Below are 213,654 nucleotides of genomic sequence, written 5' to 3'. Positions count from 1 at the left end.
GCCTGGACATTTCTTTCTCCTTGATCTGGCCTATCGCCATTCATCTTTCAGCTCTCAGTTTCCACATGACTCCCTCTAGGAAGCGTTGCCTGTCTGTCCCCTCAAGTCTGGGTGAAAAGTTTGACTTGGCAGTCATCATGACTACACACTGTTGACCAGAGTCATCATTTCTCCTCCTTTGGAAGATTCTATTTTCCTAAGATGGCTCCAACAGTATCTCCCATATACATTTGTCTTCTTCTTCAGTGTGACCCTGACACTCCCCCCATCACAAGTGGAGTTTACTTCTCTTCCTCTTAAGTCTAGGCAGGGCCTTTGGCTGCTCTGACCGATGGAATATGGTGGAAGGGGCAGTGTGCCACTGCTGGGCATGGCTCTGAAATGGCCTGCCAGCTTCTGCTTCCTGCCTTTAGGAAACCAGCTGCCATGTAGGAAGAGTGAGGACTCTGAGACCAGCTTTGTGGGAGAAGCCCACGCCATGTGGAGGAGAGGTCCTGGAGGAAGAAACGCCATGTGAGGAAGGAGACAGAGGCCAAGGACACTGTGGCGCCAGACATATAGACAAACAAGCCATCTAGGAAGTGGCTCCTCCAGGCCCAGCTGCCCCAGCTGATGCCACGTGGCTAAGACATGAACACCCACCTGTGTGCTTCCCAACTTCCAGACCCACAGACTTGTGAGCACATAAACATGGTTGTCTCAAGCCACTCAGTTTCCAGGCCATTTGTTTCATGATAATAGATAACTGGAAAATATGCTTTTATGCAAGAAAACAGATGAGGTGGATTTTCAAAGCTCTGTGGGCTAAAAAAAAAACTCTTACAAATATTTACTCTTTCACTTTGAGAAGATAAACAAAATTGATAAACCATTAGACAGACTCATCAAGAAAAAAAGGGAGAAGACTCAAATCAATAGAATTAGAAATGAAAAAGGAGAAGTAACAACTGACACTGCAGAAATACAAAGGATCATGAGAGATTACTACAAGCAACTACATGCCAATAAAATGGACAACCTGGAAGAAATGGACAAATTCTTAGAAAAGCATAACCTTCCAAGACTGAACCAGGAATAGAAAATATAAACAGGCCCTGAAATTGAGACTGTGATGAAAAATCTTCCAACAAACAAAAGCCCAGGACCAGATGGCTTCACAGGCGAATTCTATCAAACATTTAGAGAAGAGCTAACACCCATCCTTCTCAAACTCTTCCGAAATATAGCAGAGGGAGGAACACTCCCAAACTCATTCTAGGAGGCCACCGTCACCCTGATACCAATATCAGACAAAGATGTCACAAAGAAAGAAAACTACAGGCCAATATCACTGATGAACATGGGTGCAAAAGTCCTCAACAAAATACTAGCAAACAGAATCCAACAGCACATTAAAAGGATCATACACCATGATCAAGTGGGGTTTATCCCAGGAATGCAAGGATTCCTCAATATATGCAAATCAATCAATGTGATAAACTATATTAATTGAAGGAGAAAAATCATATGATCATCTCAATAGATGCAGAAAAGGCTTTCGACAAAATTCAACACCCATTTATGATAAAAACCCTGCAGAAAGTAGGCATAGAGGGAACTTACCTCAACATAATAAAGGCCTATATGACAAACCCACAGCCAGCATTGTTCTTTTTTTTTTTTTAACATCTTTATTAGGGTATAATTGCTTTACAATGGTGTGTTAGTTTCTGCTTTATAACAAAGTGAATCAGTTATACATATACATATGTTCCCATATCTCTTCCCTCTTGCATCTCCCTCCCTCCCACCCTCCCTATCCCACCCCTCCAGGCGGTCACAAAGCACTGAGCCGATATCCCTGTGCCATGCAGCTGCTTCCCACTAGCTATCTACCTTACATTTGTTAGTGTATATATGTCCATGCCTCTCTCTCGCCCTGTCACAGAATCGTTCTTAATGGTGAAAAACTGAAACCATTTCCTCTAAGATCAGGAAGAAAACAAGGTGGTCCACTCTGACCACTATTATTCAACATAGTTTTGGAAGTTTTAGCCACAGCAATCAGAGAAGAAAAAGAAATAAAAGGAATCCAAATCGGAAAACAAGAAGTAAAGCTGTCACTGCTTGCAGATAACATGATACTATACAGAGAGAATCCTAAAGATGCTACCAGAAAACTACTAGAGCTAATCAATGAATTTGGTAAAGTAGCAGGATACAAAATTAATGCACAGAAATCTCTTGTATTCCTATCAACTAATGATGAAAAATCGGAAACAGAAATTAAGGAAACACTCCCATTTACCATTGCAACAAAAAGAATAAAATACCTGGAATAAACCTACCTAAGGAGACAAAAGACCTGTATGCAGAAAACTATAAGACACTGATGAAAGAAATTAAAGATGATACAAGTGGAGAGATATACCATGTTCTTGGATTGGAAGAATCAACATTGTGAAAATGACTATACTACCCAAAGCAATCTACAGATTCAGTGCAACCCCTATCAAGCTACCAAAGGTATTCTTCACAGAACTAGAACAGAAAAATTCACAATTTGTATGGAAACACAAAAGACCCTGAATAGCCAAAGCAATCTTGAGAAAGAAAAACGGAGCTGGAGGAAGTCAGGTTCCTGGACTTCAGACTATACTACAAAGCTACAGTAATCAAGACAGTATGGTACTGGCACAAAAACAGAAATATAGCTCAATGATACAGGATAGAAAGCCCAGAGATAAACCCATGCACACATGGGCACCTAATTTATGACAAAGGAGGCAAAAACATACAATGGAGAAAAGGCAGCCTCTTCAATAAGTGGTGCTGGGAAAACTGGACAGCTACATGTAAAAGAATGAAATTAGAACACTCCCTAACACCATACACAAAACTTAACTCAAAATGGATTAAAGACCTAAACGTAAGGCCAGACACTATAAAACTCTTAGAGGAAATAGGCAGAATACTCTATGACATAAATCACAGCAAGATCCTTTTTGACCCATCTCCTAGAGAAATGGAAATAAAAATAAACAAATGGGACCTAATGAAACTTAAAAGGTTTTGCACAGCAAAGGAAACCATAAACAAGACGAAAAGACAACCCTCAGAATGGGAGAGAATATTTGCAAATGAAGCAACTGACAAAGGATTAATCTCCAAAATTTACAAGCAGCTCATACAGCTCAATTTCAAAAAAAAAAAAACCCAATCCAAAAATGGGCAGAAGACCTAAATAGACGTTTCTCCAAAGAAGATACACAGATTGCCAACAGACACATGAAAGGATGCTCAACATCACTAATCATGAGAGAAATGCAAATCAAAACTACAATGAGGTATCACCTCACACCAGTCAGAATGGCCATCATCAAAATATCTACAAACAATAAATGCTGGAGAGGGTATGGAGAAAAGGGAACACTCTTGCACTGCTGGTGGGAATGTGAATTGGTACAGCCACTATGGAGAACAGTATGGAGGTTCCTTAAGAAACTAAAAATAGAACTACCATACGACCCAGCAATCCCACTACTGGGCATATACCCTGAGAAGACCATAATTCAAAAAGAGTCATGTACCACAATGTTCATTGCAGCTCTATTTACAATAGCCAGGATATGGAAGCAACCTAAGTGTCCATTGACAGATGAATGGATAAAGCAGATATGGCACATATATACAATGGAATATCACTCAGCCATAAAAAGAAATGAAACTGAGTTATTTGTAGTGAGGTGCATGGACCTAGAGTCTGTCATACAGAGTGAAGTAAGTCAGAAAGAGAAAAACAAATACCGTATGCTAACACAAATATACGGAATCTAAAAAACAAAAAAGTTATGAAGAACCTAGGGGCAGGACAGGAATAAAGACTCAGATGTAGACAATGGGCTTGAGGACACGGGGCGAGGGAAGGGTAAGGTGGGACGAAGTGAGAGAGTGGCATGGACATATATACACTACCAAACGTAAGGTAGATAGCTAGTGGGAGCCAGCCGCATGGCACAGGGATTTCAGTTCGGCGCTTTGTGACCACCTAGAGGGGTGGGATAGGGAGCGTGGGAGGGAGGGAGACACAAGAGGGAAGAGGTATGTGGATATATGTATATGTATAGCCGATCCACTTTGTTATAAAGCAGAAACTAACACACCATTGTAAAGCAATTATACTCCAATAAAGATGTTTAAAAAAAAATTTACCCTTTCAGAAAGCGGATCTGTTCATTTAAATGTTAGTACCAAGGCAAGCAGCCATCCAGTAAGATAAAAATTTATTAAACTAGACTTGAGAGATGAAATGTTGCATCCCACTGGCCAGAGCAGTAACCTCTGATGCACGGATGTCCTGAAAGTTTTCTCTGTTACATGTAGCATTTAGAAGGACAGCTTCCTAATACAAGAAAACAGGAGAGAATGGCATCGCTGTCCATTTTCACCCACTTCTATATTGGACTTGCCATACTCTTGAGGATGCTTTCAGTTTATCACCTTTTCAGAACCTCCCCTGGGACTCAGAATCCCCTCCACCTCTGAAACTGAAACAGGCAGAAGAGCTTCCCTTCCTTCTTGACTTTGGGAAGCCAGTCATGGGGAGAAGCTAAGTCCAAGGGTGTGCATTGTCAGGGTAAGGCAGGGAAGTCTGTTTGTGGGCTGCTGCAGAAAAAAAGAACAAAAAAGAGCAGACCTGAAAAGCTAGAAGACTTAAAATGAGGAAAAACAAAGGTAGGGGGCAAATTGTTACAAAGAGAATATGCAGCAAGTAATGTTTCACTGTAACAAAGCTGGCTTTTGAGATGAGAAATGTGACTTCATACATGGAGCTTTGAGCAGTTTTCACACTGTCATTTGCCATCCAGCTGGAGATGCTAAACAGGCAGCTGGATATATGAGCGTGTAGATACGGCATCAATCGCTCAATGATTCCAAGTAACACCGTTATCCTTGAAGACACTCATATTATCAACATATTTTATGTGACCTTTTTTCCTTTTTCATTCCAAAGTTTTATTTTCTTCTCCTGGATGACTGACTGACTTTCTTCTCAAAAATATACTTTATAGAAATATATGGACATCTTATACGTTTCATTATTTGCAATTTTTTTTCTCCTTCAAGCAGTCAACTCAAAAAGTCTTTCTTAAAAAAAAATCTTTCTTGCAGATTGATCAGGTTTCGGTAATTTGCCTCCCAGGGCATGGTAAATGCTGTTCATTAAATGACAAATATCTTTAGAATATTCCATATTAGGGACTCAGACTCTCTGGACCCAGGAAATGTCTCCAAGTAAGGGACTGATTATTTTGTAAACATTCATTTATGAAGGGCATTAATGTGCTTGTGGTCAAGGACATCCAAAAATATCCAGAAAAGATGTGTATACGTGACTCCTGTTTCCACCCTCACGAGAGCAATCTGCATGGATGTGGTCTGGCCCATCGGCCAGGGTTCTGACCCAGAGGCTACATGTGATCAACCATTGCATGAAACACGTAATTGTCCTTCCCATGGGTTTTTGGCAGCGTGCCAGAAAAGAATAGCTTATGACCCTCTCTCTTGAGCCACAGAACTTTCCTAGAATTCATCACATACAAAACATTCTCAGCCCTGAAAGGCCGATTCATCTCTGAACCAGGGAAATGGAGAAATGTAGGTGAATGATACTTAACCTCAGTTATCCTGATAACCTTTCTCAGTTTTCAGCTTGTGTAAGACTGTGTCTTCTGGCCAAATGAAGGCTGCTTTCAAGATCACAGGGTTGAAGTTAAAAGGCTAAAAAACAAATATCGTATAGTAACGCATATATGTGTAATCTAGAACAATGTCACAGATGAACCTATTTGCAGGGTAGGAACAGAAAGGCAGACGTAGAGAACAGACGTATGGACACAGGGTGGGAAGGGGAGGGTGGGATGAATTGGGAGATTAGGTTTGACATAAATACATTACCATGTGTAAAATAGCTAGCTAGTGGGAACCTGCTGTATAGCACAGGGAGCTCAGCTCGGTGCTCTGTGATGGCCTAGATGGGTGGGATGGGGGGTGGGGATGGGAGGGAGGTCCAAGAGGGAGGGGACGTGTGTATGCGTATGGCTGATTCACTTCGCTGTGTGGCAGAAACTAATACAACATTGTAAAGCAATTATACTCCAATAAAAAGAAAATAACTAAAAATAAATAAAATAAAAGGCTAATTTGAACTATCCTCGTTGACGTTATGTACTCTGAGGTGTTCACGTATGAAGTCCACTGGTGTCTGTGACTTACTCTGAATGCAGCAAAAAATAACAGTAATAGTAGTAATACCAATAAGGTGGACTGATGGATGGATAGAGGGTGGATAAATAGATAGATGACAAAGCAGATATAATAAAATGTAACTGTAGAATCTAGTAGTGTATGGGTGTTCACCATACTTTTAAAAAACTTTTCTGTATTTTGAAATTATTGATAATAAAGTTTTGGGAAAAAAATCATTTGAATCGAAGTGGGAATCGTAGCTGGAAGGGCTCCATAAAGATCTCCCCTCTGCCTACTTCCTTTGCTTCCAACTGGCACCTTGTACACAATACAGTTCAGTGAAGATCTACTGAATTGAGCTGTTGAGCTGAATTCCAAGCAACTAGATCACTTCCATAGCTGGCAGGATTCTTCTAGAGCATGAGTTGGCAAATTTTTTCTATGTAGGCCAGATAGTAAACGTTTGAGACTTTGTGGGCATATGGCCTCTGTCGCAACAACTCAACTCTGCCGCTGGAGAAGGAGGGCAGCCTCACACGTGAACGGACGACCGTGGCTTCACTCCAATAAATCTTATTTCCCGAAACAGGTGGTAGAAATAGTTTGCCAACCCCATCTAGACCTCAAGTCCTCACCTTCCGCTAGAAAATAGGAGTGAAATTGATAAAATGCCAACCATCTGTGTAAAGATCGCATGGATGTCGGGAAAAGGCACAACAAACCCACACAACAGGGAATTCCCTGGTGGTCCCTCACAGCCAAGGGCCCAGGTTTGATCCCTGGTCAGGGAACTAAGATCCCATAAGCCGTGCAGCATGGCCAAAAAAAAAAGAAAAAAAAAGGAAGAAAAACAAACAAACAAAAAACAAACCTTTCTGTGTCCACCCTCACCCTCCACTCACAATCTCCTTTCATGAAGAAAAACCTCGGGTTCCACCATTGAACCTAAGGTTTAATATGCAAGCATCCTTAGGAGAGATGACACATTCATCTTTGATTCCAGTTAAGTGTAAACTATTCACATCAGATCCCAACCTCCAAGTAGATTATTTCAGCACCAGGAGACATAAGAGCAGGAGGTGACGGAGTGACGCCCCCAGTGAAGAGATCCCCATGAAAAATGCTCAGGCTGCAGAGCGAAGCTATCAGAGCCCTTGTGGGCTTACCCCTCAGGGAGGAGAGACAGATATTAAAGGTAATAAATAACTAAATTATGTAGTCAGTTTTAAGGTGTTAGGTGTTATGAAAAAAAGAAAAAGTAGAGCAGAGTAAGGGAGATTGGGAGTGCTGGGTGGAGCGAGGTGTGGTAGTAACAAGATGGTCTAGGTAGGGCTCATTAGGAAGATGCCATTTGAAGCAGAGCCTGGAGATGAGGAAACGAACCAGTCAGATGTCTGTGATGGTTTGCCAAGTAAAGGAAACAGCCTGGGCAAAGGCCCTGGGGCAGGTGGTGCTCAGAATACTGTAGGAGTGGCAATGTGAGGTAGAAGAATCATAAGATGATGTTAGAGACAGTACTAGGGGACCAGAAGAGGGGGAACCATTGAAGAGTTCAGACAGGAGGAGTGGCCGGCTTTGACTTACATATGAAAGCATCATTCTGGCTAGTCAGTGGAGAACAGACAGCAGGCGGCAAGTGTGGAAGCAGGACGAGCAGGCAGGAGGCGAGCACAATATTCCAGATGACGGATGGTGGCAACTTAGACCAGTAGGTAGCAGTAGAGGTGGTGAAAAGTGGCCAAATTTGGGATATATTTTGACAATATGGCTAACCATATTTCGTGATGGATCAGATGTTGGGTGTGAAAGAAGGGTAAAAGTCAAGGGTGATTCCACATTCTTTGGCCTGAGCAACTGGAAGGCTACACTTGCTCTCAGCTGAGAAGGAAAGCCTGTAGGAGGAGCTGGTTTGTGGGGTTAGTCGGGAGGTCACCTTTGGTCATGTTACATTTGACATGGTTATTAGATATTCCAAGTATAGATGGACAAGGTGACAGTCGAATACAAGTCTGGAATTCAGGGGAGAGGACCTGGCTGAAATTTGGAACCATAAGTATATAGATGGTGTTTAAAGCCATGACTCAAATGAATTTTTTAAAGTAAGAGAAAAATAGACGTCACTCGAAGCCAGAAGAAACACGGACAGACACATTCTCTCTTCCTCCCTCTCCCTCTCTCTCTCTCTCTCTCTCTCTCTCACACACACACACACACACACACATACACACACACACACACATAATGGATCCTATCAGGTTCTTTCTTGTTCTAAAAACGTAAGCACTACTGCTCCCAACTGAACAAGCTTGTTTACATCGTGAAGCCAAATCGCCCCATGCTGCAGCCCTACACAAACCTGTTGCGTGCTAAAAGCTCACGCAGAGAAGCTCAGAGAAAATTCCTATGGGTCTCCCTGGGTAGAGGTGACAACGCACACCATAATCCGAGCAAATTAAATCACATAATGGAAACAGTGGGTTGCCACAACAAGTTAGAATTGGACTGAAGACATGGAAAATACAAAGCCCAAGAAAAGTTCCGGAGAAGTAGCAGAGGAAGTGAATGAATAGAATAAATACATAAATCTGGGACATTTTGACTCAGAGGAAACCACTCCTCCCAGCTGCCCCTGAGCGTTTCAAGCCGCAAGAAGGGATGAGAATCCCAAGAGGTCGTGCCTAGGTGTTTTCAGCGTTCTGCCACGTCCTCCTCTCCTCCCCTAAACTGACTTTTTATTCTAGAATTGATCTTCAGCCATGCTACCATGCTCAAACCGCAGAGTAAATACAAATCGCCATGTGGGAAAGGTAGTGAATTAGCAGAGTGTAGAATTAATTTATTTGGCCAAGGTGCTTTGCCACTGTCACTCTGCTTCACCATCAATTTCTCGAATGACTGCCTACTTGATTCCTAGAGGATGGAGACCTATGTGGAATCCATCAGTGACTTATTTGCTATCAGGGTGTAATTTCTCCTCTTTTGAATTGTTCTGAAGGACTCTGTCGTTCCCCAAATTCCAGTTTCAAATAGAAATATTTATTTTTCAGACACTCTACTGTAATTAAATCTTTATTTGTAGTCCTTCCTCCACTGGACATAAGCCTCCTGAAGATGTGCGCTGCCGCTGTTCTGTTTACTGCTGTGTCTCTGGACCTAACAGAATGCTTGGTAGATGGTAGGTTCTCAATAAGACTGAACGAATGAATAGAAATGATACTCACCCTGTGTCCACTCAAAGGAATACCTCTTTCAAAGTCAGGGGCTTCACCATCCTCTGCCCACCCAAGATTTCATCACAACACAGACGTTTACAAATAAGTTTAAGTAGCCAACAATTTATAAGCTAATATAGTGTGTCAATGCATGCCAAAAGGATGATTTTCTCAGCCATCCATAGCTGAACCTAAAATAAGTCATTAGACTTATTACAGATTACATACAGTCAGTGTGCACTGGAGAAGATGGTAGAATGAATAAAGCCATGATATTATGACTCACAGACATAGAAAACAAACTTATGGTTACCCTAGGGGAAAGGGGGGAGGGATAAATTAGGAGTTTGGGATGAACAGATACACACTACTCTATATAAAATAGATAAACAACAAGGTCCTACTGTAGAGCACAGGGAACTATATTCAATAATAAACTATATTTATTATTATCCTGTAATAAACCATAATGGAAAAGAATTGGAAAAAGAATATATATATATGTATGTATAACTGAGTCACTTTGCTGTACACCTGAAACTAACACAACACTGTAACTCAAGTATACTTCAATAAAAAAATTTTTTTAATAAAAAATAAAATTTAAAAGTTGTGATGTCATAAATCATTAGAGTGATCATCATAAATCATTCAAGTGATAATCACATTCTTTCACTGCACTTTTGGTGCATGGTACGTGAGCCACACCCATCTCTCTTCCATTTCTGGATTTCTTAATTTAAGCTGTGGAAATGTGCTCCTTTTCCATCATCTGACAGTCCTTCTCGCTCATATCCTCTCTGACCTCCCTGGGTCCAGTGTTGAGTTGAAATTTTCATTGCTTATTCTCTGCACACTTTGGCGTTACCTCATGGTTTCCTGACTCGTGTGAGAGAAGTCAGCATCACAAGCGGGCTTTTGCCGAGATGTTTTCTCGTCCTTTCCAGCGCAGAGCTCTCCAAACAAAGAGAGGTTATCACATGTGCCCGAGAGCTGCCTGGGAAAAGCAGGAGCTGTAGTTATCAAAGTTGGAACCTTTATGAAATATGCTTTTGTCTCCGTTTTTGTTGCGCTCAATCAGGTCAACAAGTATTGGCTAAGTGTTGAGCGCGGTTTCCTGTGGGATTGTGTAAGACCTTGCAGGACAATAAACGTTTGGGGGGCACTGAGTAATGCAGCCATTTCTGACCCAGCAGCCGGGAAAATGTGAGGCAATTTGCGGCTGCTGGAAGGAGGACAGCTGCGGCTGAGTCCCTACAAGAGCAGAGCGACCTCACCACCGTGGACCCGGGCAACAGAGCCAGGCAAAATGGTACGTGGAAGGGCAGGTGGCTCTACAGCGTCATGTCCTACAGGAAAATAGGTTCGGATCTGGGTGTTGTAGAGCCTGAAGTTCACAAACTTGGGGGGAGGGGGATGCTTTAAGAAAAACAGTGCAAAATTATGAAGGTGAAATTGCTGGGGCTCCTCTGGGGGCTTTGGATGGGACCATGTCATTCGGGGCCCTGCTATAGAAGAGTCACTGGAAATTCCCTCCTAGCTCAAGATCTCGTTCAGGGAACCTGTCAGGTTGTGTGTACATGACCATCAGCTTGATCTAGCTTTGTGTCTATTCCTCTGCTGATTTTCTCCATACTATTCTTAAGACATTGCCCTTTGAGGACTTTTCTTTATTTCCCCTTTATTTACTTTTTTAATTGAAGTGTAGTCGATTTAGAGTGTTGTGTTAGTTTCAGGCGTACAGTAAAGTGAGTCAGTCATACATATATATATATATACACATATTTATAAAAATCTATCCTTTTTCAGATTATTTTCCATTATAGGTCCTTCTGTGACTTTTCATATTGGCTTTGTAATTGCTCCCCAAAAGACAAAAAAAATGTTAGTCATGCCTTCTTTTACTTATCTGTGCTCTATGATGGTTTTTTTTTTTGCTACGAATATTTATTCTTAGCTTCCTGAAGTCTCCCTAAGTCAGGGGCCTGTGGGTATTCTAGATGGAGGTAGAAAGATGGGACGGAGGTGAACCACACAGTTGCAGCCACATACATAGAATTTTGAAAGTTCTCGCAGACCATGATGGTTTCACTGGATTTAAAAAGTAGTACAACTATAATGTGCTCTAGGTCATTGCTTCTCCAACTCTCACGTGCACATAAGTCACCTGGTATCTCACTAAAATGCAGATTCTGATGCACTAGGGCTGGGGCGGGATCTGAGAGTATGAATTTCAAACAAGCTCCCAGGGTATGCTGATACTGCCTGTCCGTGGGCCACACTTGGAGTCACATCCACGTACTTATTTGTTAGAAATCGGTGGCACAAATACACAGTCAAACTGATTTTAAGGTAACCAGTCCCAGGATTGCAAGGCCATAACAGAGCCACGGAGCAGGTACTTGTTGACGAGAGAAGGCATGAGGTGTCTTCCCCTCCCAATATCTCCTATCCCCAGGGGGCTGGGGGAATGAGGGTGAGGACTAAACGTTTATGTTGAGGTCATCTCGTTGTCTCCAGTTTTTACACTTTGCTATGGTCTTTTTAAAAACTTTGCCTACAGAGTGATAAGGGGAAGGGGTGCAGGTTTCTGGAACATCTACTAGGGTGCTAGGCCATAGCATAGAGACAGGCCAGGGATCTGAACCCCCAAAATCTTGGTGCTTTTGTCCACACCAACCTGTATCCTTAGCAGTGTTACGTGTTAAACTAACTCAGCATGATGTATTAGGACGTGAATTTATCACTTTTTGCTTTTCTTCTAAGGAAGGTGCCCAGAGGGGTGCGCTGGGCAGAGGGGAGGGAGCAGAAGGAAAGAGGTTGCTGAAAAGAAAGAAAGGCCTTAGCAAAGCTCTGTGAGGCACTGAAGATGAGCTTCACACCAAAAGCAAATTTTAGCTCTAACAGGAAAGGCATTGGCATTCTCTGTGCAAAAATGGCTTCCTAAAGTGTGTGCTTTCCATAAATTCATTTTGGAGCAACCGAGGTATGGTGTTTCAAAATGCTGGATTCAAGTATCAATGTTAAAGGATTTCTGTCCGTATCATGCCGAGATCAACTGTAACTTTCTCTCGCCTGCAAAATGTCCTATGAAACGGGGATCTGTCAGCTTCTGTGCAGCTGGTATTTGTCTTTGGCCAGCATCTTAAGAGTTATATTTTTGAACCACTTTACCTGATTCTGAGTTAAGCTTTCTGTTCCTGTTTAACTTACCATCATATTTTGTTCAGTTATTTAGCAGGAAGATAAGCAGGCCTGCCCTTGGGCAAGTATCTGAAGGTCAAGTTTGCCACAGGTCCACCATTTTGGCTTTCGGAGCCCCCATCCCAGTCCGCACTTGGAGCGTCTTCCCTTTCCTTCCCGCCCTCCCCCCTCCACTGCCCTCCCACCACACGTATTATTTTAATATCTTGACACCTACCAAAATCTTAGGTAAATGATACATAAAGTAAGGGAGGATAACCAAATCAAATAAAGGGGTAAGGAACTGCTACCCTCATCTCTCAATTCTAAAAAATAAAGCTTTAAAGCCACCATCCTGAGCCAGCCAGGGAATATACATTTTAATTGAGGGAGCTATCCAATGGCCCCAATTAACTATACATACCTTTCTCCCTTCCTTTCCTGACTCCTGCGCCCCTTTTGCACCACTTAGAATTTATTCCAACTTCTGAGATTGTATGTTCTTACCTATTTTCAAAACGTGGGCTAGAGTTTTGCTATTTAACACTGCTTTAGAGGTTCCTGCTGAAAGAAGGAACCTCTAAAGGTTCCTTATTTATAGGTCACATCTTTCTGATATTTCCAGTAAAAGCTCCCTTGCGTGTATCTGGTCAGCCTCAAATTTATGCCTAGTTCTACCAGACCACAGGCTTTAGCAAGGCTATCATACATTCAGCTGAACACATAGATCTCTTTTAGTGTATTTATTGCCATGATGGTGTGGGCAAGTGTCCCAGGCAGGACACCAGTGATCTGGCTCCGTGGGCTGTGTCTCTCTAGTCACAGTGTCGTGATTCTGGCTAAGTCACCTAGGCCGCCAGGGCTCAGTGTTGCATCTATAAAATGACTTCTAGGGTTCCTACCACCTTTGATACCCTGTGGCTGCCTTCCTACATTTAGGTTAGAGCCTTCTCTGATTAGGAGCGTTACACAGCTGGCATATCCTTCTCGAACATCTGCATTGTGGTCAAGAACATGGGCTGGGCACAGACATAGAAAACAAACTTATGCTTACCAAAGGGGAAAGGGCAGGGAGGGATACACTAGGAGTTTGGGATTAACAGATACACACCACTATATATAAAATAGATAAACAACGAGGACCTACTGTATAGCACAGGGAACTCTACTCAATATTCTGTAATAACCTATATGGGAAAAGAATCTGAAAAAGAATATATATATATATATATCTGAATCACTGTGCTCTACACCTGAAACTAACACAATATTGTAAATCAACTATACTTCAATAAAAAAGAATGGATAAGCAACAAGGATATATTGTACAGCACAGGGAAATAGAGCCATTGTTTTCTAATAACTTTAAAAGGAATGTAATCTAAAAAAATATTGAATCAGTATGCTGTACACCTGAAACTAATATAATATTGTAAATCAACTATACTTCAATTAAAAATTTTTTTTATATTTCTCCAACATAAAATAAAATGAATATGGGCTATGGAGTTAGACTGCCTGGATTCAGACCCCAGCTCCTGCGCACTTGCAGTGTGGCCTGGTCGGTTTACTTATCTGTGACAGCGTCATCAGCTATAAGCAGGGAATGATGCTGCAACCTACCCCGTAGGGGGGCTTTGTTACAACTTACCCCACAGGATGGGGCTGTTTATGGCCTACCCCATAGGGCCGTTGTGACCAGTAAACAAATGCATCTTTTTAAGGTTCTTTAAAGAGCTCCTGGCACTTCGTGAGCCCTCCTTAAATGTTAGCCAGGATTATCATCACCGCGATCACTCACATCCTTCAAGGTCCAACCTGAATGCCCTCTCTTCCATAATATCTTTCTCAATTATCTTAAGAAAAATAATAAGTTTTCCTTCCTCGGGCCTTTTGTAGCAAAGAGTAAGGACTCCTCTCTAACTTGAGTTGTTTCTCTCCACCTTTTTCTCTTTTAATCATAAATAACTTATGGGTACCCATAGCGTGCCCAGTGTTTTCACAGAAAGTTCCTCGTTTAAGTCACAGAAAGTGAAAGAGCTGTTACCCGTTTCATTTCACAGGTGAGAAAACTAACATTTACAGCACGGAAGGGGCTTGGTCAGGGTGACACAGTGCACGAGTGACAGTCCTGTCACCTCTTGGAAGGCTTCTGAGTCTACCAGCCCACAGCAAGCTTGCATATCCCTGAGCTACTGGAACTATCTCTCAAACCCGTTCATTGTCACTCAAGCACACTGTAGGCTCAACATCAAGTGTGCCGCACATATGTGCAGGCTTGAACTCCTTACTCTCATGGTATCATTTCCTTATAAATGCTAAGTAACCATAATGATTCCAAGTCTGGTTGATTCAGCATGCACCTTTTATGTTTAAAACTTACACAGTGGTTGCTGACTTCCTTATAGAAAATACTGTACTGATTTCTGACAGGTTTTTTTTTTTTTGGCCTCCCCTGCACTTTAATCTTTCTAGTTTCATATGTTTATGGAAATAGGCAGCCTGAGCTATTTGGTAAGCAAATTGGTGTGTCTATTCTATGTAGGTAGAGATATATGAGTGTCCAGCCAACTCGCACCAGCTCCTCTATGGAAATAGATTTCTGGTTTCTAGCTTTAGGATCAAATTTTATTTTGTTTAGTTTAAAAAAAAACACCTTCCCAACTGAATTTCCCTTAAATGTGGGTAGGCAGAGCCGAGTTTGCTAGTCGCTGGACAGGCGGTTGAGTGAACAGTGGCCCTGGAGCCCTGTTGACTTACTGTCCTAATACAAGGCGAGAGACGTTCCATTTCTAAAAATTAGTCCTCACCATAGAAATGCCTTCAGTTTAGAATCTAGGCTACTCTAGGAGAAGAGGGAAGTACAAGGAAGGGATAGAAGCAAATAGAAGGAGAAAGGCAGGTCCAAACTTGATCAGGAACCAAGTACTGTCTCAGAAGAAACTGATCGGGAGGTGAAAGAAGCGTGAGTCATCAAAACAGGGTTCTTTAACTTTGTTAAGATGCTCTGGAATCCAGCTTAGGGAGTGGAACTTTGAAGGACTTCAGAGGCAGGTGGCTCCAGGTGTGTGTGACATGAGAACCATAGATTACAGACACGTATGCATAGCATGTGAACTCATTTGTGTGAAAATAAACACCTGCATGTGTAATTTGAAAAAAATCTAAAGGTATGTTCACCAAAAAGTTAAGTTTTCTTTTGCTTGTCTGTAGTTCTTGCTTTTGTCGAATAAACATACATCACATATGATTTTAAAGATGAAAGCCAAAAAATTCACAAAGGGCAGGATTTGGAATAAACATTTTTGTTAACATTTGACAAATTATGTTTCATTAGATGCAACGACGTGTATAAACTCTTGGAGATTTATTAGAAAATGTTCTTGAGGACTTGGTACCTTCCTTTCTACTCGATGTCCTTCTTCCCTTCAATATACAGAAGCGACTTTGTGAATTTCATTTGTCAGTGCTTTCAGTGGCTCATCATATTCATTTTTTAGATAAAATTCCCCAAGAAACCATTCTTCATGTGATGAATGTGCAAGTTCTATAAACAGAGAAGCATGTGTATCAGCATGTAGTACGAGAAGGGCTGTGCTCTACCTTGGACATTGGGATTTGCATTTTTAAAACAGTGCTCTTAATGTTACAAATTGATTCAGCGTCTGAAAATAAGTGTTGAAAAGTTAACTTTGTATTCAACTAACCAGATCTATTTAACTACCACTCTGCTTTGAGGAGAAATGTTTTAGCTGTGGATGTAAAAGACATTTGACAAGAGTTTTCACAGTGTTCTCTTTCTGCTCTGTTAATTTTTTTCATGGAGAAATTTAAAAGGCAAAAAGTTCCCTACACCTCTGCCCAGTGTGATATGGCTCCTCCAAAGGGAACTTTAACTCACAAAAAGTAGACATTCCAGAGTTTCAGTAAGTCTTCAAGCAAATTCTCTTCCGGCCATAGACTACGGGTGTAGAAAATAATCTTATCTGAACAGGCGTGTGCGCAGAGGTTACCACGGAGGCAAAGGTGAAGGGAGGCGTGCTCCCTGCCTTCCCAGGGCCGGCTGGGTTGACTGTGCCCTGATCTTTGCCTCATCTTTGAGTCCAGGACAAATAAACCAGTGGCCATGGAGAATAGCACTCACTGGGCTCAAAAGGGAACCCATTCTACTTTCACAAAAGAATTATACTTTATTTCCAGGTAAAAATATTCAAAGCAAAAAGTGGCCAAGTCTTTATTATATTTAATGGCTAAGATTTCTACTACTTCTGCCTAGGAGACGAACAATGCCCTTGGAGAACATGTAGATATGTTCTGACTATGTAGATAAATAATAAAAGCTGATTTGCTTGATTCCCATCTTTAGAGTGGTGTAGCCTATGTCAGGAGGGAAGCTGGCTGGGCCTGACCGTGGTTTATTCAACGCCAAGCAGAGTTTCTTAGTCTCCCTTTCTTCCACTCCTACCATATACATCATACTCTGCGGCCATGCCCCTTAGTGACTGTGTGGCTGCTTCCTGATCAGGTGATAGATAGGATGCAAATATCTTCTTTTTAATGCATGACCCTGGCATAGCCAGAGGGAAAATGAGTGGGGTGTCTCAGAGCAGTGACTTTTTGCCTAGAGCTTGAGAGTGAAAGACCTACAAGCACACTTCTTCAGCTCTGTCGAAATTAAGGTAAAGTTAATTACCTTCAGATTATCAATAAACAAAGAAAGATAGTAATGATTGGGCATCTGACTGCTAATAAGCACGTGATTTCACAAAGCAAAGAACATAAGGAAGTTGGTCTCTTGTGGCCGACTGCTCAGCATTGCTTTTCATTACTAGACCTGATACCAGACAGAGGGTTGAAGCAAGTCTTAGTAGAACCAGAAAATGAATGCATTTATTTTCCAGAAATACCTTAACTTTTAATGTTTTATGCAGTTTTGGAAGAAAAAGCAAGAGTGTTTTTAGTTTATGAAGCACCAATTCTTTCAGTTCTTTTAAATCTCTTTTGACAGCTTTTGAAAATGTTTTATGCTCAGAAACAGTGAAAATTATACCCAAGTCCTTTATGCTAAAGATCTGATCATGTTCAGGGACTGTGGTGTCATTTACAACAATATCAGAGTCTCAAAGTGGTTTGGATAATTTGATCCAACAATGGGCCACATTAGTGGAGAGAAATTTCAGCTGATCAGTTACTTCAGACACGATGAACTGTCTGGAGTTCAGATTGTTTAAAGTTGGATGCTATTCAATTCAATTCAACAGATGTCCCTAGAATGTTTAAGGAAAAAGGAGAATTTTGACATGGTGGTCTGGAAGGTAGTGTGAAGATGGTGAATTTATGATCCAAAGTGGGAGATGAGTACAATGCATAAAATGCTATAAAAATATCAACGTATTTAAACACGTCAAAGCCAGGGCAGTAGGAAAAAAGTGCAGGAATGTGTGTGTTTAAGAGCCTGCTTCAGGGCTTCCCTGGTGGCGCAGTGGTTGGGAGTCCGCCTGCCGATGCAGGGGACACGGGTTCGTGTCCCAGTCCGGGAAGGTCCCATATGCCGCGGAGTGGCTGGGCCCGTGAGCCATGGCCGCTGAGCCTTGCTCGTCCGGAGCCTGTGCTCCGCAATGGGAGAGGCCACAACAGTGAGAGGCCCACGTACCGCAAAAAAAAAAAAAAAAAAAAAAAAAAGAGCCTGCTTCATTGCATTTTCCTCTATACTGTTAAATCTAATTTTAAAAAAACTATTTGTATTATTCGTTAATGAGAAATAGTTGAATAAAAATTATGAAAGCTAAAAGACAACCTAGCTAGACGCTGCCAACATTCATTCTAATCATTTTATTTTATTTAGGATGACAATATGAACACAGAATCCATTCTAGAAGAACTTCTTCTCAAAAGGTCACAGCAAAAGAAGAAAATGTCACCCAATAATTACAAAGAGCGGCTTTTTGTTTTGACCAAAACAAACCTCTCCTACTATGAATATGACAAAATGGTGAGACCCTATTTATTTCATTGTTTTTAATGCTACTTATTTTTCTCAAGTCTCCACAAAGTGCTTAATATAAGGAAACATCAGGTTTCTTAGCGAACACAGTAAAAATCAACTTGTACTCATCACATTGTCTTTTCTTAGCCAAGTTATAATTAATTCAAGATAAAGCATTTTCAAACATTGCTTAACTTTACTAAGGCAAATTGTAACTTTAGAACAGTGGTTCTCAACTGAGGGTGATTTTGCCCTCCAAAGGATACTTGGCAATGGCTGGGGACATTTTTGGTTGTCATCACTGCGGGAGGGGGGCAGTTTGCTACTGGCATCGAGTGGGTGGAGGCCAGGGACGCAGCTGAACATCCCACAGTGCACAGGCTGGCTCCACCACAAAGAATCATCTGGCCCCGAACAGTGCTGAAGGTGAGAAACCCTGTCTTAGCAAATGCTGAAAATAAGACTATTTCTGTGCAGCTGAGAATTCTATCACAGTACAAATACTGAAATACTGTCATAAAATTGAAACAAGATGAAGATGCTTAATTTTCCTGAATAGATTAACCATATGGCAGGTGATCTGAAATGCGTTTCACGACTAACAAAAAAAATTAAGTGCTGCTTGAAGACTTGCTCTTGGAGGAGTTTATGTCCACACTCGAAAAATACATTCTCTCATCATTGGATTTTGACTATTATGGAATAATTGGAATGATTCTCATGTGCCCATCTCATCTCCCAATCTCCCTCCTAAGTGTAACGTTAACTTGATTCTGTTCTTTGTGCACCACTGTATATCACATGAGGCATCTTATATTTTCCTTTTAATTCAGAAAAGAGGCAGCAGAAAGGGATCAATTGAGATTAAGAAAATCAGATGTGTGGAGAAAGTAAATCTTGAGGAGCAGACCCCCGTGGAGAGACAGTACCCATTTCAGGTAAGGGGAGGGATAACATTCCATCGGATGGATGGCTCTTCTTTTAATATTTTCTATTATGAACTCAGTATTGGGGGGGATAAATAAAGATGTTGCTAAATGATTCATTAAGACAATGGCAGGTGCTCATATTTGTGTAACCATAGAGAGCATTCTCAACCTCTCTCTGAATTTGGAACATCCCCAGATGGGATTGGGGCAGTTTGCTAAAATTCTATCCACCAAGCTGCCTTCCCTGGTGGGAGACAAGGATAGATAGATGAGTGTGTAGGCCTTAGTGGTCTGACTTGCCTTGGGGTCTGATGATCTGTTTCATCAAACATTGCGCAGCATTTCCAATATGCTACAAGGTACTAGGCACACTACCTCTGTCCCCAAGGCATTTACAGAGCATTATAATGCAGGGAGGTGAGTGTTAAGACGAAGGTGGCAGCGTAGCCATGGTGTCCCAGAACGGAGAAGCTGCACTTCTCACTCCAAGAGGTCAGGGAGATTTCCTGTTGGAGGTGGCACTCAGGTTGGTAAGAACAATGGGAGTTTAGCCCAGCAAAAACAGGAAGGGCAGCGAAACCAAAGAAACAGCAGATGTCAGGACCCTGGTAGGTGAAACAGTGTGGCATGTTTGGAGAAATCCGGGTGGTGCTCAGAATTAAGCAGCCCCATGAAAGAGTGAGAGACGAGCCTGGAGAGGTAGCCAGGGCCATATCACAAATGGCTTTGCATAGCACGCTAAGGAGTTTGAATTTTACCCTGAAGTATTTCAAACGCTGGTCTCCTACGGAGAGGGTGCCTACAGTACCCCATGGAAGTGACTTGATCTAACACCTGCCCTACTTTTATTATATCAAGAAAACTTATCTTTCTGCTCTAGAGACAGACAGACTGTTCTTCCAATGGTCAGACTACCCTGTGCTACTATGAGGGAACAGTGGCCAAAAAATGAAATAAAATAAAATAATCCACTCAGTGAACAGTCCATAGTTCCCACTTAAAAAAAAAGAACATTGCCCAATTGGGAAAAACCGGAGGAGCGTGTGCTCATGGAAGATGCTTCAAATGAGTATCACCATGGCATGGAATACTCAAAAGAACATGAGCTTTGGAACGCCAGAGCTCCCAGCCCCATTGCTTATATTTGTGTAACCACAGACAACCTTCTCAACCTCTCTCTGAGTTTGTTTCTTCATTTGCAAAGTGGGCATAATCATATATTTTTATAGACTTGAAAGGGAATTAAAATGTTAAATTATCTAGGAAAGAGCCCAGAAACTAGTTGGTATTTAATAAATGGTCTGTATCGTTTACCCACAAAAGCTGAATAAACTAGAGAAGGATCTGGGGCAGACATTGGAATGTTCAAACATTTCACCAAGTATCATAAGGAATAGAAAATGACTTATACTGGGGATTCCCAGGGTGGGACATGACCCAAGGGAGTAAAGTAACAGGAAGACATATTTTCACTCAATATAAGCATGAACCATAAAATGATCAGAATGAATGGAAATTGGCAAGGATGGCATAGCAAAAGTAAAGGACATTCTATCCCTGAACATATTTTCAAGGATAGAGCAGATAAACATTTTCCAGTGGGCTATAAATACAGTCATGCACTGGGTTGGTGGATAGACCAGAACACTTCTAAGACACCTGTAATGTCTAACATTTTATACTTTTATAATTCTCCATGGTCCAGGGCATTCCTGCTGAGGCCTCAATGTTCACTGCTGTCAGATGCATCATTGCTGTGATTTTCCAAAGCGTAGAGGTGTCTGGGCTAAAATAAACTGAGGGGTGGAGGATAAAAATAACTAGATTTAAAAAATCTAATTCCAGAGCTAATGTGTATTATATAGGCAAACTCAGTGTTTCTCTTGGATAACAAAAATTTGTAGTTGTACCAGAGTGAACTATAACACAATTATATCTAAATGCACCAAATCTTTTCCTTTCCAGATTGTGTATAAAGATGGGCTTCTCTATGTGTATGCATCAAATGAAGAGAGCCGAAGTCAGTGGCTGAAAGCATTACAAAAAGGTAAGTTTTTTAAAATGTCATCAAAGGGAGTCTCTGACTGAGCTCTTTCGAGGCTTAGTGGAGGAAAGATATGGCAATAAAAGGGCCTAACACCAATAGAGAAATCTGTTGATTTTCCTACCAACCTCAGAGAATGTGCTGCACTCATCCTTGTTTTGCATTCGCTTTGTTACCTAGAGGAAGCCTGGGCATCGTGTTCCCTTTCCTGCCCAGCACACAGCTGGGTATTGTGCCTTCCCCACAGCTAGGAGGAAGCCAGACCACCTGCTCTCCACCCACTGTGCTTGCCTTTATCAGAGCAAAGTCTAGATCCTCATGGGGCTCTCTCTTGGGTCCCGTACCTACTGTACTTTGGGTATTTACAGAAAATTATGTCTAATACTTACTAATACTTACCATTTGCCAGCTACTGTGTCAAGTAGTTGGAAACATTTTCTTAGGTAATCCTCTCGACAACTCCATGGCAAGGGGTAATAATACTATTCTCCATTTTTCAGATAAGTGAAATTACACAGACATGGCAAACGTCACATACCTAATTATGGAGAACACGTAATTCAATTACCCAAACCCAACTTTTTAAACAGTACAGTATAAATGCCAGGCAAAACTGGGAATTTCATGAAACATTTATTTAGTGATTTTTAGGCTGCCCTGGTAACAACCTTTGACAGAAGAGAGAAAATTATTACTAATTTGGCACTATGATGTTTCTCCCTATGATATTTTTATTTTAAAGGTGGGTAATGGTGTGAGGACAATATTTAACTCAAACGAGTGACTCTGTTGGTGAAATTTCAGATATTAAGCTCCCAGATGGGGGAAGACTTTACTTCATTTTAGATTCGGGCTCTTCTCACTACCCCTCAAATTACACCACTTAGACAACCACCTACTCTACTTCAATGCAAATACATCCTTTTTCACTCATAGGGCTTAATTTTCCCTTTGTATGAAAGGGTTTAGCAACCTATTCTGTAGGAGAATCAAGTGGTCCAGGTAAGAGAAAAGCCTCCCTCTACCTGCCGCCAGCTTGTTGAAAAGTAAGAAGAGCATCCTTCTTAGAGTCAGACAAATCTGCGAACAAGTGCTGCTTTGCTGTGTCATCTATAAAACCATCTAACGTCTCTGGGTCTCAGTTTCCTGACCTGTAAAATGGGAGATCAGATTTCTTTTTTCCTAGAGCATTCACGAGCCAGAAATGAATGACTCATAAATACATTAAAGAGTCCGACACACAAACATGAACCACTGTGTTATAGCGGGGCCTCCGGGAGGAGCTCTAAGATGCTGCTTCCCATTCAGTCTCCTTTGGGGGGATTTGCCAGGGGCAGTTGCTATGTAGACACCCCCTGTGTGCAGCTATTTGTCACGCACTAGGGTTCTGTGTGGGTCTTTCTGGAACTATATATGGTAGGCAGGTTTGGGTGGGCCCTGGGCAGCTCATGTGAAGGCTTATGGAACATAAAAGGAAAGCAGAGAGAGAAGCAGAAGTGAACCTCTTAGCCCCTCATAAGCTGCAGAGAGGCCCTATCACTAAGGCTGCCATGTGCATAGTAAGCCATTTGTATCATTTAATAATGCTTTGGGATGCAGGTAAAAAGACACCAAACAGTTGCTGAAACAGATACATGTTTGTTCCTCTTCCATGGCCAGAGGTAAGCAAACCTAGGGCTGGTGCAGCAGCTCAATGAAGTCAGTAGGAACCCTGGCTCCTTCTGATTCTGCTCTGCCACCCTTAAGAGGTTCCCAGAAAGGCTCTTGAGCTTTCCCAGAAGCCCCTCTGCAAACTTTTGTTCGTGTCTCGTTGGCCAGAACTGTGTCTCATGGCCATCTCTGTGTGCAAAGGAAGCTGGAACACAGGATATGGCTTTTCCAGCCTCTGTGCTGGAAGACAGCAAGAGAGAAGGTGAGCGAGATCAGCTACCATGGCTCTGAATTCAGCTGACCAGATGTGAATAAACTGTATCCTTCTTTCCAAAAATCAAAACTGAAGGGGGGTTTGGCAGGGAAGCTGGCATCTGGGCATTGGAATATAGTAGAGAAAGCTTGGGCCCGAGTCTCAAATACGCTATTGACTAGATTTGTGAATTTGAGCAAGTTACACCATCGCTCTGCACCTCAGTTTACCTGACTCTGTAAGAGCCATGATAACAGTAATAGCTCCCCCCAGGGTTGCTGAGTAGGTGAAATGAGATGGTGTGAGGGAAAATATGTAAATGTAAGGTCCTAGACACATATCAATATATGAGTTCCTCTTATTGTCATTATTAGATGGTGGGAGTGTTGCAATGTGGACTTTTGGACTTGGCTGGAAAACAATTAGTTCCCCAGGAAACCAAATCTATGTAATAGAAAATAATAGGAACCCTGGTACATGGAGACCAGGAGCTTATAGAGCAGGAAGGCAAGAAATGTGCCCAAGGAACTTCAATGACCATTTGGGACCAAGGTCAGAAACTAGTGTTTTGTAATCTTAACTTCTTTCGCTTTTTGTGACTTTTGTAATAATTTCCCATTAATATTTGGTAAAGTTTTTTTATGCCAGAATTTTCAGCTAAGCTGAGCTGGGTTAAACTAAGGGAATGATATCATTAAAGCCCACTGTTCATTGAGCACCTACTCTGAGCCAAACGCTGTGCTGGATGCTTTACATACATTGGCTCATCTCCTCCCAGTGACCCAGCAAAGCAGATATTATTATCCCCAAACACTTCCTTGAGTCATGGTTGTAAAGAAGGGGTTTTTTTTGTTTGTTTTTTTGGTTTTTGTTTTGTTTTGTTTTTTACTTTATATTAAAGTTTATTATTCCATTTGGAAAATCTACTGTACAGGGACAAACCCATTGGATTAAGCAGAGTTTTGCCAAAAGCAAAAGACTATCAACTCTTTGGAATATTCCTGATTCCAGCCCAGAGTCGGGCCACAGGACTTTGATCCCAGGAGTTCTCCTGGGATCAAAATAAGGAATCCTCAAGATGAATACAAAATCAAGAAGGAAAGAGTTTAAGTCACACGGAGAACCAGCCCTCCCTACCCGGAGAATCCTGTTGAACTGTTCTCTACTAAGACCTTGTAGGCTTCTATGCTGTATTTCGAGAGAGGTGAATTTGTTGTAGACACAATATTATACTCCAATATTAGAATTTCGTTTCTTTGGATTCAACATTGCCCTAGTCCCATGGTGGTTTTTTTAAATATGCACATATTTCTAGAAAAGTAGCCCCATAAACCATTTATTCCTTAGTGGAAACAGGTCAAAAGTCACGGAAGACCAAGAAGGGATGAGGAACTGTTCTAGCTCAGGAAAAACTAGATAACTAAATGCCCTGTGTGTTTCTAGACTGGATCCTCGATCAGAAAAAGTGAATGATTACAAAGGGTATTATTGGAATAACTGGAAAAGTTTTGAATACAAAATATATATTAAGTAATAGTATGGTATCAGTGTTAATTTTCTTGAATTTGATAATTGTATCACGGTTATGTAAGGAAATGTCCTTGTTAACAGAAGTTACATGCTCAAGTAGTGATGGATGACATTATTTAGGTCATGATATCTGTGACTTACTCTCAAATGGTTAAGCAAAATATAATAATGATAAAAAATTTTAATAATAATAATAATGTGTATGTACAGAGAGAAAACGAGATGAAACAAATGTGGCAAACAGTTAAAAGTTGGTGACTCTGTGTGAAGTATATATGGACATTCACTGCACTATTCTTGCAACTTTTCTGCACATCCGAAATGTTTCAAAATAAAAAGCAGAAGCGGGGGGAGTATATGTTTATTGGAAACTTCTTTTCTTCTTGCTAAGATCTAGTCCTACTCTAAAATCCTAACACCAAGCTGATGCGTATATGTAGTTTCTAGCAGTATTTTTTAAAGACTGATAGAAGTTATTGTGTTGTTCTTACTAAAACACGATTAGACTTTTCTTTTTGGCTTTGTAACTTCTGAGGGAAAGTCTTACATCCTTTGGGAACCATTTGCCCTTAGGCTGGTTGCTAGCAAAATGAGGTTTTCATTGTTTTCTGATAACAGCACTTACTGAATGTGTTTCTTCTCTTGGGCCAACGTTTACTCATGCTGTGCTTTCTTCCTGCCTGCTCCCCAGAGATAAGGGGCAACCCCCATCTGCTGATCAAGTACCACAGTGGGTTCTTCGTGTGCGGGAAGTTCCTGTGCTGCCAGCAGAGCTGCAAAGCGGCCCCCGGATGTGCTCTCTGGGAAGCATGTAATGTGACCCCTCTGCTGGGCTGGACCCCGGGTGGACGATGCCCTTTAGGCAAACCTGGCAAATGCCAGAACAGCTCGCCAGTTCAGGAAAACAAGATGTGCCAGATTGGTCAGCATCATGAATATCCAGCCTTGAACATGATATCTAGCAAATGAAATCTAATTCCAGGGTCAACTGAGTCATGTTCCTTAAAATAATAACAATATGAACATCTGCCATTCGTTCATGTCATGAGAAATATTTTTAAACGGAAATCATAAATCAAGCAAGGAGCTGTTTATTTCCTCCCAAAATTCTTCCTGGTTGAAGATAAACTCCAGATGGGTAGAAAGTGGTGAACATATCACCATGGTGCACAAACTAACATCATAAACTTAAAAAACCAACATTCTTTTCAAAAATATGTCCAAGGATAAAATTTAAGTAACACTTTTAATCACCATATATACCAAAATGATAGATGGCCAAGTTTTCAAAGACATATTTAACGTGGTTTGCCATTCTGTACATGTTTGCTGATTTCTTAATAACATCACAGAAAGTAGTGTAGGGTTTGCTTTACGTGCAATCGGATTCTACCCAGAGTTTTATTCCCAGGGAAATCTGCCTGACACTTTATCCAGGGACAGAAAGCCCACTGAGTGGCTCTGAAGGGCTAATGGAGGGAAAGAATTATGCTGTTTTTTGCTTGTGCCCTACGGGGTCCTACTGTATCACCAGGATACTTACATGAAGCAGTCATATACTTTAGAAGTGTATCATTGTTTAACAACATGAAGTTGTTGATAAATAAGAAGGAGAACTTATTTTGGTAACAGTTTTACCAGCCTGGACAAACTATGCTTGGACTATAATGACTTTAAAGAATTAAATGAGATCAGCTGCATGGTAACAACTTCAAGAACTGTAAAACAAGGATGTGAAATATTATTCAAATTCACCCTACAATAGTATTGACCCCCGACAATCGTGTTAATGTTACTATGGGTAATTTTACAACAAAATCAGTGACTAGGGCTTCCCTGGTGGCGCAGTGGTTAAGAGTCCGCCTGCCGATGCAGGGGACACAGGTTCGTGCCCCGGTCCGGGAAGACCCCACATGCCGCGGAGTGGCTGGGCCCGTGAGCCATGGCCGCTGAGCCTGCGCGTCTGGAGCCTGTGCTCTGCAACGGGAGAGGCCACACAGTGAGAGGCCCGCATACCACACACACACACAAAAAAATCAGTGACTAAATATTCATTGTATTTCCCATCTCAATTAAACTATACAATGAATATTTATTCATCTTAATTAGATCACATTGCCCTTTATACTCATGAATTGTAATGATTTAATTAACTATACAGAATGGACTGTGCATGGATCTTCCCTCCAGTGTGAAGGGCCAGAGAGTAATGTCTCCTTACAGCATTAATCATTTACCCTAATGATTCTGTCTATGGTCAGCATTATTACTCAGCAGGCCAGATTCCAGCTCTGACTCTGCCCTAACTCCCTGGTAAAGAGCAGGAAAATAGGCCAGAGAGAGCACTGCCTTGGGATTATCTTCCTGGGCCCTGTCTGGATGGCACCTGCCATGTGTCCTGGGTGCCAAAGGCTCTCTGCCGGCCTCTGAAGAAAACTACAGAACGTAGTAGAGGTGTCATGGCTTGCAGACAGCTGTGATATTGTCTGTCTGCCTAAGTGTCACTTCTTCCCTCGGCCTCCTCCTCTGCTGAGCTACAAGGCAACCCGCAGGCACATCTACTAGGAAGGGAACAGCTGGGCATCTTTGCTTCCTTCTGTTTCCAAAATGTCATGGACCATCCTCTGTCCAAGGTATATATGGCCTATAAATAAGTTGACCATACATCCCAATTTGTTTGGGACAATCCATCCTGCAGCTGGGGACCTAGCATAATTATTAAAAGCCTACCCATCACTGTCAGAAATGTTCCAGCTGAGTCAATAAACCATATGGCGACCCCACTTATAAGACATACAATGGCTTCACCCTCACAACCTGGATGTCTATCTACATGTGTGAGTAGAAAGAAAAACCAACAAGTATCCTAACAACGGGGTGGTGGGGGGAAGCATAGGATAAGTTTGTTCACTTACAAATCAGCTATTTCTATGCATCTTGTATGAGCTGATCAAAGAAGAATCAGACATGGATTCTGAATCCTAGGCTCGTAGATACTACCCAATGAGATTAGATATCTGTTACTCAGAAACGAGGTAGAAATGTGGTATAAAGTAACAGTTTATAGAACTTAGAGGACCTTGAATTTCTTATCCACTTGGGAAGATACTGATAATCAATGGTGAAGTGGTATCTGAGTTGGGTATTATACAGGAAAGCAACAGAATCACTCCAGATGTTCTAAGTTCATGTAATCTGGAGTATTGCTCACACAATCTAGTTCAGTCTTTTGATTCATAACATTGGGTGTTTTGCTTTGTTTTATTTAAAGTTTTTTCTGCTATTACTTGGTTTTACTCTTCAGATGCTGATCTGCACATTGAACCCAAAGAAGAAAAACACAGAGTTCCCATCTTCCCAGACAGAGTGGTAAGTCAACATTTCCATTTTTTTCATAGTCAGGATATATTAAATAAACCAAGAGTTGCCAAATTCAAGACTGGAATACATGGGCTTCATTCAGAATGCCCAGCAAAGAGAGAGAAGACGTGACCTATCGCCAACAGCCATGGCAGTAGCAAATAATAAATTCAAACAAAGAACCATTTTATGTTTTTTTTGCATTTAACGACTAGGCCTTTTTCTAACCTGTAAACACAAAAAATGATGTATGTGGGAGAAGCCCTTAAGATGGCATCGCATATAACAGGCAGTTATTATTGGCTGACATTCCTCCCCCACCACCAGCATGGCTAAGTCTGCCTCGTGTACGTATCCTGGCAAAGGAATGGGACCCCATAGGGCACAAGCAGAATATAATTCTTTCCCTCCATTATCCCTTCAGAGCCACTTGGTGGGCTTTCTTCTCTGTCCCTGAGGTATGTCATTACCTCAGATGACATAAAATTTCCCAATTACTAGTAGTCATGAGAACAGCCTCTAAAGTGATCCATCCAATGTTATAATCCCATGACTCGAAACGTCATTTCAAGTTAAAACATGCCCCCCTTCCCTTGGCTCAAGTCTGCATTCAGAGGGCAGCCTGCTTTGGGGGAGAGGTCAGGGAGAGGCTGAGATTTCTGACGCTTTCAGGATTGAGGCCCAGGAAGAGAGGGTATAATGAAAAAGAGACAGTCATACATGGCCACTCCCATCATGATTTGGTAGTGGCGGCTTCTGGGTGAGACAGTTTTCCAATGCTGATTCTTTATCATACAGGACACTTTCGTGGATTTCCCCCTGGGGTGGAGTTTTATGACAGAGCAAATGTCTTGACCCTTAGCTCTTCGGTTTCTAGCCCTCAAACTTTCTACTGGGTCCATTCACTCATCTAGGGCAGAGTTCCTTTCAAGATGGCTCCTAGCCAACCCTCACTCAAGGGTGGAGTTGGCCTACAGGAAAACAAACAAAACCTTGATTGCTCTGCTTAGTAAAACTGTATGTGGCTCGCACTCCCTGCTTTTAGGCTTCCCAGGTAGGTGTCAGCCTCCTCAAATGCCAGGAGACATATGAAACGGCCTCCCTGTGGTTTTCTGGAAGCTCACCTGAAAGTAAGGGAGCATCTCCATCCACCCATCAGCTCTGTGGTGTCTTGGGTACTTATTTTCACCTACACACATTCACACGTACTTACTTCTCTATTTCTATCTAAGTAAAAACCATATAACTTTTGTAAACCAACATGAAGGACAAAAAGAAATCCATTATTGTCATAGGTTGAATTTTTGTCTCCCCAGATTCATGTCCACCCAAAACCTCAGAATGTGACCTCATTTGTAAAGAGGGTCTTTGCAGATATAATTAGTTAAGGATCAAGATGAGATCATACTGGATTAGGATAGATCATAAATTCAATGACTGATGTCCTTATAAGAAGATGAGGGGACACAGAGAGATACACAGAGAAGGAGGCCATTTAAAGACCTAAGCAGAGATTGGACTTATGATGCCACAAGCCAAGAATGCCTAGAACCACCAGAAGCTGGAAGAGGCAAGCAAAGATCCTCCCCCACAGCCTTTAAGTGAAACCTTGATTTTGGACTTTTGACCTCCAGAGCTGTGAGAGAATCAATTTCTGTTGTCTTCAACCACCAGATGTGTAGTAATTTGTTATGGCAGCCCTAGGAAACTGATGGAATTTTTAAGGTTTGGGAGTTTTAGTCTGTTATCAGTGATATTGCTTTTTTTGGTTTGGATACATGCTCCAGCCCTGAAGCTTGAAAATTACAGCCCTGTAAAACACCTAAGAGCAATGTCCAGAATAAGCGAAGGTCAATTAATGGTTACCTAGGGGCAGGATGGGAACAGGGACTAACTAGAAATGGGCCCGAGAGATCTTACAGCGGTGATGGAAAGATGCTAAGACTGGATTGTGGTGATGACTGCTCAACCTGATAAATTTACTAAAAATCACTGAATTCTACACTTACAAAGGGTGAATTTTATAGTATGTGGTATGTAAATTATACGCTAATAAAGTTTATTTTAAACAAATCTAAGAGCAGAGGATAATTTAGGAGCCCAAAACCATGGCATCTAGTCTCTGGCAAGTAATTCCCTCCCCCTCCCTCCCCCGTTTCTCCCTTCCCCATTCCTCCTTCCCCCTCCCTCCCGCCCTCCTCCCCCTCCTCCCTTCCTCCCCCGTCTCCCCTCCCTTCCTCCCTCCCTGCTCCCTTCCTTCCCTCCTCCCTCCCTCCCCTCCCCCTCCCTCCTTCTCCTTCCCTCCCTCCCCCCTCCCCTTCCTTCCTCCCTCCCCCCCTTCCCTCCTCCCTTCCTTCCGATTTTTTAAAATTTAAGAGCTAATATACTTTGGTTGTTAGTCCCCAGTTCATGCATCTGCGCCTCACTGTGATGTACTAAAATCTCTTATCCTCCAAAGCTGAAGATTCCTCGAGCAGTTCCTATTCTCAAGATGGATGAACCATCTTCAAGTACCGCTCTAGCTCAGTATGACAGTGACTCCAAGAAAAACTGTGGCTCCCAGTCAAACGTCAACATGCGGTTTATGCCAAGAGAAGACTGCCCTGACTGGTGGCAAGTAAGAGGACTGAAAAGGTAAAACCCCAGCTTTCAGTCTGGCTGTGCGGCGCACAGAGTACACACTGCCCCACTGCCTTGGAGCTGAGCCTCGACTCGGTCCACACAGGCCTCAGCTGAGATAGAGATGCCCTCTGAGAAAATGTTCGGTGCCTGAGCCGGAAGCCTGGGTAGCGGTGGCCCTGCTGAGACTCAGCAGCACAGACTTTCCGTGTAGATGATCATGTCTAATGATCTAAGTAATACTTGAGCATTTTATTCCCTTTCCTTTCTCTCCCCTCCACCTCCAAATAACCCCATGTTCCAGAACACCAAATCTTTAAACTATATCCTCTGTCTGAGAGAGCTTAGAGTGGGTCACTTTTTAATGCACTTCGGCATCACTGGCCAAATGACTAGTCAATCAAGTGAGGCCACGGCTGCCTTCTCAGGACGTACACCTTCGCCCACACAGTCTTCTTTGCCAGTTCCTCTTTTCATTTAACATCTGGGACATTTTTCCCATTTGAATACATGAGGACATACTAAATTTTTAATTTTTTAAAGTTTTCATTGTGGTAAAACGTAATGTAAAATTTACCGCCTTAGTCATTTTGCAGTTGTACAGTTCAGTGGTGCCCATTACATTCCCAGTGCTGTGCAACCTGCCTGATTACTTTGAATGTCTGTATAGTATTCCCCCATGTGGATAAACCTAAGCGATGCACAATTGATGGATACTCTCCACGTGCTCTTAAAAACCACAAAAAGGCTAAATAAATCGCTTAGCTTTTTTTTTTCGCTTAGCATTTTTAAATAAGAGTTTTCTTATGAAGAACTGAAGGGAAAAAGCTATGTTCGTGAGCAAGGCTGTTTGGGAAGCTGGGGAAGGAGGCATTGCTGTGCTGGGGCTTCTCCAGGCATTCACTGAAGTGTGGTTTTGAAAAAGACCTTGGGCTGTGAAGGCAAACAGGAAGTAGGTCCTACATTCCAAATAACACAGCCTTTGGACTTGGAGAAGTCAGTACTTTCCCATGCTCCGCTTTGCACCCCAAATGAGAGAGATAAAATGATGGGTGGCAGAGGATGAAGAGAATCCTGCAGATCCATCTGTGTCCACATGGAGTTAAACGGTTTGGTATTTTCAGGACTTTCCTTTGCAATCATAACAGCAAAGAGGAAAATAACTTATTTTAAAATATATCAGCAACAGAATGCTTGCATACATACAAGAAAATCAGGGCAAACCCAGTCAAGATGATTTATTAATCCAAGTTTTCTATTGTTTGGGGTTATTATGAGCCATTATTAAAAATTCTCTTTTCTTTAGGCATCCTGTCAAACTACTGCTTTTTAGTGGAGTCCCTGCAAGGATGAAAATGTGAAAATGCCTCATTAGCTTCCATTTCCAAACCAAGTGACATATATGGGTCAAACTGTTAAAGCTGAAACATATCTAACAAAACTACTCTTGTCATTTAACATTTATAAATAAACATCAATTTATGAAATGTATCCCTCTTTTTTGTAGCAGTGAAGATATGGCATGCAGTAACCAAAGGGAAAGAAATGTTGTAGATCACAGCACCCTAAAGATTTCATGGTAAATCAAATTCAGATATTCTTTTACACCCAGGATTTCTTCCTTTTGCAGGAAAACTAACCACATTTGTGACAGTTTTGCAACTAGCCTTTACTTTTTAAGGGAAATATAAAACAAATCCAGGTAGTTTGCTTCTCTGAACCCTGAAGGTGGTCTGAGTTGATGGCTTCTGGGTCACGCTGCAATTTCCTACCCACGGTTCATGACATACACTGGTGCTCTCATGAACACGGACACACCGGGCTCAGGCATCTCTAGCAGGAGGGAAAACAACGTAGAGTTGCGTAACTCTTCTCTGAGAATAGCTCTATCCACAACCAAGATTTTCTCTAGCTTTGTATCACGGCTCTCTCGGAAGCATCCTCATTTATTTCACGAGCCCGCTCTTCTGACAGAGTCTAAGAAATCTACATTCCTGGGGGCCTTCTGTATCAAGGAGCCAATTTCTCATGAAACTGGGCATGAGCTCAACTTTTAAGCAATTCTCTCTTCACTTTGCTGACACCTTCCCAAGTGCAAAAAAGGGAAAGCTAACAGTCCAGATTTTATTCACATGGATGAAAGCAGGGTGGGATTTGATATGGCACTGTGAGGCACTTGGATTGTTTCTTGGTGGTTTTTTTTTTTTTTTTGTATTCATGTCATTCCCTCTCTTCTTAAGGGGATCCCCTGAGTCAAGTTCATCTGAAGAAGAGGAAAACCTTGATGACTATGAGTGAGTTTTGAAAGTCCTCTGTGTTTCTCTAAAACTAGACATAGATGTTTCTATTGTTTTCTCCCCCTAAGGTTACAAGCAGATGGTTCAAACTTGCTCAGGAGGCTGTATTTACATGGAGACACTCATGTGAGGTTCTGGGCCATGTATCTGGAGGATGGGTGACAATGAACTGGGTTGTTACTAATGAAAGTATTTTTCCCCAGTCTGGATGATCTAAACCAGCTGCACATATTCCTGGGATCTATCACATACCTGGCCTCCTCTTCATTTCGCTCTGACTTCATAGATACAGCCCATGACATTTCTGCTGATTATTTCTTCCCTGGAGGCCCCTTGCCAGGATGATGTTTGAAGGCTCTTATTAGCATTGAGTCCAATTGTGAAGTTAGTTACGATGCAGTAATTTTACAAGGTGGCACAACGGAGCCTTGAATATCACAGCATTTATGTTGAGAGATTCGTATTCCTAGAGTGACCTTATCATTGAACATCCAAACTAGGACACTTTAGGAAGAGAAAGAGTGCACTGCTCAATGTTACATCTGGACATCAGGCATAAACTGGACTCCTCTGGGCAAATAAGAATGTGTGATCGCCCCAATTATACTGAGACAGGGTGGTCTTAAGTGGTTGTTAAGGTCCTTTCCAAAATCTAAGACTCTATCATTCGACAACAAATAGGGACAAAATAATCGTCTCCTGGACTTAAAGTCTGGCATTAAGGAGAGGTGGGAGTAATGGCACAGTGCATCTCTCAGACACCTGCTACCCAACAGCGACCAATTCAGTTGGACACTAGGATAACACATATTTCTAGTTCTGGTTTTGTATGAGTGCTGTTATTGATTCATTGGCTACGAGTGCAGTGAGAGCATTTACAAAGTACACGTCACTCTTCAGCACCTTCTAGTTCCCCTTTAACTGTAGCTTCTTCCCCAACATCTACCCTCTGGAAAGCAACTACTGGAATCATTCAAACTAAGATAAAAATGACTGAGATACAAAATGTAAAACCGACAGCTAGTGGGAAGCAGCCGTGTAGCCCAGGGAGATCAGCTCGGTGCTTTGTGACCACCTAGAGGGGTGGGAGAGGGAGGGTGGGAGAGGGAGGGTGGGAGGGAGGGAGACGCAAGAGGGAAGAGATATGGGAACATATGTATATGTATAACTGATTCACTTTGTTATAAAGCAGAAACTAACACACCACTGTAAAGCAACTATACTCCAATAAAGATGTTAAAAAGAAAAATGACTGAGAAATGCTAGTACAAAAATTATTCAAAGATATTTATAGTTTAACAGGTGACAAAGACTTAAACCAAAGGGAGAGAACCTCTAATCATGGATTTTAGTCTTTCGCATTTAGATGAATTGGAAGGCTTTCTTTGACTTGGAAAGCCCATATCTGACCATATAGACAGTCTCTATCTCCATCATTTCTAGATTCCAACGGGGTGTGAGAGGCATGCATTGGGGAAATGATCAGGAAAGATATGCAGGCCCCACCCCAGAATCATAACTGGGTGGTGGAGACTTAGGAATCTGAGTTTTTAACAGCTCCTCAAGTGATCCTCTTGAACAGCCAGGTTTGGAAAACCCTGATCTGGGTCAATGCCTCATTTTACAGGTGAGAAACTGAAGTGACAAGTTAGGCAATTAAAACCTATTAATTCTCAAAATGGAATTCCTTTCTATTGCAGCTGGTTTGCAGGTAACATCTCCAGGTCACAATCTGAGCAGTTACTGAGACAAAAGGTAAGTAGTCTAGTCTTTAAAATAGCCTCTAAGAATGTCTTTCTATTGCTGGGCGTGGAGGGTAATGCACTGCTCACAGAAACCTTACTGCTAATTATACAGCCAAGACACCATAGCGTTAACTGTCCACCCTGTGGGTTACCAGGCCCTTCACATCTAGCCACTTCCTCTAAGCCCAGTGCTCTATAATAAACCACTCCAAAATTTAGTGGCTTGAAACAACAAGCTTTACGATTCTTCACCGTTCTGTGAGTCAGCTGGGCCAGCAGTTCTGCAGGTTTTGCTTAGGGTCACTCATGTGGCTGCATCTAGCTGGTGGATTGACTAAGGGTGGGGTCAGCTGGGGTAGTCAACCAGGGTGCCATATTCCATCTGCATGTGGCTAACTTGGGCTTCCACACGGCATGGTCATCTCAAGGCAGTGGTTGAAGAGGCCAAGCCCCACAGTTCAGTGCAAGCAATTACAGAGTCTCAGCTTTTGTCATGTCTGCTAATGTCCCACTGGCCAAAGCAAATCACCTGGGCCAGCCCAAAGTCGATGTGGGAGGGGACTACACAGGGCAGGAATACACAGAGAGATGATTTTACTGGGGGCCATCTGTACCTCATACTTCAAGCCTGTCACTAAAACCATTAGCACCTAAACCAGAGTACAGCAGATGTAATGGGGAATAAATCTATCGGATTTTCTTACTAATTGGTGATGGACTTACCAATTGCAAACTCCTTTGACCTACAAAAGTGACACTTTGCTATAGTTCAACCTAATACGACACACACCAATTATTTCTTGGAGGGGCCCTAGCGAGAACGTGGTGGCCACTACCTAACTCGCTATTTCGTCACATGCGCAGTTGAATATCCACTTTGTCTAAATCTAAATCTGCTTAGAACCAGCACATTACAAAAGACAAGTTGAGCATAAATTTAATAAATGATTTGTTCTGCATCTTTGGTTTTCTAAAACCTTCCAAGGGCATGATATGGTGATATGTGGTTTTAAATTTTATTTCTGAAAGATGAAAACGTTAGGCTTGCACAAACACAAAACGGGGAAAATTATCAGAGAAGGTTAAAAATTAACTGGAGAGGAAGAGTTGAAGCACACAGGGTAGATCTATAAAGACACTGAGTGAGAGAAGGAGGAAAGCTAAACCAGGGGTCCCTTCTGTGCCAACTGGTGAGTAATCTGTGCCATCAATGTCTAAAGTGGATCTAAAAGATCTACTTTCCGACCACCTACCAGGGCAAATCGTTTTCAAGAATAATGAAAATGTTTTCTGTCCCTTCCACACTCTCCTTCCTATTTAGGGAAAAGAAGGAGCATTTATGGTTAGAAATTCCAGCCAGGCGGGAATGTACACAGTGTCCTTGTTTAGTAAGGCTATGAAGTAAGTATGATGCGGACTTCTTTCACCTTCTTGTGTATGTTCTTTGAATATGCTGGTCATTCAGTCACATTTGGGGATAAGATCCCATCTTTAAGCTCTGGAATTTGGGATCAAAGTATTTCTGTGGAAAGTGACCATTCGTAGTTGCCTTCCCCCGCCCCACCCCGTACTATCAAGAGGCTGTTTTCTGGGCGATTCTCTCCTGCCCATCCCAGACCGCAGCAGAGCGCCCAGTGCATGGCGAGCCTTTAACATTTGTTAAAGGCATCCTGCGTTATTCCCCCTTGATTCATCCTAAGCCTAGAAAGAGAAAAATAATAGCAATGGTTCCTGTACACTCTTGGCCCTAGCCACCTGCTGAGCTGAGAAACCTAGCCCAGTGTCTGGTTTTTAGTAAGTCTTTCCAGTGGGAGCAGGAGGTTGAATCAGTGTAGCTGTGTTCCCTGGATGGCTTCTTTCTGGGGTGCTGTCCTGTTGGTGTGGTTAAGAGTTCTGGTGTTAAGCTGTACCTCTGAGTCCAAATCCTGACTCTGCCATTTCAAAACCTTATGACACTAGGCAAGTTTAACTTCTGTGCCTCAACTTCCTCATCTGAAAAGTGGACATAATAACCATCATTATGTTCTATGGATGAAGTGGGTTAATTCACAAATCGGATCAGAACAGTGCCTGACACATAGCACACACTTAATAAAGTAATAGTAATCACTAGCATTGTTGTTGCTGGGAAACAGTAATTCTACCTGCCCCCCTCCCCCGCATGCTTAGGTATATAAGGCCCCACGGTTACCTCAGGCAAGTCACCCTCACCAACATTAGGGTCCCCCTCCAGAGTCTTACAAGCCACTTTCCCATTGGTTGTTAGCCTTTTTGTTCCTTCTAAACATCCTGTGGAGCAAACAGGAAAGCTGTTTTTATTTACACCATTTTACATATGAGAGGACTGAGGTTCAAAGAGAGCTTTTCTTTTTTCTTTTTTTAACATCTCTATTGGAGTAGAATTGCTTTACAATGGTGTGTTAGTTTCTGCTTTATAACAAAGTGAATCAGTTATACATATATCCCCATATCTCTTCTTTCTTGCATCTCCCTCCCTCCCACCCTCCCTATCCCACCCCTCTAGGTGGTCACAAAGCACCGAGCTGATCTCCCTGTGCTATGCGGCTGCTTCCCACTAGCTATTTTACATTTGGTAGAGTATATATGTCCATGCCGCTCTCAAAGAGAGCTTATAAAGACCACCCTCAAAACTAATAAATGACAGACTTGAAGCCAGGCCTTCAACAGCCAAGTTCATGTTCCCTCAATCATATCCCTGTGTCTGTGCTGAAACCACCCAATGTTTTGGAATGAGAATCTGGTCAAATCTCGATTAGGGCCATTTGAAAAAAAAAGTCTACGTGTGCGACCCCTTTTTTAATGCTTGGATTGAACGACCTTGAATGACTGAAGGGCCTTGGTGGTTTCTCCATGTGCCCTGCCTTGTGGTGCATATATGTATTTTTTAAATAATTAAGTGATGAAAAAGTTATTTTATTTCGGGAATTTTTTTTACAGAGTACCTACCTCCAATTTGAGATAACAGCATGTACCATAAGCATTCACATGGCATTTTCCAGTGCCAGAAGCCACATCCCCGGTGCACCTCGTGTACTAGCTTGCAAACTTGGATGCTGACTAAAGCCAACCCAGTAAGAAGGGGGAGAAGGCTTGGTTCACTGAATATCAAAAGCTCTATGGCCCTCAGGGCCTCCAGTTTCAGCCAAACCTGATGTCAGAAGTCCTCTTAGTTAAGCTTCTTGACACCAGATTCATTTTTGAAGGTGGCTACATAGAAAAAAAAATCAGCAAATAGATGAGGAATCAAATGAAAAGAATCCCAATGAAAGACTACAGAAGCCTTCTTTAATGAAACACCATCATTCGGCTGGAGTGAATGTGATGCTCAGACCAAGAGCCAATGAGCCATATGCAACAAGAAAGCATCCTTTCTCCTTTTTATAACTGTAATTCTAACGAGGCTGACATTACAGCAACAAGAATATATTAACAGTTTCTTATGTGCCAAGCATAGTGCAACTGATATATACATACTCTCATCTGAGCTTTACAACAACTGGATGAGGTAGCTAGCCAGCAATAGAAATGTACTCAAAGCCCAGTTCTTGACCGCTACGCTAGACTCTAACATCTAAGACAGGCATATCATTCCTGGTTAGCCTAAATCAACGTGCATCAATTCACCACTATTTTCTACAAGTAGAGCAACAGAAAAAAAAAAAAAGTTTTATGGGAAAAAGGCACAAGTTCGCATGAGGAATTTCAGGCTATTCCCACCAACTCCAACCTGTACACTCCACTCCCAAAAGAGCTTCCCATCCACAGCCTAATGACCTTTGCCTCCCACCTTTTAATCTCCATTACTATCCTAAAAGAGAATTAATGTTCAGAATAATGATCCTGAAAACTGCAGGGCTCTCAATCACCAAAGGAAGATGCCGGCTTTATACTTACTAAAGGAAGAACGGTACAGAAAGGGGGAGTTTTATTATAGATGAATTCTGTATGAGCACAAAGGATCCACTGAGTTCAGAGAGGAGCCCTCTTCCATACTTATGGATTATCGTGGACACCTCCAGAAAAACACTAGATGTCAAGACTCAGAAGCCACCTCTGACTTCCCTTTCTAAACTTTGCAAATGCACATAAAATGATTTAACCATTATGTAATCGAGCTTCACTTGTTTATTAAAAACATTCTAACATTCTTTCTTCCTTACTAGTGATAAAAAAGGAACCGTCAAACATTACCATGTGCATACAGATGCCGAGAACAAATTGTACCTGGCAGAAAACTACTGTTTTGATTCCATTCCAAAGCTTATTCACTATCATCAACACAATTCAGCAGGTAACTTGGTTCAGTTTTTCTTTCACGGGTCCTTGCTGATAAATATAAATTTTCTTGGATATCGCTGACCCTCCTAATACTCTTTTTTTTTTAATTGAAGTATAGTTGATTTACAATGTTTTAGGTGTACAGCAAAGTGATTCAGATATATATAATATATATACATCCTTTTTCAGATTCTTTTCCATTATAGGTTATTACAAGATATGAGTGTAGTTCCCTGTGCTGTACAGTAGGTCCTTGTTGTTTATCATTTTATATACAGTAGTGTGTGTATCTGTTCATCCCAAACTCCTGATTTATCCCTCCCCCCACTCCTAATACTCTTAATTATATAAGGAATCATGAAAGTAGGGGAAATGCTCTCAAGCCCTATGGCTGTTGTGATTTTTAACCTACATCTCCTGGAATATAACATTATACACTCTATAACGCCAGGAAAAATGAAGTTCAGTGACTTCAGTGACTTAGAAGTAGAGATTCTCTTTATAAAAATATTTGCAGTTCTTTTTCTGCCTACAGAAGTAAGATGACTGCAAAATTCAAGCAATATAGAAATGTGCATCATCGGAGAGATAACCTTCATGGACAAGCTGGTGTCTATTTTGACAGAATTTTTTTCTATGCTGACACTAACATCTATTATTCATTATATATATGCATATATATAATATATATGTATGTACACACATTATATGTTTACAGATATGAGATCATTCTATACATACTACTTTTCAGCCTGCCTTCTTTACTCTGCATGTCTTAGAAGTCTTTCCATGCACATGTGTATAGCTCACTCTGATCTGTTTAATGGAAATCTATTGTAGAATTACTCCGTAATTCATTCACCGAACCGTATACTGATTAGCAGTTGGATCATGTACAATATTTTCACATAACAATGGCTGTTTCATGCAAACATAGCTCTGTGTACCTGTATGAGCGTCTCTGTAGCCAAATTCCCTAAAAGTGGAATTTGAGATAATGGTTAAGAATGTTTAAAATTCAGACACTGTCAAATGCTATTCAGAAATGTACGCTCCCACTAACAGCAACACTTCATCCTCACTGACCCTGGGTGCTATCACTCTTTTTAAATTTTGCCTAATTGACTGATACAAATAGTATAAAATAATATAAAAATATATAGAAATCCCTTGTAATGGAAGTATTAACTAACCTTATTGTGGCAATCATTTTGCACTGTACACATGTATCAAATCATCACAGTTGTACACCTTAAGAGTTACCTATGTTATATGTCAATAAAATCTCAATAAACCTAAAAAAAATGAAATTTAAGAATCCACTCTAAATGTCTTATCTAGACTAGTTCCACTTACAGGCAGTGACTGGATGAATTTCCAACAGTTAGTAAAAGTAAGCTGTGGGATCAGCATCAAACTTGTGCAACTCTACCTGACCTGATCACAGGCACGTGGGTGAATTGCTCTTACTCCTGGTGTTGATTTTGGTTTTTATTTGTGTTTTTCCATGGTCCCAATTTCTTCAATTGTGTATTTTAACATGTAGCACCTGAAAAATACACTTTGGAAAAGGTGTTGTATAAATAGATGTCTCCAAGTGGAATGATTCCACTCCAGAGGATACACAAGAAATTCCCCAGGGGATTGGAAGAAACTACTAAAATGTTTATTTGATTTGTTTCTAAAATCTAATTCTCTTAAGTTTTCTATTTGTGAGTATATTTTATGATTCATATATTGTATCAACACAGCAGCAATTATATATACACATATTTTGGAGGAGTATGTTAATTTTTTTTTTTTTTTGCTAATTAAAGGTGCAGGATTTACAAGAGACCACTCATGTAAAAACTAGATAAGTAATAGAGAAAAAAGGAAGGAGAGAAACGGAACATGTGTGAGAGCTCCCAGGACTTGGAAAACATCACACATCTAAAGCAAGAAACATACATTTTTTTAAATGAGTTATTTTGAACCACTATAAATACTTTGATTATTTTAACCCAGCTTTACCATAACTCCATGTAAACAATTAAAATGACTTGACCGTTAAATGCAATTTAGGAATAAGCTCATTTTTAATTTTTTTTATTTTTATTTTTGCGGTATGTGGGCCTCTCACTGTTGGGGCCTCTCCCGCTGCGGAGCACAGGCTCCGGACGCGCAGCCCCAGCGGCCATGGCTCACACACCCAGCCGCTCCGGGGCATGTGGGATCCTCCCGGACCGGGGCACGAACCCGTGTCCCCTGCATCGGCAGGTGGACTCTCAACCACTGCGCCACCAGGGAAGCCCAAGCTCATTTAAAAAAAAAAAAAAAAATTCAAGTGGTTTACTTATCTTGTACCCTTGTGTACTGTTTGGATTTGTTTTTTTTAACCAAATGTATGTGCTGTGTGTATAATACTTAAATACGGGACTATAAAAAGATAGCAAAATACCTGAATAGCCATTTTTCCAAAGAGGATATACAGATGGCCAAAAGACATATGAAAAGATGCTCAAGGTGAGTACTCATCAGAGAAATGCAAATCCAAGCCACAGTGAGCTATCACCTCACACCTGTCAGAATAGCTACCATCAAAAAGTCCACAAATAACAAACGTTAACAAGGATGTGCAAAAAAGGGAACCCTAGTACGCTATTGGTGGGAATGTAAATTGGTGCAGCCACTATGGAAAACAGCATGGAGGTTCCTCAAAAAACTCAACATAGCACTGCCGTATGACCCAGCAATCCCACTCCTGGGTATATATCTGAAGAAAATGAAAACACTAATTTGAAAAGATATATGCACCCCATGTTCACAGCAGCATTATCTACAATAGCCAAGATATGGAAACAACCTAAGTGTCCATCAACAGATGAATGGATAAAGAAGATGTGGTATATGTATATACAATGGCATATTACTCAGCAATAAAAAATAATGAAATTCTGCCATTTGTAACAACTGGGTAGACCTAGAGGGTTTATGCTTAGTGAAATAAGTCAGTGAAATAAGACTTATATGTGGAATCTAAAAAATAAAACGAATGAATACAACTAAACAGAAACATACTCGCAGATAAAGAGAACAAATTAGTGGCTACCAGTGGGGAGAGGGAAGGGGGGAGGGACAAGATAGAGACAGGGGATTAAGAGATACAAACTACTATGTCTAAAATAAATAAGCAACAAGTATATATTGTACAGCACAGGGGAAAAGAGCCATTATTTTGTGATAATTTTAAGTGGAGTATAATCTATAAAAATATTGAATCACTGTGCTGTACACCTGAAACTAATAAAATACTGTAAATCAACTATACTTCAATTTAAAAAAATAGTTGATGGCTAGCTACAAATGCAATAAAAGAATTAAAACAAGAAAAGCTAGCAAAATAAAAATGAGACACTTTTTAAAATAAAAGATTCCATCAAGCAACTAACTTTGATGAGATTTTTAAAAAATCACATGAAGTATTGATAGCTTTTACTCTTTGAATTTTTGCTTTACATAGAACTAGTTAGTCAAGTCAAGCAAATTAATGTAACTACAGGATGAAAATGGTTAGAATGGAGTCTCTCTCTGCATGACAACATCATGAACTCTGTGCTTTTTCAGCTGCTCTAGAGAGAGCATAAGCAGAGGTGCGAACCAATGTAAGGTAGTGTGATGTGATATAATGTCATCATGTGATGATGTGAAGCTGATTCCATTGCAGGCATGATCACACGACTCCGCCACCCTGTGTCAACGAAGGCCAACAAAGTTCCCATCTCCGTGTCCTTGGGAAGTGGTATGGACATGCCCTTGGGTTCTTATACTCCATTTCCTACCATTTTTCATTTTAAATATATATATATATATATATATATATATATATATATGTGGTTAATTTACTGGAAAAAAAAAGATGGAAGACAGGGAGGAGATCCCTATTCAGCTTGTGTCAGGGAGGGCTTCAGCTCTAATATATTCATTCATTTTCTTATACAAACTGAAACCTTTTCTGTCCTCCCAACCTAACTCTGTAATCTCCCCAGCATTACCAAAAAGACTGACCCAGTCATCAGCCTCTAGAACCCCACTGCCTGTCCTTTCTTCTTCTGGGATTCTCTGCCTGCTCAGGGGAGCCAGTTTGCAACCTGGATCACAGCTTAATTTATTTTATAAGAAAATGTAATGATATTTTACTAAGCTAAGGGCACTGAGCACATTTTGACACCAAGTCTTTCCAAGACGCCTCTGGTTGGCAAAGGTTTTTTCACTCTAACTTTTCTTGTCAATAATTGTAGGTGCTTCAGGAACAATACTGTTCTGGTGACATTATCATGTGGTCTAATAGATCATAAGACCATATCACTAAGGATTTTCTTTTTAAGTGATCAACTTAAAATTAAAAGGTCTTGCTGTTCTTCATATTGTCAGTGTTAAACTCTCATTGGAGAGGGAACCACTTGGGAAGCTGTTAGCCCCAAAGCCTTCTATTCTCATCCTAAAGAGGGTCTGTCTTACCTTATTAGGAATCTGGGAACTGAAAAGAGAAGAGATTACCCTGTTGGAGGAGCTGGGAAGTGGCCAGTTTGGAGTGGTCCACCTGGGCAAGTGGAAGGGGCAGTATGATGTTGCTGTTAAGATGATCAAGGAGGGCTCCATGTCAGAAGATGAATTCTTCCAGGAGGCCCAGACCATGATGTAAGTTTCTCCTGAGGAATGGTGGTTTACCCTCACCATGAGGGGACATTCATGCTAACGGATCTGTCCCTAACATTTGCAAGGCCTGAATCAAGAGTCCACATAGCATAGAACATATAACGGAATATTACTCAGTCATAAAAAAGAATGGAATAATACGATTTGCAGCAACATGGATGGACCTAGAGATGATCATACTAAGTGAACACAGACAAAGACAAATATCATATGATATCCCTTTTATGTGGAATCTAAAATATGACGCAAATGAACTTATTTACAAAACAGAAATAGACTCAGACGTAGAAAACCAACTTATGGTTACCGAAGGGGAGAGGTCAGGGGAGGGATAGATTAGGAGTTTGGGATTAACATCTACACACCACTGTATATAAGTAGATACGCAACGAGGACCTACTGTACAGCACAGGGAACTGTATTCAGTATCTTGTAATAGCCTGTAAGGAAAAGACTGTGAAAAAGAGTGTGTGTGTGTCTGTGTGTGTGTATCTGAATCACTTTGCTGTGCACCTGAAACTAACACAACATCGTAAATCAACTATACTTTAATTTAAAAATGCACCATTTTTCAACAGGAAAAAAGGAATCCACAGATCACAGATACAAATATTTAGAAGTTATAAGTCAATTGAACACACCATTACACAAAATTGGTTCTATGCGTCTCCTCTGACAAGTATACCTTCACAACAACCTGAAAGGTCGTATTCAAATTTAGAATTCTCAAGGCTCTTTAGAGAAGTCAGCCTCTGGACCATGCTCCCCACCCACCGCAAAACTCCACCTCTCCCCTTTCTCTTCCCACCCCCAGCCCCATCCTGTACTCAGTGCCTATATGCAGACATAGCATTCAGTACATCCGAGCTCCCTCTGTGTCTCCCACGAGCAACTATCTCGGCTAGGCGTAGGCACACCAATAGCATGGTTCACTCTTGGGGAGATAGACCAGGAAGAGTCTGCAAAGGTCCTGGAAGAGGCCTCAGTACTTTGTGGGCAGGGGATTCCAGAGTCCTGGTACCCCAAGAGTGATAAAGAGATACACTGGTTCTGAGTGGACATGTCTCCTTAGCCCTCTGGCCTCTTTGTCCTGTGGGGAGGGATGCGGTGGAATGAGGAACAGAGTGGGGCCCTGTAAAGCACATGCCCAAGGGCATGAGCTTCTAGTGGCCAGGACTAAGGCACTACTGAAAACTAACGCCCTACAACAATATCCCAACACAGTGTGGTACAAGTCCTGTTCTCACCCTACTTCTTTCCTCATCTGATAAATGAAGATACCCTTGCTAATGGACCTCAGCTCCAAGCGCAGCTCTCAACCCTTGGCAATTCATATGTGTTCTCTCTCCCTCTCTCCCCCTCTCCCCCTCTCCCTCTCTCATGTAAGTACAAAGAACTCTTTTAATGATTATACCTCTTGTCAACACGGTGAATCAGACTTTGAAGGGTGACCAACCATCCATTTTTGCCTGGGACTTTCCTGGTTTCAGCACTGAAAGTCCCACATCCTGGGAAACCCCTCAGTCCCAGGCAAACTGGGACAGTGAGCTGGCCATCCTACTCTAAGGAACGAATCAGCATGGTATGAGAAACAATGCTATAGCAGGCCTTTGGTCAAAGACACTTGAAACCATAAAGCCTAGCCTGCTACAGAGGAATAACATTTTTAAAAAATTTACTTAAACACTTATATACAGTGTTTACAGGCATCTGAGTGCTTTATAAACATTAATGCATTCAATCCTCATAAGAAGGCTATGAGGGATGTACCATTGTTGTCTTTGCTAGGAAAACATTGTTGTGTTTGGTAGGAAACTAAAGCACAGAAATGTTAAATAACTAGCCCAAGGTCACCAAGCTAGTAAAAGTGGCAGAGCAGAGATGCAAACCCAGCAGACCTTCCAGTGTCCATTTCCTTAGTCATTCTTTTATGAAGACCAAAAGTACCCGGAGAGTCAGAATAACCACTTCTACTGCAATTGCCGAATTGTTTGGAAGCAGAGGTACTATGCAAACAGAAGCCTTTGGCTGGAGCTGGCTTCATGGGCACACAACCTGCACAGTGTCGAGGGCTCCTGCACTTAGAAGGGCTCCGCGCTTGGTTTAATGCTGTGCTGTCACCATTGAAATTCTTAATAATTCTTACACAAGGATCCCTGCATTTTCACTTTGCACTGATCCCTGCAAATTATGTAGTTCATCCTATCTCTGGCAATTGTACTGTCATAAAACGGGGAAAGGGGTCCTTGATGTCAGAACAGAAAAATCCGACAGAAACTCCCTTAGGGTCATGGTGTAACCCCTGTGTCATGGTGTAACTTTAAAAGATATTTTTTTGCTATTAGAGAGCTGGTAATCCTACAGAATCCTAAAAAGTCATCAACAAATCACCTAGTCATAGAGAACGAGTCCAAACTGTATCATCAGGGGAAACTGTTAAATCTCAAATGTAACGGTCAAACGGAGGCCTGAAATGTGGGAGGTGTCAGTTGACATGGTATTCCTACCATGTGCCCCCTGGGCAGTGACTGAATTTGCTCAAGGAACACCTTTTATTGGGTGATAGACCTTGGTCCCACCACAAGCCTTCCCTTTGAAGGGAGCAATGCAGGTCCCTAACACTGCTCAAATATGCATAACCCAGCCTTGAGTAACATGATAACACATGTCCCTATAGTTAAACTAAGGAGGAAAAAAATAACTGAATATTTAATGAATCCTCATCTGTTAAAAAAATTGTCAAGTTGACATGTTAAATTTAATTTACTTTACACATCTGAACATTAAAGAATCATCCTGTAATGCTCACCATCATTAATTTTTAGAGAAATGCAAATCAAAACTATGAGGTACCACCCCACACGAGTCAGAATGGCCATTACCAAAAAAATCTACAAATAACAAATGCTGGAGAGGGTGTGGAGAAAAGGGAACCCTCCTACACTGTTGGTGGGAATGTAAGTTGGTGCAGCCACTATGGAAAACAGTACGCAGGTTCCTCAAAAAACTAAAAATAGAGCTACCATATGACCCAGCAATCCCACTCCTGGGCATCTACCCTGAGAAAACCATAATTGGAAAAGATACCTGCACCTCTATGTTCATAGCAGGACTATTTTTTTATTGGGGTACAGTTGCTTTACAATGTTCTCTTAGTTTCTGCTGTACAGCAAAGTCAATCAGTTATACATATACATATAGTCCCTCCTTTTTAGGTTGCCTTCCAATTTAGGTCACCACAGAGCACTGAGTAGAGTTCCCTGTGCTATACAGTAGGTTCTCATTAGTTACCTATTTTATATACAGTAGTGTATATATGTCAGTCCCAATCTCCCAATTCATCCCACCCCCCCTTCCCCCCTGGAAACCACAAGTTTGTTTTCTACATCTGCGACTCTCTTTCTGCTTTGCAAATAAGTTCATCTATAGCAGCACTGTTTACAATAGCCAAGACATGGAAGCAACCGAAGTGTCCATCGACAGCAGAATGGATAAAGAAGATGTGGAACATATATACAATGGACTATTACTCAGCCATAAAAAAGAACGAAATAACGCCATTTGCAGCAACATGGATGGCCCGAGAGATTATCATACTAAGTGAAGTAAGTCAGACAGAGAAAGACAAATACCATATGATATCACTTAGACGTGGAATCTAAAATATGACACAAATGAACTTATCTACAAAACAGAAACAGACTCACAGACATAGAGAACAGACTTGTGGTTGCCAAGGGGAAGCGGGGTGGGAGAGGGATGGAGTGGGAGTTTGGCGTTAGCAGATGCAAATTATTATATAGAGAATGGATAAACAACAAGGTCCTATTGTATAGCACAGGAAACTATATTCAATATCCTGTAATAAACCATAATGGAAAAGAAAAAAAAGAAGCATCCTGTAAATTGATAATAGATCAATTACATAAGGACTAGTTGATGAACATCATAATAGCTGTCATGACCTACTAGAAGTGCTAGGTCACGTGGTTATTCTTTTCTAAGTTTATCATCAAAAAAATAACGTCACAATAATGCAAAATGAAATTTTTTTAAAAAGAAAGGAAAATCAGAACTAATCTCACTTCTCTAACATGGAAACTATTTTCATTTACCTACACCCTTCATATTCTATTTTTTTAAATGAAATGTTTAGACATAAAAGTTGGATGCTTTAAAATGGAAGTGACTTCTCCTAGGGTATAGCTTCCTCCAAATCAGCCATGGAGTTCTCAAGATGCCACGAGACTAAGCAGGATTTCTGAGGCAACAGACCACTGCTACCCTGATTCTCTGTAGCAAAGTTGAACAAGCACCCAGAACAGCTTAACGGCTGCTGCGGTTGTCAATATCCAAGGGGAGGCAGCATTTTTCTGCTTCCAAAGGCTAATGCTCCCAGAATCAGACCCTTCCTCCATTCTACTAGAAGGGGGGAAATTAAAACACACAAAAATCTGACAGTGATTCTTTTTCAGGACATCTGGAAAATGCAGTATGGAAATTGAGTATTGAACTTTGAACATCTGTTGTTTCCAGGAAACTCAACCATCCCAAGCTGGTGAAATTCTATGGAGTGTGTTCAAAGAGATACCCTATATACATAGTGACTGAATATATAACCAATGGCTGCTTGCTGAGTTACCTGAAGAGTCATGGAAAAAGACTTGAGCCCTCCCAGCTCTTAGAAATGTGCTATGATGTTTGTGAAGGCATGGCCTTCTTGGAGAGCCACCAGTTCATACACCGGGACTTGGTAAGGAAAGAAAGCTATCCCCAGCTCCCTCCTCCAGCGATGGGGCCACTGGGAGGGACGGCAAGGAGGGCATCTTCACTTATACTTTGCTCACTTGTGACATGCTTAAGCGCATGACATTTTTGTAATCAAAATCACAATTTCACAATAAAATACTTGAAGTATAGAAAGAGTAGAAGTAGCCATCAAGATCTATGTAGTTAGGTTGCGGTATAAAGGAAAACAGATGGAAAGGAAAGACTTTGGTCACTTTACTGTTTCCCAGAACCATTTAACCCAAGGTTACCTTTACTCCAGGAAGGGTTTAGTGCTAAAGGAGTTGTTCAGTACCGTAACCAAAAATACAAGAAATGAAATTTGTGTGTGTCTTTGGGTCAGGGTGGGCATGGAGAGTGTTCTGCTTGGTTTGCAGTGGTATCGATTGATCTTTAAGATTTTCTTGTGCTGAACAGCAAACCTGCCATGCACACTAGGCCAGTGTATGTGGGGTTCCCAGCGCAGCAGTTATGCCTTCAAAGCTCCTGTTAATGCACGGTGCCCTAGCAGTGTGGAGAGGGAACCCCTAGACATGATTTTTGCCTTCTCATTGATGAGCTCATGTTCTGTGTTTAATGTCTAATACCTTTCGTGCTGTTTGACAAGGATGGATGCTTGAGGCAAAATACTTATGGGAGCACATTTTCATTCTGAAAAATGGAAAATTGCGAAGGAAAAAAGACAACTCCTATACTCTAGATATTTCCTTTGAAATAGAGCATTTGGGGTTGTGATAGGCAATCTTCGATTTTGCTGAGAATTCTGCCAAAGAAAAGGAAAATGTCTGATTTTGATGCCAGGGGATTCTTGGTCATCTTTACTACTTGGTGATTTTGCTTTCCCTCTAAAGGCTGCTCGGAACTGCTTGGTGGACAGTGACCTCTCTGTGAAGGTTTCTGACTTTGGGATGACGCGGTAAGCCAGTTCCCACAGGGCAGCCAATGCAACAGGGGTTTCCATTCACATCAAAATGCGGATATAGAACCTGCTCTCAATCAGGGGCTTAGAAACCGGGATCCCCTCCCCCATTCTACCTCTGCCCACCTCATTTCTCCACCCATAAGATGGGATTGTTCTTCAGAAATTGCCCCAAGTCCTTTTTAGTTCTTTCAACACCTTGATAAATATTTCCTAAACTTAAGAATAAATTCCATGAAAATCTTAAATATTCAAATATAACATGTTACAGCCAGAAATACAACCCAGAAAAGTTTTAAAAGCCTTGATTGAGTGAGTGTGTGTGTGTATTGTGGCTCCTTTACCCCTTCTGGTTGTTTCCTCTTAACACTATATGTTCAAATGGACAGGGCATTAACATTAGGACAATTTTCCTTGCCATTTTATTAAATTTCCTGTATCAGGTAAGGCAGTAGACTCAGAATCCCTTGGTGAGCACTCTAGCAACACTTCAGGATTTGAGAAGTTAGTTTGAGTATGATAGCAGTTTAACAAGAGTCTTCCATTTCCTGAATTCTGAATCCTTCTACTATGTAAGCCTCAGAGTCAATTTTCATGGTTTTACATAGGAAATGAAGACATACATGGTAGCCTTTCCATTCAACAAACATTTATTGAGTGCCTACGCAATGCCTGGGCCTTATGAGAGATACTGAAATGTATGGGATACTCCCTGCCCTCAAACTGCCCATGGTTTAGTCTACAGGGCAAGTAGATGTCCCTGCCATTGAGACAAAATACAGCTATAAAGTTGTGCCCACTCAACATAAACTCATGTCATTCTGAGGAGAGATAACGCAGTTTCAAAGCGATCTGAAGAGGTGACGAAAGCCAGCTCTATGTTTTGCCAGCATGGCCCTAAGGAAGATCTATTTTTTTTTAAGTCTTCTCCAAATTTCATTAGAGAAGCTGCTCCTCTTCTGGGACCCCTCAGTGTTGCCAGGGTGTCCCTTTAGCTGCGTGCTCCCTGCCACCCTCCTCTGACCATGCACTTCCTCTCCGACGCCCACACTCCGAATGTGTAGCTCGCCTGAGCGCAAGAGAAAAAGCTGCTCACAGCTGCTCAGGACAGGGAGAGGCTCCCAGGCCGAGGGAGCTGATCCCACTTTGTTCTCAAAGCAGAAATATGGGCTGTTACGCCAGCGTCCAGGGAATATACTGTCAAGTTCTTTGTAACTTAGGAAAAGGGGGCTGCGCGTCTTGCTCTAAATAAGGGATCCTGGAGGCCATGCACCAGGCCCTGTTGGTCATGAAGCTCTGGGGTCACATTAGTCAGATGCCTGTGATTGAACTTGGTCCTGATGATTTGAAGGAAGGTTTAGGTCGTGAGCAGAGCCCAGTCAGGGGTGTCAGGGTTGTTTCTGAGTGTCTGGTGGTATCTGAGGAGCTGAGGCGGCTTGGGAGGGAAGTATGGGAGGTGCTATATGTAATCTCATGGAAGCATTATTTATTATTACTATTATTAATATTTCCCAGAATGATTTGCCACACCAGCTTTTTCAGCTATTTTAAAGTACAATAAACATCTCTAACACATTTTTGTGTGTGAAGTTTTCCTATAAATTATATACAAAGTTTCAGTCTCCATCATTTTCATTTTTCTATTTTCTTGAGTTAGTAGTCATTATTTATGGTTTTTGTGGGCTTCTCCTTGATTAATTGTACAAATAATATATGCTTATTGTAAGAAATACAGCAATAGTGTATAAAGCAAAAAGTAGAATCTACCCCCCCACCACCCATTCCCCTTATTTTCAGCACTAGGAGTAACTATGGCTGACACATTCAGTGGATGTCCTTTCAAACCTGATTCCTAAGTGTACCCAATCATATACACAAATATGGACATTTACTGTTTGTCCCCACAAAAACGGAATCACATTACCTATACATGCTTTTGCACTAACCATAAACCATAGGCATCTTTTTATTTTGGTCAGTGTAGAGTGATCTCTTTTTTCATGGCTGCATACTATTCTATTAATGTGCCATATTATATTTAATCACTCCTCAGCCTGGGGACATTGAGGTTGATTGCATTTTTATCATTATTATAAACAAAAGTGTACTGCATATCTTGAGCATATATTTTTATGGTCTTGATAACTTCATAGGATATTATTGCTGTCCATCATTGTTTACAATAGCAAAAGATTAGAAGTAAGTTACACGGTTAAACAAATTACGTTAATCCGTAAGAAGGAAGGCTAGTCAGCCTTTAAACATGATGCTGTAGGAGAATGTAACCATGGGGAAAATGTTCTTGATATGCCCTTAAAGGAAAAATAAAAGCAAACCTCAATACAACAGAAACCCAATTTTGTTCAAAGTATATATAGAAAAAAAGATTGGAAAGTACAAGCAAAAATGTATCTTGAGTGGTAGCATGACAGGTTATCTTTGGGGTGGGATTCGGAGTGATTTTACTTTTACTTGTTTGTGTATCTTTCTATTCACCAAATATTTTGCATTCAGATTTTGCTATTTTCAAAGTTAGAGATCATTTTTTTAAATGCTTACAAGTCATAAGCAGCCTCTAGCTAAGCTCACACACTGAAAGGAAGCAAAAGGTCTGGAAAACCAAGGCCCTCCGCTGAGACTGGACGGCTGTATGTCCTGCATACTTGGCTGAAGGGCTGTGTTGATGTTTTCCTCTGCAGGTATGTTCTTGATGACCAGTATGTCAGTTCGGTAGGAACAAAGTTTCCCGTCAAGTGGTCAGCCCCAGAGGTGTTTCACTACTTCAAATACAGCAGCAAGTCAGACGTATGGGCGTTCGGTAAGAATGTGGCCACGTGGGACCCACCCCCATTGCATAAGCTGGCTTCCACAACAGGAAACCACAAGAGCAGCAACATCCATTTTCAGCAAAAGCTCTGGGCACTTACAAAATTACACGTATGGCTAGAGACAAGCAAGGGACTGAAGAAGGTGATGGTGACCCTTTCTTGTGCTGGTGTTAGGATGTCTGCCACGTATTGTATAATTGGCATCCTGCTAGCACCTTCTCATAAAATCAAAAGGGATAAAAGCTTTCCCACTGAAGATTTCAGTTTTCAAAAAGGAGTCACCGAAAACTAAAACCCAGTTTGCATGAGGTACAAAACGGTGAAGGGCTTAAAATGAAGTCATCGACTTTCTGCACGGAAGCGGGGTGATAATCATTCCCTTCTGAATTGACCAGTTTGGGGGCCATGCCTGGTGTAAATACCAAACATGACTCAGCACTTCCTTTGGCCCATTCCAACTTCAACTAGTGTCCCTGTTAAAATTCATCATTTAGGTCAGGGGTCACCAGACCATGGCGCAGGACCAATTCCAGTGGCCTGTTTCTGTAAGGAAAGTTTGATCGGAGCACAGCCAGGTCCTTTGTACATATGGTTTATGTATTGTCTGTGGTTGCTTTTGTGCTTGCAACAGTAGCTGTCACAGAGGCTGCATGACCCTCAAAGCCTAGAAAACTTACTTTGTGGCCCTTTATAGAAAGAGTATGCTGACCCCTATTTTATTGAAAGATCTATATTGAAATTTAGTAAACGTAATTAGACAACAGAGACAATTCTTAAATTGTGATTCTGTATATTTTCTGGTATTTTTCTACATTGGGAGGAATGTCAGGCTTGTTTAAAATCACTGTCAGATGAGCCCAGGATAAATATTCCAAATTATCATAAGGCTATGGAATCTATTAAATACAACTGAGAACTATTTCATGCCTGTCTGAGTCCATAAGCACAATTTGACTTTCTACATGACAGCCTAAAGAAAGGAAAATGTAGTTAGCTGTTTAGTTTTCTATGTGACAATTGTTAAAAATAATTATTCCTTTTGTAAAATTGGTACTGTTCATTGTAAAAAAATATAATAATCCAATGTATACAGAAAAAGGAAAAACCACAGAGAGCATTTTGGTGAATACTTGATGTCATTTTGTGCTGATGAACTTGTCAGAATTAGTTTCAATCTCTTTGTGTCAAATGATATGCCTTATGAGAGATATTTTTAAAAATCGGTATCCTTACTCCATAGTCACAGCTGGGTTTTGACCAAAACATTGCATTACTCAGGTCGACTGCTTACCTTATGTGCCAGAATTTGGCTCCAAATATTTCCTGGCTGTTTCCAAGAACTAAATTCATTCTTAAATAATCTGTCCCCAGTGAAGATACTCAAAATAAACCAGGACCTCTGAAAGCAATTCTCAAAGAGGAGTCCCACAGATATTTTAAGCAATGATATTATTCTTGAGATAAGTGGTTAGCCTTCCAAAGAGACAATTGTGAAAGGGGCCACACGTTTTTGGATGGTTGTTTTAGAATATTTGTTTAAAAAAAACCCACAGCCACCATAACTTGTAACATTGCCTTACTGTAAATATTTTACAAAAAAATCTGTAGCCCTAAAAGTCAAAGAAGTTTTGAAGTTAGTACTTCAGTTATGATTCTAGAACAATTTTCTCCCTTCTTACATATTTCTAGTTTTCCAAGCTTTTGAAGCTGGCTGAGTGCTGGAATTCTCTGGCTTGGCCAGTACATCACAATGGCCACCATTTAGAGAGCATTTAAAATGTCTCCAGTGCCCTTCTAAATGCTCCGCGTGTTTTATCCTATTCAATCCTCTTGACAACTCTGTGATGTGCAGATATCCGCATATTACAGAAGGCAAGCAGAGCTGAGAAGGACTAAGAAAGTCGCCCAGCCTGTAAATGGCAAACCTGGGCCTCGAAAGGCACGTCTGACTGGCCCCAAATGCAACCCTCTTGACCACCATGACCAGAACTCGGTTTCTTAACCTGGAGTCCACCATACACTGGATACTTCCAGAAAATACCCTGTGAACTTCCAGACAAGGAGCCCGAAAACGCTGTGCATTCACTTCCCCCAGGAAAAGCTAATGATTTTAATCACATCTTTGAAAGGACACCTGACCCACAAAGTATTCTAGAACACTGTGGCAATAGAAAAGGAGGAGCGTTGTCCATGATTTTATCTTAAATTTCCACCAAAAGGTAATTTGATGGTGCAGTGAAACTGTTGCCAAGGCAGAGAGAAAGGGCGAAGACTCCCATCCATTACTCCTAAGAGCTGGAGCTGGGGGTTGTCACTGTGGGTTGCCAGGCCTCAGCCGCCTCTCTGAAGCAGCCCAAGGGCCTTGACCCCATGGAGCTCCCCCTGCAGCTGCCCTGGCCGGTTCCCCGTTTCCCGGCAAGAACGGGCGTCCGGGTCTCGGAACAGGGAGAAGAGAGCCTGGGCTCCGGAAGCTATGGTCCAGGCCCGCCCTCCCTACCCCGTCCTCCATGCTTGGACTCATCCCCCAGGGATCCCGGCTCTGACCCAGAGCCTTCCTGACTTAGCGTGTGAAGCTCGTTCGACAAACTGTACCTCTTGACGCTGGCTCTCTCTCCTCTGTCCGCCGCCGCCCTCCCCATGGTGCAGGGATCCTGATGTGGGAAGTGTTCAGCCTGGGGAAGCAGCCCTATGACTTGTACGACAACTCGCAGGTGGTCATGAAGGTCTCCCAGGGCCACCGGCTCTACCGGCCCCAGCTGGCATGGGACACAGTCTACCAGGTCATGCACAGCTGCTGGCACGAGGCGAGTGATCCACTGGCGGGAGCGGGCAGGCGCCGGGCGCATCCGGGCCGGTGGCTGCGTCACCGCCGGAAGAAGCGTTTTTGAGGCGGGGGCGGGGTGGGGGTGGGAGCACCTGCTACAGAGCAGGTGGAAATGGCCCTGGGCCCCTTCCCTCAGGTGTTTGTGATCTGAAACCAGCACTGTAGGCGCCAACAACTTAACAAACAACTTATATCAGCAGTGTTCTAAGGACTTTACGAATATTAACTCATTTATTCAACAGGAAACACACTGAGTAGGTACTCTTATCATGGCTAAACGAACAGAAGTGGAAACAGAGACCCAGAGAGGTTAAGTGACTCGCCCAAGCTCACACAGCTAGTAAGAGGCAGGCTGGCTAGTGTCAGAGGCCCTGTTCTCAACAACACTAGAGGGTCTCTCCTCAAGGAGAAAACGTGTAACAGAGAACAAATAACACGTGTAGAGAGCACAGAATGGACAGCAGTCTGTTCTCCCTTCCCCTGTCTCCCAAGTGCTGAATAAAAGCCTTCCATGCAGGGAGAGAATAAGAGTATCTTTTTTTGTGGGACTGAAAACAGCAAATAGCTTATAATTATATGTGCAAATTAGAAACATAGACAAGTAAGTACAGGAAGGAAGAGCTCAGAGGACACAGGGAGCCCAGCTTCCAGAACGCATCATTATCTGAGCCAGGTCTGGAAAGCTCTACAGAGCTTCCCCAACTATGTGGGTGGAGACACAGTTCAAGGGTGTCCAGGTGAGAGCGACCAGCACAAGCACAGGTGGGGAGGCAGGAATGAGCACTGCGTGCTTGGCTGGAGCTGTGGTTGGAAGGGCTGGAAATGAGTTTGGAAGAGTACGTCTGGTCCAGATTCTGTAGGCTGAATGACAAGGAGAGGAGTGTGAGTTTGGCTTTCTATAGGCAACACGGAGCCCCTGAAGACATTTGCGAGTGATGTGATAATAGGAGACTTCTAAGAACATTCATCTAAGAGCCCGCAGCCCATAGTCATTATACGGCGTGGCCTCATTGACAAACGGGCCTAATGCTGCCGTCATGCGTTCACGCATTCATTCATTCACTCGAAAGAGGCAGATCAGTGTCGTGGTTAAGCATGTGGACTCTGGAGCCAGAATGCTAGCTCTGGGTTGAATGCTAGCTGTGGGACCTTGCATAAGCCTCCTAACATCTCTGTGCTTCACTATAAAATAGTACTTAACTGATAGGACTATTGTGTGGATTGAATGAGTTAATATTATAAAGTCCTTAGAACAGTGCCCGGTATACAGTAAGTGCTCTAAGTGGTTGTCGTTGTTGTTACATATTAATAGAGCAGCTGTGCGCCAGGCACTATGTGGGTGCTAGGAATAAATGACTGCACAGGATTTAAAGAGTTCCTCATCTCTTGTGTTGGAGCCTAGAATTCCACTTTGGAAGAGTTACTGACTGCATCACGTAACGTTTTATCTTTTAGTTTAAATTCTTCTTGGAACATGGGCACTTGGTGACTTCCCACCCAATGTCACTTGAAATACTATCTAAGGCTCCCCCACTCTTTTTTACCCCAAATGTAAAGGGGATGAGAGCCTTAGGCGGCACTAGAGGGTCAGACTGGGTCAGAGGAGGGTTAGAGACCTGGCACTGCCCACAACCAGGCAGACTCACTGCTGTCACCTGGCCGATGGAGAAGAGGAGCAGACAAGGGTGTTGAAGCTGGGACCCTCCCTGGCCCTCCCCACTCCAGCTCCTGGGAATGTGCCTGCACCGTCAGATGGACAGGGGGCCCTGAACAGGAAGGAACTGCCTTCTTCCTACAGTTGGTCCGTAAAAGTGTGAGAATTGGGGCAGAATCCATTGAGGGGGGGTTGCACGGGGGCAGTCCCCAGCTGAAGGTCCTGCTTATAGTGAGTGTTTTGTCGTTTAGTCTCCCTTCTTTTTGGTATTTTATTTCACAATTTTGGGGAGAAAATTCACAATTTTCATTAGATTCCAGTTTAGCTTTCCCGTATTTCTTTGTACAAAAATGAACATGTATGTATAGGTGTGTGGTTTTGTTTCCCTTTCTTTCTTACAAAAAAAAGAAAAGAGCATACAAATTCCTCTCCACAGGCATCGGCCCTCTAGCAACACAGACCATTGTTAAGCTTCTGAATTCCTGCCAATCTGATAGACGAGAAATGGCATTTTAGTGCAGTTTTCCTAGGTACATCTTTCATTATGAGTGAGGCATATTTTGAAGAGCATTTGTATATCTTTCTGAGAATTATATGTCATATCTTTTCCCTTTTTCTATAAGGTTTTTGTTCCTCCCACCTCAATTTTAAAGATCCCTTTAGAAATTCAGGAGATTAATACTGTACCTCTGACATAAATTGTAATTATTTTCTCCCAGTTTGTCACTTATCTTTGATTTAATTTATGATGTTCTTTGCCATGCAAAACTTTCTTTTAAAAAAAATACAGTTGACTACATCATTATTTGCTTCTTTTGCTTCTGGAAACTGAGTTATAGTTAGATAGGCTTTGCCACACCCAGATTGCAAAGGCGTTCACTCAGATTTTCCTCTAGTGCTTTCATGGTTTCATTCTTTTACATTTAAGTGTCTGATCTAGTCTGTTTGTTTTGGTATGTGGAATAAAAAGTATGGATCCAAAGATTTCGTTTTCTAAATGACTCCTCAGTTGTTGAGGCACCATTTATTAAAAGACTATGTTATCCCCAGCAATAACATTCTATCGAATGGTGTCAAAATACCCAGTAACAGGATAGTAAATTTGCATAGGTATTTGGATTCATTTTGGGACTTTCTCTTCTGTTCTCTGGTCTCTATTCATGTGTTAGCACTGTATTGTTTTAATTACAGAGACTTTATAACACTTTTTTTAATGTCTAATTTTTTGGATTTTTATTGGAGTATAGTGATTTACAGTGTTGTATTAGATTCTGCTGTATTTAACATGTTTTAATACTAGGTAGGCTAGCACCCCCTCATTGCTCATCTTTCTTTATAGTTTTCTTAGCTATTTTACATATTTAAAAATCCACAAACTAGATAATCAATTTGTTCAGCTTGAAGCCAGCTTCTTCATATTTTGGAGGAGACTGTATTTGGTTTGTATTTTAACTCAGGAAATTGACCATCTTTATGGTATTGGTGTGTCCTATTCAAGGACAAGCAATGTTTTCTTCTATGTGGTCAAGTCTACGTTTGTATTTTTCAGCGGCGTTTTAAAGTTTTCATTTGCGGGGGGTACATTTTTGTTCATATTTTATTGAGGTGTTGTTGCTATTGTAAATGGGGTTTTCGCTATCATTACATCTTCTAATTGGTTATTGTACACATATAGGAAGGCTATTGGTTTTGTAAGTTAATTTTATATACTGCTCTCCTGGTGAATTCCTTTATTATTTGGGTTGGTTCTATCATTAATTCTCTTGGTTTTCCAAGGTCTGCAGTCGTATCTTATGCAAATAAAGATACTTTTTCTTCCCCAATTCTTAGGGCTCTAATTGTTTTCTCTTTACAAGAAACGTCTATAGTGTTTCCACATTGTAAAATTTGCTAGTTTTAGGACTGAGGTATAAATATTTTACATAGTTTATTTTTAATCATAGCCCTCATAAACTAAACCATTGGGTTTTTCTTTTATTTAGCTTCCAGAAAAGCGGCCCACATTTCAGCAACTCCTATCTTCCATTGAACCGCTTCGGGAAAAAGACAAACCATAAAGAAGAAATGAGAAGTTCCGATGAGAATGAGTGTAAACGTTGGCCAACATTTTCATTCTTTTTAAGGGATGCAGCAAAGCACAGACATTGTAATTTAGCTAGTTCTTCTTAATGGTACTTTGTGTGCTGTTTGTTCTATTATCTAGAAATGAACAAGGTAGGAAACAAAAGATTTCCTTGAAACTTAGGTCAAATTAGTAATTTTGTTTATGCTGCTCTTAATATTATACTTCCCAGCCTATAGCAGAAGCACATCTTCTGATTGATTGCAAAATAGAGAGGGTGTGTACCATATGTAAAGATTGAACAGAATTGAAAAATTGTTGGATATTTGTTCTTTTCGTAATATCACCACTATCATGATAATTAAATATGCTATTAGCAAGTATGGAAATTGTGACACTTGCCTTCATGTTTCAATGTTCTCAATCTTTAGCATGTATGAGAATCAAATGGAGAGTTTATTAAAACACAGGTTCCTTAGGAACTACCCCAGAGATTCTGGTACAGCAGGTCTGAGTGCAGCCTAAGAATTTGTATTTTTAACAAGCTCCCAGATGTTTCTGTGCAGTCAGTCCAAACTGCCCTAGGGGACCTCATTATGTAGTGGGCACTGTTAGGTGGTCCATAATTCAATCCAAATGATACAATTCTCATTTGATACCCAAATCAGAAAAATGAATTCATGTCATTATGTACACAAATATAAAACTAAAGTTAAATAACATAATTCAATAATATACTATGTATCACACAGACACAATTTTTAAAGATGCTAAGGTATAACTTGATGCCTTTTTCCTTACACTTAACTATTTTCAATTTCAACTCAAGTATAACCACGATCTTGTATTAGATTGTTGCTTTGTACAGTACTCCCCCCTTATCTTCAGGGGATACATTCCAAGACCCCCAGTGGATGTCTGAAACTGAGGATAATACCAAACCCCATACATACTATGTTTTTCCTATACATACATATCTATGATTAAGTTTAATTTATAAATTAGGCACAGTAAGAGATTAACAGCAATAACTAATAATAAAATAGAACAACTATAACAGAATACTATAATAAAAGTTATGTGAATGTGGTCTCTCTGTCAGAGTATCTTACTGTACAAATTGAATGCCTTTTCCATTTTAAGTAAGCACTTACACACTGCGGCCATAACTTTTGCAGTTTGAGGTGTGACAGCAAAACTAGTATGAATTTCTTTTTCTTTCTTCGCAATGTCACCGATGAAAGATTTGGTCTTACCGTAGGTTTCAGCCCCCTCAGCGTCTGATTTTTTTTCTTTCCTTATTGAGACCTTTCACCTTTTTACTTAAAGGAAGCACTGTAGGTCTTATCTCTGGCATTTCCGAATCACCAGTATCACTCCTCTGGCGCTTTGGAGCCAGGATTAAGTAAAATCAGGGTCACTTGAACACAGCATTGTGGCACTGCGACAGCAGATCTTACAACTGCAGCCACTAATTGACTAACGGGTGGGACATGCTGGGCAAAGGGATGATTCAGATCCCGGGGGAGCAGAGCTGAAATCGCGAGATTTCATCACGCTACTGAGAACGGCACGCACTTTAAAACATATGAATTCTTTATTTCTGAAATTTTCCATTTAATATTTTCATACAGTGGTTGACCGCAGGTAACTGAAACCGTCAAAAGTGAAACCGCAGATGGGGGATGGGGGAGGGTGGGCGCTACTGTAATCGTTTAAAATCCTTGAGTTTGGGGCCCTGGGGCTTCTGGCTAGTTTGATAACTGAACTTTCTCTTTCGGTCTTCTATCTTGACACAAAGGTACAGAAGTCCTATTTTACCTTCTTATGGCTATTACTAAAAGGTGCCTTAGCTTTCAAGCTTCCTGGGAATGCCCACCCTCACGGTCTGGTACTGAACCCATAGGTTTTCATCATTTTGGAGTACATCATTGTCATGTCTGTAATGTCAAGAAGGGAAAGAGAAAGGTTATGTGAAGGGCATTATTACAGTGAAAAGACACTAATGAAACCCTGCTACTATTTTCCAGATATAAGTTAACAATCTCCCTTAAGAGACATTCACACCCTTCCTCATCCCACTCACCCCTCACCCCCCAGCTACTGTGAATGATCCCTCTTGGTTATTTGTCTCTTGACATTTAAATAATGATTCCTTTATTTTCAGCAGAATCGACTTATGATAATAGTCTTCTATTTTCTTTTTTTTTTACCGCGGTACGAAAATCTCAATATATAATGAAATGTGCTGCTCTGATTCCATCCACCAGAGATTTGCACCACAGACTGTTAAAGCCCCCCGAGAAAGATTTCTCACGCCCAAACTAGGTCTTCCTGGTCCCCCACCCACTTGAAAGGTGTTTTCCTTTCTTCTTATTTTTACATATTTGATCTTCTAAAAATGAAGCTCAGCAGGACTCTATGGGACCTTCCCGGGAACATGACCCCTCCCCCTGCCTCTTGTTTGTAGAAAATCTTTAGCTCCCTAGGCCTTCCCCAAGTTCCAAAGAGCAAATTTAATAAGAGAAATGAGAAAATGCAGGAACAAAGAAAAACAGTCAATCAAGACAGTAATAGTTTAGCCATAAAGCAAAGTCAAGGACCTTTAGTTCCTCCTCAAGGGCTACAGATAGTATCCTGAGCCGTATCCTTGAGTTGTTTTGCAGATACTAAAACCCCCACCAGGTGGAAGAACTTAACTGCATGCTGACCACAAGTAGACCCCAGACTGGTTAAAACCAGAAGGTTGATGATGCTGGCTCCAGATATACCACCCAATTACCGCACCACCAATCAATCAGAAGAATGTCCACAAGCTGATCAGGTCCCCTACGACCCTCACCCCAATGTTGCCTTTAAAAGCCCTTCCCTAAAAGCCCTCCGGAAATTCGGGTCTTTTGAGCAGGAGCTGCTAGTTCTCCTTACTTGACAAAGTTACTCTAACAGTATGCTGGGCACTGCGTAAAGTGAATTGATGGGTAGAGTTTGGATATTTCCACCTATTTAATCCATTTTAAATCAGTTTTCAGGTCTGTATTGGATGCTGTGCTCAGAACTGGGCTGGGGGCTCTGAGATATATAAAAGCATTACCAGGTTTGGTTCCTAACCTGATGGTGTAGACGCTCTAACACAACTCTTTTTTGACTGATTTTATAATTGATTTATACAAGAAATATAAAGCAACTGAAGGCATTGGGATACATTCCAAGACATATGGGAGGTCAAGAGTCCTGGACAGTCAGATGGCAACTTTGTCCCTGGAAGTGAAAAGCAGACTGAAGCCACAGAAACCCGAGCACAGAAGCACACATAAGACCACACGAGTGTGTAAATCGAGTATTTACTGAGTGTCTGCTTCGTGCTCAGCACTACTCAGATATTGTGGGCAAATACAAAAGATTTAAGAGATTGGGAGCCCACTTCAGAGGGTGACATTCAGTTGGGATCTCCATGCACTCCACGGTTAGAGAGCAGCGGAAGCGAGTTTCTATCACGGGTGCTCTGGAGGGGGGTTCACAGAGGCCCCTGGGGCTAGTTTGATGTTGTCAGGAAGATGGTGATCAAGCAGCTTGGAAGTGAGAAGGCAATGTCCTCCAGTGGCTCTCTGGATTCTTCTCTCTTCTGTAGCCCTGTCACCCTGAAGAAGGCATGTTCCAGTCCAATCATCACTGGGGGAAATCACTAGAGTACTTAGATCAAGTTAATGTGAAGAGAGCATGACATCCTTTACACTTGAATTCAATCCAAGTGAACAGTGCGTGCTGTTCTCCATCCCTGCAGCTCCGTCTGTTCACAGGCACCGTCTTTAAGAGTGATCCACCCAGGTTCCACACCAGAGCCCAACACCTGCTCCTGCCATGTCTCCTTTCTTTTCAACTCCAGCAACACAACGGACATTTCCATTTCTATTACCCCTGAACAGCGTGTGAGGCAAAAGACAAACTTTCTCTATTCTCAAATAGAAACACCTCTTTCAGGAAACAGAAAAGTCAAATCCTGAGGCAGAAAAAAATACTAAAGGCGATGCAAGTGAAGGCGCCCTCTCCTCAGGCATGTCTTCTGTGGACAACTTTTCCTGAACAGAGACACAGCTTTGACATTTAATGACATCCTTATAATCTCCTATGTTCTGTACTGTGAAATTAACATTTACATACAATAAGATCACCTCAAGAGGAAATAAAAGAGATTTTTCTAAAACGAAGTCTGAACATCATCACTATTTTGGAATCCTGAATTATTTTCTCCTTTACTCAAGCCCATGGAGTCATAAGGATTTTCTTCACTGCTTGCTTGATTTTTCCTGTTAAAGAAAGTGAAGTCACCTTGATATTGTGATGTTAGAATGACACGGCCTCCCTTGGACTCCACTGGGCCCAGGCATCTTTTTTGTCTCAGCATCTAATCACCTGTACTCATTTGCATACCAGTCCCCTCTCAATGGACTATAGGCACCCAGAGTGCATCGGATTCACTTCTTTAGGCCCATGATTGGTCGGCATGATGGCTGGCAGAGCACAGGAGATTGGTTAGGGTATAAGCTCTGGAGTCAGAGAGCAGAGGCCTCTGTGTCTCAGTTTGCCTATTTGGCAAATGATGGCAATCATGTGAAGTCAATGAAATAATGCTGGCAGAGTACTCACGGTACTCGGCATGTAATCCTCAATAAATATTGACCATTATTATTATTTTTAGGAACTCAGTGGTCATTCAGCCAATCACTTCATTTTAAAAAGCTTCCCCACTAAATTATCAACTTCCAAAGTATAAAGATCAGGGTAGGCCTGCTTTGTAGTACAATAACCAGCTTTAGAAACCAAGCATATATCCTCACGTGTTACTGACTAGCCGTGCAAACTTGAGAAAGTTTCTTGGCCTCTCTGAATCTCAGTTTTATATATACATGAAGATAATTACATATTTACATCATACAATCACTGAGAACACTAATGTAAGAAATATATGAGCACGGTTGACAGTCTTATTTTTGTACCTTCTATTAACATAGTGTGTAGCATGAAGGAGGGGCTTCCAAATAAGTTCTTTAATGAATTAACTTTGGAATAGCGTCTCATGTGCAAGTTTTTAGTATGTAGAGGAGTGCTTGTTGAACTGTAATGTGTGCCCAAGTCTGCAGGCCTTACTAAAACAAAGATTCTGCTTCATTGGGTCTCCAAAAAACTGATCGTTTTTCAGAAAGACTCATAGACTTAGAAAACAAACTTATGACATTCAGTCAACTCAAGAACAAATCAGAGGGTGCCTGACCCATGAACTGAGGGAACAGTAGGGCGTCTGTGCTATCAGAGGAGGGATGAAGAGGACTCGAGTGTAGCAGTTTGGAGCAAATCTCAGAGCTCATTCTCGAATGATTTCACGGTTCAAATCCATCACTAATCCAGCCTCTAAGGTCAGTTCTAGCCCGAGGAGGACACTCATCAGTAAGGATAATGCCCTGAGCCCACTCACTCCTGCTGGGCTTCGAGTGCCTCTTAGGGGTGGGGGCAATGATGCTGTGGGCCAGGCAGGAGTTTACCAGGGCACACCAGCCAACTCCAGGCTGGACATGTCCTGTATGGTGGGGCTTTGCTAGGGAGGCAAAGTGCTGATGAAATCTGGTAGATTTCTAGGGGATGCATAAGAATGTTTAGCTGCGAAATTGTCCAAATAAGGAATTGGCTTGTACAACCTACCACGTACTGCAAAATTTCCAGTGAGTTTTCCCTAAACCTTTCTGTTCTAGGATAGAGAAGTCTAAGAAAGGTCACTTACTTTCTTCGACCTCTGATGCCAGTGAAGATGAGCACAACAATACCAATCACTACCACTCCCATCACGACCCCGAAGATAATCAGCCATACGGTGACAGGTGGCTCATAAGGGGGTGCCAGCGTCGGCTGAACCCCCAGAAACTCCAGGCTGCTGTCATCCAGGCGGAAAGCATCATTGATACGGCCCCGGGACATCCTATTCCCAAAAGCAAAACACTTAGGCAAAAGAAAACTGTGTGCAATTATTGACTCCTTACATCATTGTTCCCAAACGGATTTGATAAGGCTTATCCTAAAAACGTATACCTAAAAAAGCAATGAAATCAAAGTAAATAACCAGGTTCAGTGAAAGATTTGAGTTTTGACAATTATACATCTTTCCTATCTTGTAACCTAGATTAGGCTTGGAAACAGCTCCATTGGAAAATTAGGCTGCAAGTGTGGAAACGTGCAAGTGGTTGGCATTTGTTCATTTGTGACTACTGCATTGTAAAGGCAAAGTTAGCATGTTTGGTAAGAATTTCCCTTCTGTCAGGGTATGTCTACAATGATGTTATATCAAATAATGGAAAAGGACAACTGCATCCACCTCTTCTACAAACGAAACAGTCCCTCTACACAAGTCTCGACAGTTGTATTTTACAAATGAAAGGTGTTGACATCCAAAATTACCACTAAAAGGCAGCACTGGGGAGGAATACAGGGAAGGAGCCTTTGCCACAAAAAAGGTGAAGATTATTTTTAAAACAAAAAACAGTGAAATGTTCAATATTCTAGATTGAAAACCAAAGTGTCTGGCATCACATCCTCCTGCCCTTGGGTATAGGGCAGGTCAGGAGGAGGTCAGAGTCCACCCAGAGAGAGAGAGAGAGGGAGAGAGGTCAAAGCAGCATTAGGCATGTCACCCCTGGCAACCTCTGCCTGAGAGTCTGGGCATTCTGGAAACAGGAAGTTTGAGGACCCCGGTAACTTGCAGGAGGGCGGGGCTCCTTCATGATGATCTCAGCTGGCGCTTTTCCCCAGGACAAGTCACGTGGAGGCAGCCAGTGAGTCTCTGGGCGTGCTCCGGTTGTAAACCCCACTAAACCAGATTTTCTAGGCCCACTCTGCCCAGCAAGTCTTGTTTCTGCTTCCGAAGATGAACAGCAGCTCAAGAGTGCCACCTAGTGAGCACTTCCTGTAGCAGTGAGTAGCTGAAGCCTCTTTTTTTTTTTTAATGACAAGGGGAAACACCTACATCTCTCCATTATTCACTATTGCTGTTTTGGGAAACAGCTGAGGCAAATTGGGAAAACTGTCCCTTCTGAACACTCACGACCAATAGCAAGTCCCTCTTTTGGAATGGAGGCTAACCAGTGTCTAAGGAATCCCATCCTTGCCTACCTTGTTTCAGACTTTGGTTAGTTAAACGGATCCTACATCAAAGCCCCTACAGCAAACGATGGCGACACCTGCCCACGTGCCCTCTGCTCTTACCATTGTGCGGGTGTGCTGGCCAGGCTTCCTTCAGCCAGTATCTCCTGCCTTTTCCCAAGAGCATTTTCAGGCCACAAGATTCGGCCCTGCCTGCAGGCCAGCAATGCTGGGAAGTTAGTCTCCCCTGTAAGCAGTTCTCAACCAGTGACTGATGGGAGGTGGTGAATAAATACCCCAGCTCTGATGGGACAATTGAGGGGCATATTCTACGCCGCCTCCCAGAATTCCCAGCAGAATGGAGCTCTAGCTGCCCACAGTGGTAACTTGCTCATAACGTGTCCCTTATTACCTTCCTTCCATCCTGTCTCCTGTCCACATTCCTCCATCCGTGTTTCTTGAGGTCACCTCCCAAATAAACTACTTACACTCAAATCCTTGTCTAAGGACCTGTATCTGGATAAACCCAATTAAGACAATCCCCTTGCTATGAGATTCTGGAATTAAAACCCAAGTTTTTAAGATGAGGAAAAACATGTAAATGACTCAGAAGAGTGCCTGGCACTGTAAAAGCACACCAAATATTCGTTACTGTTGTTGCTGCATTGGGGAACCCCCTTGCCCTGCTATCATGCATTAGAAAGTAAAGTATCACCTGATGGCCTCTTCAACTTCAGTTCTAGGAATGATGTCAGACATATTTTTAGGTGAAGTGACAAAGAAGTTGAAGGAGATTCTTGGTTTCAAATCACTCACCCGCACGTCCTCCCCCCTGTGGAGAAACAAAAGAAACATCTTCCCTGGTGGCACAGAGGACACTGTAAAGAGAATGAAAACTTCTCCTGCTGGTGAAAAGGAGATGGGGGGAGGATCACAGGGTAAAGTAGGGAGACATGGGGCAGGGCCCGTCATGGAAGGATGTAATTGTCCCAACAAGCTTAACAGTGCCCAAAGCACACGAACTCAACTACATAAGGTGTGACAGCAAGTCTTGGCGCTGTTAGTTCTGCCACCGTATAAGAACAACAGTTTGGGTTTTTTTTCCAATCATAGAAAAATTTCAAACTGAAAGCAGTAGTAGAATCAGCAAGGAATCGTTGGTGACCCAGACTCGTGCTAAACAACATGGCAGGCAGCAATGGCCCTGTTCCATGGACAGACGTGGTGCGTTGATATCTTCGAACCCTGCCCCTCCCAGCAAAAACCGTCATGTTACCCCCACCGTGAGGGTGATGAGCAGGGTTGACAGTACGATGTGACAAGACTCTGCTCTCACAGCTGCCAGACTGATCCTAATAAACCCCAAGGCAGATCACAGGGCTCAGAGTCTTCCTTGCCCGGAAGGAAAGCCAGTGGCCTTAGAACGGCTTGGGAGGCACACATGAACTTTCTTCTCGCCTCCCCACCCCCCCTGGCCCAGTCCCACCATGACCACATCTCCCACTGGTCTTCTATTAGCTCACTGTGCTCCAGCCACACTAGCCTCCTGGCTGCTCCTTCAACAGGTGAAGGATATTTGTCCCTCGGGATCTTTCCACTTGCTATTTTCCCAGCTGAAACATTTCCCCACAGTCTGCACCTGTGACTCTCTTTCCTGTTTCAGCTATTTGCTCAAATATTAACAAGGCTTTCTCTGACCATTTTAGTTAAAATTGACACACACACACACACACACACACACACACACACACACAACCAGCACTCCCTAGCTCCTTTCCTGTTGAATTTTTCTCCCTAGCACTTATCACCATCGAATTCTACTACTTACATATTTACATATTTTGTCGACTGTCTATAACACACACACACACAAAACAGATACATTAGAATATAAGCTCATGAATGAAAGCAGAGATTTCTGCCTTTTTTTTTTCAGTGCTGAGGATGGATGAGAGCATTTGGGGAAAAGAAGGGGAGAGGAAAAGAGGGGAGAGGAAGGAAGGGGGTGGAAAGGGAAGAGAGAGGCGAGGAGAGGGCCATTTCATAACAGTGCTCTTGTCACCTACGAGTCAAATAAGTCACAATCATCCCTAAATAGACTGGCCCAAATTCCAGGAGATCAAAGAGATTTAAAAGTTATTAGGAGGTTTTTCTTAATTTCATTTGAATAAAAGTTGAAGCATAATATTTTCTTAGACCCAAGAGTGAGGGAAATACTGATTGACAGCACAGCAAATCAACTCACCCAAAAGGAATGGTCTCGTTTCTGACTTTTGAAAAATACTCTCTCATGGCGTATGCAACAGATGACCGGAACAAGTACATTTCATTGTCATTCCATTCATACTGCAAATTCAAAACAAAAACATTGCTCAGTAGAGATCGTGGGGTACATTAAAACCTGATATTCTAAAAGCTTTTTTTTTTGGTCGCACTGTGCATCTTGTGGGATCTTGTGGGATCTGAGCTCCCCGACCAGGGAATGAATCCACGCCCTTGGCAGTGAGAGCGCGAAGTCCTAACCACTGGACCGCCAGGGATTTCCCCACAAGCGTTATTTTTAAATTATCTAATATGCCAAAGATTCTTGCTCTGCGTGACGTCAGTAACCTCCAACTTGAGTGTGCATCAGCATCACCTGGAGGGCTTGTTAAACCACTGACTCCTGGGCCTGAGCCTCAGAGTTTCTAATGCAGAAGGTCTGGGAGGAGACCCAAGAAATCGCATCTCTAACAAGCTCCCAGATGGTGGGAGCTGGTCCCGCTGCCACGCTTTAAGAACCATGGCGTTCACTGGCCCTTTTAATTTAGTTTGATGCAAGCTGAAATAAACACCCGGAGGGAAGGTTTATAGATGGGAGTCATGTGAGCCATTGGTTTTGGTTAAAATGTCCATATACTGTAAACAAATATGCTGAGTTTTTACTATTTTTATAGTAAATTCTTGGATATGTGTAAGTGTAAAAAAAAGAAGAAACTTGAGGTTCAAAGGAAAAAAATTTTTTTTGTAAACAAGGTAATTTGTTCTTGTGTTTCAGTGCTAAACCAATGGCTTGTGTATTTGCATCGTCCAGGAAAAACCTGTTGAAAGAGAAAAAAGCGTTCACTCTTTCCTCCAGTAGATGGCAGTAGAGATCATGAATAGCACGAAGTTTGCATCTCTTCCCCTTCTAGGTAAAACGATTACGAGATGATCATACTAAGTGAAGCAAGCCAGACAGAGAAAGACAAATATCATATGATATCGCTTATATGTGGAATCTAAAAGGATGATACAAATCAACTTATCTACAAAACAAAAACAGGCTCACAGACGTAGAAAACAAACTTATGGTTACCAAAGGGGAAGCGGGGGAGGGATAAATTAGGAGATTGGGATTAACATACACACACTACTACATATAAAATAGATAACCAACAAGGACCTACTGTATAGCACAGGGAACTTTACTCAATATTTTGTAATAACCTATATGGGAAAAGAATCTGAAAAAAATACATGTGTATATGTATAACTGATTCACTTTGCTGTTCACCTGAAACTAACACATTGTAAATCAACTATACTTCAATTTTTAAAGATATAATTACATTTTCAGAAGTAAATCAAAATTTTAGCTGTTTAAAGAAAAGATTTCATTGTAAAGCAACTATACTCCAATAAAAATTAATTTAAAAAATAAATAAAATAAATAAAAATAAATTTTAAAAAGGATTTCAAAGGGTTGCTACATTGACCCCAGCTTGATATCACACAGCTGTTGGAAAAAGTTGCTTTAATAGTAATAATGATATTATTAATATTATTACTAATATTCTGGTTACTATTTCTATATTCAAAAAAAGCAAAGGCCAAGTTCTCAAATTAGTGTCAAAGATCCAGGTGGACTTTGCCATGAAATAGCTTGAACTGGGCAGTTATTCTGGCTAAAAGTATGGTTCTGGTCTCATCATAGCAGCCTCTCGCTCAGTGAACAGGCCTCAGAATGTTACGCCATCAACCCCTCTGAAGACTACCGATCCCTCACTGCATGGAAAGAGAACATGGGGACACATGTCAAGAAAACAGAAGATAACTGAAAAGGATCCTGACCTACCAGATACTTTAAATTAAAATAATTAAATTTCATTAGTCCAAGGAAGAGCTAATAAAAATATGACAGAAAGAGAAATGATCCCAGAGACACTCAATGATTGTTAAGAAATAGGAACTTGAACTTTTAGAGTTTGGGAAGCGATGCACTTCCATTTTTATTATTTCTTTCTTAAATGTTCCTTTTTTACTCCTACTATGTTATTTATGTTTAAACGTCTTACTTATCTATGAAAGTTACACTACAACTACTGTGGAACGTTGGACAATATTTAACTTACCAGGAAAAGTAAGGGGGTAGAAATGCCATCTTTGGGTCTATCCAGTGCAAAGAACAATTTTCTGTAGCACCCTGGACTGTTTTACCCAATAGTGTCAGGCTGCCCTCTAATCCTGCAAAACCTGCAGGTTGCCACAAGCCCACCCACGCCTTTGATCCCCGTCTGCCTCGGGTGACCCTCTCCTCTCCTCTTTCCCAATCAAAGCCACGACTGCTTCAAACTGGATAACCTGAGACAGGTGTTTAGGAGAAAGGAACAGCTGATCAAAGTAATTCACATGAAGGTGTAAGTAATCTGATTTTCTGTAAAACATTCTGTCGTCCTGAAATGCATCTCTACATCAGTGGTTCTCAAACCGTGCCGTAATCAGTCACCTGGGGAGCTTTGATGACTTGATGCCACACCACAGAGCAATTAAGTCAGAATCTCTGGGAGTGGGATTCAAGCACTGATATGTTTCAAAAATCCCAAATGACTCCAGTGTGCAGCCACGTTTGAGAAACTGTGTTCTAAATCAGAGCTTCCCAGTCTTTATTGTGTCTACAGACCCACTGGGGGGCTTGTTAAAATGCAGATTCCGATTAAGCAGGTCCAGGGCTGAGGTCTAAGATTAAAACAAGCTTCCAGGATATAGATGATTGACAAGCTTCCAGGATATAGATGATTGACTAAGACAAAACAACGCAAAACCGCCTACAGTGCTTCTAAGAACAAACAATCTCTCAAAATATAACCATGTCCTCTTCCTCAAATACAAGTAATGGTGATTAGAGTGAATTGGGAGGGTGGGTATTCGATACTTAAGATTGGATGTTTTCTCATTGATCTTCATAACACCTTCAAAGTCACAAGGAAAGAGGAGGCATAGCCAATCCAATAAGGAATGAATGTGTTACTAAAAAAACAAACAACCCAAAAGCCAAAGGGCAGAATCTAGAGCTTTTTAAGAGAACCATGTGTCCTCTCATCTTTTAGACCACACTGGGATGAGCTTGTTGTGCCCTATTTAAGGGAATACATTGAAAGTCATAGACGCACTGTGTAGAATACTCACAGCTTTTTCTCCAAGAGCTGATTTTAGGCTTATCCTCACTTTGATGCTTTGGTCAGAATCTGATTAAAGAGAAATAACAGACTGTTGTTACAGATGACAGATTGACCATGTGTGTTTATTTCCTTCCTCTCCCAAGATCCCACTAAAGTGATAGTAAAGGAATTTTTTAAGGTATAAACACAATTTTGGAAAATGAGAAGTTATGGAGGAGTGGTAAGTGCTTTCGCAAGGGTCAGGAAGCCATGCCCTAATGTGTACACAGAGGCAGCACAGACCCCCAAAGTCCCACAGAATCCCGGAGAGGCTTAGGGATTCAGGTACAGTAGGGGGTGGGAAAAAGATACTGGACGGAAAACAAGGGGAATGAAACTCAAGGTCTGGTTAAAGACACTTTGGGCAACAGTTGATGTTCCTACCCCATGAGCTCTTGCTTAGAAAGTCACTTGGACGCTGTGCAGCAAAACAAGAGGTAATTCACGAAAGAAGATATGGCATCCAGGAAGCAGTGGATTCAACCCAGGACAGCAGCAAAGGGATGACTCAGGATGAAAACTGTGGTCCACATTGAGACAGGAGGACTCTAAGAGGGAGTTCTTTAGGAAAAAATGAGACTGAAAAGAATAGATATGTTGGAATAGTTGAAAAAGATGAATGTGACATACATAGCAAATTAGGCATACAAAAAAAATGAGGCAATAGAAACTCCAGGACAAACAAAAAACCACATAAGAAAGGATATAAAATAGTATATTACTTGGTTCTGCAAGCATAATGATGCAAATATTGATAATTTCTCTATGAAAAATTATGTTAAACCTAATTGGGAGAATGAGAAAAGGAGGCAGAAGAGTAGGCAGAAGTGCATGCCTAAAAGTGAGCGACAGGGAAATGACAATATAAACAAATTGTTTAAAAATATGAAAGTAACTGCCAGAAAGGAGAGGCAATAGCATTAAAATTGTTAAAAGTATTTGTCTTTGACGAGCCGGATTTGAATACAGTGGGTTGGAGACTGTTAGACTCTTTTATTTTAAATATGGGGCTAGTAAAGCAGACTTGAAAAAGAGAGAGAGAGGTAGTTTTCACTGTGCCAGGTACATAGTAGCTGCTCAACAAATGTGTTTCCTCCCAGCTAAAATGGCAGCTACCACCATAGTACAGGGGCTAAGTAGAGGGAGAACATATTCAGCTGTGTCACAGTCCCATGAGACTGGGGCCAGAGAGGACTAGGGGAAGCAGAAAGTGGGCAGTTAGAAATGTGTCAACGCAATGTACTCACATGGAGTCCAGTCTGTGTTCCATCCCACAAACGAATTCCTGTTCTGGTCTTTCAGCCAGGTCAACAACGGCTCAAAGTAGTTGAGCAGTGGTTTTACGTCCATAGTCTTTACTCCCGCAATACTTTCCAATGCTGAGGTCCAGGGTTCTGATTTTCCAAGGCGCAGCATTTGGCTACATGAAAAAAGGGGAGGGTGGGTTCAGAGCCTTTTGAGGGATTCCAGATGTACATCTACTTACATGTACAATCTATACTTTCTCCTCTTTGGCTTGACTAAGTTTGCTCCTGGCAAATAAGAAAAGAAGCCATGTTAACAGATGTAGTCATCCTTCAATCTCTCTTCCCCTCCAGTTACTACAAAAAGAGCTCTGTAGTTATGACATGGAGAGAGGAGGTGGCCTGTCCAGCCATCACACGGTCCAGGTTCCTGTGTGACCACGAAACAAACATTTAATTTGTGGATGAGAACATTTTGAGGCCCCCAATTTTCTTTTTAGAGCAAAGAAATCAAATTCAAACTTAGGCATGGAAATTAGTAACATTAAATAGGAATGAGAGGTTCAATATTTTGAAGCATCTCTTACAGCAGCCTCTGCCCAGCTTCGGTGGAATTCGAGATATCACATTTGTACAGGGGACCTTCATGTTTAGCTGTTTGACAAAGGGCTTCATGAAACTGGAATTGATAAATGGTCCTTGTGTAATATCTGTAAAAGAGATAAAGAAAAAAAGTTGTCCTGTGTTTAGTTTCTGTGCTAGAATCAAAGATTGGGGCATATATTTAAATGTTGAAGCCCTAGTCACCAAAGAAGCACCAGTTAAACCTCTTTTCCCTCCAGAAAGACCCAAACATGAACCCTACAGACTCATCATACTTGCATTCATGTATCAGCTGATAAAAAGGCAGTATTATTTTGTTAAATGTTAGCTCACATTTGTATTGTGTTTTACAGATTTATAGCCCTTTCACATAAATGATGCCAATCGATACTTATGGCAGATTAACAATATTATTTCCACTTTACAAATAAAGAAACTGAGGCTCAGGGCTTAGCTGGTGGTCCAGTGGCTAAGGGTCTGTGCTCCCAATGCACGGGGCTCAGGTTCGACCCCTGGTCAGGGAACTAGATCCCACATGCCGCAACTAAGAGTTCGCATGCTGCAACTAAAGATCCCACATGCCACAACTAAAGAACCCACATGCCACAAATAAGACCCGGAGCAACCAAATAAGTAAATAAAAAAGAAAGAAAGAAACTGAGACTCAACAAATTCAAGATCTGGAGCTAAGAGGGGAAGAACATAGGTCTTAGGACTTCAAGTTAAAAATGCTCTATTACAGATATTAGTCGGCCTGCCAGTTCAAGATGGCAGACTAGAAGGACGTGTGCTCACTCCCTCTGGCGAGAGCACCGGAATCACAACTAACTGCTGAACAATCATCGACAGGAAGACACTGGAACTCACCAAAAAAGATACCCCACATCCAAAGACAAAGGAGAAGCCATAATGAGAGAGTAGGAGGGGCACAATCACAATAAAATCAAATCCCGTAACTGCTGAGTCAGTGACTCACAAACTGGAGAACACTTATACCACAGAAGTCCACCCACTGGAGTGAAGGTTCTGAGCCACACATCAGTCTTCCCAACCTTGGGCCCTGGTATCGGGAGGAGGAATTCCTAGAGAATCAGACTTTGAAGGCTAGCGGGATTTTGACAGGACTGGGGGAAACAGAGACTCCACTCTTGGAGGGCACACACAAAGTAGTGTGCACATCAGGACCCAGGGGAAGGAGCAGTGACCCCACAGGAGACTGAACCAGACCTACCTGCTAGTGTTGGAGGGTCTCCTGCAGAGGCAGAGGGTGGCTGTGGCTCAGCGTGAGGACAAGGACACTGGCAGCAGAAGTTCTGGGAAGTACTGCTTGGCGTGAGCCCTCCCAGAGGCCGCCATTAGCCCCACCAAAGAGCCCGGGTAGGCTCCAGTGTTGGGTCGCTTCAGGCCAAACCACCAACAGGGAGGGAACCCAGCCCCACCCATCACCAGACAAGCGGATTAAAGTTTTACTGAGCTCTGCCCACCAGAGCAACAGCCAGCTCTACCCACCACCAGTCCCTCCCATCAGGAAACTTGCACAAGCCTCTTAGATAGCCTCATCCACCAGAGGGCAGAAAGCAGAAGCAAGAAGAACTACAATCCTGCAGCCTGTGGAACAAAAACCACAATCACAGAAAGACAGACAAGATGAAAAGGCAGAGGACTAGGTACCAGATGAAGGAACAAGATAAAACCCCAGAAAAACAACTAAATGAAGTGGAGACAGGCAACCTTCCAGAAAAAGAATTCAGAATGATGATAGTGAAGATGATCCAGGACCTCGGAAAAAGAATGGAGGCAAAGATCCAGAAGATGCAAAAAATGTTTAACAAAGACCTAGAAGAATTAAAGAACAAACAAACAGAGATGAACAATACAATAACTGAAATGAAAACTACACTAGAAGGAATCAATAGCAGAGTAACTGAGGCAGAAGAACAGATAAGTGACCTGGAAGACAGAATGGTGGAATTCACTGCCATGGAACAGAATAAAGAAAAAAGAATGAAAAGAAATGAAGACAGCCTAAGAGGCCTCTGGGACAACATTAAACACAACAACACTTGCATTATAGAGGTCCCAGAAGGAGAAGAGAGAGAAAAAGGACCCGAAAAAATATTTGAAGAGATTATAGTCGAAAACTTCCCTAACATGGGAAGGGAAATAGCCACCCAAGTCCAGAAAGAGCAGAGAGTCCCAGGCAGGATAAACCCAAGGAGAAACATGCAGAGACGTTAGTAATCAAAACTGACAAAAATTAAAGACAAACAAAAATTATTAAAAGCAACAAGGGAAAAATGACATACGTTTTTCCCTTGACAAGGGAACTCCCATAAGGTTAACAGCTGATTTCTCAACAGAAACTCTACAAGCCAGAAGGGAGTGGCATAATATATTTAAAGTGATGAAAGGGAAGAACCTACAACTAAGATTGTTCTACTTGGCAATGATCTGATTCAGATTTGATGGAGAAATCAAAAGCTTTACAGACAAGCAAAAGCTAAGAGAATTCAGCACCACCAAACCAGCTCTACAACAAATGCTCAAGGAACTTCTCTAAGTGGGAAACACAGGAGAAGAAAAGGACCTACAAAAGCAAACCCAAAACACTTAAGAAAATGGTCATAGGAACATACATGTCGATAATTACCTTAAACGTGAATGGATTAAATGCTCCAACCAAAAGACACAGGCTTGCTGAACGGATACAAAAACAAGACCCATATATATGCTGTCTACAAGAGACCGACTTCAGACCTAGGGACACATTCAGACTGAAAATGAGGGGATGGAAAAAGATATTCCATGCAAATGGAAATCAAAAGAAAGCTGGAGTAGCAATACTCATATCAGATAAAATAGACTTTAAAATAAAGAATGTTACAAGACACAAGGAAGGACATTACATTGATGATCAAGGGATCAATCCAAGAAGAAGATATAACAATTATAAATATATATGCACCCAACATAGGAGCACCTCGATACATAAGGCAACTGCTAACAGCTATAAAAGAGGAAATCGACAGTAACACAGTAATAGTGGGGGACTTTAACACCTCACTTACACCAATGGACAGATCATCCAGACAGAAAATTAATAAGGAAACACAAGCTTTAAATGACACCACAGACCAGATAGATTTAACTGATATTTATAGGACATTCCATCCCAAAACAGCAGATTACACTTTCTTCTCAAGTGTGCACGGAACATTCTCCAGGATAGATCACATCTTGGGTCACAAATCAAGCCTCAGTAAATTTAAGAAAATTGAAATCATATCAAGCATCTTTTCTGACCACAACGCTATGAGATTAGAAATGAATTAAAGGGAAAAAAACGTAAAAAACACAAACACATGGAGGCTAAACAATACGTTACTAAATAACCAAGAGATCACTGAAGAAATCAAAGAAGAAGTCAAAAAATACCTAGGGACAAATGACGATGAAAACACAGTGACCCAAAACCTATGGGATGCAGCAAAAGCAGTTCTAAAAAGGAAGTTTATAGCTATACAAGCCTACCTCAAGAAACAAGAAAAATCTCAAATAAACAACCTAAACTTACACCTAAAGCAATTAGAGAAAGAAGAACCAAAAACCCCCAAAGTTAGCAGAAGGAAAGAAATCATAAAGATCAGAGCAGAAATAAATGAAATAGAAACAAAGAAAACAATAGCAAAGATCAATAAACCTAAAAGCTGGTTCTTTGAGAAGATAAACAAAATTGATGTGTATAAAATGGGTGACTAATAAGAACCTGCTGTATAAAAAAAATAAAATAAAATGCAAAAATTAAAAAAAAACCCATATTAGTCACTCAAAATAAATACATAAATAAATAAAAATACTCTATTACAATCACCCTGCACTCTGTTAGTAACAAGAAGACAAACAAAAATATATTTCTATTTCTCCCAAGGATACTATAAATTCCCTGATGGTGGGAGAAAAGATCTCATGTCAGTTTTATTTAACTCAATACATCATGTTGAGTTAAATCGAATTGAAACTGATCATCTATTTTGAGGATCTAAGGGGAAGGTGAACGGAGATAGAAAAAGAAATTAGAGTTGTCACTCTGTCCACAAATCCTAGAAGTGAGATAGAAGAAAACTGTCATTTACCGGATGAATGAGTAATCTTCAGCAACATGGAACAGACACGCGGGGTCACAGTATGTTTCATCATGGGGCAGAGGCTCCACCACCCCGACTATCTCTCGCCTTTGGGGAAAAAAGAAGATACGTTAGCTCTGGGTCACTCATCGTGAGAAAGTATGAATGGTGTCATTAGTGCAGTGTCATCAGCCAGTGGCGTTTCTACTGAAATTAGTTGTCAGGTGAAATTGAAACAGTGTAAAGAATTACAGAATAAAGTGCATCATGTAGTCATCTCTTTATTTTTTAGATTCAGCCAGTCTACAGCATTGGAAAATAGCTGTACCTTCAAAATACTAATTTACTAAAGTGCATTGCATGGCCAAAAACATACAGTGAAAGTCCTAATAATCCCTCTCCGGCACTACATTTTATGGGCTCCTCGTAGGCGGAATTTTCTAAAATTGAAATCTCACTGATTCTTCAAGACTAGCTCAAATGTCCCCTCCTCTGTGAGGCCTGCCCCCGATCCCAACCACCTGCCAGCACAGTGAACCCTCCAGCTCCCTTGGCCTTCTCTAGCTCTGCCTCCTTTGCCATTTCTCTCTCCGTTTTATAATTATTCACATACAGCTCCTTCTTGCCCTGGAGACTTGCCCTAGCGGGCGGGGCTGTGTTTTGGTCATCTTTACAGTTCCAGTGCCAGACACGACGGCCAATGCTAAGAAAAGACTTCACGTGGATTCGCTGAATGCATAGAGTAATTAATGCATTAATGAATCATTTTAAGGGTCTGATTCCATGTACCTTTGGAAATAAACTAAAAGGGATCAAAAATTAATTTGATCAGAAAAAAAAAAGGTAGGACAACCATGTATTTGGCATTGTTTAAAGTGAATACATCTGTCCTTTCTGATTGTGGGATCATGATAGACATAATTTCAGTAATACTCAAATGCTAGCAACAGCTACTACAGATGCTGCCTCCTCCCTCCCAAGGAGGGTTTATGTCACCAGAGAGAATCTTGGCAGAAGAGTGGCACTGACTTCAACTTATGGATATGGAGCTGAATGTTATAATGGTAGATCTTCACCACAGAGAGGAAAAATAAAGAAAAATAATTGACAGGAGTCTGACTAATAGATGGTGAGGAGAAGCTTTCTTTCTTTTTTTCCTTCCTTCATTCGTTCATTCATTCATTCCTTCTTTCCTAACTTCCTTCCTTCCATCTTCTTCTGTAATACTTTCATCATTTATTTCATACTTGCATGTGCCAGGCACTGTGCAAGGCACTTGGGATACGGTGATGAATGAGGTAGCGCTGAAACTATTGAAAGGAATCGCCCTCTGCTGCCCAAATGCAGCAGGCTCTCACTAGCTTGGAATTCTCTCCCTTCCCCTCTACATACCCCTGGTTAAATCCCACATCTTTCTCAAAGCTGTTTGGATGCCTCTCCTCATCTGACCTATCAGCCAGGGTTTTGGATCCCCCCTTGGATGCTCATGGATGCCCACATTCTCCCATCACAACCCAGCACGTTGCAGTGGTTTCATTTCCTGCATTCCTCCATAGACTACAAGTTCTTTGAAGTCGAGGAGAACATCAGAAATGATCAGCATCGGATTCCCCAGTGCTTTACCTAAAATGTGGGGTAAATATTTTTGTTTCAAAGAATGGACAAAAGCAAAAATAAAAATGAATAAATTGATCACTTCCGAAATAATATCACAGTTTAATGGGTGCCTCAATACTTAAGATAGAGCATGAGAAATTATGTCACTTGACCCTGCTGGAGGGTGGGGCAGAGCCAAGGAAACATTATCTGAGAAAGCTCCCAAATGGAGACTTAAAAAATAAAAAGGAGGCAGTTAATGTGGGGTGTGTGTGTGTGTGTGTGTGTGTGTGTGTGTGTGTGTGTGGTATGTGATGGCATTTCCCTAGCCTGAATACACTTCTCTCTCATTTTCACATATTTAGCCCCACATCACTAGATTTCAAGATTTAGCCACTGAAATCCCAGTTATTCTGACTAGGAAGAATTCTCTGAGAACTCCAGTGCTAGTTGTCTCAGGTGGGTTCTCACCCAAACAGACCCTGAGACCAGACCCTGGGACGTGATCCCAGGAAACACAGGCAAAGGAGTGAGGAAGTGAGACAGGAAAAGGAAAGCAGCCCCCAAAAGGTGTGTTATCAAGCAAGTCACCACAGTGGGTAACTGGAGCCTATTCCCACTGAGGAACTCTAGGATCCCACGTAGAGCACTCACCTCAGAATTCTCCCCGCTGAGGGCGAGGGAGCTGAAGTACTTATCCACCAATTCCCATCACACATAGTTCCTCAGTCTTTTCTCCATAGGAGGGTCCTAGTGACCAGAGGAAGCCCTCAGGCAATAAAATACAGATACTGGTACTAAGTATATGATGTCTGTGTGTGTATGTGAGTGTGTGGACACAGGCCAGCCAAATGCTTTTAAATAAACAGCAAACTCATGAGGAAACATTTTACTGATTGCATATTCATTGACTTACTTCATCTCCCACCACTTTTGCATCCACTGCTCTTTGGGTATTTCACCCTTAAAGACCATCCACCTCCACTTTTCTAACATGTAGGTAAACGGTAGAGTTCCAACAATAGTAAGTGCTTGTTTGAGCAGGAAGTTTATTTCTGTTACTGAAAATAAAATGGGAAAGGATAAACATTAAGATGAGGGTGACAGCGGACGTTTTGTATTAGATAATTTCCTAACCTCAAGATATACTTACTATAAGGATGATCACATGAGAAATATTGACAGTGGACATAATAATATGTATATATTCGTTTCCTCAGCTGAGGGATTTGGAGTAGGGTGAAGCCTTGGATAGATCAGGTTAAATAAATCTACAAGGAACCCCTAATCCTTTTTCTTTATTAGTTTCAGTTGCCTCCCTTAAGTACTTCTTATCAGAGCTAATTAGGGGTATTTTATCTACTTTCCTAGTCATACTGTTTATCTTTTTTGGTTTATTTATTTATTTATTTATTTTTGGCTGCGTTGGCTCTTCTTTGCTGCATGCGGGCTTTCTCTAGTTGCAGTGAGCGGGGGCTACTCTTCATTGCAGTGCGCGGGCTTCTCATCGCGGTGGCTTCTCTTTGCCGTGGAGCACGGGCTCTAGGCACGCAGGCTTCAGTAGTTGTGGCTCACAGGCTCCAGTAGTTGTGGCTCACGGGCTCTAGAGTGCAGGCTCAGTAGTTGTGGCACATGGGCTTCGTTGCTCTGCGGCATGTGGGACCCTCCCGGACCAGGGCTCGAACCCATGTCCCCTGCACTGGCAGGCGGATTCCCAACCACTGTGCCACCAGGGAAGCCCCACACTGTTTATTGTTGCAAGCTCCATGAAGGCAGTGACTGTCAATTCTCATTCAAGACTGTATACCTAGCCTGGTGTCTGCTACATGATGTCCTCTGTGAGTCTTTGCTAAATAAACAAATATTAAATAGATGTGGCCAAAAGCCAGTAAACCAGGGAGGGGAAAAAACAACAAAAACGAGCCTCCCTAGAGGAAACCATCCACTGGATGATCAGAAGTACAATGTACTTTAAATTTACTGACATCTTCCTTACCTGAGTTTAAAATGCTTTAACAAATTATGTTATTTCATTTATCCTTTATTAGTGATGTAAAAAGGCAGTGGAGCTCATATCTAGTGCGTAAATGAAGCTCACTGGAATGTAAGCAGAGGGATATTATCTACTTGGCACACCAATGTATTTAGTGTCTTTTAAAATGCTTTACACATAGTAAGTGCTCAATAAATATTTTTGGAAGAAGAAAGGAAGAGAGGGAGAAGGAGAGAGAGAGAGAGAGAGAAGGAATGAAGGACCTTATTTTGTTTAGCATCATTCACAGATCAGGGCCAGAGTCAAGGAAAGAAGCAGGAGTTTTTCAAATCAGTGGTTTAACCATGCCTAGTACTGTCTTAGTGATTCAACCATCTTTGACTGCTGTCAAGGAATATTAAAAAATGATAAAACTAATAATGGTCTGTTAATTGACTTGAGAATGATACTTTAAAATTAGGAAACAGGTGTGGTTACTGTGAACCCCCTTTCCTCTGTTGCTCCCTTCATGGGAGGATGCTGCTACTTGTCTATTACCCACTGGGTCTGTGCTCACAGTACATTTTTCAGACACGATGATGGCTTTACACTGACCTACTCCCAGGTCCTTGTGAGATCATCAAGGTCTGGAGCCAGAAGTCGAGGCAAAGTGAATTGCCCACACAAGGATGGAGCTCATGACCTTGACCTCATCGACTAAATGTACTAGTAGGCAGAGCTGAAGTTTATGTCCCAAATTGCTAAAATGAGGGGAGAGAAATACATAGGAAAGAAGAACATATTTGGCTCTAAGTGTCCTCCTTTTACAAGAAAGAATCCTCACAGAAAAATCTGGATCTTGTGACTATTTGTTGTGTTCCATCAAGTCCAACCCATCCAAAGAGAAACAGGCTGCCTCGGGCAAAGATGCTGAAGGATGGCCTGAATCTGAGGGGATGTTACGGGGCAAATTCATGCTTCAGCCACATGAACAAAACGTTTCAGTCTCCTCCAATCTTGATATTCCACCACCTGTTCCTTAAGAACTCCCAAATTTCAAGTTACACTTTGCTTTGCATAATATTATGGGAAAAGTTATAGATTAGGGCTCTGCTTCCGGTTCTGCCATGTTGCTTCTTGACCTTGGGTTAATTATTTTCCCTCTCATGTCTTCAGTTTGCTTCCTCTGCAAAATGGTTTTTAGAATCTGTTCCAGCTCCACTGTTTTGGTTTTTACCTAGAACCAGGGGATTCAGTCAGAACTCTGACACTAATTAGCTGGGTAACCTTGGATAAGCCATTTCAGTTCTGTGGGCCTGTTTTAGCATCTTTTTAAAAAGCTTCTGTTAGATGGTTCTTAGAGTCCCAAGACCATTCACTTAGTTACCTCTCTTATGCCCTTTTCAAAGATACAAAACCAGAAGCTGGCATATTATACTATATACTTAAAATGTTTTTTAACCAGTAGCAATTTCCAGTTACCCATAAATAACTTATATTTTACATGGCAAAAATTAAATATATCCTATGCATGACAATAAATACCTTTGCCCATGTCAGACTAAAGAATACCCAAAACAGGCCATGAAAACATGTCCATACCTCTGTCTTCATAAAAATCAGGGGGCAGAAGACCAAGGGCTTTCAGATAGTGAGGTGTAGCTGCAGAAAGTGACATGATTTCCCCAACAGCTTCATGGAAACCTTCATTAGCTCCATTTCTGAGCAGGTAGGGCTGTGTGGCATATGCCATGTCATACTGGATGTGCCCCATCTCGTGATGGGCTGTCAGGAAGCCATCCATCGTCACCTTTGTGCACATTTTGATCCTGAACAAAAATGGGCAAGATTAAAATGGATCTCATTGAATTTCATTTAATCATCACAATGGAGTTATATGGGATTTCCATAGCATGGATCACCTTTCCAAGACTTATTTGCCAATGATTCTTGAGGACCTATCTTGTACGTCCTAGAAACTGTACTAGGTGCTCAATATAAAGTGATGGGCAGGGCTGAATCTTGTCCTCCTGATCACAGACTAACAGAAAGGAAGATAAACAGAGTCGTCTACTACAAAAACTCTGAGGCAAGTACTCTACAAGTGATCAGTAGACATGGCCTTGGGCACAACAATGAGTACATGGAGGCAAAGTCTTCTGGAAGCCCCCAGGAAGGGCATAACTCAGGATGCAATGAGCAAGCTGGACCTTGATCAACATGCAGGGGTTTGCCAGGCAAATGGCAGGGAGGGACAAGAGACTGGCATTCCTAGAAGCGCTCAACGAGGATGGCTTGAGAAAAGAATGTGGCATTCAGGACACAGCCAGCAGTTTGGTACAGCCAGGACATAGTAGTAGTAGGAGAAAGGGACAGAAATTGATATTTGGGAATCATTAGCATGTAAGTCAGGGAGTGGATGTGATGGCCCATGAAGCTGTGTAGGATGGCAAGAAAAGAGAGCCAAGGACAAAGCCCCAGGAGGTCCCAGGAGGTACAGGGTGGAGAGAGGAAAAGGAGACAGAGAGAGAAGTCAAAGAAGTCCAGAAGGAATGACGATGCAGACACCAGTGAACAAGAGCGCTTCAAAGACAACTCCTCAACACGGCCCCATGCTGTTGTGGCCCAATGGTATAAGGCTGGCATTTGGCAATTAGGTGCTGGTCCTCTTCAACTTGGCAAGAGCAGTTTCATGCAGGTGAGTGTAGGGGTCATATTTCAGTAGGTTCAGTAGTCTTCCCACCACTCTGAGCACCATGTCATCCCCCTGATAAATACCCTTTAAGGACTCCCGCTGCTCAGGAATAAACTCAACCTCCTTTATACACCCCAATATGACCTCCTTCTCTAACTTGGTTTTTCTCTATACTCTTTTGGCACAATTATAAGAATAGCTATTATATAGTTGATATCTACTGTGTGTAAGATCCTGTGCTAGGAAGCTTACATACACTTACTCATTTTTCAACTTCACCCTAGTACTGGAGTCAGTGAGCTACGGCCTGCATCTGGCTACCCGTTGTGATAGATCAGGCTTTACTGGGACACAGCCCTAACCATTTGTTTCTGTATTATCTATGGCTGCTTTCATGCCACAAGGGCAGAGATGAGTAGTTGCAACAGAGACCTGCAAAGCCTAAAGAAACTATTTACTATCCGACCTTTTATAGGAAAGGGTTGCCAACCCCTACTCTAGCGCATGTGGCTGGGGCCCTGCCTAGATCTGCTTTACCAGAAAGATCCACCCATCTCCCAGTTGTCTGAGTCCTGGCTGTTGGCCAACAGCTGCTTCCTTCTTTAATGTTTTTGGCTAAATGGGAGGTGCCTCAACCAGGAGGTTATGTGGCCCCATACTCTGGGGCAGTCCACAGCCAATGACTGAGTAATATGGGGTACAAAGGGCCAGTCCTCTTGTCTCAAGATGTGACCAGCTCTGTGGTACAAATCATGCTCCAGAGAGCCCCGTGGGATCAGGCTGAGGCCAAGTCTCCAGCTGAGACCACCTCCTTACTTAACTCTTTCCCCTGCCCCATCCTGCTTCCCTCACGCCCCTTTGCCTGCAAGCTCTCCCTCAGTGAAACACGTGTACAAGAATCTCCATCTCAAGCCAGGGAACCCAACCTAAGACACTCACAAACCTGCCAACTGGGAATTACGATTCCACTTTATAGATAAAGAAACTGAAACCCAAGAAGGTTAAATACCTTGCCCAAGGTTGCCTATTCATTAAGTGGCACAGCCGGGATTAGAAAGCCTGTGCTCATTCTGCCATTTCACACAGACCCTCCTTCACACGCCCTTTATTCTAGCCTAACCTGCTGACTCCAGTACACAACACTGGTCCTGCCTCTCTGCATCTGATACTGCTATTCTCCCAGCCCCGTGTCCCTCCCAGCTCTGTCTGTCCAAACCCTTCTTATCTTCCAAGCCCAACTCAAATGCCACCTGAAGAACCCTGTCTGAGCCAAACCCCTATTCCAGGTGTGGTCACTTATCTTCCAATTCCCATGGAGTGTTCTCTGTGTTTCTCTTAATGACACATATCAGCTTATCTATTCACCTGTCCTAGCTCACTCAGAAGAGGGAAACGGAGGTGGGGATCAATGCCTGACTCACATATCCATCTTCCATAAATCTTGCACCAACCCTTTCCTAATGGGGGCACCACCATACCCATGACCATGCAACTCTAATGGGTGCATATCATCTCAGATGAGGCAAACTGTCTAAAGGTTCAAGTTAGGGCCTGCTGACAATCCCCTTTTCCTTGGAAAGCCCAGATGTGCTCTCATGGACTCCCAGCCTTCGTTCAAGGAGAATTCATTCATCTCTTCTGTGCTCAGAGAAGCAGAGAAGGAATCCAAATTCATCCTCATCCCTCCGTTGTCTCCCATTTTAGTATCAGCTGTGTACACATCAGCCTCACTACCTGAAGTCACCCTTCCCCAGGTCCCATGCTGTGGGGTGGCAGACCACTTTCCGGCCATCGCCTGGCTCAGTTAGCATGGAGTTATCCCAGAATTCTTGAGTCATATTAGGAAGGCCAATAGACACAAAGAACTTCTCAGCCTCCTTGAATATCCTCTTTGCATCCCAGGACTGGAAGAAAAAAAAACAAAAAAACCCCCAGCATTTAATTCTAGCATTAAAATCACGGCATTCTTTCTGTTGGATATGTACAAAGGCATAACTGTTCTGGAAGGCAATTTGGCAACATGTATGGACAGCTTTCACAGCATTTATACTCTTTGTCTCAGTAATCCTGTCTCTAGGGAACTAACCTAGGAAATTCTTAGAAATTAGGTCGAAGAATTATGTTTAAAATGATTATTATTTTTCAATTGAAATAATTTGATATATTGTGTAAATTTAAGGTGTATAACGTGTAAAATGATTTTTTTTTTTTTGCGGTACGCGGGCCTCTCACTGTTGTGGCCTCTCCCGTTGCGGAGCACAGGCTCCGGACACGCAGGCTCAGCGGCCATGGCTCACGGGCCCAGCCGCTCCGCGGCATGTAAGATCTTCCCGGACTGGGGCACGAACCCGTGTCCCCTGCATCGGCAGGTGGACTCTCAACGACTGCGCCACCAGGGAAGCCCTAAAATGAGTTTTAATAGAGGGAAAAGTGGAAACAACCACCAGAATGGTTAAATAAATAATGATGCCTTTGTGGAATGGAAAATCTAAATAAATTAGATTTATAAAGAATTTTTATTGATATTTTTAATAATTTAATAGTGAAAAAGTAAAATATATAAACCACTTATATGGTATAATCTTAATGAGAAAATACATTAAAATGTTAACAGTAGACGGGGTGAGATCATGTGTGAAGTTTTTTGTCTTTATTCTTTATGTTCTAAGTATAAACACAAACGATAATGACCTTCTCTTTGCTAAAAACTGTTCAACTCAAGACAACATCCCTTGATTGATCTCCTTCAATGGGCAAGGCCCTGGCATTAGGCTCATTAGAAGACACAAACAATAAAGCAGACATGAAGTTCTGTGATTTTGGAACCAAAAAGGCCCACATGTGACCCAGCAGCCGATGGGTAGGGGGGGCCTTGGCTTCATAGTCTGTATGGGAATCTAAACTTTCAGAATGTTCTGGAACTGGAGAGGGGCAGCAGAAGGTGACATAAGGCCCATATCAGTCAAACTAAGTTTGTATAATTGGCAGATATTTAATGAATCACTTTTTAGTGACACAGAAAACTTCCTTTCATCTTAAAGACCAGTCAAGTTTGTTTTTTCTCCTATGTCAGCCTTGGGGATATGCAACTGGATATAACAGACACTATGGATATTTTCTTTGACCTTTAAAGGCTTAACGTCAGTCAATATTGCTATTGGTGAGTATGGCATTCTTAAGGAGAATGAACATATACTAAAACAGTGTAGACTGGCAAGCACAGTTAACACCTGCTGAATGAAGAATGAATGGATAGAAAACCAGGCTGGAAATATTAGGAGTTCTCAGTTCCAACCTTAGTTGTCACTGATTGTCTTTGTGACTTTGAACAAATCATTTACCCAAGCCTCAGTTTCCTCACCTACAACATGGAACTATCACAATACCTGTCCTGGCAGTCCCATAGGTTTGTCGTAAACATAACATTAGGAGAGATGGTGGGTGTGAAAACACCGTAGATAGGCTATGGAGCTACATAAAGATGGGCCTCTGCTGCTGCTCAACTGCAAAGTGGGGCTACAACGGCTGCAGGAGTTTAGGGGCCCTTGCAGCTTCACATTTTCATTCTGCTATGGACTTTTCCCAGGAGTATGTTACGTAGGTGAAGATGTTCATTGCATTGCTGCTTACAGATTTAAAACTGTTAACAAGCAGTGCGTAAATAGCAAACCATGGTGCAACCATCTGAAGAAATTTTACACAGCCAGTAGATGTATGATTATGGATCCTACCCAGAAATGTAGGCTGTTAGCTGAATAAAGAAAAATACACAATTATAACTATAATATTATTTAATCAATGGGAGGGAACATAGAGAATTTAAACAATTATACCAAGATGGTAAAAAAAGTTTACTTAAAAACTATTTTAGACTCTTGTAATATTTTTAACAATGATTTTTAATATGCAAAAATCTTCTAAAGATATCCTTTTTTTACTATTCACAGAGATTACTGACTACTTAGCAATGACTAACTTTATATTTTTTTAACATCTTTATTGGAGTATAATTGCTTTACAATGTTGAATTCGTTTCTGCTGTATAACAAAGTGAATCAGCTATACATATACATATGTTCCCATATCTCTTCCCTCTTGCGTCTCCCTCCCTCCCACCCTCCCTATCCCACCCCTCTAGGTGGTCACAAAGCACCGAGCTGATCTCCCTGTGCTATGCGGCTGCTTCCCACTAGCTATCTATTTTACGTTTGGTAGTGTATACATGTCCATGCCACTCTCTCACTTCGTCCCAGCTTACCCTTCCCCCTCCCCATGTCTGCAAGCCTATTCTCTACGTCTACATCTTTATTCCTGTCCTGCCCCTAGGTTCCTCAGAACCATTTTTCTTTTTAGATTCCATATATATGTGTTAGCTTACCGTATTTGTTTTTCTCTTTCTGACTTACTTCACTCTGTATAACAGACTCTAGATCCATCGCAATGACTAACTTTAGAAAGAGTTATGGCAACCAGTTGATAATTCCACATCTTATTGCTTAATGGAAAACTCAGGTCATCTCTACTTTGAATATCTCTCAGCAAGATCAATACCATACTTATTGAAGGTACTTGATGTCACTGACATTGTAAACTACTTTTCCATGAAAAGACAGCTACATAAGAAATAAATTTAAATTAGCTTGAAAATCTTCTCATTTACATGTTTTCATAAGACAAGAAGAGAAGGATGGCATAAAAAGAAATGAGGTTGAGGATTTAGATTTGGTTTTCAAGGTGTCTTCTTCCTACCTGGTTCTGCATTTCTTTGGTAACATCTATGCTCGGTCTCTCTCCAAAGGGGACTGTCAAAGGGTACAGATTTGTCCAAAATCTCCCCCACATATCACCTATTTAAAAAAAAGATTTCGTTAATACATGACAAGGACAACAGAAGTATAGACCTGATTTTACATAGTGCATGAGGTGGGATTGGTAAACAGGACACAGAGTATTCTAGATTTAATCTAGTTTCTGTGCTTCCTTTTCACTACCTCTTTTCTTCTTATTTTATATTTTCAACATTCCCTTCTTTTTTTACCGCCTCTAGAAGGTTAAAATGGCAGGAGATGATGTGGCTAGACAAAGCTTGTTAGGGAATCATCCCTGTTTCTCACATTTCAAATTACAATTCAAAGGCACCATGTATTTAATGTACAGGACATCACAGCTACTATAGATTAGAAATAGATTTATATAGTCCCTCATCCATGGGACAAAATACTACAAATTAGACTATTAGTAATCTATGATATTGGATTCAAGAGAGATCATATAGACAGACTTGTGGTTGTCAAGGGGGATGGAGGGGGAGGCAGGGATGGATTGGGAGTTTGGGGTTAGCAAATACAAACTATTATATATAGAACGGATAAACAACAAGGCCCTACTGTATAGCACAGGGAACTATATTCAATATCCTGTGATAAACCACAATGGAAAAGAAAAAAAAGAGAGAGATCATATAGGATCATCATTCAGGAATCTCTGCTAACTAACCAGTAACTAAGTTCCACTTTTATTACTATATTATAGGAATCCACTTAACTGGGTGATTTTTCAAACATCTCAAACAAATGTTAAATTGAATTCCAAGGCCAGAAACCCTAAAAGGAAAAAATGGATCTAGAAAAAAATCAATCTCATAATAGGACCAGAATCCTGGCACCAAAGGAACGGGGGAAAATAACTACATAAAGAATATGTCGATGAACTCATGATTTAAAAGATAAAATTCAGTAGAGATCAATGTAAAGTCCTATGCTTCAATTTTAAAGAAACATCTATCTATTATAGAAATATGTGATATGTGACATCAGGCTGAAACATATCCCACATGTAAAAGACCAAAAGGGACCCAACAAACAGTATGATGTGGCTTCCAAAACTCAAATGTGACTGTAGGGTAAGCGAGTAGAATTACAGAGTCTAGAACAAAGGAAGCCATAGCACCATTTTTACTCCATGTTGGTCAAACTTTATCTGGAGTAACTGTTCAGTTCTGAGCGTGATATTTGAAGAGGGACATCAACAAAGGATAGCTTGTCCAAAGGAGAACACAAGTAGAAAAGTGAGATTTTAAAGAATGGTTGAAAAATCTATGTAGGATATTTAACATAAAAGAAGAAAATGGTGTATACGTGATGATAACAGTAATACTCACTAAAATGTACTGAGTACATACTCTTGTGCCAGGTACTATGCTGTCCCTTGGCAGTGGTTGTTTATAAGTCTCTAGAAGGGCATCTTGTGGAAGAAGAATGGACATATTCTGGGTAACCTCATAGCATGGAATTAGGCAAAATGAATGGAAGGCATTAGAGGGGTGTTGATTCACCTCCACATAAGGTAGGACTTTAGGTTAGTTTACTTTGGAAGGAAGAAGGAGCCACCTGACAACAGACAGGTTTAAGCAGAAAGTGAATTACCAAAGAACACCTGCCAAAGACACTGTAGAGAGTATTTATATATTGCTTTAGAGGAAAAAGTCTCCACTGATCCTTCGTCCAGATTCCCCCCCTGCTAAGAGAGAGGCTTGGCTGTGGAGAATCAGCTGTCAGCAACTTAGCTTGACTAGAGTAGGCATGCTATGTATGCAAGACATGAACTTTTCAAACATATATTTTAATTGGCCTCAGCTTCTGGGGTGAGGGAGAGGGGAGGGAGGATGGCCACTCTCTGGTGGGGAATAAGGAGGTTGAATAAAGGGCCCCAGGTCTTGCATGGTCTACAAAAGCTCTATGGCAGGATCCAAAGTTCTTGGAAGATTGATTCTCCTCCTAAGCTAGGCATCTTCCTTCATGATGAAGACTTCATTCATTACTCATATGATTCCAAACCAAGTACTTTTCAGCAAAAGAAATTGTTGCAGTTGAACAATGAACTTAACAAAGCTTTCACTCAGGCTATACCTTAATTCTAGAAAGTCTTTCTCTCACCCCTGACTGCCCCTAGCCAACCAAGCTTCTTTCCTCTGAATATGATGCTAAAATCCCACCTCGAGGATTAGCCAACCAAGTTGATTAATAAAACTTATTTTCCCCATTTCCACTCTCATTTCTCTAGTGATCTGAAATAACCCCTTTATCCTATGGATTGTGGCCAACATAATAACTCTTTATGTATAAAGTAATGCAACAGAGAACAATTTAAAATGACTTCTCTGTTGAAGACAGTGCTTTCAATCTTTGATTTCTATAATGTTACTAACTTCATTCACAGAGTTTTTCAAAAGTTGGGCCTCACTCCAAAAAAACAACTTTATTGGTGGAAATGACAAAGAGCAAAGTACACAAAGAATTCCTGGAGTTTCTTACCAAGCAAATGGGCAGGGATGCATCCAGTCGGACTGATACGGGAAGGGTAGGCATCCATCAACTTTGCCCTCACATAAGCGTGAAGTTGTTCATATAATGGTTTAATCTGAAAAGCTCAGGAAGAGACTTTAAGACCAAGAATAGCCTATTTCCAATCCCCAACACTAAAAATAGGAGCTTCTTTAGACAAGTAGAATTTCCCTAAGTTCTAATTTCTTCTCCTCTGAAATATTCTGGAGAGTTTGAAAGCATTCATTCTTCCCAGATACCGATGATGACTAGTTCCACTGCATAAAGCAATGAACACACCTGGAGGGATACAGATCCCAAAAGGAAGGCGGATGCAAAAAAACATTCATTTCTAAGATGCTACCTACTTCCTTCATTTTTAAACTGAAGTATCATTTACATATAAAATTCACCCATTTTAAAATATATAGTTTCGTGAGTTTTAATAGAAGTATACTGTTGGACAACCATCACTACCGCTCAGTTTTAGAACATTTCCAACATTCCCCAAAGTTTCCTTGCACCCATTAGCAGTCAACTCCATCCCCACCCCCAGCCCCAGCTGATCACTGAACTGATTTCTTTCCCTATCGTTTTGCCTATTCTGCACATTTCATATAAATGAAACCATACGATATGTGACCTTTCATGTCTGGCTTCTTTCACTTGGCTTAATGTTTTTTAGGTTAATCCATGTTGTTGCATGTATCAGTGTTCATTCCTTTTTATTACTGAGTAGCATTTCATTGTATGAATACATCAGAGTTTGCTTCATTTAGTATCTTAAGGATAAAATTCACCAGTTGAAGGATGACTAGGTTGTCTCCAGTTTGGGGCTATTATGAGTAATATCTCTATAAACATTCATGCATAAGTCTTTGTATGGCTATATGTTTTCATTTCTTTCACATAGATCGCTAAGAGTGAAATACCTTAGTTATATGGTAAGTATGTGCTTAACTTTTTAAGAAAATGCCAAACCATTTTCCAAAATGGCTGTAGCATTTTACATTTCTGTCCGTAGCACTTAGTACTGTCAGTCTTTTTTTTTTTTTTTTCTTATTTTGGCTGCGCCGGGTCTTAGTTGTGGCACGCGGGATCTTGAGTTGCGGCATGCAGACTCCTAAGTGCGGCATGCATGCAGGATCTAGTTCCCCGACCAGGGATCGAACCCCGGCCCCCTGCATTGGGAACGCAGAGTCTTACCCACTGGACCACCAGGGAAGTCCCTGTCAGTCTGTTTTAATCACAGCCATTCTGGTGGGAATGTAGTGGGTTTTTTTTTTTAAATTGAAGTATAGTTGATTTACACTGTTGTGTTAGTTTCAGGTGTACAGCAAAGTGATTCAGTTGTGTGTGTGTGTGTGTGTGTGTGTATGTATATACATGCACATATACATACATATATTATTTTTCAGATTCTTTTCCATTATAGGTTATTATAAGATATTGAATATAGTTCCCTGTGCTATACAGTAGAACCTTGTTGTTTATCTATTTTATATATAGTAGTGTGTAACTGTTAATTTCAAACTCTTAATTTATCCCTCCCCCGCTTCCCCTCTGGTAACCATAAGTTTGTTTTCTACGTCTGTTTCTGTTTTGTAGATAAGTTCATTTGTGTCATCTTTTTAGATTCCACATATAAGTGATATCATATGATATTTGTCTTTCTCTGTCTGACTTACTTCACTTAGTATGATAATCTCTAGGTCCATCCATGTTGCTGCAAATGGCATTATTTCATGCATTTTTATGCCTGAGTAATATTCCATTGTGTATATATATATATATACCACATCTTCTTTTTCCATTCATCTGTCAAGGGACACAGGCTGCTTCCATGTCTTGGCTATTGTAAATAGTGCTGCTATGAACATTGGGGTGCGTGTATCCTTTCAAATCAGTGTTTTCCTCTTTTCCGGATATATGCCCAGGAGTGGGAGTGCTGGATCATATGGTAACTCTGTTTGTGGTGGTTCTTAATCATGGTTTTAATGTGCATTTCCCTAATAACGTTTTATTTGCTTATTTGCCATTTGTGTAATTTCTTTGATGATGTACTTACTCACATCTCTTGCCCATTTCTTTTTCGGGGGGGTTGTTTGTCCTACTTCCATTTTTGATAGCTCTGCCCAGCTATGGCTGTGACAGAACAGCTTCACATAAGAAGCTGGAAGGCATGGGGATGTGGGGGTCAAAATGAAGGAAGAGGGAGACATTGAGAGGTGTCTATGGGGCACTTCTAATAGGACTCTCCCTTCCCTAGAACATCTTCCTTAGCCAAAGATAAGGAAACAACAGTATCAAGTGTCCTGAGGAAGGAAGCAAAGCCTATGGCTCTGCTAACAAAGGAAGACAGCACAGGCCCCACATAGCTCCTGAAACCCATGCCTTCTTATAATCTAAAAGACCACTCCTTCCTATAGTCTCTCCTTCTCATAATCTTCCTGTTGGTAATTGCTGCTCAATGGCTAAAAGGGGGAGAAAAGCAGAGCAATTCCGATCATCTGTAGCAGTTGCCCTGTGATTCTTTACAATCTTTCCAAGCTCTAATATTCCATAACTCTGAGGCCTGGGAACGACCAGCCAGTGTGTTAAGAACAAGCCAGAATGCTTTTGGTCCCTGTCCCTTCTTCCTGCATGCTGCCCTACGTCTGTCTCTGCAGACAGTTCCTTGTTACCTCTGCAAAGGTACGTTCCACATCTGTGATCAACTGGTCACGGCTGTAGTCATAGTCACCTGCCCCCGTCACTTCATAATTCCCTCTCCAATAGTCCCCATAGTCCTCATAATCTGTTATTAAAAAGAAGAAAAATGAGAACATCTGGAAAGAAAGAGATAAAGCACAATATACATAGAATAGCTTTCCTGGGAGGTTAAAAACTCCAAAAACCTGTCACACTTTTATTGCCCTTCTAAATATCAACTCAAAGGGATGCAAATAAATAATAACACTAGCTAATGTGTCCAAATTTTAATTCATTATCTCATCTACTAAGCACAAAAACTCTACAAGACAGACAGTATTATAATCCCCGTGGTGCAGGGTAACAGCCTGCTCTTGGCCGGTTAAACGATTCGTCCAAGGTCACACAACTGGTGAGGGGCAGAGGCGCACTCCGAGTCTCCTAACCCCAGGTCTCTACTCTCTCCATAGGTCAATTTGCATCCTTAGCTTTAAAATGTGTGACTGGATCTTTAAATTCTCATTTTGCTCAGGGCCTTATATTTTCAAATCTAACCCAACTCATCTTGGACACGGCCACAGTGGGCCTGTGTTTGTTGGCAAATTGTATGTATGCTTCATGTAGTGTCTTGTTATCAGGAAATGCAAGCTTGTGTCAGGGTAATAGTTAATAAAGTTTGTAAATGTATTTTAGCAACTTTTATTTTTACACGCACGTTGGCAATGGATGATCAGGAAGGTGAGGAGACAAGTAAATATTTGGATGGAAGGATGTGGTGATGGGCTCCTGTCTCCAGCTTGCCTGTGGCTTGAGAATATGAGTTTAAGTGGTAGTGAAAGACATTTAGAAAGAACAGATGAAAAATGTTTTTCCTTCCTCAACCCCAGAGCATACATTAATTCATAATGCCATGGCTTCGGCTCATTATTCAGGCTGGAGGGTAAGTTAAGAGATATGGAAATTCCTCACCATGTTAAGATTTTGATGACCACGTGATTTGAGTTATAATTACAACTACAGAGAATAGTAGGTTTCCAGCCTAAACTACTCTGATTTGTTTCTTTCTGGGATACCACTCTGACGTAAACACACAAATGACCTTTGAGAATGAACTGTGGCCAGATGGGAGTTTAGGGGAGAGATGGTGTCTCTGACCCTCATCCTTTCTGGTAAATAGAATCGATCAATCCCCCAGACTACCTCAGGAACCCTCGGGGGCCTGAGCCCTTCCCAGACAACTGATTTGTTTGAGGCCTGGTAACTTAGTCTCACTCTTGAGCCCTTTCAACTGTACAATGTCAATTCACCTTTCCTTATTCCCTGGTGGTCTCCTCTTTGAGACACATAACCTAATTGTTCAGCAGGTGACTGAACAGGAAATTAGGAATACCCCTTAGATCAAAGGGCAGGCTTGGTGATTCATGAGAAATAGCCCCGGAGCCCTGCAGAGAGCTTCAGAACCGCCACAGCCCAGCAAACTCACTGTTGGCTCTGGCCATCTCGTTTTCCAGGACCACATACTCTTCATAAAATGGCCTCAGCTGCTTGCCGACCTCAGCCCTCCAGCCTTCCCAAGCCCAGAGTCTCCGATTGTAGTCTTTGCTGTTTTCCATTATGTCATCCAAACCTATTATCGCAAAGTACCCAAAGGGAAATAAACATGCATTTGTAAAGTTTTTATTTGTAAAGACTTATATGAAATTTAAAGAATTAAAAGGCTGGCAGACATCAAGGTCATAAAGTTGTTCAATGAAATCTCATGATTCGTTCATTTCCTCACCCTTATTATAGTTTCAAAAGATTTCTGCAGAGAAAATAAACCACTGAGATCATTGAACTATTAATTTCATTAGATTACTTGAGTGTGACAAAATTCCCAGTGCAGTTTTGTTAAAACTTAAAAGAGCATCTGTGTGCTGAAACACACACATTTGGAATCTTCCCCTCTTTAGATGATCCATCTGAAAGGCACAATGTCGTCATCTAATGTTAATCTCATTTTTAAAGCTTGGAATAAAAAAAGGAAATTTTATAATCACTGCTCAAAATTAATAGCCCACCTGGTTCAAGCACTAAGCACTCCTGTGTATTTGGGTCCAAAACTTTCCCACTACTGTAGATGGTGCTCATTGTACTTAGAATTGTGTTCAACTGCAAATTAAAGATAATAAACAATGTTAAAAGTGGAAGATGTACAAAAGAGAATGCTAATGTAGAGATGTCCTTTCAACCATGTGATTTTTTTATGCCTCAAAATACAGCAGTTCACATCTTCTTGGCTAAGTATCTTCTTTCATGTAGGGTTGGAACACCTCAGTTAAATTTTCCCACCGTCGACTAGCACAGACGGGCCTTATAAGCACATGATAAATATATGTGGAGTGACGAAAAAAACAAAACAAAACAGATCTACCAAAATCCCAAGAATGTTTCTCACCCACACACGCACAGAGCAGTGCATTTCTTATTCCATTCAGCCTTCACTGAGTGCACATTTATTGAACATCTGCTATGTGCTACACTCTGACAATTATGACATGAACAAGTCACTGGTCCTCAAGGACCCCACAATCATGCGACAGTGAGACAATCATGAAACCAATGATTACATAATAGAGTGACAGGTACTATAACTGTGGCCAAAAAGTGATGTGGCAGCATGGGGGCGGTGTGGATAAGTTAATAACCTGGAGATTCAGGAATGGCTTCAAAGAGGGGGCACAATAGAGCTGTGTCTTGGAAGAGAGGTAGGAATTGGTCAAGTAGAGAAGGGAAGTAGAGGACAGAGCTTACAAGACAGAAGAAGGTTGAGAAAGACAAGGCATTTTCAGGGAGTGGTGACATGAGAGAGAAAACTGGGGTAGCGGTGTTGATTGAGGGGCATGGAGGATGGGAGAATAGAGAGGGAAGTAGGGGCAGATCATGAGCAGCCTTCTATGCCTTACTGAAGAGTTTAACTTTTACCCTGTAGGTAAAGGAGCATAAAGGTAATAGAGTAAAGCAGTGCTACTCAAAGTATGGTCCATGGACCAGTGCAAGTCAGCAAATAGTTTGTTTCTCATCTATGAGAAGCACAGGAATTGAGAGAATAAATGTTTATAAACTTTTAAAAACGATTTGATATTTCCATGACAGCTAAGCATGTGATCAATGAAATTAACCAAGCACTGATCTGCAATGGATTGGAAATAAAGAAAGATAGGGAAGAAGGGAGGGAGGAAGGAAGAAAGGAAAGAAGGAAGGAAGGAAGGAAGGAAGGAAGGAAGGAAGGAAGGAAGGAAGGAAGGAAGGGAGGGAGGGAGGGAGGGACTGGTTCTCTCCCATAGATGATTTAAGAATCACTGGATGAAAGGCCCTGTTTCCCCTTCTCCTATTTCTCTCTTCCGTTATTCCTTCACTCTACTACAAGAGCCATTATCCTAAAACATGAAACAGATCTCATGCTTAAAACTTCAACAAGATCCCGCAGTCCAAAGGAATAAACCCAAGTCCCTTACCATGGCACAAAACCCCTCCTGCTCTCTTTCTCTACCTGCTTTTTCCATCTCCCCTCCTTCCTCTCCATTGAATTCATGCATCCTTGAGTCTCCCCTCCTCCCAAACACTTCAAGCTCTTCTTACATGCATTTCAGTGATTTTTAATCCTGGCTGCACGTCAGAATTATCTGGGGATCTTTTTAAAATACAATGTCCAGTTTCCACCTAGACTAGACGAAGCTCTAGATTGTAACAGAGCAACGGGCAAGACGGTGTCCTTGTGGAAAAGATGGGGCAGGGCGAAATGGATAAAATAAAGTGGATTAATAACTATTTGAATAATGGGCCCCAAAGAATGCAGAATAATAAACAACAGCTTGTAGGAAGACACAGGCCATATGGTTTGACCTTTGTCCTTATCGTGCATTTTTCTTTTTATAGATGCAGATAAGAACACAGTACCAGAGGGCAAGCAGCTGAGAAAGACTTTGATGTTAAATAGGCAAATCTTTTAGATAAAAATATTTCAATAGATCAAATCAAGGGTCTGTAAATTATGATTTGCAGATCGAATCCTGTCTGCTGCCTGTTTTTGTAAAGTTTTATTGGAACACAGCCATGCCCATTTGTTTCTGTGTTAGCTGTGGCTGATTTCCCACAACAAGAGAAGACTGACTCAGTGGGACAGAGACAGTATGGCCCACTAACCTAAAATATCTACTATCGTTCCCTTTACAGAAAGAAAGTTTGCTGACTCCTGGGCTAGAGAGATAGGATGAGAGATTTTTATTTTAACAGGGGTGAATATAGGCTTTCTTGAATTTAGACAAACTACCTACATAAGAATAGAATTTTCAAAGGTATCATTTTTGGAGCAACATTGGTGGAAGAGATTTGGAGACTTTCTTGACAGTGATGTTGAGATGAATCAACCATGGAATTTGACTGTCAAAAAACCAAAGCAAGCAAACAGGAGCCTAATGCAATCCTGGGCTGTCTTAGTAGATGTAAAGCACAGGAGGCAGGATGTCGTACCCCTGCTCACCTCCAGGCAGACCCAAACCCACTCGGAGGGCTGTGTTCAGTCCAAGGATACTGACAAAATGAAGCCAGCAACTAGGACTGGTTAGGGAACTTGAAACCATCGTATAAGGAAAAATGGACAGAGTGAAGGATGTTTAGCCTAGAGAAGAAAAGACTCAACTAGTTAAAAAAAAAATTACCTGCCTTCCTTTATTTAAAGACCATTATGGGAGAGAGCAATTTGGCTCGAGAAGGTGGTACAAAGTGGAGGAAAAGCACTTTAGGCTCAATGGAAGGAGTATCTTGCCATCAGTTAGAGGGACCCACATACGGAACTGGCGTCTAGGAAAGAAGTGAGTCGCCCATCCCTGAAGTAGTTTGAGCCGGGGTGGTTTAGCCACTTGTTAAAGAAGTTGCAGAGGAGAGTCAAGAATCAAAGGGGTGGGGGAGGATCAGACGACATGCAGGGCTTCTCAAGCTTAGCACCATTGACGCTTTGGACCAGACGACTCTTGTCTTTGGGGGCTTCCTTGCGCCTTGTAGAGTGTTTAGCAGCATCCCTACCCGCTAGATGCCAACAGCACTCCTCAACAGTTGTAAAAACCAAAAATGTCTCCAGATATTGTCAAATGTCCCTGGCGGGCAAAATCACTCCCGGTTGAGAAGCACGGACATGGACTAAGTGCCTGGTCCTCAGGAAGGTGACCTCTGTCACTGTGTCCATATACACCACAGCGCCCTTAGAATCGTGCTTTAACAATGTGTCCCAACATACCAGTGTCCTACTTCACTCTCAAAGGATACCAGTTTGGATGATAAGTTACGTGGCCACCCTACCGAGGCACAGAGCTCTTTCTATTGTGAGCATTGCTATCTTGGCAGATAAAGGCAGCAGCCAGGGGTGATATTAATGTTTAAGATTTCCCCAATATTTCAACTCCTGGGGTCAATGCTAGCATGTCACATACTCGTTTGCTCTTGTCTGCTGAGAGCACTGAGGTCCCACTCTGCTGAAGGACCTGCAATTGACGCTTGAGTGTGAGATTCCGAATTTCTGCTAGTGGATAAGTTTTGGCAATTTTGGACTGTTCTTCATAAAAGGCAGACCATTTGGCCCCGGCTGCATTCTGAAACGACAAAAAAATAATAATAATAATAATAAAGTTGAAGTTAGGATGGCACTGCTCGAATAGATAGAACAGAAGATATACTCCAAAGAGCATCTGGTGGAACATTTAATATTTCCTGAGTGATTTAATTCTCTACTTTGCTGAAGGTCAAAGTTTAGGTTAAGAGTAACCAAGCCACACTTGGTCACACTCTCCTTCTGACCTAGTGCTTAGTTTTCCCAAGGGTCCTGTCCCCAGAACTGGAAGTGAATTCTCACGGATGATTCATGTTGTGAGGCCCTGGAAGGTATGGCCTTAGCACTTGTGACGTGGGCGAGTTGCTCAAGGATTCAAGGATGAGCGCTCTAAAGGGAGAGTCCAGCAGAGCTCAGAGCGGACTTCCTGGGCATACAGCTCCTCATGGCGATGAGAACCGTAAGAAATGAGAACCAGTTTACGGGAAGCTCTGTGGTGCCATGATTTACCAGAGATTCTGATCTTAAAGTATGAGCCCCAGTCAAGGTTGCCCAGAACATGGCCATTTGGTAGCTGTGGTGATTTTCTACCAGCAAAAGAAACCAATAAGCAGGTGATGATGCCAGGATTCACTTGCCCCCCCATCCTGAGCATCAGTAAGCAAGTGGACTTCTCCAGACTTATCCAGTGCAGTCTTCTCTCAGCGCACAAGCTCATTTCCATTTATCAAAGACTGAAATGAGCAACTATTTTGTACATTGTACTTCTCCAGACCCTATAAAAGAGGTAGCATATGAGGCAAGTAAGAACTCCATTCCTTGAGTCAGACACTTCTGACTAGCTATTGTGACCCTGAGCAAATTACTTAGCCTCTCTGAGTCATGTTACCTTACTCGGAAAATGAGAGTAATAATAGTAGAACTTACCTCAAAGGGTTGCTGTAAAGGCGAGAAAATTTAACAAGTAATATAATGCCTATCAAAGTGCCTGATATATCCCAAGCATTTAAAAATCACAGCTACTTTATCACTTACAGGGAAAAAAGTCCTTGTCCTTAAGTGGCTGACAGTTTTATCAAACAGATAAGATACACATCGTGAATGTTTCATTACTGAAACAAGAGCATATGATAATGTATAAACTATGAGTGGGGCTAAGCAGTTCCTGTTACAGGGACCAGATTTGGCAAGCCCTCCTGGAGGAGGTGGAACTTAAGACAGACCTTAAAGTAGGTAGGAGATAGATGGGTGTAGAGTACTTTGCAAAATAATTTACCTCATTTGGTCTTCTTAACAACCCCACGAGATAGAAAATTATTCTATTTCCATTTTTCCTATGTGTAGAAAGGGGCTAAGAGAAATAAAAAGTGGAGCTGTCAACTAACTGTCAGTATCTGAATCCTGGATACTGTGGTGGGCAGACACTAAGGTGGCTCCTGTGATCCCTCCTTCCTGCTGGTGCACCCTTGTGTGTCCCCCTCCCCTTGAGGGTGAGCAGGACCTGTGCCTCACTTCTAACTGGGTGAATATAGCAAAAGTGACAGGATATGCATGTTTATGTTACATAAGGTTGCCATTTTTATCTTGCCAGAAGACTCTCCCTTGCTGATTTTGATGCAGCAAGATGCCATGTTGTGAGCTATGCTGTGGATAGGGCCACGTGGTGAGGAACTGAAGATGGCCTCTGACTGACATCCTGAGGACCTCAGTTCAGCAACATATGAGGATCTAAATGCTACCACTAACCACATTAGCTTGGAAGTGGGTTCAACCCCAGGATGAGACCACAGCTCTAGCCGGGACCTTGATTGTATATGAGACCCAGAAGCAGATCCAGCTAAGGTGTGCCTGGAGTCCCGCCCCACAGGAACTGTGAGATAACAAGTGTGTGTTGTTTTAAGCTACTACGCTTGTGGTAATCTCTTACTCAATAGACAACTAGCACAGATTTCAAAGCAGGACTCCAGGCATGACTGCACTCTCCAGGCCAAGGAATTTTACTTTTATCCTGTAAATACTAGGGAGTCACTTAGGGGTTGCAAGCAGGTGTGTGACATGATGAAAGTGGTGCAGGAAAGGGACAACAACGGATCAGACAAGAGATGAAGGGAATAGTCGCAGTGAAATGGAAAAAGATTTCTCTCTTTATTGAGCACACACAACCCCTCAGGAACCACTTCTCAGTTAATCTTCACAAACAATCTTGTGAGGTAGTTGTGATTGTCTCCACTTCACAAATGAGGGAAATGAGGCACAGAGCAGGTAAGTAACTTTGCCTAGGTCACACAGCTAGCAACTGGAAGAAACAGGGTGTCAACCCAGAAATGTTTACCTCCAAAGCTAATGCTCTTAACCACTGCCTATAGATTGGATTCGACATATTCTGTTCTTGTCTCTAACATGCCCGAATGAGAGGGACTGAGCTATGGAAAGAGGAGTTCGGTCTACAGCACAAATTCATTCATGCAACCCACCACTCACCTCTCAGTCCCTACCCTTTTTCATCCAATCCAGAATGACTGACAGCAAAATTTCTAGTAAAACTTTGATCCCAAATTAAGGCATTTCTTTTCTTTGCAATCTACTTTGGAAACAGCTCATTATCCCCAAAAGGCCCCAATCTTAAAATATTTTTAAAAAATTATACTGCATGTGGGAACTTTGAAGATATCTGTTTTATTTTATTTTTCGCTACCATATACAAGTGTTATAATTTATATCACAAAAATATTACTTTATGTTGCCTTGAATTTTGGCCCCTGAGGACACACTGTTACATCCCAAGCTGTTCTTTTTAATATTGCTTACAATCTATTCCATATTCATACTATAAGGCTCCCAAGCCTAAATAAAACTGACAGCTTAGAAGTTATACAGAGAATCAAAGTCAGTTCATACATACCAACCAAGTAACATAGACAGTGCTTGAGAGCTATATGTCATTTTTGGATTTGAATGATGAACGAATTGAAGCATATACAGTAACTTACATAGCTACAGGGTTCAAAAGGAACCATTACAAATCAAATAAGTGGCATCCCATACTGCCTCTGTGCAAAGGCAGGAGAGCAGCAACTAACACAGCAAAAGTTTCCACAGCCATTGATGGGGGTTTGGGGTCAAGACACACATTACTCAGTACAATCACAGGAAGTTAGAACCCTCTCTGACTTCCTGCATATACCATACCATATTCTCATCCTACAAGAGATCCTTTGTAATTTCAAGGACTGAAAATGTAAAATCCTAAATTATATTTTAAATCACTCCAAAAGATATCCTGCTCTTTTTGGCCCTAATGATATGCAAGTTAAATATGATTTCATTATGCTTTTAAATGTTTTCATATGAGATTCATCTTAAGCCATAGGTCTGCGGTCTCTACTCAAATTATGATAGCTTTATCTAAACAATTAAAATGCTTTTGTGATAAGTTGTTTGAAATGAAAAGAATTAAAATCTCATTTTCTTTTTTTCTATAGCTCACTATCAACCCCTAAACCACTTCTTCCCCTGTAGGTATGAGAGTTCCCTGAAGACAGAAGATGAAAAACTGAATGGAACCTTAGCATCCAAGCAGTGACTTGGACCCCAACAGGCTCCCAGGGAACCCTCCACCCTCAGGTCCCATATGCTGGTCCAGTTTCCATATATAGCTCTCAAAACCACATCAGATTCAAAGATGAAAACTGCCTTGGTTACTTTTCATATATGCCCAGATACTTGCATATTTTTTAAAACAGCTTATTCTGTTCAAGGAAGTAGGTAATCTAAATTACAACAATATTGTTTTTCCATGAGAATCAAAAATTTATTTTTTCTTTTTTCAGATAGGAGAAAGGGGTATGGCTTTCAAACATTTTAATTTTTTCTGAATTTTATCTCATAGGGAAAAAGAAAAATCCACTCACACCTGAAATTGGGTCCTGCCAGAAAGTGGCCCACTAGATATATATTTGAGCTATTTCATAATAAGAAATATAACGTAGTATAAGTAACATAGCAAATATCACGAAAACCTCTACTCCGATTTTTTAAACATTGACACTTTGCAATAGTTGCTTCAGACATATTTATTTAGTGGTTAGAATCAATAATACCATATTATATACTCAAAAGTTCCTAAGAGAGTAGATCTTAAATGTTCTCACTACAAAAAAGAAATGGTAGGACTTCCCTGGTGGCGCGGTGGTTAAGAATCCACCTGCCAATGCAGGGGACACGGGTTCAATCCCTGGTCCGGGAAGATCCCACATGCCGCGGAGCAACTAAGCCCACGTGCCACAACTACTGAGCCTGCGCTCTAGAGCCCGTGAGCCACAACTACTGAGCCCACGTGCCACAACTACTGAAGCCTGCATGTCTAGAGCCCATGCTCCGCAACAGGACAAGCCACCACAATGAGAAGCCCACACACTGCAACGATGAGTAGGCCCCGCTCGCCGCAACTAGAGAAAGCCCTCACGGCAATGAAGATCCAACACAGCCAAAAATTAATTAATTAATTTTAAAAAACCCCACATATTCTTAGAAGTGGAATTGGTGGGTTAAAGCAATTTTCAACTCCTGTAGATATTGTTAAATCTTGGTAAATCTGATTTTATGTCAACTTGGTGTTTCATTATTAATATAATGTTATCCCTCTGATTATTAGTGAGGTTAAACATATATATGAGGTATATAAATATATATATATATATATTCAAATTTCCTCCTCTATGCATTTGCTGCTCATATCTTTTCCCCATTTTTCTAGTGAACTTCTGTCTTTTTTATCACTTAGTAAAATTTCTTTATACATTCTGACTGTTAATCTTTTGTTAATTATATGTATCACAAATGTTTTCCCAAGCTCTGCTTCTTGTCCTGTGTGTGTCTGTGTGTGTATGTTTATGATGCCTTTTAGTGCACAGAAGTTTCTTTCTAATCCTAATGCAACTGATTTGCTCAGTCTTTTCCTTTATAGATTGATCCTTTTGTATCTTATTTAATAAATCATTCTAAACCAAAAGTCATTTAATAAACCATTCCTGGGCTTCCCTAGTGGCACAGTGGTTAAGAGTCCGCCTGCCCTCTCAGACTTCAGACTATACCACAAAGCTACACTAATCAAGACAATATGGTACTGGCACAAAAACAGAAATATAGACCAATGGAACAGGATAGAAAGCCCAGAGATAAACCCACGCACATATGGTCACCTTATCTTTGATAAAGGAGACAAGAATATACAATGGAGAAAAGACAGCCTCTTCAATAAGTGGTGTTGGGAAAACTGGACAGCTACATGTAAAAGAATGAAATTAGAACACTCCCTAACACCATACACAAAAATAAACTCAAAATGGATTAAAGACCTAAATGTTAAGGCCAGACACTATAAAACTCTTAGAGGAAAACATAGGCAGAACACTCTGTGACATAAATCACAGCAAGATCGCTTTTGACCCATCTCCTAGAGAAATGGAAATAAAAACAAAAATAAACAAATGGCACCTAATGAAACTTCAAAGCTTTTGCACAGCAAAGGAAACCATAAACAAGACCAAAAGACAACCCTCAGAATGGGAGAAAATATTTGCAAATGAAGCAACTGACAAAGGATTAATATCCAAAATTTACAAGCAGCTCATGCAGCTCAATATCAAAGAAAACAAACAACCCAATCCAAAAATGGGCAGAAGACCTAAACAGACATTTCTCCACAGAAGATATACAGATTGCCAACAAACACATGAAAGAATGCTCAACATCATTAATCATTAGAGAAATGCAAATCAAAACTACAATGAGATATCATCTCACACCGGTCAGAATGGCCATCATTAAAAAATCTAGAAACAATAAATGCTGGAGAGGGTGTGGAGAAAAGGGAACACTCTTGCACTGTTGGTGGGAATATAAATTGATACAGCCACTATGGAGAACAGTATGGAGGTTCCTTAAAAAACTAAAAATAGAACTACCATACGACCCAGCTATCCCACTACTGGGCATATACCCTGAGAAACCCATAATTCAAAGAGTCATGTACCAAAATGTTCATTGCAGCTCTACTTACAATAGTCAGGACATGGAAGCAACCTAAGTGTCCATCAACAGATGAATGGATAAAGAAGATGTGGCACATCTGTACAATGGAATATTACTCAGCCATAAAAAGAAACGAAATTGAGTTATTTGTAATGAGGTGGATGGACCTAGAGTCTGTCATACAGAGTGAAGTAAGTCAGAAAGAGGAAAACAAATACCATATGCTAACACATACATATGGAATCTAAAAAACAAACAAAAAAATGGTCATGAAGAACCTAGGGGCAAGATGGGAATAAAGATGCAGACCTACTGGAGAATGGACTGGAGCATATGGGGACGGGGAAGGGTAAGATGGGACAAAGTGAGAGAGTGGCATGGACATATATACACTACCAAATGTAAAACAGATAGCTAGTGGGAAGCAGCTGCATAGCACAGGGAGATCAGCTCGGTGCTTTGTGCCCACCTAGAGGGGTGGGATAGGGAGGGTGGGAGGGAAGGAGATGTAAGAGGGAAGAGATATGGGGATATATGTATATGTATAACTGATTCACTTTGTTATCAAGCAGAAACTAACAAACCATTGTTATACTCCAATAAAGATGTTAAAAAAATTAAAAAAAAAAAAGAATCCGCCTGCCAATGCAGGGGACATGGGTTCAAGCCCTGGTCCGGGAAGATCCTACATGCCATAGAGCAACTAAGTCTGTGCACCACAACTACTCAGCCTGCACTCTAGAGCCCATGAGCCACAACTGCTGAGCCTGCGCACCACAACTACTGAAGCCCGTGCACCTAGAGCCCGTGCTCTGCAACAAGAGAAGCCATCGCAATGAGAAGCCTGCGCACCCCAATGAAGAGTAGCCCCCGCTCGCCACAACTAGAGAAAGCCCACGTGCAGCAACGAAGACCCAGTGCAGCCAATAATAAATGATAATAAATAAAAATAAATATAAAAAAGAAATCTTATCCATAAAAAAATAATAATAAACCATGTCTAACCAAGAGCCACCTATATATCCTTACAAAAGTTTGTCTTGCTTTTCCTATTTAATTTTTAGTCTATCTTAAATTTATTTGTATCTGTTACATAAAGTAGGAATGCCTTGAGCTTTGGCTCATAAAAGGGTCCCTACAGATTTTTTAATTTGTTTCTTTTTTCCAGAGCTCTAGGAACCTGAACAAGTTTTTTGTTAATTTCTTGGCTCAATATTCCTGCACCCTGCTAGTAGCGTAAATTCATTTTCCACACCTATTAAAAAATTCACAAGTGAAACCTGATTTTGATCAGGTCTCTAGATCAGGACTCTGCCCACCATTTGTTTTTGTAAATAAAGTTTTATTGCAACATATTCACACCCATTTATGGGCTGTCTATGGCTGCTTTTGTGCTACAATGGCAGAGTTGACTGGTCTACAATGGCAGGGTTGAATAGAGGCTCACAAAGTCTGAAATATTCACTACCTGGCCTTTTATGGAAAAAGTGTGCTGAGCTCTGCCCCGGATCTATACATTTACAGAAAACACAGGGGTCAAAAGAGCATGTTAAGCAATATTATAGGGACATAATCAGCAAATCCAGAAAGTGGGAGTTTCTATAGGACTAACAGTTCAGTACTTCTGCGAATAAATTGCAAAACAAAACAAAACAAAACAAACAGAAAAATGAGGGAGGGACTCTATAGGCTAAAAAAGACCTAAAGTACATCTGCTAAAGTGATCGAGAGGACCTTGTTAGATCCTGATTCAAACAAACCAGCTGAAATTTTTTAAAAATGAGACATTAGGGTACATTTGAATACTGACTAGATATTTGATGGTATTGAGGAATTATTATCATGTTTTTGACATGGTACTGTTATTAAGGTTGTTTTAAAAATTCTTACTTTGAGAGCTAGAAGGTGAAATATTTACACGTAACATATAGCTATATGATGTTGGGGATTTCCTTCAAAATAATCCAATAAACATGGGGTTGGGTAGAAAAATAAAACAAGATTGGCCAAAGTGTTGACAATTGCTGAAGCTGGGTGATGGGTATAAGGAGATTCAACATACTAGTCCTTCTTTTATGTGTTTGACAATTTTTACAATGAAAAGTTAAAAAAAAATCCATATAATGGAATACTATTTGGCAATAAAATGGATCCAAGTAATGATACATGCTACGGCATGCAAAGTGAAAGAAGCCAGTCACAAAAGACCACCTAGTGTATAATTCCATTTATATGACATGTCCAGAATAGGCAAATCTATAGAGACAGAAAGTAGATCAGTGGTTGCTTAGAGCTGGGGATGGGGGAGGAAGAATGATTGCTAAGGGGCGTGTAGTTTCTTTTGGGATGATGGAAATGTTCTAAAATGAGATGGTGATGACAGTTGTACAATTCTGCAAATATACTAAAAAGCATTGAATTGTAGACTTTAAATTGGTGAATTTTATGGTGCATAATTGTATCTCAGCAAAGCTGTTGTTAAAAGCCCTCAATAGTAAAAGCAAAGAAAAAAACCCCACCTTATTCCCTAGCTCCTATAACTAGATCTGAAACACCCATGGAACCGCTCCAAACCGAAGGATTTAGCCAAAATTAAATGAATTCTCTTTTGCCCAGTTACCTGGCACACACTAAGAAGCAGTGGCAGTTCCTGACCACCAGGCCGCTCTCCCTGGGTGTAGCTGGTGGCTGCCTGGTGTCCTGTCAGAGTGCTTAGATCAGTGAGTAATTGTGTCAAATTCGGATGGAATTAAACATGTCATTTTGAGTTGCTCAAGTTCAGTTTCACCAAATTACATCACTCAACTGGGACATCATCAAGTTTTCATGACAAAGAAAAACTAGTATGAACAGGCCTCCAATGCACTTGACTCATGTTAATCCTCCACATGTGGAACTTATTCATTCACCAGTTATCCACTGAAAAATCTTGGCTGGGCCCATCCACCCTCTTATGTTTCAAGAGACAAAAAATAAGTGACTTGCCCAAGGTATCACAGCCAGCTCAGGAGAGTCAAGATAGCATCAGATTCCCTGAATTCCATCGTATTTGCATCACACTGACTTTTCCCAACCCCTGTACCTGGGTGTAGGTACTTGTATGTATTGGGGAGTGTGGGACAGATTCATTGGAGACAGGGTTGGCATCTACATTCTTTCCTTGGGTACAGAATAGCAGTTTAAAATGACCCTTCTCTGGGTTGACTGTGCCCCCAGCCCTAGAGACAGCGGAAAAGGTTTAGGAAGCAGGTGTGCGCAAGGCCTCTAGGGGCGCTGATCATCCAAAGAGTAAGTGTGGGCCTCCTGCTTTCTCTTTACAACTTCTGATAACTCAACAAGAAATATTTATGAAGTGTTTTTGGAGACCTCCAGGGCTCCAACAGGGCAGTCTTCAACACGCCCTTCAGCTGCATGCACAGGAATTTGGGGCAGCTGTAGTAGTTACTGTCAAATACTGGAACAGTGAACCAGGATGCCCCTGCCAGTGATGGGATCCTTTTGCTCTCTTCCAGGGATAAAAAAATTGTCCAGGGACCTCCTATGTTGCTAGAGAGCTTCCGACTTTGCAAAAAAAAAAAAGAAAAAAAAGAAAAAAAATCCTTTTGACTTACAAAGGACTCTTTCAGAAATAAAACCAACAATAAACTTACAAACGGGCAATGCAAAAAAGTAATGTCATTTTACTGAGAAGAAAATTACAGTTTAATTGGTGAATGTTCGATCTCAAACATGAGAACAGTATTTGCTCTAAAGCAAGTATTTGGTAATTAATTTTCAGTGAATTTCTGAACTCTATGGAAACCTGTTTTGAACCAAGCTTTTTTCCTTATCTCTGTCTGATGGGCCTCTCCTAAGCAGGGAGATTTGGGGACACTATACTGATCAAGTTTTGGTGCCTTCTATTATTTTAAGCTATAGTCTCATGACTTGATCTGAGAATTGCCATACTGGGTCAGATTGATTGGCTGACAAGCCCAATATTCTGACTCTGAAAGTTAAGCCAAGGGATAATTAGGAAATGGCAGATTGCCCTCAATAATGTCACCCCGATAGGATCTGAACAGACACATGTCATACAGCCCAAATTTCTCTTCCTGTATTACTTATCTATTGCTACAATAATACTACATAACAAACAACCAAAAATCTCAATGGCATGTGTTCATTGTTTACGTGCCTAGAATCACTGAGGGTTACCAGGCAGCTCTGCTGATCTTGGCTGGATTTGCTTACAACTCTGGGGGATTGGTTTCAGACAGGACAACTATTCCACACATTCCCTCACTCTTTAGCTGGCCAACCCAGGCATGTTCTCATAGCAAAGCCAAAGGTGCAAAGAACAAGCCCCACTGTTCAAGTCCATTCCAAGCCTCTACTTGCATCACATCTGCTAACAGCCCATTGGTCAAAGTAAGTCACATGGTGAAGGACATGATCACATCACCTTCAGTGGGATGGCACTGCAAAGTGACATAACCTTGGGTATTGATATAGGGAAAGGTAAAGAACTGGGTCCATAAATGCACTTAACCATACTTCCTTACCCACAGTGGATCTACAATCCTTACATTCGCTTAAATACTACGAAAACCGGCTTATAGTTTTCAATGTCTCACTGTTTTAGATTAAAGAATGGCCTAGTTTTACAAGTCTTACCAGTTTTACCGCCTGTAATGTAAACAGCACCTCCTCCTATTTATTGTAAATTTCTCTCTTTTGAGCTTTCAAAGGCACCATCTTTCTAGTCTGAAGAGAGTTGGCCGATACAACTGGGAACACTCTATCCTTTCTTGTTCCCTCTCAGACTCAGTTGTTTTTTTTTTTCTTTTTGAGTCAGGCTTTGGAGAGCTAATTCTGCTTTCTCTTCTAACTCTCTCTGATCCCCCTAAATCACTCCAGTGGCTCTTGGGGAACACGCTCCGTTTCTCCAGTTCTTTCTATTGATAGCCACCAGCAGCAGACCATATCTCAGTCTCCTGCTCATTTCGTGCCTCTTGTACCACCAGCTGCAGTGCCCGTTTCATCAGGGGATCTCAATATATGTGATAAGAGGATAGAAGAGCTATTGCTCTCCCTGTGCATTGCCCCCTCCCCAGGTAAATCCACACAGGTGCACTAATGCACTAACGCGCCCTTCACCATTGCTGGAGGAAGGACATATTGGGCCCCCTGCTTGCTTCTTGCATTCAGATATTTTCACTTTTCTTTAAAGGGCCCATACTGTCTGCACTTTGACCACACTTTGTGGATTTGTGCCCTTTCATTTCTGGCCTTTCCTCTAATCAACAAGTGCAATTCAAAAATGACAGCACTTAAGATCCAGACATGAATTCAACAAACATCACTACATCTGGGTGTGCAGCATGCCTTCTCAGCAAGTGGGCACTCAACAGAACTGTTACATGTCTCTTGAGCAATTATAACTCCCTTTCACATTCACAGCAATGATACTGTATTGTTCTCCCAGGCTCATAAGCATTGAGCACTATTTTGGTGGTTTTGGGTATTAACTGTCGTCCCAGCAACCCTATGAGGCAAATATGAGTGTTACGCTGTTTTTCACAGGCAGAAAAACTAAGGCAGAGAAAGGTTCATTAACTAGCTCACGTTCACCCGGGTAGAAAGTGGTGGAGCCAGGGTTTGGACCTCGGCAGTCTGCCTCCAGAGCTCTTAGGCATGATGCCGGTCGAACTTCACCACCACCTGCGGACCATTCGGCTAAGAATGAAAACAGAACCTTTTTTTTTTTTTTTTTTAGATTCCATATATACGGTGTTAGCATACCGTATTTGTTTTTCTCTTTCTGGAGGGTGGAAGGGAGACGCAAGAGGGAGGAGATATGGGGATATATGTATACGTATAGCTGATTCACTTTGTTATAAAGCAGAAACTAACACACCATTGTAAAGCAATTATACTCCAATAAAGATGTTTAAAAAAAAAGAGAATGAAAACAAATGCACAATGCACTTCAGGTACCTCCAACAGAGATCAAATAAAAAGTGAGAAAAAAGCAACAGTGAAGAGGTGAAGAGAGGTAAGACCAAACTATGAGACAAGAAAAATGCTCTCCTATGACAACACTGGGCTGTCAAAATCTCCTGGATCTCTTTAAGCTTTAGAAAAATAGGGGGAAAAAATCTCCTGAGGAATTCAAATGAGGCAGCAGGTCTCAGATTGGATCTGTCCAGAGAGCAGCAGTAATTTAATTTACATGCAACCGACTATTTGAAAAAAGAAGCTTCTGAACTACATTTTTGAAAGAATGTATTGCTGTACAAGTGTCATAAAAACTTTTCTTAAATAATGTCACTCCGTTTTCAGCACTGCTTTGGGATCTGTGAGGGAAGAAATCTCCTAAATCCTTGCACTTGTCAAACAAAACATCTTGCTTTCCCAGAGCATTCTGAGATTTGTCAGAATTGGTTTGATTATGGTTTTTCTTGGAGGGTTCTGTGGATCCCGTATGCTCTGGAAGTCCCTCGGAGCTCCGAGACCATTAAGGAAGGAATTCCCAAGTCCAGCCTCACCCGACCCCTGGTAATCTTAATTACTGGCTAGCTCTTTCACTAAGCCTCCAGTTGCATTTTTCTCAGTTAATAGATCATTTGTAGAGAGTCTTTAGACATTCCTGTTGACATTGTAGGCTTGGGAAAATTATTAACTCAATAACTTATGGCATTTCTATGAACTGCTTTGAAAGCCTGACTATAATGAGAATTATGGTGGCAACTTTCTAAAGCATGTTCACTGGTTTCCAAGGATCTGGACTGAGACCAGTGAATTATTTTGTAACAATTTTCCAAATGAACCAAAGGTCAATTGTTCAGGCATCTGGGACTCCAGAATCAGAAATACTGAGGCAAACATCCAACCTCACAGCTCAGAGCATTTCTTTGATTTCCCTTTTCAGTTTCCTGGGCAGTAAGCTGATTTTTAAGAAGCAACTGATATCCTTATGCAGCTATAGGAGAGAACTCACCATCTTTTGGACATTCTCATCGGTAATATTGGTGTTATAATTCCAAGAAGCAAGTGAACTTTGATAAGACAGGTCTTCAGCTTCATGGTCAAACTTCTGCAAAAATGTCTTGGCCTGTTCCTCAGTGGTGGACGGAGCAGCCGTTACAGCAACAAGGCTGAGAAGGAGCCAGAAAGAGCCTGACATCTTGCTCTGTGCGCCAAGATCCCATCCACTGAACAACTTCCCTAGAGTAAAACCTCCTCATGAGATTTTCTCTCTCATCAGCCTTTGAACTTGGGTTGGGCACTGAGCAGGAAGATAAAAAAAAAAAAAAAAAAAAAAAAAAAAGGAAGAAGAAGAAAAAACAGTAAACAATCTGCTGAACCAACACAAAATTCATCCTGGAGAGGACAGATATGTAAACAGATTTTAGAATGATTTCTTAAAGTAAATCAAATAAACAAATGTTATTCATTAATCCTAGAGAATCATAGCTCTCAAATTTTATGGCCAAATCAAAACTTGTCCATTTGGTTAGTATGTTCCTTAAAATCTGTTAAAGATACACTGAAGGTGTTATGATTTTACAGTGACCAACGAACTCTAGAATTAGGGGTCACGGGGGTAATGTTGGGACTTACACGTTTTAGAGACAATTCCATTAAGTCACTTCTCTCTCCTTCCTTTTTATTTTACACTCATATTCACAGAAACTCTATTTGGGTAACATTTTCCCTTCCTAAATAAACGATTTTGCCCTTGTCTCTATAGAATTCATTTTTTTCTGATAAAATTTTAATTTCCAGGGCCAATTTTTAAAATTATGAGACCACCCTCCACTCCACAAGTTAACTCTCCTGATTTAACTTGGAAAAACTTTAAAAGGCTCCTTTTCTCTTTCTCAGATGATCATGCTAAACACTGGTTCTATGACTAACTTCACTGTGTGCCTCCATCCCTTTCACTTACCTGTTCAAAGCTTGGTCAAGGTCACAAGGAAATCAGAATGCCACCACATGGTATGAAATTCAGAGAGTGTCCATCTCAAGTTCTGGTCATCCATAGCCATGTATCATTGCATAGAATTCAAAGAGACTTTAGTGGTTATCCTGTAGAATCTCAGGAGCTGGACCACTGTCCTCATTCCCAGGGTGTAGGTATGAGTGTCATAGGTACAAGAGAGGAGCCACTTTAAATGGCAGGGCTCATGGGCCTGCTTGACTGTGATTATGAAACCTTCACACAGGGAAAACATTTCTTTACCCAAAAAACAAGTCTTCCAGGTCCAGGTGAAATGGCAGTAACCAAGCCTTTAAAAAAAGTTTCCACTACTTCTCCTTATTCCAAAGTTGTACATGTTATTGTAGAAGAGGAAAAAAATAATAAGTAACTGTTTAAAGTGCTTTGCATTAGAATATCTCATTGAAGCCTTACAACAAACCTAGAGGCAAATATTTTTATCATCATTGTACAGATTATGAAACTGAGGCTCAGAGAACTTAAATAAATGACCAAACCTTACTCAGCCAGGAAGTGGTAGAGCCAGGATACGAATGCATGCAGTTTGAATCTAGAGTACAGGCCTTTAAGTTGCTGTCAATAGTCTAAGAGCAATGATGGAGGTGTAGATAAAGAGCAGCACAGGGACATGCGCCTTTGGTGACGATGATGGATTTGGTTCCGCTACATCAAAAAGAGATGGATTCTGGGACTTCCCTGGTGGTCCAGTGGTTAAGAATCTGCCTTCCAATGCAGGGGATGCAGGTTCGATCCCTGGTCCGATCGCTGATTGGGGAACTAAGATCCCACATGCCACGAGGCAACTAAGCCCGCAGGTTCTAGAGCCCACGCGCCACAACTACAGGGCCCTCGCGCCACAACTAGAGAGCCTGCATGCCACAACAAAAGATCTCACGTGCCACAACTAAGATCTGATGCAGCCAAATAAATAAATATTAAAAAAAGAGGTGGATTCTTACTACCCTTGGTATGAATCAAAAGACATGATCCTTCTAAGAAATAAAGTAATTGACACATTTAAGCAATTATGATCAAGAAGGTTAAAAGAAAGTGAGCTGAGGGGATCAGTGCAGTTTCAGTCAGGCTCCTTCCACATTCAAGGAAGCTGAGATCCACTCGCTTTCACAGGCATTAAGAGAAAAACTGGTCAAGAGAAAAGGGGGCAGTGTGTGGGGCTCTGAACCAAGAGGTGGAATGTTACTTTAATAAAAGCTGAAACACAACTCTACTCAGGTTGTTTCCTGAATGAAGCTCTTGGGTTCAGGAAAAAAATGGGAGTAGTCCAACTTCAATACACTGAGGCAGAAAATCAGATTAACGTGATCAAATTGAAATAGGGAAAGCAGGATATGAAATCTGAAAGTTAAAACAGATGAACAAGGAGCCTGAGATAACAGTGAGGCAGGAGAAATCTAGAAGCCAAGAAATTTTGAGGAGCGAGAGAAATAGGAGAATTTTGTCACAATAATCCTGTAGGAAAACTAGCTCACAATGGCCAACTGCAAGCGATGACTGAATTATTGGAAGTTTTGTTGACTTTCCACTGAGAAGATGCTGATGTTCTGACAGCTGCCCAGAAGTGTCCTGAGACCATTCTGAGAATGGAAAGAGTCCACTAAAGACCCAGGGGATGGGACCCAGAAAAACAACTGGCCTAAAGGAACAGATCCTCTGTGAAAGAATGAAGAACCAGAAAAACAGGAGAGTGGAAATTGAGGAAACCCGTTCTATTTTTCAGAAGGGTAGATGGAAGAGTTTGGTATTGACGCCAGACAAAAACTATGAAATATCATTTTTAGAATGCGGTTTGCACTTGGACAATATATATCTCTGGTCCCAAATATATATCTAGGGATTCACTAGGAACAAATAAGATGTTGTCTGCCTCATTTACTTTGTATCTTCCATTTCAATAAGGGATTTAACAAAATGTAAAGTTCTACAACTAGCTCTAAATGTCCCTGAAAGAACCACACAGCACAGAAATAAGCAGTCCTCTGATCAACAACAGTTCATGCCCAAAACAACAAAAATCTTGATTCATGTATATAAAATAGATAAACAACAAGGTCCTACTGTATAGCACAGGGAAGTATATTCATCTTGTAATAACCTATAATGAAAAAGAATCTGAAAAAGGATATATACATATATATGTATAACTGAATCACTTTGCTGTATACCAGAAAGTAACACAACATTGTAAATCAACTATATTTCAATTAAAAAAAAAGAATCTTGATTCAACAATTATTTATTGGCCACCTACTCTATGCTAGGCACTATTCTAGATACTGGGTATACACTAATGAATAAGACAGGAAAAGTTCCCGTGGATATCATATTATACGAGGTGGGGTAGCAGGAAGAAACAAATAGCTGATGGTAAACACTATGGCTTTACAATAAGCAGGAAAGGAGGAGGGTGAATGATGGGGTGGGGATGAGAGGATGACATCTGAGCAAAGACCTGAAGGAAGGGATGAAAGCCACATGAATATCTGAGGGGGAGTCTGTTCCAGGCAGAGGGAACAGCAAGTGCAAAGGTCTCAAAAACATCAGAGGCCTTTGTGGCTGGAGCCCAGTGCATGGGGAAAGTGGCAGGAGGTGAAGATGGAGAGGAAGCTCTAAGGAGGGCCTTATAGACAACTGTAGGACTTTGGCTTCTACTCTGAGTAATGTGGCAAGACATTGGAGGACTTCAAGCAGAGAAGTGATTCAGCAAACGTTTTAACAGGATCACTCTCACTGCTGGTTAGAGAACAGACACTGAGGGGTAAGGGTAGAAGCAAGGATGTCAGTCAGCGAGCTACTACAGCTGCCCAGTCAAGCAGGGTTGAATAAAAGCTTAATATGAGAAATCAATCCAACATGGCTGCCACCAGAAAGCAAAGCCATCTTAGACTATCTTAGACTTTGTTACTAGAAGTATTAGATACAAAAGAATTTAGAGCATCACGCTAATTTCTAAGACCCACAAGTTTGGAGAGACACAGGAGAGTGTCCAGAGGAAAATAAAGAAGAGAGTAAATAGGTCTCAAATAATGTCATTTGAAGCACAGTGCAGACGTGAGGAAGGACACCCAGCATAGACAGCTCTCCTCCATCATGGGACTGTCATTTAGATGAAGACTTAGGTAGCTTAACGGATTGACTCTGCCGCTAATTAGCTGTGTGACTTTCAGCAGGTGATATTTCCCTCACATCTAATTTCAAAGCTGATAATCATATTTACCCATCTCACAGGGACGCTGTAAGTATTCTATGAATTAATACATGAGAACACAGAGAAAAATGCTGGGAGCCTAGTAACACAAGCCACTCAAAGTGCGAGGAGCTGTATGATAATTAGTGGACTTTGAGATATGAGGGAGATTGGAGACTCGTCCATAAGCGTTTTGTAGGAAAACTGTCATATTCTGAGAATAAGCAGGCCCGACATAAGCAAGATGAAAATGCACTGCTTTGGCTCTACTAGTTTTGCTTTTTTTAATCATTTAAGGAAGACATTTTTCTAAAATACATTCCATCTAATCAGGATGTTGCCTGAACATTATTTTATGTGTTCTTTTTTCTTTCCAGATGACTCAGTGTCATCATCTTGGACAGCGTTTACTGGCTAGGCTATAACGTGATAACATCTTCGGGGCTTTACGTTAAATGGCTCCAAACAGCTTTATTGCTATTAACTGCTGTCTCTGCAGGTTCTGAATTCTGTGCCACTTCTTGAAGAATGCACTTTGAGTGGCCCTGCCCACCACGAATCCCCTCCCTGTTTCTGATTTGCTGTCTGCTAAGAGCTAAATGGAAACCAGATAACCATGGAGTTCAATCAGAACACTCCCTCTTCATAGGCTCAGATCTGAGGGTGGGTCTTCATTCTCCTCGAGCAAAGTACATAGACTTTGAGATCCATTTTTCACTTACTGCTCAACTTTCTATCCACTTCCAACCGAGTCATAAATGGTGAGGTTGCTAAATAGCTATAGCAAAAATTTCCTCTAGCTCCCCAAGTTAAGAAGACAACTTCGGTCGGAGCAAAAGAATGTTTTGTGTAATTTCTTATCTTAAAATTGACAGAGTAATGTTTCTGACAGAAATAAGAAAGGAGGGGCTTCCCTGGTGGCGCAGTGGTTGAGAGACTGCCTGCCGATGCAGGGGACACGGGTGCGTGCCCCGGTCCGGGAGGATCCCACATGCCGCGGAGTGGCTGGGCCCGTGAGCCATGGCCGCTGAGCCTGCGCGTCCGGAGCCTGTGCTCCGCAACGGGAGAGGCCGCAACAGTGAGAGGCCCGCGTACCGCAGCAAAAAAAAAAAAAAAAAAAAGAAAGAAGAAAGGATATCAAGAATATAAAGTAGAGAGAATTTAAAACTCCACATGACCAAGAATGATTTGCCTTTAGTCCAATTGGTTTTGACCACATATTTATCACACAAAGTGAATTTACAAGCAGTTTACAGAAAATAAATAAGTTGACTCTTTAGCCCAAAGGAAAAGCTAAAGTTCTTTCCTGTTTACATTTCGAGGTGCATAGCTGCCCCTTTTTCCTACAGATAGAGCAAAGATAATCTTCATTAACCAAATTGACAAATATTTTCAACAGACAGAGTTCAAGTTTGTGAGGCCAAACTGTGGATTCCAGGGAGGTTGTACGGATTATTATTGCTCTGAATTTATAATAGTACAGTGCTTGCCATGTAAGCTGAATTTATTCCCATATCCAGACAGTACAAAATAGCAGGTAACACTAGAGTCGCTAGTATAAATTTATATCTAGGGCCTTAGAAGCAAAACTTGAGCCTTTATTCTAAGTGAAATGAGAATCCATGGTAGAGTTTTAAAGGAGGAGTGACATGATCTCATTTACATTTGAAAAGCATCACTCTGGCTGCTGTATCAAGAACAGGTGGCTAGATTTCGAATGCAATTTGAAAATAAAACCAGGAGGATTTTCTGCTGAATTAGATGTAGGCTGTGAAAGATAGAGAGAGGCAAAGATTACTCCAGGGTGTTTGGATTGAACAACGAGAAGGATGAGGTTGACATCAATTTATATGGGGAAAAGGTTGCAGGTAAAACACTTTAGAGGGAAAAGGAGGAGTTCAGTCAAGGTTGTGAGAAATCCAAGAGACGATATATACAAATCTTCAGTTTGGCAGCGAGCTCAGGGATGACGATATAAATTTGAGAGCTGTTAGTCAAATATGTCTTTTCAGTTAAGGCAAAGAGGAAAGGATCTTACTTCTTTAGGATCCCAGTGTGCTGGAAAGTACTACATAGTGCAGACCTCAAAAGGAAAATGGGATGGGATAAGAAGGAAGAAAGTTACTTGAAACAACCCTCCCTAGAGGAGCCATCTGTGCACTGTACAGGGAAGTGATAAAGGGGAATTTCAGGAACTTGGCCAGAGCATCACATTTCTTGACTGGTTTACAGAAAAGCAGACACATCTCAGGAGCACAGAATGGTTGAGTTGAAGCGAGGTGCATGTTAAGAGAACGCAGCTGACACGACATACAGTCAAAGTCAAGCGGCTTAGACCCAGTCCAGGTCAAGGCTGAAACACTGATGGGCATTCAAAGCATAGAAGACTCCTTTTGGAGCTAGCTCCTGCCTGTCAGCTAGAGTCTGTGGGTGACTGAAGACTTTTACACTTTGGTTAATACTTCCTAATTGGCTCTAAATATCTTGGAATAAGCCTTCATCCCTATTGACCTCTACCTCGGTCTGCAGACTGAGTGTAAGAGCCATGTTTTCAGATCCAACTAGAAATGTCCAACAGCAGTTGTCTTCTTGAAGTCCAGCAGGTTCATCCTGGAGACACTGTACCATTCCCTCCTCCACTTCTAAGGGACGTATCTGGTCTGGGTCATCGGTAGGGCTTGGCCAAGGCTAGTTACCTTGGCCAAATCAGAGAGATGGGGAATAGATAAATCACATTATAAATCCTCAAGGGCCTAACATAACATCTGAGCTTCAATCTCATGCCCACATGGATACATGCACTTGGAATTATAAGAATTTTCCTGAGACTTCAGAATCTACCATTTTTTAAATCAAAATATCTTGGCTTTTGAGGAAATGTCACCACAAATACATAAAAACTAGAAGCTCAGTTGGGTAAGAGTCTTACTACTTCTTCATTCTTTGCCACTGACAACCCTCTTAAGGTTTGCCAGCCTGTCATCAATCTCATCAGGAATCTTCTTTGGCTGAGAAATATGTCAATGCCTAGAAACCAGAAACTATACAACATAAATCCCAGGGCAGCCTTGCATCTTTTCTAGGACAGTCAGAATGTGGTAGATATTAATAATATTAATTTGGATTCCATCCAGAAAGGAATCAAGGCCTCATGGCCTTGGAATCTGGGTAATGCCATTATGTTACAAGATGTTCTTTTTGGACTTCAGTTATTCCCAAAGTTTTGACATTGCTTTACATAAAGTTAGGCAAAGCTTCAGCGATCTCTGCAAGGATGAAATCACTAAGCAATCATGAACATTGAAAACTTGAGAATACACTTGGAGGAACTCTCATACTGAGCATCCTTCTCTGCTCAGCCTTTCCCCTGGATTTTGTGATTGGTACCGTCACAAGCTTTTTTGCCTCTCCTGTTGTAATAGTGGAATCTCTCTAAAATTAGCTGGGGTGCAGGAGTCAGTTATCTTTGGAAGCTGATCTTTGGAAGCTGATTCAGCATCCTCTCTGAATTTATTTGGTCAAGAAGTCCTTAGGCCCAAGTTCCATACAAATTCAACATGAACCTGAAATTTAGGGATAGCTCCAACTCTTCCATATTATGTTTCTGGAAGATCTAGGACGTTCGGGAGCATGGGGCACTCTAGAGACACTTTTGGTAGTCTAGATCTATACCGACAAGTAACATACTCCTTGGGAAACTGGAAAAGCAGTGGGGGAGGGCAAAAATCTCCATATATTACTCAGTTGGGATTTCAACCTGGCACTCTCCCTGAAGAGAGAGCTGCTGCTTACCAAAAACCAGAAGTCGGGCTTCCCTGGTGGCGCAGTGGTTGAGAGTCCGCCTGCCGATGCAGGGGACACGGGTTTGTGCCCCAGTCCAGGCGGATCCCACATGCCGCGGAGCGGCTGGGCCCGTGAGCCATGGCCGCTGAGCCTGCGCGCCTGGAGCCTGTGCTCCGCAACAGAAGAAGCCACAACAGTGAGAGGCCCGCGTACCACCAAAAAAAAAAACAGAAGTAACAAGGCCCAGGACAAGGCAAGGCATTAGGTCAGGCCCCAATACACCCATCAGTGAACATCAGGCATAGGCAAGCCAGCATCCTAAAGAGCTCCACTGGAGGCACAGGCCTCTGACAGGTATGGGGATGCTGTGATGCAGCTGCCAGCTAGAATAGTCACGGGGTCAAGGGGAGTGGCAGAATGGATAAGAAATGACGCACAGTGTTGTTTAACTAAGACAGGACAGGAGAAGGAGGAAAAGTGAGAGAGGGAAGAGAGGATTCTAGGGTATTAACTAGAGCATGCAAGCCTGTCTTTATAGATTTCAAATCATGGTTAATATTTATATGCCAGGGACTATGTTAAGCACTTTACAAGCAGTATCTTCTGGAATCCTCACTGTCACCCTGTAAGGAATTATGATAATTTCCATCTAATAGGATTATAAATGAAGGCTTAAAGAGGTTAACTAAAGGGCCTAAGTCTGATTAACAAGTACAGGTGTCCACATTTTAACCCACTGTTTACCATGATGCTCAGCTAATCAGGGAGAGGGTTTTTTTATCTTTCACTATAAGATATTTGTAGTAGATTGCAAAACTACTTCTTTACTCCTCTTTGTATCAACACCCTTTATAATGTGACTTTGCAGTTTCTTCCATCAAGATATATAGTCTGGGCTTCCTGGTGGCGCAGTGGTTGAGAGTCCGCCTGCCAATGCAGGGGACACGGGTTCGTGTCCCGGTCCGGGAAGATCCCACGTGCCGCGGAGCGGCTGGGCCCGTGAGCCATGGCCGCTGAGCCTGCGCGTCCGGAGCCTGTGCTCCGCAACGTGAGAGGCCACAACAGTGAGAGGCCCGCGTACCGCAAAAAAAAAAAAATTAAGATATATAGTCTATTTCCTTCTTCTTGAATCTGCTTTGGCCAATGGCATGTGGCAGAAGTGATAGTGGGCCAGTCCATCCTTTCTTTCTCCCTCTCTCTCTCTCTCTCTCTCTCTGAAGGCTGAGTAGCTATCAAATGAACAAGCCTGAGCAAGGGACCACTGGAGCAGAGATGAGACAACCAAGCTGAGGCCATCCTAGACTAGCCAGCCCCCAGCTTCCCTGGCAACTGACTACAGACGCATAAGTGAGAGCAGCTAAGACCAGAAGAATTTCTCAGGTGAGCCCAGACAAAACTGTCAACCCATAGACTCATGAACTAAACAAATGGCTGTTGTTTCAAGCCACGGAGTTTTAGGCTGGCTTTTTGTGTAGCACAAAGCTAACTTATACAATCTCTTAATAACTTCACCAAGGTCTTTCCAAATTATCTATTCAGATAGGATGCTCTTGGGTTGCAAGTAAGAAGACACTCTTACTCAACTGGATTAAACAACAAGGAAAACATATTAACTCACGCAAATAAAAGACCATGACATGTTAAATCCAGAGTTAGTTAACTTAGCGCCTTAATGATACCATCAAAGACCCAGGTTTCTTCCATCTTTCTACTGTGCTACCCTTGGCATGTTGGCTCTGCTCTGATTAAAGCTTCCCTTGGGGTCACAAGATGGCTACATTCATTTCAAGCATCACATCTAGAAATGACAACATGGAAAGAGGAGCAGTTTCTTCCTGTGAATCTCTCTCTTTTTTAACGACTTTTTTAAGACTAAGGGAAGCTTTCTCAGGGGACTAGCATAATTGGCTTAGACTAATCAAGATTTACATCTGATTCATGTTGGAGAATGGTAGACCTCCAGCTAAACCTGGTTTTGCCTTAAGGGAGTAGGAGGGGATGCCTTTCATATATGTAATATAGGTCATGCGTATTCCACCCACTGTAGAACGTCCCACTATTTCTGGGATATTTTCTGTAGAGATTTCATTCCAACCATGAGTGTGGGTTCTTATGAATTTCAGGCACATTAGACAGAGCTTGTAAGATCTTCCTGAATTGTGCCTTGGTCTGGAGGGAGTTTTCACCTCAGTATCAATAGCATGCTGATGTCTCTACCCACTGAATATATATGATACAACCAAGAAGAGTGGGCAAGGGGAGAAGAAAGTTCTAATAGGAAAGAAAAGATATTTTCCCAAACCACTACCCAATTTTTTCCAGGGATATAGATCCCCTCAACAGTATTAACAACTACTTATCCAATAAGTGGGATGGATGAGAGAATGCAAATCATATGGAACACATAATCTCTGGCTCATTACATCCTGTGTTATGGGGAGGTTTTACTCAGAAGACACAGATAAAAGATGATGGAACAAATTCTGATTTGTAAGAATATAAAACTTTTCATGATTTCAGAGAAATAGGAGGTCAGAGTGGGCACAAGGAGTCAGTCAGGTAGGCTTTACAAAGGAGATGAGACTCTGAATCATAGAGACTAATACTACTAATAACAGTAACAGTAATAATAAAATCCAAACTCTGTTGAGTGCTTATTATGTGCCAGGCAGAATGTAACTGCTTTACATGTGTCCCCACATTTAATCCTCACAACAACCCTATAAGGTAAGCGCTAGCACCACCCTCAATTTCTAGGTGAGGAAACCGAAGCATGGAATCAAGATCACAAAGCTGGAAATGAACAGAACTGGGGTTGGAACCTCAGCAGTCTGACTTCATGCCTAGACTCTTTGTGGTCAGAAAGGGCTTTTCGAAGGAATTCCTGTTACAGACATGGAAGAGAGGGACAGTCAAAGCATAAAGAAGCATAACAGGTGTAGCTGGACAGCTCGAAAAATGGTCCCACAATGACATCAAACTTGCACAAGTTACAAACACAGTTCCTCCTTGCATTCCTTTTACTGCATTCATCTTCACAATTTTCACTGAAGGGAGACCATTGGTGCTCTACCCTTTTTCGGTGAAAAGCTGTTTTTCTCAGTAGGGTGAGAATGTCCAGGAATAGAGAGTAATTAGAGATCACAGGTTCACAGATGACAACCTCAGATGGTGTGGCAGTCATTTTGTTCTCTTCAAAGCAAGTCTATATCAGTAAGAAACAGCAGCGGCTCTCAACCAGGATGATTTTGCATCCCAGGGGACAAATGACAATGCCTGGAGACATCTGGGGTTGTCACCACTTGGGTGGAGGGTGCTCCTGCATCTAGTGGGTAGAGGTCAGGGATGCTGCTAAGCATTGTACAATGCATAGGACAGTTCCCCACAAATAAGAATTATTTGCCCCAAATGTCAAGCGTGAGGTTAAGGGACCCTGACCTAGATAGACGGCGCTATGAACATAGTACTCTCAAGAATCATGTGTGCATGATTCCACCTCTTTACATCTCAATCAGGGCCAAGCAGAATAGTAAATTACCCAGTCCCAATAGCAAAGCTGCCAAGACATTTGAGCACAAAGAAACTAATCCTGTTTAGACATGAATATGCATGCATTTGCACTAGTCTCAATAACAAATAGGAGAAATAAGGAAAAAATAAAACAAAATATCAATACAAATAATTAGCCCTGACTTTAACGTGACAGGGGAGAAAACTAACACTTAAAGCATTTACTGTAGATCACCTTGCTGAGTGTTCACAACCACCTTTGTGGAAGTTGTTACTTTCTAAACACTCAGCATGATCAGTAACTAGCTCTATGTCACCCAGTAAGAAAACTGGGATTAACCTGTCAGTGTGTTTTCCTTTCAACTCCTGCCTCTTTCCGTGGGATGTGGTCAAGTTCAAAAGAGCTAGTAAGATTGTTGAAGAAGATAATTATGATTTTTAAAAATAGATGAAAATGATATAGTACTTCTGCCTTGAAATTTGTTGACGTCAATATGTAGGAGATATTATCCAGACAGCTCTGTCTCCCAAGAAAAGGACAGGATGAAATGGGCTGAAAGGACATGATGGCAAGAATTCAAGTTTAGTCTTAAGGGAGAATCGCTTGACAGTGGCCAACACTGACATACACTATTGAAGGGTGCTGTGTAATCTTTGCCTCTGGAAGGTTTCATAGGCTGAGGAAGGTTTAGGAGGGTTTGAATTTGGCCTTGACTGATGGCGAGGACATGGCTGGGCACAGCTCCAGTTAAATGCTGCTCTGGGAAAAAGAAAAAATAATGAAAGGGGATAAAGAAAGCCTACGGGACTAATGGGACACCATTAAGAGAAATAATGTCTGTATCATTGGAATTTCAGAAGGAGAAGAGAGGGAGAAAGAGGCAGAAAGACTATTTAAAGAAATAATGGCTAAAAACTTCCCAAACCTGGGGAGAGATTTGGACATCCAAGTTCTCAAAGCTAATAGGTTGCCCCAAAATTTCAATCCAAGACAGTCTTCTCTGTCTTGGATTGAGACACATTATAATAAAACTATCTAAATCAAAGCCAAAGAGAGAATTTTTAAAACAGCTAGAGAAAAAATTTTTCTCTCATACAAGGGAACCCCCATGAGGCTATAACCATATTTTTCAGCAAAAACCTTGCAAGCTGGGAGAGAAAATGGGATGATATATTTAAAGTGCTGAAAGAAAAAAAACTGTTAGCCAAGAATACCTTACCTAGCAAAGCTGTCCTTCAAAAATGGAGGTGAGATAAAGATTCTCTAACAAACAAAAGTTGAGGGAGTTCATCACCAGTAGACCTGCCTTACAGGAAATGCTGAAAGGAATCTTCAGGCTGAAATGTAAGAGTGCAAATTAACAGCATGAAAACACATGAAAATGTATAACACACTGGTAAAGAATTCAGAATACTCTAATACTGTAATATGGTGGTGTGTTAACCACTTAACTCTAGTATAAAGGTTAAAGGACAAAATTATTTAAAATAGCTATAGCTACAATAATTTGGTTATGAATGCACAATATAAAAAGATGTAGGGCTTCCCTGGTGGCACAGTGGTTGGGAGTCCGCCTGTCGATGCAGGGGACGCCGGTTCGTGCCTCGGTCCGGGGGGGGTCCCGCATGCCGCGGAGTGGCTGGGCCCGTAAGCCATGGCCGCTGGGCCTGCGCGTCCGGAGCCTGTGCTCCACAGTGGGAGAGGCCTGCGTATTGCAAAAAAAAAAAAAAAAAAAAAGATGTAAATTCTGACATCAAAAACATAAAAGGGGATCGTAAAAGGGAAGAGTTTTTGTATGTGATCAAAGTTAAATTGTTATCAGCATAAAATATTCTGTTATAGCCATAAAATGTTTTATGTAAGCCTCGTGGTAACCACAAAACATAAAGCTACAGTAGATTCACAAAAGATAAAGCAAAGGGAATCAAAGCATACCACTGTGGAAAATCATCAATTCATAACAGAAGGTAGCAAGAGTGGAAGAAAGGAACAAGGGAACTACAAAACAGCTAGAAAACAGTGAATAAGATGGCATTAGTAAGTCCTTACCTATCAAGAATTACACTAAATGTAAATAAATTGAATTCTCCAATCAAAAGACATAGAGTAGCTAAAAAACAAGACCCACTATATGCTGCCTACGAGAGACTCACCTCAGCTTTAAAGACACACAAAGTGAAGGGATAAAAAAAGATAATTCATGCAAGTGGAAACCAAAAAAGAGCAGGGGTGGCTATACGTATATCAGAAAAAACTAGACTTTAACTAAAAAAATGGTAACAAGAGGAAAAGTAGGTCATTATATAATGATAAAAGGGTCAATTCATCAAGAAGATATGACAATTGTAAATATATGTGCACCCAACATTGGAGTACCTATATATATTAAGCAAATACAGATCTGAAGAAAGAAGTAGACAACGATATAATAATAGTAGGGACTTCAATACCCCACTTTCAGCAATGGATAGATTATCCAGACAGAAAATCAATAAGGAGACATTAGACTTGAACCATACTTTAGATCAAATGAACCTAACAGACATATATAGAACATTCCATCTAACAGAAGCAGAATACACATTCTTCTCAAGTGCACATGGAACACTCTCCAGGATATATCATATGATAGGTCACAAAACAAATCTTGGCAAATTTTAAAAGACTGAAATCATACCAAGTACCTTTTCCAACAACAGTGGTATTAAACTAGAATTCAATAACAGGAAGAAAGCTGGAAAATTCATAAGTATGTGGGAATTAAACAACACACTCCTGAACAACCAATAAGTCAAAGAACAAATCAAAACAGAAATTAAAAAATATCTTGAAACAAATGACAATGGAAACACAACATAGCATTATCTTTTTTAAGACATTTTTCCAAAAAAAACCCATACAGGTGGCCAATACATACATGAAAAGGTGCTCAGCATCACTAACCACCAGGAAAATGCAAATCAAAACCACAATGAGATATCATCTCACACCTCTTTAAATGGGTATCATCAAAAGACAAAAGATAGTGTTGGTGAGGATGGAGAAAAGGGAACCCTTGTGCACTATTGGTGGGAATGTAAATTGGTACAGCCACTATGGAAATCAATACGGAGGTTCCTCAGAAAGTTAAAAAATAGAACTACCATATGATCCAGCAGCCCCATTTCTGGGTATATATCCAAAGGAAATGAAAACAGGATCTCAAAGAGATATCTGCACTCCTGTGTCTATTACAGCATTATTCACAATAGGCAGGATATGGAAACATCATAAGTGTTTGTCAATGTATGAATGGATAAAGAAGTTCTGGAAATGTAGTGTACAGTATGGCGACTATAGTTAACAGTACTGTATGGTATATTTGGAAGTTGGTAAGAGAGTAGATTTTATAAGTTCTCACCACAAAAAGAAAAATTGTATAACTATTTGAGGTGATGGGTGTGTTAACTAACTTTATTGTGGTAATTATTTTATAGTATATGTATATAAAAAATCAGGGCTTCCCTGGTGGCGCAGTGGTTGAGAGTCCGCCTGCCGGTGCAGGGGATGCGGGTTCATGCCCTGGTCCAGGAGGATCCCACATGCCGCAGAGCGGCTGGGCCCGTGAGCCATGGCCACTGGGCCTGCACGTCCGGAGCCTGTGCTCCGCAACGGGAGAGGCCACAGCAGTGAGAGGCCCGCGTACTACAAATAAATAAATAAATAAATAAATAAAAATCATTACGTTGCACACCTTAAACTCACACAATGTTATATGTCAATTATATCTCAATGAACCTGGAAAAAAACATGGTGTGGAAATATATATATATATATATATATATACACACACACACACACACACACATATATATTGAACTATTATAAGCCATGAGAAAAAAAAAGAAATTCTGCCATTTGTGACAACATGGATTGACCTTGAGGGCATTATGCTAAGGGAAATAAGTCAGACATAGAAAGATGAATACTGTATGATATCACTTCTATGTGGAATCTAAAAAAGCCGAATTCTTAAAAACAGAGAGTAGAGTGGTGGTTGCCAGGGGTTGGGGTGGGGGAAATGGGGAGATGTTGGTCAACGGGTACAAACTTCCATAAGACAATTAACTTCTGGAGATTTAATGTAAAACATGGTGATTATAATTAATGATACTATATTAAATACTTGAAAGTTGCTAAGAGTAAATCTTAAATGTTCTCACCACAAAAAAGGAGATGGGGGACTTCCCTGGTGGCGCAGTGGTTAAGAATCTGCGTGCCAATGCAGGGGACACGGGTTCGAGCCCTGGTCTGGGAAGATCCCACATGCTGTGGAGCAACTAAGCCCGTGCACCACAACTGCTGAGCCTGCGCTCTAGAGCCCGCGAGCCACAACTACTGAGCCCGTGAGCCACAACTACTGAAGTCCATGCACCTAGAGCCTGTGCTCTACAACAAGAGAAGCCACCACAATGAGAAGCCCATGCACCGCAACACAGAGTAGCTCCCACTCACCGCAACTGGAGAAAGCCCGCATGCAGTAATGAAGACCCAATGCAGCCAAAAATAAATAAGTAAATTTATTTTTTAAAAAAAGGAGATGGTAATTATGTGATGTGATAGAGATGTTAGCTAACACTATGGTGGTCATCACTTTGAAATCTATATCAAATCAACATGTTGTACACCTTAAACTTCCACAATGTTATAGGTCAGTTATGTCTCTATAAAGCTGGGAAACAAACAAAGGAAAGCAAATGCTGCCCTGAGAATGAGCCCCAACCACAGTCCAAATGGGGCTTCTTCCCCACTCCCCTCCCCACCCCTACCTCCCACTCCCTGTGTAAGGAGCCCAGCCCATCCTCCATTACATCTCTAACAGCCTGACCCGCTGTGTCCTCTCTCCTTTCATTTCCAACCCTCTCAGCACCTCATCTCTCCCAGCCCTTCATAATTCGTTTTGAATGGTTAGATCTAGGTGGTGGATAAGTGGGTGTTCATTATACTACTCCTCCACCTTTCTTTATGCATGATAATGTTTATAATAAAAAAGTAGCAGGAGGTGTACAGGAACCGAAGGCAGATCGTGTAGGGCCCCATCACCATTTAGAGAGGTTGGGTTCTACCTAGAAAGAGATGGGTAGAGAGGAGAGGCTTAAGTAAAGGAATGATATCATGGTTTGACTTTCCATTTGTTTTTGTTTTGTTTATTTCGGGGTTTTTTGTTTTTTGTTTATTGGGTTTTTTTGGCTGTGCTGTGTGGCTTGTGGAATTTTAGTTCCCTGACCAGGGACTGAACCTGAGCCCTTGGCAGTGAGAGCGTGGAGTCCTAACCACTGGACCACCAGGGAATTCCCTGACTTTCCATGTTAACAGGATATGTCAGGGTTTTCTTCCTCCATTTAAATCTGACTCAATATAGGATGAGGAAAGTTGCAGTTCTGATTGCAGTTTTACCAGAGCCACTAAAATGTGCCTTTCATTACCCCCAAGCCAAGTATAAATAGCAAATGACCTAAATCAAGCATAGCACAGGAATGGCCAACAATGATCCAAAGAGCTATACAAATGCTGAAGCAAAAATATAATCCTCATTTTTAAAATTTTCCAGCTGTGAAACACATTCAATCTGTTTAAGATTCTGATTTCTCTCTATGCCACTGCCCATGGTACTGTATTTGGTTTGGACCAAGAATAATCCTGGCAACCACCCTGCACATTAGCCAGTCATGGGGTTTCAGGCACCCCAACCCCAGCTCTTCTCCTCCATTGAGGACACGGCTGGCATGGCACTGATGACATGTTTCAAGTCATTCCAGGAAGAGGAGTTGATGACAAAGTCCTTTTTAAACGGAAATAAGCTAAACGTAGAACAGTATAGTTAAAATATGGAAACTAAAGCAATCAGTTGCTCCAAACCCTCTAACAACATGTGAACATCTTTAAATGCTGCATGATTTCAGGTAAGATATTTAAATTCGCTCAGCTGTTTCTTCTTTTGTTAAGTCAGATTAGTAATACTTGCTTTTGAATAAAATAATGAGAAGCAATAAAAATTCATGAATAAAATGGACCTTGTGAATAAAACTTTTATATTCTTTAGAAAAAGTGTTATTGAAACGATTCAACTTGAGTCCACAAAGAGAAGAAAAAAAGGCTGATTTAGGGAAACTATTTTACAATACGGATATTCATATCTACAATGACTAAATCTTAACTAAGATAACCTATCTATCTGGAAAGAAACATAGGTCTGACAGGGAGGTGGTGAAAGGGAATACACAGATATTTAAGGCATCTATCTGGACTCGCAACACAAAGTAAAAACGAACTATAAAACTATGAGAAAAATTGCCAGGTACCCTTATTTCTAGCCCCCCACACCCTCAATTCTCCCCCAAAGGACTCCTGTATAATCCTTGGGGAGGTTTTATAAATGGCTTCCCCCCCCCCCCCGATCTATTGGAATGTGCTGTGTCAAAGCACTATATTTGAAACTGTAACCTGAGGCTTTCGGCAATCACTGTACTACTGAAATGAACCTTGGTATTCCCCTTTATAGCTAAGCAGATGATAACCTAGCAGACAAACACTATAATATATGATGAGCATTTAATATGAGCTTCAGTCACCCTTGGAATGATGGCAAAGATATTAACATTGGCAAGCCTCCGTTGCTTTTGAACAAGCAGATTTTAGTTCTTGCATTCATAGGTTTAAATTTTCTTTAGGTCCTCAGAAAGTACGTTAGATTACCTGGAATTGTGCTAAATAAAAGTCAAAAGGTGGAGGACCTTCCAGATGGCGGAGGAGTAAGACGTGGAGATCACCTTCCTCCCCACAAATACATCAGAAATACATCTATATGTGGAAGAACACCCACTGAACACTGGAATAAGACCTCAGACCTCCCAAAAGTCAAGAAACTCCCCACGTACCTGGGCAGGGAAAAAGAAAAAAGAATAAACAGAGACAAAAGAATAGGGACGGGACCTGCACCCGTGGGAGGGAGCTGTGAAGGAGGAAAGGTTTCCACACACTAGGAAGCCCCTTCGCGGGTGGAGACTGCGGGTGGCAGAGGGGAAGCTTCGGAGCCGCGGAGGAGAGCACAGCAACAGGGGTGCGGAAGGCAAAGCGGAGAGATTCCCGCACAGAGGATCGGCGCCTACCGGCACTCACCAGCCCGACAGGCTTCTCTGCTCACCCGCCGGGGCGGGGCGGGTGGGGCAGGGAGCTGAGGCTCGGGCTTCCGTCGGATCCCAGGGAGAGGACTGGGGTGGCGGCGTGAACACAGCCTGAAGGGGGCTAGTGCGCCACGGCTAGCCGGGAGGGAGTCCGGGGAAAAGTCTGGAACTGCCGAAAAGGCAAGAGACCATTGTTTCCTGGTGCGCGAGGAGAGGGGATTCAGAGCACTCCCTGAATGAGCTCCAGAGATGGGTGCGAGCTGCGTCTATCAGCGCGGACCCCAGAGACGGGCATGAGACGCTAAGGCTGCTGCTGCCGCCACCAAGAAGCCTGTGTGCGAGCACAGGTCACTCTCCACACGTCCCCTCCCGGGAGCCTGTGCAGCCCGCCACTGCCAGAGTCCCGGGATCCAGGGACAACTTCCCCGGGAGAACGCACGGCGCGCCTCAGGCTGGTGCAACGTCACGCCGGCCTCTGCCACCGCAGGCTCACCCCGCACTCCGTGCCCCTCCCTCCCCCCGGGCCTGAGAGAGCCAGAGACCCCGAATCAGCTGCTCCTTTAAGCCCGTCCTGTCTGAGCGAAGAACAGACGCCCTCAGGCGACCTACACGCAGAGGCGGGGCCACATCCAAAGCTGAGCCCCGGGAGCCGGGAGCCGTGCGAACAAAGACGAGAAAGGGAAATTTCTCTGTGCAGCCTCAGGAGCAGTGGATTAAATCCCCACAATCAACTTAGGTACCGTGCATCAGTGGAATACCTGAATAGAAAACGAACCATCTGAAAATTGAGGCAGTGGACTTTGGGCAACCGCAGATGTGGGATTTGCTGTACGCGACTAATTTCTGATTTTTATGTTTATCTTAGTATAGTTTTTAGCACTTGTTATAATTGGTGGATTTTTTTATTGGTTGGGTTGCTCTCTTCTTTTTTTCCCCTTTTGAAATTTTTTATATTAATAATTTTTTAAAGTTTTAATAACTTTATTTTATTTTATTTTTCTTTCTTTCTTTTATTCTCCCTTTTCTTCTGAGCCGTGTGACTGACAGGGTCTTGGTGTTCCGGCTGGGTGTCAGGCCTGAACCTCTGACGTAGGAAAGGCGAGTTCAGGATATTGGACCACAGAGACCTCCCGGCCCCATGTAATATCAATCGGCGAGAACTCTCCTAGAGATCTCTGTCTCAATGCTAAGACCTAGCTCAACTCAATGACCAGCAAGCTCCAGTGCTGGACACCCTACGCCAAACAACTAGCAAGACAGGAACACAACCCCACCCATTAGCAGAGAGGCTGCCTAAAATCATAATAAGTTCACAGACTCCCCAAAACACACCACCGGACATGGCCCTGCCCACCAAAAAGACAAGATCCAGCCCCACCTACCAGAACACAGGCACCAGTACCCTCCATCAGGAAGCCTACACAGCCCACTGAACCAACCTTACCCACTGGGGGCAGGCACCAAAAACAACGGGAACTACGAACCTAAAGCCTGCGAAAAGGAGACCCCAAACACAGAAAGTTAAGCAAAATGAGAAGATAGAGAAACACACAGCAGATGAAGGAGCAAGGTAAAAACCCACCAGATGAAACAAATGAAGAGGAAATAGGCAGTCTACCTGAAAAAGAATTCACAGTAATGACAGTAAAGATGATCCAAAATCTTGGAAATAGAATGGAGAAAATACAAGACACGTTTAACAAGGACCTAGAAGAACTAAAGAGCAAACAAACAATGATGAACAACACAATAAATGAAATTAAAAATTCTCTAGAAGGAGTCAAGAGCAGAATAACTGAGGCAGGAGAACGGATAAGCGACCTGGAAGATAAAATAGTGGCAATAACTACTGCAGAGCAGAATAAAGAAAAAAGCATGAAAAGAATTGAGAACAGTCTCAGAGACCTCTGGGACAACATTAAACACACCAACATTCGAATTATAGGGGGTCCCAGAAGAAGAAGAGAAAAAGAAAGGGACTGAAAAATTCTGATGGGTGGAGTATCAATTCTCATAACAGACAAAATAGACTTTAAAATAAAGACTATTAGAAGAGACAAAGAAGGACACTACATAATTATCAAGGGATCAATCCAAGAAGAAGATATAACAATTGTAAATATTTCTGCACCCAACATAGGAGCGCCTCAATACATAAGGCAAATGCTAACAGCCATACAAGGGGAAATCAACAGTAACACAATCATAGTAGGGGACTTTAACACCCCAATTTCACCAATGGACAGATCATCCAAAATGAAAATAAATAAGGAAACACCAGCTTTAAATGACACATTAAACAAGATGGACTTGATATTTATAGGACATTCCAACAAAAAACAACAGAATACACTTTCTTCTCAAGTGCTCAAGGAACAGTATAGATCATATCTTGGATCACAAATCAAGCCTTGGTAAATTTAAGAAAATTGAAATCGTATCAAGTAGCTTTTCTGACCACAACACTATGAGACTAGATATCAATTACAGGAAAAAATGTAAACAATACAAACACATGGAGGCTAAACAATACACTACTAAATAACCAAGAGATCACTGAAGAACTCAAAGAGGAAATCAAAAAATACCTAGAAACAAATGACAATGAAAACACGAGGACACAAAACCTATGGTATGCAGCAAAAGCAGTTCTAAGAGGGAAGTTTAGAGCAATACAATCCTACCTCAAGAAACAAGAAACATCTCAAATAAACAACCTAACCTTACACCTAAAGCAGTTAGAGAAAGAACAACAACAGCAACAAAAAAAACCCCAAAAGTTAGCAGAAGGAAAGAAATCATAAAGATCAGATCAGAAATATATGAAAAAGAAATGAAGAAAACGATAGCAAAGATCAATAAAACTAAAAGCTCGTTCTTTGAGAAGATAAACAAAACTGATAAACCATTAGCCAGACTCATCAAGATAAAAAGGGAGAAGACTCAAATCAACAGAATTAGAAATGAAAATGGAGAAGTAACAACTGACACTGTAGAAATACAAAGGACCATGAGAGATTACTACAAGCAACTATATGCCAATAAAATGGACAACCTGGAAAAAATGGACAAATTCTTAGAAAAGCACAACCTTCTGAGACTGAACCAGGAAGAAATAGAAAATATAAACAAACCAATCACAAGCACTGAAATTGAAACTGTGATTAAAAATCTTCCAACAAACAAAAGCCCAGGACCAGATGGCTTCACAGGCAAATTCCATCAAACATTTAGAGAAGAGTTAGCACCTATCCTTCTCAAACTCTTCCAAAATGTAGCAGAGGGAGGAACACTCCCAAACTCATTCTACGAGGCCACCATCACCCTGACACCAAAACCAGACAAAGATGTCACAAAAAAAGAAAACTACAGGCCAATATCACTGATGAACATAGATGCAAAAATCCTCAACAAAATACTAGTAAACAGAATCCAACAGTACATTAAAAGGATCACACACCATTATCAAGTGGGGTTTATCCCAGGAATGCAAGGATTCTTTAATATATGCAAATCAATCAATGTGATACACCATATTGACAAACTGAAGGATAAAAACCATATGATACTCTCATTAGATGCAGAAAAAGCTTTCAACAAAATTCAACACCCATTTATGATAAAAACCCTCCAGAAAGTAGGCATGGAGGGAACTTACCTCAACACAATAAAGGCCATATATGACAAACCAACAGCCAACATCGTTCTCAATGGTGAAAAACTGAAACCATATCCTCTAAGATCAGGAACAAGACAAGGTTGCCCACTCTCACCACTATTGTTCAACATAGTTTTGGAAGTTTTAGCCACAGCAATCAGAGAAGAAAAAGAAATAAAAGGAATCCAAATCAGAAAAGAAGAAGTAAAACTGTCACTGCTTGCAGGTGACATACTATATGTAGAGAATCCTAAGGATGCTACCAGAAAACTACTAGAGTTAATCAATGAATTTGGTAAAGTAGCAGGATACGAAATTAATGCACAGAAATCTCTTGCATTTCTATACACTAAAGATGAAAAATCTGAAACAGAAATTAAAGAAACACTCCCATTTACCACTGCAACAAAAAGAATACAATACCTAGGAATAAACCTACCTAAGGAGACAAAAGACCTGCACGCACAAAACTATAAGACATTGATGAAAGAAATTAAAGATGATACAAACAGATGGAGAGATATACCATGTTCTTGGATTGGAAGAATCAACATTGTGAAAATGACTCTACTACCCAAAGCAATCTACAGATTCAATGCAATCCCTATCAAACTACCAACGGCACTTTTCACAGACCTAGAACAAAAAAATTCACAATTTGTATGGAAACACAAAAGACCCCGAATAGCCAATCTTGAGAAAGAGAAGACTATACTACAAAGCTCCAGTAATCAAGACAGTATGGTACTGGCACAAAAACAGAAATATAGATCAATGGAACAGGATAGAAAGCCCAGAGATCAACCCACGCACATATGGTCACCTTATCTTTGATAAAGGAGGTAAGAATATACAATGGAGAAAAGAGAGTCTTCTTCAATAAGTGGTGCTGGGAAAACTGGACAGCTACATGTAAAAGAATGAAATTAGAACACTCCCTAACACCATACACAAAACTTAACTCAAAATGGATTAAAGACCTAAGTGTAAGGTCAGACACTATAAAACTCTTAGAGGAAAACATAGGCAGAACAGTGTATGACATAAATCACAGCAAGATCCTTTTTGACCCACCTCCTAGAGAAATGGAAATAAAAACAAAAATAAACAAATGGCACCTAATGAAACTTCAAAGCTTCTGCACAGCAAAGGAAACCATAAACAAGACGAAAAGACAACCCTCAGAATGGAAGAAAATATTTGCAAACGAAGCAACTGACAAAGGATTAATCTCCAAAATATACAAGCAGCTCATGCAGCTCAATATCAAAAAAACAAACAACCCAATCCCAAAATGGGCAGAAGACCTAAATAGACATTTCTCCAAAGAAGATATACAGATTGCCAACAAACACATGAAAGGATGCCCAACATCACTAATCATTAGAGAAACGCAAATCAAAACTACAATGAGGTATCACATCACACCGGTCAGAAGGGCCATCATCAAAAAATCTACAAACAATAAATGCTGGAGAGGGTGTGGAGAAAAGGGAACACTCTTTCACTGTTGGTGGGAATGTAAATTGATACAGCTACTATGGAGTAAAGTATGGAGGTTCCTTAAAAAACTAAAAATAGAACTACCATATGACGCAGCAATCCCACTACTGGGCACATACCCTGAGAAAACCACAATTCAAAAAGAGTCATGTACCACAGTGTTCATTGCAGCTCTATTTACAATAGCCAGGACATGGCAGCAACCTAAGTGTCCATCGACAGATGAATGGATAAAGAAGATGTGGTACATATACACAATGGAATATTACTCAGCCATAAAAAGAAATGAAATTGAGTTATTTGTAGTTAGGTGGATGGACCTAGAGTCTGTCATACAGAGTGAGGTAAGTCAGAAAGAGAAAGACAAATATGCTAACACACATATATGGAATCTAAGAAAAAAAAAAGATTATGAAGTACGTAGGGGCAGGACAGGAATAAAGACGCAGATGTAGAGAATAGACTTGAGGACATGGGGAGGAGGAAAGGTAAGCTGGGATGAAATGAGAGAGTGGCATTGAGATATATACAGTGCCAAATGTAAAATAGCTAGTGGGAAGCAGCTGCATAGCACAGGGAGATCAGCTCGGTGCTTTGTGACCACCTAGAGGGGTGGGATATTGAGGGCGGAAGGGAGACGCAAGAGGGAGGGGATATGGGGATATATGTATACGTATAGCTGATTCACTTTGCTCTACAGCAGAAACTAACACAACATTGTAAAGTAATTATACTCCAATAAAGATGTTAAAAAATAATAAAAAATAATAAAAAATGAAAAAATAAAATTCAAGTAAAATTAAAAAAAAAAAAAGCCAAAACGCTTATCATATGAAATTTTTCTACTGCTGTCTTGTGGCCCTGTCCTCCCAGGGACCTTTGAGTCTTTGCTTGTAAGAGTCCTAACTAATGAAGAAATAGGATGGGTGACTCATCCCCACATACCTGGCAGAAAAGTCACAGGCACCAATCCTCAATATAGGAGAGTCTAAGTGTCAGTAGAATTTGACTGGATGCACAAAGTTCTACCATATTAAGTAGTTAATTCAACAAAACAGCTTGCCCATCCAGTCAGGTATAATTTTTAACTCAGTTGACTGGGAGGCCAGTTGATTCAACAAATGTCAACTGGTTCAATGATGATAGTCAAAAAAAAAGAGTAATTATTTAAAAACATAATCATCCTTACCTAACTGAACTGAAGTTAATACTGGGATGATTAGCTGAGTTACCACAAGTTTCCCTCTCTCTCTGTCTCAATCTGTCTCTCTGTCTCTTCAGGGATTATATAGAATTATATCCTCTAGGGAAAAATGAAGGCATCGTGGTAGTTAGAAGCAATGTGTACGGACTTGGAAGTTTTTTATTTGCAATTACACTAGTGGAGTTTTGTAGGTTTGTTTTTGTTTTTGTTTTAATTTCTTTGGGTTGAAAAGTCAAATAGATACTTCATCTATGTGTAGTTGTGTCTTCCTAGATGGGTAGGTTATCTCCTTCTGAGATTAAGCCATTGTAGTTATGAATTATTCATACAGTAAAATATTTTCCTTAAATAAATCCTTATTCCTCTCTATGGCCTCAAGTTGAGAAGTTTCACTATCAATTTTAACAAAGAAAAATTTCACTCACAGTGCACACTTTCTTCATTAATTTTGCTGTGTTTATTCTTTATTTCATTCTATTCTCGCAACAACACTTTGGACCAATAGGGCAAGTATTAATTCCTTTTTAAAGCTAGTCTATTTACATCAAACGGAAATAAGTTATTTCACCGGATTGCTTCCTCTCTGCGTTTATGAAGCCCTACTCACCTGGGGCCACCCACTTAGTAAATGGTGGTGTTAGGATTAGAACTCAGGCGATACTAGCGGTAATACTGTGCATATACCATGTATTAATCTACACCCTGTGAGATCTGGGGCAGCATCCCATCAGTAAACAGTTGAATATTTCTGCATTCAATAAGTACAATAAATAAAGACCACTGAGTACAGTAAAGATCATAAAGAGTATCATATCTGGGCCAGGCTTGCTGCCAAATGGTTTTCAGAGAGTTTTGGATTTCGGAGTTGCAGATTGTGGATGTGTATTCCCCTAGCCTTGGTGCTCTCCACCACTGTGTGAAGCACTGACTATTTAACATACAATGACTACTACGCACCTTTTACCTCTTACTCCAAGGCTTCTCTGAAGAGCAACCAACCTGTTGGTGGTCAGCAGAGAGAACCTTCAGGCCCAAGCATTTTCTCCATGACCTTCATTATGCACAAGAGGCAACTCTCTTTTCTTGCACTACTGACAGCTCAACTACACTTTACACAAAATCTCTTAATTTTTCACCCGTGTCTTTCTTTCCCTTTCAACTTCTTCTCTGGCTTCTTGGAGAATGATTAGAGAGAGGGGATGAGTAAAAGGATAGGATCATATCACAGGAAAGTCAAGAAGGAAGAGTGTATCAAACAGGGGGGCAGAGCGCCCTACACTGTCAAGTGAGTCAAAAAGATTCAGGAGGGTGAGGACCAAGATGCCGTGACCTTGGCAACCAGCGATTCCCTAGTGACCTTTGAGAGAGCAGTTTCTTCAGGGTTACGGGAATGGAACCCAGAATGCAAAGAGTTAGGGAGCAAGTGGATATTGGTGAAGCCAAGACAGTAAATAGAGACCTAACTTTTAATTAGCCAGGATCAACATCCTTTAAAGGTCCTCAGAGTTAAATTCCTTTCACTAGTTCCATGCACTTCCTTATTGTTCCATTAAAACCTGCTTCTCCTCAAGCACTGATAATAAAATACAATCAAAGATGGCTCTTATTAGTCTTCTTTTTTTGTTGTTTGTTTCCATTAAATCGCTGGCATTATAACAGTTTGTCTTCTAATACTGTACATCATAAATATACAACATTTCAGCTACATTATGGGTTAATATGCTCCTGTGAGCTGGCCTGAAGGCTGTCTTGCCACATATGACATATTTACATGGGGAACATCTTTCCTAAATTCCAAAGAATTGACTAGTGAACTAACAGCTTGAAGTATAGGAAATTGCCATTTCTGTAGGTCAAAAATGATTGCATAGCAGCAATTTGATCTGGTTCCACCTCCTAAGTTTTCAAATGCTACCCTGGAGCTTCCCTGGTGGCGCAGTGGTTGAGAGTCCGCCTGCCGATGCAGGGGACGCGGGTTTGTGCCCCGGTCCGGGAAGATCCCACATGCCGCGGAACGGCTGGGCCCGTGAGCCATGGCCGCTGAGCCTGTGCGTCCGGAGCCTGTGCTCCGCAACGGGAGAGGCCACAACAGTGAGAGGCCCGCGTACAAAAAAAAAAAAAAAAAAAAATGCTACCCTGATACAAACTGAATATTGCCACCCTGATTCACTGTTCACTAATTACGGTGGAGGAGGACAAATGGAATCCAGGAGTGATTAACACGAGTCTTAATTGAACTTTTGCTAAGTTGTGCAAAAGGGGCCACTTGTTTACTGCAGCAAGGCACCTGACAATGGCACCTTCTAGGCCTGCCTGCCCATGGTGGCTAGTGCTCACTTTTGTTCTACACCAGGCCCAGGAGCTTTTGTGCTACCCTTTCCGATGGTCATGGATATGACCTAGCCCTGTTGTTCTGGGAACCTACTTACAGATTGGGCCAAAAGACATCAGACACTTGGGAAAAAACAAACCAACCAACCAACCTAGGATCACTTTCTCTGCATCTGACGAAATCTCTCCCTTCACCCAACACCCCACGCCCATATTATTGTCATATGTTCACTAATTTTCAAAAAATATAAGCAATATCAAAGAGTAACTATGGAAAAATTACTTCTAGGGACACAGTTGTCATTTCTTTACTGGCCAAACTCTCCCCTACTGCCCAGTACCAAGATAAAGACCTGTACCAACTACTTGCATCCTACTACTGCCCCTAATATGTTATAATAAAGAAGAGACTAACGCTGTGCCTTATAAACTGGCTCATAGTCTCTGCCCATAACTAATATAAAATCCATTTTCAACCAGTGCTGTGAAAATAAAAAGCAAAATAACTCAATAAATAACAACTAGAAATTATTCATTCATTCAAACCAAAATTTCCTAAAACAGAATGGTATTCTTGGTAATAAACTGAATCTCGTTATAAATTATGAACAGGTCCCTTCTAGGAAATTATCTCTGTGTTTATATTTCCTGAACCTAGCATCTTATCTTACACAGAGTGCCTCCACTCAATAAATTCTTCAGGCAAGAAGGAAGGAAGGAAGGAAGGGAGAGAGGGAGGGAGGGAGGGAGGGAGGAAGGGCCAAAGGAAAGTTAGTAAGAAAGAAGGAAAATCTTCCATGCATTTGCTTGTGTAATTGAGGTAACTAGACATGTAATATTTTTTATGAAACAAAACAAGATGTAAAGTGGGAAATAAAATACTATGTTAAGGGGCTCCATAACTTTGAAATAAGGACTGGGAATTTGGACTTTGAGGGATTTTATACTCTTTCTGGTTCTTCACCTGTGTTCTGTCCTATTCCTTGTTCCTTATCCAGGGATGATAAATGCGCATACTTCACTTGGTGGTACTAATATCTGGAATCTGATCATGTATCATTCTAAACGCAACAGTTCACTGCATTCTTTTATATAGTGATGTTTTGTATTGGTTAGTCCTTGTGGAAAACATGGTAGATGAAACTACACCCCAAAACCCAAAATCTACCTGCATTTACATTTCTTCTGTGAAACAAGTCCAGATATCACCATCCCAGCTCATTGTTTCTGCAGTGACTTGGTTTTCAGATGCTTCTGTCTTTCCAGTTTCATCACAGTTTTTGCTAAGGACTTGGAGACTGGAGTGACAGCTATATTTCCACTCGCTTTACAGCATTTTATTTCCAGTACATATCACCTCACAATGTGTTCCCTTGTGGGACATTACAGGATCATTATTTTTAAAATGAAAGGTATAGTTGATGATTGACTGCCCTCTAATTACCCAGAGTGTTTGTCAAAGCCAGTGGGCAGGAGACATAAGCTCTATTTTGCTGTTATATTGACTGTCAAGTTTACAGCGCATCTCTGCTAGCATGGAAAACTTCCTCAACAAGGATATTTACCGGAGCAGATCTTTGCCAATGGAACAGATCCCCTCCCCTTCAGGATAAACAGTGAAGAAAATGATCTAATGATCAAATTGGTCCATCCCATGCCTTCAAAATAAGAAGCTTATCTAGGATCGGTGTTTCTCAATTTTTTTTCCCATTATTGAGACTTTTCAGACATCTTCTCCTAATAGCTCACCCAGGAAATTTTAATACCATAGATACACTTTACACCTGTTTATGTACTGTGGTCCTTTGGAGGATTATAAACCATTGTAATACTGAATTTTTTTTCTCCCCACCAAGAACAATTTCCACCCTCTTGAGAATGCATGTCTTGGATGGTGCCTGCTAGTGCACACTGATGGAATTCAGATGATGTTTCACCAATTCTATATGCAAGGCCACCGTATTATGGAGTACACAACTCAAGAGGATGTAAGATAGAAAATGGTTCTTTAGTAAACCAACTGAAATCCCATTCCTCTCCTAAAAATAAGGAAGCCCTAATAACGTTAAAGAGTACATAGTTCCCAAGTCAAAATGGTGCCCAAGTCAAAAAATTTGCAGCCACCAATTCAAGCTCCTCCACGTACAGAGAGGGGCCAGGCTTTGCTCCCAGAAGGTATAAGACTATGGCCTTGTGACAGCCACCATCTCATTTGCTTGTTTATTAGCACACATTTATTGAGTTCTGACTATGTAGACTTTCAGCTCCATGAGGGCAGCGACTGTTTTCGATTTTGCTCACCGTTATAGAATAAAGGAAAGAAAGAATGAAGACAGAAAGGGAAGGAAATAGGAAGACAAGGCAGTATGCTAAGTGACTTGAACACTGCCTCTAAGAATATTACAGTTAGTGTGAAGGTATATAAACAAATAGTCAAAATAAAATATTGTGATGGTTATAACTGAAAAGATGTGTAGATATGGTGAGGTTACAAAGCAGTGGTTAATTCTATCTGGTTAGAGGTGGGAAGAAAATGAAGTGAATTATGAAAACCTTTATGGAGACAAGGTTGTATTAGAAGACTTATGTGGGCCCCAGGGCACTCTTGCCTTTGTGGTCTCCTTTTTCTACAAAAGCACATTTAAGTGTAATATAATTCCAGTACAAGATGAGTATCATTATCTGGGCAGTCTAGGAGCACTTAGCCTGGAGGCCCACGAAAGACCTCTAGGAGGATGAGAGATTTAAGTGAGAGAAACTCTAGGACAAGCTGGAAGAGTGGCTGGAAGATGGGGCAGAGTGTTCCAGGCAGAGGTAACAGCTTGTTCAAAGGCCTGGAAGTGAGAGATCTATTAGGATTGGATGAGAGAGAGACAGACAGAGAAACAGAAGGGTAGAAGTGTGAGAGATGAAGTTAGAGAAGAAGGTGGGGGTCAAACCGCAGCAGGCCCCGTGTTAAGGAGTCTGGCTTTATCCTAAAGAGAATAAGAAACCATTTTTAAAAGTTTTTATGTGAGGAACCAACAGAATCAGGTTTGCATTTTGGATATTCATTCAACCTACATTGCAGCCAAATAACTTGCGAAGGTGTCGTGGATATTCTGGGGGTCCACCCAGGCCCCCTCTTTAGGGCCCACATACCCATCCCCTGCTTCTGGAAATAATGGCTTTTGAAGGTTCATGGCTGCGTCCTTCAGTGGGAATTGCCCTCAGCCACAGGGAACTGCCCTTTCCAAGGGCAGATCCTTTCCCAGAGAGCATCCATGACTGTAACTGGCTAATGGAGAGATACAAAGGCCCAGCCACATTATCTCAATCAGGGACAACCTCAGCTCCTAAGATCCCTGAAGAATTGGCTGAGGCCTCTGTTGTAACCATGTTTCCGGTTACTTCTCCCTCTGCTTAATCCTACTCTGTTAGTTTCCTATGGCTGCATAATGCTTTAGCACAAACTTAGTGGCCTAAAAAACACACATTTATCATCTCACAACGTCCATGGGTCAGGAGTCTGGGCACAGCTCAACTGGATCCTCTGCTCAGGCTGCAGTCAAAGTGTTGGCCAGACTACATTCTCATCTAGAGATGTGACTTTGGAAAAATCCACTTCCAAACTCACTTCAGTTGTTGACAGAATTCATTTCCTTGTGGTTGTAGGACTGAGGATCCCAGCTTCTTGCTGGCTATTGGCTGGAGGCTATCTTTGGTGCTGAGAGGCCACCAGCAATTCCTAGAGCCTGCTCACAGTTTCATTTGTGCTTTCCCAACACGCCCATTTACTTAATCAAGCCAGCAAGGAGAGTCTCTGGAACAAGTATGCTAGCAAGACAGACTCAGATATCATATAAATTAACTACAGGGGGCTTCCCTGGTGGCGCAGTGGTTGAGAGTCCGCCTGCCGATGCAAGGGACATGGGTTCACGCCCCGGTCCGGGAAGATCCCACATGCCGCGGAGCAGTTACGCCCGTGAGCCGTGGCCACTGAGTCTGCGTGTCCGGAGCCTGTGCTCCACAACGGGAGAGGCCACAACAGTGAGAAGCCCGTGTACCGCAAAAAAAAAAAAATTAACTGCAGGAGTGACATCTCACCAGCTTTGCTGTATTCTATTCATTAGAAGCAAGTCATAGGTCCCCTCCGCACTCACGGAGAGAGGGTTACATGAAGGCGTGAACACCAGGAGATGACAGACACCTTAGTGTCTACCACACGTGCCTTCCTCACTTCTTACAGGTATATCTCCTGAGAGCACTCCCCAATAAACCTTCTGCATTCCACTACCCCTCTTAGAGTTTGTATCCACTGGAGGCAGGGAAGTGAGTTAGAGACTACTGCCGGAACACCAACTATGGGTGATAGCAGTGGGAGATTGAGCTGCATATGTTCCTTCTATTAATACATGTATAATAATTATTATTAGAATTTAGAATGATACATGGCCTACCTGAAAGTAAAATCAAGTCTAAAAACTACAGTCTTCAAGCAGGGATACACACAACAAAAATAATTCATTTCTAGGACTGGAGAGCAGATTAAACATAACATAAAAATTAGGCTTACTATGTTTCACAGTGTGAAAATAAATTGCAGACTACAATCAGTCACTTAAAAAGAGATGATTAGCACTTTATTAAGTTAGCATAGATTGTACTTCTACAAACTGCAGAAATAATCAATGAATAGAGATGCCCTATTAGAGACTGATAGTCAGAAAACATATATAAGCAACTGTTGGTATGATAACAGGATCAAATTCCACCTCGTATATCAACACGCCCATTTTTATCCAACCCATTTACAGTAATTACTTGTTCTTCTTGCTTATCTTGTCATATACAGAGTGATATAAATGATATTCAAAAAGGATCCATTTTCAATGATTTGGACACCATATTATAGGCATTCTCCACTGGAAAAGTATTTTTTCTTAGGTCTTTAAAGTGTGATATATATATACTGGCCTGACCTTATTGCTGGAAATGCTTAAATACTAATGCATTTTAAAATCAGTAACTACAAATGTCACATGCCTGCACTTACACACTGTGCTGTCAGAGAAATATTTTAGAATATTCTGGATAGTCAACAGCTTATTATTCCAACGGTCTTCATGGGTATAATTCATTGCCTTTCAATTGCATGCACATTCAAAATTTCTTACAAAAGAAGAATGGTGACACAAAATATATAATCTTCCCTCAGTGAATTGTGATGTTCAGCAGTTGCACAGAAACAAGTGTTGAGTTTCAGGGGGAAAGAAAACAGCAGCCCTTCAGAGGGGGGTGAGCCGCTCATCCTCTGTCACAAAGGCATCATTAACATGCCCTCCCTTCATGTCCAGGGGATCGCAGGGGATGCCATTTTCAATTTTGACTGTGTTTTCCCATTTATCTTCAGTGTCTTCCATTTCAGAAGGTCCTTTGTTCTTCCTAAATGCACATAAAAAGAATGATTGGGATCTAGGAAGAGAAAGGATGGTCTTCTGTACAAACATGGAGATCAGGAAAGGGAAGAGGAACCCTAGAATGATGGGGAAAATAGATGACATTGTGTATTTTCAAATAAATTTCAAAGATCATAAAGAGTTGATGAGGTGAAAAGATGCTATCAAGATCAGAAGTCTGCATGGATTTTATATATATATGTATATGAATGAATATATATATTTGTATGAATGAATATGTTTGTATACACACACATATACATATGTACATTCACACACACAAACTGCATGAAGGAATGTGAGGAAAACATATGGTAAATTGGCAAGTTAAAAAATTTAGCTCTAGGAGAACTTCACAAAAATTGTATTTAAAAAAGTAATAAATTCCTCTCACAAGATTTGACAAATTAATGGTCTGCAAATGTTAGGTAAAAATCAGGTTGAAATGAGATACCAAGAAGCAAACTCACATTACTTTGTAGAAAGGATGTAACCATTGTAAACTGCAGGTATCATTCCTTGGCTTTACTCATTACAAAATAGTTGTATTCATTTGTTAAGTCAGGTTTTTGGAACTCCGAACACATTTTACTAATTACAACTCATAGCTATAATCCCAGGTCATTCCAAAAAATTCTATTTAACAGGTAAATTTTTAAGTTATTCATTCTCAGACCCTTTAAGGACCCTGCTACCCCAATCCAAGTGGTAACCAGATCCTTAATCTTTCCCTGGAGTGTGGGAAAATGTAGCCTTGAATTCAAACATTCTTCCTGTCCTTTGTGAAAGGCCAAGACACTGAGCCAGTTGTGCTTGATATCATAGAGGTAGGGGGAGAAAAGAGATGTGAGTACCTCTAGGCAATCAGAGGGCAGAAGAGTTTCCCTCAGGATTATCACAAGTTAGATGTTAGGGCACCATGGAGGCATGATGTTAGACACGAGGCTCCCAGACTTGGCAAAGAGTCTCTTGTCCCAGAAATCTGTAGAAGCTCCAAAGAGGCAGACCTGAGTGGATCACATGGCTGGGATGGTGGACACTGCTGTGGTGACCAGGATGGACTTCCACCGCTATGGAAGTCCCTTAGAAACTTAGTGAATTTCTAGTGGGTGAGGAGGTGGTGAAGATGCCCCAAAGATGATCAAGGTAGAATTCCCTATTAGTCCTACATGAGAGCTCATTTCAAAGCGCTTTAAAGAATATGGTGGAAGAAGGCAGAGAAAAGAAAGAGCTCTTGTTTACAAAAGAATGACAACCAATATAGAAGGTGCAACAGAAACAGAAAATCACCAAATAATAATTGATTCTGATGAGGCTCCTCAATGGATACTAAACCACTGAGTGGGAGATGACTAAGGAATAGAATACTCACAGGGTCTCAATGTAACACCCCTACAAGCAATGTACTAATTATAAAGAGACATTTGTTTTTTGTAAAGGGAGAAATTTGGTGAATATCACCAACAATGAGACAAATTGACAAGTGCCTCTAGATGTGATGCACCAAGAAGATATATTTTTTAAAAATAAAATTCTGTGTCCTGTGTTCCTGCCCTACCCCATCACCAAATTTTTTTGACCTGAATCTCTCAGGAGGAACTAATCAGACAACTCCAAATTAAAAGATATTTTGTAAAACAGCTGACAGCATAGAGTAGGCACTCAACTACTGTGCTTAGAGTTGGATGGACAGACGCATGAGTAGCTGGCTAGCTAGTTAGACAGATAAATGGATGGATCAATGAATGTAGATCAGTGACTGGTTGGCTGGATGATGAATTAATAGATGGATGGATGAATGGGTGGATGGATGATTGGACAGTAGTTGGGTGATGGAACAAACAACTGGATGGAAGAATGGATGGACTAATGCTGTAGGCAAAGTTACTCAGACAGCAGCCCAAGGTAGATTTTGAATGGGATCTATCAGAAGAAAGAGAAAGAAAGAGGGAAGGAAGGGAAGAAGGGAGGAAGGGACGGAGGAAGGGAGGAAGGAAGGAAGGGAATGTACACGTGATATTTCTTGTATTTATTGAATAGTTATTTTTTCAAATGGATGGAGGAAAGTACTCATTTTCACGCCTTAAGAATTAGGAGTGAGTACAGATTTTGCCAGGCTTCACTGATGGTTTATTAGATAATTTCAAATAGGTGGAGTTTATAAAGAAAAGTAAAGTAGCATTTCAATACTGTAGATCCCACTGTCATCACTTGAAAGTATTTTGCCATTGTGCATGCTACTGTCAAATGTCAAAATGTATCACTACAGGCCCAACGCTGGGAGTGGAAGTCGGTGGGTTGTAGTCCCAGAGACCTAGGTAAGAACAGGCTGCTGTGTTTTCCCTTCCTCAGGGTGAAGATACTGCACTGTCCATTCCAAGCATCAGCGGTCAACGATCAGTGCCAGTTGGAGTAGGCATACAATTTCCTGTGATGAGAAGGTCCTCCAGCCAGGTGAAATCACCTATCAGAGGACTAGAATTCTTTGGCCCCTCCTCCTGTAGACAGGGGTATCTCGTCACTTTCCACGTCGTCCAGAAAGCAAAGACAACTGACATTCTATAACCATCGAACACATCACTTCCATTCATAGTATCCAACATTCATTCAATAACTATGTTTTGAGTGCCTACTATGTGTTGGAAGGGATACAGTTCTTGTCCTAAAGTGAAAAGAAAGGGCTCAATAAAAAAGAAAAGCTCCAAATTTCACTCATTCTCCCCTCCTTTTCATGGATTATAAAAGAGAGGAGTGATGTTTCAGTAAGAATGACACCCTAGCGACAAATGTATATTTATAAATTATCATCAAAAATGCCTAGCTCACGCAATTTCTCCCCAAGTCACTCCTCATTGGGCTTGGAGTGAATAATAATTCTCCATAACAATAAATAGGTTTTTAACAGTGAAGTTTTACCCTGAAATTTGTGTATATAAGTATGAAACTCATATTACAAAAATCCTTGTGGATGGAGCATTGTGAAGTAGGTGGCAATGCAACAGCAGTCTTAGAAGTAATGGTTGCCAGTGTTCATTTGCCAGTTTCTTCAGTTAAAAAAATGTTTTTACAGAATTAGAAGAAAAATTGCAGAGAGCTGGACACTTGCAGATCATGACAAGAAATCCTGCCTCCCCTCCCCCCGTCAACCACAAAGGAAAAAAAATCCACCAGGCATCACAAGGAATGGGGAAGAACGAAAAAGGAAGATGCAGATGGATGAGGACAAGTTTCTCTTCATTAGAAGAAGGATTTCTTAATCAAAAAGATTCTGAGCAAAATCGCTGTGGAAATTTATCAAAACGAGAGCCGTGTCCATGACAAATTAGGTACATGTTATTTTTTTGTGACCTTAGATCTAGTTGTTCACAGTCTTGGCACTGCCAGGCTTCACAAACTGCAGTGTCAGTAACTTGCTGGCTGGTGGACATGATAAGAAGTTCAAAGGTTATCTAACAGTAATACAGCCCTTTGTCACATTTCATAGTGTGTCCTGTAATAAACTGAGTCACTGCCTGCACATTGCTCTAAGTATAATAAAACTTAACTATCTTTCTGGATCATTCTGATTTGATGTTCTGCTAAAAACATGAATTCTTTTTCCTGAAAAATAAAAATGAGTGTTAATGACTTCCGCTGTTCCTGCATGTCAGGTGGTTCAGGAAGAGGATTAAAAACAAAACAAAACAAAAAAAAACCCGTGATTAAAACACCTGAAACTAGCTCTTAGAAGCCTTAGTGTGGCTATTTCTCATAAATCCAGAGAGAAGATGGGCAAAAGAGGGGACCAAAAAAGTACAGGCATACCTTGGAGATACAGCAGGTTTGGTTCAACTGCAATAAAGCGAGCCACACTATACTGTAGTCTATTAAATGTGCAACAGCATTATGTCTAAAAAAAATCACAGTACATACCTTAATTTTAAAATATTTTGGAGATAAAAAATGCTAACCATCATCTAAGCCTTCAGCGAATTGGAACCTTTCTGTTAGTGGAGGGTCTTGCCTTGACGTCGATGGCTGCTGACCAGGGTGATGGCTGAAGGCTGGGTGGGTGTGGCAATTACTTAAAATTAAACAAAAGTGATGTTTGCTGCATCGACTGACTCCCTTTCATGAATGATTTCTCTGTATGTAACATGCAATGCTGTTTGATAGCATTTTGCCCACAGGAGAACTTCTTTCAAAATTGGAGTCAATCCTCTCAAACCCTGCCGCTGCTTTATCAACTAAGTTAATGTCATATTTTAAATCCCTGGTTGTCATTTCGACCATCTTCACAGCATCTTCACTAGGGGTAGATTCCATCTCAAGAAACCACTTTTTTGGCTCATCCATAAGAAGCAACTCCTCATTTGTCAAGGTTTTGTCATGGGATTGCAATGATTCAGTCACATCTTCAGGCTCCACTTCTAGTTCTAGTTCTCTTGCTTTTTCCACCACATCTGCAGCTGCTTCCTCCACTTAAGCCTTGAACCCCTCAGAGTCATCCGTGATGATTGGAATCAACTTCTTCCAAACTCCTGTGAATGTTGATATTTGGACCCCTTCCTATGAATCATGAATGTTCTTAATGGCATCTAGAATGGTGAATCCTTTCCAGAAGGTTTTTGACTGACTCTGCCCAGATCCATGACAGGAATCACTATCTATGGTAGCTGTAGCTTTATGAAGTGTATTTCTTAAATAATACGACTTGAAAGTCTAAATTACTCCTTGATCCATGGGCTGAGGAATGGATGTTGTGTTAGCAGGCATGAAAACAACATTAATCTTCTTATACATCTCCATCAGAGCTCTTGAGTGACTAGATGCATTGTCAATGGGCAGTAATATTTTAAAAGGAATCTTTTTCTGAGCAGTAGGCCTCAACAGTGGGCTTAAAATATCCAGTGAACCATGTTGTAAACAGATGTGCTGTCATCCAGGCTTTGTTATTCCATTTATAGAGCACATGTAGAGTAGATTTAGCATAATTCCTAAGGGCCCTGGGATTTTCACAATGGTAAACGAGCACTGGCTTCAACTTTTAGTCACCAGGTGCATTAGCCCCTAACAAGAGAGTCAGCCTGTGCTTTGAAGCTTTGAAGCCGGGCACTGACTTCTCCTCTCTAGCTATGGAAGTCCTGGGGGGTATCTTCTCCCAATAGAAGGCTGTTTCATCTACATTGAAAATCTGTTGTTTAGTGTAGCTACCATCATGAATTATCTCAGCTAGATCCTCTGGGTAACTTGCTGCAGCTTCTCCATCAGCACTTGCTGCGTCACCTGGCACTTTTGATGTTATGGAGACGGCTTCTTTCCGCAAACCTCATGAACCAGCCTCTGCTGGCTTCAGACTTTTCTTCTGCAGCTTCCTCACCTCTCTCAGCCTTCATAACATTGAATAGAATCAGGGCTTTGCCTGGATTAGGCTTTGGTTTAAGGGAATGTTGTGGCTGGTTTGATCTTCTATCCAGACCACTGAAACTTTCTCCACATCAGCAATAAAGCTGTTTCACTTTCTTACCATTTGTGTGCTCACTGAATTAGCACTTTTTATTTCCTTCAAGAACTTTTCCCTTGCGCTCACAACTTGGCTAACTGTTTGATGTAAGAGGCCCAGCTTTCAGCCTGTCTCAGCTTTCAACATGCCTTCCTCACTAAGCTTAATCATTTCTAGCTTTTGATTTAAAGTGAGAGACATGTGACTCTTCCTTTCACTTGAACACTCAGAAGCCACTGCAGGGTTATTAACTGGCCTTATTTCAATACTGTTGTGTCTCAGGGAATAGGGAGGCTGGAGGAGAGGGAGAGAGACGGGGAACATCCTGTTGGTGGAGCAGTCAGAACACTCAATATTCATCATTAAGTTTGCCATCTTATGTGCGCGTGGTCTGTGGACCTCCCCGCCCCCCCCCGCAATTCCAATAGTTACATCAAAGATCACTGATCACAGATCACCATAACAAATATAATAATAATGAAAATGTTTGGAATATTGCAAGAATTACCAAAACGTGACGCAGAGACACAAAGTGAGCCAATGCTGTTGGAAAAATGGTGCTGACAGACTTGCTCAACGCAGGGTTGCCACAAGCTTCAATTTGTAAAAAACACAGTATCTGCGAAGCACAATAAAGTGAGGTCTGCCTGTATCGGGTGGCCCACGTAGCTAGGGGGTGTTGAGGATCAGGGTTTGCTCAAGATAAAGTGGCAGCTAAAAGCAGAAACAGTATTTTTGTCTCCCTTCAAACAAGATAGGGCTGAAAAGCCAAGGCCCAAGAACAGCCAGACAAACAACAAAGGACAGACAAATATGATTCCAAAACAGGACAGAGTTAATTACTGGGGAACTGGGACTGTGGTCATAATCAGTATGGATGAGTCCTGGGGAAATGGCAGCACTGCTGGAATGATTTTAGTGGGCATTGCAGCACAGTGAGACTGGTGATGTGATGGCAAAAACAATAAGAATTAGTATCTATTACACGGCAGACTAAGTGCTTTGTACACATCATCTCACCTAATTCCTACTGCAATACTATGTAGATTTTATTATTATCACTGTTTTTCAAATGCAGGAGCTGAGACTCAAATATGTAGAGCAACTTGTCTTTCATAATGGAATGAGACTGGTGAAAGGAGTAGACCTAGAACTCTATTTCATCTCCCCAGGCTTCTCTCAAAACACATTTTTTTTTTTTTTTTTTTTTTTTTTTTTTGCGGTACGCGGGCCTCTCACTGTTGTGGCCTCTCCCGTTGCGGAGCACAGGCTCCGGACGCGCAGGCTCAGCGGCCATGGCTCACGGGCCCAGCCACTCTGCGGCATGTGCGATCTTCCCGGACTGCGGCACGAACCCGTGTCCCCTGCATCGGCAGGCGGACTCTCAACCACTGCGCCACCAGCGAAGCCCACATATTTGACTCCTATTGAGTGTGTACATTTAAGAACAGCAAAGTAAAACAATTATTAGCTCTAACATTTCTGATTTCATTTACATTTCTATTTTCAAGACAATTTATTCACTTAATTGAGACTCTATAAGAAAGTGAAGTTTCAGTATATGAAAATATTGGCTGAGCCCCAGTCCCTTGTGTGAAAAAATTCATAGAAATCCAAGTGCACTTCCCTTTACTATTGACCTTATGGGAACAGAAATACAACCAGAAATAAACCAAGTGAATTTACTAGTGACTCTGCTCAACTGCTAGCATTAGCTAGGGTTCAATGTCCTGAGTCCTTGACCTGGCTTTGTTACAACTACAAGATTATCATCTCCTTATAGGCAAAGACCACCCATGTTATCTATGTACGTCTCTTCCATGATACATTCTAGAGCTCCTATCACATAATGGATGGTCAATAAAGGAATAAGATATTTTTACCTCTCTGGGCCTTGGCTTCTGGAGAGATGGATTCAGATCATTGTTTAAGATCCCTTCCTAAGACAATAACATTATCACAGTCTATTTATATGCAGGAGTCATGAATCAACTCTACTATATACATACAAGTCTGAAATTGTGCTCTGTCTGTGACTCTTCTGTTATAGCACAAGGTGCCAGGTTACACAGAATTAGCACTTTGTAACTGCTTTTTGATGATGATGCTTCTTTACATTGATATAGCACTCCCCAGTGTATGAAGCACTTGTGTGTATTCTCCAATTTTGTCTTCCCATCATCATAACTATTTAAGAAAATATTATCCTCATTTTCCATATATGACTGGATCAAGGTCATTCAGCTAAAAAATGCCAGGGCATGAGACTGGAACCCAAAACCAGGAGTATTGATCCAGTGCTCCTTCAACTAAAACACACATCACATCATCGACTTCACCACCATTAGCATTATCACATCACCCCCACCATTACAGTGATCACTATCACCATCACCATCATCACCATTACCGTAAAGCTGACCAGAGAGCTAAAATATCCACTTCCAGGCTGGGGCTTGACACAGATCTAGTACAGACACCACTGTCAAGTATATGCAGTTCATCTTGGTTGTCTTCCCACATACCCAACTCCCTAATTATTCCCTAAAAGAAAAAAAAAATCACTTTTCCAACTTTTTTCCTGCAACAAATCTCTCAATTCTGCAAACTGCTGTTCTCAACTAGATAGTAATAGAGAAGCAACCTCCTCGAATTATTTCACAAAGAGGCGGCAGTTGTAATGGCGTGTTGAAACTGGCTGGTACAGGCTTGCTAGAGGTGACTCAAACACTCAGAAATTTCAGACTGGATAGGAAGTCAGCAAATGCTACAAATCAGGGGTTTTTTTTTTTTTTAGAGAGAACTCATTAGTCAGTCCACCACTATTATAGTAAACAGCAGGCCTAATAAGATCACTTGCCTTTTAAAATAGGTGTTTGACCTATCCTTCTCTAAGTCTTCCAAAATATAGCAGAGGGAGGAACACTCCCAAACTCATTCTACGAGGCCACCATCACCCTGATACCAAAACCAGACAAGGATGTCACAAAGAAAGAAAACGACAGGCCAATATCACTGATGAACATAGATGCAAAAATCCTCAACAAAATACTAGCAAACAGAATCCAACAGTACATTAAAAAGATCATACACCACGATCCAGTGGGGTTTATTCCAGGAATGCAAGGATTCTTCAATATATGCCAATCAATCAACGTGATACACCATATTAACAAATTGAAGGAGAAAAACCATATGATTATCTCAGTAGATGCAGAGAAAGCTTTTGACAAAATTCAACACCCATTTATGATAAAAACCCTCCAGAAAGTAGGCATAGAGGGAACTTTCCTCAACATAACAAAGGCCATATATGAAAAACCCGCAGCCAATATCGTCGTAAATGGTGAAAAACTGAAACCATTTCCACTAAGATCAGGAACAAGACAAGGTTGACCACTCTCACCACTCTTATTCAACATAGTTTTGGAAGTTCTAGCCACAGCAATCAAAGAAGAAAAAGAAATAAAAGGAATCCAAATCGGAAAAGAAGAAGTAAAGCTGTCACTGTTTGCAGATGACATGATACTATACATAGAGAATCCTAAAGATGCTACTAGAAAACTACTAGAGCTAATCAATGAATTTGGTAAAGTAGCAGGATACGAAATTAATGCACAGAAATCTCTGGCATTCTCATACACTAATGATGAAAAATCTGAAAGTGAAATTAAGAAAACAGTCCCATTTACCATTGCAACAAAAAGAATAATATATTTAGGAATAAACCTACCTAAGGAGACAAATGACCTGTATGCAGAAAATTATAAGACACTGATGAAAGAAATTAAAGATGATACAAATCGATGGAGAGATATACCATGTTCTTGGATTGGAAGAATCAACATTGTGAAAATGACTCTACTACCCAAAGCAGTCTACAGATTCAATGCAATCCCTATCAAACTACCGCTGGCATTTTTCACAGAACTAGAACAAAATATTTCACAATTTGTATGGAAACACAAAAGACCCCGAAGAGCCAAGCAATCTTGAGAACGAAAAATGGAGCTTGAGGAATCAGGCTCCCTGAATTCAGACTATACTACAAAGCTACAGTAAACAAGACAGTATGGTACTGGCACAAAAACAGAAATATAGATCAACGGAACAGGATAGAAAGCCCAGAGATAAACCCATGCACATATGGTCACCTTATCTTTGATAAAGGAGGCAAGAACATACAGTGGAGAAAAGACAGTCTCTTTGATAAGTGGTGCTGGGAAAACTGGACAGGTACATGTAAAAGTATGAAATTAGAACACTCCCTAACACCATACACAAAAATAAACTCAAAATGGATTAAAGACCTAAATGTAAGACCAGACACTATCAAACTCTTAGAGGAAAACATAGGCAGAACACTCTATGACATACATCACAGCAAGATCCTTTTTGACCCACCTCCTAGAGAAATGGAAATAAAAACAAAAATAAACAAATGAGACCTAATGAAACTTAAAAGCTTTTGCACAGCAAAGGAAACTATAAACAAGACCAAAAGACAACCCTCAGAATGGGAGAAAATATTTGCAAATGAAGCAACTGACAGAGGATTAATCTCCAAAATTTACAAGCAGCTCACGCAGCTCAATATCAAAAAAACAAACAACCCAATCCAAAACTGTGCAGAAGACCTAAATAGACATTTCTCCAAAGAAGATATACAGACTGCCAACAGACACATGAAAGAATGCTCAACATCATTAATCATTAGAGAAATGCAAATCAAAACTACAGTGAGATATCATCTCACACTGTTCAGAATGGCCATCATCAAAAAATCTAGAAACAATAAATGCTGGAGAGGGTGTGGAGAAAAGAGAACACTCTTGCACTGTTGGTGGGAATGTAAATTGATACAGGCACTATGCAGAACAGTATGGAGGTTCCTTAAAAAACTACAAATAGAACTACCATATGACCCAGCTATCCCACTATTGGGCATATACCCTGAGAAAACCATAATTCAAAGAGTCATGTACCACAATGTTCATTGCAGCTCTATTTACAATAGCCAGGACATGGAAGCAACCTAAATGTCCATCAACAGATGAATGGATAAAGAAGATGTGGCAGATATATACAATGGAATATTACTCAGCCATAAAAAGAAATGAAATAGAGTTATTTGTAGTGAGGTGGATGGACCTAGAGCCTGTCATACAGAGTGAAGTAAGTCAGAAAGAGAAAAACGTAAACCGTATGCTAACATGTATATATGGAATCTAAGGAAAAAAAAAGTTCATGAAGAACTTAGGGGTAAGACAGGAATAAAGACACAGACCTACTAGAGCATGGACTTGAGGATATGGGGAGGGGGAAGGGTAAGCTGTGCCAAAGTGAGAGAGTGGCATGGACATATATACACTACCAAACGTAAAACAGATAGCTAGTGGGAAGCAGCCGCATAGCACAGGGAGATCAGCTCGGTGCTTTGTGACCACCTAGAGGGGTGGGATTGGGAGGGTGGGAGGGACGGAGACGCAAGAGGGAAAAGATATGGGAACATATGTATATGTATAACTGATTCACTTTGTTATAAAGCAGAAACTAACACACCATTGCAAAGCAATTATACTCCAATAAAGATGGTTAAAAAAAAAAACCAAAAAAAACCCAACTCTACCTGAGATTTGAGCCCATGGTCAAGACCATATTCTCCAAAGACCATCGCCAACCTTGCTTGATCCTTAGGAGTGGGGCTAATTTGTGGGAGAAAATGTCTAGGCACCATGTCAGAATAAATTTCTTAAAATCATGCAGTTGGAATGGCATTGCTGTACCTCATTTGTAGTTATATTGGTTGAGGAACATAGTCAAATATATACTGATAAACTTCCATGGTCAAATAAAATAAAATATTTATGAAAAAATAAAAAATCAAATAGGTGTTTGTTAACTAATAAAATCTCAAGCAATAAGCCATTGAACTGGAAAATCTTCTGCAGTACGGTGGCAATATCTGGATGGAAAAGAGATCTTTTTCCAGCATCCCTTAATCACAGAAATGGGTTAAGCTCATCTTGGATAATACTAATTACTGTTTATTTAGTACATACTATAACCTAGGTATTTTATACACATTTTTTCACCCAATCCTCATTTAAGTCCTGTGAGACATTATCTCCCTATAACAGATGGAGAAACAGACCCACAGAAATTACATGATGCAACCAAGGTCACTCAGCTAAAGGGTATAACTAGTATTTGAGTTCACCTAGTTTGGGCCCCCAGTGACTGCATACTTTCCACCCAGCGGTTCTGAACAGTCAAAGGAATGCTGTTATTGACACAGCTACCAGAATAGTTAAAGCTTTACTTGAGCAATTTCTTCAGTAGTAAGTATAAAGATGCACATGTCTCAGACGACACGGGCACTCTTCTCTGCAGAAGCAGAATGGTGATTCAGATGACCCTGTGGTCCCTCCTCGTCTTCTAGGTTTAAGATTTTGTATCACACAAACTATGTTCATTATTATCTAATGTATGAATTGGATTCTTGAACAAATCTTTGTCTTCCTCACCACTAAAGGCTTTCAGGGGCAACTCCTATTTTTCCACAATTAGAAAAGGCTTTCATCACAATGATCAGGGCTCTCCCCACTTCAAACTGCACTCTTTCCCCACCTTTGAAGCAATACTTTGCCCAAGAAAAACCCACCAAATTTTTTCCGTACCAAATGTAAAACCCAACAAATTAATTCCTCTTCAGAAGATTGTCATAACTGTCCTGACTCTATTTGCTAATTATTGATGCTCTCCAGGTTGACACAGGAGATTTGTCCATCTGTTTCCTGGTTTGAACATGAACTAAATTTGTGAAGGCAAGGTTGTGACAACAGCCTCCCTTCTCCTGGGCAACAGATTATGATGCTACACACTCAGTTATTATATTACTGCAGAATCTGCTCAGAAGGAAGAGATAGCTGATCCCAGCACTAACGAGCTGAAAGACCAGCAACTGGCAGGATAATAAAATAACAGTAACAGCTAACAGCAGTAGTGCCAGGCACTACTTCAAGAACTCTATTAACTCTTTTGATCCCAGCAAATTAATTCTTTCTAATATACCTCACTGTCACTCGAGCAAAGTTATCTACGCACAGACAGTAAAGAAAAATTTAACCAACTTGACTCGAGCACCACAAACCATATCCTCTTGAGCTTGGTTTCCCTGACTCATTGCCTGTATTTCCTGATATCCATGCAGTTAATGGATTACATACAAGAGCAGAGTCTAGGCAATAAATACTTTGAATCCAAGCAGTCTATCTCCAGAGCCCATTCTTCTACCTCCTTCACCATATTGTACTAGTGAGGAAATTGGGAACCAAGGAGATGGCGTGAATTCACAAAGGTTACAGTTGTTGGAAACCATAGAATCCTAGCATTTCAGGATTAATATAAAACTTAAAACTATTAAACATAGGTATTCAAATACTACAAGAGAATATTTCTTAATATTCTGAAAAACAAAACAAAACAGATTAATAATTTGTACCAAGCCTCTCAGCATTATGTGTCATGCCAAGAGCAATAAAAGCAAGCAAGTACAACTTGATCTCAATCTTTGAGCTTAATTTGGGCACTACACATAAATCACATTTATTCCATAGCATTTCACTTACCATTTGTGAAAAAAATTATAAAGCCCCCAATTTAAAATGATTACCTTCTGCTAATAACCAGGGTGAACAATATGGAAAGTAGAAAGTCTCAGGAGAAACATTTAGTCAAACACACACTTGGCCAAACACAACCTGCATGTCCCCTGTGGGAACCAACCGTTTTGAAAACCAATGTGTGTGCCTGTGATTCCACTTACCAGAATTCCTCTTCCTTGGTATCAGAAGGGAAGGTTTAGAAGCATCAGAGTGTCTACTGAAGAGTTAAGGACTCTCTTCACTTCCCCTCTGGATCAGAGGTGCTTGTAAACAAAATTATTTTCTCCTTTCATTGTGCTAAGAAATCTTGTCTCCTCTCTACCTAAATAACTCTCCCACTGGTCTGAAATTCTCTAATACCAATAAATTTGACAGCAAAGTTTGCATGTGCTCCAGAATCCAGCTAAATGAACTCCAGGAGTGGGAATCTAAATGTAAGTACTTAATTTGGAAGCTCTGAAACTAAGTGAATTAGAATAGCCTAGATATTCATTAAAACATATTTTCTTCAATTGTACATCAACTAAACTTCAGTTAAAAGAATGCACCTCCTTCAGAGAATCGACTTTAGTGGGTCTGTGGTAGGGCAAAGGAACCTATATTTTAAACAAGTGTTCCAGGCAATTCTGATGCAGGAAGTTGATTCAAAGGCCACTGTGAAGAACACGGGTCTATATAAAATCATAGGCACTAGAGGGAAGAGCATCCATCAAAGGGAGGGAATATAAAACATCGCAAAAGTGTGTAGTACAAGGTGGAGGCTGCAGGCACTGGAAAAGGCAGGCCAAGGTGAGGAGGCATGAAAAGGACTACGGAACTACTAGTCTTTGGAGGTGGATGACTAGCAAAGATTAACTCTGCCTACCCAAAAAGTCTGCTTAGCTCTGTATATCCAGCTTACAAAATCATAACCCAGATATTAAAACCAACTCTAGATATAAAACAGAATAGAAAGAAAGATAGTAATGGAAGGACCCATAGTTAACTAAGGGACATGGACTCCAAAAAGTCTCCAAAAACAAGAGCATAAGTGATATTTTGAAAAACCACCAATTTTTTCAGTTTCAGATATAACACATTTTCTTCATCTAGGGGAAAATCCTCTCCTTGTTTTTCCAAGTCATGAGTAAACAAGAAAATGTTCTTTAAATCACTCCCTTTAAATATCTTACCTTCTATGTTGCCGGATTCCTGACAAAATCAATAGCATGGTTGCCACTATGATGATGCAAAACATCACACCAAATATAATAATCCAGATGGGCACAGATGGGTCAGTAGGTGGTGCAAGAGTGGCAGGAATTCTTAAAAATTCCAGAGTCTGGTCATTCAAAAAGAAGGCATTGTTGATCCGGTTCCTATTCATTCTAAAATACAATGAGGATTAAAAACAAATGAAACAAGACAGAAGAAACATTAGAAACAGAAGGTATAACCCTATCTCCCCACGATTATAACTATCTCTATAAACAGAGCATCCCCCTAGCAGGAGACTTCAGGTTGAACAGACAGTTTGATAAGGACAAATCATGCTGTGGTTTTCTGTCTATAAGTGGCAGTGCTGGTTGCCAGAAAGATGCTTCTCTATGTACTACTGCCCTCCACTGTTGATAATGTCCTAGAAGTAACTGGAAGTCTTGAGCTTTGAGCTCTGCCCACCATGTTTTATTTCCTGAGAGGCAGCATCTAGATTAAAATGACAGAACTCTATTTAAGGTGCCTTACATAAATACCAACAGCCTGAAAAGATAAAATAATATGCAAAAAGTGGGTGATAAATATGAGAAGAAAAAACAAAACCAGCAGCAGAAAAGAGAACACGAAGCCAGGAGCAGCTACAAATCCATCAATTTGATCTTTTTTTTTTCATTCAATTCAACAAACATTTGCTGGAAACTTACTAAGTACCAGATCCTGTGCTAGGTGCTGGAGATACAAAATGAAATAAAAATACCCAAGGAGCTTACAGTCTAGAAGAGTGGCCCATCAGTCCCTCCACAATCACAGTGCAATCACAGTGCAAGGGGTAAATATGGGCACAGTGGGAGCACAGCAGAGGGGTAAGTACATCATAGTAAAATGTCACAGCTGCTTTCCTAAGAAGGCAACTTTTGAGCTGTGCTTTGAGGGACAAGTAGGAGTTCTTTAGACCAAAGTGTGCAGTGAGCATAGGAATTGGAGACATGGTATGTAGTATGATTTGTTGCGTCAGCTGCAAGTAGTTCCATATGACTAAAGTAAATGGTGCTTTAGGAGTACAAAAGTCTAGAAAAATATGAAGGTAAATGCATTACTTTTCCCAGGGAAAATCTGTATCTTTGGTGGTAGTGGCACTTAGGGAGCGGTTGGTGGCAGTTAGGTAGGGGTTGGTAGCAAAAACTTATTTGACTGAAACTAAATTTCTAACTGGAATTTGCAAATTAGATGAGGAGATTTCTTGGAGATAACTGTGTGGCCTTTACTGAATTCACACTAGGCAAGCTGACTTCAACAACCTCCAGAGTAGCACTGAAACCAGAATATAACGTGAACCTTACGTGTGATGTCAAATTTTCTAGGAGCTGCGTTTAAAAAAAAAAGTAAATAGTAACAGGGAAAATTAATTTTAATAACATATATTTTGGGACTTCCCCAGAAGTCCAGTGGTTACGACTCTGAGCTCCCAATGCAGGGAACCCAGGTTCGATCCCTGGTCAGGGAACTAGATTCCACATGCCGCAACGAAGAATTCACATGCCACAACTAAAGATTCCACATGCCACAACTAAAGCTCCCCTGTGCCGCAACTAAGACCCAGCACAGCCAAATAAATAAATATTTAAAAATATATATATATATATTGCCCACTATATCCAAGAAAATATAATTTCAACATGTAATCAATTTTAAGTTGGTTCACATTTTATTTTGTGCTCAGTCGCTGAAATTTGGTGTGTACTTTACACTTACAGCATATCTAATCTTGGACTAACTACATTTCAAGTGCTTGAGAGCCACATGTGGCTGGTGACTACTGATCCTGAACCTGAGAGTAAAAGCTGGAGAATCTCTGCAGACCAGCACCAGGGTATCAGGAAAGACCTCCTTTAGCAAATGAAAATCTATGGGGAGGCCTGATTATTCATAAATGGGAAGGAGAATCCCAGCCAGGGAATCTGCAGCAGGGGATAATTTCCATGCAATTTTTATCAAACTACGGAATGTTTTCTTTTTTCGTAACCTAATTTTGCTAACACGGTAACAAAAAACTTCCCACAAAATAATGAACCCCACTACCAAGGTATAACAGAGTAAACTGAAAAGTTGCTCTGCATTCTCATTCTGTCTACCTGGTTGGTTAGCACTCAGGCTGATAAGAAATTCTAGTTTAGTACAAACTATATCTCCATCTACCACTGAAATCCCCAAGAGGCGTCAATCACCATGGATATCTTCTAGACAAGATTGGCCTTGAATAAGGCCAGGCCCTCAAAACAGATCAAAAGCAGACATCTTAAAACTGGTCTGTCATCCCCTCGCCTAATTCCATAGGTGTGGATACTCTAGCAGACCGGGAGAAAAAAAAAAATCACTGCATGTGCTGGCAGCATGCCTGCGTTCAAGTCGTCACTCTCTATTTTTCTAGGTGACCTGAGCAAATCAGTTAATCTCCCTGAGCCTCAATTTCCTCATTTATAAAGCAGGGATAATAATAATAGCTCACAAATGATTGGTGTTGATACTAAATGCCACAGACGCATCAGAACATGCCTTGTGAACCAGAAAATATTATGCAAGCATTAGGCGGAACTAGCATTATTTTGCCCAACCACATAGGTTCTTCAGCCTTGAAATTCCTACTGCCTGCCTTCTAGGTACCATCTCCTTTCTTTTCAGTCTATCCTTCCCTCTTGGTACTGTTTCCTTTATTTTCATACAATTCTGATGAGTCCTATCCATTCCCGGACATAAATTCCCATTCTATTGGCCATCCTCACCCCCTCAATAGCCCTTCTTACTAGGGCCTTTGAAACAGACATTTTGTTGTGAACACATTCCTCTAGATCTTCAACCTTCACCCTAAACACTCACTCCTCCTCCTCACATTAACTGAAGCCTGGTTTAACCACAGGGCCTTCATTTTCCTTGTAGCCCTCCCTCATCACAGGGCTTGAATAAAATCCCTTTTCTCATGAAATACAATATTCCTAATTCTTACTCCCTAAGTAGTGGCTCTTAGCAGTATTCTTACTGGCAAAAGTGCAGAAACAATTTGGCTCAAACCTTCTTGTTAGGGCTTCCCTGGTGGCGCAGTGGTTAAGAAACCGCCTGCCAATGCAGGGGACACGGGTTCGAGCCCTGGTCTGGGAAGATCCCACATACTGCGGAGCAACTAAGCCCGTGTGTCACAGCTACTGAGCCTGTGCTCTAGAGCCCTTGAGCCACAACTACTGAAGCCTGTGCGCCTAGAGCCCGTGCTCCGCAACAAGAGAAGCCACCGCAATGAGAGGCCCACTCACCGCAACGAAGAGCAGCCCCTGCTCGCCGCGACTAGAGAAAGCCTGCACACAGCAACGAAGACCCAACGCAGCCAAAATAAATAAATTTATTTATTTATTAAAAAAACAAAACAAAGAAACCCTTGTTAAATCATTCCCCATGGGTCTAGAGCCTCAATGCCTTTGCTTCAGCAAGGGAAACAGATGATTATTCACACAAAAGCACTTGGCATTTGATTATACACTCATTATCTTAAACACTGATATTTTACAAAGAGCAGATGAGTTCTTTCACTAGATATTTCTCTTTGGTAACGAGAAAAAATATGCATTTCAGTAACTTGTAAATAAATCCTTTGTAAGAAGAGTGAACTTTGTTTCATTCTTTTTCAGGAAATAGTTTATTTTGTGAACTCATTCTTCCAGTACACCTTTGCCCAACACCAATCATGTGTGGGATATGAAGTTTTGATACACATAAAGTGCATATTAATTGAAATGAAAACAAACTGCTTCCTCTGCTTCTGGGCAGAAAAGAATACATTTCACTTCTGAAAGTTTGTTATAATCCCAAGGAGAGGAGATGGGGAACTGTCAGGAAAAAATGGGTAAAACTTCAAATGGGTGAAAAATATGACTGAGAGTCCTGCAAATCTACCTTTCTGGACAGTTTCCACCTTTTATTGTTTTTGAGTTATTTTGCATATCTGTAAGTTGGAGAAAACTGATACAATGTAAATGATTCTTGTCCACAGAAAATCAAGGTGAATTGTGTCTGGTGGAGCACTGTCAATGGATAGACTGGTGTATCTTTTAATAAATAAACATCACCATTCTTCAATTCCTGCATTTGCATGCTGCCTTGAAGTCTCCTTTAAACTGGTTTTAACATCTTACTAGTTCCCTCATTAACTAATAAGATAATAAAATCTTTGATAGCATTTATTTTTAATTTGTATGAAAGTCGTGCTTTTACCTTTTTTTCAAAAAATTATCTTTTAAAGGTAAAGACTTTCACTTTGCTGTACAGTAGAAACTAACACAACACTGCAAAGCAACTATACTCCCCTAAAAAAAAAAAACCAAAAAACACGTAAGCATTCGGGCTCGAGAAGGCATATGATGAACCATCACACAATAGTGCCGTATAAGGTGTTCTCGCCAAAAGAAGACAGTACTAAACCTTCTTAGCTAATGTTTAAACCAGGGCTTCTGAGCCACAGCACAATGGATATTTGGGGTTGAATAGTTCTTTGTTGTGAAGTGCTGTCCTGAGCACAGGAGGATGTTAACTGGCGTCCCTAACTTCTGCCTACTCCGTCACCAGCACTGTACAACAACAATGTCTCCAGACATTGCCTAATGTCTCCTTGGAGGCAAAACTGCCCCTGGATGAGAACCACTGATCTATACTAATCTCTATTCCAAAGTAACGAAATGAAGCCTTTGACATCTTAATAAATAAATCACTGTGAACCAGAGAGAGAAGTCTTCAAAATCTATCAAAACAGCTGAATTAATCAACAACTTGATTTACCAGTGGAAGGCATATTTAGCGGTGATTACCTTATGGCTGACTGTACCTCAACAGCAGGAAGGGTGTGATTCCTTGAAGGATCGGTAACCACAAACCAGAATGACACGCGCTGGGTTACGTTGCAAAGTAGGACGTGGGAAATTCTGCAGATGATGGGAAGAAAAAAAGTACATTATGAGCGAATAACACCAAATTGCATTAGACATTCCACTCTGGTGTTATTACCATCTTAAGAGGTGAAGAAATGGCCTAGTAAGAAGAAAATAATATAGGAAATTTCCTTTATTTCAAAGTAATAGACTTGGGGATCATTCCTAAAATAAGGAATCTACCAAAAAAGAAAGAAAAAACAGAATGGCTCAGTAGAGGGCATTACGTATCTCATTCTTCATCACCTGTTAGCTGACAGCATCCCTGTTTCCTCAACTCTTGGCCTCTCTGACACAAAAGCCTTTTGTGTTTCCTCATCAGGATCTTTTTAGTGTCCTCTTCATTCAGCCTTCCACCTCTCAGAACCAGACAAATCTGTTGATCGAGGACTTGCTTCCTCTGTTGGCCACTGTTTCCACCCCTCTCCTACTCCAGTAACTGGGGTCGGCCCAACAACAGACCTCCAGACTGAAGTGCTGTAACATTTACCAGCAGGCTTTGAACACTGTTTTTGCGGGTACCTGCTTCCAACTATAAATTGGAAATGTGCCTCACTCTACTCTGTATCCCTGGATCACCAGTAGAAATGACAAGAAAGAAATGGCATTAGTGTTCAGATTAGAGACAATCTACATATGAATGTATGAAATCTATGAACGCAGAAAATAAGAGGAGAATCCACAACAAACCAACGTTGTTGGAGCTAAAAAATAAGTCCCGAAAGGCTTTCACCAGGTCCTTAAGAATAAAATTACAAAAAGTGACATTAGCAACCATTCTAGAAGAAACACACAGCCTCTGTAGAAATACAAGTAAATTCGCTCTTTTTCCTTAAAGGAGCATTCAAGTGCATTTTGTTCATTTTTACAGTAATGAAAGAGAGTGCCCTTCAGTCAATTTTCAGGGCCTGGTACAAATTATTATATTTTCTCCCTTTAAATGTCAAGGGCAAAAAGTGGAGGGCTCCCCCGCCACCCAGAGCCAAGCGCCTGGGCCAGCAGTGGGAGCTGAAGGATCCCCTGTGCTCAGAACACAGGTGCACCCCGCGAGGCCCCGGGTGGGTCCGCGGGGCCCCGGGTGGGTCTGCGGGCCCCCGAGTGAGTCCGCGAGGTCCCGAGTGGGTCCGCGAGGCCCCGAGTGAGTCCGCGAGGCCCCGGCCTGGCGCACGCAGGACCTCATGCCCAGAGGTTCCGACGCCCCACGAACCGTAAGCTTCAGCGCCGTAAGCTTCGCGTCTACAGACTTCGGGGCCGCCCAGAAGCCAAAGCCCGTCAAAGGTCCGACCCCGCTGACCCATGAGCATGGGCAGCTACCTGAGTATGTACCTGGGCATGGCCAAGGCCACGCAGCCAGCCCACGCCCGGAAGCGCCGGTCCCCATGGTTCCCATGGACCGGGCCGCCCGCGGAACTTGCCTCCCGATGGCCGGGACGGGTGCCAAATCCTGTGCTACCCCCGCCGCCGCCAGGATCGCGGGCTCTGGTTCCGCAGCAGGCCGCTCCCCGCCATCCTGCGCAGCTGGAAGTACTACCCGGTCCGCGGGTCCTTGGTGCCCCAGGCCTGGAGGCGCCTTCCCAGCGAGCCGCCCCTCCGCACCTTCTCGGGGCTAGGGTTTCCGGCCATGGCAACGGTTTCACGATGAGGTCCCAGTGGAACGCCCGCCTCTCCTGCCACACGCAGAGCCTGGTGGACATCCGTACCGCCTCCGTTGAAAGCCTAAGCAGCTTGTCCACATGTCCGCCCAGCCAGGAGTCCCCGGAACCCTGTGCCAAGGAGACCACGCTGAGGGCCCTCAGCCGATGCGAGGAAGGACAAAGGCGGCTCGACGGGCCTCTCAGGTCTAAGAGCCCCAAGCCCAGGCTGTCGGCGTTCCGGCCCGTGATGAGGAATGGAGTGGTCCCTGTCTTTGTGCCCAGGCCGGGGCCTCTGAGAAGAAGCATCTGCTCCCGGTGCAAGCGCCTCCGAGAAGAGGACACTGAGCCCCGGCCTGACAGCAGCCCTGCCTGAGCCTTCCCTGCCTGCCGCCCACCTTGCTGTGAGCACCCCCCCCACCCCCACCCGCCCAGGGCACAGTCACAGAGCCTCGCTGGAGAGATGGGGGCAGATCAGCACTCCCGGGCCTGGGCCTCCTGCAGTCTGACATCCCCCTTGAGTCCTGAGAGCCAAGGCCACCTCCTCCTAACACTCAAACCCACATTTCTTTTACCCAGCTGACCCCTGCCCTACCCCTGCCTGAGTCACTGGCACGGACCGCCAGGCCAGCTCCCTCCACTCCAGCCAGGAGCTGCCAAGCCCCAGAGCCACCTCTCCTACCTGCAGAGCCCGCCCCGAGGAAGCACCGCTGACGTCCAGGCCTGCACTCCCTCCTGCCCACCCACCCTTGCTGCCTTTGCCCCTGAGAAAACCCTTCTCAGGAAGGCGTGCTTCTCCCCTACTGCCCACTTCATACGGTTTAAAGGTGGTTCTTATTTTAAATAATACTAAAATAGCTTCATTATCCTAGAGATTGTCATGGTCTTTCTTTCAAAGATTCAAACATTAGGATTTCATCCACATGATGGTTTCTCCACCCTGGCTCTGTTGGGGCCAGACAAGTCTTTGTTTGTGGGGTGCAGACCTCTGCATTGTAGGGTTTTAGCAAAATCCCTGGTCTCTATCCTCTAGGTGCCGTAGATAATCCATATTGTAAACATACAACGTGTCTCCAGGCCCTGCCAGATGTTTGGGGGGGGCGGGGCGCGCGGTGCACAATGACACTGGTGGAGAGCCACTGAGGGACAGTGCCCTCTACTGGCAGAAACAGTCAAGCCCGGTCTCCCAAAATGTGCCTTTTTCAAAGACACAGAGATGAACAAAATGAAGTGGTGTGTGCTTGGCAAAAACAAATCCCCCACTTTGCAGAATGCTGTGGGGTGCGAATGACTCATGTTTGGGGCCTTATTAACAATCAGACAATGCGGTTTTTTAAAATGAGCTACTCATTTATCATCTTCAGGTTGGCAAAAATTGAAAAGTTAAAAAATATCAAATGCTGGAAATGATGCAGAGAATTGGAATCCCAGTTAGTGCTGTGGGTGTCGATAGGTCCAGCCCTTCTGAAGCGGCATTTGGAAGTGTTTCCTAGAACACAGTGCGGCCACCAGAAACACTCTTACACACACACACACACACACACGCACACACACACACTGGTGAGGATGTTCTTCGCAGCCCCCTTTGTCAGCAGAGAATTGGAAGAAGCTAAATGCCCACCAACAGGGGAAGGGATAAAGTAAACATGGTATTGCTATCAAGGGACTACTATTCCACAGATTAAAGGAAAGAAAGAGCCCAGGGTTTCTGCACTGTTCGGTCTGGGCCACATAATTCTATGATGTGGATGCCCTGTGCGTTGCAGGATGTTTAGAAGCAAACCTGGCCTCTGTGGACTCGACATCATCAGGACCTCCTCCAGTAAAAACAATCAAACATGTCTCCAGCCACTGCCAAACACTCGCTGAAGGACAAAAATCACCCCCAGTTGGGAACTACGGATCTAGAGTTACACATTTTTTAAAAACAGGTATATCTCAAAAATACACTGTCAAATGAAAAAGATGGGAAGTGGCATATTATGGGTAGCACAAGCCATTTATATAAATAAAAAAAATACAAAATAATATTGCTGGCATAATAGAGGGGGCCGGAAACCAAGTAAATGGTCATTTGGACACTTTGCCTGTATTGTTCTTTCCATCTAAAGCCTCTTCAAATACTGTTCAAACATGAATTTCAAGGTTTCCCCTCTAGAGAGTCAGAGAATGAGCTGTAAACATAGCAAAGTCCCTTCTCCCTCCCATGGAGCACGCTTTCTAAGGGGGCGGAGACAGAAGGTAGACATTTAAATAAATGTACACACTGACAGGTGGGGAGATGTGCTATGAAGAAACCAAGGCAGGAGGAGGGATGCACACAGCTGCATCGACACACTGTGGCCCAAGCGCTTCCTCTGTCCCCATCACCATGGAACCCACTATCCCTTACTACGAATTCAAGTCCTTCATTCCGTGTTTCCACTGGGTGGCAACTCAGGCTTTAACACAGCACCTCAGCAAATAACAGGAAAATATGTTATCTACTTAGAAATAAAGGTGTCCAAAACATTAAAATTGCTGGCTGAAAATATTAAACTCAACATTTTCAATGGAGACAGTTACTGTTACATACAAAACATCCTGGGCTGAAACTCTATAAATCAAGCTTTTATTCTGAAGTTTACTACCTGCCATTTGCTAAACATGAGACAAGGCACTGCACTCTGCGTGAGTTACTAGAAAGGGCTTGAGACCTTCGTGTGTCAGTGAGGATACGGTTAACTGCTTAGGGTCTTCCTCAATAGAAGAGTAGTAAGTATCCCTCCTACATGATGGTTTAGCCAGGAAAAGTAAGTCAAAGATTTTAAGCACACAAAACAGTAAGCTTCTGCTCTACAAATATCAACTACAGAAACAGAACTACAGAGATGTGTTTACATTTTGTTCCGATCCAGGCAGTTGAACTGGTAATGAGTAAACCCACTTCCCAAAGTAGTGAGCTTGTGGGGAAAGGGCCAGGGGAAAGCACACCCCTGCTTCTGGAGCCAGCTGCAAGGCAGAGGCTGCATAGGACGATGGAGACACCCTCGCGGGCTGGGGCTTCCTCCTTGTCTGGATGATCCTTTGGGAAATTAACGGATGTCCTGGGTACCGCAAGAGTAAGACACTGAGGTCCAACAAGAGATAAAATGCAGGCGGCGGGGAGCTCCTTCTACTGTGGCCATTCCCGCCACCTTCACCGTGGGAGTATCCGCCCAGGGGACTCAGGTGCAACACGAGGGAGAAATGGTGGGTGGGACACCGTCTGCTTGTGTCCACTGCAGCCCAGTAGACGGGGCTCTGGTTTAAGAGCCAGGACGTTAAGCATGCTTCATTCACTCACAGATGTTTACCAAGAGCTAACAGTGATTAGCCACTATGGTTAGGGAGGGTTAGGAAAAGAGTTCTACTGCAGGGGCATTTAGATTGCACGACCTTGCCCATGAGTGCCGGGTCTACGAGTTTAGTGCTATTAAGACGCTTGAAGATCAAGGTCACAGTGTGAGCTCACCAGAAGATTAAAACCAAAGTGGGAGCCAAAACTCCCGAGATGCCCGGATCTGCCCACAAGACGCCATGCTCCGTCGGAGAACAGACCCAGGACAGAGGGGAGGGCACAGGGCTTCTGGATTCCACGTGGTCTGTCCACAGTCTTTGTCAGGAGGGGCTCTAATTTCTACCCACAGTAGAACTTCATAGTCTCCAAGCTTTGAGCACCGTTTTCAATTTTATCAGCTGAGCGTTCCCTGGGAGCCTATCAAACACTCTGTCCATCTGCAACACAAGACTTCTCTGGGCCCTGGGCCACGAGGCCAAGGCCCAAGTCCACCCTCCACTGTGCGGCCCTGTATTCCTGAAGTGTGGCCCGTGTGGGCGCTCAGTGACTGTGATATGAATAGATGGATGAATGAACTAACAGAACGGAGTAATGAGCTCCACTGTTTTTACTCACTGTTTCTACATTATTCCAAGAGAGAGTAACTGAGAAAGTAAATTAGGCCAGCATGGCAATAACAGAAAAGGGAGGAAGGAAAGGAGGGAGATTACTTCCCTAAAACTTTGTTTCCCCAATCACAAATATTCAGACAACATAACACAGACAACTCTCTAGTGTAAGAAGACTCCTGAATATAGTGCAGATAGAGGTAGCCAAGAGGAAGTGTACATATAAGGAAAGTGGGTGCTAAAGGGAGTAACATGAAGAGCGATTTATAGATTTCAGTAGATAATTTACTTAGTGACCAAAAGATGCAGATTCCTTCCAGTGATAGATTATGTCCAACCAGCGTGACTTCTTCCACGCCCTTTCTTCTAAATGTGACCACACTGAATGTCCTCTAAGATTTGCACAAAGTGAAAAATTAATCAGCCGACAGCACTTACTGAACTAAACGTGTCTTTTAAAGTATGTTTTGATGTAATGAATAAACTGAAATGCCTAAATCTTACAAAGTTCTCATCACAAGGAAAAAGATTACATCACAATGCACGGTGACGGATGTTAACTAGACTTACTGAGGTGATCATTTCACAATACACACAAATATCAAATCATTATGCCGTATACCCGCAACTAATATAATGTGATCTGTCCATTATACCTCAATAAAAATAATAAATAAATAAATGACTGAAATGGCATTAGCACAGCTAAACAGCAAACCTACACTTTCAAGATCTGTAAATACAGATGGGTCTGATGGAACTCTTTGTATTCACTGGCATAATAATTTTGTCCGACTGCTTCGCAAAGCTGTAGTATTTACACATATACAGTCGCTCCTGTCAGCAAATCACTAAAAGGGTAGAAAGGGCCGCTCCCATTCCTCAAGTGTGGGGAGCCCTGGTCTGAAGGTAACTGTCTCAGAGCTGGCTCCACTGCCACTCCTCATCAGTGGCGCCAGACAGGGCCAACTAGGGTGGGAAGAATCGGGCTCTTGTTTCTGCTAAATAGGAGCCGGGCTGCTGTTTAACAGGCACGAGACCGTTAATCCCCTTACCGTGGATACAAGAGCATGTTGTTCGTTCTTAGATCACAAGGCTTATCCTTGAATAATTAGGCAGAGGCAGAAATCCATTCCGTGCCCTACATCATGTTACTCAGAAAGGGAACGCTAGGCCTGAGTTCGACTTCTGCCTCTCCTGCTAAAAATGATAAATTATTCTACACAACCAATACTGGAGTAAACTAGGCAACTAGATTTCTCAGTTTTCCTGGAAAATAGACTGAAGTTTAAACTTAATCATATTTTCCTGAGATAATAATACTTTCAACATTTAAAAATTCCTATGAAACTATTTTAGAAAATCTGGCCTAAACCTTATTATAAAAACTTGAAAACGTCTGTTTACCATCTTCAATCAAAGTCCCAAGAAACCTTCAAGTAATCTGATCTAATGAAACCAGAACTTTCTACCACTTAAACTTGTCCTTCTTTCTTCCATTCTACTTTTAAGAAAATCCAGGGAAGAGCAAGAAAACCACTTGATATCAAGATTTGTAAGTAATGTTTTCAAAGGAACTGTCTTGTTTCTGTCACATTTCGTCCGTCTTCCATGACTCCCAGGGCCGGCTTCTTGGGTGTGGGCCTGTGCTGTGTGGGACCTGGATTTACCCATCATTTACATCTCAGGGCCTACCTAGCAGCCTACACAGCAGGCTTCCAACAGAGGTTACTTAAGTCTCTGGCCCCCATCCAGCAGTGTAGGGCACAGGCGGCCTCAGGGGAGCACCGTGAAGAGGCTTCTGCTTCTCACACCACTGCCGTGGGCGCTCTGTCAGCTCTTTCTCTCCCTCACTCCCTGACAGCACCTCGAGGGGGCGCGATGGAGCTTGCCTGTCACTTCTGGCCCTTAAAGAGCTCAGGCCGGTCTGGTCTGATCAAAACCTAGACGAACTGTCTTCCTAACACACGGCTTCCCTCGCCCCGGCCGTGCTGGCCTCAGCGGCCTGCTCTGTTCTTTTACTCTCCTGGCTCCACCCCTCCTGCGCTTCGCCCCTTACCTCCCCGCAGTCCCGCTCACCGGGGGATGGAAAAGGGAGGTGGGAGAGCGCGGGGATCCGACAGCAGAGAAAAAGGTAAGCTCCTTTTTCCCTAGCCAGGCTCCTTGTGCTGCCCTCTGGCCGCTGGTGGCCCCTGCCGGGGCGGGTCCTAGCGTTCTCCACCCAGAGTGCACCCGGGGGGCCTCAGGAGACCGTCTGGGGACCTGTGCACTGCCCCGTCCCCTGACAAGGACGACGCACTCTGGCCAGGGCCGAAGGCTTCCATCTCGCCCCTCCCTGCCCGCTCTGCCGCCTTCCCTTTGCCCTGCACTTGGATCTCGGGCCCCACAGGCAGCGACTCGTGCAGCTCCCTCCGGAGGCCTCTGCTTGGCTCCGGGCGGGCAGCCATCCCAGTGCAGGCTGTTGGCAAAGCCGCCCTCTCTCACCCAGCCATGGAGGCTCAAGCCAGCCTTTGCCTTCAGACTTCTGCAGCTAAGAGGCAGGCGCCAGTTTCTGTTCCACCCACGGGACAGTCTCAGTGGCTGGGGACACCATCACGGTGGCTCGCGCTCCAGGTGCTGCTACTCTGGTGGCAGCTGGAAGTGGCCCTGGGAACGTCTGCAAGCTGGGGAGTGATGTGCCCCTCTCTCCTCTTGCAGACGACTCCTCTCTCTACTAGCAGCTCTGCCTGACCTGAGGTGGGCAGGGGAACACGCAAGGGGGCCACTAGTGTGGCCTGGGCGCTAGTGGACGCCCATCACATGGACCCAGCTGTCAGCTCCCAGCGGGCTGCGTGGTACACCCGCACCGGGACCCATCCCCGCCCCTGTCCTGCTGGGAAGGCCGTGGACACGCTGCACCCTCCCTGCAGGGCCTCGCCCTCTGCCTCTCGGACCCTCGACCTTCTCTTCCACTGCCCGCTTGGGGTCATGGTGACTGGACCCGTTCAGCTCTCCTGCAAGTCCTTCATGGATGTGGCCAGGACCTCACTTTAGAAAGAACACCCTCTGGCAGAGTCAATCCAGCTTATACTGGGTCAAGGGTAGGCTGGTGGTACGTTCCCAAATATGCAGAGGAGACACTGAGCCCTGTGTCACTGGAGGTGATCGCTCTTGATATGAGATACCATAGTTAGGACTGAGTGAAAGGTGGGACGAAGAGTATTCATTACTCTGTTCATTATTTGACTATCTGTAGTGAGTTACTCTTTACATCTTCCACGCAGTGCATCTCAGTAGCTCTAAGTTTTCTGCAGTATCCATAGAATAAGCAGTGACAGGATAGGAAAAAAACGATTTAAAACAATGGCCAATGTTCAAGATTTGAATCCCTAAAGCCATCCTAACAGGCATACTTCCCACCCTCTAGAATCCACTCTGCCTCACACTGGCACCAAAAGACCTCTGAAAAGCACATTTAAAATCGGATCCATTTGCCAAGCTAGTGGTGCCTTTCTATTACCCACCACACTCGGGAGAGGCAGCCTGTATGGGAAGTTGTTTTCAATTCATCTTGCATTGTGTGGTGCCCTTTCCCATAGAGGAAACCTGCTCATGTAAAGAAGCAGCCACCGTTAGGGGGCAGCACTTGTACTGCATCTTAAGCCCATCCTGATTCATGAGGCAGCCTTCATCCCTCAGCCCCCTGAGAGCAGTACTGCTTGCTGGGACTCAAGCTGCCTGAGCATTTACAGGAAAACAATTTGTTGACCCCAATCTAGGTTTGCGCTTTTCAATTTTTCAACTGACATTGGCAACAAAAGCCTCTATAGAGCCTATGCACCCAGTTCCAATTAAAACACCTTTGCAAATAAACCAGATTACATATTCACAGACTCCTACAATGTCCGGGTTCCGAAAAATCAAATTCCCAAAGTGAATTCCTCAAAACTAATCTGAAATGTTACATATTTAAATTAACTTTTCCTAAGAATGGAAATGTGATATAACATAGTCATTTACAAGGTGAAATTTAGGTACTAAGAGGATGTAATACAATGAACACAGCGATGTATAAAATCTGTTGATCAAAAATGACAATAAGATAAAAAGAGACTAGTTGAGGGGCTAGCATTGTGAGATGACCAGCGGCTGTTTTCCTTATATTTTTCTCTTTTCTTTCGTTTTTGAAAATTGAGGTATAGTTTTATGTACAATATTATATGTTTCAGGTGTACAACACAGTGATTCACAATTTTAAAGGCTATAACTCCATTTATAGCTATTATAAAATACTGGCTATATTCTCTGTGCTGTATAATATATCCTTGTAGCTTATTTATTTTACATATAGTAGTTTGTACCTCTTAACCCCCTACCCCTACCTTGCCCCTCCCCCTTCCCTCTCCCCAGTGGGAACCACTAGCTTGTTCTCTATATCTGAGTGTGTTTCTTTTCGTTATACTCACTACTTTATTTTTTAGATTCCACATATAAGTGATAACATACAGTACTTGTCTTATTATTTCACTAAGCATAATAGCCTCCCAAGTCCATCCGCATTGTTGCAAATGGCAAATTTTCATTCATTTTTTTGGTTGAGTAGTATTCCATTGTATGTATATGTATATATGTGGATATGTGTGTGTGTGTGTGTGTGTGTGTGTGTGTATATGTACACCACATCTTCTTTATCCATCTTTCTGTTGATGGACACTTAGGTGGCTTCCATATCTTGGCTATTGTAAATAACACTGCTGTGTACATTGGGGTGCATGTATCTTTTTGAGTTAGGGTTTTTCTTTTTCTCTGATATATACCCAGGAATGGAATTGTGGGGTCATATGGTAGTTCTATGTTTAGTTTTTTGAGAAACCTCCATACTGTTCTCCACAGTGGCTGTACAATTTACGTCCCTACCAACGGAGTACATGGGTTCCCTCTTCTCCTTATATTTTTCTTTTTTTATTTTTTGGAAGGCAATCTTCTCATTTTAATTTTTTTTTTTTTTTTTTTTTGTGGTACGTGGGCCTCTAACTGTTGTGGCCTCTCCCGTTGCGGAGCACAGGCTCCGGACGCACAGGCTCAGCAGCCATGGCTCACGGGCCCAGCCGCTCCACGGCACGTGGGATCCTCCCGGACCGGGGCACGAACCCGTGTCCCCTGCACCGGCAGGCAGACTCTCAACCACTGCGCCACCAGGGAAGCCCTCGTTTTAATTTTTAAAAGGTTATTATAAATCGTTTTGGAAAGAATGCTTCCATTTAAAGGCATAAGATAAAGGCAAATATATCTTTTCTAAAAATCTATAAAACAGGAGTAAAGTTCACATAGGGCATCATTTTGTTTTACCTTACACCTCCTTCTTTTAATTTTTTGAATCATATGAATATGTTACATATCTTAAAATACATATGTGTGAAAAAATACATATGTGTGTTGTGTATATATGTGTGTGTTTGTGTACATGCAAATCCACATATCATATGTTTATTTTGCTCCCCCAAATTTTACTCTTCTGTTTTATCCCTTATATTCACAGCCCATGCATAATACATTGTGGGTCTGAGGAAGACAAAAAATAGAAACCCTCTCTGCCAAGTTCTCAATAAAATTAAGACAAAAGAATGAAGCAGACAGGAGACCAAAATAAAAGGCAAATTTCCTTCCTAATTTTAAAAATATCCTGCGATGAGATAAATTCATCTATAGTGACCCAGGCAGAGCTGAACCGAGGCAGGTATCACCATATTCTGGTGTAATATGCAAGATACTTAACACCTTAGGATCTGGCACCTACCAATCTAGTCTACAGCTACAGACAGCACGGACAGCTGTGTGGGTGTGTAAGCTTGCCCAGGCAGGGCCTGATTCTGTACTCAGTGTGAGGGGCAGCACAGAAAAATGCATGCTGAGGGCAGGCCGGCTCCTCAAGAGAAGCGAACCCATGCCCAGTTTATCCTTCCAGCCCATCAATCAAATCAGTCATTTCACCTCTCAAGGGAAGAGTGAAGTAAGGGAGTAGAGAGAAACCAGGAGTGTTACCCTAATCACAAATGGAGATGGAAGGAAACATCACAAATAGGGAAGATTCCTTCGGAAGAACAGATTCAAATGTAAAACTATTAAAAGTTGTACTAAGGCTTTGAAGAAAATAAACAAGGTGCTATGATAGATACCAACAGTGCAATGAACCTATACATATGTAAGTTATTTTCAAAATGAGTGCTATGCACTTATCCCCTTGCCTCCCAAGTTCATATGTTGAAGTCCTAACCCCAAATGTGAATGTATTAATATTTGCAGATAGGGCCTATAAGGAGATAATTACAGTTAAATGAGGTCATAATGGTGGAGCCCTGATAGAGAGGATTAGCGCCCTCATCCAAAAAGGCACCAGAATGCTCACTCTCTCGCCTGCCACTCCCCCCTCAACAAAGAAGAGGTCGTGTGAGCATACAAAGATCTGGTGTTGCCTACAAGCTGAAAGAAGAGGCCTCAGAATGAAATCTACCTTGTCAGCATCTTAATCTTCAACTTATAATATATAACTTCAACTTATATAATATATATATACAGAGAGAGAGAGAAATGTAGAAAGCTTATGACATGTAACTACAAATTTTTATATTTATCTTCATAGTGCCTATTGAATGAAGAGCATTGTTAGAACATGATATAAACTGTAAGCTGAGCTAGATTATAAAGGTTCTTTTTAATGTTGAATTAAAATATGGGTCCCTTAAAAATTAGATGTATACCTTATTTTCAAGATTGAGTTTTGTATTAATGTCCTGTCTCAAATAATACTTGCAAACAATCAATTTAGACTTTTCATTGCTTACTTACTCGGTTGCTTCTCTGTTGGGAACTCTTCTCATGGAGAAAGCCACCATCGCTTTGAAGAGATATTCTTCATTTGTATCCCAGGCGTACTGAAAGAGAAGTAAAACTGAAGGTAAAGTGAAGAGGCATGGGGTAAAAATTGGTCCACTGGGTTCTAACTGTGGCCACACTGGTGTTGGTGTGTGTCTGTCTGTCTGTCTGTGTCTCTCTCTCTCATCTTCCTCATACAATAAAGACTGGAGACCATGATAAATCATGTCACCATAATGTTCAGGATAGAGTTTCCCGGCTATTCTATCACTGTAAGTGTGGTGTGTTTCCCATTGCATTATCTTCTTCCAAATCTGCAGTATTAGTAGCCAGTCAACAAACAGGTCACTTGGACATCTCATCCTGGACATAAACAGTTGATTCCCTTCTTCCCTTTCACCTTTCCCTCATAAACTGACTCCCCTTCTCAGCTTCCTTCCCTTTATTAACACCGGTACAATTTTACTTTTTATACTCTTAGCTGAAAACTTGAGTGTATGTGTGTATTATGGACTGAATTGTACCCCCCTACAAAGAAATTCATATGTTAAAATCCTAACCCCCCAGTACCTCAGAACAGAACCATATATGGAGATAGTGTCTTTACAGAGGTGATCAGGTTACAATTAGATCACTAGGGTGGGCCCTAATCCAATATGACGGGTGTCCTTGGAAGAACAGGAAATTTGTCACAGACACATACAGAGGGAAGACGTGTAGACACAGGGAGAAGACAGCCATCTAGAAGCCAAGGGGAGAGGCCTGGAACACATCCCTCCCTCACAGAACTCAGAAGGAACCGACCCCGCTGACACCTTGATCTTGGACTTCCAGCCTCCAGAATGAGAGAAAACAAATTTCTGTTGTTTAAGCCACTCAATCTGTGGTACTGTGTTACAGCAGCCCTAGCAAACTGAAGTGGCTGACTCCACATTTTAGGTGGTAATCAAGTGTAACTGGAGAAAATCACAAAACAGGTTCTGTGGCTTAACTCTAAACTCATGATGACCTACTCCCAAATTGCCCGGGATCCCCTTAGGATTCTCCATCAGTTTTCTCTCTCTCAAAGTTCAAAATGACTATTTCAAAGCTCCTTCAGGCCTCCCCAAATCTCAGTGCTTCCCTCAAACCTCACTCTCACTAGGAGCTCTTGTTTTATGAGTTACTGATACATCTTGAGTCATCCACTCACATTCCCCCGCCCTCCTGACACCAAGTACAAAACTTCCTCCATAGGCACATGTCTTATCCACATCCTCCCCCGAAGGGCCAGATGTGTTTCTCCTCCTGTCAACGGCTGTTCTGTCCACCTCTATTAGGAACGCTTCCATTCGGCCCTTCCCAGGATCTAAACAATACAGTTTTCCCCTCTCTTCTGTGCATTCAGTGCTGACTGGAGGCTGTCCATTGACTCTGAACCACGCTCAACTCTTTCCCATTAAAACAACAGCAGAACTAAATCACTTTATTCAGTCCTTCTTCTACCCATTGCTGTCTCTCTCCTGCCCTTCAGAGCCAAAATTCCCAAAGGAGTTGTCCATCCTTCTGTCTTTACGTGGTCACTGCCCACTTACTCTTTTTTTTATATATAAATTTATTTATTTCATTTATTTTTGGCTGTGTTGGGTCTTCGTTGTTGTGCGTGGGCTTTTCTCTAGTTGCGGCGAGCAGGGGCTACTCTTCATTGCGGTGAGCGGCCCTCATTGCGGTGGCTTCTCTTGTTGCAGAGCACGGGCTCTAGGCACGCGGGCTCAGCAGTTGTGGCACATGGGCTTCAGCAGTTGTGGCTCACGGGCTCTAGAGCGCAGGCTCAGTAGTTGTGGCACACGGGCTTAGCTGCTCCGCAGCATGTGGGATCTTCCTGGACCTAGGGCTCAAACCCGTGTGCCCTGAATTGGCAGGCAGATTCTTAACCACTGCACCACCAGGGAAGCCCCACTGCCCACTTATTCTTAACCTCCTCCACCATCTGCCTTCCAATCACTCCACTCCACAAAGCGGCTCTCTCACGTTACCAATGACCTTCACGTTGCTCAACACAATGAGCAGTTTTCAGTCACGCCTTGCTTGGCCTCTCAACAGCACATTTGATGCTCTTGAACAGTCCCTTCATCCGAAAGCACTCTCTTCCCTTTCGTGATACAGCATCGTCCTGGTTGTCCTCCTGCCCCTCTGCCTCCTTTGCAGGTTCACCCTCCTCTACAAGGGCTTTAAGCTTTCGAGAATCGCTAAGGTCAAGGCTAGCCCCTCTCCTCTTGCCACCCTCCGCTTTCTCCCTCAGCACTGTCATTACAACCTCAGTGCAGGTGACGCAGGAACGTGTATCTCAAGCCAGCTCTGTCCTTGCCTGTTTGTCAATAATACCTCAAACTCAGTAAGTCCAAAATTAAAGCCATGGTTTTCTTGTTGGTTCTTGGTTCCCTGACTCATAAATGGGCCATCAGGCATCCAGTTGCATAATTAGAAAGAAAAGCTTATCCTTCACCCGTCGTCCTCTCTTCCTTGTCATCCCATCCCCGTGACTCTCAAATTCCTTCACTGCCCCCTCTCTCTCTCCACCAACACACCATACTCCAAATAGCCATCATCTCCCACCTGCACTACTCCACCTGCCTCCCAACTGGCTCCTCCTCTCTACTCCAGGCGCCTGGACTCTGTCTTCCACACTGTAGCCAAAGTGTCTTGTAAACACAAATTCTGTCATGACGCCCCTTCCACAAAACTCCTCGTCGCTTTAAAGATAACATCAAGGACTTCCCTGATGGTGCACTGGTTAGCAGTCTGCCTGGCAATGCAGGGGACACGGGTTCGAGCCCTGGTCCGGGAAGACCCCACATGCCGTGGAGCAACTAAGCCCGTGTGCCACAACTACTGAGGCTGCGCTCTAGAGCCCGTGAGCCGCAACTACTGAGCTCGTGCGCCACAACTACTGAGGCTGCGCTCTAGAGCCTGTGAGCCGCAACTACTGAGCCCGCGTGCCACAACTACTGAGCCTGCGTTCTAGAGCCCACGTGCCACAACTACGGAAGCCAGCATGCCTAGAGCCCGTGTTCTGCAACAAGAGAAGCCACCACAACGAGAAGCCCGTGCGCAGCAACAGAGAGTAGCCCCCACTCGCTGCAACTAGAGAAAAGCCCGTGCACAGCAACAAAGATCCAACGCAGCCAAAAATAAATAAATAGATACATTAATTAAATATATATATATACATATATATATATATATATAACATCAAAACTCCTCAACACAGCCCACACATTCTTTGGCCTGACCCTTCCTTCCGCCCACAGCTCATCAAGCACCATGAGTCCTCCCCACTGCTCCACTTCCAGGCACCTTGCCCTCCTTCCACCCTTCACTCTCCCCAAGTTCTTTCCTATAATAAGCCTTTGCATGTGCTGGTCCCTCCACCCTCTTTCCTTTCATCCCCTGGTTCACTTTTACTCCTGCTTTAGACCTCACAGCAAATGCCAGTTCCTGCGGCCCCTCATGAGGCCAAAGCCCCTACGTACTTCTCCTCCCTGTAATGCTTGCCAAGATTACACACTTGCATTTGGTTCATTAATATGCAACCAATTCCACTACTATAAGCTCCCCAAGGGCAAGGATAAGCCTGGTTTTAGCTGCACTGCATCCCCAGCACCCAGCACGGTGCCTGCCCTCAGAGGATCCTGGGATAAGCAACCCTACGCACTGGCAGAGATGGTGGATTCTGCAGTCAGACTGCCTGGGTTCAAACCTGACCCCTGCCCCTTGCTGACTTGACATCTTGAGTAGGCCACGTAATGTCTCTGCGCCTCAGTTTTCTCATCCACCTCATGAGAATGGGAATACCCATGCCACCTTCCTCAAAGGGTTGTTGTGAGGGCTAAATGAGCTGATGTGAGCAAAGTGATTAGAAGGGTCCCAACTAGAAAGTAAACTAAGTTCTCAAGGAATGCTGGCGGTTAGAATGGTTATTACTCACGGAGCGAGCGAACAAAACGGTGGATTGCCCTGCCAACTGAGTACTTCCAAGTATCTTTAGCACTCTTTTATCATCTCTAGCTTGAGGCGTCTTACTATCACCTTCTATTCGGGAAAATGGTCACAGACCATGCGGAAAACCGAAACTAGAATGACACAACTCCATCTTATTAATTCAACAGTCTTTACTGTTCCTATAGCTACCGGAGCCCCATGAGTATTTTTTTAACTTTAATTTCATAAGCATATATTTCATGCTATTACTTTGACATCTGAGAAGAACTGAAGAAACCTCACCTGAGAATTGGAACGTTTTGTGCCATGAAAGATCTCATGCGGGTGAAATGTGCCCTCCTTTCAATGATGAGAAAAGTCACTGACAAAGTTCAAATGACCACAACGGTGAGGAGCAGAGCCCAGAGCACACCTGAGAGCCTGACTCAGGCCCCTCTGCTCCACTCTGCTAGGCTGAAACGTGCAGGCTTGCAAAATTGTTTGGGGCAGCACAGAACTTCACATATTTTCCAGCACACACTGCAGATTAAATACTTCAGGCAAAATCACTTTACTAACAATTTCTATTTCACTACAATCTTTTTTGCTTTAAGAAAATATCAGATTTCAGGTCTTTAGAAGCAATCTATACAAGTTTAAGATAAACTATGCAGAGAAAGCAGTGTTACCAGCAAACAAAATTTTAAAGGAACATACAAGTTTCTTCACTTACTGCTTTATCTCCCAGAGCTGTTCTGAGACTAAGTCTCACTTTAAAAGCATTTTCTGCACCTGTCAGGGAGAGAAAAGAGAGAGAGCACTATATGATGATAAAATCTGCCAAAATGGAACCTGATAGATGCTAATATTTAATGCAACTCGAATCAACAGAATTGCAAGTAAACTGCCCCAGATACTCCTGGAAGTTTAACTGCAATCACCTTAAATGGCTGAAATTTTAATTTCAAACCCATAAAACATTCACAGGCTCAACTTTCAAGCCATGACACGACGGCAGATTTAGAAAAATAAAGAAGGCTTTCAGGCAGAGACTTGTCAATCATTTAGAAAACTGTTCATCTACTTTGAAGTTTCAAGGCTTACGTACCTGGCTGACAGAGTTCGGCATGAATAGCACTCACTAGAAAAAAGAGCAGCCACAACATTCTTTCAAAGTGGAAAACACAAGGCAAACGGAGGGAAAAAAAATCCACCCTTCGCTTAAAGCTGCCTTAGCCATTCTGTGACCCGGATTAGAATATCAGACAAACAAGCAAGCCACCAACTAAAAGGTTTAATGATTAACCCCCATCATCTGGGTTAATACTTTGAGAGAAGCAGCCCATCTCCTGTCAGTTATTTACAAAAATCTGTTTGGAAAACAGATTAGCTGTCCTTTCCAAATTCTACCTCCAAAGAATGTTTTCTCTGCTGACCCAAAAGTCGGAATCCTCCCCCCACCTTTCTTCTGTTGTTGTCTGGTTAAATGCACGGTGGCAAGCATTAGTCCTTTCTGGAGGTTTACCTTGGCATGATCTTCCCATCTTTTCAGGGCTGAAATATCTCTGGCGTATAGATAGACTCTCTTAATTTAGGAAACAAACATCACTCCTTTCTATCTCTGGTGAACAAAGGACACCCTTCCAAGACTGGCCTCATTAGACTCTCACCTCCACAGGTAAACATTCAGGAGAGTTTCCAACTCAAAGAGAATGGTTTTGCTCAGCGCTAAGCTCTGGTAGTTGTGTAAAATCAAAAGTTAATGATGTACAGCGGTGCGATCCAATGGAACATTCTGTGATGATGGAAATGTTCTATATCTGCACTATACACTATGTATACAATATGGACGCCACTAGGCATAGGTGGCTGTTGAGCACTTGAAATGGGGCTAGTGCTGCTGAGAAAATGAACTTTCATTAAGTTAATTTAATTTAAGTAGAAACATGTGGCTAAGCAACTACATTGCTCAGTGCAGCTACACGACAGTAATTAGGAGCTACCGACCATGAACTAGCTTTGCTGAATTATTTCTCTAATCCTCAAAACAGCAGCCCACAGTTGCTGTGGTATAATCATCTTACATACGAGGAAACCGAGGATCCAGTATTTAAGGCATTGCTGGCAACAGGGAGTGGAATGGGTGTCACTTTACCAGCCTGGATGACTTACACTTGAACCCTATCTCCACCACACTGAACCCGACTGTGTCTCAGAGTCATCACTGATCAAAACTGAAATTGTAACGAAACCTCAGAGATGCTCTGAGGACTACGGCAGTGAGTGGGGAAGAACCTTTCCCCTAGTGGGCATTCTACAGGTGCCGATCAAGCCCCCCAGCGGGTCAGTGTCAGGACTTTCCTCTCTACCACGCCGCCTCTGCATGCGTTCAGTCCCCACATTCCACCTCGTTGCTTGAAAACCATGAATGGAAAAAGTAGATCGGGTGACCCCGCTGTTAAACGGACAATCTGGATTTTTAAAGCAGCAACAAGAAAAATATCAACAAGCTACACTTCTCATTTCCCCTTCCTGGTTAGGGTGATAGCTTATCGTAGATGACCCACTGCTGTTGGCTAACTCCACTTAAGGAGCTTTCCCTCATCTCCTTCACCTTGGTTGCCAGGGCACAGACTCAGGAAAAGTTGTACTAGAGAGAGAAGTGGCCAAAAGTTAGCCTAGTAGTCATTCCAGAAATTTCACTGTTAGATGAAATGGAAATTTCCGAGAAGGAAGGGCCCGCATAACTGACCCCTGAAAATAAAGTCAGACTAGATGAAGTTATCTTAGGAAATGTTAGACTAGATAAAGGCATCCTGGGGGCAGGGAGGGAATAGACAGAGACGTAACAAAGCTGATTATTTGCATCAAGGAACAAAGCTGTGTTAGCAAGATAGAAATCTGATTCAGCCTTCTTTTCGCCTTAAAACTTCATAAATATATCAAATGTCTCTCTTCTGCTTTTACTTAGTCACTTATGTGACAAGGCTTGAAGACAGTAAAATGCTGAGTTTTTGTCAGTGTAAGCCACTCATTTGAAAAGAGAAGAAAATCTCTTCTCTTCTGAATTATGATTTCTCAATGTTTGTTGTCTCATTTTTAAAAACAATAGAAAAAAGAAGTTCTGTACAGAAAATACAGAGAGGCAAAAAGAGAAAAGTACAAAATACCCATACTACTACCCGCATGGACGAGAAATGTGAATATATTTTAATAGTTGAAACACACCTTCCGTAGCCTTGGATCTTCTTGTATGTTCTCCTGTGATGTTATTGTTGTTTTGTCTCACTGTAGTGGCCCTATGGGAACAGGGAAACATCACGGTGGCAATCACATGGGCCCTCCACGGGATCTGGTGAGTCGCTTTATTTTCATTTATTTATTTATTTATGCATGCATGCGTGCATGCCGCGCTGTCTGGCTTGCGGAATCTTACTTCCCCGACCAGGGATCGAACCCGTGCCCTCGGCAATGAAAGAGCGGAGTCCTAACCACTGGATGGCCAGGGAATTCCCTGGTGAGTCACTTTAAAATTGATAGATCATGAGATATATCAAATTTATTTTATTCCTAGTTTACTGAAAATTCCCTTTATTGAATTGTATTCAATAACCTATATTGAATTGTATCACCTGCCTTTTCAGTATCTATTAATATGATCCGAGAATTTTTACCACTTGGTACATTATAGTTTAAAATTTCTTTACACTGATCCAACCCTTAGATAAGCTCAGTGTGATGATTTCTAACATGCTTCTGGACTTAGTTGCTGTGTTTTTCTTTCTTTAGGTTTTTAAATCCATTTTTGTAGAAGAATATTTAGGTTCCTTTTCAAGCGCTGATTCTTTTCTCCAGCCCTCGTATTATTACCATGTTGAAAATGGTACAGATAGATTTCTAACATTGTCTATGTTTACAAATACTTGAAAATGTAGAAGAAATAAAATATTCAGAGTTGAAGATTCTGGACCATACATATTTCGGAGGAAGAGTTCTTTTAAAATTTTCTTATTTTGCCAGTAATTTCAGGTTTTGTATTTCTTTCTGAGTCCCTTTTCGCTGTTTACAGTATCCAAGAAATGCATTCATTTCATTAAGATGTTCCAGTTTTCTCATGGACTTTATACAATATTTCCCATAAAAGACTCCATTCACTGTTACATTCCCTTTATATTTTCTAGTTATATATTAATTTTTTCTCATTTCCCCTTTGTTCTTTCCAGAAATTTACCTATTTTTGTTGTTGTTTAATCAAACAACAAGATCTTTCATTTAATTTTTAATTCCTTTCTTTCTGCTTTCTGATTCATCCATCTTTACATTTATTAAGTCTTTACTCTTTCTGTCATACTGGTTTTCTTGTTCTTTTTATAACTCTTGAGTTGGCTAGTAGGCTTATTTATTTTTAATCTTTCTCAGCTAATGTGAAAATATCTGTGGCTATGAAGTTTCCTTGGACTACTGTTCTGGCCACATGACATAAGAAGTACAGATGTACAGTGATCTCATTCTATTTTCTAAATAGTCTATAGTTACAGTTTTATTTTTCTATACCCCAGTATTTGCTTAGAAGAGTACTTGTCATTAGCAAAAGAAACAGCAGCCAAAAATGAAATGATTTAAAATATTGACTTTTATAGGTCCTGTCAGATGAATAGAGAGAGAAAACATATAATGATAATACAAGACACCGTCAACAACTTGACGTAAAATATGAAGACTCTTACAAGGTCTGGATCACTTGGAACATGCTAAAAATGATTTAACAGCTAAAGAGCTTGAGAGTTCAATAAAAGACGTGGAACACAGAACTAGATGCTATTGTTCTTGCCTCTCAACATATTGGGTTTTTTTCTTCCACTTTTCAAAATCCTGTACATACTTAGCCTTTATTTTCATGCACAATTTTAAGTATTAAACCTCCAGAGAATTCATATCAAACTTGCTTCATACAATGCTCATTTCAGCAATTTCACAAATAGGAGCTTAATAATTTATCAGTAACAGTGGTAATGATGGCAAATAAAGCATTTTCAATCATCCTGAATATGGTCCTATTTACTGCCAATGTTTAGAGTTTAGAGAATGCAGATAAAAAATTGAGACTACTGTAGCCGTGAGCAATATGAAAGGCACTGAGTCTCCTGAGACAGGAAAGAGAAATTGATTTCTCTGTGCTTTTTCCTACTCCACAACACTACTGGAAAGCAGTTTCTTGGCACATAACTATTGATCTACTGCTCTGGAGGGTGAATTAAATATGAGACCACACGAAAAGAAAACACGTGAGTTGTTCTTTTGATTCACACAAGATGCCTTTTAAAGTACATCAGAGTTGTAAACGCATGTGGGTGATTATGTATGCTCCATTTACCTGCAATAAAACAAGATGTAGCAGGGACAACCAATGTAGCTTTTAAATTTTGAAGCTGATTGTTCTGTTTCACTGTCACAAACAGGTATTTTGTAAACCTATACAACCTTGAACACTGTGAGCTTTCATTTTTTTTATCTTTAAACATCTTAACCACTATTACAGGTCTATCTCAATGATCACCTCCTTCGAGGAATCTTTCTTTTCTTTTCTTTTTGTTATAGATTTTTAGCTGTTACTATTTGCTGTGGACTTGTCTAATCTACTAACTTTTTATTCTCTCTTTGTCCTGTGTTCCCATAGCATTTTGTTCGCATTTGTACATGGATCTATTGCCAACATGATTTGCTTTTGGGTCCTACAAATTTTAAGCTTCTGGAGGGCAGGGACTATATTTGGTTCCATTTGCATTTCTCATGGCCCATGAATATTTGGTAATTTAATAACACTGAATTGACTTATGTGAATCATAAATGGGCAGTTTAAGGAGCTCAAGACTGTGGAAATGAAGTATCACGAGGTACACTGCAATTTTTTTGACATTCCCAGCCAGAGAAAAACAACTCCCAGTATCTTTGATAAACAAGGAACCCTGGGCTTTGGAAAATTTTTGTCTCCACTCCCATACCTTATGCCCTTTTCAAGATGAGAAAAAAAATCTGAAGCTACGATATTCGAAGGCTCATCAAATTTTGTAGGTTAATCAACAACTGTAACCATTATGAACCTTGCCTTTTTTTCACACAGGGTAACAATTTTCTAGTTCAGAGAAAGTTAATCACTAATGTTTGGAAATGAAGATTAATTCAGACAAACTGAGTGAGTGTAATTCTGCCAACTTTATATTCCTAAGGTAGCAATTTAAAGGACGGTTTCATAAACAGGATGCGTATGCGCCTGTCTGAGTGTCTCATCTGCATGAAGACCAATACATTAAAATAAGTCCTATGTAGAATGTAAATTGCTGCAGCTACTATGGAAAACAGTATGCAGGTTCCTTAAAAAACTAAAAATAGAGCTACCATAGGATCCAGCAATCCCATTCCTGGGCATATATCCGGAAAAGATGAAAACTCTAATTTGAAAAGATACATGCACCCCAATGTTCACAGCAGCACTATTTACAATAGCCAAGACATGGAAGCAACCCAAGTGCCCATCAACAGACGATAGGCTTAAGAAGATGTGGTATAGATACACAATGGAATATTACTCGGCGATAAAAAAGAATGAAATATTGCCATTTGCAGCAATGTGGGCGGACCTAGAAAATATCATACGAAGTGAAGCAAGGCAGACAGAGGAAGAAAAATGTTATAGGGTATCACTTACATGTGGAATCTAAAAAATAATACAAATGAATCTTTATACAAAACAGAGACTCACGGACATAGAAAAGAAACTTATGGTTACCAAAGGGGAAAGGTGGGGGATAAATGAGGAGTATGTGATTAACAGATACACACCACTATACATAAAATGGATAAGTAACAAGGATTTACTGTATACCACAGGGAACTATATCCAATATTTTATAATAAACTATAATGGAAAATAATCTGAAAAAATATATATAACTGAATCACTTTGCTGTACACCGGAAACTAACAAAACATTGTAAACCAACTATACTTCAATGAAAATAAATAAATAAAAATTTTAAAAATGAAACAAAATAAGTCCCATGTAGTAAAAACAAGACTTTACTGACGTTTCTTCCTGAATGTTTAACTCTTTCCAACTTTGCTTGGGTGTTGTATTAAGAGTTTTCTCAGGACTTCCCTGGTGGCGCAGTGGTTGAGAATCCGCCTGCCAATGTAGGGGACACAGGTTCGAGCCCTGGTCCGGAATGATCCCACATGCCACGGAGCAACTAAGCCCATGCGCCACAACTACTGAGCCTGCTCTCTAGAGCCCGCGAGCCACAACTACTGAGCCTGCGTGCCACAACTACTGAAGCCCATATGCCTAGAGCCCGTGCTCCGCAACAAGAGAAGCCACAATGAGAAGCCCGCGCACCACAACGAAGAGTAGCCCCAGCTCACCGCAACCAGAGAAAGCCCGTGCCCAGCAATGAAAACCCAACGCAGCCAAAATAAATTAATTTTAAAAAAAAAGTTTTCTCACAGTTTTGACAAGTCATGATATTCTTTCTAGGCTAAAGATTATTGTAACCATGCTCTATGTAGTAGTATTTTCCATTCTTAATCTTATATCTGGATGCCAGTTAGTGCCACCCAGTCACATTTAGCCCTGCCAATAGGTACCGCCTTTACCAACCTCTACAAAGAGGTAGAGGGGCCATGTATCTTTCAGGTTAGATGCTCTCATTTTCATAACAGAATTTTAAGCTACCCTCATTCTGCTTGATATACAAAACATATGAAGTAATCAACACATCAAAGTTTCTGCCCTTAAGTTTTGGCCAGTGACAGTGACCTTGATCTTTCTACTGTCTGAAAACATCAAAAACTTACAGTACGAAATGTTGTTTTTGAAGACCGCCTAAAAGACGCGCATGCAAGACCTCTATTACTACAAATCAGAGATGCCAGATAGGTTGTTGCAACCACTCATCCATCCTGGACCCACAACAGACATTGTTAATCTATTACTGAACATTTTCCTTCGGAGCCTGGACTCAGCCACAAAACTTCCCAATGCAGTTATTCAGTCAGTCGACATGTGAGCTAAAACTTACTTGCCATCGTGGGGAATGATGATCTAAATGCTGCCCTGGCTAAGTCATACCACTGAGGGCCTGTGATCTCAAATAAACAGGAAAGTTTGGGTGGGACATAAAATTGATTTAGTTGTGCTTTGTGATTGTGGCAACAGTTTACATTGAGGGGATCTGTATGAAACTCCTTATGACACTTACACTTCATGACACTTGTTTCCTACTTAGTTCATAGCATCATTATGATGAGGAATCAGGATTTCCGTTGGGACTAAAAATCAAGAAAAAGTGTGCTTCTCAAAAACAAACAAATGGGGCTTCCCTGGTGGCGCAGTGGTTGAGAGTCTGCCTGCCGATGCAGGGGACACGGGTTCGTGCCCCGGTCTGGGAAGATCCCACATGTCGCGGAGCGGCTGGGCCCGGGAGCCATGGCCGCTGAGCCTGCGCGTCCGGAGACTGCGCTCCGCGACGGGAGGGGCCGCAGCAGTGAGAGGCCCGCGTACCGCAAAAAACAAAAAAACAAAAAAACCCCAAATGAACATGCAGGGCATTATGCTAAGTGAAATAAGCCAGACAGAGAAAACAAATACCATATGATCTCACTTATATGTGGAATCTAAAAAACACACATACAAACAAAAAACAAAACACCGAACTCACAGATACAGAGAACAGACTGGTGGTTGCCAGAGGCAGGGTGTGGGGGTGGGTAAAATGGGTGAAAGTGGCGAAAAGCTACAAACTTCCACTTATATTGATACAATAAATAAGCCATGGGGATGCAATGTACAGAAAGGTGACTACAGTTAATAATACTGTGTTGCATATTTGAAAGTTGCAAAGAGAGTAAACCTTAAAAGGTCTCATCACAAGAAAAAACATTTGTAGCTATGTGTGCATGTTAACTAGACTTATTGTGGTGATCATTTCACAATTATATAAATATTGAATCATTATGTGTACCCCTGAAACCAATAAAATGTAACATGTCAATCATCCCTCAATTTAAAAGAAAGAGACCAGCACTTACCAAGTCCTTTTCCACCTATAACCGACCCCCTTACCACATCTTCCCTAACTTTCTCATCAATTCTTGGCCCATCCAAACCCAAGCTGGGGAACTTCAGGCTATAAAGCTCCTTGAAGTTTGTCTTGTCACTGGAACATAGTACTCCATAAATATGACTTCAATGAATGAATAACTGAATGGCTAATGGAAAGTGCCCTTCCCCTAGGAGCGCCCACTCAGAGGTTTCTGGACAGGAAAAAAATAAATAAATAAAGCTGGTAATAACCTCTTCACTTTTCTCCTGTGGACCCAGAATTGTAAATGGAGAGAGTAAAGAAAATTAATCTCAAAGTAGGGGGCCAGAAGCAGAAATCTAAGTGTGGTGTTGTCTCCACAGGTCCTAGACAGCAGGAGGGCACTAGGTACCTAAAAAAGTCGTCTGAAGGAGACATCCATCAGGAAGTAGAGGAGTGTGCTTACTCCATGCACCCCGCTAGCATTTAAAGTCGGCTGGGAAGCTGGTAGGAACACAGTTCCAGTTGGTCCTCAGTTACGTTTCCTATCCGGTTTCTGCTCTTGGACTTCTGGTGTTTGGAACTGGGAGAAATATGAAGAAAATCCATTTTTAGGCGTGGAGCAGAGATCCGCAGGCTCGTCTCACCCTATACACGCCACTAACATCTAGCTCCGAGACCCGGGCGACTTTCTCCTGAAATTCGTGAGCCCCGCCCGCTTCTCTGCGGCTTCCCAGGACCAGGCTCGGCCAGCAGAGGGAGAGCAGGAGGCGTGGACCAGGCCAGAGTCCAACCAGAAGGGGATGGCCTGGGAACCCAGGGAGTGGCCATGGCGGAATGCGGAATGCAGGGAATCGCGCATGCGCGGAGTTAGCGTGATCCATGCGGACCTCACGGTTGTACAGTGCGGCATGGGCGGAGCGCCGGGATTGGCCAGGACAGAGGGGAGTGGAATATAATCCGGGCTTGAGGGGCGGGATTTGGACAACCGTGGGAAGGAGCGGCAGCGACGGCCACTTCGGGAGGGGCGTGGCCTCGGCGTAGCACAGAGGCTTGACCTGAAAATGTGGGACTCAATCGGTGCGTAGCCGCTCGTAAAGGCAAGACAGGCTTGGTCGAGACTGCGGGAGAGGTGGGCAGAGGAATTACCAGAGTGGAAAGCAGAGAAATGGGCACAAGAGAGCGGCGTGGGGTCAGCGAAACGAGCGTGGCCCAGAGGATAAGAGGAATGTGAAAGGACTCGGATCAGGGGCGTGGAGGCCGATGAAGAGGCGGGGCCACGGAGTAGCGCATGGGACGCAAGTGACGTAACAGAAAGGAGGGCTCTGGTGTAGGCGCAGTGTAAGGATTTACCGTGAACGTGGGCGCGGCATGTCCGTGGGGGCGTGGCTTTACAGTTCTAAGGTGTGCAACAAAGATGGTCCGGCTCCAAGGAGGAGTGGGCCCACGGCGAGGCCAGGGGTGGGCCCAAGTTAGCGCGCCGGCGCGTGACCGCGCCCGGAGGCCCGGAGCGATGGCAGCAGGGGCGTAGTCAGGACAGAGAGCAGGTGCAGAGCTGGGTGGAAAACAGGCTCGGGCTCCGACACGGGGAGCGTGGCGAGGGCGGGACTTTAAGCTTCTTCGGGACGTGGGCCGGGCGCGCGGGGACGTGACGTAAATAGGCGAAATGACGTGTCCCGGCGTGAGGGGCGCGGCTAGGCACAAGGGGGCGTGTCCAAGATGGCCGCGCGCATGAGCCTCTCATCCCGGTAGCGAACAGAGTGGTTCCCGCTCTGGGGAACGTTCGGGTAAAGTCCGGCGGCGATGTGGAGCGTGGGCAGCAGGGGAGCGTAGGCTAGCAGAGAGAACAGGGATCCTCTCATACACACGATCAGGCGCTGCAGTGGGCCCCGGAGGCGGGACAGCTGTTGGCCCCGCTAGGATGGCCACAGTCCCGGCGGGGCTTCTCTGTACGATGGGGGTAGGGGAGACAGGGAGTCGCTCCATCTCTACTCTAGTCCTGTTCCTCCGCTCTGAGGGTCACCAGAAAACTACACCCCCTTACGGTTTTGTGCATTTAAAGGTAGAACAGCTGTCCCAGAGAGTCTGGGAAGTAAGGGGGTTGCAGTTTCAGAAACCGAGGCCCAGCAAACTGGATTCACTCATATCTGCGTTGTTGATTTTCTTCCTGACTATACCAAGGGCTACGGACGGATTCACAACCACCCCCGGGGCAGGGGATCAGCAGCTATATCATGTGGACAAGTCTGAGTCTTCTCTACTCCTCAATTCTTTCTTCTATCCTTTTTCTTTTGTGCCCCGTCCTGGAGCTAGAGGGGAAGAACCTACCAAATACAGACGCTGTTGGTGGCTGTAATTCTTTGTGGCGTGAGTTGAAAGCTACTGCTCAGAGGATGCTGGAAAGTCGTTGTTATTAGTGTAATTCCCTCTTGTTTATTTTTTGCTGAGAAAGCTTGAGAAATATGGGGAGATAACGAAGATGTGTACACCTTATGTTGAGTAGAGTTCATTCTCTGTCAACCACTGAAAACCACATTGCTTTCTGCTTCCCCTTTTTCCTTTGCTGACAGTCTGGTCATCTCCACTCTGCTGCTTAAAAGTCTTGTTGGAGTATGGAGAGAGGCTGGAAGTCTCTGGTGAAGGAAGCTTGTCCACACGCTACCCATAAGCTGCCCCTGCACATCCCTCAGAACGGTCTCTGTTCTCAGCCTGCACTGAAGTCCACAGTGAACCAATGTTCCCCAGCCCCATGCCCCCACTCTCCCTTCTGGGTCCTGATAAAGAGCTACACTGTTCTTGAGTATTTTGGAAATGAAAACCTTTCAACTTTCTAGGGCTTTCCTACTTCACTCAGAAATTGTAAACTCAGTGCCAGGTCTGAAATGCACCTAAAGGCTGAAAGCAGCAAGGGCACCATTTCTGTGCCTGTGCACGCCTGCCCCGTTGTCCCTGGAGCCAGGCAAAAGGCTGCCACCACTCGTAGTTGGAATACAATGAGTTGCGTTCCTTTTGACTGAATATGAATATTGAGGAAATCTGATGGAAAGAGGGAAATGCATTTCATATCATTCCACTGGAGCAATTAGTGCGCTGGAGCAATTAGTGCGCTGGAGCAATTGCAGTGCGCTAAACAATTACAGAAATGTAACCTTTGGCAACCCTATATGGGATCATAGAGAAGAAGTGGGTGACAGGAGCAAGCTGAACTTTCTCAGTCAAGATAAGGAAACATAACTTCTAATTTAAATTTCAGAGAATTGCAAAAACGCTGTCTTCCTTTCTAAATCAGAAGGCAAGAAAGTGAAGGGTCCATCTGATAAGAATCAAGGAATTTTTCTTCAACGCAACTGTAACCTTTAGTAGGTTTTTGTGCTTTGTTTTTTGGGTTTTTTTGGTGTTTTGCATAAGTACAAATGGCTTAACCAGGCAGATTTGAAGAGCCAAGGCATTTAATAAATACACAATCTACAAGTGATTCTCAGAGGCTGTTAGAATCTGTTCATTCACACATTTCTGTCTGCAAAACAGCAGATAAGGACGGTGTAAGTAAAATCCAAGAGCATATATAATCAGTGATAGCAAAGGGCATGTAGCATAGAAAGCTTACCTTCCCTAGGGCCCATCCAGCTCATGGTCACACCTTTCCTGTGCCTGTACAACAAAATATAACTTATTGAGAAAATGTATTCTACATTTATACGTTCCAGGGTTCACCTGGGGCCTATTTAATAATGAGTATTAGTTTATTTGTAATGCTAAATTTTGCAGTTTATAGTCTAGGTGCAAATTCATAAACGTTTTTCTGATAAGCATCTTTCTTTCCGAAGCACATACCTGGACATTAATAATCTCACGTATTGTTACACGTATTGTAGCCTAGCATTAGCTAAATTAAGTTTCTTTCTATTAGGATTTCCCTGGAACCCTCCTTGCCCCTGACCTTCCATGCTCCATTCCTTCCTTGGTTGCCTTTGACCATTCCTTCTCCATCTCTTGGCCTCCTTAATCACTCCATTTTGTTGGTCTCTATACACCTGTTACCCCTGGGGGGAGGGGATTTTCCTTCTCTCTCTAGCCTCACGACCTCTCGAGCACCAGAGCTGCACTGCCAACTCTCCCTAGACCTTTCCTCTCGCCTGTCCCCTTGGCACCTCAAACCCAATAGAATTAGTAGTAAGAGTGCCATCTTTCCCTCCCCGCCAGCTCCTGTGCCGGGTTCTGTTTCTTTGTTCAGGGGTTCATCCTCGTTCTACCATGAGGTAGAATATTCTACCATATTTCCTCACTTGAATTACTGGAATTTCATTTCAAACTCCACATGCCCAAATCTGAGCTGCTGATTTCCCACCCAAAACCTTTTCCGTACACAGTCTTCCCATCAGTTCGTGGCAAGTCCATCCTTGCAGTTGTTTAGGCCAAGCATATGCCAGTCATCTCTGACTGCTTTCTTTCACATCTTACGGGCTGTATCCCCAAGATACATCCAGTACCCAGCCACTTCTCACCACGTCCACTGTGACATCCTTAGTTCCAGCCCCTGGATTATCCTGAGTGGGCTCCCTGCTTCTTTCTTTCATCCTAGTCAGTTTCCAGTAGGGCACTGTGAATGAGCTTTTTAAAATGTAAATAAATTCACATTCTCACCAGCAGTGCAAGAGTGTTCCCTTTTCTCCACACCCTCTCCAGCATTTATTGTTTCTAGATTTTTTGATGATACAGCCACTATGGAGAACAGTATGGAGGTTCCTTAAAAAACTGCAAATAGAACTACCATATGACCCAGCAATCCCACTACTGGGCATATACCCTGAGAAAACCATAATTCAAAAAGAGTCATGTACCAAAATGTTCATTGCAGCTCTATTTACAATAGCCCGGAGATGGAAACAACCTAAGTGTCCATCATCGGATAAATGGATAAAGAAGATGTGGCACATATATACAATGGAATATTACTCAGCCATAAAAAGAGACGAAATTCAGCTATTTGTCATGAGGTGGGTAGACCTAGAGTCTGTCATACAGAGTGAAGTAAGTCAGAAAGAGAAAGACAAATACCGTATGCTAACATATATATGGAATTTAAGAGGAAAAAAAAACGTCATGAAGAACCTAGGGGTAAGACAGGAATAAAGACACAGCCCTACTAGAGAAAGGACTTGAGGATATGGGGAGGGGGAAGGGTAAGCTGTGACAAAGCGAGAGAGAGGCATGGACATATATACACTACCAAACGTAAGGTAGATAGCTAGTGGGAAGCAGCCGCATAGCACAGGGAGATCAGCTCGGTGCTTTGTGACCACCTAGAGGGGTGGGATAGGGAGGGTGGGAGGGAGGGAGACGCAAGAGGGAAGAGATATGGGAACATATGTATATGTATAACTGATTATAACTGATTCACTTTGTTATAAAGCAGAAACTAACACACCATTGTAAAGCAATTATACTCCAATAAAGATGTAAAAAAAAAAAAATGTAAATCAGAGTATGTCCCTCCTCTACTCCGAAAACTCCATTGTGTTCCCACTTCTCTTAGAACAGTGGTTCCCAATCAGAGGTGATTCCCCTTCTCCAAGGGACATCTGCAATGCCTGGAGACGTTTTTGGTTGTCACAAATGGAAGGAAGGTGCCACTGGTATCTAGTGGGTAGAGACCAAGGGTGCTGCTAAACAAGCTACAGTGCAAAGACTAGTCCTTTACAACAGAGTTATCTGGTCAAAATGTCAACAATGCCGAAGCTGAGAAACCCTGAGTTAGAGAAAGAGTCTTTACAATGGCCTACGTGTCTCCTTGATATGGCATCCACTACCTCTGGACCTCACCTCCTACCACCCTCTGCCTGGTTCACTCCACTCCTGCTGTATTTACCTCCCCCTCCCGCATACTAATAATCTGAATGATGTTTTCCACGTGATCGGCCACCTCTGTTGTTTGCGACTTTTCTTCCTGTCCTCCTTTTGCTCTGGGTTATTAGGTTCCTTCAAGTTACTTGGGAGCTGATCAAGACTTCAAGCCAAAAATGGTGATGATGAGTCGCCTGAGGGTCATTCTTCAAGCCTCTCCATGCAAGGCACAGTGGAGAAGGTTCCAGATTCCGAGGTCCATGCTAGCAAGGCCCTGCAGCCTCTACACCTGTACTTACAAAACCCGGAACCGAGCCTGTGAGTACATGGCTGCCTGGAGAGAGCAGAAGCCTGGTTGTTTCCTAACAGTCACATGTGTTGAGTGTCTGCAGCTCTGATGTCAGTGGCATTCCAGACTGGGATTAGATGCCTTGAGAACTGAGAGTAATAACCCATTATTTCTGTTTGTTCAAATATGGAAAGCCTTTTTCTCCCCTAGCTTTATTGAGATATAACTGACCTAAGTCTAAGGTGTACATCATGATGATTTGATACACGTACATACTGTGAAATGATTACCACGGTACCGTGTGGAAAGGTGTTTTCTTCACCAATTTTAACTTGTTAAAATGATGTCATGCAGAAATAGGTCAAAGAAGTCCCAAGTTTCAAATACTTTGAACCTGTTCTTTATTGTTTTTTGTTAGCAACCGTCTTTTTACTAAAATTGATCCACGGACTGCGAATTATTTCTGTGAGTCTGAACATTCTGGAATTTGCATATTCATGTTTGCAAGCAGTTCAGTAGCTTCATACTCTGGAATATTCCATCCCTCGTTACAAATTGCAGAAGAGGTGCTTCTAGGTGACCAGCTTGCCAGTGTGTGCTCCTCTGTGAACCCAGCAGATCAAGTGAGGCAGCAGATGGTCCTCCCTGACACCACGGCGCTACTGCCATGGGCGTGGGTCGTCCTGTGCTGTCGGGGTGGACTGTGCACTGCAGATGCTGCATGGCATCCCTAAGTGTCCCCTGGGGGACCAAGTAACCCTGGTACAGAACCCCTGAGATGATCGGAGAGGATAATGTGTGTGTTGGTGGAGACGTGAGTTTAATGAAATGGTTAAGCATATCTGCTAAGTAGTTACATATTTTCCACCATTCACAGTGAATTCACACAGAGTTTTCCAGTGTTGGTTTGCTTCCAGATTCTAGCTTTCTCAACTTTTCCTCCTTGGGTTTACTCTCTTTGACCCTGTTTTGCACATTACAAAAGGGATTTATTAGTAATGCTAATCTAGCTAAATCTATTGCCTTGAAACTGCTTCATAAATATATTTTTACTGTAAGTTTATTTTGTTTCCTCCGATATTGACTGTGTTCTCATTAAACTGAACTGGTCTGAGTCATAATAAATTTCTGGTTGCTGGGTGCGGCTTCCTACCATCAGGCCCCCATCCTACCCGGACTGGCTTATTCTCAACACTGGCACTTTGCGGTCTAAGGCTTAAAATGGAAAAAAGTAGTCATATTTATCTAGTTACTAAATTTTGTGTGAGTGTGAGGGCTTTCCTTATTTTCTTGTTTGTTTATATTTACAGAAAGTATTTATTTACAGAAAGATGGAAGTAAATCCAATATGCTCGTGTCTTTAGGATAGTTTGCTCCTTTTAGTGCTGACAGAACCCAGAAAGTATTGGCTTAGGGAGGTAGGGGCTTCTCTTGATTAATTTCCCACATCAGATGAAATGTTCTTGTTTGTAACTTACTAGAAGAAACAGGTCACAGTCACCGTTTGATTTTGGTTTTCGAGTATTCCTCTGTCCCTCCTTGTTTCCCCCAGGAGAATATTTGGTCTTTGCTGCCCTGGGCCACTGCACATGTCCTATTTGTATATCCTGGTCCCTCATCTGTGTAGTTGTAAAGACAATACTCATTGATTCTGGAAGCTCAGTACCCCAGCGGAAGGCCCAATACACTTGTGACCCAGAGTGACGCAAGACCACTGAGGGTTAGTTAATGTGGAAAGTCCTTAGCTAGCGCCTGCCACACAGTGAGAACTCGGCCTTGGCAGCTACCTCTAGTACCACAGTCGTTATCATCATCACCACCTTCATCACTGTCATATGCTCAGCACCTGCCTCAGATGTCTGACCATTGTTAGGATCCGGGAGCCGAGTAGGGAGTGACTGAAGGAGGAGGCTGCGGCGAATTTAGAAACAGCATTTCACTGGGGCCTGTGCCCTGTGCTCTGCCTTCACTCCGCACCATCCCTCTCCCCGAGGAATCACTGGTGTCAACTCAAACTGCTGTTGGCTGTGATCTCAAGTGGCAGACAGTAAATGTTGACAGTCTTAACCCTGCAGACTGGTGATATGATAAAATAAAGATGAAAGCCTGCACCTGTTACCCACGATGAAAATAAAATCACTTTCATTTCTTGTATCATCTAGTGAAATTCAGCCTAAATTTCTGTCACATAAAAAAGATTTAGGGTTTCCGGGCGGCGGGGACGGAGGTGGGCTTGGCGGGCCGAACGGCCTCGGGGCCGGAGCTCGGGTCCCCCGCCCACCCCAGCGCCCGCCGCAGGCCGAGCCCCGCGCCCCGCGCCTCCATCCTGGGTCACGGTGGTCGGAGGTGCGCCCGGGTCCGCGGGACAGGCGGGCGCAGAGGTCGTTTGTGTTTGGGGGGGGGGGCTGCGGCGAGGTTTCGGCGCCTCCGCAGAGCACCTCGGGTCTGGGGCTGGGGGCGCCCACGGCTTGCTATGCTCTCCGCACCCTCCCGGCTCTGCAGCCTCGAGAACACGGCTAGGCAGCAGTAGTTTAATGGGGAGTTGGCCTGCTGGGAACTACGGGCCTGCTGGGGTCTCAGTTCTTGGCTGGCCCCGGAACACGAGGTTGCCAGGCGTCTGACGACAGCAGGTGGCAGTGAGCCGCTGGTGCGGTGATGAGCAGGAAAGGAAGGACACTGGCTGTTGGCCTGTGAACCTGGGCAAGAACGACCAGCCAACACAATCCAGATCAGGGTCCGTGGGCCCAGCTCCGTCCTGTGCGGCTGGTCAGTGGAACAGACCTGCAGGTGTGGCTCTTGTCACTCTAGGACTGGCTTCGGGACAGATCCTGCTGATGAGCCCAGGGCACCGCCCTCAGCTCTCCAAGAGAGTGCGCCTGAGTGGAGGCGGGGCGGTGTGCACCACTCAGCACGGCCGCCCTGCGTGTCCAGTCTGCTGGCAAGGGCAGTGGGGAGCCGGGGCAAGTCATGGCCTTGCGAATGTCCTCTGATGAAAACGAGCCTGCAGACTTATAGAGTAATTTTGTGTGGAACGTTGGTGTGCTGAAAAGCAGTTCTGTGTGCTTTTCCCCCTTGGTGTGGATCAGCAGTGCTGAGGCAGCAGGCGTGATACAGAAGTGTGAGCAGAGACCGTCTAGAATCCCCAAACTCCAGGGTAACTAAAGGTGACGGCCAGCCTAGTAAAGAGGACAGGACACGGGGGCGGCAGCCCAGCAGGCGCCCCTCGTTTCAGGGCCCTAATCCTGGCTCCAGCCGGGTGGTCAGGGAAGCTGCAAGGTCTTCTGGACGAGCAGAGCCCACAGTCCTGAGCTGTTCTTCTCTGTGTTTGGGTCATCTTCCCCCATCCAAGGGGAGAAATCTAGATGAGGTTTAAGAACTAGTGCTTTAAGAATGTGGATCTCATAGTTGAAACCTCGGAACACGTGTCTTCAGCACAAGGTGTTAAAGTGAACGGAAGGATTCAACGCCTTTTCGAGGAGGGTGTCTCCATGTGGGCAGAACTAGAGAATAAATGGGTCTTGAATAAAAAAAAAAAAAAGATTTAGGCATGAGATCTTAGATCATAGGGAAATAAGTTTAATAATATTAATTTTTAATTTAATGAAATATAAAGAATGTCATCTAGAATGGAAATGGTACAGATTTGTTATTATTCTATTGATTCTTAACGTTCATGATCTCCCTAGTTTTAGAAGTAAGAGGAACATTTATTTTTAGGACAAATCTCAGTAGAATAGCACTGTATAAAATGTAGCTACTAGCCCCATGTGTGTATTTACATGTAAATATATTCAAATTGTATGGCCACCTGTGGCTAGCACTTACTATATTAGAAATTTCCATCATCAGAGAAACTTCTATTTGACAGGACAAGTCTATATTATAACTGAACTGTGTTAGAAAACTGTTCTATTATTTCTCCAATTCATTTTGAAGGACACTAATAAAGCCTGGAGAACGAGAGTATTCAAAAGCTTGTTTTGCAACGTCTTCACAGAGAATTCCGTTAATCCCCAGATAATATAGGCTGGGATACCCAGACTGTGTTGTCTTCCATTAATTTTCAAATAATCTTGAGAAACAGTGGACCTATTAGCCCTGTGGAATTACAGTAACGGCCTCAGGGGTATCTGCAGCTACAGTGAACTAACAAACAGCCCTGAACTGACCACCAGGAAACGTGGGCCTTAGTCTCCTGCACTGGTAACTGCATGTGATGCTGTGCTTACCTGGGCTCAGCGTGAAAGTGCCTTTTACAACCCTGATGCTCTAACAAGGCAATCTGTGATTCTGTGACCATCCCCAACAAAGTCACATGGAGGGTCCCTGTGTATCCCATCACTGAAATAAGCCCTAGGCCTGCTAGGATGGTGTTCAATTTGACGAGGAAATAGCCCATCTCAAGAAAAAGGACAGTACAGGGCAAGGCACCGGAGAGAAAGCTAGTGACGGTATAGAGCAATAATGTCCAAAAGATACATAATGCGAGCCACATAGACACTTCTAAATTTTCTAACAGTCACACTAAGAAAGGGATAAAGAAACAGGTGAAATTAAGTTTAGTTATATACTTTAACTCACTATATCCAAAATATTATCACTGTAACATGTAATCAATACAAAGATTATTAGTGAGGTAGTTTACAGGATTTTCTCCTAAGTCTTCAAAGCCCAGTGGGGTATCCTACAGTTTCAGCACATCTCACTGACTGACCAAGGGGAGTAGCCTGGCAAGGTTCTGGAATAGCGTGGCAAGAGCAGAGCTTGGGAAGAATGAGGAGAAATAAAATTAGATGGGCGAGATGGGTTCCTACTAGGAAAACCTCGGTGCTTGGATGCAGAAGCTTGGACTTCACATAGTCTTTAACATGGGAACAACATGATGAAGGTGGTAATTTAGGAAAACTGATGGATGGCAAAACACAGTAGAGGGGAGTAAGAGAGGAGGAAAAGTGAGCAAGAGGACCTTTCCTTGAGGAAAAGTCTGTGGTACAGGGGCCTGAATGAGGCTGGTGGTCATGGGCTGGACAAAGAAGAGATAAACCTCAAAGATCCTTAAGGAGAAAACAATGCAGCGCTCAGTAGAGTAAAAGGAGATAAAGATAAAACGGGAATGACCCCTTCCCAGTAATGCTCTTTATCTTATACATTCAATCCACAAGCAGGGACTGAAAGCCAGCTCAGTTCTTCATGGGGCTTGCAGAGCCGTGAGGGTGCAGATAACTAAGCATATATGCATATACTTATCATCATACCCATGTAATAAACGATTTGAAGGAAAAGATCAGAATGCTATGATTAATAAAAAACAAGAGGGGATCGCATAAGAGGATAGGGAGGTGCGGAGGTGACACTTTTGCTGAAGAGGTGACAATTAAGCCAAGAAGAGGAGCCAGCCCTGAGCTGAATGAGGGGAGATTGATTTCTGAGAAGGAGCAGGAACTGAGGGGCTGAGACAGGAATGATCCCGAAAGACGGACACCCCTGAGGCTGGAGCTGAAGGTGGTACAAGCATAAAGTAAATCGAAGACAGGACCAGTCATGTAAACAGGAACTAAAGCTGAGCACATCCTCACTGTGGAATCTAAAGGGATTGTGTTGCTCTCAGTGTTACATTAGTGACACCTTCCTAACGACAGTGCGACGTCGTGCCCTTAAACCATGGCTGACAGAATCACTCTCTGTGTTTCTTTCATTCTCCCCACACGAGAAGAAGCTGGAAACACAGGCTCCGTTAGTCAGAACACGTAATCACCTTCCGACTTTGAGGGGAAGTCTGAGTAACCACCAAGAAATCATTTTAATCTATATTTTGTTAAAATGCAGGAAGAGGAAGGGAGGAGAGAACAAAAATGTGAATTTATCTTTAGCAAAACAAGCCCTGGGCAAAAGCTGGCTTCACGAAGGGGACAGTGACCAAGGGCTCCCTGGTGGGGGGATGCTCTGGGTTCCTAAAGGAGGAGGTGGGTGAGGGAAAGAAAACCTGGAAGCTGAACTTGTGAACAGAGGGGCATGCAAATTGACGGGAGCGTTGTGACCATACAAGAGCAGCTGAAGGAACAGGCCCAGTTTCCTTGGGCTGGTGTTTGTGTGGGTGAGAGAGTAGACTCTAGGCCATTTCCTGAATGAAGTGGGGGACGATTTGGGTGAAAGAGGGCATCGTCTTAGGGATCTGCTCCTTATTCCCTTCTCCCCTAGTCTCCTTACGAGACCCGCACGAGCTGGTTTTGAAGGGTGTGAATGCTCAAACCCTCAGCCTCAGTCTGAGCATCTCAGAGCGGACAATGTTGTCAGGTTTCTTTGTGCCGGCGGGCAGCTTTAAGACTGAATCATGGCTGTTCTCGGGGTTTCTGGAAGTTTTAAAATATCAAATTAAAAATTAATCAGTATGGCTGATTCATTTTGTTGTGCAGTGGAGGCTAACACAACATTGTAAAGCAACCGTACGCCAATAAAAATTAATAAAAAACAATTTTAAAAAATTAATCAAATACAGCTTTTTATCCTAACAATAGCATTTGGATAATCAATACTCAAAGGGCATATACCCAGTAGGGCGCTACAGGGCACGAAAAAAAGGGAGGGAGGTATGGCTCCTCCCTGCAAGGAACTTGCATTCTAATCTGATAACAATATGACTATTGTACCAATTCATATGCATTTTTCATTTTAGGTTTCTGAAACAGAAAGTCCTCCTTCTCTAAAGCAAGTTCTTGTTGTTCAGAAGTTATTTTACACTAAGGGAGAAAACCCAAAACGTTGGGTTCAGACCTCTCTAGAGATGAGATTACCGCATTATATGAAAAAATTGAGCGGGGGGGGGGAAGGGAATGCCCTGAGTTTGCCTATTGCTTTCTGCTCTAGACCAAGATTTCTCAACCTTGGCATTAATGATATTTGGGGCCACGTAATTCTTTCCTGTGAAAGCCCAGCCTATATACGTAGGATGTTTAGCTGCATCCCCAGCCTCTACCCACTAGATGTCAGTAGCACCCTCCTCCAGTTTTGACCACCGAGAGTGTCTCCAGACATCGTCCAATGTCCCCCGGGGTCAGAATCGCTCCCTCCTTTGAGAACCACTGGTCCAGAAACTGCCTTGGAGCGCTCTGTGTCTATGCTGCTCGGGCACCTGTACCAAAAAATCGAAGGTTAAGATCCTGCTTTGGGCAGCTATCTCAGGAAGAGAACCGTCTCCTCTGTAAGAGGAAACCAGAGGCAAGCTTGTTTTTTACGACAAGTGGAGTGCCAGTGACCCTGCCATGCACAGGGCCGTTTGACTGGGCAGCAGCTGCCTTGTCACTTTCGCCAATCCTCAGACTCATTCTTAGTGGTGGGGTGAGGTGCAGAGGGTCGTTGGTAATGATTTATCTTGATTCGTATTTTGTCCAGCTTTCCTGTTGGTCTCGGTTCTGCCCATCCGTGCTGATTCTAAAGGGCAGAGAGCTGGACCACCCGAATTATACATGTGGGTTCCATCCATCATGTGTGGATAGCTCTTTCTTTGTTATAAGAAGTTTCCTGAGATTTATCAGGGACTTGCCACAAAGACCTGGAGCTTGACTCTGGTAGAAAAATCACCGTCAGTGATGTCATCAGCACCCGTGTGGGACAGAGTGTGCGTGTACACCTTAATATATACAGTGTCATAGCTACCCATGCGGCAGGACTCCAGGGGCCTTAGCAATGCTAACATTCTACCCAGGCTTTGCAGGATGGCTGCCTAATCCTCACAGCTGGCTCACATAAGAGCTGAACCCAGCATACACGCTTACATGGGACCATATCATCCCCCCAGTGGGATTCCAGCTAGTGTCATCTCGAGGACAGCCCCCGATGTGCTTTCTCCTAGTGCACCCTCTCTGGGAGAGCGTGGACCTGGTCCCGGGGGGTGAGCGCCAGTCGCCCATCAACGTCCGGTGGAGGGACAGTGTCTACGATCCTGGCTTAGAACCGCTCACCGTCTCTTACGACCCGACCACCTGCCTCCGCGTCTGGAATAACGGGTACGCTTTCCTCGTGGAACTTGAAGACTGCAGATAACTCAGGTGAGAGCCAGACCTGTCTGTGGTCTCATCTGGAGTTAAAGGGACAGTTTCGTGTCAGCACAGGCCACATCGCAAGGCCTCCATGGGAGCGGGGACCTCTTTTGTTAGCAGTGGCACGGGACTCACTGGACTCTTTTTTTCATTGTGTGATACACATCACATGAAATGTACTCTCTTAGCCTTTTTTTAAGTATATGGTTCAGTAGTATTAACTACATTCACACTGCTGTGCAACTGTCAGCACCATCCATCCTCAGAACTCTGTACCCAGTAAATAATAACTCCTTATTTTCCCCGCCCTCCAGCCCCTGGCAATGAAATTTTCCTTTTGTTTCTATGAATTTGACTTTTGGGTGCCTCACTTAAGTGGAATTATACAGTATTTGTCTTTTTATGACTGGATGATTTCACTGAGCATAATGTTTCCAGGTTCATCCGTATTGTAACATGTGTCAGAATTTCCTTCTTTTTGAAGGCAGAATAATATTCCATTGTATGTACAGTTAATCCGTAGACAACACAGAGGTCAGGGGCACCAACCCTCCACAAAGTTGAGAATCTGAGTATACCTCATAGCCAGCCCTCCATATCTGCATTCCTCCATATTCTCGGATTCATCCAGCTGGGGATCATGTAGTACTGGAATATTTACTTTAGAAAAAAATCCACGTATTAGTGGACCCACGCAGTTCAAACCCGTGTTGTTCAAGGGTCAGCTGTATATACCACATTTTGTTTATCCCTTCATCTGTTCGTGGACACTCGAGTTGCAGCCGCCGTTTGGCTATTGTGAATAATGCTGCTGTGAACATGGGTGTACAAATATCTTTTCAAGATGCTGTTTTCAATTCTTTTGGGTATATACCCAGAAGTGGGATTGCTGGATCCTCCTTGGACTTTTTTGAGTGTATGAAAAATGTCTCTTTTCATTTTTATGCACATTTCCATCTACTAGTATAAATAGTATTTCCTGTTAATACATATATCTCTGTGTATAGATTCTATAACTGATGTGGAAGATAGGGCGTGAAGTTAAAACTTTGCTAGAAATTTATTTTCTGTGTGTGTTGAATATGTGGTAATGTTCCTCTGCTTGCTGACTTTACAAATAACTTTTATATTAAATAGTAATACTATTTAGTCAGATTTTAAATGATAAAATTGCAATACAGTTGAGCCTTGAACAACACAGGTTTGAACTATTTAGGTCTATTTATACATGGGTTTTTAAAAAATAACTACGTACTACAGTACTACACCATCCGCTGTTGCTTGAATCTACAGATGCGGAACCGAGGATAAGGAGAGCCAACTGTAAAGTTAAATATGCTGATTTTCAACTGCGAGGTGGTTGGCACCCCTAGCCCCTGCGTTGTTCAAGGGTCAACTGTACAGGGCAAAAGGCTAGTCGGGCAAGAAAAAGGCCTTTTATATTTGTGGTTACCCAATAACATGTATGTATTTTGTCATTCATTGATTTATTTATTCATTCAACATTTACTAAGTGCCAACCATGTGTCAGACATTGCACTGAGTGCTAGGAATAACGACTCGATTCTTGACCTCCCAGAGTTCAAAGTCTAGTGACAGAAGCACACATTAAATTAAAATGATAAAGCAAGTGTGATTTGAAGAAGGGTTTCTAAAAGTGCTATGGGACCACAGAGGAGGGTGTGATGTAGACTGCTCAGAGGAGTCTACGATGATTTCACTAAGGAGGGGACATTTGTGTTGGGTATTGAAAGATGAAAAGGAGTTTGCCAAGAGCATTAGAAGGGCATTCCAGACTGAAGGGAAAACCATGTGCAGAAGCAGATGTTCAGAAAGTGGTCAAAACCCAAAGTGGCCAGAATGAGAATGTGTGTTGTGGGAAGAAGCGGGAAGATTGGTGATCATTGAAGATTAAGAGGGTAGGTGGAGGGCTTCCCTGGTGGCGCAGTGGTTAAGAATCCACCTGCCATTGCAGGGGACACGGGTTCGAGCCCTGGTCTGGGAAGATCCCACGTGCCATGAAGCAACTAAGCCCGTGCGCCACAACTATGGAGCCTGTGCTCTAGAGCCGGTGAGCCACAACTACTGAGCCCGTGTGCCACAACTACTGAAGCCACGCGCCTAGAGCCTGAGCTCCTCAACAAGAGAAGCCACCGCAGTGAGAAGCCCGCGCGCCACAATGAAGAGTGGCCCCCACTCACCTCAACTTGAGAAAGCCCGCGCGCAGCAACGAAGACCCAACACAGCCAAAAATAAATAAATAAATAGAATAAAATTTTAAAATATATATAGTTTTTAAAAAAGAGGGTAGGTGGAAGGCAGGCTTATGAGACACTGGTTATTTTTAAACAGAGTGGCATAGCATGATATCCTCTAAATAATTGGTCAATTGCTTTATTTTTTGAGATTGACCCAGGCAACCGTGCAGGACAGCTTAATCCACATGGGAGACGGTGGGAGCCTAAATGAAGGCTGTGGCAGTCGAAAGAGAGAGAGCAAGTTTTAACAAGCATTTTTAAAATAAAAGCAACAGGACTTGGAGACAAGAAGGCTTCAAAGTGAGGAGAAGGCAAAGTTAACCATGACCTTGAGGTGTCTCACTTGGGAGGCTCTGGGGATGGCAATGCCAGAAAGTTCATGAATGATGGACAAGGATAATTTGTAGGGAAGTATAGGGAGCATATAAGGAAATAAAATTTCTTCTTACAACTCTTCCCCTAATTTAATTTTAAATGTTACGTTAAAAATAGAAAGAAACACATTTTAAGTGGTTACCCCTCAAAAAAGAAATGTGTCTTCAACTCCTGTCCAATTCCCATAAGGAGAATCTATTTCTCTCAAGATAAGCATCTTCTCTCCTTTTGATGCAAATGGATTTTGGATTTTAGTATTTCCTGCAAATCAAGATGGGAATGAACAAATGTTGATCCCTCACTGAAATATTACTCACTTTACTATATAATTAAAAAAATTTTTCTCCCCAAATAAATCCCTTTATTCCAAAGTAATATTAATCCACATGGAATTAATTGCTGCTCCTGCATAAGTTTCTTCCTGTTCTTTATTTCTATCTCATTTTGCATCAGATTGTCATGTTTTTCCCAGTGGCTTTATTTTAGGTAGGGAAACATGTTTAAATAGTGTATGCTGAATAAGGCTGCTGAGTTATTTTGGAGCAATCCTATATGGTCAGGCAGTACTTCTTTTAGTGGTGTTTCAACTGTACTTGGTGCATCAGAATGCAATCCAATTTGAAAGCTTTGAGGATGCAGCAACTGGAGGAAGACGCTTTGGCTATGGTAGGAATATTTTTTAAACTGTTTTTAAAAACCTTACCAAGTTTAAATGATGTGTTGTATTCTAGAATGAAAAGATAGAACATTAGAATATTGTTATTTACTTTAAGAATATGGGGATCAATACACTGGTAAGATAAACAATGCTTAAAATACAAGACTGTTAAGAATATATTTCAAATGGTATGAAACTGGGCTGTCCAATATGGTAGCCACAAGTCATGTGTGGCTGTTGAGCACCTGAAATGTGGCTACTGTACGTGAGGAAACGAATTTCAAATTTTGCTTCAGTTGATTGTCATTTAAATTTAGGAACTGACAATTCAGTTATTGGAAAACTTAAAAATGTTTGGGACAGCTTGGGTATGTTATCTACATTTTCAAGTGTAAAGTATACAAATCAAGTATTTCTGATGAAAAGTTAGCATCCAAATTGATATGTGCTGTATGTATTAAATACACAACATATTTTCAAGACTTAGTAACTTTTCACATTGATTATATGTTGAAATGACAATATTTTGAATATATTTGGTAAAATAAAATGTTTTCAAAATTAAGTTCACCTGTGTGTTTTTTGTTTTTTAACTTCTTCAATGGAGCTCCTAGAAGCTTTAAAATTACCTCTGTGGTTTGCATTACATTTCTATTTTTAGGCACTGGTATAAAAGGATAAAAGCAAATAATACTAAATAAATATCAGTTAAAATGTGAGATTTGATAAGAATGTATTTTAAATGGAGTAAAAAGATAAAGGCAAACAACTAAGGGAAATTCAGGAAAGGAACTAAACATTTAAGAGTGTGATATGACTATACATTTGCTGAGTACTTCATTTATCTCCCATAGAAGTCTCTGTGGTGGACCCTCATCTCTGTTTTTTAGATGGAGAAAGTAAAGGTCAGTAAGGTTAAGTGCTTTCCTGCCAGGTCACTCAGCTAGCACCTGGAGAACTGGACTGGAGATCTGTGGACCATACTCTGCACAGCACCTCTGAGCTCCTGCAGGTTCCATAGGTACAGGCCTCCTGCAGGCTCCCTGCCTTAGTCCACTCTGGATGCTGAGTGTTTTAAGGATACCCAGGTTTTAGTCTAGTCAAGTATGGTAAGACACACAGACATGGAAATGGCTATCATGAAGGAAGAATTTTATTATACTCACAAATACCTAAAAAGAGGAGACATGGCACGCCATGCACGGCCACATGGGGAAGCACCAGGGGTGGTCAGGAGGCAGAGAGGGCAGGGGAAGACATGGACAGAACCTTTGTTGTGGTTTCCATGGGAAGGAATGGGTGAGACAACATAAGCAGGCTTAGGATTGGCCACTTTGGATAATTTCAGCAGGCTCTGGGCATAGAGGCTTCCCCCAGTTGTCTGGTATGTAGCCCTGGGGTGACTAGGGCAGAGGAATAGTAGCTCAGAGTATTAAGAATCCCAAAAAGGAAGTCGTTGGGGTCTGAGCTCTGGATTGGTTGGTTTGTACATGAAAGGCATGCTCCCTGTTGTTTGTTCTCTCTAGCAATTGACTAACCCTGGGAGAGGTGATCCCTCTAGCATCAGCAAGGCCTCAGATATCAAAGCATCAACTATAGAAACTGGAAAACATAGTTATTGCACTGAAGCTCCTCAGGACTCAGGGGCCTGAACTGAAAGCTGGGCCTTACTACGCGCTGGCTTGCCCTGACAGCTTCAGCCTCCAGAGCCTCTGTGCGCCAAGCACCAGTGAGACCCAGAGGGGGAAGCTGATGGAGTAAGGGACACCTTTTCCTGCAGACTGTGGGTTCCAGCCTATCAGCAAACAGCCTGCTCATTTGTTTTGTATCTACTTTCACTCAGTGATGTTTATAACATTCTAAATTGTCAATTTAAGTGCAGTTCCAGTACTGTGGACTGTTTTTAGGTAATCACCAGGTATCTGACTTTCTCTTATTTTTTTATAATATGTTTTATTTATTTATTTTCTAATTCATTTTTGGCTGAGTTGGGTCTTCGTCACTGCGCGCAGGCTTTCTCTAGTTGCGGCGAGCGGGGGCTACTCTTCCTTGCAGTGCATGGGCTTCTCATTGCGGTGGCTTTGCTTGTTGCGGAGCACGGGCTCTAGGCGCGCAGGCTTCAGTAGTTGTGGCACGTGGGCCCTAGAGTGCGTGGACTTCAATAGTTGTGGGGCATGGGCTCAGTAGTTGCGTGTGGGCTCTAGGGCGCGTGGGCTTCAATAGTTGTGGCGCGTGGGCTCAGAAGTTGTGGCTCGCGGGCTCTAGCGTGCAGGCTCAGTAGTTGTGGCGCACGGGCTTAGTTGCTTCATGGCATGTGGGATCTTCCCAGACCAGGGATCGAACCCGTGTCCCCTGCATTGGCAGGCGAATTCCTAACCACTGCACCACCAGGGAAGTCCAGGTGTCTGATTTTAATTCACATTCTATTACAATTCTAGAGTGAGATGTCAATTGTTTTTAATATTTTCTCATCTATTGTTCTTTAGCTAGGCAAATATCATAAAGAGCAACAGAAACTGGTGGATACTACGGCATCAATTATGCATAAGGTAATTTTTCCCCCTAAATCACTTGAAATATATTTTATGTTTTAATCTTAGAGTGGAGACACTAACACGGCACTTTGAAAGGGAAAATGTTAATTCACCTCAGTGTAATTCAGGCTCTCTTTGAAAGCTGCCTCTTAAGACAACTTGCCATTTATGATGCTTGTGTTGAGAGAGCCCCTGGCCCTGGGACACTTTGCAGAGGACAGACGTGATCCTGTTGGTGGGCACAGACGGCGGCTCTGGTTTGGCTGCCATGCCAATGAGCACTCAGAAACTCAGGAACATGAGTCCCCTCCTCTGCTCCCGACCGCTGCTCCTTCTCAGTCCTGTGCAAACACTCAGGGAAGCCTTCTGGGCTCTAGCTACCCTCCCATAGGCAGGGGGCACAGAAAAGTCTGACAGAAACTTGGCTTGTCCAGCTTTACAGAACAATTACCCACATCCTTCGGGGTGGATACCTCTGTCCAGCCGTCAAGGTTAATTGTTCAATATTCAGAATCCCAGAGGGGCTGCTCTCTGCAAGTCTGTCTTCCCTCCCCTCCCTACCTCTGTCTCCACCCTGCCCTCCCTCTCCAACTCCCTCCTTTTCCTCCTCCCTCCCCCACCCCCACTCCACCCCCATCTCCTTTCCTCTCTCTCCCTCCCTGTTCCCCTCTGTCCCTCTCTCTGTCCAGGATCCTGTCTCCTCCTAATTTGCACTGCATTTTAGAAAGGTGAATTCTATTAGTCTTTCTTGAAAAGGAAAAGCCTCCTTGTTTACGCACCAGCTACCACCTAATGCCTCCCAAAGAGTTCAGAGGAGAGCATCTGCTATAAGCTCACTAGAACGGAGGGAGAAAATGGTTTTTGCTGTGTTCCCACTGAGGACTATCAGAAATACATGGTTAACTGCAGGAACAAAGCATGGGTATGATTCTGTCCTAAGGTGCCCAGAGGTACCTGGAGCTCATCTGGACCACTGCTGGTCCTCAGACTCCCCTAGAATCATCACCACATCATCTGATTCCTGAGTGGTTTTCAGCATAAAATGGTAACTCGATGACCCCTTCTCTTGGCCAGGACATGCTTGTGGAATTTGGGTCATTCGACCCTTCCTGTCTGATGCCTACCTGCCCAGATTACTGGACCTACTCAGGGTCCCTGACTATCCCGCCACTCTCTTGAGTCTGTACTTGGATCATTAAGAAGCAGCCCATAGAGGTTGATCATGATCAGGTACGTTCTTTCCACATTTCTATGTAAGGAAATTCTAGTCTGTCCCTTTAAAACAAGGCTGGGCTCAAACTTTGGCATCAGTTTTTAACATCTTGTAATGCTCATACATTTTTATTAAAATGTGCTAACATCTTGTGTTAATTTGGATATGAATTAGGAAATGCTTCAAATTAACTAGAGAGAAGAGGTAAAACTTAGGAAACATAAGCTTTTTACTTCCATATTTGACAATGACATATGTTTTATGCATTGTATATTTTATATATAAATACGAATCTCTATATAAACAAGACCCTTTTAAAAGGAAGAATGAAGGCTGAAAATGGATGTGCTCAAACCCTTTAAAATCTTTAAGGGAATTTTGCTATGGAACCTCAGGATAAAAGCAGAACCCAACAATGTCTGTCCAGAAATTTTAAGTCAGTTGTTTTGACCCTGAAGTCTATTTTTTCCTTAGCAACTAAGTGGTGATTACTATGTTAATACACATATTCTATTTAATTCATAACATAACTGAACTGCAATAATATTTGCTTATGCTTGCTTTATGGGATTTTAATTAATCACAAAGCATTTTCACAAGAACAAAAGGTTCCAGAACCTTTTTTATGAAGCCAGGATAACTGACACCAACACCCACCAAAGATCAGACCAAAAAAAAAAAAAAAAAATGTACAGACTGGTATGTCTGAAGGATATGTTTTCTAAAAAGCTAAAACAGGGACTTCCCTGGCAGTCCAGTGGTTAAGACTCCACGCTCCCAATGCAGGGGCCACGGATTCGATCCCTGGTTGGGGAACTAAGATCCCGAATGCTGCATGGCATGGCCAAAAAAAAAAGCTAAAATAATATTTTATAAACAGAAGCCAGCAGTGCCTTAAAAGAAATATATACTTTGTGAGAACCTATTGTATAGCATAGGGAACTCTACTTAGTGCTCTGTGGTGACCTAAATGGGAAGGAAATCCAAAAAAGAGGGGATATATGTACACATATGGCTGATTCACATTGCTGTATAGCAGAAACTGACACAGCAGTGTAAGGCAACTATACTCCAATTTAAAAAAAAAAAAAAAAAGGGACTTCCCTGGTGGTCCAGTGGTAAGACTCCGCACTCCTAATGCAGGGGGCCCGGGTTCAATCCCTGGTCAGGGAACTAGATTCTGCGTGCATGCATCAACTAAGAGTTCAGATGCTACAACTAAGAGTCCACATTCCGCAACTGAAAAAAAAGATCCCGCGTGCCACAACTAAGACCCAGCACAGCCAAAAATAAATAATAAATTTTTTAAAAAAAGAAATATATATATTGTCCAAGTAGTAGTTATTCCAGTAACGCAAGGATGGTTCAATATTACGAATGATATTAATTCATCGTACCAGTGAATCTAAATATATTTAAAAAATAATCATTTCCATAGATTCTTAAAAAGCACTAGCAAAATTCAACATTCAGTTTTTTAAAAAATTTTCAATAAAATAGGAATGTATGGAGACTTCCCTAACTTGATAAAAGAGATTGATCTCAGTTCTAAAGTATATAGTATGCTTAATACGGAAAAGAGTATTACTATGTTAAATTTTAACTGAAGTTATATTTTGGAAGTAGTCAATATAATTAGACCAGAAAAGAAAAAATAAATTAGAAAAACAATAAAAAGAACTACTGCAAAGATAACTGAGTAATTAGTGGAGTACAATATTAATTTCTAGAAATCAGTACACTGGACATGTATAAATCACAATCAGTTAAAAGATATAATGGAGGGCTTCCCTGGTGGCTCAGTGGTTAAGAATCTGCCTGCCAATGCAGGGGACACAGGTTCAAGCCCTGGTCCAGGAAGATCCCACATGCCGCGAAGCAACTAAGCCCAAGCGCCACAACTACTGAGCCTGCGAGCCACAGCTACTGAAGCCCGCGCGCCTAGAGCCCGTGCTCCACAACAAGAGAAGCCGCTGCAATGAGAAGCCTGCGCACCGCAACAAAGAGTAGCCCCCGCTCGCCGCAGCTAGAGAAAGCCCACGCACAGCAACAAAGACCCAATGCAGCCAAAAATAATAAGTAAATAAATAAATTTTAAAAAAAGATATAATGGAAGAAAGAATGCTATTTATAATGGAAAAAAAATACAAAATACCTTGGAATCAGCTTAACAAGAAAACTTAAAACATTTCTGAAGGACACAAAAGACTTGAGTTGATAAAATTCATTCCATGTTATTGAATAGGAAGACATCATAGACACCTTTGATGTCAATTCTCCTTGTTATTGGCCGTGAATTGTTTATTCTTCATAAATTTGATGTAATCCCAATAAATATAGCAATAGGATTT

General features: G+C 42.0%; 4 protein-coding genes and 1 non-coding gene across 20 annotated transcripts in view; 3 read left to right on the top strand and 2 right to left on the bottom strand.

The window, feature by feature from the left end:
- The first annotated feature begins 10,576 nt into the window (after positions 1 to 10,576).
- Positions 10,577 to 59,491, top strand: BMX (BMX non-receptor tyrosine kinase). 8 transcript variants are annotated; one of them, XM_022562710.2, is made up of 19 exons: positions 10,590 to 10,752; positions 18,469 to 18,615; positions 19,443 to 19,547; positions 21,504 to 21,585; positions 25,707 to 25,937; positions 28,320 to 28,384; positions 30,834 to 31,009; positions 32,505 to 32,573; positions 33,235 to 33,288; positions 34,992 to 35,046; positions 36,358 to 36,437; positions 39,221 to 39,348; positions 43,042 to 43,116; positions 43,844 to 44,015; positions 48,570 to 48,786; positions 49,673 to 49,737; positions 52,440 to 52,558; positions 55,215 to 55,372; positions 59,029 to 59,222. In XM_022562710.2, exons 1-19 carry the CDS (start codon positions 10,750 to 10,752, stop codon positions 59,101 to 59,103), a joined length of 2,076 nt encoding a protein of 691 aa, XP_022418418.1. In that variant the 5' UTR covers positions 10,590 to 10,749; the 3' UTR covers positions 59,104 to 59,222. The 8 variants fall into 8 exon arrangements, with proteins under 8 accessions (XP_089760884.1, XP_022418420.1, XP_022418418.1 ...); XM_022562709.2 differs by having other exon boundaries at positions 10,596 to 10,752; positions 32,502 to 32,573; XM_022562711.2 differs by having other exon boundaries at positions 10,603 to 10,752; positions 25,707 to 25,826; positions 32,502 to 32,573.
- A 633-nt stretch (positions 59,492 to 60,124) lies between these two features.
- ACE2 (angiotensin converting enzyme 2) lies at positions 60,125 to 112,799 on the bottom strand. The gene is made up of 18 exons (XM_022562652.3): positions 112,539 to 112,799; positions 99,408 to 99,566; positions 96,000 to 96,090; positions 95,423 to 95,566; positions 93,933 to 94,045; positions 91,240 to 91,345; positions 88,676 to 88,773; positions 85,661 to 85,830; positions 82,834 to 83,060; positions 80,176 to 80,320; positions 77,673 to 77,771; positions 73,524 to 73,646; positions 72,940 to 73,112; positions 71,661 to 71,719; positions 68,479 to 68,579; positions 66,949 to 67,065; positions 64,882 to 65,076; positions 60,125 to 63,412 (listed from the first exon to the last, which is right to left on the bottom strand). Exons 1-18 carry the CDS (start codon positions 112,722 to 112,724, stop codon positions 63,304 to 63,306), a joined length of 2,415 nt encoding a protein of 804 aa, XP_022418360.1. The 5' UTR covers positions 112,725 to 112,799; the 3' UTR covers positions 60,125 to 63,303.
- CLTRN (collectrin, amino acid transport regulator) lies at positions 112,718 to 191,742 on the bottom strand. Of its 9 annotated transcripts, none has more exons than XR_016391398.1 (9): positions 191,450 to 191,742; positions 190,509 to 190,679; positions 184,248 to 184,318; positions 181,753 to 181,811; positions 177,033 to 177,118; positions 164,530 to 164,643; positions 159,658 to 159,852; positions 113,490 to 125,744; positions 112,718 to 112,826 (listed from the first exon to the last, which is right to left on the bottom strand). XR_016391398.1 is itself a non-coding variant. In XM_089904761.1 (8 exons), the coding sequence occupies exons 2-8, from the start codon at positions 190,532 to 190,534 to the stop codon at positions 145,225 to 145,227; spliced, it is 702 nt and encodes a 233-aa protein (XP_089760887.1). In that variant the 5' UTR covers positions 190,535 to 190,679; positions 191,450 to 191,736; the 3' UTR covers positions 138,654 to 145,224. The 9 variants fall into 9 exon arrangements, 4 of the variants coding, with proteins under 4 accessions (XP_089760887.1, XP_089760886.1, XP_022418366.1 ...); XR_016391401.1 differs by having other exon boundaries at positions 190,563 to 190,679; positions 191,450 to 191,741; XR_016391400.1 differs by lacking the exon at positions 191,450 to 191,742 and adding an exon at positions 191,246 to 191,411.
- A 12,320-nt stretch (positions 191,743 to 204,062) lies between these two features.
- The window catches only part of CA5B (carbonic anhydrase 5B), a 12,516-nt gene continuing 2,924 nt past the window's right edge, over positions 204,063 to 213,654 (top strand). Inside the window, exons 1-2 of the mRNA XM_089904948.1 lie at positions 204,063 to 204,232; positions 207,504 to 207,564. Of these exons, the coding sequence (XP_089761074.1) occupies positions 204,063 to 204,232; positions 207,504 to 207,564 (231 nt within the window). The remainder of the gene's footprint in view (positions 204,233 to 207,503; positions 207,565 to 213,654) is intronic.
- On the top strand, positions 212,405 to 212,476 carry TRNAR-CCU (transfer RNA arginine (anticodon CCU)). Its single transcript has one exon. It is a non-coding gene; the product is annotated as a tRNA-Arg (tRNA).

The sequence above is a fragment of the Delphinapterus leucas genome, chromosome X, assembly GCF_059928025.1.
Source record: "Delphinapterus leucas isolate spDelLeu-1000000601 "Yukka" chromosome X, BTC_Dleu_Yukka2, whole genome shotgun sequence".
Taxonomy (NCBI): Eukaryota; Metazoa; Chordata; class Mammalia; order Artiodactyla; family Monodontidae; genus Delphinapterus; species Delphinapterus leucas.
Note: the sequence above shows the minus strand (reverse complement) of the source record. Positions and strands in the feature narration are given on the sequence as shown.

Excerpts from the sequence above, each read along its gene's own strand:
- BMX (XM_022562709.2), top strand. Across the intron at positions 18,616-19,442 it reads ACTATGAATATGACAAAATG|AAAAGAGGCAGCAGAAAGGG; the intron begins GTGAGACCCTAT and ends CTTTTAATTCAG. Across the intron at positions 55,373-59,028 it reads TGCACAGCTGCTGGCACGAG|CTTCCAGAAAAGCGGCCCAC; the intron begins GCGAGTGATCCA and ends TCTTTTATTTAG.
- ACE2 (XM_022562652.3), bottom strand. The coding sequence starts at position 112,724 with ATGTCAGGCTCTTTCTGGCTCCTTCTCAGCCTTGTTGCTGTAACGGCT. Across the intron at positions 94,046-95,422 it reads CGAGATGGCCAGAGCCAACA|ATTATGAGGACTATGGGGAC; the intron begins GTGAGTTTGCTG and ends TTTTAATAACAG. Across the intron at positions 73,113-73,523 it reads GAAGCTGGGCAGAGGCTGCT|CCAAATGCTGCGCCTTGGAA; the intron begins GTAAGAGATGCT and ends TTTTTCATGTAG.
- CLTRN (XM_089904760.1), bottom strand. The coding sequence starts at position 190,534 with ATGTCTCCTTCAGACGACTTTTTTAG. Across the intron at positions 181,812-184,247 it reads AAGATCCAAGGCTACGGAAG|GTGCAGAAAATGCTTTTAAA; the intron begins GTGTGTTTCAAC and ends TCTCCCTGACAG. Across the intron at positions 159,853-164,529 it reads GAGGTACAGTCAGCCATAAG|AATGAATAGGAACCGGATCA; the intron begins GTAATCACCGCT and ends ATTGTATTTTAG.